General features: G+C 48.6%; 8 protein-coding genes across 39 annotated transcripts; 4 read left to right on the top strand and 4 right to left on the bottom strand.

The window, feature by feature from the left end:
* Positions 1-5321: 5321 nt before the first annotated feature.
* Positions 5322-26519, bottom strand: SLC40A1 (solute carrier family 40 member 1). Its single transcript, XM_036423201.2, has 8 exons — positions 26119-26519; positions 25685-25752; positions 21411-21570; positions 18490-18605; positions 17435-17561; positions 9615-9860; positions 8109-8768; positions 5322-5995 (listed from the first exon to the last, which is right to left on the bottom strand). The coding sequence occupies exons 1-8, from the start codon at positions 26159-26161 to the stop codon at positions 5682-5684; spliced, it is 1734 nt and encodes a 577-aa protein (XP_036279094.1). The 5' UTR covers positions 26162-26519; the 3' UTR covers positions 5322-5681.
* A 54499-nt stretch (positions 26520-81018) lies between these two features.
* On the top strand, positions 81019-84574 carry ASDURF (ASNSD1 upstream open reading frame). Its single transcript, XM_036423180.2, has 4 exons — positions 81019-81169; positions 82838-82891; positions 83538-83613; positions 84438-84574. Exons 1-4 carry the CDS (start codon positions 81092-81094, stop codon positions 84506-84508), a joined length of 279 nt encoding a protein of 92 aa, XP_036279073.1. The 5' UTR covers positions 81019-81091; the 3' UTR covers positions 84509-84574.
* Positions 84530-87425, top strand: ASNSD1 (asparagine synthetase domain containing 1). The gene is made up of 3 exons (XM_036423177.2): positions 84530-85978; positions 86278-86459; positions 87074-87425. Exons 1-3 carry the CDS (start codon positions 84530-84532, stop codon positions 87354-87356), a joined length of 1914 nt encoding a protein of 637 aa, XP_036279070.1. The 3' UTR covers positions 87357-87425.
* Positions 87426-92206: 4781 nt separating this feature from the next.
* Positions 92207-126152, top strand: ANKAR (ankyrin and armadillo repeat containing). The gene is made up of 22 exons (XM_045576243.1): positions 92207-92840; positions 93884-94321; positions 96874-97037; positions 97916-98019; positions 99542-99722; positions 102547-102766; positions 106030-106231; positions 106375-106583; positions 108910-109014; positions 111491-111732; positions 112503-112671; positions 113299-113540; positions 114086-114239; positions 114747-114908; positions 115988-116094; positions 118433-118555; positions 120373-120531; positions 121525-121642; positions 122537-122646; positions 123133-123329; positions 124148-124194; positions 125650-126152. The coding sequence occupies exons 1-22, from the start codon at positions 92240-92242 to the stop codon at positions 125892-125894; spliced, it is 4299 nt and encodes a 1432-aa protein (XP_045432199.1). The 5' UTR covers positions 92207-92239; the 3' UTR covers positions 125895-126152.
* Positions 126153-128565: 2413 nt separating this feature from the next.
* On the bottom strand, positions 128566-136876 carry OSGEPL1 (O-sialoglycoprotein endopeptidase like 1). 4 transcript variants are annotated; one of them, XM_045576254.1, is made up of 8 exons: positions 136236-136876; positions 135215-135455; positions 133653-134040; positions 132991-133195; positions 132537-132685; positions 130612-130742; positions 130426-130497; positions 128566-128791 (listed from the first exon to the last, which is right to left on the bottom strand). In XM_045576254.1, exons 2-8 carry the CDS (start codon positions 135433-135435, stop codon positions 128713-128715), a joined length of 1245 nt encoding a protein of 414 aa, XP_045432210.1. In that variant the 5' UTR covers positions 135436-135455; positions 136236-136876; the 3' UTR covers positions 128566-128712. The 4 variants fall into 4 exon arrangements, 3 of the variants coding, with proteins under 3 accessions (XP_045432210.1, XP_036279071.1, XP_045432209.1); XM_036423178.2 differs by having other exon boundaries at positions 136622-136876; XM_045576253.1 differs by lacking the exon at positions 136236-136876 and adding an exon at positions 136114-136209.
* A 5328-nt stretch (positions 136877-142204) lies between these two features.
* On the bottom strand, positions 142205-150297 carry ORMDL1 (ORMDL sphingolipid biosynthesis regulator 1). 2 transcript variants are annotated; one of them, XM_045576255.1, is made up of 4 exons: positions 150288-150297; positions 148669-148849; positions 145214-145365; positions 142205-142612 (listed from the first exon to the last, which is right to left on the bottom strand). In XM_045576255.1, exons 2-4 carry the CDS (start codon positions 148840-148842, stop codon positions 142477-142479), a joined length of 462 nt encoding a protein of 153 aa, XP_045432211.1. In that variant the 5' UTR covers positions 148843-148849; positions 150288-150297; the 3' UTR covers positions 142205-142476. The 2 variants fall into 2 exon arrangements, with proteins under 2 accessions (XP_045432211.1, XP_036279072.1); XM_036423179.2 differs by lacking the exon at positions 150288-150297 and adding an exon at positions 149986-150010.
* Positions 150298-150541: 244 nt separating this feature from the next.
* On the top strand, positions 150542-215970 carry PMS1 (PMS1 homolog 1, mismatch repair system component). Of its 28 annotated transcripts, XM_045576245.1 has the most exons (15): positions 150543-150667; positions 153823-153974; positions 157940-158122; positions 167154-167256; positions 173513-173676; positions 186292-186408; positions 193913-194035; positions 195568-195711; positions 195884-196746; positions 201063-201548; positions 203260-203390; positions 207564-207724; positions 211012-211118; positions 212746-212785; positions 214586-214656. In XM_045576245.1, the coding sequence occupies exons 2-14, from the start codon at positions 153843-153845 to the stop codon at positions 212768-212770; spliced, it is 2739 nt and encodes a 912-aa protein (XP_045432201.1). In that variant the 5' UTR covers positions 150543-150667; positions 153823-153842; the 3' UTR covers positions 212771-212785; positions 214586-214656. The 28 variants fall into 28 exon arrangements, 20 of the variants coding, with proteins under 20 accessions (XP_036279075.1, XP_045432206.1, XP_045432205.1 ...); XR_006740611.1 differs by lacking the exon at positions 214586-214656 and having other exon boundaries at positions 150542-150667; positions 210951-211118; positions 212746-212760; XR_004985464.2 differs by lacking the exons at positions 212746-212785; positions 214586-214656 and adding an exon at positions 208020-208118 and having other exon boundaries at positions 150542-150667; positions 211012-211199.
* Positions 215971-259792: 43822 nt separating this feature from the next.
* On the bottom strand, positions 259793-265858 carry MSTN (myostatin). The gene is made up of 3 exons (XM_036423207.2): positions 265483-265858; positions 263475-263848; positions 259793-261659 (listed from the first exon to the last, which is right to left on the bottom strand). The coding sequence occupies exons 1-3, from the start codon at positions 265856-265858 to the stop codon at positions 261279-261281; spliced, it is 1131 nt and encodes a 376-aa protein (XP_036279100.1). The 3' UTR covers positions 259793-261278.
* Between the last annotated feature and the right edge of the window lie 18529 nt (positions 265859-284387).

The following is a 284387-nucleotide window of genomic DNA, read 5'->3' as shown; positions in this document are numbered from 1 at the left end:
GGCTCTTTGGTCCCTTGAGTGTGGCTCTTCCACAGAATACCACGGCCTGGGCGAGCCTACTTTGAAGAAGTGGCGTTAGAAGAAGTTTAAAAAATGTGGCTCTCCAAAGAGATTCCAATCGTCGTGCTGTTGATGTTTGGCTATGTTGGCTGATGAGTTTGCCGACCCTGGTCCTAAGGAACCAGAAAAGCCCCGTGGTGGTGTAAGCTCTGCACAAGGACCCACGGAGATATCCAAAACTGTGACACCTGTCGATATTGGGGAGCAACTTCAGCTCCCGGGAAACGCATGTAGAAGTCCTCGTGCTTAACGAGCCAGCTCATAGAGTTACCTCGTTTCACGGCGTAAGCTGAGGTGCTTGCCATGAGCAGGCAGACCCCGTAAGGATATTGCGGGTTTTCTGAACCTGCCCATTAGCAAGGGGTGCTGCCGGGGCTGGGCGGTCGGGAGGCAGGAAGACAGCTTTGGGGAGAGGCGGGAGTGGGATTAGAACCCGCCGCCCCAGGTGTGTGAGCACAGGCCTTGTCCTCAGACCCCTCCCCTCGGAAGCGCATACAACATATTTCTCAGTTCCGGTGAGGGTTCCGTGAACAAAGTGCTGAGAAGTGAAAGATGCTTACATGCTAGTTCCATCCCATGTGATACCTTTCACTTAAATACTTCAGGACACACAGATGAGAAGATCTGCATCTATTTGGTCCATACATTGCACTAAGCAAAAATTACATAAATCTATCATGGAACCACCACTCCTTTTCGAATGTACATACACCAAGTTCAAGGGTCACTTTGGTATAATGCACCATGTGACCAAGTCCTACTCCTCAGGAACATTCACTGTAAGAGCTTTGAAAATGCGCTCTCCTTCTCCCCAGGTGTTGTGGTCACTATAAAACTCAGTTCTCCGCCTCCGCCTCCGCCTCCAGGCGTTTCATTCCATCAGTGTCTGTGCGCTCCTCACGGTGGGGACAGCCGCTCTCTGGACCGGTCTGAGCATGAGCAGCTCAGGAACCTTCCAGGCTCTTCCCTCCCGCCCAGTGCGACAAGGAAAGCCTTCCCACAGAAACGCCCCCTCCCCACGGAGGCCGGAGGCCGGGGGAGACCTCAAAGAGGACACTTACTTGTACTTTGAACTCTTCTCCGCGGGCTCTTCAGATAAAACGTTTGCTCCCTTCTGGACTTGGAAAATGTAAACACCTCTCCAAATAAGGCGAAAGGCACTCAGCTTCCCACGGATGGCCCCATGCTGCCGGCAGGCTGGTTCGAGGCAGACCTCAGGAGCTGCTCCTAACGTTTGGACTCTCTTCTTTGAGTTGCTGTTTTGTAAAACAGAACAAAACAAAACAAAAAATGTTCGGATAGCAAAGACTTCTCTGAAAGGCAGATCAAAAGAGACACTATTAGAAAAGAAGCAATATTAACTGAAAAGGGGTTTTAAGGATGTCATTTGGGAAGGAAAAGGTAACACTCAATGGTCTTGAGTCTTGGTTTGAAAGGAATCTCAGACTAAATTTATTTCTCCGTCAAAATAAACACATCAGACTAGGTCATGTGACCACCTACTTCTATGTTTTCAGAGTTTTAAGTTAGTCTGTTCTATATATCTTTTTATTTTAATTACTATAACAAGAGTCTTAATGCAAACACGACTTTAACCCTCAGAATTCTGGGGTGGGGGGGAAATATAGATTGGTTAGTCAATTGTTATAGATAAGTATCAATAAAATCTTGGTAAACAAACCAAATGAGACTAAAGTTATTTCTTATAACTTCATTTAGGAGGGGTTGTCCATAAAGATATATTCAATGGTTCACAGTGAGTGCTTCTGAGAATTCCGGAGGTGGGCAGGAAGAGGGGATCTGGACAGTTGAAAATTCTGTGCTTTCTTTGTTAAAACAGGAGCACTCTATAATTCAGACAAGCTTTCAACATTGGCATTTTTTTAAAATTGAAGAATCATTAACCTTTTTTTTTTTAAATAAATAATCACTATCCTTTAACCCATCAGTGCAAGCAACACAGAACAAGGAGCCGGTGTGGAGCAGAATTCTCATCGACATCAATATGCCACAGATTTTTTTAAGTGCCTAATAGTTTAACATTTTTGCTATAAACATGTGTCTGCCCAGCTTTTTCTTGTTCTACTCCACCATGTTTGTGTATATATCTTCTTTCTTCCCACACTTTATTCAAATACCATTCTCTTGTTCACAAACCAACCTCTTAGAGAAAAGCTCAAAAAAAGGCAGCCCAGAGAGACTCACAGGTAGTCAGTCCACTGATGTATTTTCATTTGACTAGAAAAGTATTTTCGAATTAGTTGCCATTTAAAATTTTGAGATTTAAAACCAAACTCAAGCTTCTCTTGTTTTCTTTTTTGTTGTTGTTGTTTGTTTGTTTGTTTGTTTGTTTTTAATATAGTTTTTAAAATTGGTTTTAGAGAGGAAGGGAGAGAGAGATGGAAACGTCAGTGAAGAGAGAGAATCATGGATCGGCTGCCTCCTGCACGCCCAGCACTGGGGATCAAGTCAGCAACCCAGGCGTGTGCCCTGAGGGGATTGAACCGTGATCTCCTGGCTCATGGGTCAGTGTTCAGTCACTCTCTTGAAAGATCAAAAGATCTGCCGACCCAGGGCCCACATTCCAGCATGGCAGTGGGGTTGCTGAGGGTGGCCTCTGAGCCTGGTGCTGCCCACCGGCTCACCATAGCTCCGCCCACACTCTGCCTCCCCAGCAGCCTCTCAGGCCTTGCTTTAGGGTGAGTAGGAAAGTAATTTCTTACTTACACTCTTATCTTCCCTTTTTCAGTAACAAAAGGAATATCAAGGAATATTGAGGGAGACAAATGTTCTGGAGGAGGGGAAGGTTAATGCATACTCCCTTATAGAAGTGACTGTGGCTAGCATTCCTGTGTTTATAGGCAAGCAAAGGCTGTCCATGTGGAAATATTTGAAGAACCACAGTAAGAAGTCAGCATGGAATAGAAAAGCATGAGAAGATGTGAGGGCCCAGCCAGCGTGGCTCAGTGGTTGGACCGGCCCTGTGAACCAGGAGGTCATGGCTTCGTTCCCGGTCAGGCACAGGCCCGGGCTGTGAGCTGGATCCCCAGTCGGGGGCGTGCGGGAGGCAGCCGGTCCCTGTGATTCTCTCTCATCATGGATGTTCCTCTCTTTCCCCCTCCCCCTCTGACATCAGTGAAAACATATTGTCTTAAAAGGTGAGGACTTTGCTTTGAAGTGGAAGCACTTCAACGCGATACGTTTGTGAAACGCACCGAGGACGTGTGAGCGGAAAGACTGTTTTCCTGCATCCGACCGACTGCTCGTCTGGACCAGCTGACGGGCCCTGCACGCCTTTGAGTTCGTCCTCCCATTAGAAACACCCCCGGGAGATGCCCACCTCATCACCTGCCCGTCCTCCTCTGTGCCCTCGGGGGTCCGCAGCCAAAGCCCTGCCCAGCAGCTCCCCTGCCCGCCCCTCCCCTTCCTGCCCTGGGCGCACTCGGCCCAGAGAGGGGCGGCTGTAAGCCTCCTCTTCGCTCCGCAGCGTCCGCTCCTTCCCCTGCACAGCCCTCCGTCCGCCCTAGCCCACAGCCTGGCACGGTCGCCCAGGAGCCGCGCCTCCCCTGGCTGCCCTGTTCCTATTCATCTCACAAGGCCGCGGGCCCTGGGCCGCAGCTGCCCACACTCAGGGCGGCTCTCCAGCCCGGCTCCGCCCCGGAGCCAGAGCCGGCTCCAGGCTCCAGGCGGCAGCAGCCCAGCAGAGGCATCTGCGGTGGGTTCAGGAGTCACAGCAGATCAGTGGCTGCGGGTGAGGCCACAGGTTCCCAGGTTCCCGGTTCGGGGGGAAGAAAAGGCGCCTCTGACCCTGTGAGTCACAGCTGCACCTGGACCCGTAGGTGGGGGCACCGATCAGCGAGCGTGTTGACTAGGGACTGCAGCTCTGTTCTTGGGCTGACCAGCAGGAATCTACTTTTTATTGATTTTAGAGAGGAAGGGAGAGAGAAACATCCATAAGGACAGAGAATCATGAACCGGCTGCCTCCTGCACGCCCCCTGCTGAGGAAGGAGTCCGAAACCCAGGCCTGTGCCCTGGCCGAGAGTGGAACCGTGACCTCCTGGGCAGAATCCCGTTTTAACTGGCATGAGTTAGACTCCGCTTCTATTGTAGTAATAAGACTGCCAGTCTCCCAGTCCCCAAAGTGCTTCTGCAGGACAGCGGGAGGCAGGCAGAGTTGGTTTCATGCTACCGTCCCCAGGTCATGGAAGAGAACAGGGAGCTCGGAGAGCTCCCCGTGGCTCCTCCAGGGCCAGGCAGGCGGGCGGCCTCATGCTCCCTCGTTCTGCCCGAGGCACAGCAGAGCCACTGCCGTGAGGACTCACTGGGAGGCTGGGCCCTTCTCAGAGACCAAAACACAGCATCGGCACGGAGCACCGGCGACAAAACACGGTGTTGTAAAACAATGAAAGGACACAGCTGAGGCCAGAGCCACGAAGGTTTTAAAAATAGTTTTATATAGAAATATTTTACAAAGATTTTACAATGTAGCAAATCATGACATACCCTGGAAAGGAGAAGAGAGAGCCTCGACCTCAAGGATCAGGAAAGTGCTCCGAGCGACGGCAGCCGTCCCCACGAAAGTGCATGAACGTTAAGGCAGAGAGCCTGCGGGCGCCGGCAGGCTGCAAGAGGACTCGCCGGACAGTTTTTAAAAATATATACAACGTCTTTCCCCGCCCCCCGCCCCCCCTGCTTCTCAGAGACACGAGAAAGGAATTCATGTAGGGACAGTCTTGCTCTTCGCCTGGGTACAAACAGCTCCTGGGCACAATCAGTGAAGGGGGACATGCTCTTCCCCCCATGCTCCGGACAAGTCACGTGATCGACAACACAAAACCCTTCCCCTGGGGCCTGCTTCCTCCATCGCGCCTGCGGGCAGCCAGCAGCCTCCCTCGGGGCGGAGAGAGGTCAGAGGGTGGTGGGAGTTACTCCAGATCTCGGCCCTGCGGGGTGACTTTCAAGCTTCGTGTTTGCGTGGCCAGACGGTGGGCGGTGGCGGTCATTATGGGTTCAGTGTTACAAATCTACCTGCAGCGGTTAGTGTCTCACAGAGTGATGCGAAGGTTAATGCGGTATATGCAGCCCTCTCTGTTAACAATACCGAGGCGCTCTCTCAAGTTCCTCCGTGACCCTCTTAGAGAATTCTCCTGAAATACCTTGTTTTCCACGTTTCTATAAGTTCCTCAAGACTGACGGGACCCCTGAGGATAACACTGGTTATGAGACTTTTGGAATAGAATACAAAGAAAAGTAAACCAGCCGGACTTGAACAAACTGACATCTGAGTTCTACTGGAGAGAATAAATATCTGCCAAAAATTAACCTAATTCACCTGGCTCGCCACTCCCTTACGGAAAATGTTCTCTACTCGGGAGAAAGAGGGGGAAATCAGTGTGTGTGCCAGGTGGGTCTCCATATTTAGACTTTTTCCTTGTCCTATTTCTTCCCGCCCTCACATGGAAGGGAAGCGAACCAGATGACGGAGGTGCCCTAAGCAGCTCTTAGCCTGGGAGACACGGTCGCGGGGAAACCAGAGAGAGATGCGGGCCACGGAAGGGCATCGTGAAGCACAGAACAAGCGCGCCCTATGGGCTAGTAACAGGGACCAGCCGGGACCGGCTCACACCACGGACGTGGAAGCTTGGCTTTCGTCCGGAGCTTCCTTCTCCACGGGCCCGCAGGCGAAGAGCTGGCTGCCCAGGGTCTTCTGGGCAAACCGGAAATACATGATGTGGCCCATGGCCACGAAGGACACGGAGATGAGCACCAGCAGGCCGAAGGCCTCGGGGTTGGGGGCCAGGATCACCATGATGAAGTGCAGGAGGTCGAGAAGGTAGTTCATGGAGTTCTGCACACCGTTTATAATGCCTCGTTCCGACTCAACGACGTTTTCTTGCAGCAACTGTGTCACAGTTAAGTCAAAGGACCACAGGCCTGGAATGAAGCATATTGTTTGAGAGGCGGTCAATCCCTAGACTTTATAGCCCTGGATTTCAGATTTATAGGTTGAAAATCTGTTCACACGTGGAAAAATCACATGGTCAGCCCCATTACTTGAAAGCTGGCATGTGCACACTGCTCATGGCCTTGCCTCAGAGAACTATTTTTCATTGAGCAATAGTACTGGGTTACTGGCGGCTCTAAGAAATGGTATTTACAGTATTAAAGCCACCCGACAAAAAATAAGCGGCCTCTACAACCCTCTTAATTCTGTCCCTCTGTGATTATTCATGCTATGAAAGCAAAGCTCTGAAATCACACACCTAATCCCACCCTAAGTGCAGTCATGTGCCGAACCATGATGTTATGGTCAATGACAAACCACATGTTCAATGGCGGCCCCACAAGATTCTACTAGAGCTAAAAAAAATTGCTATTGCCTGGTGACATCACAGCCATGGTCACTCGGTGGCGACACAAGTCACGCGCTCGGATGATGCTGGGGTAAACACACACATCGCACTGAGGGCTGCAGAAAACAGCATGCTCAGTTATTATGATAATAATGCTTGATAATGACCAAACAGGACTATGTCACTGGTTTATGTTTTCACTATACCAATCTTTTCTCCTTATTTTAAAATGTTCTCTTTCTACTTACTAAGAAAAAAAGTTTGCCCGGACGGTGTGGGTCAGTGGTTTGAGTGTCGCTCAATCTATGACACAGGAAGTCACGGTTGTATTCCCTCCTGGATCCCCAGAGGGGTGGGGTGGGGGGTACAGGGTGTGTGCAGGAGGCAGCCAATCAATTATTCTCTCTCGTCACTGATGTCTCTCTCTCTCTCTCCCTCTTCCTCTCTGTATCGATAAAAAAGGTAAAAAATAAAAGTTTGCTGTGAGAGGGTGTCGGCATGTCTCAGGTTACCATGTCGTCTCTGGAACTGGACTTAATCTGGCGTTTGGCACAGCAGCTCGCTGTGCAGGCGTGCAGGCTGCGGCTCACAAGCTGTGCCGTGCAGCCCGGTGGGTAGCAGGCTGTGCCACGAGGCTTGGGGAAGGCGCTCCTTGGTGCTCACACAACCACACCGCCCCCGGGCACGCTTCCCAGCACGTTTCCGCCTCGGCGAGCACAGCGTGACGGTGCTGGCATTTTTCAGTTTAAATGAACTGACCCACATTTTGTCACGACTGCAGTGTAAGGACACGTTAAGCCATTATTGCCTTTACTGCTTGGGTTGCAATAAAGCTGTCTCACTTGGAATATTAATGTCTCTGATAAATTAATAAACTGCTTGGTCCCAGAAGATAAAAATACGGTTCATTTCCAGAATAACCCATCGGCACTCTATTAATGATTACTCACATTTTGCTCTGTAAGAAGTCTGTACCCTAGGTTGCCTTCCAGAGCTGTAAACCCATTTGCTTGGCAAAGTATAGAACACACACCGGCTAGAGGAAGCTGTGGACGATCTTTTCCCTAACCGCCACGACTTTTTTCAAAGTTTAAACCAATGCCCCCACCAACTTAGCTACTTATCTTTCTGCCTTGTACCATAGGAACATTCTCCAAATTACAGCCCTGTGGGGAGAGTCATAGCCACACAGACAACATAATTAGCATCGCCAATCTCTTTTCAGGAGTTAATTAGTAACAGTAAAGCAGCAATACCTAAAATACCCATTTAGGAAAAAAAAAAAAAAATTCAAGCTCTAACCATGTTTTATAAAAACACAGATATACTTTTTTAAACTATAAAAAGTCGTCATGAAAGACTGCATTATACATAAGGGTGAACAGTGAATCCTGCTTACATCAACACTCAGGGAATATTGGTGAATTCTCTGAACCCATATTGCAGGCACTTTATTTTATTCTCAGAGACCGTTTTAGTGGTTTCAGAGAAGCAGGGAGAGGGGGAGAGAGAGAAACAGCCACGATGAGGATCATGGATGGGCTGCCTCCTGTGGCTGGATCCCCAGCGGGGGCCTGTGCCCTGAGGGGATGGAACCGAGACCTCGGGGTTCACAGGGCGATGCTCAGCCCTGAGCCAGGCGCTTGGGCCCCCCCCCCCCCCACACACACACCCTGTGCCCCCCGCGGACTCACCGACCCTAGCAGCAATGACGCCCGCGAACAGCAGGCTGACGGAGAGGACGGACTCGGCGCTCAGCCCCGGCTCCAGCGCGGGGGCGGCGAGGGTGGTCCCGTTGGCCGCGGGCCTGGCCGTGGGGGCGAGCGGGCCGGGGGCGCCCGTGGGCGCGGCGGGCAGCGGCTCGGCCTGGATGAAGCGGGAGCGGATGTCCTGGAAGGGGGACACGCTGAGGTCCAGCGGGCTGCCCGGCACGAACACGGACGCCACGCACAGCACCAGGCAGGAGAGCTGCGCGGCGCCCGAGATGAGGCCGGTGCGCACCAGACCGCAGCGGCGCCGCAGCCCGGTGAAGGCCACGGTGCCCAGGATGCCGGTGACGGCCGAGGCGCCCATCAGCAGGCTGAGCACGGAGCCGCTCAGGCCCTGCGTGTAGGCGTAGCCCGTGGTGATGCAGTCGAAGCCCAGCACCGTCATGTAGAGGAAGGCCAGCCCCAGGCCGGCCAGGAACACGGGCTGCCGCGCGTAGGACACCCAGCCGTCGCGGAAGGTGCGGAAGGGCTCGGCCAGCTGCTCGGCGCAGCCCGGCTCCGGCTCCGGCTCCGGCTCCCGCGCGGGCACCGCCGGCTCCCGGTCCCCCATCAGGTGCGCGGACTCCGGGGGCTTGGGCTCAGCTTCTGTGGACAGAACACAGCGCGCACTGAGGGGAGAGGCCGGGGCCGGGGCCGGGGGCCGTTATTACACTCAGTCTTTCCTTCTCCTCTTCCCCTCCCCTGGGGACCTCGGCTACGACAGCACCACAGGCATGTCCTCTGCTCATCGGAGCACCAGGCCCGGGGACCGCTCCCAGAGGCAAGTGCGTGGCCTGAACCGGGTGCTGTGGTCCCGGTCGATCGCACCAGCTCTTTGAAATGCGACTCCCTCCGAAGGGAAACGCGGAGAGACGGGCAGGAATGAGACGCCCGTGCTGCACGGGGCCTTGGGCGGGAGAAGGGGCGGAGGACGCCTCTTCAGAGCTCGGTTTGGGGGGAAGAAGACGTGTTCGGTTCTGGAGGACACGGCCTCTCAGGCCACATCTGACAGCACGGGGGCTGTCTGGGCGGACAAGGCATCGGGTGTGGGGGGCCTGCTGGGGCTCCACTGTCCGGAACCCCTTCCTCCGCTCGGGGAACAGCCGCCTTCAGGCCTCACTCTTCCCACCGTCCCACACGGCGCCTCCGGGCGGGGACGCCTAGGAATCCTGTTCTCCTGTCTCCCTCCCCCTCCAGGCTCTGCTGTGCCCAGCCCTCTGAGCTAGCTGCTTCGTGATGTCCACTCTCCCAGGGAGGAAAAGGGCCGGGGCCGCCCAGAGAGCCTTCCTCACACGCTCAGAAGCCTGGGCTGTGCCCCGCCCGCCGGAGGGACACGGGTGGCCTCGCGCAGGCTCCGGGGGCGAGGACGCTGATGTGAATGAAAGCCGTCTGTCTCCCCGCCATGGACGGCCTGGGCGTCTGAGTGAAGGGCTGGCCGCCGCGCGGGGTTACCTCTGTGCACGTTCAGCTGCTTCAGCTCGGCCTCCTCCGCCTTGAGGGTGGCCTTCACGGCCAGCGCGGGGGTCTCCTGGTAAACCTTCCAGAGCAGGAAGTACTCCACGCACATGGACACCAGGTTCCACCCGGAGATGAAGCCGCAGCCGATGACCGCGGAGCCAAAGGTCATGATCTGCCCGACGGCCATGGGCGCCAGGATGTTGGTGAGCTGGTCGATCCTGCGGACCGTGGCGTTCATGTCTGCGGGGCGGGCGAGAGACGGTGAGTCTGCGCCCACCGCGGAGGCCGCCTCCCCTCGGCCCCCCTCCGGAGCCGCGCGCAGGCCCCCAGCGGGCAGAGCTGTACAGGCACTCTCTCAGCGACAGAACCGTTTCCTTAGAAAAGTGTCTGAGGTTTGGATCAAGTCATCATGAATGTTCTTCAGAATTCATGAGTCCCTTGGGATTGTGGGAAATCGTCTAAGACAGCTGTCAAAATTAATACGGCTGTGGATCTCCATTCATTCCCACCCACCCCTCCGCCCATAAACGCTGATGAAATGCCTGCGATGAGCTGGGCCTTCGGCACTACGAAGAGCATGCAGGATCGCTCTTCAGAAGAATCCCGTTTCAGGCAAAGGAAGCAACGTTGGTTCTGGAGACTTTGGTTCCAGTAGGAACGAGCCCTGACCAGGCCAGGATGGAGCCTGCAGCCGAGGTACTGGCCCTTGAACCTAACCAGGACCCTGCAGTCTATGGGCCAACACTCTATCCACTGAGCCACACCGGCTAGCAAGACAGGGAGGGGCACGAAGCGGAGGAAGATGGCGGCCTGTGTCTGTGCTGACGGAACGGCACAGCGGACGAGAAGGAGCCGCGTGTGCGTCCGGCCCCGGGGCAGCACAAGGAGCGGGGCCACGGCCGGGTCACGCGGGTGGAAGAGCGAGTGCTGCTGGGAGCACAGGGCCGTCTCCTCTCCCTTCTGTCATTTTCCCGTAAAATACAAGCACGGAATCCCCCTGAGGAAGGGGAGGAGCAGGAGCAGAGGAAACGGTGTGGAAGGGCCGACTGGCACCCGATGGCCGTGAACTTTAAGAACAGTGAGCGAGGCTGGGTGTTCTCTGTGAGAGGAGGACTCCCCAGGGCCTTACGGAAGGACAGGGACAGGGGGAAAGGCCGGCGAGCGGTGGCCATGTGCCCCGGCATTGGAGCTGGTGGCAGGGGGGACAGCGGGGTCAGCAGCACAGGGAAGGACGGTGGAGTGATGACGGGCGGGCACCGACCAGGCATCCAGGCGGGAGGATGCTGGGCCGGGTCTCGGAGGCGCGAGCTGGGAAAACGGGGTGGCCGTGGAAGAGTGGATGCCTGCGGCCCAGACTGCAGAGGGAGGAGTTGGTGCCGGCGACAAGGCCGGGGCCATGACCATGGCAATGAGGCTGAGGCAGAGGGGAGGGCGAGAGGAGCGAGGAGGGAAGTCAAGAAAGTGACCGCTGGCCCTCTCTATCTCAGGAGAGGACAGTAACGAGGCCGGCCCATCCGCCGCCGGGGGCAGAGGCGGTTCTCCGAGCCCAACCAGGACCCCGTTAAGGAGGCCGCCCGCCTCCCGCTGCCCCACGGACACACGTCCACTCCCGCGCGGACAGAGCGCTGGGCCCCTCTGAGCCCTCGGCCGTGCGGACCCAGGCTCCCTGAAGACAGGCCGGAGAGCACAGCCGGCCAGCAGCAGGGAGCTCCCGCCCGGGTGCAACCTGGCGTCAGAGCGTTTGCTTTTCGGAGGCAGAATGAGTCCGATAACAGCTTCTTTAAAGGCCTGATCGCGTCGCGGGTCCCAGGCTGGGAAGCAGCGGTCACCGGTGCGCAAACACGTCCGCTCTGTGCAAACAGATGAGTGTGTGCTCATCGAAAACCCATTTGCCCGTGTTCGGCAGCTGTGACACGGAACATGACATCAAACAGCCCCGGGCTGTCCGGCAGGGCGCGTGACACGCCACCGACTCATCGCTCACAGCGGCAGATTTGCTGAGCAAATAGCAGCCCGCGGGTTTGTACACATCACACACGAAATCAAAGTTTTTCGTCCGCAGAGTTCAAACAGGAAGTCTGTCCGCCATACTGGACCCAGCCAGCCAGCAGGGGCTTCGTTAGGATGGCGGGCGAGAGAGCCCCGAGCTATTAATGCAGAGAGGTCCGCAGAGGGACGGGGCAGGGATGGGAGCCACAGATGGAGCAAGAAGTCTGATGAGAGGGGCGTGCGTTTTAAACAGGTTTGAGGGGCACAGGGGCTGTTTCAATAGGACCCTGACTCCCGCCTGGACAGACCAGTGAGCCGGTGAGCGGGCAGCACGGACGTGAAAGCCGGCACCTGTCCTGCAGCCTCTGAGCCGGCGGCAGCGGCTCTGCTGTGGCCAGATGCCCCGGATTCTACAAGAAAATGTTCAGCCTCCACAGACACGCTCTCCTGCCTTTACACAGGGTATGTTCCCGGCTTCAAAACTCCTCTGAACTCAAGACTGGCCGATCTGAGGGGAGGAGGGGGGGGGGCCGGGAAAAGATGAACCAAAGCCTGTGTGCAGCCAAAACCGGTGTGGCTCAGTGGACAGAGCTTCGACCTGAGGACTGAGGGGTCCCAGCTTCCGGCCAAGGGCACATACCTGGGTTGTGGGCACATCCCCAGTGGGAGACGTGCAGGAGGCAGCTGATCGATGTTTCTAACTCTCTATCCCTCTCCCTTCCTCTCTGTAAAAAATCAATAAAACATATATTTTAAGGAAAGAAAGAAAGAAGCAGCCTGTGTGCACACAGGCACAGCCACAGCCACAGACAATAGTGCGGTGAAGGCCTGGGGGGAGGGGGTTGATGGAGGGGGAAAGCATGGGGGGACATTTGATCCAGTCAGCAATAAAAAGAAATAAACAATGGGAAAAGGGAATGGGAGCAGCTAGCACACAGCTCACCTGTCCTCTTTACACACATCCCTCCCCTCCACCTGTACACACCCGCTCACACCCGCACACACACGCACACACCCACACACACCCACTCAAACCCACTCACACTCGCTCACACCCGAACCCGCACACACCCGCTCACACCCGCTCACACCCGCACACACACGCACACACCCACACACACCCACTCAAACCCGCTCACACCCGCACACACCTTCTCACACCCTCTCACACCCGCTCACACTCGCTCACACCCACTCAAACCCGCTCACACCCACTCACACCCGCACACACATGCACACACCCACACACACCCACTCAAACCCACTCACACTCGCTCACACCCGCTCACACCTTCTCACACCCTCTCACACCCGCTCACACTCGCTCACACCCACTCAAACCCGCACACACCCGCTCACACCCGAACCCGCTCACACCCGCACACACTCGCTCACACCCACTCAAACCCGCACACACCTGCTCACACCCGCACACACCCGCACACACCCACTCACACCCGCTCACACCCGCTCACACCTTCTCACACCCTCTCACACCCGCTCACACTCGCTCACACCCGCTCACACCCGCACACACCCGCTCACTCCTGCTCACACCCACTCACACCCTCTCACACCCGCTCACACCTTCTCACACCCACTCACACCTGCACACACCCTCTCACACCCTCTCACACCCGCTCACACTTGCTCACACCCGCACACACCCTCTCACACCCTCTCACACCCGCTCACACCCGCACACACCCGCTCACACCCGCTCACACCCGCTCACACCCGCTCACACCCGCACACACCTTCTCACACCCGCTCACACCCGCTCACACCTTCTCACACCCGCTCACACCCGCTCACACCCGCTCACACCCGCTCACACTCGCTCACTCCCGCTCAGAGCGCCCACCACCCTGCCCTCTGGACTCCTGAGTCTCCACTCGGCACCAAATGCCTGGCTCCTGCCTGAGGCGGCCGCTCTGGGCAGAGACAGCTCAGAGCTGCGGGAACCCCTCCCTCCTCGCTCCGCTTCCTCCTCGGCCTTTCTGCTGCTCTTTAGCCCCGTTTTGCTGTCGCTGATCGCTGCCATCCAGCGGGAACAGCACCGGAAACCCACGGTGAGAGCCAACGGCCTCAGCACTGGGAGTTCCGAGCACCGTTTCCAGGAACACGATCCCGGTGAGGCCTGAGGAGAGGGCCAAGGTTTCCCTCCCCGGCCGCTGGCGGACTGCAGCCAGTGAGCTCCCCTCGCCAGAGCCAGCCTGGCCGGCCCTCCCTCCCCCCGAGGTCACTCCTGCACAGACCCTCCTCCCCCCGAGGTCACCCCTACACAGACCCTCCTCCCCCCGCAGTCACCCCTACACAGACCCTCCTCCCCCCGAGGTCACCCCTACACAGACCCTCCCCCCGAGGTCACTCCTGTACAGACCCTCCATCCCCCCACAGTCACCCCTACACAGACCCTCCCCCCCCCGCAGTCACCCCTACACAGACCCTCCTCCCCCCGAGGTCACTCCTACACAGACCCTCCCTCCCCCCGAGGTCACTCCTACACAGACCCTCCCTCCCCCCGCAGTCACCCCTACACAGACCCTCCTCCCCCCGCAGTCACCCCTACACAGACCCTCCTCCCCCCGCAGTCACCCCTACACAGACCCTCCTCCCGCAGTCACCCCTACACAGACCCTCCTCCCCCCGCAGTCACTCCTACACAGACCCTCCTCCCCCCGCAGTCACCCCTACACAGACCCTCCCTCCCCCCGAGGTCACTCCTGCACAGACCCTCCTCCCGCAGTCATCCCTACACAGACCCTCCCTCCCCCCGAGGTCACCCCTGCACAGACCCTCCCTCCCCCTGAGGTCACTCCTACACAGACCCTCCTCCCCCCGAGGTCACTCCTACACAGACCCTCCCTCCCCCCCCCCCGCAGTCACCCCTACACAGACCCTCCCTCCCCCCGAGGTCACTCCTGCACAGACCCTCCCTCCCCCTGAGGTCACTCCTACACAGACCCTCCTCCCGCCGAGGTCACTCCTACACAGACCCTCCCTCCCCCCCCCCCGCAGTCACCCCTACACAGACCCTCCTCCCCCCGCAGTCACCCCTACACAGACCCTCCTCCCCCCGCAGTCACCCCTGCACAGACCCTCCCCCCGCAGTCACCCCTGCACAGACCCTCCCTCCCCCCGAGGTCACCCCTGCACAGACCCTCCCCCCGCAGTCACCCCTGCACAGACCCTCCCCCCCCCGCAGTCACCCCTGCACAGACCCTCCTCCCCCCGAGGTCACCCCTACACAGACCCTCCTCCCCCCGCAGTCACCCCTGCACAGACCCTCCCCCCCCCGCAGTCACCCCTGCACAGACCCTCCCCCCCCCGCAGTCACCCCTGCACAGACCCTCCCCCCAGCAGTCACCCCTGCACAGACCCTCCCCCCCCCGCAGTCACCCCTGCACAGACCCTCCCCCCCGCAGTCACCCCTGCACAGACCCTCCCCCCGCAGTCACCCCTACACAGACCCTCCCCCCCCGCAGTCACCCCTGCACAGACCCTCCCCCCCCGCAGTCACCCCTGCACAGACACAGACGAGGCTGAGCACGCCCTGGAGGCCGGCCGCATCGCCCTGGGACCCGGAGGTCAGGGGTGGATCCCAGGTCAGGGCGCCGCCGGGGCTGTGGGCTTGATCCCCAGGGCGGGGCGTGCAGGAGGTGTTTCTATCGCTCTCTCCCTCTCCCTTTCTCTCTCTGATTTCAATTTTAAAAAAAATAAAAGAAAGAAAGAAAGAAAGAAAGAAAGCTGGCTGAGAAACAGCCTGTCATGTATTTCCTGTTATTTTTCCTCACGGCCCAGCCAAAAGGATCCCACAAAGTTTTGTACCATTTCTTTTCTTTGTTTTGTTTATATATTTAGAAAAAAATTAAAGACTGAATAACTTTGTCTTCACACAATACTTTTTTTTTTTTTTTTTTTACAGATTTGGACTTCACAGAGTCAAAACGGAGTTAAGAAGTTCAGATAAGGGAAAGAAAAATCATTTAAAAACCAATCTCCCTGCCCCAAATATATATCCCATCACATATATTATTTTCAAAATATGTCCTTTGACGCCCTCTGAATTTGAAAACACGGGCAGGTCTCATGTTCCTAAACGCGTATGTTAGAGAGGACTTATCTCACAGTTCGGTGTGACAGGGAGAGACGGGATGACTTCCTCTCAGTCAGTGGCCACGGGAGGAAAAACCGGGCCATCAGCTCCGGGAGAACTGCCCGCAGGCCTCGCCTGGGCCCCTGCACCTGCGCCGCCCCACTCAGCATCGCCCGTCCCACCTCAGCATCGCCTGTCCCACCTCAGCATCACCCATCCCACCTCAGCATCGCCCATCCCACCTCAGCACCACCCGTCCCATCCCACCTCAGCACCGCCCGTCCCACCTCAGCACCGCCCGTCCCACCTCAGCATCGCCCGCCCCATCCCACCTCAGCATCGCCCATCCCACCTCAGCATGGCCCGCCCCACCTCAGCATAGCCCGCCCCATCCCACCTCAGCATGGCCCGCCCCACCTCAGCATCGCCCGCCCCACCTCAGCATCACCCATCCCACCTCAGCATCGCCCGCCCCACCTCAGCATCACCCGCCACCCCAAGGGCGATTCCAGCAATTCTTCCCTTCTAGCCCTTCCACAGGTCTCGCTCCTTCTCTCACCCCCTCCTTTCTATCTTTTTTAAAACCTCAGGGTCCAGTCAGCGTTGTTTGCGAACCTCAGCGCTAATCCTGCCGTCGGTGCCCTAGAAACGCTAGCGGAGGCGTGAGGAACGCCTTTCCCGCCTGTCAGGACGGTTGGGCAACCTGCTTGCGATTCGCATGATCTCAGTGTTGATTCAGCTGATCGGACAGCAGACAGGTGCGCCTGCCTCCTCCACCTGCGCCGTCAGCGGCCCCGCCGGTGTCTGAGTGTGTGAGGGCAGGTGGGGGAATGAGTTCCGGGCCCGGGAAGACTGACCAGCAGGACAGGAAGCTTTGCAAGCATCCTCCCGCCTTCCTGTGGCCGCTGTGTACGTTTCCTAGTGAAGGACTGAGACCCTGAGCTTCCTGAAAGCTGTATTCTCTCCCGTCTCCTTGGTATTTGTAACAGAGATGACACCCCATCGGACATAATGTATTAGAAGGTAGAGGTTATCACTTTAAAGGAGAAGGAACTAACGTACAGAATCTCTCCTAGAATTAAGTTGTTGCTGTTTGGTTTGGAGAAAAATAATATCCACAGCATGACTGCGAAGTACTGGTGATCATAGCACAGCCAACAAAACCCCGGGTGACATTTCCAGTGTGCTAAGTATTAAGTGAATGTTTAGAAACCACTAACAGAACTTTAGGAAAAGTAACCGCTCAAAAGAAATGTTCTCCCTTTTGCCAGGTCTGCACAGAATAAAAAAGTTCTTCATTATCCTATAAATTAACTTGGTAGCATGGAGATAAACCTTTGCTCTGAGACCGATAATGTGGTAAGAAAAAAAAAAAAAAGAAAAAAAAAAGATCCTTTCAATTTGTCCTTAAGAAATACCCAGAAACAGCCCTAGCTGGTTTGGCTCAGTGGATAGAGTGAAGGGTCCTGGGTTCGAATGCGGCCAAGGGCATGTGCCTGGGTTTCGGCTCAATCCCCAGTGGGGGACGTGCTGGAGGCAGCCCATCAATGGTTCTCTCTCCTCATTGATGTTTCTCTCTCTCTCCCTCTCCCCTCCTCTCTGAAATGAATAAAAGAAATGTATATTTTTTAAAAAAAGAAAGACCCAGAAACAAAGGCTCACAGCCCGTTTGTCACTGAGTAAAAGGGACCCACTGTGACCCACTGTGGGAAGAGAAACCACGCACCTGCCAGCCTGCTCCTGTCTTCTCCGGCGACCACGACGATCCAGTCCCGCTGGATGGTGATGGCGGTGGCCGTGCTGGCCAGGTTGGCGATGTTGGCGATGGTGATGATCAGGATGTAGCAGGAAGTCTGAGGAGCCAGAGGGGAGGGCTGTCAGGGTCCTGCACCCCCACTGACTGCCTTTAACACGGTCTCTGGTGGCAACAACCAAACTGTGATTTGAGCTCCATTCTACCCCATCGTCTCATCCTGCACACAGGAAGCCTCAGATCCCCAGGCAGCATCTCCCCAGGCCGTACCCTCCGTAGCACATACAAAAAACGTGCTAGTCACATGAATATTCATGTGACGGTTACGGTAAAGGGTTAGCATGGGGTCGTTTTACTGTCCCCCCACAGATGTCTCCTCTGGAGAAAGTGCTGTCTTGGGCTTTTCATCAACAAAAAGGGATGGACTTGAAGATCTCTGCCTCACACCTGCTGGATGCTCCACCACATCGGCCCGAACACACAGGAGAGGACTCAATGGGGACATCGCAGCTGCCCCTTCCCCCACACCCGTCTCCCTCTTTCCCTGCGGCTCATCAAATCACAGTGTGAGGAGCTGTCCAGCCCACTCCCCGCACCCCAAAATACCAATTTCATTGGAAGAACACAATCAGGACTGATTAACATATATATAGGTAATATTTCTTATGTAGTATGAACAAATTACAGGTTAATTCTAATGGGCTGAAAACTAACAACTGAATTATATTATGAACTCTTAGAAAAGCTTTTGAAAACAAATAGAAAAAAAAAACCCACAGGAAAACTTAAATTCAAACAACTCTTAATGAGTACCTGTTATGGGCAAAACGCACACACACACACACACACACACACACACACACCCTGAATAAAACAAAGGACCGGGGCTGTTAATGTAGACACGGAGGTCAGCATTAAAAGGTCCGTGTGGAAAGCAGACACGCCCTCCCCCCGGGGCTTTCTGTCTGTCCCCGCTCCTGAGCTCGGTCCCGCCTGCAGGTGGCGTGCGGAGGGCGAGGGGGACTTACGAGGACCCAGCCGTGGTACATGGTGAGCAGCTCGTCCTTGTGCAGGAAGACCATCATCAGGATGATGCCGCACAGGATCACCGACACGTTCTGGACCACCAGCGACGTCTGGGCCACTGCGGGGGGACAGCACTCAGCCTCCGCGGCTGCCTCTGCCGTCCAGCCCGGCCCACCCAGCGCCGGGCCACACCGAGGCCGGGCCCCGCACCCGCTCCACAGCCCGCCGGTCCCACGGGCCACTGGGCTCGCAGACACCAGGGTGCCATCCCTCTCCTTAGCTGGAGCCCTCCGGATGCCCACACGGCCACGTGGATGGCCAGGAAAGCGCACTGTCACCGGCGGAATGGGTTACAGGCCAGCTCCCCGCTCTGGCTGCTCAGCCGGGCCAGGTGGGGAGTGGGAGGAGGAGGAGGTCACAGGGGGGAGTGGGGAGGAGGAGGAGGTCACAGGGGGGAGTGGTGAGGAGGAGGAGGTCACAGGGGGGAGTGGGGAGGAGGAGGAGGTCACAGGGGGGAGTGGGAGGAGGAGGAGGTCACAGGGGGGAGTGGGGAGGAGGAGGAGGAGGTCACAGGGGGGAGTGGGGAGGAGGAGGAGGTCACAGGGGGGAGTGGGAGGAGGAGGAGGTCACAGGGGGGAGTGGGGAGGAGGAGGAGGAGGTCACAGGGGGGAGTGGGGAGGAGGAGGAGGTCACAGGGGGGAGTGGGGAGGAGGAGGAGGTCACAGGGGGGAGTGGGGAGGAGGAGGAGGTCACAGGGGGGAGTGGGAGGAGGAGGAGGTCACAGGGGGGAGTGGGGAGGAGGAGGAGGAGGTCACAGGGGGGAGTGGGGAGGAGGAGGAGGTCACAGGGGGGAGTGGGAGGAGGAGGAGGTCACAGGGGGGAGTGGGAGGAGGAGGAGGTCACAGGGGGGAGTGGTGAGAGGAGGAGGTCACGGATCCGCAGCGGCCCCCACGCAGGCCAATCGGTAAGACACGAAGTGCGGCCCTGACCAGCGTGGCTCAGTGGATAAAGCGTCGGCCTGCGGACTCCAGGGTCCCAGGTTGGATTCTGATCAAGGGCGTGTACCTTGGTTGTGGGCACATCCCCTGTGCGAGGTGTACAGGAGGCAGCTGACGGATGTTTCTCTCATCGGTGTTTCTGACTCTCTATCCCTCTCCCTTCCTCTCTGTACAAAATCAATAAGATATATTGTTGTTGTTGTTTTTTTAAAAAGTGCGGCCACACAGCAGAGGCGTGCAGAGTGTGTCGGGGGAGGCAGGCGTGTTTCCTGCGGCATCGAGGACGGCCCGTCCCTGTTGTGATGTCTCCGCCACACCTCCCCCCCGGAGCAGCCGGCTCTCTCGGGGCGGAGGCCGCCATCCTGCAGGGGAAGCCGGCACAGGACAGGCGACACCGGTGAGGGCAGGGGACCAGGCGGGACACCGAGTCCCTGACGCGCAGGAGCCAGCACCTGCCCCCTCCTGCGGAGGCCGACGCGCCAATGAACCGCTCCCGCAGCCGGGCGCCAGGCCGCTGCCTCATCACAGTGCCATCCATTGGCGAGCACGGCCCGGGAGGCCCCGTCACACCCCAAACAACAGACCACGTGTGAATCAGCCCGAGGTGAACCCCACGTCTGACTCCTCCACGGGTGCAGTCACACGCTGCACAGGACCCAACAGCAGCTGGACGAGGCCCGTAGCTCTGGGGATGCCCGGCTACAGGGAGGACGGACAGTGGCCAGGTGGCCACCAGGGGAGGAGAAGGGCAGGGGCGTGAGCTGAGGCTGATGGAGAAGGGGATCAGCCTGGAGACCAGAGGGATCTCAGGGAGGGGCCAGTGAGAGGGAGGGAGCCCGCTGGCCCAGCTACCCGGACTCGCCCCCTGCCCTGGGGAGGTAAACACCCCCGGGGGCATTTCTCGGTCCTGTGGACGGTGGAAGGAGCTTTTCCTGGGATAGAAACACGTCTCCACCGGCGTCTGGGTCTGTGGAGCCTCACCACAGGAAATGTGCATCCTGACACTTTCCCAAAGGCCCCGGGATATGAGCGAGGGAACAAATGGCCGCCCAGCCCTTCCCAGCGGCAGACAAGCCGGCCAGGCTGCGGTGCTCCCAGTGGAGCACTCACTCAGGGGCAACGCTCCCTCCCGCCCTCCCCGTCCTACAGAGCCTGGGGGTTCAGTCTGACTGCCCTGGAGGAAGCGTGGATGTGCTCTCTCTTCCTGTCCTCAACACAAGTGTGACTCGGCTCTCTCTCCGAGATCCAGACTCCGATGTTCTCTCCTGAATCTGCAGTTTTCAGTCCCCTGCACACACCCCTCTGCGGAAACACAGCCGCCAGAGACTCCAGAGTGAGTCCGGGGAGAAAGGACCCAGAGCAAACGTTCAATGTTTAACGCGGTTCTCGGAAAAGCCTGCGGTTAATCATTGCCTGTGGGTGTCTGAACAGCCAGATACTCCCCCACCGATGGGCTCAGTGTCTGTCGCCCTGGCCTTGTGCAGGGGCCCAGAGCCGCCTGGGGGAGGTGCTGCCCAGCCCTCCCCGCCCCCACACCCCCAGCACTCAGCGGGGAGCACAGCGGCCGCCAAGGGGCTTCCCTGCAGCTCAGATGCTGGCCCGTGAATACAGAGGCATGGCTGTGACAACACTCACCTTTATTATCATTTTTCATGTGTTTTTATTTAGGAAGGAGAGGGAGGGAGGGAGGGAAGGGGAAGAGGAAGAGAGAGAGAGAGAGAGAGAGAGAGAGAGAGAGAGGGAGAGAGGGAGGAAGAGAAACACCAGTGATAAGAGAGAATCACTGATTGGCTGCCTCCTGCACGCCCCCTACTGGGGATCCAGACCACAGCCCAGGCCCGTGCCCTGACGGGGATGGAACGGTGACCTCCTGCCTGGCTCATGGGCCCACGCTCAGCCCTGAGCCCCGCGGCCGGGCCACTTACCTTTGAGCCTGGCGTTCTTATCCACCCAGTCGCCGATGATGGCTCCGAGGACCAGCACGGAGCCGGCCACCACCAGCCCGTAGACGGCCGTCAGGAGCAGGCTGTTCCCGTACAGCTCCACCAGGAACACGGACACCGCGAAGTGCCACATCCGGTCCCCCTGGAACAGAAACAACGGGTGGCCGCACGGCTCGGCTCCGGCCGCCTATTCTCCGGAAGGCGCTGCCTCATCTGAGGGCACCTCAGGGCGTCTTCAAGGTCAGTCCTCTGGGGATGGAGCACCGGCCACGTGTCAAGACCATCCATCCTGGCACCGTGGCAGCTGCTCTTGCCCGAGGGCTACATGAACCGGAAAGAACATGCTACTGAAATACACATGAAACACATGTAACCCTTTGCATTCTAGAAAAAGAAGTTTCCAGACCTAAGGAGGTGTTTTAAGACAAAAGCTGATTCCTAGGGTGTCAGGCTCTGAGCCTGGGATGGCCTGTCCCGAGGTAGCTCCCCCGAGTCAGAATGAGCCTATAGCAGAGCTCAGGGACAGCAGCATGCCTTGAATGCCAAAAAACCCACCACGTTCCTAATCTGTAAAGTGACCGAAATGAACTATCTCTAAGCCTTTTGTACCGCTAATGTTCTAAAACCTATGCTCCACTTCACCAGCAAATCTCAAAGTCGTAAAACAGCGGGGCAATCAGAAAGGTGGAATTAGTATTGGGCCAATTCTGGCGCCGCATGAGAGAAGGCACCAGAGGTGAATGCATAGCAAGCAGCCATTTTCACATTTTAACAGAGATGGGTTTCGAAAAGAGAAAGAAACTACTTATTTCTTCATTAGAGGCCTGGTTCTTGAAATCCGTGCACTCGGGGGGCAGGGTGGTGGCCCCTCAGCCCAGCCTGTGCCCTCTCACAGTCGGGAGCCCTTGGGGGATGTCTGACTGACGGCGTAGGCCCGCTCCCCGTCAGCCAGACACCCTTAGTGCTGCTGCAGAGCAGGAGCGGCTCCGCCAGCACTGCTGCGTTCGAGCAGCGCCCCCGCCCCTGTGGGAGTGCACTGACCACCAGGGGGCAGCTCTGCGTTACGTATCCGCCCCCTGGTGGTCAGTGTGTGTCATCGTAACCGGTTGCTCCGCTGTTCAGTCTATTTGCATATTAGCCTTTTATTATATAGGATTCCAGAGTATACAGGAATTTGGGAATTCACCACTGCAAAATGTGGCATGACAAACTTTTCAATGAATCAGATAAATTAATGCATAAGAAATCTATAAAGGACCTTGTTATAGTTTAGGCTCCATTCCTAATAGGTTAACATAAATCAGGACAACACTGTTCTATGATAACCTACCCCTGGAAATCACTGCAGGAAACAACATTTCCAGGCTAAATTCTTATGGGATTGGAGAGAGGAGGTACTTGATTCTGACCTCCCTTCCTCTGAAGAGCTCCCAAGGAAAAGGCTAAAGCACATAAATGCACCAAATGATAGGTTGCCTTCACAAGAGAATTTCCTCTTTTCTAACCTAAAGAATAAGAAATATTATTCTACCACTATTGCTTCTTTTTTTTTTTTTCTATCGTTTTTCTATTCCTATCTTTTTTCCAACTGAATTTGCTTTAGATTCCTCCAGAAGACCAAAACAAGTGCTATTAAGAGGCAATTTTCTCTCTTGCTTATCCCTGTATGGCATGGCCCTTCCTTGATAGAGAGGAATAAAACTGCTCCAGTTAGCCCATTTCCAAAGCCTGTTTGTTTTAAGCAGCAGCAGCTTTATGCTCATAGAGCCTCCACATCGGGTAAGCTCTGAAGTAAGTGTTGACCAAGCACAACTGCAAGCCCACCCATGCCTTCCTTACGTCCACTCCCTGCCTTCCCATAGCGCTGGCCATACTTGGACGATTTGCTGGCAAGTCCATCTGCTCCCAGTGGACTCAGAGCAGAAGACCATGACTATCGGGGTGTGAGCAATCACCGTCCTTCCTCAGTGAGCTCCTCTCTGGTGGAGGGGACTACGGAGGCACCAGAGACTCAAGTGCACCAAAATCAAGGTCCATGGCTTCATGCAGCTTGCATCCCAGAGCACAAAGACCAAAAATACAACTAGGAGAGGTCAAGTGTAAACGCGTGACAAAAAGTAAAAGCAGGATGGGGCTGGAAGGTGACATTTCGCATGAGGCAGCGGCAGAGACCTCTGAGCAGGGACCAGAAGGAAGGGAGAGAGGGAGGGAGAGCTGGGCCACGCAGACAACTGGGGAATGACGGGAGACAAGCCATAGGATGGCGACTTAGAAGCAACTGGCCCCCCTTCCACTCAGGGTTATCTCTCTGTAACTAGCTATCGTCGCCAAAGCCCACACTAACCTACACGAAAAGCTCCCTGCCGGAGTCCACTTCTCACCCTGCTTTGTACGAGACACTGTGTCCAGAGGAAGACGGATGGCTCCACTGGCAGACAGAAATGAAGTCAGGAATAAAAGCCTTCAACCCCGCACACGTCTAAGCTCGGATAACAGTCTACGGTAGCACCTCTGTGATCCGTGTTCAGGAAGCCACGGCTTGGCAGGGCTGGCAGGGAGATAGCCAGATGTAGATGCATCGGCACACATACTTGGTTGTAATAAAATCAGGCGGAATGTCAAGGAGGGCACAAAACTCAAAAGGTAGAATCACTCAGAGAAACGCGCTTCCTCTGCGCTGAAAGCAGTGAAAATCCTCTCAACCTGATATGATTGTAGTTGCAGGATTTTGGTGGTTTTTTTTTTTTTGGGGGGGGGGGGTTTGCTTTAAATACAATTTTCCCACAAGAACTCCCTTTGCTCAACTCACTTATGAAACGCTCTAAGCTTGTCACTCTGCTGTGGGATGTACATTGGGACCCAGCAGCCCCCTCCTGGCAAATCTGACGTCCCACCTGTGAGCAGAAGGTCCTGTAACCCCTGGCCCTGTCGGTGTCCGGGGTGAGGCTTGTCGCTGCCCTCATAGGCAGCCCAGACCACAAGGTGAGAGTTTCAGCTCCTCCCTCCAGCACTGGGTAGTCTTTGTTTTGTTTTGTTAATATTTAGTACTTGCTGAGTCAAACTGCTGGAGCCAAACCACGGAGTCAGACTGAGGGAGAGACTTTCACTACATTTCCTCCAGCTGTGGAGCCGCGGACTCCTCTGGGCTCACGGCCTGCGGGCCGGTCTGGGCCGGGGGACCCCTCCGGACTCCTCTGGGCTCACGGCCTGCGGGCCGGTCTGGGCCGGGGGACCCCTCCGGACTCCTCTGGGCTCACAGCCTGCGGGCCCCGTCTGGGCTGGGCGGGGGACTCCTCCCCCAGAGGCCGCCTCCGAGGGCCGTCTCTTCAGGAGCTGATAACCTGGCTGAGAGTTCCCCGAGGGCCCAGCCCAGAGCACAGATTTCCTCCTGCGATAGTGTGCTCCTGTCTGCGGGGTGATTTGTCAGAAGTTTCCCGTGTAAAAGGAAAGCAACCGTCACCAAATGTACTCTGAAATTCTCTCTCCTTACCACGGTTCTCAACCAAACACACGGGAGGTGTGAATAGAATATACTCAGGCTCGGTGCTTCTACACAAGAAGAACAATTTGTTTAATTTTAAAGAGTCCTGTCATCATGAGCTAGAAACACATTCAACACCTTTTGGGGTCAGTCTTTCCTGGGGGGAGGGGGGTTTGACGGCAGAACCCAGGCCCACAGGGACTCTTCCAAGACCACGGGGGAGGCGGAGGAGAAATTCTGAGCAGGTGGCGGCCTTCAGGGCCTGGTGGCTTCCAGGCAGCCTGCGGCGCCCACCACACCTGCCCACGGTCACAGCTTTATGGACCGGGGTGTCCGTCACCCAGGTACGTGTGTGGGTCCGTTTCCTTCACGTTCACCTCAGGATGCCACTGTTAGCCTAAGCCAGTCCTCCCCTATCCCCCTGGAGTCTCACAGGGCAGTATGCCGAAACACAAATTTAACAAAAGAAAATTTAAAAATAAAACTTGAAAGAAAAAGAGGTATCTGAGGCAGCCATGCATTCTTAGCGGCAGATACCACCACTCACTAAGCCTAATAACGGGGGGGAAAATATTTGCAAACCACACATATTACTGTTCCAGTTAATCCTGCCCTTTGCTACATTAAGTGGGGGAAACACTTGGTCAGAAAAGCCTGTGTTTGGATCGTGTATGTCTTCCGCTGCAGGACCCGCCCGCAGGATGGCTTCACACGGCTGCCCCAGAGGAAACAGACATTGTGCAAGTGTGTGGCAAGAGGGCGGCCGGCCACTTACCCAAGTGGACAGAAAGTGTCCCACGTAGAGCAGGAATTTCGCCGAGCTCAGGTAGCTGGCTACGGACCCTGCAAAGGCACGGGGGGCGGGAGATCAAAAGCAGACTCGGTCCCTGCAGTAGGACGGGGCTGGAATTGTGTCCACGGCTATGGAGACCGGCTGGGGGGGGGGGGGGGGTAAACCACCACATGTTGCCAGGCCAACCCTCCCTTCACTGTGGCAGGACCTGGGCCGGTGCTGCCGCCTTCGCCGGCAGCGGGGAGCGCTGCCAACATTCCTGGGCTCCAGGTCTCCACCAGATCCCCCTGCCCGGCCCTGCCCCTGCGGCCTCAGGCCGCTCCTCCACGCCTGGGCACCTGGAGCCACGGACACCCGTGTCCCTCCACCCCACCCAGCAGGGCCACCGGAGCGCCCGGCACCTGCCAGCCACTCACCGCAGCATCCCGGCCGGCGGTCCTGCTGGCGCGGCGCGGCCATGGCTGTGCCCGCGGTGCGGGTGCGGGTGCAGGTGCAGGTGCTGGGCCGGAGGAGTGCGGAGCCGGCGGGGCAGGTGCTGGGCCGGGGAGTGCCCGGCGGCGGAGCCCGGGGAGTGCGCGGCCGGAGCCGGAGGAGAGGACGGAGCCCGGAGCCGGAGGACGGAGGACGAGGAGGAGGAGGAGGAGGAGGAGGACGGCGGCAGGCCGGGGTGCGGGCGGGGGTCCCCTCCTAACTTAGCTATCACTGTAGCTGAAGTCGGAAGGCAAAGCCTTATGGGCGCACAGCCGCCGCCGCCGAGCGCGGAGCCGCCGATCGCTGCCCCGCGCGCCGCCGCCGCCCGCCCGCCGCCCGGCCTTATAGCCCCGGGGCGGGGCGCGCGGCCCTCCCTCCCCCTGCCCTCCCCCCGCCCCGCTCCCGCCCCCGCCCCGGCGCCGCCCGACCGCGTCCCGCCTCCCCGCGCTCCCCGCCGCCGCCTCCCCCTCCGGCTGCGCACGGCGGCGGCCGCGGGGCTCCCGGCGGCTCCGGGCGGCTGGGGCATCGGGAGGGCGCGGGGTCCGGAGGGCGCAGGGGTGGCATCGGGAGGGCACAGGGGTCCGGGGGCGCAGGGTCTGGGGGAGGGCACAGGGGTCCGGGGGCGCAGGGTCTGGGGGAGGGCACGGGGGTCCGGGGGCGCAGGGTCTGGGGGAGGGCACAGGGATCCGGAGGGCACAGGGGTGGCATCGGGAGGGCACAGGGGTCCGGAGGGCACAGGGTCTGGAGGGCACAGGGGTGGCATCTGGAAGGCACAGGGGTCCGGGGGCGCAGGGTCTGGGGGGGGGCACAGGGGTCCGGAGGGCACAGGAGTGGCATCTGGGAGGCACAGGGGTCCGGGGGCGCAGGGTCTGGGGGGGGGCACAGGGGTCCGGAGGGCGCAGGGGTGGCATCGGGAGGGCACAGGGGTTCGGGGGCGCAGGGTCTGGGGGGGGGGGGCACAGGGGTCCGGAGGGCACAGGGGTGGCATCTGGGAGGCGCAGGGTCCGGGAGGGCGGGCGGGAGGGGGCGCACAGCCCGGGGCGCGGAGGCAGCGCTGAAGCCCAGCCTGGGCGAGCGGAGCTTCTTGTTTGTTTGTTTGTTTGTTTTGATGAAAACCGTCCTCTCGCAGGGGTGTGCCAGGCCCCCTCCGCTTCCCGCCCGCCTGTCTGCCGGACGCGGCGCGCAGCGGTTCCCTCCGGACCGGATCAAAGGCAGGAAGGGGCGCGGGGCCGGCCTCGGCGGGGAGCAGCGGGCCGGCCGGCGAGTCCAGCCCAGAACCCGGGTCTCCGCGGCCTCCGGGCTGCAGCTGCGAAAGCAGCGCGGGCTTCTCCCTTCCCTGCCTCCCTCCCTCCCTTCTCCACCGTCTCCCCAGCCTCCCTCCCAGGCACACCCCCCAGGCCCTGCGGACCGGGCGCACCGGTTATCCCAGTTATTCCCGGCCCGTCCGGGTCGGATGGAGCCACTCGGATGGAGCCACTCGGAGGCTCCCCGGGCAGGTGGCCTCGGGAGAAACCAGACAGTCCTTCCTCCCCCCCCTCCCCCGTCCCGGGGTCCCAGCCCCCCTGCGCTCCCGCGGGCCTCACCCGTGGCACTGGCGGGATCCGGGGCGCGGGCCCTGCGCATGGACACGGCGGCCGGGGTCCCCCGTGGGCCCAGGCGGACTGCGCCCCGGGCGCTGCCCGTATCAGGCCCATCAGGCGGCGGCGGGCGGGGCGCAGGGGGGTCGGTTGGCCCGCGGTCTGGAGGGCAGAGATAGGCCTGCAGTTTACTACTGCTGTCAACCGCTCTCTCCCTTCCCAACGCTCCGGTCTCCCCACAGCCCTCACCCGTCTCCCCTCCAGGGGGGAGGGCTGCCTCCAGGGGCTGGGAGAGGGCCGCTCTCTCCCTTCCCAACGCTCCCGTCTCCCCACAGCCCTCACCCGTCTCCCCACAGCCCTCACCCGTCTCCCCACAGCCCTCACCCGTCTCCCCACAGCCCTCACCCGTCTCCCCTCCAGGGGCTGGGAGAGGGCCGCTCTCTCCCTTCCCAATGCTCCGGTCTCCCCACAGCCCTCACCCGTCTCCCCACAGCCCTCACCCACAGCCCTCACCCGTCTCCCCACAGCCCTCACCCGTCTCCCCTCCAGGGGCTGGGAGAGGGCCGGCAGACACAGGCCGGAGGAGCCAGGCGGCTCGCTGAGGGGCTGTGCTGACTGACGGTCCACACGGAGCACGGCCCTGTGTTTGCACACCTGGCAGCGCCTCAGCTGCCGCCGATGCCCTCCGGGAGCTCCCGGCCACAGCAGCCCTGGGCTGCCGCCCTGCCGGCTCCCGGTGCCTGGAAGGAGGTTCGGCTGTTTTTTTAAAGCTTGTTCTGGCCCAGCTGGTGTGGCTCACACCTGTGAACCAGGAGGTCACAGTTCGCTCCCGGTCAGGGCACAGGCTGGGGCGGTGGGCGCCATCCCCGCTGTGGGGCGTGCGGGAGGCACCAGATGGATGGTGTTTCTCTCCTGTTGATCTCCCCCTCTCCTTTCCTCTTGGAAATCAATACCAACATAGTTTCTTTGGAGGTACTTCCGGTCACCCCTGCTCGGGAAGTGTTTGTGGGAGCAGCCAAGTCAGTGACCCCCTGAGGGTGAGGGGGAGCTACTGTCCACTGTCACGGAGGAGCCCCCGGCTGCCACGTGGGGAGACTGGTGGGGGTCAGAGAGGCCTGCGGGAGGGACCCAGGGACTCTGGGAAGAAGACAGCCTCACAGCCAGCGAGGGTGTGACTCTGGCAGGGTGCTGAGTGTCACTGGGAACAGTCCGATGGGTTAGCTGGGGCGCAGGGAACATAAGGAATGAGAAGTGGAAATGTAATAAAAATCCTCAGGGTACGTGCAGCGCGCTCCCTGACCGTGACCTCCCAGCCTTGGCGTCTGCGATCACAAGCCCCGCCCACACCACCATTCCCCCCGGAGCCCATTCCCCCGGAGCCCCCGACCGGCTGGACATCAGGTTTCTCTCAGAGTTTCTCTCAGAGTCTTGGGTGTCTCCCCAGAAGTCAGAGCGCACACCTTTCCTGTCTGCAATCAGGACCAAGAAAGCCGTACACATTCTAAATCCTCTTACAACGAACAGGCCCCAAAGTCCACTGCCCAGGTCATCCCCCAGGTGTTTAAGTTGGTGACCAGGTTAACTAACGCTGTAAACACCCCAGCCAGAGTGAAACGGACACGCCAGTTGGAAACAGGTGAGTGTGTCTGCTTGGCCAACACAAGGGGCTGTTATTTTATTTTAAACCCACCGGCAGGCTCCTGGGCTTCCTCCACGGAGGGACGTGCTTGCTGGGACGAGGCCGGCGCGCACGGTCACAGACACGGCTCCGGGAGCCACGCTGTCCTCGCGATCGCTGGCCGCAGGCGGAGCAGGCCCGGACAGGCCCCTGGGGCGTGAACAGGGAGCTCTCTGGTGGCCCGGGCTCTCTGAAGCTCACAGGCCTTTCTCAGCACGATGGGCACCTTTCAGGAAGGACTGACATTCCCGTCTCCGAGGACTGACCGGCCTCGGGAAAGGTAAGCTCAGACGCCCAGCTTAACCTGCAGGCCTCTGACTGGGAAAGGAGCATCTCCCCCGTTTCCACTTGGGATATTCCCAAGAGATTGCTCATGAATGCTGACTCTGACTCCTCCCCGCCCACTGCCCCCTCTCCTTTCTCTCTCTCTCCCCCTCTCTTTTTCAAACACACACACACACACACACACACACACACACACGTACTCAGTAGTCTACAGTTTCTAATTGGGGACTAGATGCAGAATAAAGGATTCCTAAAGACATACATTCCTATGGCGAATCCATGGAGACAGGAAGCACAGGAGGTGTCGGGCGGGAGGTGAAATGGGGGTGACTGATCAGGGCGCGGGGCCCCCTTCTGGGTGCTGAGCATGGCCGGAACCACACAGCGTCGTGGCTGCACCCACTGCAAACGTCCTGGAGCCCCAGAAATGTGTGCGTTAAAGTAGCCAAAACGGTGGGTTTTACGTATTGATGTTCACCCCCCGTTTCCAAACACGTTCCTCCCAGCGACCTCTGTGACCCCGGTGGCCCCTTCGCTGGGATACACAGAGGCCAAAGGAGGTCTTGGGGGAGTTTCACCGAAAAGCACGGATTTGGACAGAGGCACCTTGCCCATCAGACTATGGAAATTTAAAAAGCTGGAAACTGAATTAACTGTCCCGGTTTCTCCGTGTTCGGCCAGAAAATGCATACAAATTCCACTGAATGGATGTGTCTGCCGCTTGATCCCCAGCAGGGGCCTGCGGCAGGCCCAGGTCAATGATTCCCTCTCATCACCGATGGTTCTCTCTCTCCCTCTCCCTTCCTCCCGAAAACCAGTACAAACATGGTTTCTTTAAAGGTACTTCCGGTCACCCCTGCTTGGGAAGTGCTTGTGGGAGCAGCAGCCAAGTCAGTGACCCCCAGAGGGTGATGGGGAGCTACTGTCCACTGTCATGGAGGAGCCCCCAGCAGCCATGCTGAGAGAATGGTGGGGAGACCAGACGGGGTCTGACTTGAGCCCTCGTGCTGCAGCAGGACGGCCACTCGCCTGCACTCCCTCCAGTGGCACGGCAGGCAGGCGCCTGGCACCGCGCTGTCCGTGTCAATGGCCTTGGCACCCTCCCCCTTCGCACCAGCTGCTTGCAAGCCCCTCCCGGGAGGCAGTGAGGGCCGCACCGCCTGAGCCCGGGGACACTGAGTGACAGGGCCCCTCTCCCCCGGCCGGCCGGCCGGCCCCTGCGCTGACCTGCTCCTACAGCCCAGCTGGGGGCTTCCCCCTCCTCAGCCTGCCACACGCTTACACTCGCCATCTACACGCTAGGCTCTCAGCCACGGCCTCGGCTGCTTCGTGTTCTCTGTGGGACGTGGCCCACGTGGCCCCTGCTCCCCAGCCCCTCCCACCGACCCCTCAGCGGCGCCCCCTGCCTGCGCGCCGGGCGTGGTGAGGTCCATGGGGTGCAGACTCCATTTCCTTTAGTAGGGGTGTTGAACTCAATCAGAGAAGGGGCCAAAATCTAAAATCCAGCCTAAATCGCGGGCCGAATGGTTTACTGAACAGTCATAAACTGTCATTGTGATGGAAACGCAGCGGAGTGCAGTGATGACAGCGCGGTGCGGGCCACATTGCAAGGCCTGGCGGGACGGATTTGGCCCGCGGGCCTTGTGTTTGACACCCGTGCTTTAGAGTCTGGGAAGTGCCTGACTACACAGCGTGGCCCCAAGGCCTGCTCCGCGGGGGAGTGTGGTGCTCACAGGCCCACAGACGTGAGAGGCTGTGCCTTCCTCCGGTTCTGGAATGTTAGGTCCCACGGCCCAGCATGTAATATGGAGCCTCTAGAACAATCCAGACCCTCCCACCTGTCCTGGCCCAGCTGCCTCGCCAAGGCAACTAGAGCATCCTGACGAGAGCGACGGCCTTGGCACCTGAGAACGGTCAGGATGACAACAGCAGGCCCTCCGAGGACGGCTGTCCCACAGCGTCGCTGCCTGCTACCCGCACGACCACGCGCATGACTCAGGCCCAGCGATGCGGAGACGGGACACGTGGCAGACGCCCCGCGGGTGCGATCAGGCATTAGGTCACTGACCCCGACACCCTGTGCAGTGCTGGGCCTCTGTCCCCCTCTGCACGCCAGGAGCTGGGCGTGGGGGGAAGGAACCCCGGGCACTCCGCCCAGAGGGCAGAGCCGGGACACAGCCCAGGTCTGCCCCTCGGCACGGCCCTTGCTCTCGGCTCTGTCACTCTGCCTCTCACCACCTAGCAAACTGAGACAACACTTGCTGCAAATAAACATCAATAGGGCCCTGGCTGGTGTGGCTCAGTGGATATAGCATTGGCCTGTGGACTGAAGGGTCCCAGGTTCCATTCCGGTCAAGGGCACATGCCTGGGTTGTGAGCTTGATCCCCAGTAGGGGTTGTTCAGGAGACAGCAGATCAACGATTCTCTTTCATCATTGATGTTTCTCCCTCTCCCTTCCTCTCTGAAATCAATACAAATATATGTGTTTTTGAAATAAACATAAATAGGGCTTTTTCTTCCTCTTGGCTCCCTTACTGGTGACTTGGGCACTAGCGGGGGATTTACAGCTAAGTGTTGATGGTGGAGCCAACATAAATTGGGGGGCAGGGGTGTAATGGCAGCCCCCCATCCTCTCCCCCCCCGTTAGTGTGGGGACCACCTAACCCCAAGAGTCCTGGGTGGGCCTCCGCCAGGCCCGGCTGGCACACAGCACCCTCAGCGCCCCCTAGGTGCGAGAAGGAGGGACCATGAAGCAGGCTGGCAAAAGTCCAAGTTAAAAATGTTCCGTGTGAAAAGGGGATTCTAAGTCAAAATAAAGTATCTGGAGTCTGGGGGGATTATTTTCGACCACTTACTGCTGAATGTTTAATCGGCATGAAAGGCTGGGCTTTATGCAAATGCTTTGTCTCAGAAACGGCCTACACTGTAGGCCCTACAGGAACTCCTTGGCATTGTCCAGGGGAGTAAGATCATTTCAGAAGGAGGCCCTGTCAGTCAGCTTTGACCTGATTAAGGGGCTGGCTTTAAGCTACTTGAGAAGCAGCACCGGTCCATACTGAGGATTGGGGGAGGCTTTTCCTCTGGCGCCAGGAGAAATGCCCTTTTGCGGGTACCCTTCACACTCTGCCTGGAGGAGCAATCCTGCGGGCACGGCCTCCTCAGCCTGCACCGGGCCTGACACCTTCCTGCTGCTCTGTCACTAGGCAGAGTTGTGATTATGCGTCAAGACCTTTTTTTAATCCTCAACTGAGGATATTTTTCCCCACTGATCTTTAGAGAGTGAATGGGAGAGAGGGAGAAGTGGGATGGGAGGGAGAGAGAGAAACATCAATGTGAGAGAGTCATGGACTGGTCGCCTCCTGCACACACCCCAACAGGGACCAGGGACTGAACCAGCCAGGGCTACATCAAAAACTTTTGAAGGAACCTTGTACATCAAACCAATCCCAGAGGTCCACCGCCTATTGTGTTCTTGTGTTCTCTCTCTCTCTCTCTCTCTCTCTCTCTCTCTCTCTCACACACACACACACACACACAGTCCCTCTGGAAGCAGAGAGGTTTGAGTGGTGGGAGCTGGTGGTGAAGGGTATTATGGGACTGGAAAGGGGACTGGGTTGGGGAGAACGGAAGGGCTGAAGGTAAAAGTGAAAGAAACGGGGGGAGGATGGTCAGCAAAGGGCACGAGAGCAAGCTCTGGGCGGAGAGCCAGGGACAGGCGCCCTCTGCCATCGCAGCTGGCGTTCTCGGGCAGCTTGCTTTCCTCTGACGAGTTAGCTGCCTCGCTGGTAAGTGAAGGGCTTCGTTGATCTCGGAGATCAAATTCATCAAAACCGCCTGCTATTCAAGAACAGTAGTCAGCGTTAAGGTTTTTATGTTCTCATCTCAATAATTTTCTGTAGAATGAGCATGGGTTACTTATACATCCAGAAACACAACAAAAAAATCAAACTATCTGTGGTTTCAATTCCTTCGGCCACAAGTAGGCTTTCTGTGTCCGCTCATCCGTTCGGCCTGTGGATGGGCTCACGGCAATCCCACCAAGGACACGCCTTCCTGAGACACCAATGACCTCCAACCAGCGGGGTTGCAATAATAGTTTAAAAGTTTCAATAAGTCTTCCCACCACAGACGGGGGTGTGATTTCATTGAAGAGGAACGTGAGTAACGGTTTCCTATCTTTGATTTATGCTTGAATGGACTCCATGACTGTAGCTCTGAGGAAACGTGGGGTCCCTGTTGGTCTTTACACTCCGTCGCCTCCCGGATCCAAACGCTGGTCACCTGGAACCCGCATCGCCACGCAGGCCCCCGGTTTGGTGAGGATTGTGGTGCTCCTGCCCTTCGCCGCTCTGTGAGCCACACAGTCCCTCTGTGGCCAGAACCACGGCTCCTGAGGAACATCTCATTGACGTGTGAAGACTGATTTCCAACATGTACCCATGGAGACGTCAGAAACATACAAAAGATGCACCAGCCTGCTTGGCAAAAGCACTCACAGCATGGCTCCTCACAAAGAATGTGCCCTGCGCTTTGGGGCTCATTTGATTTGGGGAGTCCGGCGTGGGCTGCCCTTAGCGTCTTCAAGGGCTGTTTTCTTGGGGTCCCCGGCCCTCCATCCACACCGACTGTGAGTCTCCCTTCCCGCCCCCCCCCCTTCTGACAGCCGTGGCCACTCCCTGCCGTGGCCAGCCGCTCCCCTCCCTTGCGGTCAGGCATGCACAAGCCACGCTTGTCCTAACAGTAAGTACCGCCCTTGAACAGAGCAGCCTGCACCCACGCAGCCGCCCTGGAAAACACGGATGTCTTGACTAATTGAAAACACCGAGGCTGCAATTACCGCCTTAGGAGGGAAGAGGGTGTCATCCTGTGAGCTTAGTGCTTCTTCTCAGCACCAATTACTCCCCACGCCCCACGGCTCTCCTCTGCGGGCAGCCTGCTGTGTCCGGGCGGCGTGGACGGAGGCTGTGTCCGGGCGGCGTGGACGGAGGCTGTGTCCGGGCGGCGTGGACGGAGGCTGTGTCCGGGGCGGCGTGGACGGAGGCTGTGTCCGGGGCAGTGTATCCGGGGCGGCGTGGACGGAGGCTGTGACCGGGGCGGCGTTGACGGGGCGGCGTGGACGGAGGCTGTGTCCGGGCGGCGTGGATGGAGGCTGTGACCGGGGCAGCGTGGACAGGGCGGCGAGGACAGAGGCTGTGACCGGGGCGGCGTGGACGGGGCGGCGTGGACGGAGGCTGTGTCCGGGGTGGCGTTGACGGGGCGGTGTGGACAGAGGCTGTGACCGGGGCGGCGTTGACGGGGCGGTGAGGACAGAGGCTGTGTCCGGGGCCGAGTGGACAGGGCGGCGTGGACAGAGGCTGTGTCCGGGGCGGCGTGGATGGAGGCTGTGAACGGGGCCACGTGGACGGAGCGGCGAGGACAGAGGCTGTGACCGGGGCGGCGTTGACGGGGCGGCGTGGACAGAGGCTGTGTCCGGGGTGGCGTGGACAGGGCGGCGTGAACGGAGGCTGTGTCCGGGGCCGCGTGGACGGGGCGGTGTGGACGGAGGCTGTGTCCGGGGCGGCGTGGACAGAGGCTGTGTCCGGGGCGGCGTGGACGGAGGCTGTGTCCGGGGCGGCGTGTCCGGGGCGGCGTGGACAGAGGCTGTGTCCGGGGCGGTGTGGACAGGGCGGTGTGGACGGAGGCTGTGTCCGGGGCGGCGTTGATGGAGCGGTGTGGACGGAGGCTGTGTCCGGGGCGGCGAGGACAGAGGCTGTGTCCGGGGCGGCGAGGACAGAGGCTGTGTCCGGGGCGGCGAGGACAGAGGCTGTGTCCGGGGCGGCGAGGACAGAGGCTGTGTCCGGGGCGGCGAGGACAGAGGCTGTGTCCGGGGCGGCGTGGACAGGGCGGTGTGGACGGAGGCTGTGTCCGGGGCGGCGTTGATGGAGCGGTGTGGACGGAGGCTGTGTCCGGGGCGGCGAGGACAGAGGCTGTGACCGGGGCGGCGTTGACGGGGCGGCGTGGACAGAGGCTGTGTCCGGGGCGGCGTGGACGGGGCGGCGTGGACGGAGGCTGTGTCCGGGGCGGTGTGGACGGAGGCTGTGTCCGGGGCGGCGTGGACGGGGCGGCGCGGACGGAGGCTGTGTCCGGGGCGGCGTGGACGGGGCGGCGTGGACGGGACGGCGTGGACGGAGGCTGTGACCGGGGCCGCGTGGACGGAGCGGTGTGGACGGAGGCTGTGTCCGGGGCGGCGTGGACGGAGCGGTGTGGACGGAGCGGCACGATGAGCTGCGTCGGTTCTTCACGGCACACGCTCTGCACTGGAGGTGACCTGAGGATCACGGGGCCCAGAGAAGGCCACACGTGTCCTAGGTGTCGTGTCTGTCTCCTCAAAACAAGAATCTCGTCTTCCCAGCAGGCCACACGCTCAGACTGTCATCATAACAAATTAAGTGCATTCATCTGCCCATTGAGAGCTGAAGCTGAGCTTGTGATTCAATATTTAGGAAGTAATTCCTGACCCCAACCTCAGGAAGTGCATTAAATTGATACTTATCTGATTGCATCGTGCCGTCTGGCCACATTTTCTCTTTCAAACTGGGGACATTTCTTAGAATAAAAGTATACGGCAACTCTTCGGAATCCTCCTGCTCACGCAGCTCAGACTGGTTGGCTCCCCAATACCCGTGTTCCAATGGCTTTGCAAACGCAGCGGGACAGAGACGCCAGCGCAGGAGGGAAATGCCTCAGAAGCGCCCTCGCCGTGCCTTTTGGCCAATGACTAGCTTTCGTCTTCAACCAGAAGACGAAAGCTCAAACTAGCCCCGCTTGTTTCGACAGTTCCAGTCCAAAGCCCTCCCCGATCTCTGCCAGCACGTCGCATAGGAAGATAAGTCAGGTCATGCAGCTGCCCTAAAAGTCCATCCACATACGTCAACTCTGGCTCAACCAACAACATGGGAATCGAACCTGCAACCCTTCCGTCCGTGGGCTGACACTCTGACGGAGCCAAACAGACCAGGGCTGTTGGCAGTAATTATTAAGTGAGTATTGAAAATTACATTAAGATAAAAGGAGAAAAATCATAATTTGTCCATTTCCCGTTATAACTAAGCCTCCAAACAGATCTGTATTTACATTTTATTAAAGACAGACATATATAAGTAAACCTGGCTATCAAACCAAAGCACTCACCTCATCTGTACCTTTACGAATAATAGACAATAGACAATACATTAAAGTAGAAGGGCATTTGCACTAATAAAAGAGAAACATGCAAATTGACATCACTCTCCTATGCCCACCAGCCAATCAGAAGGGAATATGCAAATTAGAAGGCAGGGAGCGGCTGGGTGGAGCAAGACGCCTATGAGAGGGAGGGCTGGGGACAAAGGGATCTGCATGAGTGGCACACCAGCTACAGTGAAGACAAAGATGGCAGACTCCAGCAGGAGCGAAGGCCTGGGTCCCGGGTGCCTGAGGGACGGTGCTGGAAGCCAAAGGAAGGAAGGCCTAACGCACAAATCTCTCCATGCAACAGGCCTCTGGTACGCTATAAAAGGCAACCACTACACATGCCTTCAGTTATTGCCGGGTAGGTTTTCCACACTCTTTAGAGCACATGTGTCAAACACAAGGCCCGCGGGCCAAATCCGTCCCGCCAGGCCTTGCAATGTGGCCCGCACCTCGCTGTCATCACTGCACTCCGCTGCGTTTCCATCACAATGACAGTTTATGACTGTTCAGTAAACCATTCGGCCCGCGATTTAGGCTGGATTTTAGATTTTGGCCCCTTCTCTGATTGAGTTCGACACCCCTACTTTAGAGCATGTGCCAGGCAAACAGGAGGCAGTGATGGAATGAGTCATGGGCAACCAAGAGCGTGGCTCACACCCCAGTAAGCGTTCAGCGTGGATCCAGGTAGGAAAGGAAGGGTTACAGGATGTGAGGTTTTCCTGGTGGGACCGGGACAATCCCTCAGCGTGCAGGATGGGTGGCACCCGCACAACTTCCTAGCAAGTCGATTATATAAAATCTGAAGATTTTCAAATTTGATTTCTTTCCTCTTGTATCTGTTTACTCTTTCTTTTTGTAGAACTGACCTGCCGCACTACAATTGACTGAGTGCCGGATGCTTGTAAACACATAAGAGAAGATCACTTCAGAATCTGTGCTTCTGAAATGGAGACTATCGGTCAGCTTGTCAACGGAGCATGAAAATCCCTCGATGGAAGGAGAGGAAAAAGGAGGGGGAGGGGTGCGGGGGGAGGTGGGAAGGGGGCAAAGAAGGAAGAGAGAGGGAGGGAGACAGGGCGGAAAGGAGGAAAGGGGAGAGACAGAGGGGTTGTCAGTACCATTCAAGGAGAAGAGAAATTCCTAACGGGTAGTCCTGGAAAAATCAAACTAGATATAAGTGTTATGTGGCTCTGCCACACTTACTTGGAAATTCCTTTCACGCCATCCCACTCACTGGCCTTCACTGAATGCTCAGCCAGCAGCCTGTGTGTCCTGCTTGGTGAGGCAGGGCACCCGGTGCTGGTGGAGGGACTGTGCCAAAGGGTGCTCTTCCCGGAAGGAGGTGCCTCGGTGAGTGAAAGGAGCGGAGTCCACAGTATCCCTGAGGTTAGTAAATGTGATCCAGGTACAACCATTTTTTACAATGAGAGCCATCACTTTCAGAGCATTTCCTGTGTGCCCGGCGTATACCAATTCCTTTACTCCCCACACGAAGCCCGCGAAAAGAGCATGCTTGTTGTGCCCATTTTACAGACAAGGAAACTGAGGCTGAGATCTCCGGGGGAGCGTTTTACCGTTTTCTACGCCGGAGAAAACACAGACCACGGGCCATGCGAGGCCCTTCCCCTGAGCAGCGCCTGGCATCCCTCCCGGGCCCCAGGTGGCGGCTGACGCTCAGCGTCCCCGAGAAGGGGGTTGGGGACAGAAGGAACACACGGCGGGGACTGCTGTCCTTTCTGAGCTCAAAGGACACACTTAGAGGAGCAAAGGGCAGGAGGAGGAATTCAGTTTGCTCAGCGAAACAGAAGAAACTGTCCCGCGTCTGCTTCCCCCGGGCTGAGTAAGCCGTGTCTACAGGGCACCCCAGAGAACAGCCCGTTAATTGGCTGGGTGATTTCACTGGAGGAAGTTCAACAGTGAGCAAATGAAGCGCATTGCACAACCTTCCGTCAAACGTGGAGAATGGTCAGGTAGCGCGCAGTTTTGGTTACAGAGGATGCCTACACGGTAATTATTGGCGGCAGAACACATTTTCTTTCCCCATCTCATTATCCTCCTGCTTAATTGTTTCCTCAAGTCTATTCACAGTCTCACACAGCCCGAGGGGAAAAGACCAATTACCGCAGCCCAGAGCGAACATTTCAGTTACCTTCCTGGGGACCCGGGAGGGAGACTCCCAGAGCAGTGGGGGTGGGGGTCACCTCTGCTTCCGTTGGGGTGTCTTTTTTTTATTATTATTATTACTGATTTTTTACAGAGAGGAAGGGAGAGGGATAGAGAGTTAGAAACATTGATGAGAGAAACGTTGATCAGCTGCTTCCTGCACACCTCCTACTGGGGATGTGCCCACAACCAAGGTACATGCCCTTGACCAGAATCGAACCTGGGACCCTTCAGTCCGCAAACCTACGCTCTATCCACTGAGCCACACCGGTTAGGGCTGGTGTGTTGTTTTTTAAATATGTATATTTTTACTGGTTTCCAAGAGGAAGGGTGAGGGAGAGACAGAGGAACCTCAGTGAGCAGACAGAAGGGTTGCTTCAGGGCGGGGAGATGCTGGCCGTCCCCACACGCGGGAGACCCTGGAGGCGGTCAGCAAAGGCCGGAGATCACAGACCAAGGGCAGCGTCCACGTTTTATGAGCTTCATGGTGAAATGCATTGTCTTCCTTGAATGATTATAAATGCTCAGCATGACACACCCACCTTAGACAAGAGTCCGGAACACATTCCAGAGGCGTGTGCCTGAAACAGCCTTCCCTTCGTCGCCTCTGCTAACAGGGACGGTGGCAAAGTGACCCAGACACCTTCATATCTGGGGGGAGGGGGAGGTATTACTTTGCTCTGAATGTAATGTATTTTTATGGAGACATCACTGGCACACAGCATGGTATTAGCTTCACGTGTACAACGTAATGAGTGGATGTTTGTACAGACTATGGAAGGATGACACGGAATCCTGTTAACATCTATCACTACACACAGTTACAGTACGTTTTTCTCTGGGGTGAAAACTCTTAAGATACAGTCTCTTCGCAACTTTCAAATACGCAACCCAGCACTCTCTGTAGTCGCCACACTGTACATCCAACCCAGGACTGATTCCTTCTCTGATCGGAATTTTGAACGTTTTCACTCCCTTCACCCATCTCACTGCCCCCTGCCCCCCGCCCCCACCCCACCCATGCCTCTGGCAGCCACCAGCCTGTTCCAAATGCCTTTCTAAAAACCCTTTTTATTGGGGATGGCTATAGGATAGTATCAACATGGGACAGGACAGTGGGTGAGCAATAAGCATTACCGCCTTGGGACTGTGCTGGCAGCTGTTCTCTCACTCCACAAGAAGTGTGTGGAGGGGAACTTGGGAGACTCCACTCCTCCCTGGGTCTCACTGGGTTCGGGGGGTGTGGACAGTGACCAGTGCCCGTTTCTGAGGCCTCCTCCCGCCTCACATGCAGAGATCTGTCCGGGAGACAAGGAGCTAAAAGGCGGTCACTGGCGGACCCACCACACAGAAAGGGGAAGGGGAGTTTTCTGAGAATCTTTGATCTTCAAAGTCAGACATCAACACAAAACACGTTCACGAAAAGAAGCCAACCTGGGAAGCACGCTGGGTGGCTGGAATCCATGGCTCAGAACCAACTGGCCCCGGAGCAGAGGGACATCTGTGATTTCGGTGGAAAGAAGAGAAGGTTGCAAAGAGAGGTGACAGCGTCCTTCATTTGTGAATAACAGCATTTGAAAACGTCCAAAGGCCCTTTCTCCACATTCACATCGCAGAGGCCATCTGGTCCCACCCAGGTGGCCACGCACCCTGTGTTTCAGCGTGTGGTTCGCACACAGCCGGAGGAGGCCGGTTCTAACACGCATCGCTCAGGTGGATCTCACCCCGTTCCCAGGCTGGGGCCGGCCACACCCAGAGGCTCCGAGCCTTCCTGGCTGGGATGGCTTTGTGGGCGCGGCATGGCTGTGTGTTGCTGTTGGCAGAACGAGGCAGCTTTCCTCTTTGGAGACCTGGCACCTCTGACAGAGCTTGGTCCTTTACTCAAAAATCGTTGGTTAATTAATAAATGTGCTCCGTGTAGGTGTATGACCTTAGGCAGCTGCCTGGACTGAGGGTAAGTCACAGACTGACATTCAAATTGACGCTGGAAAACCGCTCTGTGACCCTTTCTAAGTCAGCTCCTGCCAGTGTGTCTACTGTGTCTCATGTGCACTGAAGTCCTAGATGAAAGCGCCAAATTACTAGAATTATTATTACTAAATCAGTCATTCTTTGTATTTACCCAGGCACCTTTTATCCAAATACTTTAAAGCATTCCCACTCATGGCCAACTCCTCAGACTTTTCCACACCTGGACACACGGTGAGGACTAAGAATGCATCCACAGCTCTCAGGTGTAATTCCTGTTTTCACCCGGTCCCAGATGGCTCCACTATCATGGAAATGTGTGAAGCCTTGCTCTGGCCTTTTGCCGTTTTCAGAATCAGGAACTATGCACCGAGGAGGGCTGAGGGTACCTGGGGCTGCGGAGAAACCCTCAGACTCACGGCTGCGCCCCAGGCAGTAGGAGTGATCCGGTCACTGGCCAGCCTCAGTGAACGCTCCACGTCTTCCCGTTATCCTGAGTCCCCGATCTCTGGCCCATCCCTGGTCCTCCGGACAAGACTACCCGAGCATTTAGGCGGTTGGGATTCACCAGGAGACACCGCACTCTGGAAAGCACCGAGAACTCAGGGTTGCTGAAACGCATCCGGTCCTAGTCCCTGAGAAACGGGGGTCTGGGGAGGGGACACACTCCAGGACCCCGGTCCCTGTGCTGCCGGCACTCCGGCCCTCTCCAGGCCTCCCTCGGAGGACACGCGTCAGCACAGCACCAAGGACAGAATCAGGCCGAGCACACTTGTCTCCACGGTGACAGAGGACGGACGGGACGAGCTAAGAAAAAACCAAGCAGGCAGGAGCTGACAGCAGACCGGAGGCTGTGTCTAACCAGCCCCTTTAAGTAGCCGCGTGCGAGTACTGTTACCCAGGCCTGTGCCAACAGAACACTGGAAAGGCGGAATGTCTGTTACTGCACATTTCAGAAGAACTAAAGGTAGGTCTTTATTTCACAACAGTTGTAAAAAGACTAGAAAATTGTGAGGTGGACACAATGTAAAGTCAACCTCTCTCTCTTTTCTTTCTCTCTCATCTTATAGATCAGAACTACCAAATTCCCCACTCCCGAAGTATAAATTCTTCCAAAATCCAGACCATCTGTACATTTAATTTGCATATAAATTACATATTTTTGTATGTTGCTTGTTATTCATTGATTAAAACGCATTTTGCTGAACTGAAATTTTTATTTTGTTACAAATTCGGGGGGAGGGGGGAGGTGGATTCTTCACCCTCTCCAGTTGCTCCTTTTCCCTGCCTCTCTGCCGGAGCAGGACATAGAGGATGAAACTTACCGTATTTTTCGGACCATAAGACGCACTTTTTTCCCCCCAGAAGTGGGGGGGGGGGGGGGGGGAAAGTCCCTGCGTCTTATGGTCCAAATATAGCCTACACATATACTTTAAAAAAAAAGTTTTTTTACTTGCCCGGCTCTGTGTGGTCTCTGTGTGCTTGCCCAGCTCTAAAATGGTTCTAAATGCTGCTGTTTACTTTACAGGGTTGATTACATGTGTTTATGACTGTGATGTTGGGTTTTAATGCACATAAAATATTTTAGGACACTATTTGTTTCAGAATCTTTTTTTCTTCATTTCCCTTCTCTAAAAACTGGTGCGTCTTATGGTCCGAAAAATACGGTACCAAGATTAAAGGAAAAAAGATCTCGTCCTTCACCGCAGGCCCCTACGGATGCCATGTTTTGCTCTCAGTTTTAAGGTGACGATTGTATTCACATACGCAATGCCACCAAGTAAGGTATTAATATTCTCCATAATACCAACAACATCACCAAAATAACGGACTTATTGGGAGGGACAACAAAAGTATTCATAATGAAGCATTTTGCCATTTTTAACTCCACACAAAATTATGTATTAGATATTGTCTGAGTAACATGTTTGTGTTTATTTTCTTTTCCTTTCTTTACTATGTGTTTTTAACCATAGAAACAAAAATACCCTAACCCCATTTAATCATGATAAATTATTATTTATTAAAAATGAAGCTATCAGTAACCAATGATTCATCTCATCCTCCCCAAGCCTGGTTATTACACATACATCCTAAAATAAATACAACAAGGAACTCGGGGAGGGGCATCGTAATTATAAGGTTCCACAGCCTTAGGGTCAAAGCAGGGGGTCAGCGCTCTGATCCTCAGCAGACCAGGATGAAGCTGCTGATTGAAAGCTAAATAACAATAACAAAAACTCTCTCCGGGCACTTAAACCAAATGTTTATCACATTCCAATACCTTTGCTCAGCTGGGCGAATTCATTAAAGCTGAGAGTTCAAAACATTTTCTCAAGGGTGAGAATGATGAATTTAGTTCCTTGTCCAGAGTGTGAGAACACTGGACAATTGGTGTTGGAGGAAAAGACTGATTTTTTACTAATATTCTCTGAGACAATCTCGAAATAGATAATTTTGGGATTTCCCCAATTTGGGCATGATCAGGATTCTGAAAGTATGCTTACCTATGCAATGATGATGGATATTCTGTACCAAGGAATCAAGACCAAAAAAATGTGTCCTGTGTCTCATTTTCCCCAAGCAAATGAAATAGTCTTAGATTATTTCTGCATGGGCTACATGCTAAATAAATTACAAAGAAAAATTAGCGGGTGCATAATGGCCTCCCATATCGCTATATAGTTTTAATATTTTAAATAGTTCAAAACAGAGATAACAGATTAAACATGTCACCATAGTTCCCTGAGCAGAGTAGAGTTACGAAATGATCTGTGAGGTTATGTTTAATAAATAAAGCTCGGCATTTTTCCAGGAGGAACCCTTTTAGAAACATGGTTTTATTTGGAGTTAAGCTGGAGGTATCACGCTCCAGATATCAAACTGCACAAGGCCACACTCATCAAAACAGCATGGTTCTGGCACAGAAACGGGCATACAGATCAATGAGACAGAACAGAGCGCCCAGTAACCAGCCATGCCTTTGTGGTCAATGACTCTTTGACAAAGGAGGCAGGAACAAACAATGGGGTAAAGATAGACTAGTCGATAAATGGTCCTGGGAAACCTGGACAGATAGGTGCAAAAACTGGAACCGGACCACCTTCTCACACCATAGACGAGAATAAACTCAAAATGGACTACAGACTTACATGTAATACTCGATACCATGAAAGTCCTAGAAGAAAACACCAGTAAACTTGCAGACATTGCTCTTAGCAACACTTTTTTCTGATATATCTCCTCGGCAAGGGAAACAAGACAAAAAGTAAACAAATGGGACTACATCAAACTAAAGTTTTTTTTCACAGCAAAGGAAACCATCAACAAAATGAAAAGGCAGGCCACCGAATGGGAGAACATACTCGCCAATGATACATATGATAATGGGTTAATTCCCAAAATTTATAAGGAATTTATACAATTCAACACCAAGAAAATAAACAATCCAATTAAAAAATTGGCAAAGGACCTGAATAGACACTTCTTCAAAGACGGCCGATAGACATATGATCAGATGGCCAATGTCAGAAATTATCAGAGAAATGTAAATTAAAAATCTCAATGAGATGTCACCTCACCCCTGTAGGATGGCTATGGTCATTAATCTACAAATGGCAAATGTTGGTGAGAATGTGGAGAAAAGGGAACCTTCGTGTACTGTTGGCGGGAATGCAGATTGGTGCAGCCACTGGGAAAACTGTATGGAGTTTCCCCCCAAATTAAAAATGGGCCTGGTGGGCGGGGCTCAGTGGTTGAGAGTCGATCTGTGAACCAGGAGGTTGGGGTTTGATTCCCGATCAGGGCACAGGCCTGGATTACGTCAATCCTCACTGTGGGGCGTGCAGGAGGCAGCTAATCAATGATTGTCTTTCATCATTGATGTTTCTGTCTCTCTCTCCCTCTCCCTTCTTCTCTAAAATTAATAAAAAAAAATTTTTAATTAAAAATGGAACTGCCATTTGACCTAGTGATTCTACTTCTGGGAATATATCTGAAGAAACCCAAAACTGTAATTCATAAGAATGTATAGGGTGTCCCCCAAAAATGTATACATACTTAGCATAATTATTAATTCCAATTGGGCTAAATCTGAAAAGAAAGAAACATCAATGGAGTTATCAGCAGTTAGTGTGTACATTTTGGGGAGGTCCCCTGATGCACCGCTATGTTTATTGCAGTGTTATCTACAACTAGGCGGCTGGCTCTTTGGCCTCTTGAGTGTTCTAACGCCGCTTCTTCAAAACAGATTTGCCCAGGCCGAAAACCGACCTCAGCGCATGGGCCACGAAGTTCCCATCGCACTGTCCGTGCGCGCCCGCACATGGCATTTTGTGGAAGAGCCACACTCAGGGGGCCAAAGAGCCGCATGTGGCTCTCGAGCCGCAGTTTGCCGACCACTGAGGCAAATCTATCTACATTTTTCTTAGTCAACTGCAATCATATCTTTTTCTGTTTTATTTCAACTTAATCAGATGTCAATCTTCCATACACATCACTTGTGAAGGTCACGTTTGTTTCAATAGACGTTGCAGTTGAAGGTTCCCAGCAACACGGAGCTACGCGTGCAGAGGCTTCACACACACTCCGTGTTCATGGATGCACAGTCTCCCTCAGCACACGGAGTCACGCCCAGACTCAGACATTTGTCACAGCTGATGGACCCACATCACACTCTTCCTCACCCAGGGCTTGTGGTTCATACTGTGTACATTCTACGGGTTTGGACAAATGTACAATGACAGGTTAGCTCATATCACTATCGGTAAAATCCCACTAGGGTAAAATTTTTATAAATAGATAAAATAGAACAAATTCTTAAAGTCACGCCAATCATAACTAAGTCCCTTCCACCCTTGTTAGATTCTCAAAAACTCACACTGGAGTTACCGATCATCGGCTTTCCAACGCCTCAGCGTTTTGGACAGAGTCAACTGGTAGACTTAGTATTTGAGGTTTTATTTTGGTTTTGGTTAATTTTGTTTATACTTGTTTTTAAGAAACAATAAAACAAATTGAAATAATATTTCACTAAATTAATCTCTTGTTTGGTTGAACTAATTGCTCATTTCAATCAAGAGTGTTACCAAATGCAGTATGAAGTGCCCCAACGGAACATTAAATTTGCTCAGAAATATAGAAATTCATTCAGAAAACGTCTGAATTTAGACACTGCCCATACACAGCAAGATGTGCGTATCAGCAGTAACACATCCTCATCGGACAAGAAGGCGGTACCACGGGACCTGCTTATGGGACCTGGAAACACAGGGCCTTTCAAAGCTCTGAACACTGGACCTGGGCAGAACATCATGTTATTAAACAACGTGTAACAGGCGTGGCTCTCGAGTGCCACATCGTAATTGTGGGTTAGCGTTCGAGCTTGTCCAGACACCTACCTGCTCTTTCAAGGAGCAAAGCCAGCTGAGGCCACGGTGAGCTGCTGCCTGGCCAGGCGGGTGTGGAGTGGACTGAACTGGTCCCAGAGCCTCCCGCCCCCATGCCTGGCTTCCCTAGATGTATCCCTCCCTGTATCTGATCTAGGTGCACCCCCTCCCTGTGCCTGGCCTTCCCTAGGGGTACCCCATCCTTGTGCCTGGCCTGACCTAGGGGTACCCCCTCCCTGAGGACGATGGCCAAGAAAGCAGGTCCGAGCGTTTCCTGATGTGACGGGGCTGTTTGCTAACTCCTTTCCGGACTTCATGGCCGCGCGGAGAGAAGAGGAGCAGGCTCCAGAGCAGCCCCGCCCACCGCCAGCTCTTCCCTCGTCTCCGGCAGCAGATGGACAGCACACAGACAGCAGATAGACAGACAGACAGACAGACAGACAGACATCAGACGGAGAGCAGACAGACAGACACCAGATGGACAGCACACAGACAGCAGATAGACAGACAGACAGACAGACAGACATCAGACGGAGAGCAGACAGACACCAGACAGACAGACACCAGATGGACAGCATACAGACAGCAGATGGACAGACAGTAGACAGACACCAGATAGTCAGACACCAGACGGAGAGCAGACAGCAGACAGATAGCAAACAGCAGATACAGACAGACAGATAGACATCAGACAGACACCAGATGGACAGCATACAGACAGCAGATGGACAGACAGCAGACAGACAGCAGATGGAGAGCAGACAGACAGACAACAGACACCAGACAGACAGCAGATGGACAGCACACAGACAGCAAACAGACAGACACCAGATTGAGAGCAGACAGACAGCAGACAGCACACAGACAGCAGATGGACAGATACCAGACAGACAGCAGATAGACAGACAGACAGACAGACATCAGACGGAGACCAGACAGGTAGCAGACAGCAGACATACACCAGATGGAGAGCAGACAGACAGCAGACAGACACCAGACAGACAGACAGACAGACACCAGATGGACAGCATACAGACAGCAGATAGACAAACCGCAGACAGCAGACGGACAGCAGAGGGACAGCAGAGGGGCAATAGACGGACAGCAGAGGGACAGCAGATGGACAGCAGAGGGACAGCAGACGGACAGCAGAGGGACAGCAGAGGGACAATAGACGGACAGCAGAGGGACAGCAGACGGACAGCAGATGGACAGCAGAGGGACAGCAGACGGACAGCAGAGGGACAGCAGAGGGAGGGCCGAAGGGAGGAAGCCCAGCCGCTAAGGAAAAGCACCTGTGCTGCTGCCCCCGCTCCTGCCACTGCAGCCCTGAGTGGCTCTGGAAGCGCCTTCGCCGGAAGCACCGGGCTTGGGCTCCGGGCAGCACGGAGGAAACATCTCTTTCCTAATTCACAGAAATAATTCTTAAGACAGAAGACAAAGATACATTTGGGCACCCAGGAGCTTCTTGATAACAGGCCTGGCTTTCCAGAGGCGCCGACGTGCTGGCAGCACTGCCGCCTGTACACACAGCACTGCGAGGGCTCCTGTACACAGCACCGTACACACAGCACTGTACACACAGCACTGCGAGGGCTCCTGTACACAGCACTGTACACACAGCACTGTACACACAGCACTGCGAGGGCTCCTGTACACAGCACCGTACACACAGCACTGCAAGGGCTCCTGTACACAGCACTGTACACACAGCACTGCGAGGGCTCCTGTACACAGCACTGTACACACAGCACTGCGAGGGCTCCTGTACACAGCACTGTACACACAGCACTGTGAGGGCTCCTGTACACAACACTGTACGCAGCACTGCGAGGGCTCCACGCCCGGCTGTTTGTCTTTCCTTCGGAAAGCTGTGCCACGTAAGTTTATCTGGAGTCTAATCAGAACATTGCATGCTGCCCTAGGCCCGTGGTCGGCAAACTCATTAGTCCACAGAGCCAAATATCAACAGCACAACGACTGAAGTTTCTTTTGAGAGCCACGTTTTTTAAACTTAAACTATATAGGTAGGCACATTGTTATTAACTTAATTTGGGTACTCCTAAGCTGGCCTTTGCTAAAAAATCAAGGGGCCAAAGAGCCACATGTGGCTCGAGAGCCGCAGTTTGCCAACCACTGCCCTAGGCGATGTGGCTCAGTGGGCAGAGCATTGGCCTGCGGTCTGAAAGGTCCCGGGTTCCATTCCAGTCAAGGGCCTGTACCTTGCTTGCAGGCTTGACCTGGGAGGTAAAAATCAATGGATAAATAGTCTCAGGTGAGGAGGATTAACCAACCAACCAACCAACAAAAACATTGCATTTTCTGATTAAAGTAATAGAGAGTTAATTAAAATGACAATAAAAACTCATCCCTTCTGATTTTTAATGGGTTGCCCAGGACCCGTGGGAATTAAAGAAATTAACCGTCAATGTGCTTATGCTGAGTTCGCTCCAGTCTAGAACAGTTACAAAAACAAGCCCGGCAAAGATAAAGCTGTGAGATGTGGCCTCCTGCTTGAAGATAGCGCTGTGGTTTGAAATCAATGATAGACGCTACAAACACTCAGGAGACGGGCGGGATCCGGCGGGCACTGCGGAAACAACGCTCCCCCCCGGGGAAACACAGCGCACTGGCCTCTGAGACCCCCTGGGAAACGGGCCTGAACTGTGAAAGAGAGGCTCCGGTTTACCCCGCAGCTCCGAGCGCGGCCCTGCGCCCCAGTGCCCGGCCTCGGCCCGCCAGCCCAGGGGAAGGAGAACGGTCTGACATCGGAGGGCTGCGAGCAAAGGGGCACAGAGTACAGGGCCTGTCTCCCGGCGGGGCGGACGGCAGCCGGGAGAGGGGGCCGGGGGGCGTAGACGTGGCCTGACCGGTGGAAGGAAGGACGCGCGTGGACGGACAGCGGGTGAGTGGGCCGCGGGGGTGTGAGCGGGATCGGGTGTGGAGACAGCGTCCCCGTCTTCCTGCCCGTTTGCCTGTGTGCGCACAGGCTGGGCGCTGAGCACGGAGACCGGCTCCCCCGGGCACCGCTCAGGGCCACCGTCCACCGGACACGGGATTCGGTAAGGAACACGGACCCTTCGGCCGGCCGGCCTCCGCGCGTGGGGAGCTCTCCGCCCGCTGCGGCTGGGCGTGGACCAGGGGCCAGGAGGCCACGCTGGACACCGCGCCCGGGTTCGGCTCAATCCACAGCGTGGCTGGGCACGAGGGAGACAACCAATCAACGCCTCTCTGTCTCTCTCTCTCTCCCGTAAGCTAGATCTCAATCACAGGCTTCGCCGTATATAGTACGACTATGATTCTCTCTCTCTCTATCTCCTTCGGTCTCTATCATATCTATCTCATATCTCTATATCGGTCTCTTCTATCTCTCATTATAATCTATCTCTCGTCCTCGTCTATCTCTCTCCATCTCTCTCTCTCTCTTCGTCTCTCTCTCTCTTCTCTCTCTCTCTATCTCTCTCTCGTTTCTTCTCTATGCTCTCTCTCTCTCTCGTCTCTCTCCTCTCTCTCTCTCTCTCTCTCTCTCTCTCTCGTCTTCTCTCTCTCTCTCTTCTCTGTCTTCTCTCTCTGTCTCTTTCGCTCTCTTCGTCTCTCTCTCTCTCTCTCTCTCTCTCCGTCTCTCGTCTCTCTCTCTCTCTCTCGCCTCTCTCTCTCTCTCTCTCTCTCTCTCTCTCTCCCTCTCTCTCTCTCTCTCTCTCTCTCTCCCCGTCTCTCTCTCTCTCCCCTCCCCCCGTGCTCCTCTCCCTCCCTCTCTCTCTAAAAAGCAATGGGAAAAATGCCCTCAGGTGAGGACCAGTTATATACCCGCTAGTGTGGAGACGTGGTTCTTAAGTCCTTTCTCGCCTTGAAGCACAAGGACGGAGGCACGGCCGCGCACGCCCAGCCCCAGCCCCAGCCTGGCGTGTCGGGCCATGTCCTCCCTCCTCCCCCCACTGGAGAACGCAAAGAGCTGGAGGAGGGAGAGGGGAGAGGTGGCTGCGGCCCTCTGGAGTGTGCGGCCGCTGCCTGCTCCGCCTCTGCCCCTGGAAACGAGGAGTGACGAGGGGATGTTGGTATTAAGCAGACACTTCCTGACTTACAGAGCGGTCGGAAAACCGAGGCTTGTGAGCCACATGCGGCTCTTTGGCCCCTTGAGTGCGGCTCTTCCACAAAATACCACCTGGGCGAGTCTATGTTGAAGAAGTGGCATTAGATGAAGTTTAAGTTTAAAAAATTTTGGCTCTCAAATAATAATAATAATAATAATAATAAATTCATGAAACAATATATTTTATAAAATTATGTAACACAGCCGAAACTGGTTTGGCTCAGTGGATAGAGCATCAGCCTGAGGACTGAAAGGTCCCAGGTTCAATTCCGATCAAGGGCATGTACCTTGGTTGTGGGCACATCCCTGGTAGGGGATGTGCAGGAGGCAGCTGGTTGATGTTTCTTTCTCATCGATGTTTCTAGCTCTCTATTCCTCTCTCTTCCTCTGTAAAAAATCAATAAAATATATGTTAAAAATTATGTAACATAAGAATAACCTCAACATTTGAAAACTGAAAATATTAAAATGAATCATTAATACAAAAATGCCAATTAAAAATCAATTTAAAAATAATAAAAGAAGTTTGGCTCTCAAAAGAAATTTCAGTCGTACTGTTGATACCTGGCTCTGTTGATTAATAAGCTAACGATCTGCAATTAGAATCCACATGTCTGCTTTGTGCCTGTTCACCCCCAGGAAGTGAGAAAGAGCTGGACAGAGAACTGACATTCGCAGCACCTCCACAGGCCCAGCGCTCTGTGACCTTGTCCACAGGTAACCAGCACGACCTCCTGAAGAAAACATCAGAAGTAAATCCTGTTCAGAGATCCAGGCCTCAGGGCTCACAGTCAGTCCTCTTGCCCAAGATGACAGCATTTTCACGCTCAAGTAAAGAACAGATGGCCAGGATGTGATGTCAGGTCCCTGGTTTAAAACACACCGGTCTAAGGTGGACAGGTAAGGGAGTATCTTTCGGTTAAGAATTATCAGAGTGAAAAGAAGACTTATTCATGGAAAGGTAAACAATTTTAAATATCACCATTGAATTGAAAACACACACACACACACACACACACACACACAAGCACACACGCCCTTCAAAATACAAAGGCTTGGGGATAAGGTCCTCAGACCCTGAAATGTCCACAGATTCCTGAGAAACGTTCACCTCTCACTTCTCTCATCATTTCAGGCATCCGTGTAAGGACCGAGCAGTCCTCCGTGTCATAATAAGTCAAATATTAAGTGGTGGGAAGTCATTTTTAAGCTGGCAGTCGGCAACCAGACATGAAAATCTATATTCCCGATTTCTAACTTGCATCAAAACCTCCACAGCGTCCAGGAGGTCTCTGTAAGCTTTGCCAGGAGGAGTTGGCCTCAGAAAAGCCATGTGACCCGGGCATGTGGGAGGCCCCTGCGCTGGGACCGGCCCCCGCAGGCCGCGTCCCCTGGAGCCAGCTGCCCTGGTTCCAGCAGCCCCGACTGGTCAGCTCTTCGGCCTCCTGCCCTCGGCAGGCCCTGCTCTAGGCTCAGCTTAGCCAAACCAGTTACAACTGGCTCTCTGTGTCTTATCTGCAGGACAAACTTCAGGGTTCCACTCACGTGATACAAACTGAAGTCTAAGAACAGATGAGCCCCTTCCAGTGGGAATTCTCTTTATCCTGAAAACCACATCCACTGCTTCACCAAACGTGGCCTGGCCGTCCTCCCGGGCCCGGCCTGCCTGCTCTGTGCGGCGCGGAGACAGTGTCACCGGGAAGCAAATGAGGTGACAGTGTCACCGGGAGGCGGACGGAGACAGTGTCACCGGGAGGCGGACGGAGACAGTGTCACCGGGAAGCAAATGAGGTGACAGTGTCACCGGGAGGCGGACGATGTGCCCGGAGACAGTGTCACCGGGAGGCGGACGGAGACAGTGTCACCGGGAGGCGGACGAGGTGCCCGGAGACAATGTCACCGGGAGGTGGACGGAGACAGTGTCACCGGGAAGCAGACAGAGACAGTGTCACCAGGAAGCAGAAGGACTCCGCATGGGGAAGCACCGCCGCTCATGACCAAGGCCTTCTTCTCGGGCTTCATCTTCTCCCCTTTGCTCAGGAGACGGCCCCCTTCATTTCCGTGGACCAGAGAGCCACGTGCTGACCTGGCCACTCCGGGGAGGCCTGCGTGGCCGTCTTGCAAACTCAGACCTAACGTCACCACCGGGATGGTCTGACATTAAACTTGAACTAAAGCAGTGATGGCGGGCAGTCACCTCCGAGGCCGGTCTCTTCCCGTCCCTGACGAGGCCAGTCCTCGCCTTCACGGGGCCTGTTTTCTGTTTGCCGGACCCCGCAGGGCACAACCAAAGGCAGACCACAAAGTCCTTCGTGGTTATTGTCACCGTGTTAACTGTTAACCGTCCTGCACCCACCTAAGTAAAAGAAGTGTCTGTCATTTTAATCTTTATCTATTCCGAGGTTTCCCCGCTTTGCTTTCTCCGCCTCTCTTACCACCAACGGACTTCACATAACCCCCCTACATCTCCTCCTTTGCTTGCAGTGTAAAAAAAGAAAACAGATGAAAACCGGCCATTCTCTGGAGCATGATGCCCATCTGTTGAGATTCTGCTTCCTGGCAATTGTCGACAATTTGGCTCAAATAAACTCACAGAAATTCCTCACAGGTTTGAACGTTTTTAGGTTAACATTCTTAAGAGCTCTATGCTACCTGAAGGTCAAGTCCCATTAACTATCAGAGAACCAGGAGAACCAGGTCCCTTTCCCATATGGCCTTGCATTTGCTCCCCTTTTAGACAACATGACTAAGTCAAGTTCAAGGACCTAATCTACTAGTGGATATTTAAATACGGAGAAACTCAATGAATAGCCTAGAGAGCTAGCATGTCACAGGAGCACTGACAAAGCCAGATGCTTTACCTACTCGTCTCATTGGATGCGCAGTGGCCCTGGGGCAGCCCTATAATTACGCAGCCCTACAGGCTACCTTCTCATCAGCCAGCCACGCCCCGGGCGGTGGGCCTGCCCTGCCCCTCGGCAGGGCCTGAGGAGACTGGAGCACAGACGTGGCCTCACGCTGTGCACAGCCAGCCCCTGCTGTCAGATCCACTGTTCAGAGCTGCTCGTTCAGGACGTGCGGGCGCGCTGGGGACGGCTCAGGGGCCCTCCGCGGCCCCGGCCTCGCTGCTGAGACACCCTGAGGACCAGCAGCACTGAGGGAGGGCGGCTTCACCACGGGTCTTGAGTAACGACACGCGTGAAAACACGTGATACAAAAGCTGGTGATAGTCCAACTCGGGGAGGAAGAGGAAGTCTACGTGACCTTTCCCAACCGGAGAGAGGCCGTCGTGCAGCCCTCGAGTTGGGAGGTTTCCATGGCAACATGGAAACTGTTCCCAGCTCTCCTGCCGCCTGATTTCAGGTGCTTTCTCTGCATAGCTGCAGGCCTGGCCGTCTGACTGAGGAGGCCTTTCCCAGCTACAGTGTGGAAGCACACCGGGCAAATACCTGCGTCAGCAAAAAAGTGAACTCCCAGCTGTGTGCTTTCCTCTCTCACCAATAAGAGCTGAGCCAGGCCCAGCCAGTGTGGCTCAGTGGTTGAGCATTGACCTATGAACCAGGAGGTCACGGTTCAATTCCTAGTCAGGGCACAGGCCCCGATTGTGGGGTCCATTCCCAGTGTGGGGTGTGCAGGAGGCAGCTGCTCAATGACTCTCTCATCATTGATGTTTCTCTCTTCCTCTCCCTTCCTCTCTGAAATCAATATATATATATATATATATATATATATATATATATATATATATATTTTTTTTTTTTTTTTTTTTTTTTTTTTTTTTTAAGAGCTGAGCCAGGTGTGCTCACGGGCCCATCTGGCAGGGGAATGGCAGCGAGCAGGAGAGAGGTGTGATGGCAAAGTTGGCACAACGCCTGCAGATGTTACTGCTGGAGCCCTCACTCACTGATGGAAACGGAGCAGAGTTCTGCAGGACGCTCTGGCCTCTGTCTAAAAAAGGGTGTGTTACATCCATTCTCCATGATACAGCTCATCTCCTGTATAAACGCTGGGAGAGCAATTTCCCCAAAAAACAAACAAAAAGCCCGCCCCAAAACAGCGAACAGGTTTCCTCTTTCCCCTCCCTCCCTCCTTCCTTCCTTTCTTCCTAACAGAGAGCTAAACAAAAGCTTGTTTTCCAATGTCCATGTGCTGACCATCAAGTTGGTTAAGGAAGACAGAACAGGTGAAAGGCTTTCCTTCGACCCTGAGCTTCTGCGGCCGAGGCGCTGCCAGCGCAGGGCTGTGTTCGCAGGAAGGGCTGCCGTCTGCGGGGCCGCGGCCGCCGTCTGGGTCTGGGCCCTCGGAGGGTTAGATAATGAAAGTGCCAGCCGCCTGCGCCGGGCCTGCGAGGCTGAGGCCGAGGCTGAGACCAAGGCCGCGGCCAAGGCTGAGGCCGCCCTGGCCAGACCTATCCCTCTGCTTTCTAGTGGCCAGAGCGCCACTTCCTGTCATTCTTTCCTCATGAGCTTTTTGCTGTTTTGCAAGGGTTGACCCCAAAAATGTCAAGATTGTGTGCTATCTCCAATCCCGAAATACCCGTGACCTTGATCAGAACATACATGATTTTTAAAAGGCAAAGGGCAGAATTGACAGTCTATTTTTTAATGTGTTGGTTTGTTGTTGTTTTTTCTCCCTAGGGAAGAATAGCTATCTTGAAAGAATAACGCAACAGATAATGTTATGTTTTACCGGGGAGTCAGAAAATTAAAGTCTGAATAGGACTCAGTTAAATCAACCAGCTGGCAAATCGCATTCTGGGTCCAATTAGAAATTGGATTCCTACCCTCCCTTCCCCCTCCCCTCCCTTCACACACGAGCCAGCTGTACCCTAAGAAACTTAACAGTCGAAACCGGTGTGGCTCAGTGGATAGAGCGTCAGCCTGTGGACTGAAAGGTCCTGGGTTCGATTCCGGTCAAGGGCATGTACCTTGGTTGTGGGCACATCCCCAGTGGGACGAGAGAGAAACAGCTGATCGATGTTTCTCTCTCGTCAATGTTTCTAGCTCTCTACCCCTCTCCCTTCCTCTCTGTGAAAAATCAATAAAATATATCTTTTAAAAAAATTTAAAAAAAGAAACTTAACAAATGTTTACTCAAGCAAAATCTTAAGAATGGCTTCACTTTTCCCAAAAGGGCAGGCAAACCCAATGTAAGAAAGATGAGACGGCCACCCACTTAGGAATAGAATGAGTATCCAATCAGTAGCTGGCCTAGAAAAGACTTTTTTCTTTATTAAATGTACGGGGGTGACATGGCTAATAAGACTGTATAGGTTGCCAGTGCACACTTCTGTGATACGTCATCTAGACGTGTGCACCCACCGCCCCAAGCCGAGTCTCCTCCCGCCAGCACAGTTCAGAGCCGCTGCACAGCGATGGACACATTGGAAGGTGCGCATCTTGTGTGCGTGGTCCCCAGGGCCGCCGCCCGGGCTGTGGCCGTGCGCTGGTTCCTGCACACCACGCCCTCGCAGAGCCCCTCTCCGGGAGGGACCCAGGAACGTCTCACAGTGTCACTAGCGGGAGCGTTGGAGTAACGAGTGACTGGCAGGAAGTGTGCTTTGACGGCAAGGCATCTTTCATTCTGGGAAGCAAGGCTTTTCCTTTGCTAAGAGCACCCTAGGCCTCCGGGCGCCAGTTTGGGTGCAGGCGTGGAATTCCCTGAACCATGCTCCAGACTGGCTTCTATAACTGGGTTTAGGTCCAGGCCCAGCGGGGGCAGTGAGCCCGGCAGGGCTTGACAAGGGTGGGACTGGCTGGGTCTGGATCTAGCCCAATAGGGGGAGGGGGTGCGGCGGCCAGATCTGGGTCTCACGAGATTTTGAGGTGCATGTGGGTGGGCAGGGACTTGACTCTGGGTCCCATGGTGAGCCCCAGGCTCTGACAGGAGGAAGGCTTTCATACACATTTCACTGATTTTCTTTCATCTCTGACACTTCTATTATAGAGAAAGGGCAAACAGCAATATTAAATTATTTCCTCTAATTAATCCCCTTTTCATGTGCACGAATTTTGTGCACCGGGACACTAGTAACACTAGTAAAGCATTTTGGCAAAATGCATTCACGACCACCTGCCTCGCAACCGCCTGTGGGGGGCCGGGCTGCCTGGTTCTTGTTCTCAGTCCGGGAGGGAAGTCCGCGCCCCGGGAAGCGAGGGCCGCGGGCGGGACCAGAGCCCACGCAGCCTCAGTGCTTTCCCAGCACCAGACTCCCAGGCGTGACGTCAGCACCAGACTCCCAGGCCCCACCGGAGACTGGACAGGCCTGGGGACCTGACTGGTGAAGGCCTCCGGGGGCCCAGAGAGCAGAAAGGAGCAGGCGGGTGAGGGGGCATGCCGACACAGCGTGGTGCCTCTGTGACCCCCGCCATCAGCTCTGTGCTCAGATGCACGGGGTCCTCAGGGCAACCGGCGGAGAGGAGGGCCTGCAGGTCTGAAGGAAGCAGCACTGGGGGTGGTGGTGGTGCAGGAAGCTGCAGATTCGCTCCGAGGGGCCGTCTAAGAGCTGGCTGCGCACACGGACGCGGGTCCCCAGCGCAGGCCACGCTGCCCTCATGTGCAGAGCCGGTGTGGGGAGTCCCTGCCCGACATCATCTCCAAACCTCGCGCTACTTTAAAATAGATGTTTAGTTATTTATTTGTTTGTTTGTTTGTTTTTTGAAGTGGATAGGTTGTATATACTTCCCCATCTTAAAATGATATTTTTTTCTGTCTCACTTCACTGGCCACTTTCTCTGGCCACATCACAGGAATGATCTTGCAGCATTTTTCTTTTTATTAAGGTATTACATATGTGACCTTATCCCCCCTTTGCCCCCACCCCTCTAAAGTAGATTTTTGTTGATTTCAGAGAGGAAGGGAGAGGGAGTGAGAAACGCCAATGATGAGAGAGAATCCTGGATGGGCCGCCTCCTGAACACGCCCCCACACTGGGGGAGGAGCCCGCAACCCAGGCCTGTGCCCCAACCTCAAATGGTGACCACCTGGTTCATATTATAGTTTGACGCTCAAGCCCTGCGCCAGCCAGGCCATACACATTTTTTTTACTGAATGAACAAGTATTGTTAAGTAAAACATCCAGAGACAGAGATTCTGATTAGAAAAATGAATAAAATCGTTGTGCTGGTCTCCCCAAAACTGAAAGCTACTATGAAACTATTGAGAAAATAGCCACTTAAAAAAGTGTCTTCCCACTTGAAAATAGTTTACGTTTTAGAATGTGGGGGGAAACAGATCCTTTGCTACTCCTGTAATATCCCAGCTCGGCAACAACCCAGACACCCTCCCAGGAGTGCCCGTCTGCAGTTTCTCCTCCCAGATGCTTGCCGGCTTCTTTGTGAGCATCTGACTTCTGTTTACCCCATTCCTATCTCGTTTCCTCCTGCCGCTATCTGCGCTCACCGCGTGCTGGGCTGTTTGTTGTTCTGTTGTGTTGTTTCGTTGCCGAAAAGCACTAACTAATCAGCTTCTAACCTTCTGAGCCCCAGCTTTTGGGGAAAACATCTCTAGGCGCCTCTTTCAAAGCTGCCCAGCCCTGCTCCTGCACATTCTGAGGCAGGCCCTCCGGAGCCCTCTTCCCAATGAAAAGCAGATGGGGAAGGAATTCTTGCCCAAGACCCAACGTGAGGGTGTTGGCAGGCTAACTGCGGAGAAGGGGAAGAACACTTCCACGTGGACACTGCCTCCGGGAAACTCCGTCCATCTGGCTTGGAGGGACTGCTGGACTCCATCCTGGCGGCTCCGGCAGGTAACCAGTCTGCCTGTTCTTTGGCTTTGGAGGGGGCCGGGAGCAGGGAACCGGCGGACAAGCATTCCGGGTCCATGGAAAGTTCCTAGCACACACCCAGCACTGTTACTGACATCGTCAGGCCGGTGCCAGGTGCTGGGCTGAATGAGGACTACACCCTAGGCCGGGCCCGGCAGCCAAGACACACGGTGAGCGAGTGGGCAGGGAGCCGAGGCTCAGCGCCGGGCGGGCGGGGCACCCTGTAAGCAGCCGGGGGGAGGGGGCCTCTCGGTGGGCTTATCCGGAAACTCCCCCGAGAGCTGTATGGATCGGAGCTCCTCATGTTACAAACAACAGCACAGACTGTGCTTCTCCGACGACGAGGAGAACTTTCTGACCGGTCTGGGAAGGGGCACTCCCGCAGGGCTGGGTCTAGCAGCACCACGTCGGCACACACCCTCCCATCTCTGCTTTCCTCCCCGATGAAGGCATCCTTCACCCACACAGGTGCTGCCCTCCACTCACACACACACTCACACACACTCACACACTCACATATATACACACACACTCACACACACACACACTCACATATATACACACACACTCACACACACACACACACACTCACACACACACTCACACACACACATACACACACACACACATATATACACACACACTCACACACACACACACATATACACACACATACACACACACATACACACACTCACACACACACACTCACACACACACACACTCACACACACTCACACACACACTCACACACACACATACACACACTCACACACACATATATACACACACACATATACACACACATATATACACACACACATACACTCACACAACACACACACACATTCACACTCACACACACATACACACACATACACACACATATACACACACATACACTCACACACTCACACTCACACACACATACACACACATGCACTCACACATATATACACATACACACATATATACACACATACACAGACATACATACACATGCACACATACACATATATACACACATACACATACATATATATGTGCGCACACATATATACACACATACGCATACATATATGCACACACATACACATACATATATACATACACACATACACACATATACATACACACATATACACACATATACATACACACACACACTCACACACATACACTCACACACACACACTCACACACACACACACACTCACACACACACACACTCACACACACACACACTCACACACACACTCACACACACACACACACTCACACACACACACTCACACACACACTCACACACACACACTCACACACACACTCACACACACTCACACACACACACTCACACACACATACACTCTCACACACACTCACACACACACACACTCACACACTCACACACACACTCACACACTCACACACACTCACACACACACACACACACTCACACACACACACTCACACACACTCACACACACACACACACACTCACACACACACACACACACACACACACACACACACACGTACACAAAGATCCTCCCAACAATCTAGGGCAGTGGTCGGCGGACTTGGGCTCGAGAGCCGCCGCAGGTTGCCGCTCTGTTGACTCCTGGGTTTGCGGACCGCGGATCCAGGGAAAGCGCTCCGCGCACAGCCCGGCCCCTTCCTCAGAAGCCCTGCAGGTGTCCCCACGCGGCCCCTGCTCTGCCGGGCGACAGGGCCCTGGACCGGCTCCGCGGCCCGTCCTGGGCACGCTCCATCCCGCCCAGACACAAGCTTGGAAGTGCGTAGGGCGGAACAGAAAACGGAGCGCCTGTTACCAAAGGAAGGACGGGGACGGTGGTGAAAGCGCAGGTGATGGCTCGGGAGAAGACACTGAGGCTGGAGGATGAGGAAGCTCCGGTGAGGAGCCGGCGAGGGCGGCGCCGTGTCCCAGGAGCAGCAGTGACAGGTCCAAGGCAGGGAAGAGCTTGGCGTGTTCAGGGACAGAAGAGGCTGGGCTTTTCTGGAACAGATCAGTCAGTCATTTCTGACCACACGGGGAAACCGGCTGGGGTAGCTTCCTATTGAGGTAAACAGCCGCACGTGAGCTGTTCCCACCCCACCAGACCACACTGAGGGGCCACTAAAACGCCACACGTGCGGTAACAAAACTTTCCGCATCAAGTCCTCGTTTGCTGGTTATTCAGGCAAAGTGAGGGAGTGGCCGAGTGGAATCCCCAATTCTTAGCTATGTGGCAGGGCTCCATCTAGTTTCCATCAGCCTTAGAAAGTGTTTGTGTGGCCGTCTGAAGTGCTAACCGCGTTTTCAATTGCGTGTTTGTTTTTGCGTGCTGCGGTTGCCAGGTGATGGAGAGACGATACTGTGATACTGTTGTGTGTCGGGTGACTCCACAAACACGTGTGTGACGTGGAGGAAACATTCAAAACAGCCCCCGAGCTGACGAGAGAGCAAGGCGGACGGGCTCCCTCTCAGAGCCTCAGAAGCTGGGACCCGGAACCTCGAGGGAAGGCAGGGGAGCGCGGTGGTAAGTGCGGGGGCTGATGCGGCAGGGATCTCCCTTTTCCGCTTCCCGCACGGAAAGAGATGAACGAACCGGCTCTAAGTGGAGGCGGCCAGGGATTGAGAAATATTAGAAATAAAGAGAAGACGCAGAGATAGATTTTAAGCTGGGAGCTGGGTGGGCCGCCATCCTGGCTGCTGGAGAGGCAGGAAGAAGACAATGATGGTAATGACAACGACCCCTGCCAGAGCATTTATTTTATACCCCAACACCAGGAAGTAACACCAACTTATTTGCATTCTTAAGTCGGCCCTAGCATCCCTGGATTTACATATCTAGTCCTGCCCCTTCCGACACCTGGGCTGATAGGAAGGCCAAGCTGACATGTCCTCCATCTTGGGGAAACATGTTCCCAGGACATGGTTTTGCCTACACCCTGAGTTCAGCTGACGGTAATTAAAGAAAATTGCCCATGTGCCTTCCCAGGCGGCCCTCTACAGTAAGAGATCAACCAATGAACTTGTGTGCATGTATGCAAAACCTGCGACTGGGACCCTGAGGGGCGGGAGGGGGGATGGGAGAGGACTGGAAGAGGTGGGGGGGGAGGCTGAGGAGCCTGCCTGAGGGGCCTGAGCACTGCCTCCTAGAGACGGGACGGGGCGTTACAGGGGGAGGAGGGAGGAGGAGAGGGTTGGGAACATGTGTGAAGGGCCTGGCCCTGCGGTGGCCTGGCTCTGGTCTGCACGTTTGGAGAGCTGGTGTCCTAATGTTCTAACGTGTCACATCGGTGCTTTAATTCATAGTTCCAATAAGTTCATTGGTCCTTTGTATTTTAAATGCATTTCCTGTTCCTTTTCTATAACATTTTCTCTTTCTTTTTTCTTTCACCTGTTAAGAGGTGTCACTTTGTCTCTTACATGTTTTAAATATTTTCCAAGTGTCATTTGGAGCTTAACTTTGTTTTTGGAGTCTTGTACCATGTAGAAATGTTGCCTGTTTGTGTATCAAGTCTGCCAAACATTCTCTTTTTGGCAGCGGTCTTAAACACCAGTGGTTTTAAAAACACCAGAGAGAAAACACAGATAAGCGGAGTGGTCCAGGAGAGGACGGGGAATGAGAACACATTTTTAAGACCTAACGGCAAGCAGGCATCGCTTATTCACAGAGGGGAGCCCTGGGCCCGGGCCGGGCCTGGCCGAGCCGTTCTCCCGGAGCCCGGCCAGGGGCCCAGGCCTCGCTGGCCGGCGGGAGCACCTGAGGCGGGCAGGGCCTCCGTGGCTGAGGGAAGAAGTGCTCCCAGGCTGGGACGGCCACTCTCCACGTATCCACTTGGTGACGAAGTCCTTGCTGTTCACCTGACTTGGATGCTTGGCTACAGGCGGTGCCATGTGAGGGCAGCCCCGTGTGCGCTGTGACGAGTAAGTGCCTTTACTTCCCCTTTTATGCCCACTCTTTCTCCCAGTGCCTAGCTCAGTGGTTGGCAAACCGCGGCTCGCAAGCCACATGCGGCTCTCTGGCCCCGTGAGTGTGGCTCTTCCACAAAATACCTCGGCCTGGGCGAGTCTATGTTGAAGAAGTGGCGTCAGAAGTTTAAGTTTAAAAAATGTGGCTCTCCAAAGGAATTTCTATCGTTGTGCTGTTGGTATTCGGCTCTGTGGACTAAGGAGTCTGCCGACCTTTGGCCTAGTTCACTTGTCTTTCCAGTCTCCCCTGAAGACTCCCCTTGCCTCGTCCCCGGCCTCTCCAGCCCGCCCACCCACCCGCTGTGCCTCCTGCTCCCCTGGCACCTTCCTGTCACTGCGCTCACCGTTCAGGTCCCTCTGTGCACTGTCTGCCCCTCTCACCACATCGCAAGCTCCTCAGGCAGACAGCTGCCCACCCTCTGCTCACAGCTCCATTCCCAGCGCCTCCCGGCACAGGGAGAGCTCCTGCCGATTGTGGCTGAATGCACAACTGCCTCCGCCTCACGTGCTCCTTCTGCTCAGGGACCCCAAGGCCAGAGCGTCTGCCCGGAGGGCGAGAGGCGCTTACTGGCCGGGCAGCGCAGGCCTGGGTCCCAGCACTAACGGAGGAGGAGGAAAACAGGCCCGTGAGCACGTGACCCTGCTTCCCGGTTTCCTCAGAGACTTCCCCAAGTTGCTCCTGTGGTTTGTTTATCTTTTTAACTTGAAAAGGAATCACAGTGCTCGCATGGAACACAGACTGCTGGACAACATCAAGGGCTGGGGGCAGGAAAGCGATGGGAATGGAAAACACAGGGAGAATAAAAGGACCAAAATAGCGTTTCCAAACACACTCACATCAGAGACAACAGGGAGCTCTCTGCCTCTGGTTCTCACGGTGTAAAATGTTTGACAGACTTTGTAGATTTTTAAAGGAAAAACATAAAAGCAACTTCTGGATTTGAATCTAGACTTTTTCTTAGACAGCAAGTAGAAAGCAAAATACTATATTTTTCCTCAGCAGGAAGCTCACCCCCAAAAAATGAGGGGGCGAGAGGGAGGAGGGAGAGAGAATATCTTAAATTTAGTTTTTATGAACAGGATGATGCGATATGGACTAAACAAATACTAGGAAACAGCAAGAAGAATAAAGAATAAAAAGAAAACCATTACCTGTTCATTTTAATGGTTCTTTAAAATGTGTGTAATGCTCTTAGAAAGGAAATGCAGTCTTTCTCTCTCTAGCCTGAGCAGTACTGGGCCCTTCGATGTATCTGTGGAGAGAGCCCTCCCCACTCTGCTCTCTCCCCAGCACTCACCCACCAGCTGTGGCTGCAGGCCCCTCCCCGGGGGGACATAGGAGCTCAGGGACCAGATGATGCCCGTCCCTGACATGCTGACTACATCAGGGCCAATAACCCCCACCACACCAGTCCGATGCGTCCTCTCGATCTGAAGCAGCATGCAGACACTGAAGTCAATTTGGCTTTAATTCAACCCCTTCATACCTAGAATAGATTTCTACTGCTCCAACCACTAACTTAGATATGATTCCATGGCAATATAGCGAAGGAAGGAAGGAAGGAAGGAAGGAAGGAAGGGAGGAAGGAAGAAAGGAAGGAAGGAGAAAGGGAAGAGAATGAAATATATGAGATTTTTACAGAGCTGAGATTAAATGTACATTAACCCTAGACAGGTTTCAAAGTAATTCAATGCATTTTGACCTGTTGAAAGTCAAAGCTGGTAGGTGGGGTCAAATATTTATAGATTCTGAAAATATGTGCTACAAAGCAATTTATTGGTCTTGAATTTTCCAAAAGGGTTTCACAGCTTCAATGAAAAGAATTTGTACCACATGAACCAGTTACTATAAAAATTATCTCTGAATTTTGAATTCAAGTATGAACCCAGAAAGAAACCAATAAAGCCATTTCCAAGAGTCTTTAGCTATTTTTTAAAATAAAATTCTGGGAGAGAACCAAGAGGGCGGCATAGGAAAATGCCTGTATCGCTGCCTCCCACAACTGTGGGAGCGGCCACAGTGTCTGGCAGGTCCGAGCCTCGGGCTGATGAGGGCGCACAGTCCTCTCGTGGCAAAGCCACGTGCAAGCCCCAGCCCGGAGGGCAGAGCCTCCCAGCTCCGTTATAGCCAACAGCTGTGGCTGTGAGCGTGCGCCTGTGGTCTGAACACGAGGCCCCAGGTGTGGGCTTGCTAGAGTCCTAGTGATGCCTGAGTGACGTGGGCTTGATAGGGTTCAGGCGCATGTAATTGAGGAGAATCAAATCCCACAATGTTTAAACATCCTGACCATGCCCTTCCTTTGCCTTGTAGCATCTGTGATTGGGGGGTGGGGGGGGGGCCGGGAACCGGGGGACCCTTCAAGCACCCACCTTGGCTGGCCTGAGGCCTGGGGGTTGGGGGCTGCTCCTTCATTGAGCATCTGCTCCCTGGTGGTCAGTGCATGTCATAGTCACAGGTTGTTCCACCCGTCATTCAGTCTTTTAGTCAATTTGCATATTAGACTGTTATTATATAAGACTAGGCCCAGTGCATGAAATTCATGTGGGGGAGGGGGTGTCCCTCAACCCAGCCTGCACCCTCTCCAATCTGGGACCCCTTGAGGGATGTCCAACTGGGATCATGCCTAAATGGGCGGTCAGACATCCCTCTCACAATCCAGGATTGCTGGCTCCCAATTGCTCACCTGCCTGCTCCCAATTGCTAACCGCTTCTGCCTGCCAGCCTGATCATTCCCTAACCATTCCCATACCAGCCTGATTGATATCTAACTGCTCTCTTGCCAGCCTGTTTGCCCCCAACTTCCCGCCTCTGCCGGCCTGGCCACCCCCAACTGCCATCCCCTGCAGGCCTGGGTCTGCCCAACTGCCCCCCTCTGCTGGCCTGGTCCCCCACAACAGCCCTCCTTTGCTGGCCTGGTCTCCCCCAACTGCCCTCCTCTGCTGGCCTGGTCACCTCTAACTTCCCACAACTGCCCTCCCCTGCAGGCCATCTTGTAGTAGCCACTTTGTGTCCACATAGGGGCAGCCATCTTGTGTCTTGGTGTGATGGTCAATTTGCATATTACTCTTTTATTAGATAGGATACTCATTTATTCAATATGTATTGAAATGTACTACATCCCAGGCCCTCTCCTAGGCAGTGGGGACCCAGCAGTGAACCAAACAGACATATATTTCTGCCACATGGAGTTGCCATTCTAGAGGGGAAAGATATAAAAAATGAAGGAAATGTGCAGCCCAATCTGTGATACCGTAATAAAGTAACAAGAGAAGGTGAGCCCAGCCAGCATGGCTCAGTGGTTGAGTGTCGACCTATGAAGCAAGAGGTGACAGTTCAATTCCCAGTCAGGGCACATGCTCACGTTGCAAGCTTCATCCCCATTGTGGGGCGTGCAGGAATCAGCTGATCCATGATTCTCTCTCATCATTGGTGTTTTTATCTGTCTCCCTCTCCCTTCCTCTCTGAAATCAATAAAAATATTAAAAAAAAAAAAAAAAAGATTTAAAACACATTCAAGATTAGCAATGTAAAGAACTAAATGGAAGGATGTGAGTAAATGGTTTTACCTAGGGACACTCAGCAATGTCTGGAGCCCTTTTTTGTTATCACCATTTTGGGAAGTGGGGGTGGAGGTGCTACTGGCATTTTGTGGAGAGATGCTGTGAGACACCCTGCACAGCGCAGGGCAGCCCCTTAAAGAATTATCTGGCCCCAAATATCAACAGCCCCAAGGTTGACAAACTGACTTAATCCCTTTACCTGAAACTATGTATTGTTAAAGCTACTGTAATCACAAGTCACGATGGGCTCTTACGGAGATAGGACTGCTTCCCTGGTCAACTTCCAGGAACTGAGATTTCAGAAGCAATCGTAAAGCCATGTACTCTGAACTGCAGTGGCTGTCAGTCCCAGGAAAAAGGGAAGGGCCGGGCTTTCATGGCCCACAGTCGATCAGTAGCAACTTGAACTCTGTTAATACAATTAGATGGCAATAATCATCACACTCAATCTCAGAAACATTTGGATGAAGTATTAAGAACGCTAATTGAAGTATTATTGCTGATAAATGGATGACAACTTTGGAAAGAGTGACTTGACTACTTAGCAGCAAGATTGCCAACCTTTGTGACATTTAGCAGAGCACACTAGGCTAGGGGAGTTATAAAACAAGAAAATACTTCAAAGCAGAACCCGGAATGTGAAAGTACTCGAAACGATGACAACTAAGATTACCTAGTCACCCAGACCACGAAAGTATGTCAAGAATCTGATGAGAGTGGCAATACTCAACCCTACACAACAGCAGTGTGATACCAAAGCATTTTGATTGTCCCAGGTGATCTGCCCTTAGATTTCTCTTTGACATGGAAAATAGAACATTTCAAAAATTGAGCTTGTCCTTTTTCATAACAAAATTTCTGCACCAGTGGGGTCCCTCAGCCTGGTCTGCGGGGATCAGGCTGAAACCTGCTCTCCGACATCCCCCGAGGGGTCCCGGATTGCAAGAGGGCGTGGGCCAGGCCAAGGGACCCTACTGGTGCGTGATGGGGCCGGGAAGGGATCATGGGAGGGCTCCAGGGCCTGTCCAGCCCTTCTTGCCCAATCCTGTTCAGCTGGACCCCAGCAGCAAGCTAACCTACTGATCGGAGCATCTGCCCCCTGGTCGTCAGTGTACGTCATAGCAACTGGTCCAACCGTCGAATGAATGGTCAGAGACAGCATATTGGGCTCTTATTCAATAGGATAGGATGGGAACTCCTGTATTATTTCCAACGGCATCACCCCATTTCTGAGCACCTGGACTCACAACGCTGCTATCTTGTATTCCATTGTCTATACTTCAGCCCCAACATCCAACTCCCCTCTGGACTTGTACCAGGCAACGTATTTGGATTTTGGTCCTTTTGCCCCATTTAGTCCCTTTTATCTCTGCTGTTTAAGCCACTACCCAATGCAGGTCCTTACTGATTTACTTGGACAGCTGTAACAACCTCAGACAGCCTCCTCTGAGGCAGTGACTCCCTGGTCTGCTCTGCTTCACACGGTATCATGAGAACAAGACCACTACAATCTTGACCATCAGTGCTAGGCCTGAGGGTTAGAGCTCCAGGTTTGGGGTCAAGCACTTAAATGCATTAAGTCACTTAATCCTTATAATAAACCAATGAAGTAGCTACTATGATTACCCGTTTTACAAATGAGGAAACTGAGACTCACCGTATAGTTAGCACTGAGCCAGGAGCTGGCCAGTGGGTCTGGCTCCCCCATCTGAGCTCTTATCATTGTGCACCATTATCCTGGACCACTGCCCAGGCCCCGGTGTGTCCTACACCCCTTACCCAGGACCGGTGAGTCCTAACCCCTTACCCGGGCCCCGGTGAGTCCTAACCCCTTACCCGGGCCCCGGGGAGGCCTACACCCCTTACCCAGCCCCTCCACAAAACATTCTCTGACTATTGCAGCCTCAACCAGACCATTCTGGTTGAAGGTGTCCACAGCCCTGACAGTCTGTCCTGCACCACTAGCACCTGCTTTAAACCTCTCCTGTCTGCTGTAGTTCACCCACATGGACTATACTTCAGTCGCACGCTTGCACCACGTCTCACATGTGTGGGCTGTGCTCAGAGCAGGCCTCAAGGAGTCCTCAGAGCCTCCTCTGCTGTAGGAATGGGGGCGGCGCACACAGGAATGCACACCCTGATCTTATCTCCACCTTCCAGGAGGTCCCCTCCTATGGCTGCGCTGAGAGACACCATGGCCTGCACACCTGCTTCTGCCAACTCACTGGGAGCCCGGGCCCTCCGTCGCCCTTGGCTCTGGAGACTCTTGCTCTCCTTCCCTTATCAGCACACCTGGCGCACTCCTGCATCACGGTCTTTGATGCTGACCTCCTTCCTGGGGAGGAACCCGCCCGGCCGAAGCTGGCTCTTTATGGCCTCGTTAACTGGCGTCTCTGGGATGGAAACTATGACATCACCTGAGCCAAGGACTCCAAACCCCACTGAGGATAAGATCATGGCGGCGCTTCTGAAACGTCCCGCTTCCTGGGCCCCATCCAGATCTGCTGCATCAGAGCACTCAAGATAGGGGCCTCGGAACCGGAGCGCTGAGCTAGCATCCTACGTGATTCTAATGATCGGAGCAGGCCAGGAAACACTCACCTAAGATTCTGGGTAATACGTTACCAGCTGGTCTGATGGGATATTCAGGCTCGATTGCCAATCAGAAACGAGGAATCCTGGTCAGAGAAAATTGATTTTCAGGGGCTTAACGGCACTCTTCCTTATCAATTCCTATTTTTCTAGCTATTAATGTGAGAAAGCAAGTTCTACTAAGTAGACCAGCGTTTTTCAACCGCTATTCCGCGGCACGATGTTGCCTGGTGTGCCGTAGGTGCAGACAAGACAAGAATTTTATAATTTTTCACTATTTTGTTTACTTAATATTTCATAATAAAGTAATTATAAAATACTTTCTTTGTGTTTATTTGATTCCTATTCAAGAGAATTACTTTATATATAGTCAATATAGGCACAGAGTTAAATTTTTTAACATTTTCTAATGGTGGTGTGCCTCGTGATTTTTTTCATGAAACAAGTGTGCCTTTGCCCAAAAAAGGTTGAAAAACACTGAAGTAGACCACTAACACAGAAATTTGCCATGTGACCTTGAGCAAGCCATTAAAGATTTCTGAGCTTTAATCTCACTTTTATAGAAAAAGGCTGGGTCAGGCCAGCTCAGCAGTTCTCTCCTGTGAACACACACTAGAATCACTTCAGAAGTGTCTCAAATATAGGCCCCCAGGAATTCCGATTTAACTGATCCAGGTGACTGTATTGTATAATTGAGGTTAAAACCTTCAAGGTGCCTTCCAGCCCTGAAATAACTGTGGTTGAGTAACTCCACCATTTTCTAATTCTTCTGTCAGCTGCAGACATAGTTAGCACGTGTAATACACACATCCTCTCTCCTTTTCCACTGCTTTTCAGTAGCATCTTTGTCAGGTATTTGATGTTTGTGTAGGAAAGAGACCGAATAACTTTAAAATGCTCTTATGCATCATTCCTGTTTCTCAGGAATATAATAAAGTCTTTTAAAACCGATAGGCGCAGATACAACCAGCAGCAGCCCATCTGCTGATTATATAAGAGACGGAGGTCTACCTACGCAGTCCTTCAGTATTCCAAGGAGTGCTTACTGCCCGCGCCTGTGCGAGCCGCCGGTGGTCTGCAGTACTCGAGGAACCAGCCCAAGCCCCCGTGGAGAGATGAACATTGTGTAAATATTAGATGTGCTGGGCTCGGGATGGCCTACAGAGAGCCGCCAGAATGCAGAGGGACTGGACCTCCGGTACAGAAGAGGCTTGTGGGATGAAGGGCGAGTGGAGGTGAAACTTGGTAAGCTCATTGGAATGAAGTGCATGTGTGGGGGCAGGCACACGGCATGCTGGGAGGAACTGGGGAGGGAAGAGCCGGGTGTACCAGGAACAGAAGGAAGGCCCAAGAGGCGGGGAATGGCCGGAGGGAGGAAAGGGCATGAGAGCAGGGCCAGGTAAGAGAGCTTGGGATTTTTTTTTTTTTTTGATATTTTATTGATTTCAGAGAGGAAAGGAGAGGGAGAGAGAGGTAGAAACTTCAATGATGAGAGAGAATCATGGGTCTGCTGCCTCCTGCACGTCCAGGGCTGGGGATGGATCCCATAACCTGGGCCTGTGCCCTGACTGGGAATCGAACCATGACCTCCTCACTGACCTCAACCACTGAGCCACGCAGCCGGACAAGAGCTTAGAATTTATACGAAGAGCAGCAACACGCTGAGCAGGTGCGGAAGGGCCATGGGCTTGGTGTGCAGAGAGCCCGAAGCGGGGGTGGGGGACAGGCTAACACGGCTGTCGGGGGAAACAGGATGACTAACGTGGTGTGAGCAGAGGGAGAACGGTGAGAGAGTCCCAGTGTCCTCTAAGGAGACTCGGGACGCATGGTGGTGGAGGGGCTGTGGGAGGTGCGGGAACGGATGAGTCAGGGTTTCAAACCTGAGTGACTGGGTGGATGGCGGTGCCACTTACTGAGATAAAGAGGCCGGAGGAGGAGCGGCGTCAGTGGGAAACAGGAGTTCAGTCAGGGACTCTGAGCGTGAAACGCCAGTGAGTCAACAAGTGAGGTCTCCATTAACGTGGGTCTGGGACCCAACAGAGCCCTGGACCAGCGTGAAGGTGAGGGCAGTGGCAGTCATCAAAGGCGGGTGAAGTCATCTACTGGGTCAGGGACTCACGGGAGGAGCTGGGCAATAGGTCCACTGCGACCGGTGACTCACCGGCCAGCAGGGCCACCAGCGACGACCAGGGCCTGCATTTCAGTTCAGCTGCCCTGAGCATCCCTGCCAGTGACCATAGCAGGTGGGCCCTTCTCTGCTCTGCTCTGAGGGTTAACTCCCAATTCAACCTAAACACTTGGCATTTGTCTACAAGCGGACCCACCTCTACTCTGTTCTAAGAAAGAAGGCTTCACCAGAGAGCACCGCCCAAGCCACTGACAGGCTTCAGTTAAAGTAACCTTCCCAGGTGGAATATATCCGCACCACCACCACCCCAATAAGTGCCATTGTCCGTGCAGAGCAGGGAGCACCCTGCCAGGCTGTGCTCGGTCACTCTCGCTGGTGTGAACTTGACAGTGTGTGGGCGCCGGTCAGAAGCCCAAGGTCTGCGAGGCCAAGGCCAGCGGTAAATAAGTCCACAGTCTAAGGGTTCTCGGGACACGATCTGCCTGCAAAATGTACTTTGTAGCTTAAAAAGCGCTGCTCCACCAGCAGAGCCTCCGTCTGAAAGTTCACTGATACCAGAGAGAACTGCCAGCAGGCCGGACAGACACAGCTCGCAGGCCTCCGGCCACACAGCCCACGGGCTGAGCTGTGACTCCTCCCGTCACCCTTTTCCTTCCTCCCTCCTTTCCCTTTCTTCCCCCTTTTCTTCCCTCCCCCCCTCCAGGCATCTTCTCTCTCTCTCCTTTTCCTTTTTCCCTTCTTCCCACACATAGTTTCGGCCTCAGCTTTTATGGAATGAGACAAGGTGTGCATATTTTATCTACATGCCACACACACAGCAATGCTAATGGCCCTCCATGCAAGGCCCTTGGACACAACCACGGCATTAGCATTAGAAACGGAAGAGCTATCCAGCTCACCCATTTCACTCATCAAGGGAGACAGACCTTCTCAATGTCCCACTGGTGTGCTTGAGAATCATCTTTTTAAAAAATGTCTCATTGACTTTAGAGAGGGGGGAAGGGATAGAGATAGAGAGATACAAACATCAACTGGTTGCCTCCTACACACCCCCTCCTGGGGATCGAGCCCACAACCCAGGCATGTAGGAACTGAACGGAACTGAACCATGACCTCCTGGTTCATAGATTGATGCTCAACCACTGAGCCACACTAACTAGGCAATTGAGAATCATCTTAGGTCTATTTGGCCATCATGTTAGACTTCACACCACAGTGGCAGACACGCTTTGGCGGTATTTTATTAAGGCAGTGGGCCTTGAATGGCATAACCGGTATAGTCAGCCACACATACACGTGCCAGTTGAGCCCTTGAAATGTGCCAACTCTGAATCGAGATGTGCTATAAAATACATAACGGGATTTGGAGAAAGTAGCTAGAATGTAAAATAGATCCTGAGTTATGTTTATGACGCTGACATGATGAAACGATAAAGTTGGACACATTGAGCTAAGTGAAATACACGAATAAAATGAACTTCAGCAGGGCCCTCCCTCGGCAGTCCCGGGCCTACCTCCTGCTTCCACGGGTTTGGATGGGACAGACCCAGGGACATCCCTCCTTCCGGCCTCGACCTCCCTCCACCATCCTATCCATCCCACCTCTGGGCCCTCCGGGACCAGCAGCAGGTTTTCCACTGTCCCTCCTTCTTGCTGACACCCCTGGGCTCCAGATTCCTCAGAGTCATCCCCTGAGCGAAGGCTGGGTACCTGCCCGCCCGCACCTGCCCCTCGCCCACACCACCTCTCTCTGGCCTCTGTTTTGACCCCACGCTGTGGTTCTCCAGGGCAGACCCTGCGCTGAGCATCTTAAGGTGCAAACCCAGTGTGAGGGCCGCCTTCTCTCCGGGGAGCTGGAGCCTCCCCAGGGGAGGGGGTGACACCCGGGACCCCGAGGAGGCCCTGGCCTGGGGGGAGAGGGGAGCCTGGCCCGCGTGGAGCTGCAGGCCCTGGTGCTGCCGCTGACTCTCAGCTCAGACCCTGCAGAGCCACCTGGGGGAGGAGGGCGGCGCATCAGGAAGAGGGGCCACACCTGCCTCCCCTCCTCCCGCAGGTGCCCCCGCCGGGCGGCCAGTGTCTCTCCCAAAGGCTCCCGCCAGCACCCCAGGAGCCTGGGAGCCCAGAGGCCGTTGGGGGCCCCTCTGCATCCCCCTGGGGTCTGGCTTCTGCCCTGGAGCCCTCTCCCCGAAACCACTAGGTATCCTGTAAGCCCTGGAGCCCTCTCCCGGCGCTGGACCCAGTGCAGCAACAAAGCTGTCTGCAGAAAAATAAAAAAATAAAGATAATTAATTTTACCTTGTTTGTGTTTACTTTTTTAACGTGGCTACTAGAGTTTTTACACTAAGCACATGGCTCCCCCTTGCTCCTCCCAGTTCTGTGGAACAGTCGCTCCAGGGTGACAGTGCCTCTGTGCGGCTGCTTGTTGGCTGGCTCACGTGTCAGGCCTCCAGAGCTGAAGGTCCTGAGCTCACCAACACTGACAGAGAGGAGCATGCTTACGAAAAAGTGGGCCACCTGTCCCTACTGGTGGCAGCTCAGAGGCCGAGGGACTTAAATATTTGCCCACGTCGCACAGCTTACTAGTTCAGAGGTGAGAGCTGGACCGGGCGACTTGCTTACTGACCTTCCACCACAGAACAGTCCAATGAACAAAACTGAGCCGTGGTTTCCAAAGGCTGCGGGACGAACTCCAGCTGAATTCAGCAAATATTTGGGTGCCTCCTGGGTGCCTGGCTGTGGGTTAGGCCAGTGGTCGGCAAACTCATCAGTCCACAGAGCCAAATACCAACAGCACGATTGACATTCCTTTTGAGAGCCACATTTTTAAAACTTAAACTTCTTCTAACGCCACTTCTTCAAAACAGACTCGCCCAGGCCGTGGTGTTTTGTGGAAGAGCCACACTCCAGGGGCCAGAGAGCTGTATGTGGCTCAGAGCCGTGGTTTGCCGACCACGGGTGGAAATAGTCATTGGAGGGCTTATGTGTTCACCTTCATGCCTGAGGGGCTTCCATCCAGGTCCACGTGGAAAACAAAGTCACTCTCAGCACACCTTCCTCACATTTATGACCTAAGTAGCATGACACCTGTAGGAGGGGGCTTTCTTAGCTTTCAAACTCTTAGTGGAATATTTGATTAAAGGGAAAAAGCTGTTAAAAATTCCCTAAAGTGCAAATACATGTTAATTAAAAACATTAATTTTGAATTTATGGAATTTACATAAACACCATTACCAAATTTTCCCCCCTCTCAAAACAGTTTTATTTACTTTGGTGATATTTAATTAAAGCTTAAAACTATAATGTGTTATCTGAAATGTACTATTACATGGTGGGGCAAAAATACATTTACAGTTTATATGAAAAAATACTATAATAATGAAGAATAATACAAACATAAACTCTGTGTTTTGCCTACTCACAACTATAAACCTACTTTTGTCTCACCCTGTATATTCTTTTCTTAAAGGGCTAGATTTCGCCGAAACCGGTTTGGCTCAGTGGTAGAGCGTCGGTCTGCGGACTGAAAGGTCCCAGGTTCGATTCCGGTCAAGGGCATGTACATTGGTTGTAGGCACATCCCCGGTGGGGGGTGTGCAGGAGGCAGCTGGTCGATGTTTCTCTCTCATTGACGTTTCTAGCTCTCTATCCCTCTCTCCTCCTCTCTGTAAAAAATCAATAAAATATATTTAAAAAAATAAAAAAATAAAAAAAAATAAAGGGCTAGATTTCCACATCTACTGATACCATTATATGGTCACTAGAGGCCTGGTACACAAATCTGTGTACAGGTCAGGTCCAGCTGGCCCACTGGATTGGGGGAGGGGGGAAAGTTGGGGGGGTGGGGCTGGCCAGGGGGAGGGGCTGTGGGCAGTTGGCAGGCCGGCCCCACCCTCTGGTCAAACTTCCTATCAAGGGGACAATTTGCATATTAGCTTTTTATTATATAGGATAAGGCTTGTAAAGGCTCATCTATTGCTAAATAGTAAATTTTAGTTTTTTACTATAGGCAGATTTTATAAATATATTTGGTGAATTTAAAGTAATGGCACTTTAGCCCAGCTGGTGTGGCTTAGTGGTTGAGCATGGACCTGTGAACCGGGAGGTCAATTCCCAGTCAGGGCACAATAGGTGACTCAAGGGAAAATACTTTACATATTAACATATTTAGAGTCAATTCGGGGGAGATTGATGATGTCTGGCATTCTCAAATATATTTGCAAAATTGGTCCTCTTTGATCATTTCAAGTAAATCAAATGTGAAATGAAAGATGTCAAATCAAACTCTCACATGTGTTTTCTTCCTTGTGCCTCAAAAACCAGCATATTTCATTCCTTGTTCATTCTAGAAATTATGTAGCGGTAGTCACACAACCTAAATTTTGTTAAATATAAAATACTACAAGCTTATTTTCCTAACAGCTTCATTTTTTAAAATAACCATTTAAAGCTGTGCATGTAAATAGTTACTATAAACTGTCTGTTGTCATTTTAAATATATTCACTTTTAAGGATCCTTGTCTGGTCCCAGTGATCCCGTGTGAACACAGCAGCCTTCCCGGGAACCTGTGAAAACTGGTGGAGCCAGAGGTAAAAAGGGACAGAGAGAGGAAGACGCAGAAATAAGTTAACTGCCTCCGAGCTCCTCGGGGCCAGGCCCTCCTCGGGCAGCGCTATTGCTTGTTTTGAGTTGTTGTCCAAAGACAACAGGCGATGCACCCTGGGCTGCAGATCGGGAGTCTGGGCCCGGGTGCCGGCTGCCTCTGCCCACATTGCGCCACTGCCACTTCCCGCCGGCGCCGCGCTGGGTAAGTTAGCCAACCCGCTGTGTCCTCACCTGTGAAGTGGGGCAATACTAAGGGCACTCACCCCTCGTGGCGTTGTTACGAGAACCAAGTGACAGGCCAGTCAGGGCGGCTGTCAGCAACAAATCAACCAACAGCAAGTTTGGGCGAGGATGTGGAAAGATAACCACGTGTACTGTTGGTGAGGCTGCACATTGGTGCAGCCACTACGGAAAACAGTATGGAGTTTCCTCAAAAAATTAAAACTAGCCGAAGCCGGTGTGGCTCAGTGGATAGAGCGTCGGCCTGCGGACTGAAAGGTCCCACGTTCGATTCTGGTCAAGGGCATGTACCTTGGTTGTGGGCACATCCCCGGGAGCGAGTGTGCAGGAGGCAGCTGATCGATGATTCTCTGTCATCGATGTTTCTAACTCTCTATCCCTCTCCCTTCTTCTCTGTAAAAAATCAATAAAATATTTTTTTTTAAAAAATTAAAACTAGAACTACCTTATGATCCAGCAACCTCACTCTGGGTGTATATCCAAATACATCCAAAACACTGATTCGAAAAGATATAAGCCCCGCTATATTCACTGTGGTGTTATTTACAATAGCTGAGATAGGGAAGCAACCCACGTACCCATCAGCAGACAAGTGGATAGGGAAGATGTGGTGCATAGTCAATGGAGTTTTACTAGGCCATAAAAAAGGATGAAATCTTACCATGTGCAACAACATGGGTGGCCCAGGAAGATTTTATGCTAAATGAAATGTCAGGGACATACAAATGCTATACGATTTCCCTTATATGTGGAATCTAAAAACCAAAATAAATGAACAAACAAAACAGAAACAGCCCTAGCCAGTTTGGCTCAGTGGACAGAGCATCCGCTCACAGACTAAAGGGTCCCAGGTTCGATTCCAGGCAAGGGCACGTACGTACTCTGTTGCAGGATCGACCCAGGAGGCAACCAATCACTAGGCCCTTCTCTCTGTCTCTCCTTCCCGCGCCCCCCCTTCCCCACCACAGAGCTTTTTATTTCACTTTAAAATGATATCCTAAACCGAACAGCAGTGTGCTAATCATGTTTACCAACTGCCCCGGTGGGACGGGGGCAGTGTGGAGGACAGAAGCCCAATTTGTCTTAGTTGCCAGTGTAGGTGGTGTACACCCCCCCCACCGCGGCTGACTTCAAGCTCCAATGGGCAACCGAAGATGGAAATAAAAATCAAGGCAAAAGCAGTAACAATGACAAAGTAAGATTTATGACACAGCTACAACCTGACAAAATAAACATGAGCCAAAAATGCCTCATGCCCTTTGACCCTTTCATTCTCTAACTGAAAATTTAGCTATAGGAAGTACGTTGTTACGTTCTCGGGAATTTTATACGCAGGTTGTTCAACATGACCATTATTGAAAAGTATCTATAATAGTAAAAGGGTAATATGCTAAGTCAGTGGTCGGCAAACTCATTAGTCAACAGAGCCAAATAGCAACAGCACAACCATTGAAATTCCTTTGGAGAGCTACATTTTTTAAACTTAGACTTCTTCTGACGCCACTTCTTCACAATAGACTCGCCCAGGCCGTCGTATTTTGTGGAAGAGCCACACTCAAGGGGCCAAAGAGCCGCAGTTTGCCGACCACTGTGCTAATTAAGCCAGACACCTTCCGGATGTCATTCCGGATGTCCTTCCTGACAAAGCCGGGGCCAGGGCGGAAGCCAGCCCGGGTCCCAGGTGCCAGAGGAAAGCCGGGGGAAGGCAGGCATCCAGCCTCTAGTCACATATAAACTCATAATTTAAAAAACCATTTTTAAAACAAAGTTAATGAATGCTAAAAATGCATCACATGCTAAGTTCTCAAATTATATTGTTTAGGTGTTTACATCTCCAGGGTGACTACACATTTCCTCCCAACTCTGCGTTTAGTGACACCTGCTGGTGGTAAGAAACAATGCACTAACTATTGTAGATTTCCTAGCAGGCGTCCTCAAACTTTTTAAAGTGGGGGCCAGATCACGGTCCCTCAGAGAGCTGGAGGGCCGGACTATATGAACTACTAATTCCCACTGTAACACCTCGGCTGCGCTCACTGCCCAAAAAACCTGGCGGGCCGGATCAGACTCCTCTGCGGGCCGCATGTGGCCCGCGGGCCGTAGTTTGAAGACGCCTGTACCTAGAGGATTTTAAATGCGAGTGTAGGAGTGCAGAGAACTGTTAATAGAGATGAGGAAAATTGCTGCTTTCCAATGGAGGAGGATTATATAGGCAAGGAAGTAGGAAGGTGGTAGGTCAGCGGGTCATTGGAAAAACGAAATGGTAGAAGAATGGTAACAGGAAATGGGAAATAAAGTGTGACTACACTGGTGTGCTCAGAAAGTAGTATACTGACTGTTAAATGGGAAGAAAGCTAACCTGGAAGTGAAGGTATTCCTGGGCCACAGGTCACTTAACTGTCTGTGATGATGACAGCAGTGCGATGGGGTGGCGTGGATCCCCACAATGCACACGGAGCTGCCTGGGGTGTCAGAGGGAACTCATGGAGCACCGTGGGGGTCTTTGCATTCGCAAAGGGAACAGTGCTACGTGACATGCGAAGAACATGGCTTGAACTAGCTGGTCAAGTTATTAGCAGTTTCAACATTTGATTTGAATTTTATTTATTTTGATGATGTCATATATTTGCAAAGCTGGGTTTGAGGGATAAAAAGCAAGTACCTCATGGAAATTAATGAAGAACAGGAAATGAGAGTCGTGGTCCCAGGGTTTGAGAAGTTATGCAGTGCCCAATGGGCATACACATCCAATGAGTAATGGTGGTCATCCTATATAACAAAAGGCTAATATGCAAATTGTCCCTTCAGGGGTTCAATCAACGGGGAGAGGGGGGGGGTGTCGACTGCTTGCTATGAGTGTGCTGACCACCAGGAGGAAGCACGGAACAAAGGCAGGCCCCGGCCAGCAGCCAGAAGGCCCCGATCAGCCCTGATCGCCAGCCAGGCCTAGGGATCCTACCCTCTATGCACAAATTTCGTGCACCGGGCCTGTAGTTTAAGACTAAAATGAAAATGTTACTTTCTAGTTCAATTTATGTGTTCCAATGCTACTGAATTGTTAAAACACAAACACTTTTTAAGTTGTTAGGACCCGACTTCTTACTGAAAAGAACTGTTTGGTGGTTTTATCAGTGGCCCGTGGGTTTTTTTGTTTGTTTGTTTGTTGTGGCTTTGAGGACCATGAAGAAATTGTGTAGACACTAAGGGGGCTGTGAACTGAATAGAGCTCCTGGCTTCGACATCAAACTCGCCAAGAAGAAATGAGTGGGATTCTGGGTTGCAGAGTACCACGAGACACAACCATAGTAAATGCTAAATAAATAAATAAATAAGTAAATAAATGTTGTATTGAACCTAGAAAGAGGGATCAAAGGTAAGGAGTTAAGTACAAGAGAAGGAATGATGAGTATTGGTGTGTGCAGCACTACTTGTAAAAGCAAAAGAACGAAAACAGTCCAAATCCCTGAAACAGAAGGATCACCGAATAAACTGTGGGACCACACCTGATGTGCAACTTGGAGAGAAATAAAGAATATTGCTGCACGCTACTGTGCAATGATCTCCATGGTATAATATTAGATAAGAAAATCAAACTGGAGGAAAGTATTTATGTTATATCATTCACCTAAAAACGGTGTAGGATATATTTACCTAAACCTTTGCTTATTTTTTAATTCGTAGAAGAGATAGACCAGGAAAATCAAGGAAATTCTACACTTTGGATCTCAGCTGTGGTACTTTTAATATGTTTTTCTCGATTTCAGAGAGGAAGAGACAGGGAGAAAGAATTATTGATTGGTTGCCTCTAGCATGCATGTCCAGAAGGGGGCGTGCTAGAGGCAACCAATCAATAATTCTCTCTCATCATTGATGTTTCTCCCTCTTTCTCCCTGTCTCTTCCTCTCTGAAATCGAGAAAAACATATTAAAAGTACCACAGCCTTAAAAATATGTAAAAAATACTTTTAAAAATAAGCAGAAATTTTAAAAGCAATGATAGGATCAGACTTCAAGCTTCCTGTTAAGTTGTAGAAATCCACAACAAAAAATGGATGCTCTACAAAATCACAACTTGGCCTGCACTCCTTGCAGAACTGAGTTCACAGGGCAACGAGCCAAGTCATAATACAAAGGAAGGCAGCCGGGCTGGTGTGGCGCAGCCGCTGAGCTCTGGCCGGCAGACTGAAGGATCCGGGTTCGATTCTGGCCAAGGGCATGTGCCGGGTTGCTGGCTGGATCCCCAGTAGGGGGGCGTGCAGGGGGCAGCCGATCCATGATTCTCTCTCATCGTGCTCCTCTCTCTCTTCCTCTCTGAAATAAATAGAGACAAATCAATAGAGACGTATTTAAGATTCATCCTGTGTGTGTCAGGGACACCTCCTCCTGGGACGGGCTTCACAGCTGCACAGAAGCTGGGAGGGAAGCCCGGCTAATCAGCCCCTGATGTTTTGAAGTTAGATGTGAACCGGCCGAGAGGGTAGGACCTGTGGGGACCACACACGGGGGAGCCCCTGTGCTCAGGGGCGCAGGGCGGGAGGCCAGAGCCAGCCTCCCTCCGTGCACACCGGGGACGGGGACCAGACAGGCCCCTCGGCTAGGAAATGGGAATAACGGGCTCCGACAAGGAAACTGCGGGCACAGAGGACGCCGCCGGCACGCTGTGTGTCACGGTAACAGAAGAAACGCATCAACTCACACACTTCTCCAAAACACAGAGGGCCCTGGCCGTGCGGCCCAGTGGATAGAGCGTCGGCCCGCGGACTGAAGGGTCCCCGGTTCGATTCCGGTGAAGGGCATGTACGTTGGTTGCGGGCACATCCCCAGTGGAGGGCGTGCAAGAGGCAGCTGGTCGATGTTTCTCTCTCATCGGTGTTTCTAACTCTGTCCCTCTCCCTTCCTCTCTGTGAAAAATCCATTAAAAATATATATGAAGAAACACACACACGAAGAAACACATCCCAACTGACTGTATGAAGCCATCGTCCTGACACCAAAATGCTAAAAAAAAAAAAAAAAAGACGTTGCAAGAAAATAAAGCCCCGAGAACCAGCCGGCACCCTGCCGCCCCGCTTTGGGAAACTGGTGCCCACGTGGTGCGGGACGCCCCACACTAGAAGCTCCTCCTTCGCCCGAGGTGCTCCTCCGGCCGGGCGCCCCCGGAGGGAAGGGGCTCCCTTTTCCACCCAAACCAGCAGGAAGGCGGCCGCGGGGCCGCTCCGCCAGCCCCGCTCCCAGCGGCCCCGCCGGCCGCCCCGCGCCCGCCCCGCCGCCCGGGCGCCCGCACTCCCGTCCGGGCGGGGACGGTCCGGAGCGCTTCCTCGCGGCTCCGCCAGGGGCCGCTGCCGCCTCACCGCCCGGCCCCGGCTCCGGCTCCCGCCCGGAGCAGCACTGCGCAAGCGCAGGCCCGCGCCCACGCCGGCCCCGAACTGCGCAGGCGCCGCAGGGAGCGCGCAGGCGCCGTGGGCGGGGCTCCGGGCGGGAGCGGAGGGGGCGCGGCTCCGGCAGGGGCGGAAGGGGCGGGGGCCCCGGGCGGGGCGGAAGGGGCGGGGCCCCGGGCGGGGCGGAAGGGGCGGGACTCCGGCCGGCGTGTCCGCGCGGGGCCGGGGCGGCGGGCGGCGGGCGGCGGGCGGCGGGCGGCGGGCGGACGGCGGACGGCGGACGGGGGCCTGCGCTCACGGCTGGTGCGCTCCATGGAGGGGCCCGCCCGGGAGGCACGGCCCGAGGACGGCGCGGGCCCGGCCGCCGGCAGAGAGGACCTCAGCAGCCGGGTGAGCGCGGGCGGCGGGAGGGCCGGGGCCGGGGCCGGGCGCAGGGCCCCCGCAGGCGGCATGGCCTGCCTCGCTCCTTTAAGAGAATTATTCCAGCCCTCGCCGGTGTGGCTCAGTGGATGGAGCGTCGGCCTGCGGACGGAAGGGTCCGGGTTCGCTTCCGGCCAAGGGCATGTGCCTGGGTTGCGGGCACATCCCCAGAGGGGCGGGTGTGCAGGAGGTAACTGATTGATGACTCTCATCGATGTTTCTAGCTCTCCCTCTCCCTTCCTCTCCGTAAAAAAAAAAAAAAAAAATCAATAAGATATGTTTTTAAAAAAAGAAAAAGAAAGTTATTTCAGAGGAAGGGGGCAGGATAGAGAGAGAAACATCCATGATGGGAGAGAAGCATGGGTCGGCGTCGGGTCTGTTCTCTACTTGAGCCAGAGCAGTGATCCCAAAACACAGCTGATTGTCACTCTCCTCCCAGAAGCGGGGAGAGGGGAGCCGATATGGCACCAGACCTGCCACGGACAGCCGGAACCTTGACCAGTGTGTTGGAGCCGGCAGCGGCTGTGGCCCTCGGGGGTGGGATGCCCTGGATTCTTGGTTCTGTCCTGGACGGATAGTTGTCTCTGGTCCCGTATCAGTGTCCTCGTTTGAAGTGAAGAGAACTAGATGTATACCTGCCATTTCTGGAGAGGATGGGAAAGCTTGTTCAAACACAGGCCTCAAGGTGGTACAAATTGGGTCTTGGAATTCAAGCCCATACAGTCTGTTACTGTAGTGACTGGGAACTGGGGAGACGGGAGGAAATACTCCTGGGAGGAGTGGTTTTCAAACCCCACAGGCCACGCTGAGGACTCCATGGCAGACCACTTACCCGGAGTGAGGCGGGACCCGGGGGTATGAGTCGGGCAGAGATGGTCAGCGTGCTTTAGAGGTCACGTTCACAACGTAACCACTGTTACTAAAGAGAAAAACCTTCCTTCCGCTTAGTGGGGCCCTTTCTCCTTCGCCTGCCAGGCTGTGCTGGCCTTAAAGCAGAGACAGACGTGAGGTCTTACTAGATGCCCAGGTGAGGCATCTAGTGCTCCTTGCTGCTCCGAACGCTCGGCCGCACCATTTGTGCATGAAGCATGAAAAGTATTGGTATTTGGGTGGGAGAGGAGCCCGCTTCCTTTCCATTTGCTAATCTTTATTTTAAAAAGCTAAAACATAAATTGTTTGAAAACGGGTGCATATTGTTTTTTTTTATATATATTTTTTTTATTGAATTTTTACAGAGAGGAAGGGAGAGGGATAGACAGCTAGAAACATCGATGAGAGAGAAACATCAATCAGCTGCCTCCTGCACCCCCCCCACAGGGGATGTGCCCACAACCAAGGTACATGCCCTTGAGCGGAATCCAACCTGGGACCTTTCAGTCCGCAGGCGGACACTCTATCCACTGAGCCACACTGGTTTCGGCCTTATTGTCTTTTTTAAGTAAAGTGTATACACTGGCCTTGCATGTGCCCATTACCGATACGAATTCCCACACCTGCACCTCCCACAGACACGCTGAAAACTGTCCCACCCGTTGACCTCTGGGCCGACAGCACAGTTAGCCCAGTGTCCCATCTCCACTTCTAACGAGCCCCCGGTGAGCGGGCTTTGGTTTAAGAAGTTTTTCTTTATCTCAATAGATTAAAGAACAAAAGATTGTTGTGGATGAACTTTCCAACCTGAAGAAGAACAGGGTGAGTATTAAAGGGGAGCAGGCCTAAGCCGTCAGTCAGACATCCCCTGAGAGTTCCCAGACTGTGAGGGCGCAGGCCAAGCTAAGGGACCCTCCCAGTGCATGAATTTAGTGCACCGGGACTCTAGGTGATTTATAATACCGTGTTTCCCCGAAAATAAGACATCCTCCGAAAATAGGATTCTAGCACATGGAAAGATAATACATCCCCTGAAAATAAGACCTGGCACAACTTTGGGAGAAAAAATTAATATAAGTCACTGTCTTATTTTTGGGAAAACGGTAGTTAAAAGTTGGTAACACCTTAAACAAACTGTAATATGTTTTACCCATACAGTAATTTTATGAAAGAACACATATAAGATGTTCTCAATATGTTGTTCATTGATAAAAGCAAGTTAGAAATTTGTAGTTATAGGAGCCTGTTTTTGTTAAAAGTGGTATTGTGGTATATGCAGAGAAAAAAGAATTTCACCTCAGAGTTATTGGTAGCAATGGCAGGATAGTGAGTAACTTTATTATTATGCGAAGGTACTGTTCTTAATGTGTTACTGAAATTCAAGAATAAGTAATGATAGGGTTCAGAGTTTTAACATCTGTTGCTTTTTAGATCAAATCGTAATATCAGCCTATATTGTGTTTTGCAGAAAGTATACAGGCAGCAACAGAACAGCAACATATTCTTTCTTGCTGATCGAACCGAAATGCTTTCTGAAAGCAAAAGTAAGTTTTCTGTCATATTCTATGGAAATGCACAGAATATAGGCTTTCTGTAGGACTTCATGGCAGTGCCCGAAATGTCCCATCGGCATCTGAATGCTGAAGTATTTATCTGAAGCTTGGACGACAATCGGAGCAGTGGTTGGTTTTCTTCAGGTTAGCCTTCCAAAGATGAGTTTATGGTAAAGGTAAAATCTAGCAGGAATACAAGGATGTGTTAGGCAGCCCTGATTACGGACATGTGCTTTAGAGTTTGAGATGATCTAGATGGAAACTATTCTACCACTTTCCAAAACCTTTGTCACTTCCCATCAATTACTTGGAGCCTCCAAAGTCCGGTGGGATTTAAATGAGATGGTCTATGTCAGGGGTCGGCAAACCGCGGCTCGCGAGCCACCTGCAGCTCTTTGGCCCCTTGAGTGTTCTAACACCACTTCTTCAGAACAGACTCGCCCAGGCCGAAAACCGACATCTGCACATGGGCCACGGAGTTGCCATTGCACTGTACGTGCGTGCCCGCGCGTGGCGTTTTGTGGAAGAGCCACACGCAAGGGGCCAAAGAGCCACGTGTGGCTCGAGAGCCGTGGTTTCCCGACCACGGGTCTATGTAAAGTGCGTATCCCAGTGCCTGGGCCAAAACAAGCATTTAACGTACAGAAACTAATTTCCCAAGAGGTTAACGTGAGAAGCCTGTTGTAAGCTGTTGATTTGCACTAACACACTGCACTCTACTCCAATAGTTTAATCTTGGTAATTGTCACTTGTGAATTACTAGATTTATTTATTTTACTTATTCTTCTTCTCTATTCCCCCCCCCTCCCCCCCAGATCTATTAGATGAGCTGAAAAGAGAATACCAAGAAATGGAAAACTCAGAGAAGACCAAGATCAAGAAATAGTCCGCTTGACTTCACATCACCATGTGTGGCATTTGCTGTTCTGTCAGCTTTTCTCCTGGACATTTCCCCAGAGATCTGACCGAGGATTTGCTGTGTAGCCTTACCCGGCGGGGGCCCGATGGCAGCAGGCGGCTGGTGAGGGCGGCTGCTGGCTACCAGTGCCTGTTCTCGGGTCACGTCCTGCACCTGAGGGGAGGGCTGACTGCCCAGCCGCTGGGCGGCCAGCGGGGCGACGTGTTCCTGTGGAACGGGGAGGTCTTCGGCGGCGTGCCGGTGGAAGCCGGAGAGAACGACACGCAAGTCATGTTTGACCGTCTTTCCTCCTGTCCGAGCGAGTCTGGCATCGTGTCGCTCTTCTCGGAAGTCCGGGGACCGTGGTCTTTCATTTATTACCGAGCATCTGACCATCACCTGTGGTTTGGGAGGGACTTTTTTGGCCGCCGGAGCCTGCTGTGGCGTTTTAGTGACCTGGGCACGAGCTGCTGCCTCTCCTCAGTCGGCTCCCACACCTCGGAAGTGGCCGATCCATGGCGAGAAGTTCCAGCATCTGGAATTTTCAGAATCGATCTCAAATCTGCTTCCACCTGCAAGTCTGTGGTTTTAGACCTGTATCCCTGGCGATCCGTCTCTAAGGAGGACGGTGCCAGAGAACGGGACGACCGCCTGGCCCAGGCGTCAGCCAGCCTGCCACCGTTCGTGTCCGTGGCAGCAAACGCGGCCCAACTGTGTCTGAAAGAGCCCGTGGCTCCTCTCAATGCGACGCTGCCGCCGGCCCCGCCCGCCGCTCCCCGCGCTGGCGGTGCCCGCAGCCCGCCCGCCGGGGGCCCGCTGCGGGCAATGCTGGCCGACGGGCACACGCGGGAGGTGGCCGGGCGGCTCCTCGCCGTCCTGAGCGGCGCGGTGAGGCGGCGGGTGCTGTGTCTGCCTCGGGAGGACCTGCCCCCGCGCGCGGCTCTGCAGCCTCGTGGCCGGAAAGCCGAGGTCGCCGTCCTGTTCTCCGGGGGCGTGGACTCCATGGTCATCGCGGCCCTGGCTGACCGCCACGTGCCTTCCGATGAGCCCATTGACCTGCTGAACGTGGCCTTCGTGGCCCAAGCAAAGGCCGCCCCCGCCAGTGCCAGCAGCAGAGGGAGGAAGCGGGGAAAGGGCGGAGCGCCGTCCGAGGCAGGGCCTCCGGGTGCTGCCGCCGGGCCCGGGGAGGGCGCCCGGGCCCCCGACCGAGCCACGGCCCGGGCGGGCCTGGCGGAGCTGCGAGCCACCAGCCCGCGCCGCGCCTGGAACCTGGTGGAAATCGACGTTTCCCTGGAAGAGCTGCAGGAGCTGAGGAGAGCCCGCATCCGCCACCTGGTGCAGCCCGCGGACACGGTGCTGGACGACGGCATCGGCTGTGCCGTCTGGTTCGCCGCCCGGGGCGCCGGCTGCCTCGTGGCCCCGGGGGACGCCAGGAGGCCCTATCGGAGCCAGGCGAAGGTGCGGCCGCATTCCTCCCCTCACCCCACCTCCGCCCCCACCCCCTTTTCCGTGTCTCAGCCCTGCTCTGCCCTCGCAGCCCTTGGCATTTAGGGTGTAAAAATAAAGTGTATTTTAGTTGCATTTAAACTACAAGGCTATGCTATGCATAGGACTTTTTAAATTTGGGCGTATTTTATTATCTTTGTCTAGTGGTTTTTCTCTGAAAACATGATCGCTGGGGTGGTAACTCTAAGCTTTGCATGTATCTTCTCTCCACGCTGCGTGGTGATGGCTCAGTGCGTCTCTAACCGGCACAGGTCGTGCTGACGGGGATCGGCGCGGACGAGCAGCTCGCCGGCTACTCTCGCCATCGCGCCCGCTTTCACACGCACGGCCTGGACGGCCTGAACAAGGAGATTGCCATGGAGTTGGCTCGGATCTCTTCGAGAAACCTGGGCCGTGATGACAGAGTGATTGGTGACCACGGGAAAGAGGCCAGGTAACGGGTCTGGGGTTTTGTAACGATAATGGCGGTAAAGGGAGGCTTTGGGTTCCCTGTTTTCCTTTGGAGACCAGTCCAGTGCATAGCCGTGGCAACAGTAATGTCTTGGGTTTATAGCAAACAGCAGCGAGGGATGATGTGTCATTTGGTGTGAAAAGAAGGAGAAATTTGTCTGGTGGTTCATTTACTACGTGGCAGTTGACTCAGGGACACAGCACTCAGGAGCAGGCGTACAAGCAAACTTGGGGGGTTGGAGCATCCTAACACGGCCACTCAGACTTCCTTCTTGTCTGTCTCTCTCCTTTCTGCTTTCACGGAACTCTGGTTGCCTATACCTTTGTCATTCTCACGGTGCCAGTTCTGACACACGTGAAATTTTAACCACTATGTCATTATTCTAATCATCTTCAGGTTTTCATTATAGAGAGAGAATGCCACCAAACAAAGTCTGTAAAATGTTTTCCTTTTGAAGGGTGTGTGTTAGAGTTAAGAAAAATAGTACCCTCAAAAATTTTATACTGTAGATTTTAATACAGTGAATAAAATGCAAAGGAAGTAATTATAACAGATTGATTTTATTTTTTAATAGCGTTTGTATTTCTCCATTCTAGATTTCCTTTCCTGGATGAAGATGTTGTCTCCTTCCTAAATTCCCTGCCCATTTGGGAAAAGGCCAACTTGACTCTGCCCCGAGGGAGTGGCGAGAAACTGATCCTGCGTCTCGCAGCCGCGGAGCTGGGGCTCACCGCCTCTGCGCTGCTGCCCAAGCGGGCCATGCAGTTCGGCTCCAGAATTGCAAAACTGGAACAGAGGAACGAAAAGGCATCCGATAAGTGTGGAAGGCTCCAAGTCCTTTCCTTAGAAAACCTTTCTATTGAGGAGACTAAAACATAACATCCACAATGTAACCATGTTCACTAAATAACGATTACACAAAAATAAAACCCTGCTGCTCTGTTATTGTATAAAATGGTGATTTTAGAATTCACTATGCAGCTTAGCATAACCAGTCTAGTCCAATTGACAGGTACAGAGAGAAGGATTATGCCTCAAAGAAGAACTCGGATGTTTAAGCTGATGCTGCCATTGCTCAAACTCTCCACGGAGCTGCCCCGCCAGCCGCGCTGAACATGCAGCCTTCCTGACGCTCATGTGGCCGCAGCCAAACAGCTCAGTTTATCGTCGGTGTCATGGTTGACGTGTACAGGGACCCTGTGACATGTGAGGGAACTAAGGTTCGGAGAAGCTAAACGCTGCTTGAGGTTCACACTCCTGAGCAATACCTGGTACTTGGGTTACGTCTCTCTGGGTTACACTTTCTGGGATGGACGTACTTTGATTCTTTTAATCATAGAAAGAAATACTAGGATACCTGTACAATGAACAATTCTGTCGAAGACTTTTAAATGCCCTGAGTTGATTCCCTGGTGAATGCAATGTCAAACCAGATTTAAGTATTAGGCTGAGTAGCTTTCCTCTGCACCTAAAGGCAGACAACTTCAAGTGTCTGAAATGGAGCTCTGATCTGACATTGCCCCCTATTGGGAGGGGGTAGACTGAGGTGGCCCGAGCAGCCTGGAGGTGAGTGAGAAAGGTTAATTAGCTCAGTATGACAGCAGCTGTCATTTACAGAGGGCTGCACGTGTCAGCCTCAGCTCTGTGAGCTTTGCTGGACTAACAATCTAATCCCATAAACTCTGGGGAAAGTGCTGTTAACCTTACAGGAACAATCTTTCCCAAGATGTGAGACACGGGACAAACCATCTGGGTACCTGAACAAAAAGATTCTAGAGGAATTCACATTTTTGTTCACGCTTCATAACTGCAAACATACAGACCTCGTGAGGAATGATCTTTGGCATCCTTGCCCTGGAACAACAATCCTGCACTTACCTCCATAGCCATTAAGAAGAAACAGATCCAACAGGGGGCACTCGTGTTCAGCTCCACCAAGACTTAGTAGCGAACCCAGTTTCAGCTCCGCCTCTCAGGGAGTGGGGTTTTAGGCCCATCAGTCTGGCATTTCCTGGTCAGCACTAGTGAGGCCAGCTGCCTGATGCGACCCCTGCCTTTCCCCACGGAGGCTGGCCTTGCTTGCAATGACCCATCCTCTTCGCCTTCCGTCCACCGGCAAAGACTCCCAGAGCTCCCTTCTGTTTGCTGATGGGATACTGTCAACTCAGAATCCCTCAGTAATGCCAGTTGGGTTTTTTAATTTACTAGGTTGAATCCTGAGGCTTTAAAATCGCTAAACTACGAAGGCCCTGGCCAGATAATTCAGTTAAAGTAGGGGTGTTGAACTCAATCAGAGAAGGGGCCAAAATCTAAAATCCAGCCTAAATCGCGGGCCGAATGGTTTACTGAACAGTCAAACTGTCATTGTGATTGACACGTGAGTTAAAGCATCGTCCTGATAGGCCAGGGTTCAATCCCTGGTCAGGACACACGGAGGAATCGCCCAGTGAATGCATAAATAAGCAGAACAACAAACCAACATTTCTCTCTCAAAACCAGTATATAAAGTTTTTTAAAAGTCGCTAACATCTGATATGAGGAAGAGAAATTCTGCCCACACACCCTCAGCACCTCCACATTGCTAAGCTCAGCGAACAGCCCGTGCGTGTCTCCCTTGCCCTGGCAGTGAGGCTGGCCAGTCCGGCTCCTGCCACCAACCCTGGCTTTGCTGCCGCCCTCCTGGCCCCTGGCTCTGTCTGCTGACCACCCTCTCTACCCGACTTCAAATAGCGGTTCTCTGGGTCTTCATTCTGTTCTCAACTCTCTCCAGGCCCCTGGCGGTGTCAGCCCTTCCCCCTGGCTCCAACTACCCAAACCCCCCAAATGTATCTCACCCACACGGCTACTGCTAGCCACACCTGTGTGTCTCAGGCATGGCGCACACCTCTGCCTGGTTATGTCACAGGCAAGGTCAATATGTCCACACCCCAGCTCAGATCTAGTGCTGATCCCGTCGCTCTGAATGGCCTCACCTTCCTATCACCATCCTCTCCACGGGCCCCTCATCCCTGCTCAGCCCCACGGCCCCTCTCCTGTCCTCGCTCCAGCCTGTCCCCAGTTCTGCTGCCACCACCCAGCCTCCGCTTTCGGAATGAAGTTCAAACCCTTCCCACAGCAGCAGCCGGTGTGACCTGGCCCTCAGCCACCTCTGCGGCCTCACTCGGTGCTCAGTTCTCGTTCACTGTGCAAGGCTCTACTCAGCTTCTCACAAAGGGCCATTTTCTTCCCGAGTCCGGGCTTCAGCGCCTGCTCCCAGCCCCGTCCTTCCGCCTGAACAGCCCTGTCACCCAGGCTCAGCTGAGGCCCTCCTCAGGGCTGCCTCTCCAGCCCGTCCGCCGGCTCCCCCTCCTGTGCCCGCTCCCCCCACGTCTGTCACAGAGGAAACACCTGCGCGGGCACCATCCCCGCAGGCCCTGCCGCTGAGTCCGGGTTCCAGGCCTCCAGGTCTCCAGGCCCCATCACAATAGGAGTTCCATCCCCGGGGGGGAGGGGGGAGCTGATGGTGGGGCCCTCCGGGGCCTGAGAGCCTGGGTGCCTCTGCCGGCTTCTGGCTGCCTGGCTGGCCGGTTGGTTGGCTGGTTGGCTGGCTGGTTGGTTAGTTGGCTTGCTGGCTGGCTGGTTTTCTTTGCAGAGTAAAAGCTAGTAGAGGCCTGGTAAGCGGAGGTGAGGAGGGCTGAGTTTAAAGAGGGGGTGAGGGTGGGGCAATTACAACAGCGCGGGCCGCACAGAGAGGAGTAGGGGTGCGGGGAGGGGGTCCTGGAGGGCCAAGAATCTGCCCGTGGAGGGCCAGGCGGAGGGCTCCCCAGGGCAGGGCGGCCACATGGGGCGCGCAGGCCTCCCCGGGCTCTGGGGTGAGGGGGCTCCTGATGGCGGGGTTCTGCCCAGGGGGCCCCGGGCCCCGCTAGGACATGACCACAATCACTGGGAGTCAGCTGCCCTTCCTCCTGGCCCCCGGGCCTTGCCCCCCCAGGTCCTGGCCGGGCTCCGGGACAGGCCTGGGCGGTCCTGATGGCGAAGGCGGGAGCCCAGGCGCGTCTGTCACCCCCCTGTCCTTGTTTCTGCGCCTGCGAGCGGGGTGCCTGGGCCTGGCTCTCAGAGCGGGGTTCCCCAGTGTCCTGCCAGCTGTAGCAGCCCCTAACTTCTCCAAAAAGCACCTTCTCTGCCTCCCTGCCCCCTCCATCCCCCACTGAGTCCGAATCTGCCCCGTAGGCCCAGCAACCTGTCTGCCAGGGCCCAGCTGATGGCAGTGCTGCACGGGGAGGCTGGGAACGGTGGGCAGGCAGATGAAATGAAATGATGGCGCAGAGAGGTGGTGGACAGCAGGCGTCCAACCCACAGCGGCTGCGGTCACTGTGATTCCAGGAGCGGAGCGCCTTAGGTAGTTGCCAGAAATAGGAAGGTAAGCACTTCTTGTCTTTCCTTTTCTTCTAAGCAGGTTTTTATTTTCTTACCTAAAAAAATAAAATAAATATATGCCCAGAGCCTCTCCAACAAAAAGCAGGCATGCAACCTTAGCGGGTTCCCCTAGGATCCCCACCTGCTAACGAAAGGAAGAGCCTCCAGACAGGATGCCCAGGCCCATGCCTCTCCCCCTTAGACGTGTATCTCTGTGCCTTTGAAATCATCTGGGAAGTGATTTTTAAAATATATTTTTTGGTTTTTTTAAATATATTTTTATTGATTCCAGAGAGGGAGGGAGAGGGAGAGAGAGAGAGAAACATCCATGATGAGAGAGAATCACTGATCAGCTGCCTCCTGCATGCCTCCTATTAGGGATCGAGCCCACAATCTAGGCATGTGCTCTGACTAGAATCGAACTGTGATCTCCTGGTTCATAGATTGATACTCGGCCACTGAGACACACGGCCAGCAGTATCATAATAACTTTGTACAGTGACAGGTTACTAGTCATGTCATGGTGATCACATCCTATGGTAGATCAACGTAGAATCACTATGGTGTTTATATAATATTGTGTGTTAACTATATAATATTGTGTGTTAACTATACTTTAACTTTTAGAAATGTGTTCTAAAAGATTGAAAATGTAATGGTTAACCATGAGACTGTTACCAGGTGGGCCTGGGGCCAGGGTGGGGCCACTTCATGCCAGCAGGTGGTGTATGGGTTCCTGGCGCACGTAGGAAGGATTTCACAGGCGCAGGTGATTTCGAGGGCACAGAGAGACACGTCTAAGGGAGAGAGGCATGGGCCTGGGCATCCTGTCTGGAGGCTCTTCCTTTCTTTAGCAGGTGGGAATTCCAGGGGAACCCCAGGGGAGGGTCTTAACAGAATACCCGTTAGCTTCCCAGGTGTGTCCCTCACTATCTGACTCCTCAAAGGGAGAGTGCCGAGGGGTCAGGGTTATTTTCCGGTTACTTTTCTTTTCAAAGACCATCAGTCAAGAGGGACCAGGATCAAGGCCCGTCTGCCCCGGGACAGTCTGGAACGTGTCAACCACTGACCCTCAGTGTCCTTGGCTTGGGGAGAGAAAACCTTAGGATTCATTCGCTGGCTGGAAATAGCTGAAATTGTTTGGCCTTGTTTAATAATTTTTCACCATTTCCTTTATTGCACTTGCCAAGGGATTGTCCTCGCTTCTTCTTATCCCACCTCAAAACAATGAGCCCAATAAGGATGAAAGGGGCTGGTGTCTTTCTGGAGCAATCAGCTTTATCTTATTGCTTGTTGTTGTTGTTGTTGTTTTCCCTTTGGTTTATTACAGAAAACTTCCCCAAAGGAAACGCTAGGATTCATTCGCTATGATACGTTTGCCCAAGAAAGGATTGCCGAGGTTTGACCAAATCCAGGATGAGGAAACCTACCTAGAGAACCTGGCGGTCCAGAGGAACGCCTCTGCTTTCTTTGAGAAGTACGACCGGAGTGAGATGCAGGAGCTGCTCACCACCACGCTGGTGAGCTGGCTGTCGGGCAAGGAGGACGTCCACCTCCAGATGGACTCGCCGGCCGGCATCATGAGCCAGATGAACAACGTGGGCTTCAACACCACCATCCTGCTCATGCCCGTGGACCCCACGGCCCTGCTGGACTACAGGGAGGTCCACCAGATCATCCGCGAGCTGTCCGTGGGCATCTACTGCCTGAACCAGATCCCCGGCATCAGCTTGGAGGCCAACTACGACCAAAGCTCCACCTGCCAGCTGCCCCCGGCCTACTTTGACACCAGAATCGGGCAGATCCTGATCTGCGTGGACTACATGCTGAAGGCCCTGTGGCACGGGATCTACATGCCCAAGGAGAAGCGGACGCGCTTCTCCGAGCTGTGGCGCACCATCCTGGACATCGACCCGGAGGGCAAGCCGCAGACCAGCAAGGACATCTTCGCCGAGTTCAGCTCAGCGGGTGAGAGAACTGAGCGCGTTTGATAAATGGCGGGAGACTCGAAGTGCAGCGTCAGTAATGGGCGTGAGCCACCGGAGCGTCGGTGATTTACGGCGTTCGGTTTCCTGGGCATTCGTTCTGGGCATTCATTCAGTATAGTAAACGCCTCCCTCCCAATGGCCACAGTTCTCTCAACGCCCGTGTATAAACCAGAGATGCCACAGAAAACTTCCCCAAAGGAAACGCTAGGATTCATTCGCTCAGTGTGATTATTGGATCTTTTAAACAAAAGATGGGGAGCGGGCGGGGAGATGTGTGACACTGTGTCCAGTGGCTTTCATGAGTCAAATATACACTGTGGTTCTAAGCAGCTTTTTCAAGCCTCGATTAAGGGTAACGTTATAAATGGCAATAGTCTATCTTTGCTTTATTTTTTAATTACAGTTTACATTCAGTATTATTTTGTGTTAGTTTAAGGCAGTGGTCGGCAAACTCCTTAGTCCACAGAGCCAAACATCAACAGGACAACGATTGAAATTTCTTTGGAGAGCCACATTTTTTAAACTTAAACTTCTTCTAATGCCACTTCTTCAAAATAGACTCTCCCAGGCTGTGGTGTTTTGTGGGAGAGACACTCTCAAGGGGCCAAAGAGCCGCAGTTTGCCGACCTTGGAGCTAGGAGGTTCAATTCCTAGTCAGGGCACAAGCCTGGGCTGTAGGCTTGATCCTCAGTATGGAGTGTGCTGGAGGCAACTTATCAATAATTCTCTGTCATCATTGATGTTTCTATTTATCTCCCCTCTTCCTTCCTTCCTTTCTCTGAGATCAATAATATATATATAATTTATTTTATTTTATTTTATTTTATTTTATTTTAAATAAAGAGAATGGAAATCTGTTGTTTTTAATTCTCCACCTGTCCATCTTTCTTTACCCTTCTCAGTTACCCATCGCACTGCCTGCTTTCTACTGTACCAGTTCTGACTGGCATTTCACGACCCCTCCCTGTCAGGTCAGGACTTTGATAATGGATGTGTTTGACCTGTGTCTCTCTCCCTGGGAAGGCATGATCGACATCACGAACGACCCCGACTTCAGCGGGATCTACGACGAGGACATGAACGAGGACCCGACGTACACGCCCAACGCGCCGGAGGAGACGGCGGTGTTCATGAAGTACGCCGAGCACACGCTGCTGAAGCTGACCTTCAGCACGCTGCAGGTGCAGCAGTGCGAGAACGTGTTCGTGTTCGACACGGCCTACTGGCTCACCAACGCCATCCGGTGCACCCAGGACTGCCTGGACATCTGCACCTACCAGCGGCTGCAGCAGCGGCTGCTCCTCCAGCAGAAGGTGATCCAGAAGCACTTCGAGAAGAAGAGGGAGATCCGGAGAGGCCTCGGGTACCTGAAGCTGATCTGCTTCCTCACCCCGTTCCTCCTGAGCCTGAAGAAGAAGATGAAGGTGCCCTACCTGAGCAGCCTGCTGCCGCCCTTCTCCGGTGAGCACACGCACACCACGTGCTACACAGAGACACACGGCGACTTCCTGTTTACACTGAGCTGTGTTTTATTTTATCTATTTATTTATTTATTCTAAAATATATTTTATTGATTTTATTGAGAGGAAAGGAGAGCGATAGAGAGCTAGAAACATCGATGAGAGAGGAACACCAATCAGCTGCCTCCTGCACACCCCCCACCGGGGATGTGCCCGCAACCAAGGCACATGCCCTTGACGGGAATCGAACCTGGGACCTTTCAGTCCGCAGGCCGAGGCTCTTTCCACTGAGCCACACCGGTTCAGTGGAGCTGTGTTTTAGTATGTGAGCCCCGCATGTAACCTGGCTGTGGCCTGTTAGGAAGCAAAAAAGATCTATCATCTCCAAAGTGATTGCCAAAGTAATTAAATATCCTTGGTCTTTGTGCACAGTACTAGGTATATATGCACACCAATTGTAAGACTCAAAGCGAGTTCTGAGAAATTGGGAAATACGCCACGTCTATGATGGGACCGCACTGAGGATATATCCCATCTCACCCAGATTGCTCTAGAAAGCCAGTCATGTCCGTTCACCATCCCTGTCACGCCCTGGCTGGTTTGGCGCAGGGTGTAGAGCGTCGGCCTGCAGACAGAAGGGTCCCGGGTTCCGTTCCGATCAAAGGCATGCACCTTGGTTTCAGGCTTCTGGTCCTGGTCGGGCGTGTGGGAGGCAATCAATTGATGTGTCTCTCTCACATCGAAGTTTCTCTCTGTCTCTCCCTCTTCCTTCCACTCCCTCTAAAAATCAATGGAACAAATATCCTCAGATGAAGGCTAAAAACAAAAAACAAAAATCTGTCATGCTTTTCACGAAAGTTTAGAAATTGATTCTGAATTAACGTGGAGTACTGAAGGATCATGGATGGTCTGACATTTCAGAAAAAGAGATGAAAACATTTTATTTTTTTAATATATTCTTATTGATTTCAGAAAGGAAGGGAGAGGGAGAGAGAGATAGAAACACTGATGAGAGAGAATCCCCTACACTGGGGATTGAGCCCGAGACCCGGGCTGTGCCCTGACCGGGAATCAAACGGTGACCTCCTGGTTCATAGGTCAGAAACACATTCTGAAACGTTACTAAGTGGCTCTGTAGTTAGCACAGAGACCGGTGGATGAGAGAGAGAGCCGAAATAGGAGCACGCTCCCATGGAATCCGACAGGAATGAAGAGCAAGCTAGCCCCCCACCCAGTGAAAACACAATTCAGGTCTTTTCCTCGGTACCCGAGTCCCTGGGCTTTCTATTCTGGTGGAAACGTTTCAGTAGAAACTTGCAAATCACTCAGTGACAATGTGTGTCACCAGCCTTTGAATGGCGATGATGATCGTGTCTGTGAACTGTGTGAGATGGGTTCATGGCGGCACTTGTCCGGGGCCGGGGTGAGGGCCATAGTGAGGGGCTGAGGCAGTATGCAGAGGGTATGTGTGGCGCGCCAGTACAGCCCAGGGTTCAGCGAGCCTGAGGGAGGGCTGGTGAAGGACGAAGAAAAGACAGACAAAGAGAATAAGCTGGGTCTAGCTTATCCTTATGTGCCTGGCTGAGGCCACAGAACAGATCCAGACTGCAAAGCTGGTGCTTTATTTATAATCAGGGGCAAACAAGGTAATTTACAATGTTGTTGTAAGTTTCACTTGTTTTGGCAGCACTTGCTGCCCCTCCCACAGCCCACTAGCTACCCAGGAAGGATCCAGGGAGCAGTCACAAGATCAAGCTTAATGATGCTTAGAGGACTGTGCCCTCCAAGCTGGGACTTGTTTGTGACTTTGTCAGCAGATCAGGCCAAGGCTTACCTTTATAACCGCTTCCTACAGGTGTGGCTCTGTCTGCGATGTCCTGTCACTCAGCTGCATAGCAGCACCTGGCTCAGAGGGCATGCTCACGGCTCACCCCAGGCGGTGAGAGCAGGCTCCTCTCCCATCTTTAGGTTTTCTGTGCGTCCCTTTTACACTTCCCAAATGACATGATGTGCTTTCTGTGGATGAAAACATAGTCTGCTAACAGTCTGTTAACAGACTAATCCTTACTGCGATTTTAGAAAATTATTTTTTTTAAACAAATGTTTTAGGTGCGGTTTTATTACTTTCCAGAGAAGTGGGCTGGTTATTTTTGTCGTGTAAGAGACACTTATTTCTAGTTCCGGTAAGTTTTTGTTTACTTACCCAGGGATTCTCTAAGGCACCAGGCTTCAAATCTTTGCTGACAATTGGAGGTTAGAGTTTAGTGTTGAGCTCACACATAGAAGTCAGTAAGTGGAATAATGTTTGTCCTTTTGGAATGTCTGTATAATGAAACTACAGAAAACGCCCCAACACGTATGACATACATATATTTTAATGTTTGAAATATACACCGAGAGCATAAATAATCGCGTAGAATCTCGTTGCCAAGTTTTTCACTTCGTGTGGATTTTTCACTTTGTTTACGTATATGGGAATCTTAGATTTTTCGAAAGATGGTTGTTTACCTGCCCTTTCCCACTTGGTAACCCGAGTTTGTTTTCCTTTTTGAGATGACAAGGTCAAGACCGAGCGAGAATTGCCTCCGTTTATGTACGGGCCGGACTTTAAATGCCGGAACTTCCAGTACACAAAGCACCAGCACTTCCACGTCCACGGAGGGATTGAGTTTGATATCACCACGCCCGCCATCGAGGACGCTCTGAAGGTGTTCCAGGTGCGGACGACGGTTATTCCTGAGGTGGTTTGGCTCCCTCGTCCTGTTCTCCGCCCAGAACGTCTCTGCGGGAGCGGGCACTCGCCGCTCTCGGAACGATCTTCCCCTCCCTCCTTTTCCCACACAGCGTGGGGCACGTATGAATAAGCGCAGACGGGGCCTAAGGAAGCATGCTGCATGTGAGAGGTGGAATGGGCAGGAAGCTAAGTACCGCTGTCAGCCTCACAGACGGTCAGCCTCCCACGGGCAGTCTTGGCCCCAGGACACTTACCCAAACAGTGGGGCCGGGAGCCCGGCCACTCACTGCGTGTCCTGCTTCCCTCCAAGATCCGTGTGGGAGCAGAGCCTCCAGGGCCTCACAGACCACTTGTGGCCCATGCACCTCCGAGTGGCGACCGCTGCTCTCAAGTTTGGGAATAATAATTCTTCATCTGGAATGTAGTATAAATACTATAAAAATATATTTTATTGATTTGTTACAGAGAGAATGGGAGAGGGATAGAGAGTTAGACACATCGATGAGAGAGAATCATCAATCAGCTGCATCCTGCACACCCCCTACTGAGGATGTGCCCGCAACCAAAATACATGCCCTTGACCGGAATCGAACCTGGGACCCTTCAGTCCACAGGCCAACGCTCTATCCACTGAGCCAAATTGGTCAGGGCAGTATTATACATTTCTGTTGTCATTTCTTGTGTCTCTTCTCTTACATTTTTCCCCTCATTCCCAAAGTAGGGACCTGGTACATATATAATAGTTATTATGAGGGGTATTTTTTTTATTGCCATTTGCATGTATAAAATTTCATCTGAAAGACATCACAGTCGTTTAGATTTTTTCAAAGATATTTTTTACTAACCTAACTTATATTGTAGGACAATCTGGAAAAAATACAGGAGTGTGCCGCTAGCAGGTCTGTGGAAGATTCCGGATACAAAGAATTTTACTCCATACCCGTCATGGAACTTAACGGGAAGAGGTAAGGACTCAGCAGCCAGCAGCCAGCTGTGGGAAGTTAGCGGAAGGCAGGCCCGTGCGGAATTCCAAGGCTGACCGACCGCCTGTGCTGGGCCTCAGCTCAGCAGCGCCCCCTGCAGGACACGCAGGCTCAGCACAGTATCTCGTGCTGGGTCTCCCCACGCTCGGGGAGCATCTGGCCAGCCCTTAGAGCTGGGCCTCTGTGAAGCTCCTCACATCCTCCTCAGCACTGACGTGGAGGCCTCCTGAGCGGGTTCAGAGCCCCCGCCCCTCGCTTCCAGGGAGGGAGGCGGCCCCAGGGAGGGGTGGCACTCCCCAAGCCGGGGCCCAGGCGGCCCCCACGGGAATGGGGTGGCAGCGGGAGAAAGGTCGGCAAACTCATCAGTCCACAGAGCCAAATACCAACAGCACAGCGACTGAAACTCCTTCTGAGAGCCACATTTTTAAACCTAAACTTCTTCCAACGCCACTTCTTCAGCGAAGACTCGCCCAGGCCGTGGCGTTTTGTGGAAGAGCCACCCTCCAGGGGCCAGAGAGCCGCCTGTGGCTCGCGAGCCGCGGTTTGCCGACCACGGCACTGAGGGAAGAGCCAGCGGGACTCTCCCCAGGCTGCGAGGGCCCGGGCTGTGTCTGCTCTGTCTCAGGGCCTGAGGGGGGGGTTTCCCTGTCCCTGCTACAGGGAGCACACCGCCGTTCCAGGGTACACGCAAGGCGGGTTCTTTTTAAAAATATATTCTTACTGGTTTCCGAGAGGAAGGGAGAGGGAGGGAGAAAAACACCAGTGATGAGAGAGAGAGTCATGGATCGGCTGCCTCCTGCACGCCTCACACTCCCCAGCCTTGTCTAACCGGGACCTCCTGGCTCATAGGTAGACGCTCCACCACTGAGCCAGCCCGGCCGGGCTCCAGGCAGACCCTGGAGAAAGCCCGCGGAGGCACACTTAGGTTGGAAGGGCTCACGCACACATTGGTAAAGGGAGGGGAGCACGTGCTTCGAAGGCAAGCCAGAGTTCCCTCCGCCGGAGTGTGAGCTTCCAGCGATGCTCAGCGGTGGCCCAGGCACTGCCGGGAGCACAGAGCCCATCAGAACAGCCAGCGTGGAGGAGATGCTCCTTATAGAAAGACCTGATCACTAGCCGTCAATAACCATGTTATTGAAGTACTTACCAAGTACACTTTAAGCTACAGTTTTGCCTTTAATGGTTATGAAATGTAAAGGTTTGGTGGCATATAAAAAAGTAGCCAATCAGCCGAAACCGATTTGGCTCAGTGGCTAGAGCGTCGGCCTGCGGACCAAAGGGTTCCGGGTTCGATTCCGGTCAAGGGCACGTACCTTGGTTGCAGGCACATCTCCAGTAGGGGGTGTGCAGGAGGCAGCTGGTCGATGTTTCTCTCATCAATGTTTCTAACTCTATAACTCTCTCCCTTCCTCTCTGTAAAAAAATCAATTAAAAATATATATTTTTTTTAAATAGTAGCAAATCGAAGTCAGGAAAACTTGCCTTTCTAACCCTTTTCCAACAGCTACTACGTGATCTGTTTCGAACTGGAGACGTTCTACCAGCAGCTGTACAAGACGCAGTGGTGGGGAGCCATCAACGAGATCATGAACAACCTGCGGCCCAAGCGGCTCCCACTGACGGACACCCAGCTGCACGAACAGTTTAAGAAGAAGTTTGGCTTCAAGAAAGCGATGAAGTGCAAGGTGTGTGGGTACGACCACATAGCCTCGTGCAGGAAGTTATGTGTCACAGCCGAGTGTCTGCTCAAATGTTACCTCAGGGTTAAACAGAGGTCACGTGACGTTCCCGTACGGAATGAGGATTCCACGTGTTACCCCCCGGAAAGCCCCGGGTTGTACACTTCCGGCAAGACTACCACGCAGCCTGTTCACAGACTGGATTGTGATTAATATTAATAACTCCGAGATCGCGGGAGACTCAGACCTGCCTCGCCCTGAGACCCATCCATGCACCTCCTGATGACTGATCATTCGGTCATTATGGCATTATGGCCATTGGCCTTTTATAATATAGACTAGAGGCCTGGTGCATGAAATTTGTGTACGGGATGGGGCGGGTGTCCCTCAGCCCAGCCTGCAACCTCTCCAATCTGGGACCCCCTGGGGGATGTTCGACTGCCGGACATCCCTCTCAAAATCCAGGACTGCTGGCTTCTAACCACTTCCCTGCCAGCCTGACTGGCACTAACTGCTCCCCTGCTGGCCTGATCGCTCCCATCTGCCCTCCCCTGCCAGCCCAATGGCCCCCAAACGCCCTCCCCTGCTGGCCATCTTGTGGCGGTGTGAGGGCATCGCACGAGGATGTGAGAGCCGCCTAGGCTGGATGGCTAATATTTATTAAGTGCTAATTTTGTATGCCAGGCACTATTATAAATCCTTTCGACAAACTCTTTCAAGGTGCCAGTCATCTGGTCACCACTCCTGTTTTACAAATGGGAAAGGTGAGGTGCAGCCAGCTAGGGAGTGTCCCATCGCTCACACCTGGTGGAGCCTGCTCCCCCTGGGAACTGAACCCCAAGGTGCAAACCGGGACCCTGCACCTGCTTCAGCAGGGCGTCTCAGCTGGTGCCTCAGCTGGGGAGCTCACCACTTCCAAAGAATGCCCGGGCACTCACCAAGTGTTTCTTTGTTTTACTGTCTATACATTAATAATAATAATAATAATAGCCTGTTAGTCCAACTTTAAACTATTAAGTAGTTGGAATGTCTCAAAGAAAAGTGTGACAGTCTGGCTGGTGTGCCTCCGTGGTTGAGTGCCAACCTAGGAACCAGGAGGTTGGGGTTTGATTTCCGGTCAGGGCACAGGCGCGGGTGGTGGCCTCCATCCCAGTGTGGAGTGTGCAGGAGGCAGCCGGTCCGTGATTCTCTCCTCATGGGCGTTTCTGTCTCTCTCCCTCTCCTTTCCTCTCTGAAGTTAATTTAAAAATATTTTTTAAAAGTGTGACATTTTTACCTCTTCATTTTAAGACCTAGAGAAACTGAATTTCCTTCCTTCCTTCCTTCCTTCCTTCCTTCCTTCCTTCCTTCCTTCCTTCCTTCCTTCGTTTCTTTCTTTTTTAGGATTCATCATGTTTATTGTTCTAAGGCTTCTGTAGCTGTAGATAGCTGTAGATTTTGAGTTTTGATATTATCCTAATGTAAATATCTTCTACATTAGAATGATATTCTTAAATCAGAGAAGGAACCCAATGATCTCCCTTTGCTTTTAAAGTATTTCAGAAAGGTATTTGTCCACCATATTTTGCTTTTCTCTAAAGAAGAAGGGCCTGCAACCTCTCCCTAAAAAAAGGGGGGGGGGGATAGGGGGTAAACCTTATTCCCAAAAATAAGGCTTCGTGTTCTCGCTGTCTCTCTGGGAGCTCTAGCAGCGGGTCACTGCCAGGGAGCCTCCCCACAGGGTCCTGGTGGGGCTTCGCTGGCGCTGAGCACAGGGAGGTGGGTGTTAGCTGGTGCTGAGCGCAGGGAGGTGGGTGTTAGCAGGAGCTGAGCGCAGGGAGGGGAGGTGTTAGCTGGTGCTGAGCGCAGGGAGGTGGGTGTTAGCTGGCGCTGAGCACAGGGAGGTGGGTGTTAGCTGGTGCTGAGCGCAGGGAGGTGGGTGTTAGCTGGTGCTGAGCGCAGGGAGGTGGGTGTTAGCTGGTGCTGAGCGCAGGGAGGTGGGTGTTAGCTGGTGCTGAGCGCGGGGAGGTGGGTGTTAGCTGGCGCTGATCACAGGGAGGTGGGTGTTAGCTGGTGCTGAGCGCAGGGAGGGGAGGGCACTGAACGCAGGGAGGGGAGGTGTTAGCTGGTGCTGAGCACAGGGAGGTGGGTGTTAGCTGGTGCTGAGCGCAGGGAGGTGGGTGTTAGCTGGTGCTGAGCACAGGGAGGTGGGTGTTAGCTGGTGCTGAGCGCAGGGAGGTGGGTGTTAGCAGGAGCTGAGCGCAGGGAGGTGGGTGTTAGCTGGTGCTGAGCGCAGGGAGGTGGGTGTTAGCTGGTGCTGAGCGCAGGGAGGTGGGTGTTAGCTGGTGCTGAGCGCAGGGAGGTGGGTGTTAGCTGGCGCTGAGCGCGGGGAGGTGGGTGTTAGCTGGCGCTGAGCACAGGGAGGTGGGTGTTAGCAGGAGCTGAGCGCAGGGAGGTGGGTGTTAGCAGGAGCTGAGCACAGGGCGGTGGGTGTTAGCTGGTGCTGAGCGCGGGGAGGTGGGTGTTAGCAGGAGCTGAGCGCAGGGAGGTGGGTGTTAGCTGGTGCTGAGCGCAGGGAGGTGGGTGTTAGCTGGTGCTGAGCGCGGGGAGGTGGGTGTTAGCTGGTGCTGAGCACAGGGAGGGGAGGGCACTGAACGCAGGGAGGGGAGGTGTTAGCTGGTGCTGAGCACAGGGAGGTGGGTGTTAGCTGGCGCTGAGCGCAGGGAGGTGGGTGTTAGCTGGTGCTGAGCACAGGGAGGTGGGTGTTAGCTGGTGCTGAGCGCGGGGAGGTGGGTGTTAGCTGGTGCTGCCCGGCCTCCCTCACTGGCTCGGCCTCTCGGGCTGTCCGCAGAGCATCCCGTTCGGCATGAAGTCCGCGGTGGAGAAAGGCCTGTCCGCCGTCTTCCACACGTTCAGTCGCAAGACCTCCAGCTCCACCATCAACGTGTTCGACGAGGCGGGCTACGCCATCTTCCACCACGCCGCCCTGCACAACCGCGTGCCCATCATCTGCCAGCTGTGCAAGGCCAACTTCAACGTCAACCAGCGGCGCTTCATCATGTTCAGCCAAGGTGCCCCGCCGCCACCCACCAGCGGGCTCTCCAACCCTTACTCAGCGCTCAGAGCGCGGCGGGCCCGCCAGCCTGGCGCAGGGCTTGGCATCGGCCTAGGAGCCAGGAGTCGGGGTTCGATTCCCGGTCAGGGCACAGGCCCGGGTTGCAAGTTCCATCCCTAGTCGGGGCGTGCAGGAAGCAGTCAATCCATGATTCTCTCTCATCATGGATGTTTTCTCTCTCCCTCCCTCTCTCTTGCTCTCACTCTCAAAATCAATAACACATTAAAAGAGAGAGAAAACGAGAGAGAGAGAGAATTCATGTGGCTTTTAGAGCAGACTACCAGGTGGTGTTGGTGCCCGAGTGGCATTTCTGGCCCGTTTCACTCGGGGGGTCCCTGGGGATGACATGCTGCCCTCTTCCTGTGCGATCGGTCTGCCCTGTCTCCCTCACTTGGATGTCAGCTCCACAAATGGGCGACAGTTTGGGTCGCTTGTTGGCCATGGTGCCCGGGGCCCAGCAGGCAGCCTGGCCTGGTGGGTGCTGGGAAATCCTTGCTGAGTGGATGCCTAGGTGTCGGCGGGCAGGGCGGTGTTTGAGCATCGCTGGCCTACAGACAGCGACTCACAGCGGGGTCAGAGGTCAGGGAGGGCACGGGGACCAGAGCAGAGCACCCGGTGCCTATGCAGGGCTCTCCACCGCCCACCCGAGCTTACGTCACATTTACAGCCCGCCCGGCCGCCGGCACGATGGCTTTTAGGGTCGTGACTCCTTGGAGGCTACTCCCGGGTAAACTCGGAAGAGTGATTTTCCCAGTTATCCGCATGTTCTTTGGAATATATCGAACCCAAGTGGAGAGGAGGGACGTGGACCCTGCAGGGAGGCCCTGGGCCGCTGAGGGGAGGTGGGGGGATGGAGGGGTTGGGGGGACACTGGGGGGACTGATGCATTGCTGCTGCCGAGGTTTCCATGTCAGCCAGCTCTGGGCCAGCTGTGTTCCTCCTGCACTCGCCACACGATACGTTCTGCTTTCAGCCTGTTGGCTAAGAGTTCTGTGCTCTCTCGCTCTAATCGAAATGCTTTGATGGTACAATGCCTCTATTACCGTATTTTTCGGACCATAAGACGCTCCGGACCATAAGACGCACCAGTTTTTAGAGAAGGGAAATGAAGAAAAAAAAGATTCTGAAACAAGTAGTGTCCTAAAATATTTTATGTGCATTAAAACCCAACATCACAGTCATAAACACATGTAATCAACCCTGTAAAGTAAACAGCAGCATTTAGAACCATTTTAGAGCCGGGCAAGCACACAGAGACCACACAGAGCCGGGCAAGTAAAAAAACTTTTTTTTTTAAAGTATATGTGTAGGCTATATTTGGATCATAAGACGCAGGGACTTTTTCCCCCCACTTCTGGGGGGGAAAAAGTGCGTCTTATGGTCCGAAAAATACGGTAATTAAAATATTCTGTCTTCATTTGGAAAAAGAGCTCCAATTCAGTCCCATTCAAATGCAACGGGTAGTTATTCTTCATAGATGTGCTGAATTTTAAGTCCTTCTGGTGTGAAGAAAAAATGCTGACGATGAGAGCCTCCCGTCCATCCCGCAGCTGTGTGAGTGTCCACTGGCTTGGGAGCGGTAGTTCTCTTTTTAAATGTATTTTTAATGATCTCAGAGAGGAAGGGAGAGGGAGAGAGCATCGATGGTGAGAGAGGACCATGGACCGGCTGCCTCCTGCACGCCCCATACTGGGGATCGAGCCCGCACCCGGGCCTGTGCCCTTGACGGGAATGGAGCCGGGACCTGGTTCCTAGGTCGATGCTCACCCACGGAGCCATGCCAGCCGGCTGGGTAGGCGCTGAAGTAGGTGGAGCAATGCTGCCCATGCCTCTGTACTGCTCAACACAAACTGCCTCCGCGGGAGGGGCAGCAGCTTGTCATGTGCCCACAGAATGGCCCGGCGCCTGGCCCACGGCTACCCCAGTCCCGTCCCCCCTCCCCCGGGTCCGAGCATCGTCTCTCTGTCCTCGTCCATACGCGTCCGTTTGCGCTAATTTAGGAAACTGCTCGATAGTAATCATCCCGTTCCTATGTGTGTTTCCTTTCCAAACAGAGTCAAAAACGGATGCAAGGAGAGAAAGAAACGGTAAGACAGACGTAGGATGCGTGGTGCCTTTTAGAACGTGACTGCATTTGTTAGAACTTGCCCGAGGCCCGTGGTCCCCACCGCGCTCCTCGCACGCGAATGTCACAGGGCGTGTCCGTGCCTGCTCTGGGATGTGCGCTCCCCCGGTCTGTGTTCACGCTCCCGGCGGTTTGGCTCAGCTGTGAAATGCGCAGTCACCTCTACGTGTTTTCACAGAATCAGACCCATAGCCCGCTCCATGGTGTTTACCGTGCGGCCCTCCAGTGACAGTGACCCTGAGTCAGGACACCGGGACACCCGAAGGAGGCCCCCCGGGAGAGCGGGGCCGGGGGGTGGAGGCGGACGGACAGGAGGGTGTGAGGCCGCAGAAGCCGAGGACAGGGCGTGAGTCAGAGAGGAAGATATGTCCGTTTTACCCCCAAGAGGTGAGACGGGAATTGACCAACACCCATGGGATGTGGGGTCAGGGAAGCCTTTTGAAGCAAATGGAAAATAAACGAGAAAGAGCTTGTTCTGTCACCAACACTATTGACCACATTGACCCAATTTTAACGCTTCCATATCCTCCACGATGCTTCTCCCTAACTTTACGGAAGTTCCGCTTTCGAAGGGCCTGGCAGCCCGGGTTAAACAAGGGAATGTAGACTCCCCCACAGCCACGCTCTCCGTGCCCATCGCAAAGCTGGTACCCACACGGCGAAGCTCTGTGGCTGGGCACCAGCACGGCCTGTTCCCAGGCTGTGGGCTCGGGCCCCGAAGGCGCTGCCCTTCCGTTTGCCCGTCCGCCCGCCCGTCCGCCCAGGCCCCACTGTCCGTTTGCCCGTCCGCCCAGGCCCCACTGTCCGCCCGCCCGTCCGCCCAGGCCCCACTGTCCGTTTGCCCGTCCGCCCAGGCCCCACTGTCCGTTTGCCCGTCCGCCCAGGCCCCACTGTCCGTTTGCCCGTCCGCCCAGGCCCCACTGTCCGTTTGCCCGTCCGCCCAGGCCCCACTGTCGGTTTGCCCGTCCGCCCAGGCCCCACTGTCCGTTTTCCCGTCCGCCCAGGCCCCACTGTCCGTTTGCCCGTCCGCCCAGGCCCCACTGTCCGTTTGCCCGTCCGCCCAGGCCCCACTGTCCGTTTGCCCGTCCGCCCAGGTCCCACGCCTCTGCACCTGGCCGCGCAGGCCTGCTCCCTGGAGTCCACCACCTGCCTCCTCGCCTTCAAAGCCGACCACACGCTCACCGAGAAGAGGGGCTGGATGCCCATCCACTTCGCCGCTTTCTACGACAACATCTGCATCATCATCATCCTCTGCCGGAAGGACCCCAGCCTGCTGGAGGCCGAGGCGACTGCTGAGTAAGTCACCGGGGCCCGCAGCCCGCGGCCCGGAAAGCGGGTGGCGGTCTAAGCCGGGCCTCCGCCACGGCCGCCGGCGAGCGTGACAGAAGGGGACGTGCTTCCCGTGTGCTCAGCCACCACCCTGGGTCTCCGGGTCTCAGGAACCAGTGCACGCCGCTGCTGCTCGCGGCCACGTCGGGGGCGCTGGACACCATCAAGTACCTGTTCTCGCTCGGGGCCAACTGGAGGAAGACGGACATCAAGGGCAACAACATCATCCACCTGTCCGTGCTCACCTTCCACACCGAGGTCCTCAAGCACATCATCGAGCTGCACCTCCCAGACCTCCCGGTGTGGAAGACGCTGGTGGGTGAGTACAGAGCACACAGGCCTTTACGGACAAACGGGAGGCAAGGTGCACGGAATCCGTGCGGGTGGGGTCCCCAGGCCTGGCCTCCCCGCCTCCCCCCTCCTCCTGCCCTCACTCCCTCAGCACCCTGCCCCCACCGCTGGTCGCCTGCTATGCTCTGCACCACCCCCTGGTGGTCAGCACACATCCTAGCAAATGATCAAATTCATGCTTTCCCTGTTGCATATTAGCCTTTTATATAGAGAGAGGTTCTATTATTCAAGTTAGTTGGTGATACTCTGAGATGCGGCAAATCAAATGCAGAAATGCATGCGTTGTACTTTAAATTTGTAAAAACCATGGAAGCCCTTCTGGTATGGCTCAGTGGAGAGAATGTCCTCCTGTAGACCAAACGGTCCTGGGTTTGTTTCCGGTCAAGGGCATGTGCCTTGGTTGCAGGCTCCTCCCTGGCCCCAGCCCTGGACAGGGCACGTGCAGGAGGCAACCAATCGATGTGTTTCTCTCACATCGATGTTTCTGTCTGTCTTTCCCTCTCTCTTCCACTCTCTCTAAAAATCAAGGGGAAAATATTTTTGGGTGAGGATTAAAATAAATAAATATATAAGTACATAAAATGCATGCAAACATAAAAATAAAAACCATGAAATAAAACATGTTAAGTTAAAACCACAAATAAAAATAGCAACAAACTATATTTTTGTGTGTGGAAGAGTAGTTTTATTTCTAATTAAAGATAAGTAACCCAAGTAGGCTACATTTTTACACAATTACATTTATTTTTTTTTAAATATATATTTTATTGATTTTTTTTACAGAGAGGAAGAGAGAGGGATAGAGAGTTAGAAACATCGAGGAGAGAGAATCATCAATCAGCTGCCTCTTGCACTCCCCTATTGGGGATATGCCCGCAACCAACTACATGCCCTTGACGGGAATCGAACCTGGGACCTTTCAGTCCAGAGGCCGATGCTCTATCCACTGAGCCAAACCGGTTTCGGCCAATTACATTTATTTTTATGTTCCAATTTTCTCCAAAAGCCCATCTATCTTCTTCTCCATCAATAAAGCAAATTAAAAAAGGAAAGGAAAGAGGGAGGAAATTGAAGTTTGAGTGGGAAAGATTCCCTCCAATTCATTCCTCATTCCTCATTTTAGAGACAGACACAGTAACATTTTCCCTTACCATGGGATACATGTTTTGTGATTTTTGTCCAAATCTATCCAGATCTTTGTACTCGATCTATCCAGAAACATTATGAAGGTGAGAGAGTTAGTAATCCAAATGAATGCACCCATCCAGTTTTACTCCTCCCCTCTAAATGTACATGGAGGTTAAATGAAAATAGCACCAGCAGCAGCAAACATGCAGAATCTAGAGGAAAGAGGAAAGGACGCAGCAGAAATAAAGTATTAGGGAAGCCGTAGGATGTAGCTGCTGGAGAAACCCAGCCAGGCCAGCAGCGGGAGCATGGAGCGCCCGGGCCCACACCCTGCCCTCCCAGGGCTCAGGACTGGGGTGCTGGTCAGCAGGGCCCCTCCCCCGGCCCCCCGGGGAGGACCCCACGCCGCCCAGCAGGGCCTGCTGCCCACGCGCAGGAGCTGGGAGCTGAGCCACGAGGAGAGCCATGGAGTGTCAAACGGGAATGGACACTGCGCCCACGCCAAGGGGGAGATGGGGACCCCTCAAAAGGTCCAAAGAAAGCTAAGCTGCAGGTGAAACAAAATAAGATTATTGCTCGGCCAGTGTGGCCAGGGGATCAGCATTGACCTATGAACCAGGAGGTCACGGTTCGATTCCCGGTCAGGGCGCAGGCCTGGGCTGTGGGATCCGCAGTGTGGGGCGTGCAGGAGGCAGCAGGTCCACGATTCTCTCTCATCGTTGATGTGTCCATCTCTCTCTCCCTCGAAGATCATGGGGTAGGTGATGTGTGGCACCTCACAGAAGGCCACACGCAGAAGGAATGTAACGGGTGTGATGGTGGTGACGGGGGAGATCCCGGTTCCTGGCTGCGCTTGGCCTCGACAGAAACAGAGTTCACCCATGCACTTCTTCTTCTTTTCTTTTTTTTTTTAATATATATATATATTTAAATTGATTTTGTACAGAGAGGAAGAGAGAAAGATAGAGAGTTAGAAACATCGATGAGAGTCATTGATCAGCTGCCTCTTGCACACCCCTACTGGGGATATGCCCACAACCAAGGTACATGCCCTTGACCGGAATCGAACCCGGGACCCTTCAGTCCATTGAGCCAAACCCGTTTCGGCAACCCATGCACTTCTTTCTGTAAAGCTCTGACTTGCGTTGTTCTGTGACTTCCGCCAGAGATGCTGCAGGGCGACAGCTACAAACGGAAGATGATGGCCGTCTTGTCCCTGGAGGTGGTCTGCTTGGCCAAGGAGGAGTACTGGCAGTGCATCCTGGATGCAGGTGAGGGAGGGTGTGAGCCGGCTGTGGCCTTCCCTGCTTCCTGCTCGCTCTGTTCCGCTCAGGGAGCCGCTCTGAGGTCTAGTGTTCATTTCCCATGGACTCTGCACAGGATCCAATGACGACACAGATCCCGTTTCTCTAAAATGTGCAAGTTTAACCGTGACCGTAAATTACCCTACTGCTACTCCTACTTACCGCTCTGGTTTAGACATTATCTGTAGCCCGTATTTACCGAGTTTGTTTTTTAAATTAAAAGTTGTCTCTGTGGGCCCTAAGCAGTTTGGCTCAGTGGAAAGAGCGTCAGCCTGCAGACTGAAGGGTCCCAGGTTCGATTCTGGTCTGGGGCATGTACCTCTGTTGTGGGCACATCCCCGGTAGGTGTGCAGGAGGCAGCTGATCGATGTTTCTCTCTCATTGATGTTTCTGACCCTCTATCCTTCTCCCTTCCACTCTGTAAAAAAGCAATAATATATATATATATATATATTTTTATTATTATTATTATTTTTTTTTTTAAGAAAAGGTTGTCTCCGTGGTCTTAGTTGCAGCCCTGGGATCGTAGGTTGCTCTGTGCTCAGAATGTAGGCTAATTGCTTGTCCTCCCTCAGCCTCGTTTCCTCACTCATAAACGGGTCCCACCTCCTGGGGTTGTTTGGAGAACAGCACTGTCCGATAGAACTTTCTGGATGTTCTGCCGGCACTGTCCAATTGTTGCAGAAGACACGAGAAAAAACAAGCAACGCTTAGAGAGATGGGAGTTCCACTGTATTATACCCCGCTGGGCTCGGAGGAAAACGTCTTTCCAATTCTGAGCAGCGCAAACAAGCAGAAGTTTCCTTTTTATGAAAGAGCCAGTCCTCTGAGTGCTTCGTGGTCATCTCACTGGAAGCCGGTGGGCTTGAAAACAACACAGTTCTATTCGATTAAAAAAGTACACCCGTATCTGGTCTCTGGCCTGCAAGGTCACACAGCTAAGTTTATCGTCCTCAGTATTCAAGCAGGCTAGAAAGCAAAGCTGCCTTTTCAGAACAAGGGGCTGTCTAAACGATGGCAGAGTTGACTGTACGGAATAAGGGACTCTGAGCAGCAGAGGATTTCAAACTGCAGTTTTAGAAACGGTTAGCTTCTCACACCGGTGGCCACCCTCAGCGAATGTGAACGCACAGGGGGCGCCCCACGAACATTTGCTGAAAGGGGGTGAAAGTTACGCTAGGGAGGCCCTTATCGTGCTCCTAGAACTGCGTGCCCACACCCCACGTGTAAAAGTGAAGCACAGACAAACAGGTCACAGGGAGGTCACATGTCAGGCAAATAAGTGAAGCCTCCTTGTTCCTATTGTGTTCTCCAGCATGTTGTGTTTGGGCTGTAATATGTTTTCTTTCTTTTTTCCCTTCTTTTAAATATATCTCTATTGATTTCAGAGAGGAAGGGAGAGGGAGCCAGAGACGGAAACATCAACCATGAGAGAGAATTAGGGTCGGCTGCCTCCTGCAGGCCCTACACTGGGGATCAAGCCCACAATCTGAGCCTGTGCCCGATGGGGAATCAAACCATGGCCTCCTGGTTCATAGGCCGGTGCTCAACCCCTGAGCACAGCGGCCCGGCTCACGTGCTGCTTCCTCTCACAGTGAACCGAGGCCCGGCTTCCCGTTCCGCCCCGTGAATCCTGAGCCCGTTCTGCGCAGTCAGGCTACGGTTGCTTTTGCCCGATCCCCCGCGTTAGTTTTGCTTTTCAGTGCTTGTCGCGTGAAAGGCCATACCTTGTCCCAGTGGAACGCCATACCCTGTCCCCGTGAAAGGCCATACCTTGTCCCAGTGGAACGCCATACCCTGTCCCCGTGAAAGGCCATACCTTGGTGCTCAGACACCTGCACAGACGCGGCCGCGCACACTGAATGCGACCAGCACCCACTCCCCCACACAGCAGCTCACAGAGTGGGTTCGTCCAGGATCCTCAGCCAAACTCAGTGCTTCACCGATGGCTGAGGGTTACCCATCTGAGATGTCTGTTCGTGTGCGTGGGAGGATTGAGTGTGTGAACAGTGAGAGCTCTCTGCACTGTAGACAAGGCAGAAAAGTGCAGGTATGTAGTTTTCATGTATGTGTCAGTATGTTACAGAGTTGTCTGCTAATTGTTTTCATGTCAATGTCCATTAACATTATTTATTTATTTACTCATTTAAAAATATGTTTTTATTGATCTCAGAAAGGAAGGAAGAGGGAGGGGGGAGAGAGAAGCACCAGTGATGAGAGAGATCATGGATCGGCTGCCTCCTGCACACCCCGCACTGGGGATCGAGCCCACAACCCAGGCCTGTGCCCTTGGCTGGAATCGAACCTGGGACCCTTCAGTCCGCCGGCCCATGCTCAACCACTGAGCCACACCAGCCAGGGCCATAAGCATTCCTTACATCTCATGATGGTCCGCGGACTCCGGACGGTCACGGAATAACCCGTGCTCCCCCATCTGCGGCAGGCACCGTCCCCGCCCTCATCAGCCTGCTGAAGGGCTCCAAGATAAAGCTGCAGTGCAAGACGGTGGGGCTGCTGAGCAACATCTCCACGCACGCCAGCGTGGTGCGCGCCATCGTGGAGGCGGGGGGCGTCCCGGCGCTCATCGGCCTGCTGGCCTCCGGCGAGCCCGAGCTGCACTCGCGCTGCGCCGTCATCCTGTACGACGTCGCGCGGCTGGAGAACACGGAGGGCATCGCCGCCTACGTGAGTGCGCCGGGGCCTCCCCCGACGGCGGGCCGGCCTGCGGCTCCGCACACCGGGAGCCGCGGGGGCCTGTGGCCGGTCGGGGGGCTCTCCCCATGGTCACCTCCTCCACAAGCAGCATGGCTCACAGGGCAGAGCTGCTTGCCTTCCTGGGTCTTATCTTCTTGAAAACTCTTGCATCATTTCTTTCCTCCATTTAAAATTAGGAAATTCTGCCCTAGTCGGTGACAGAGCATCGGCCTGCGGACTGAAGGGTCCCAGGTTCGTTTCCGGTCAAGGGCATGTGCCTTGGTTGCAGGCACATCCCCAGGAGGGGGTGTGCAAGAGGCAGCTGATCGTTGTTTCTAACTCTCTATCCCTTTCCCTTCCTCTCTGTAAAAAATCACTAAAATACATTAAAAAATATAAAACGTAATTAGGAAATTCTATTCACATTTAAAAACAACAATGTATGTTGCGCAGGTACAGTCGCCAGTCATGAGCGCACCCGCAGTGGCGAAGGTTTCCTAATGGGCTCTGTCTTCAGTTGCCCTCACGCAGCTGCTCTGCCTTTTCGATGTCTCAGTGTGACCGTGACCGTGACCCGGCAGCCTGGGCTCACTTCGGCCGGAGGGCAGCTGTTGATAGGACGGTCGCCTTTCCAGGATGCCCGCTGTTCCCAGCACCGTGCACTGTCCCCAGGGGCCGCACAGGCGGCGGGTGCAGACGTGCGGCTCTCGGTGCGGGCCTCCTCCCGGGAGTGCCTTGTAACCGGCGCTGTCCTCCTCCAGAACGGGATCCCCGCCCTGATCAACCTGCTCAAGCTGGACATCGAGAACGTGCTGGTGAACGTGATGCACTGCATCCGGGTCCTGTGCATCGGCAACGAGAGCAACCAGCGGGCGGTGCGGGACCACGGGGGCATCCAGCACCTCATCATGTTCCTGCACTCCAGCTCGGGTGAGCTGTCCGCGCGTCAGTCGTCTCCAGTGTGTCTGTATTCGTGTCAGAGAGGAAGGGAGAGGGAGAGGGAGAGGGAGAGAAACGCCAGTGGTGAGAGGGAACCATGGACCCGCTGCCACTGGGGATGGAGCCTGCAACCCGGGACTGTGCCCTGACCGGGAATCAAACCCTGGCCTCCTGGGTCAGAGGTCAACACTCAGCCCCTGAGCCCCGCCAGCGGGCCACATACACTGTACACATTTGACTTTACAATAGGTGAAGCTAACCCACTGTATCATATCTATATATATATATATTGATTTTCCACAGAGAGGAAGGGAGAGGGATAGAGAGCTAGAAATGTCGATGAGAGAGAAACGTCGACCAGCTGCCTCCTGCACACCCCCTACTGGGGAGGTGCCCGCAACCAAGGTACATGCCCTTGACCGGAATCGAACCTGGGACCCTTCAGTCCACAGACGGACGCTCTATCCACTGAGCCACACCTTGACCGGAATCAAACCCGGGACCTTTCAGTCCGCAGACCGATGCTCTATCCACTGAGCCACACCGGTGTCGGCGTGCTGTGTCTTTAAGTCTTGCCTTTGAAGAGCCGCAGTTGACTGGCTCTCGAACGCCCCGCAGACCTGCTGAAGGCCGTGGCCTCGGCCACCATCGCGGAGGTGGCCCGCGACAACAAGGACGTGCAGAACGCGGTGGCAGCCGAGGGCGCCATCCCGCCGCTGGTGGCCCTGTTCAAGGGGAAGCAGCTGAACGTGCAGGTGAAGGGCGCCATGGCCGTGGAGTCCCTGGCCAGCTACAACCCATCCATCCAGAGGGCGTTTCTGGAATACTCCCTGAGCAAGTACCTCCTGAAGCTCCTCAAGGTAGGAACGGGGGACCGGCGTCCTTTTTCTTAGCCAGCGCGTTCACTGCTGACTCTGGCTCAGGGCAGAGAACACTGCAACCGATCCTAGAAAGGACGACTTCTAAAACGGGCTATTCCCGCCCCGCGGGCATGGCTCAATGGCTGGACATCGACCTCTGAACCAGGGGGTCACAGTTCGATGTCCGGTCAAGGCACATGACCGGGTTGTAGTCTTGACCCCCGGTGAGGGCATGCAAGAGGCAGCTGATCAATCTCTCTCTCTCTCTCTCTCTTTCTCTCTGGAATCAATAAAAAAAAAAATACATTAAAACAGCTCAGTGATTGAGCGACCTATGAGTCAGGAGGTCACGGTTCGATTCCTGGTCAGGGCACATGCCAGGATTGTGGGGTCCATTCCTAATAGGGAGCGTGCAATGACGCTCATTGATGTTTCTATCTCTCCCTCTCCCTTCCTCTCTGAAATCAGTAAGAATATATATAAAAGCAGGCTCTTCCTGCAGTGTTAATGCACGCTCGCTGCACGAGCTCCTTCTCTTTGAGCAGGCCTTTCAGCTGGACGTGAAGGAGCAGGGGGCCGTGGCTCTGTGGGCCTTGGCGGGACAGACGCTGAAGCAGCAGAAGTACATGGCTGAGCAGATCGGCTACAACTTCATCATCAACATGCTCCTGTCGCCGTCGGCCAAGATGCAGTACGTCGGTGAGTTGTTCTCCAGGTAAAGCTCAGCCCCCGTGGCACTGGGCTCAGACGTGCTGCCTGCTTTCTTACTTTATTTTAAAATATATTCCTATTGATTTTATGTATTTCAGAGAGGAAAGGAGAAGGAGAGAGAGAGAGAAACATCAATGATGAGAGAGAATCATTGATCAGCTGTGTCCTGCAACCCAGGCCTGTGCCCTGACCGGGAATCAAAACCGTGACCACCTGGTTCCTATGTCGATGCTCAACCACCGAGTTACATTGGCTGGGCTACTTTATTTTTAAATGTATTTGTAATGATTTCAGAGAGGAAGGGAGAGGGAGAGAGAGAGAAACATCAGTGCTGAGGGAGTGATTGATCGGCTGCCTCGGCACACGCCCTCCTGGGGATGGAGCCTGCAAACCGGGCCTGTGCTCTGCCCGGGATCGAACCCTGACCTCCGGGTTCATAGGTCAGGGCTCCCCCGCTGAGCCCCGCCGGCCTGGCCGCTGGCCTTCCTTTCCCAGGAGGCGAGGCGGTCATCGCGCTGAGCAAGGACAGCCGGCTGCACCAGAACCAGATCTGCGAGGGCAACGGCATCGCGCCGCTGGTCCGGCTGCTGAGGATCAGCAAGCTCGCCGAGGGCACGCTGCTGAGCGTCATCCGCGCCGTGGGCTCCATGTGCATCGGTGCGTGAGCCCTCCCGGCGTCCGGACCGCCGCTGGAGCCCAGTGCCATTCTCATGTGTAGATGTTGTTCTTTTCATTCTCCGGGACCTCACGAGTGAAAGCCGTGAGACTCCGTTTTTTGCACTCTGGTTAGAAACTTTAACCAGAATAGTTCCTCTAGTCATTTTTATAAGAACAAACTGTAGCATCGCAAGCTTAAGTACCGTGCACATCATAATTCTTCAGTAAATGACAGCTATTATTATTCCTTGATGGTCTAGTCTCGTGGTCGGCAAACTGCGGCTCGGGAGCCACATACGGCTCTTTGGCCCCTTGAGTCTGGCTCTTCCACAAAATGCGATGGCCTGGGCGAGTCTATGTTAAAAAAGTGGCATTAGAAGAAGTTTAAGTTTAAAAGTTTTGGCTCTCAAATTTCAATCGTCGTACTGTTGATATTTGGCTCTGGTGACTAATGAGTTTGCCGACTGCTGGTCGGTATTTCTAATTTTGTTGTTTTGTGACTTAGGACATTGTATCCACTTCTCATAGTAAAATTTCCAGTTCACTTTGCCTTTTACAAACTTCACTCAGGTAAATTGGTGAAGGTATACCATTTCCTTTTGTCATTTACTCATCGTCTTCTTTTATCATACAAGAGGACAGATCCACCTGTGTTTATTTGCTTTTCGATAAGGTCAGATCCTTGCAGGGGACAGACAGCACCCGAGGCTGTGTCCGGGGCCTGAGCCAGGAGCCGCGCGGCCGTGTCCGGGAGGGGGTCCCTTTCCCGGGGGCTCTGGCTGTGCCCCCGCTTTGCTCAGGGCTATGAGCGCGTCTTTGGCCTCGAGAGAATCCGTTTCCTCTCGCCGCGAATGCCTGCTCTTTCAGAAGGGCCGTGAGCTCCCTCTGGTCCCGGGGATGCATCCCACCGCCGCCACCAGCTCTGACCGCGGACCAGCCGCGGACCCGTCAGAAGTCCCGTTTCCCGCAGGCCGGGAGCCGCCCCAGCCCCACGCCAGGCTGAGGGCAGCGCTGGGGCTGTCAGCCGAGCACACGCCATTGCCGTGATGGAAGGACATCTTGTTTTTGGGGTCTTCCAGGTGTGGCCCACACGAGCAACCCCACGAGCCAGCAGTTCGTGGTGGAGGAGAATGCCTTCCCAGTGCTGATGCACTTGCTGCGGAACCACCCGTCCCTGAGCATCAAGGTACTGCCGGGCGGGCAGGGCGCGTCCCGCGGGAAAAACGAACCCCAGCGGGACCTTCTGAGACGGAGTGCTGTCATTTGCGAGGTCACGAGTACGATACAAATAGTAGACTTTTAAACAAAATTCTAGAGGTTTTACGCTCAAAAAGTTGCTACAAAGACAGTAAGGTCTATTGAACGATTTCTTCAAAGTAGCAACTTCTGTGTCCTCCTCATCAAACACGCTTACTCCTCAGGTGTGGGATGAGTCTCAGCGGTTCATCCTGCCCCCTCAGACACTGGTGCTAAAAGCGGGGTGGGGGTCACAGGGATGTGGAGTGTCGGCAGCAAAATGTCTGTAAGTGAATCCTGCCGTTGCTATGCCAACGAAACAATCCCACCTTCTGTTCCTCAAAGTAAACGTTGCCCAGGGCACTCCGGGCTGTTGAGGGTCCCCTCCCCCACTGACTTCCAGCAGACGCCTTTAGTGAAATGACGGTCACATCTGCTCCCGTCCCAATGCTCTGGAAAGCCAGGACAGCGATGGCTGGCTAAGCAGGAAATAGATAACAACCAAAAATACTTTTTTTTTCTTCAAAATTTGGTACGGTTTCTTTTGGAAATGAGAAAATAGAAATGACCAAAGAGAAAATATGTAAGTAAACATCACATCATTTCTCTTAAGGAATGTGTGTGTTATCAGAAGAGATGTATTAAGTGATGCTGCTTTTCAGGCCATGAAAGAGATTATGTTTGTACTAGAGGCCCGATGCATGAAATTTGTGCAAGGGGCTCGGCCCTCCCAGCCCCGGCTTTGTCCAGAAGGTCGTCCGGAAGGAGGTCTGGAAGGACACCCGGAAGGTCGTTCAGCTGTGCTGTCTAATTAGCATGTTACTCTTTTATTATTTTAAGCGGGAGTTGAATTAGGGAAGAGGAGGAAGGAGCACAAACTAGCCATGTTTTTGGCTTGAGTTATAGTAAAAATTACACTGATTTTAAAGTACCAGTACATTTCATAAGACTATGGAAAATGCCACATAAAATACATTTTTATTTTTGAACATGCATTTTCATGGCAAAAGAGTTTTTACATCGGTGGCACCTACCTATCATTCAGTATAGATTTTCAATGAGTTCTTAAAACTTGTTAAAACAGAACACTTCTATACTTTCCCACAAATAAAATTCTATAGTAAACAAAATACTTCTGTAATAGTCATGCTTTTCAAACCTGTAACATTTTTCATAGAAATGCATAGTGTAGTTCCCAAAAGCATAATCACTGCATCTAGCAGTACCCATGGTTCCTTCACAGGATGTTCAAATCAGGACCCCAGAAACAAAGGTCTACCCCTCAGCGCCCCTCCGCAGGCTCCGCCTAACTCACAGCGGCCCACAAAGGCTTACGACGCACAGGCCGGTGTCTGTTAAGCAGTTCAAAACAACTTTAACACAGGCCAGGGGATTTATTCATTTGTAAAATATATTTTCATTGATTTCAGAGAGGAAGGAAGAGGGAGAGAGAGAGAAGCATCAATGATGAGAGAAAATCATGGATGGGCTGCCTCCTGTACACCACCTACTGAGGATTGAGCCCACAACCTGGGCGTGTGCCCTGACCGGGAAGTGAACCATGGCCTGGTTCATACGTCAACGCTCAGCTACTGAGCTGCGCTGGCCGGGCCCATGCCAGGAATTTTTTTTAAAATTTAGATCAAGAAGAGCCAGGACCGGTTCGGCTCAGTGGATAGAGCATCGGCTTGGAGACTGAAGGGTCCCGGGTTCGATTCCGGTCAGGGGCATGTACCTTGGTTGCGGGCATATCCCCAGTAGGGGGTGTGCAAGAGGCAGCTGATCGATGACTCTCATCGATGTTTCTAACTCTCTATCTTTCTCTTCCTTCCTCTCTGTACAAAATCAATAAAATATATTTAAAAAAAAAAAAAGAAAAGAAAAGAAAAGAAAATTTAGGTCAAGAAGGGATACACCTGTGCCCAGCACACACAGGCAGGGTCTTTCCCCAGCTGTTCAAAAACCGTAAGGGGTGTTCCTGCAGAAGTTGTAAGTGCCACTCTCTACATGCCAGGGAAAAAACTTTGTGGGCCGCTGTGAGTTAGGCGGAGCCTGCGGAGAGGCACTGAGGGGTAGACCTTTGTTTCTGGGGTCCTGATTTGAACATCCTGTGAAGGAACCATGGGTACTGCTAGATGCAGTGATTATGCTTTTGGGAACTACACTATGCATTTCCATGGGTTGTACGGTATCTTCCCATTGCTACATCCCTTATCAATGTCTGCACAATAAAAAGTGCCTTTGGTAAACCCTGACTGAGAAGTAACCTCTGGAAACCACGTGTCCAGGTGGAGGTGGCCTTCTCCTTGGCCTGCATTGTCCTGAGGAATAAGCTGCTGCAGAAGGAACTGAAAGAGAGTGAAGGCTTCAAGTACGCGGAAGTCCTCTTTCTCCTGCATGCTCAAGATAAGGTAACCCTGGCAGAATATTAGCAGTGATCACGTCAGATAAGGTAACCCTGACAGAATATTAGGGGTCATTTAGAAGAAGGTTTTGAGACAACGTCCTCAAATGACTACCAACTCTTCTTCCCGGCAGTGTTCAAGCACACTGCTTCAGAAACGAAGACTCTCTGGGAGCGCCTAGTTTGTATTGGTCGAATGATACCATATTTTTCTCAGCACACTTTGTTTTTGAAAAGTAGCAGTGTTATGTGTTGGGTCAAGCCAAAAAGAACAACACCAAATCTCTTCTGTCCTGAAGGCATCAAATCTTTGACCTAATTTTATGGCCCGGCTCACCCGCTGCTTCTGCAGTATTCTACAATGGTGCTTCTCCATCTACTTATGATGAAGGAATAGCTCTTCCCCACTGAGTTAATTAAATGTTAAAAAAAATTACACTTTGAAATAATTTTAGACTTTCCAAAAATTTGCAAATACCGGGCTGAGTGTCCTCGGATGTCCTTCATCCCATTTCCCTGGTGCCAACCAGGAAGCGGACATTGGCACATTCCTGTGCACCGGTCTGCGGGCCTGATTAAATGTTGCCCCTTTTTTCACGAAGCCCCCAGGGTCCCACATCCCATCTCGTCATCGCCCTGTAGTCTCAGTCTCCTGCCGTCTGTGACGCTCAGTCCTGGGGTTTCAGGATTTCACGATCAGGGCATTCCTGATAAGTCCAGGCCAGGTGTTCCATAGACTGTCCCTCAAGTTCTCTGATGTTTTCTTATGATTAAACGGAGGCGACACCTGTTGGCCAGGACACTGTAGAAATGACATGGTTTTCCTCACTCACCTACCCAGGAGGTCCATGGATGCATCTTATGACTGGCAGGTGCACGTGGGATGTGTGGGTAGAGCGGTGTGGATGAAGTTACTGTTTTTCCCTTTGTATTTAAGACTTATCTGGAGGGAGCCATGCGAATATGCTGTTTTGCCTTGTGCTTTTGCTCATCAGCTTTAGCACGCATGGATCAGCAGTGATTATGGTGGCATTTACCAAACGGTGATTTTTTTTTTAATTCCCTCATTCTTCCACTGGTATTTAACTGCAAGAAAGAGCCATGTCTTTTATTTTTTATTTTTTTATGCATTTTATTGATTTTTTACAGAGGAAGGGAGAGGGATAGAGAGTTAGAAACATCAATCAGCTCCTCCTGCATCCCTTCCACTGGGGTTGTGCCTGCAACCAAGGTACATGCCCCCGACCAGAATCGAATCTGGGACCATTCAGTCCACAGGCTGACGCTTTATCCACTGAGCCAAACCGGTTTCGGCAAGAAGTAAATCATTTTTATTTCATTCCCTCTTAGAATACAATACAAAAGAATTTTACAAACAAGCTAATTTTAAGAGATGAGAATCATCCCACAACCCCCTTAACATGTACTAGAGAGCCTGTTGTACAAGGGAAATTTTGATTTATTAACTCCACTTTGAAATGCTGGAAATAAAATACACTAAAACAAAATAGTTGAGGGAAAATAAAATCATGGAGTTTCCTGTTACCATTTAGATATTCAGTTGCATAACCAGTAATCTAGCATTCCCTTTAAAAATTATTTTTTTCTCTTTTCTTCTACATGATACCACAACCTAATTCTCTACTTTTTCTGTCTAATAACATCCTGGAGTAACTATTATCTATTCTCACCAATACATCGATGTCATATTTTACTCATAGAGGTAAGAATGCAATATGTTATAACCGGCAAGCGTGGAACCCTCTGACGGGGATACCATGGGGTGAAGTGGTTAAAAGTAACGCGCGTCTCTCCTGTTTCTAGGACATCCGCTTAAGAGCAGGCTATGCGCTAACCCTTTTCGCCTTCAATGACCTCTTCCAACAATATTTAATATTGGAAAATGGGATAATGACCCTCTCCATCTTTGAACCTTTTCTGGAATCCACCATTGAAACGGAGAAGGCCATGGCAGCATTTCAGGTGTGACATTGGAGGTTTACATGTCCATGAGGGTCGTTTCAGTGAGCACTTGAACATGAAGAAAACGTTTGGATCTGGAAAAATGTTTCCTGGTTTGTAAAATTCACAGTAGTTTTCACACCAACCCCTTTCATATCATCACACACACACACACATTATGAATTCTTCATTTATATGGAACTTTACAAGTTAGAATGGAAGGTTTGCCTTTATACATCATCTGATGTCAGACATCAGATAGTTGGGTGGATAGGCAGGTAGAGGTATTTAGCATCAGCTGTGTATCTATGATAAGGAAATAGGCAGCAAAATGTGGTATTCAACACAAAAGTCCTACTGCAGAACCTTTAGCTGATCACGCTGATGCTTCAACCGTGACATTAGGTGTATCTGGGTTCTTCTGTCTTATTCTCCCTCTTCCTCCTCCCTTCCCCCCTAAGATTTTTAGAAGAAGCATTTTATTTATCTGTCTATCTATCTATTGTTAATCCTCACCCAAGGACATTTTTCCATTGAATCTTTTTAGAGATAGTGGAAAAGAGGGGGGAGAGAGAGAGAGACATCAATGATTGGTTGCCTTCTGCACAAGTCCCAATCGAAGCCAGGGGTCTAGCCTGCAACAAGGTGCATGCCCTTGACCAGATTCAAACCCAGGACCCTTCAGTTTCCAGGCTGATGCTCTACTGCAGACTAGGGCAGGAAGTTTTCCATATGAACCCTACTTCAAGGATAAAAGTTACAAACACTCTGGAAGAATTCTGTGGCCTCCCATGGTCACTAAAATGACCAGATAGGGGAAGGACTCTAACTCCTCCTCCTGCCTCTTGCTTCTCTCCCTTCCCCCCATGGCCCCCACTTTTTTTTTTTAGTCAATCATATCAAATTACTCCTCTTACCTTCCTGAGATCACCAAATCAACGCATCAGTAGAAGCTTAATCAGCGAGGCTGAGTAGAAGATGCTCAGTGATTCTTTGCTTCTTTTTTGTTTGTAGATTATTATATTAGCCAAAGTCATTATAGATGTGGACCACATCACTTTGTACTTGAGAGGAGTGACTATTCTGATTGACAGTCTGTATTCACTTCAGTCCACCACGCTTGTCCTGACAGGTAAGAAGTAACTAGTATCTCACTGTAGCCGCATCGAACTAGTTGCACAAATACGTTTTTGTAGCCTGAGCGAGAGTAAATGAATCACCCGACACTCTGTCACGCAGCCGGAAGCCCGGGTCCACAGGGGGAAATGCCGGTCTAGTCTGCACCCCAAAGAGAAGCATGGACTCTGAACGCGGCCTTTGGATTTAACTGATACTTTTTCAAACCCGTAATCCTTTTCTCCAGAACACAAAATGAGAATTTAACTGCGAGCTACCAACAAGAGAATGTACAGGCTGACTCATAGCAGATTCATGCTGATACACCCGTGCCTGGCTTCCTTTTGATCAAGGGCACGTGTTCTGCCCACAGGGAAAGGTTCCCTACACTGACCTGTAGTATCGCAGGACAAGGTGGCCCCAGAGAGTGCTTGACGCCATGCTAGCCATGTGACCATATCGAGTCCAGATTGAACTCCCCGGGTGGTCAATAAGCAGTCATTGACTTCATATGTCACTCCCAACATGACATGAAACAGAGGCCAAATCACAGCTAGATGGAGGAACTACTGCCCAAAATACATACATACATACATACGTACATACGTACATAAATAAGGTATTTGCTCTTTGGCTGAAATGGGCCACTCGAAGGCAGCCCAGGAGCTGTCCTGGGAAGAAACCCTCGGACTTTCAGATGCCCCCTCTCTCACTAACCTGCTTCCCTTGTACTGTTGGTGACGGAAACCCAGACCGTCATTTTGGGGGAAATTTATCCTAAATAGGCTTTTTCTCAGCACTTCTTCATTAACAGACGTGTCTTAGGGCTCGCGCGTTTTAAATACCGTGTGCAAATAACAAAAGCAGGGTGTGCCGGCAGCACAAAGCCTTTTTCTCATTGAACTTGTAGGGAACTTAATAGCCAGCCTGGCTCACTCCAGAGCTGGGATCCCAGAGGCGTTTACCACCGTAGGGACCGTCCAGCGGCTCTGCTACCACCTGTACTCCGGGAAAGAAGAGGTAAAATCAAAAGCAATGTCAGGCCGGCCGGCGCGGCTCAGTGTGGGCATCGACCTGGGAACCAGGAGGTCACGGTTCAATTCCTGGTCAGGGCACAGGCCCGGGTTGTGGGCTCCATCCCCAGTGGGGGGCAGGCAGGAGGCACCTGATCCTTGATTCACTCTCATCATTGATGCTTCTATCTCTCTCTCCCTCCCTTTCTGATATCAATCCTACCTAATAAAAGACTAATATGCAAATTGATCATACCTCCGCTACACCCACCAGCCACGCCCACCAGCCACAGGCCGACACTCTCTCCACTCAGCCAAACCCATGAGGGCTGTGAGCCCTGGCTGGGTCTGACTCAGTGGATAGAGCAACAGCCTGCGGACTGAAGGGTCCCAGGTTCAGTTGCGGTCCCGGGCGCAGGCCTGGGTTGTGGGCACATCCCCAGTTGGGGGGTGCAGGAGGCAGCCTGTCCAATCTCCGTTCTCCCTCCTGCAGGTGCGCACCGCTTGCTCCTGTGCGCTGGGCTACCTCACCTACAACGCCAACGCCTTCCGCATCCTGCTCAAGGAATGCCGGAACAAGCCCAATCAGTTCCTGCGGATGATAAACAGCATCAGCAAGGACGCCAGCATTAACCCGGAGTTTCTGAAGGAATTCAGAAGGCAGCAGAAAGTGGGGCTCCCGTCCTTAAGGTACGGTGGGCGCAGGGGAAGGGCAGGGGGGAAGCTACTGATGGAGGAGCTTTCCCGGGAGGGCAAGGAGGGTCAGAGCAGGGAACTGTCCTCGCCTCGAACCTGGGCCTCTCTCCCCGGGGGACAAGTTCTCTGTCCGTGTCCATCCCAGCGCCTCTCACTTCGCACTCGGCAGCAGGGGGCGCCGGCGAGAATGCGGCCAGATCTTGGGGATCCGGGCTGGCCAGGGTTATTCAGGAAAGTTTTGGGGAGCCTGGTTGCCTCTAGGGCAGATCCAGGAAGCCATTTTGGGGTGGGCAGGGGTACCATTGAGTGTTCTGAGGACCACCACCAGGGATTTGGCAGCCGATGGGACTTTGGGAATGATCCAAAGCGAGGTCACATCAGACCCGGGAAGTGAGCTCTGACCGGGAGTCAAATCAGGGCCTCTCCATGCTCCGGCCCGGCTAAATGGTCTCATTTTAATTCACAAAACGACCTGACCTGCGTTCTCCCAGCTCATCTCCTAGCGCGGCTCCGGATCCCTTCACTCTCAGCGCACCAGACTGGGCAGGGCCCCCACCCGCCGTGACCTCTCACCCTCCCGCCCCTCTGCCCGGGGCACGCCCCCCTCATCCCTCTGAAGACCCGCCTTCTCCAGAGCCAGCAGAGGTAGTTCTCCTTCCGGGAAGCTTTCCTTGATCCCTGCAGGCGGGTCCGGGGTCTCCAGTGTTTGGAGTGAGTCCGTGAATGTCAAACACCGGAGTCAGACAACCACCAGGCGTGGAACATGCCCCGTGCGTGTACAACCTCTTTGATAACAACGTTTTCCCTTCCAGCCTGGAGAAGAACGGAGGGCCCTGCGTAAACACCATCTTCAGAAAAGGTAACTGATCTTTTTTCCCTCCCAGCCCCTCCCGGCCCCGACTCTGACCCTGCGTTCCACTGATGGCTTCCCATGTGGGCGCCGGGAACGCTGTACGCCTGACCTATCTCCCATGGATAAGCCAGGGTTACACTTTTCTTTTAATATATTTTCATTGATTTCAGAGAGAAAAGGAGAGGGAGAGGGAGATAGAAACATCCATGATGAGAGAGAATCACTGACTGGCTGCCTCCTGCAGGCCCCACACTGGGGATCAGCCCCAAACCCCCCCCACCCACCCCCCGTATGTGCCCTGACCGGGAATCGAACCCTGATGTCCTGGCTCATGTAGGTCAATGCTCAACCCCTGAGCCACATGGCCGGGCTTTCCCGTTAAGGCCTTCCTTCCCCACACCCTGGCAGACACTCCTGTCTCCCTCCGTCCTTCCTCACAAGCCATGCTCAGGGCTGCTCAGGGCTGTGTCGTCACTGACACGACCAGCTCCGCCCCTGCTGTTCTGTGCGTGTGCGCCTGGCCTGTGAGTTCACAGACCACCGTCCTCACTCCGTGCGGTGTCACACACGGGAGCCGACGCCCCTGAGATCCCAGGGCAGCCCTCACACCGAGGAGGGGGAAATGGCTGCTGGCCCCACGCGCGGGCTCAGAGCTGTGTGTGTGCTGGGGGAGGCCCGCTGCGGGCTGCTCAGCACAGCGCCCGGGGGAGGGCACGGCGGACCGCTCAGAGTCAGGGCGCCCCATCACAAACCGAGGGGGAGGAGGGGGGAGCGAGCCAAAGGAGGAGAGCCTCACTGACTCTGCTGGAGGGAAGCGAGGTGTGGACATGTGGGAGGCGATGTGTCTGCCTGGCGTGCGGGCAGGAGTCTGGTGCTGGCACAGCTCCACATCAGCCTCATCCTGCTTCCCTTAGCACCGATGTCCCACAGCTGTGTGCGGCCAGGTCTGCAGGGCTCCTGCAGGCCTGTGGTCACGGGAGAACAGAGAGGGGCCGTGGAGAAGGTGGCGATAAACGTCATCCCGTGGGAAGGCCATTGCGTGGAGAGAACGCCCTTTGCCCTTTCTTTCAGTGTTAAAATGTCCCTTCTTCCACCATGGGCTTCTTATTTAAGACAGTTGGCGTGTGTTCTCTGATGAGTGCCAGCTGGGCACAGTAAAAGTCGGCAACCACATGCCTGGCTGCCCAGAGGCCTGCTGGTGCCATGGAGGCGGGGGTGCCGGCCGCTCCCTCGGTGTGCTGGGCGGGAGGAGCAGCGGGCGCGGGGTGTGCTGGGCGGGAGGAGCAGCGGGCGCGGGGGTGTGCTGGGCGGGAGGAGCAGCGGGCACAGGGGTGTGCTGGGCGGGAGGAGCAGAGGGCGCGGGGCTGTGCTGGGCGGGAGGAGCAGCGGGCAGGGGGTGTGCGGGGCGGGAGGAGCAGAGGCCCAGGGCGGGGGCGGGCGGTGACGGTGCTCTGCTCCCAGGGGACCACCGGAGGAAGCTGAGGCCGAAGATCCAGCCTCGAGACTCGCTGACGCTGCTGCCGCCCGTGACGAACTTCATCGGGCTCCTCACGGCCACCAAGAAGTCCGCCGTGTCCCACAACATCTTCTTCGCGGCCGCCACGTCCGCGGACGTCATCCAGGTGTCCCGGCCGCGGATCGTGCTGCTGAGCGAGCTGGGCAAGCGCTCGCAGAAGGTCACCTTCGAGCCGGCGGAAGGCCAATAAACCGCCTCAGCGCCGTGCCCGCGGGCCTGAGCAGCTTCCGAGAGCGTGTGCTTTTATTTTGTGGTTATATGTGCACTGATGTCAGAGAGGGAGAGGGACAGAGATAGAAACATCTATGCTGAGAATCACGGACCGGCTGCCTCCAGTACGCCCCACGCTGGGCATGGAGCCCGCAACCAGGCCTGTGCCCTTGACCGGAATCAAAGTTGGGACCCTTCAGTCCGCAGGCCGACACTCTATCCACTGAGCACACCAGCCACGGCTAAGTGTTTTATTTTTAATTGTGGTAAAATGCATATAACGAAGTTGTGTCATTTTTTTTTAATGGATGTATGTTTTTTTACAGAGAGGAAGGGAGAGGAATAGAGAGCTAGAAATATCAATGAGAGAGAAACATCCCTCAGCTGCCTCCTGCACACCTACTACTGGGGATGTGCCTGCAACCAAGGTACATGCCCTTGACAGGAATCGAACCTGGGACCCTTCAGTCTGCAGACCGACGCTCCATCCACTGAACCAAACCGGTTTCAGCTGTCATCTTTTTTAACGGGGGGAGGGGAGGGTCCTGATGTGGATACTTAGCAGATCGCCCTCGGTCTGCCTCCTGGGGTTAAACCAGGTCAGATTCCGATCTCAACAGATGAGCAGAAGTTTCTGGAAGGGAAGGCCTGGCTGACACCACCGGGCAGAGCAGCCGGCCGGCGGCCCCGTCGGTGCCTGGGTCACGTGCGGTAAATACCAGTGAAGTGCGAGCTGCCCGGAGGGGACAGGCCGGGTCAGGGCGGCCGCAGGGAGCCTATCGCTCAGGTACCGCCCGGCGGCATCTGGTGATCAATTCTGCAAATGCAGAGGCTTCTCGCACCTGAAACGTGTCCCTTCGACACATTTCATTTAAAAAGAAAAACCTGAGCTCATGACATCAGGACAGCAGCGTGGCGGCCGCGGGACCGTCTCCACCCGGGGTGTCAGGGAGCGGGGTCTTCTGTGCTCGGCACCGGGGGACCCCCAAAGGGCAGTGACTGAGGCGGGACCACACTGAGACCTCTGCCCTCACAGAGCTGACCCTTGCCTCCTGGTATCTCTGGAGCAAGCCGCTGACCGAACGTGGACGCCCAGTCCGCGGGGATGACCTGACGTAAGTCTCTCCTGGGGAAATCTGTGGGTGTGGGAGCGGCCACAGTGTCTGGCAGGTCCGAGCCTCGGGCTGATGAGGGCGCACAGTCCTCTCGTGGCAAAGCCACGTGCAAGCCCCAGCCCGGAGGGCAGAGCCTCCCAGCTCCGTTATAGCCAACAGCTGTGGCTGTGAGCGTGCGCCTGTGCTCTGAACACGAGGCCCCAGGTGTGGGCTTGCTAGAGTCCTAGTGATGCCTGAGTGACGTGGGCTTGATGGGGTTCAGGCGCATGTAGGTGAGGAGGATGGAATCCCATGAGAATGTTTAAACAGGTTGACCGCGCCCTTCCTTTGCCTCGTGGCATCGGCTGTAAAATAAAGACGCGGCTTGTAGGCCGTGGCGCTGTCGCTAGCTCTCTGACAGCGAGGACAGCGCCCACCCTGAGCCGGCTGCCATTCTCTGGTCTGTCTTTTCTGAGCCTTTCAGCCGCCCCCACTCAGGGTCACCCAGGCCGTGCTGGTGCGGCACAGAAATCTCCCAGGACACGCACAATGGACAGCGATGTCCTTACGTTAAAGTCGCTCTAACCCAGGCAGGGAAAGGGACAGACTGTTCTGACATCTGCAGTTCCAAGTTCCAGATCCAAGGAAATCGTCCCCAAACAAAACCAGACCCTTTTCGTCACATACACTTCCATCAATTGAATGAAATGTCTCAAATAAGCGATATAAATATACTGGTCACCTAAACAGGGCAGTGCAATAGGGTGGCGAAGGCCTGGCAGGGGCCGGTGCGGGGGGCAGGGGTTGATTGGGGAACGGGGGTCGCCTGTAATACTGTCACAATAGAGATAACTTTTTAAGTACAGTGCACAGCGAGAAGCTACCTGCACGCCTCTTTCCTTGTGACAGTCTCAGGTGGTTCAGGAAGCGCAGACACCCGTTTGCCCCGGGGAACACAGCTGGCTGACAGGTGTGTCTGCACAGACAGACAACCGCTCGCCAGTCACCTTTTGTCTTGGTTTAGAATTCTGGCCTGGCTCCCTTTCTAAAGCTCTTCTCTATTTGGAAAAGTCAGGCTAATGTTTCAGCAGAAGCCCTCCCTCCCTCCCCGCTCCCCGCCCCCCGCCCCTAAGAAAGCTCCCCTCCTCTGACATGACAAAGTGGGGAGACCCAGCCGGCATAACATGGGCCAGAACGCAGCAGTCACCTTTCTCCCTGCAGGGCTGCTTCTCTGCCTGCCTGCCAGCATCAGTGCATCCTCCCCCCACGTTTTACTGAGGTTTTTTATTTAAAAACACATTCTCTTATAAGACAATAACACTGCTATATAGTCTCTCAAAAGAGCAGGTGCTGAACATCAAATCAAGAGAAGGAATACAAAAGAAAGTCTTGATGAGCAATATTAAGTATCTCCTACACTTTGATATAAAAAAACAAAAACAAAAAAAACCCAAATTGAAATGTTGAAATATTACCTTTAGGGATTTTTTGAAAAGCAAAAATCAAATCTTCATTTTAAAAAAATATTTTTTATTGATTTCGGAGAGGAAGGGAGAGAGATAGAAACACCAATGATTGGTGGCCTCCTGCACACCCCCTCCTGGGGATGAGCCCACAACCAGGGCATGTGCCCTGATCAGCAATTGAACTGTGACCTCCTGGTTCATAGGTCGACTGCCAACCACTGAGCCATGCCAGCCGGGTTCAAATCTTCATTTTTAATCGTGGAACTTTTATGGCGGCTTCTCCCACTTCTTTGGATATATCCACCCCCAGAGGACATCTGCATCAGAATCAGACAAACTCATTACTGCAAACATTGGCTTCCGTCTGGCACTAGTTCTATGGATTGTTTGCTTAGAACTCAACACACATATCTAATTTACAGTTAATTCCATGTGGTGATAGTTCTCAAATAAATACAAATACAACAGGATCTCAAAACAGATTAATTGGTGAAGAAAGGCCAGTTCCATTAATAAGAAATCTAAATTTGGAGACTTTTTAAAACCATTTTGAGGTATACTTGACATTTGTAAAAAGCTACACTTATTTAATATACACTGAGTGGCCAGGTTATTATGATCTCTGAACAGATAATAAATCTGGCCACTCAGTGTATATCCTATATAATAAAAGGCTAATATGCAAATTGTCCCCTTGACAAGGAGTTCAACCAGCAGGCAGGCCAGCCAACTGCCCTTGTCCCCTCCCTCTGGCCAGGCTGGCCGGACCCCACCCATGCACGAATTCATGCACCGGGCCTCTAATAATGCGTTCAGAGATCATAATATTCTAGTCACTCAGTGTATACAACTCAATGACTTTGGAGATTGAGATGTTTTGAAAGAAATAATTCTACAGCTCTCTAATACTGTAAATACATAAAAACTTGAAATGAGGTAGGAAAATAACAGTCTTATATTCTTTATAAAGCTAAGAAGGCGAACCTGCGCCCCTTCCCACGTCAGCCATCCCCCAGGCCGCACCGCTGCTGCTCTGCAGCGCCACCATCAGGCTTGCTCCTGGTCCCCCTTCTGCTGTCGCTGCCGCAGGAAGGTCTTAGGTCCTACCCGCTCTCTGTTCTTCCTCAGTTCTTCACATGGCTTCTGGTTCTGTATTTCACTGTTACCCGACCTGGGAAAAGCCACCATCTCCCGCCTCCACCGGGCCCCAAGGAGACACCACTGCACCGACGGCGAGTCCCACCGAAGGCAGGGCCATCCACACCAGGTGTGTAGGTGTGTGTGTGTGTGTGTGTTCTGCCACCGCCTGCTAACTCTGCTCACATATCATCAGCCCTAAGAGCCTGGTTCATGCAGCCACAGTTAAGGACGCCAATGCGGAAAAGGTTAAGTGTCGGATGAAACCCTGTAGACGCAGAACTGCTGGGTTAGGCAGCGTGACCATCCTTCCCGGTTTTCTGCGTCCGGGATGAACACGCCCGGAACTCGATAACCGACGGAGGACCATCTCCTCGGAGGAGCTCTGGTCTGGGAGACGGAGGGAGGCGCGCAGGGGCCGCTGGCGGCCGTGTCTCCGTGGCCCGGAGAAGGCCATGTTCGCAGCCCCGGCTCCTCCGGCAGCTTCTGGCACATCTCCCTCCGTTTCCCAGCATCCTCGCTGGTTCTGAACGGATTTGACCTTGCAAAAGGCAGGCCAGGGACATGGTTTCCAGTCTGTTTCCAAACGAAGGAACCCATCACCCTTACCTATCACCCGTTTCTAACCTATGACTTGTCGGGCTTTTTATCATTTGAAACTGTAGCAAACACATCTCTTACAAGGTTCCTACCTGATAGGTTCCTGAGAGAAATGACTGTAGCCAGCATATCAACGGAAACCTCACCTATAAAAGCAGCCTCCCGGTCTGACTTTTACAATGCGGCCTGCGTAAGGATAGCAGGCGCTGCCTACCTGGGTTCATAGCGGACGCCTTCCGCGTCGTACAGAATGCCCACGCCGGCACGCAGTCTCTCGATCCCGTTCCTGAGAGGGTCGCGGGACAAAGCGAACAGCCGAGTCAGAGGAAGGAGGCGGAGCATGGCCAGCGGCGGTTCACGCCGGCCCGGCCCCGGGGAGGCATGCGCGCCCGGGCCTTACCACGCGATCATCACGCCGTTGTCGGTGCACAGTCTGGGGGGAGGGCACAGCAGTGCGCACTGGGTGGCGTCTGCTACGATTTCCAGAGCTTTCCGGATGTAGAAGTTGCTGGCAACTCCTCCAGACACCACCTGAGGATGGAGGAGACACAGGAAGGGTCACACGCGGATGAGAGCGGCCAGGAGCTCCCCTGGAATGGCAGCAGCATCGACGACAAAGCATACGTCACCGCTGGCGGAGGGATGATGGGCTAGTGATGCATTTGATAATAATAAAGAATTTAAGAAAAATGCCACAAAACATTTCACGGTCAGCATATCATCACTGTGATCCTATTTCAGCGTTATCTTCCCCTGACCTTTTTCTAAGGGCAGTCAGAGTACAATACCTTAGACCAGTGTTTCCCAACCTTCTCTCATGATGAGAATCACCTGGTGGAGTTGTTAAAACACAGATTCCCGGATCCCAACTAAGAAGTGCTAAACTAGAATTTTTGGGAACATATAGGTAAAATTGTATACTTAACTGGTGCTCTAAGACAGATTTTATATACAGAGCACTAAGTTAGGTATGCAATTTTACCTATATGTTCTCAAAAATTCTAGTTTAGCACTTCTTAGTTGGGATCCGGGAATCTGTGTTTTAACAACTCCACCAGGTGATTCTCATCATGAGAGAAGGTTGGGAAACACTGCCTTAGACCCTGGAATTTTTACATGTGAGCGTTTTTTTCTTAAATAATTCTTTATTTACCTTTGATATTCCATTCTGCCCATCTACCACCATCTAAATACGGTCTCACTCCCTAATTCTCAGAAGAATGCACTTTAGAAGCAGTCACCCGAGAAGCTCACCACGGCTGTGAGCACGTGGGGTCCACCAAAGGACACGAGCGTTAAGGAGACCAGCCTGTTTCTCTAAGATCATGCCGCCAGCTCCTGCGCTCCTCCTCATCGCGGACCCTGCGACAGGCACGAGCAGAGCGGCCTGGGGCTCCCTGGCCCCAGGGCTGTGCACACCCCAAGGCTGCCTCGTACCAGGAGGGGCACCAGGAAGGGACGTGGGTGGCAGAGCCTTCCTCTCCGGGCACAGGCGGCTGAGCCCTCGGAGAACACCTAGCGTGAAGGGCACCACCGCTCCCGGGCGAGGGGCTCCCGGGCGAGGGGCTCCCGGGTGAGGGGCTCCCCAGGGCGAGGGGCTCCCGGGGCGAGGGGCTCCCAGGGCGAGGGGCTCCCGGGCGAGGGGCTCCCGGGGCGAGGGGCTCCCGGGGCGAGGGGCTCCAGGGCGAGGGGCTCCCGGGCGAGGGGCTCCCGGGCAAAGGGCTCCCGGGCGAGGGGCTCCAGGGCGAGGGGCTCCCCAGGGTGAGGGGCTCCCCAGGGTGAGGGGCTCCCGGGCGAGGGGCTCCCTGGGCGAGGGGCTCCCAGGGCGAGGGGCTCCCCAGGGTGAGGGGCTCCCAGGGCGAGGGGCTCCCAGGGCGAGGGGCTCCCGGGCGAGGGGCTCCCAGGCGACGGGCTCCCAGGGCGAGGGGCTCCCAGGCGAGGGGCTCCCAGGGCGAGGGGCTCCAGGGCGAGGGGCTCCCCAGGGTGAGGGGCTCCCCAGGGCGAGGGGCTCCCCAGGGTGAGGGGCTCCCGGGCGAGGGGCTCCCGGGCGAGGGGCTCCCGGGCAAAGGGCTCCCGGGCGAGGGGCTCCCCAGGGTGAGGGGCTCCCCAGAGTGAGGGGCTCCGGGCGAGGGGCTCCCGGTCGAGGGGCTCCCCGGGCGAGGGGCTCCCGGGCGAGGGGCTCCCCGGGCGAGGGGCTCCCGGGCGAGGGGCTCCCCAGGGAGAGGGGGTCCCGGGCGAGGGGCTCCCCAGAGTGAGGGGCTCCGGGCGAGGGGCTCCCCGGACGAGGGGCTCCCGGGCGAGGGGCTCCCCGGGCGAGGGGCTCACCAGGGCAGCATTGCTCGGGGGCAGCAGGCCTCTCTGCTGGCAGAACAGGAGGGCGCGGTGCGTGCGCTTGGCGAGGTGGCAGGCAATGGCGTGCTGGGCGGCAGCCGCGATGTCGGGGGCGGAGGACAGGACCTGGCCCGGCTCCAGGCCTGCAGATGGAGCACAGTCTGGGATCATCCCCCACCCCTTTTGTTACTTTATTTTGTTACCTCGCTCCGAGCAGAGTGAGTTTTCCATTCGTTTCCAGAGAGTGGAAGGGAGGGGGAGACAGAGAGAAACATCGATGCACATGCTTGGCTGCCGCCCGCATGAGCCCTGACCAGGGCCTGGACCCCTGCAACCGAGGTCCATGCCCCTGACTGGAATGGAACCCGGACCCTTCGGACTGCAGGCCGAAGCTCTAGCCACTGGGCCAGACCGGCTAGGGCTGTCCACCTAATTCATTGAAATATACCTTCCTCTCTTTCCTTCCTTGTCACTATCCTATCGATCACATGCTGCAGTCCAGAGAAGGAGAAGTCACAGTTCTTAGCGCGGTGCATGGGCGGCGTGAGATCAAAGTGCAGTCTGTTTCCCCGTTTGGCCAAGTGCTCGATGGCCCTCCCGCCACTCATGGCGGCACACTCCGGGTGCTTCGCCAGGGCCAGCCTCCTCGCCACCTGCCGGGGACAGACACACCCCCTCCAGTGAGTCAGAAGCCACGACGCAAAGGAACGGAAACGCATACCACGCCGGGACGAGGAAGACAGCTCTGCGTTCGCAGTGTGGGCGCCAGGCGGTCAGCGACGGCCAGGCCAGCCTTTCTGACAGCCAGACCACAGCGACGTATGTAATATCGTAAGCAATAAAGAATTAAAAACACAAGAAACGTAAGTGCATTTGCAAACTATATGAGCCTTTATGGGCTGCTGTACACCTCCCACGCTGTATTTGAAATGGGGCAGAAAGCATCTTTTGTAAACTACTTTTTCTTTTTGTCTTCCTCCACACATACTTTTTCAGTCTAATGGGATTGCATTCAGGAATATTTAGATCAATGGTACTAGTGCAGACATCACCGCTTAACTGCAAACGACACCTTCACAAAAAGCAATGCAGAGATTAGTTCCGAGTTACCTTGTCAAGCATGTCGCCCGGCGCTATGTCCAAAGACTTCCCAAGAAGCAGGAAGTCTGAGACGCTTCTGACCAAGGCCAGCAGACAGTGGCCTCCAGAAATCAAGAGCACTAAAAAGGGAAACTCCACTCTATCCGTCAGCCTAATGGTCAGCGCATGCGCCTCCATGTGGTGGATGGGGATAAAGGGCTTTTTCCACTGGCCCACCAGCTGCAGGCTGAAGGACAGGCCCACACCCAGGCTCAGGGCGAGGCCAGGCATGGTGGTGGTCGCCACAGCTGCCAGCTCGCCCGGAGGGACCCGGCTGGCGGAGAGCGCCTCTTGCACTATTCGCTGGATGTTTTCTCTGTGAAGCTGCTGGGCCACGGGGGGAATGATCCCGCCTGTCCTGAAAGAGAATTTTAAAAAGCTTGTTATAATTTTAAGGCTGTAAAAACGGGGGGAGAAAAAGTATATATGAGAGCTGACGGCACGTTTTCTTTTTTTTTTTTTTAAATATATATTTTATTGATTTTTTACAGAGAGGAAGAGAGAGGGATACAGAGTTAGAAATGTCAATGAGAGAGAAATATCGACCAGCTGCCTCTTGCACATCCCCCACCGGGGATGTGCCCGCAACCCATGTACATGCCCTTGACCGGAATCGAACCCGGGACCTTTCAGTCCCCAAGCCGACGCTCTATCCGTTGAGCCAAACTGGTCTCGGCTGAAGGCACGTTTTCAAAGTCATCGTTATATCGCTAAAAACGTTAGTCACATGTTTTCAAACGTGTCTCACAACACAGCTTCGGAGCCCAATGGGCAGTGACCCCGGGCGGGATGCCTCTGCACCACATTTGTCTGTCGCTGCAGGAAATCGCCACCATAACCTCGAGCAGCTTTCTAAGGAAGAACCTTGGGCCAGGAAAGGACAAAGTGAAAATGGACTTCGGAAAAGCTGATCTCTCTGCAGGCAGGCAGGATTTTAAAAGTTTTAAAGTTACTGCCAAAGGCGGAGGTGATTACATCTTAAAGTGGGTGAGTGTGGGAATGGAAGGAAAGGTAGGGTTCCAACCTTATTGGGGAGAGCCTTAAAGGCCAGGCTGGGGGTGGGGCGGGGAGGGGGAGGCTGTCTGACAACAGCAGTTCTTAGAAGCTTTTGTACAAGAGAAGCAATTAGCTCCTCAAATTTAACTTTTATACAAGACTAGAGGCCCAGGGCAGGAATTCGTGCATGGGTGGGTCCCTCGGCCTGACCAGCAATCAGGGCTGATAAGGGCCTGGGAGGCTGGCCGGCCAGGGGGAGGGACCTCAGGAAATTGGCTGTCTGGGGGGAGGGGCTGAGGGAGTTGGCCCGATGGGTTGAGGGGCTGAGGGGCGTTGTCTGTGGGAACACATTGACCACCAGGGGGCAGCTCTTGCATTGAGCGTCTGCCCCCTGGTGGTCAGTGTGTGTCATAGCAATGACTGGTCATTTCAGCTGTTTGGTCGCTTAGGCTTTTATATATATAGATAAACAGAAAAGAACTATTTTATTTTACATTTTCCAAAAAAAATGGAAAACCAAGATAGTGTCTACTTACTTTAAGTGGACTTCCGTTTGGGAATGTATTGCTTCCCCCAAAATATTTCCAGTTTCATCCACCACAGCAGCTGCAGTGTCGTCACAACTGGTCTCAATTCCCAGCACCGCTCTGTGAGGACAGGCTTTCCCAGGATGGAAGTGGAAGCCTCTTACGTACTCATACAGTCTCCTTCTCGATGGTTTCGGAAGAACTCTTGCTGTCTTACTCAATATTAGCATAGTTGCTCTATTGGTAATTCCTGGAAAAGAATTAAAGAAGCAAACTTATTATTGGGAATTGGCATTAGCCACTCAACCATTCAGTTAAGCAAAATTCTGAAAGCTTGGTTTATTTCCTAATGTGTAGTTTTATAAAATTATAGGAAAGTCTTATAAAAATGAGCAAAAAATTTAAAGGCTATAGCAACTTGTTATGTAATTTATATACTATAATATAACTAAGTGTGAATGAATGTAATACTCTTTAAGGGGAAAATAGGGTAGTCAGACGTAACTTTTTGGATTACTGTTACCCTCATGCTGTTCTTACCAAACCCCTCTTTGTTCTTTACAAAACAGCTAATATTATGGGATAACAGCTGCATGGAATAGTCCTCCGGAAAGTGCTCCTTATTTCTTTGGCTGCTAACATTAAGACAAAATGTGGTTTAAAAAAAAAAATCAAACAATAAAGGCAAAATAGATCAGTAAAAATAAATGCAGCCTATTTCTTGGAAACATCTTTTAAAATAAAATTTAATCATTTGCAAAAAGAGCAGACACACAAAGTAAGCTTTAATCGCCTAGCTCACAAACACGTGTTCTCATAACCGTCATCTTACACGAACCACATTTCCATTACAGAGACTGCAGCCTCCTACTTTCCCCATTAGTTACAACTTTTCGAATTAAATTTACCTTCCTGCCAGAGGTTTATCCTAACAGGGATGTCCCCAGATCCCATTTTCCCCAACATAGCAGCAGTCCATCGCTAACGCCCCCTGGCGCTGCTAAGGATTAATGTCACGTCCCCACATCACCTAGAACTGTCTGGGTGTTGCCCTGGCCCGTTGCTCAGTGGAGAGAGCACCGCCTGGGGGACTGAAGGGTCCCGGGGTCGATTCCAGTCAAGGGCATCTCCCTCAGTTGCAGGCTGGATCCCTGGCCCTGGTCTGGGCAGGAGGCAACCAATCACGTGTGATGTTTCCATCTCTCCCTCTCCCTACAACCATCTCTTAAAGTCAATGGGCAGATGTCCTCAGGTGAGGATGAACGAAGCACAGCAAAAAGACTGGCAGAGCCTCTGGGGGTGTGAGGCCCTTTCCCTAGCACGCCGGCGGGACGGCACGGGAGGAGGGAGCGAGCAGACGCTGGGACTTGCACGGATCCAGGGAGCAGAGGGCACCGGGGGTGAGGTGCGATCCACCTGTTCAGAGAGATCAGCGTGGGGTTCGGCTGACAGACACCCCGAGAAATCAGGTGTGCAGCCCCCACGGCAGGCCGGCGGCCGTGCGGGTCCTCTCTCCGGAGGTCACGGGCAGCTCCGGGCCGGCTTCCCCGCTGCCGTCCCCGGAGACACATTGAAAAGGCGGGGCCCGCCGGTGGCCCGCGCAGGGGCGGGTCGTGGGTGCGGACGCGCGAGGCGCGGCCACTCACCGCTCCCGAGGGCGCGGGGCGGGCGCTCGTCCGCGGTCTGCGCTCCGCCCGCCCGGCCCGGAAGCCGCCGCGGGGCCGGAAGTGACGCCATCGCCCGGCGCCGGAGACACCACAGCCCCGAGGAGGCCGCGCGGTTAGTCCGTCTGCCCCGGGCGCTGCGGGGCTGCCCGCGCGGTCCGGGCGGGAGCTGGGGGCGGAGGCGCGGGCTGTCAAGGGGCTGATTGTGGTTCGGACCGGCCCGGGCGCCCTGGGGGAAAGCGTTGGGTGGCTGGTTCGCCGTTCCGTGTCCGGGGGCCTGTCACCCTCCTCGCGCTGCGGCCTGGGACACCGCGTAGGCCGAGAGCCGGGATGGGGCGCCGCAGGCTCGGGGCTCCCGGAGCACGGACCCCCGGAGCCGGCACTCCCACCTCCCCGCCTGAAGGTGGGCGGTCCGTTTCGAGGTAAAAATAAAAGGGGGTGTCTTAGAACTCACTTCCCTTTAAAAATCTAATACCCTACGTCCCCGCCCCCCCCTTTTCATTAAGGCATTACATGTGGACATATCTTCCCATACATGCCCTCACCCCCCGTGTCTGTGTCCATTGGGTATGCCTGTATGCATGCACACATGTCCTGTGGTGGACCTCTTACCTTCCCCACCGCTCCCCCACCTTCCTGCTAAACACTGAAATATGGTAGCAATCATACTTGGGTAAAAACTGCTGTTTGAGTTTTAACCTTGCTAACCTTCGATTACTTGCTTAAACAATAGGGTAGTTACAGGAGATTGACTCCCACGGACTTGGTAGCTTCAGGGGTAGAAACTACAGATAACCTTTAGAGATTAACCTCTGAGTTCTGCTTTTGTATTATGGGCAAGATAGAGCCACATTCCAATGTTCCCAGCCTTTAGAATATTCCTGTGGTTTGAAGCTTTAAAAGGGATTGCCTACACCTGGATCGGTGCTGGCGTGTGGGGCCCACCTGCGGGTGGTGCTCCCGCGGCCGTCCTGGCCAGTTTTTCAATAAATCCTTGCCTGCTTTTTTAAATCGGTCTTCAGCCTCCGGTGGTCTTATTTTGAACCCAGGGTTCGGCCCCACAGCAAATACCCCACGTTTAGAATGCCTTGTGCACGGGACTTTAGCACAGAGGGCTCCTGTTCTTGCGCCCCCACTTTTTTTCTTTTATTGAAATGTGAGCTCACGGCCACTTTTCTGTCCGAGAGGCCTTCCTCCCTGCAAGGCTCTCGGGGCTCAGGAAGCGAGCACCCCGCCATGTAAGGCTGGCAGCGCTGGCCCCTGGCGGCTTTAAGTTAGATGCATACACCACAGGCGGGAAGTCATCCTCTCTTGACGGATACAGATGTAAATTCATAGCTACCAGAATGTTATGGAAAGTTTTTTTAAGGTGAAACTTGGTTTTTGACTATTTTTTATTGCTGTGTGGCAGTAGTCATAATGCACAGTGAAGTGGCACTTAGCATATGCCAGGCCCTGTTGCAGATTAATTTACTGAACCTCCCTACAACCCTGCTGGAAAACCGTCTTGTCTCCCTAATAGAAAGATGTGGAAGGCTGGTCAACCTTGAAGCTCTGAAAGGTCAGAGGCAGGCACTCCCAGTCTAATTGAGACAATGGTAACTAAGGCAACTTCCCCATCAATATTCATGTAAATCCTCACTGATAAAATAATCTGCCTGTTACTGGAATTTCCTGCCTAAAGGCTATGGGTGTATCCCATAGACAATAAAAGGGATAGCTAGGCCAAAGCATGGCGGTAGTCCTCCCACTAGAGGTGGGCTCCCGCCTGGCCCCCAATATTCCCAAATTAATATTTCTCTAGTCTTTTTCATTTGTGTGAGGCCTTCTCCAGAACCCGAACCCTGAACCGGAACTCTGAACCACGCGGGATGTGAAAGGGGCTCCCAACCCCAGGAGGGAGTGGCTGTCTTCATTTACACGGAGCACTGGTTCATGGGATTTGGGTCACACAGCTACCAGGTGCAGAGTTAAGCACTGGAGTCTGTTTTCTTAACCACCAGATAACTCTTATTTTTCTCTGGGCTGCATTGTTGACCCAAAAGAAAAAAAAAATTTTTCTTATATTTTTATTGATTTTTTTACAGAGGAAGAGAGAGGGATAGTTAGAAACATTGATGAGAGAGAAACATCGATCAGCCGCCTCCTGCACACCCCCTACTGGAGATGTGCCCGCAACCAAGGTACATGCCCTTGACCAGAATTGAACCTGGGACCCTTTAGTCCGCAGGCCAACGCTCTATCCACTGAGCCAAACCGGTCTCTGCCCAAAAGAAAAATTTAAAAATTACGACCTAAAGATAGAGAAAAATGCAGTCCTGATTGGCCTTGTAGGTCAGGGGTTCTATTATGCACTGAAATCTCGCCTGGACATTGGGCGGTTTTTCTTGCAGGTGAATTAGGCTCAGCAGGTGTGCCCCTGCTCTCCTGTGCTGTGCTTGGTAGTGTTGGTGTCATTGGTAGATTGTCGTCATTGAGTCTGAATTTTGCCTTATATAAAACAGCAGAACTCTAGGACACATTAGGAATTTTATTCTTCCTTTGAGTGCATTTTAGAAACCTACACCAAATGCATGTCCTGTCCTTGACACTTCCTCCATGTTCTTGATTGCACGAGAGAAGTTACTGGAGGAAAGGTGTGGGCACTCTGGACGGGTATCCAGGCTTCCATCAGATCACATCTATGGTCCGAGTGTCACTTACAGGCCTTCTCAACGAAAGATGGCCTAACCACGGACACTTCTTGAATTGAGAGTTCCAAATACATCTAGATAAACTCATTTGTCTAACTTCCCACTTGTATACTTTAGACTAGGAAAATCATATGCAAGAGAATACTCATTCCCTAATTATGTCTTACTATAGTGGATTTTATCACATATTTTGGGGGTTCTTCCCTTTGGGCCAGAACATTAGTTGCTAAGAGATAAACTATCCATTCCCTGTCTTCAAAGAACCAAGTCCAATAACAGGCAATTGCAATCCAGCATTATGGAAAGTGTGCATTGAGAAAGTGCATTAGGTGGTGTTGCTTCCACAGATGGATCCATAACCTAGCAGGCCTTGGTGTGATTGCTGGGTTTAACATCTGATTCTCATATAGCTTGAAATTGGCTCATGACAATGGGGTGCTAGATCAGACATTCAATTTGCTGATAAACTATGTAAAAACCATACTACAATAGAGGCCCTGTGCTCGAAACTCATGCACTGGAGGCCGGCAGGAGGGGGGGAGGGGAGGTAAGGGGTGTGGTTGTTAGTTTGGTTGTTTTGGACATTATGGACTCTGGCTCTTTATATTAATTTATGAGGAATGCAACAGTGAGGAGCTAGGATAGTTGAACTGGCGGGATTGGGATTTGGTGTTGACCAAATCCCAGTGAAAGCCAATCAAACTATAATCAGGACTGCTTAGTAAATATGGAATGGAAAGCAACAGAGATGGGTTTGGTGCTTCCCAAGGGCTCATTTTGAACTTGACACACCCCTTCCCATTTGAGTCACATGCTTCTCTGTCTTCATAGCTTGAGTAGTGGTAAAAATAGCTATTTGCCTCTTTTCCTTTGCTAAGAAATATCTTTTGATATGAAACATTCTTTCATTCATGGTAATACTGTCATCAGGTCTCATCTTTGGAAGATATTTTGCTCTTTGTTTGCTGCGTTGTTATGCTTCATAAATTTACCCTGTGACTTTAATCATTTTTGTGTGTGCAGCTCAGTGGTATTAAGTACTCTGTACTGTTTTGCAGCCATCACTACCATCCATCTCCATAACTTTTACATCTCTCCTAACTCTGTATCCATTGAACACTAATCCCCATTACTGTGTGACCCCTTTCTCCCCCACTCCTCTGGCCTCTGGCCACCACCAGTTTGTTTTATGACTGTGACCATGAAGGAAAACCATCATTTAACAACACTACATGTTGAAGACTTGAGGTTTTAGTGACTGCCTTCACTTGCTTAATTTTTTGCCCCATGACATTTATTACTACATGAAATGATATGTTTATTCATTCACTTATTATCTATTCTCCAGCTAGACTATAAGCACATAAGGGAAAGAACTTGGTTTGTCTTGTTTACAAACTGTATCCACAATACCTGAAGTAATACCTACAACAAATATTTATTAAATATTTTTAAAACATAAGGGGGAAAGTGGGAAAAATAGCAAGAGGCCTGGATTAGAGCCAGATTTCTATCTCTGAAGTATATGCAAAAATAGTAAGCCTTTTGAGATAAACTTTAAACATTAAGAAAAACAAAGTACTATTTAAAAAAAAATTTTTTTTTTTTACAAGTTCAGTTGCTTAAAATAACAGTATAACACCGATGAATGAATTTGGAGATTTTGCGATAATCCTACACCAAAAGAAAATTTTTATTGATTTGAAAAAAAATACACAGGAAAAGACAAACATACAAAGGCATTATCATACAACTGATTTCTAAAGTCAATACTTTTGAAATATAAAACAATTATCCCCCAAGTCAGTTTATTGAAACAAACTGACTTTAAGTTGGTCTCTAACTTTTCAATTTTGTTTACAAATGTTCCTAGGGTTTTCAGTATTATCCCATATCAGAACTTGTTTCTTTGGAAATATTTACTTCTCAAAGTTGTATATAGTTACTTCTTGCAATTAATGTCAGCAACTATCAGAAGCTTCTCTAAGTCACAAGAATTCAATATGGCTGCTGCTTTGGAAATAGTTACCCTATTGGGTTATCTACATGAAGACTCATGTACTGAAAGTCCAAGTATTTCCTTCTCTAAAGAATGGCAGACTTAAATAATGAGATTGCTCAATCACATACCGGTAAGCAGAGACTTTTAAGTTAGAATATACTTTAACTGGGAAATAAATTATTTTCGTAATTGGTTTAGCAGCTATAGGTCTGCAAAGGCAGCAAACCTCATTTTGTTTCACAATCAGAAGGCTGACTCAGAGGCTGTTTGTAAGATGCCTAACTACCTTCCATCGCCAGTCTGTTGTGAACGTGGACCTCAGTTACTTACTGAGTTAAGTAACTCAATGTGACAGCGATCTCATCCATCCACACACAATGTTGAGCCAGCAAAATGAGAAAAAAAGAAGCCCACTCACAAGGCTTATGTAAAACAAGAGGGCATATGTCTTCTTGCACAAGAGGAACATATATGGCAAAAACAACCATCTACATCAGACCTGGGAAGAGATGGTTTTGGTTTACGTGTAAGTTGGCTTAATCTGACCATGGCGGAATGATTGGAAAGTTTCTTCTCTAACATAATGCCCATTCGTTATAAACTAAGCTGGCTTAGTTTCTTATAAATCTTATTTCCTTGGATTTATTTACTACCCCCTCATTCTATAGCCTTTTATCTTACAAGCTGGGCCTGCCCAGCCCGCCTCTGAAGCCTCTGGAGAAAGGTACCCGCTGCAGTGAACTCTGGCCTCCTCCAGGAGGAATCCGCACGTCAAACAGCACAGGAAGAACCAGCACTGGGCCCTCCGCGCAATGCCTCCCATTTCACACTGCCAGGGAAGCAGTGCGTTTACCAACCACCCCTTCCTACAGGCAACTCAGCGTAAAAGCTTTTCTTCCGTTTCAACGCTTTTCAATACTTGTTAATTCCAAAAATCCGAACTCCATGCAGCTGTGGCACTTTGGGAATTAGCACACTCAAGAGAGAAGCTGTGTTCAGCATGAAGTGAGTTGGGTCATACTTCGTATAGAAACTTGCCAGAAAATATCTGTAGAAATAAAAGTTATGAATATATTTAAAGTTTAAAAATAATATTACTTTTAATGAAGGCATATATGCACATTTTCACTTCTGCAATTCTGTTAAATGCATTTAATAAAATAGGTTTGCTACTTAGCATCCTTACAGCAGGCTTTCAAACTAGGGTTCATGTGCTCCCTAAAATTTCAGGTGTAGTTTAGTATCTGTGTTTCTGAAGAAAAGATTCAGATCCAAAGATACATCATATCCTCTAGGGTTTTGTGACCCACCAGCTGTGAGTGGAGAAAAACGGGGTTAGTGTATTAGTACAATTAGTGTCTTTGAACAAAAGCAAATACTTGGTTGCCTTTTAATGGTCTCATTTCCATACTGTGGACAAACAAGTCTACAACCAGTTTAGCTGGAAACTTGAAAGACACTGTTGTAAAATTCTAGCTGTTTTGCTATAACTTGAATATACATACATATTCAGACACCCAACATCTGAGAATTTGTTTTAATAAGCCTAACCCAACTGTAAGGCCATAAATCGAGTCAGAAAATCTAGTTTTACTCGAGCAGTACATCAGAGCACAGACACGTCATCTGGCCCCTAACAACAGTATCCTAATATAGACAAGATTTAGAGAATAAAATACCATAACTAAAGAAGTTAGTCTGCATATGGGTGTTTTGTATTTTTGGAGCACACAGGAAAGTATTTTTTTAAAAAACATATTTTGATTTTTTACAGTGAGGAGAGGGATAGAGCGCCAGAAACATCAATGAGAGAGAAATATCGACCAGCTGCCTCCAGCACACCTCATACTGGGGATGTGCCTGCAACCAAGGTACATGACCTTGACCAGAATCGAACCTGGGACCCTTCAGTCTGCAGGCCAACATTCTATTCACTGAGCCAAACCAAACAGGGCAGGAAAGTATTCTTATAGCTTTTCTCCTAAGTATTGTCATTAGTTTCTCATAAGGGAGATAACTTTAAATACAGTTTGAAAAACAAAAGCTACTTTCAAAAGACTAAAAATATCAGAGCTGGGCACGTCATTTTCAGATCTAAATTAAGAAATTTATAACTTTAAACTTACTTTACAAACTATATAGTCATAAAATTCTTGAGAATAATCCATATTCCTTAATCTTTACTTTCAAATCCTTTCTTCCTGTTTTCATATACTTTAATACTGCTATTTTCCTCCATTCAATGAACAAAATAGGATACCATTTGCATTTAGTAAGCTTATTTGATTTCCCATCATTATTCTGGCCTTAATCTATAATCTGATATGTTGGAAAATAGAAAATCTTCTCAGAATGCTTTCGATTTATCATAGCATAGCATATGTCCCCTTTGTGTCTTTTAATGCAACAGTCGCCAACCGGACCACTGGTGGGCTGTGAGGTCCAAAGGTTGGCGACTGCTGTGTTAATGAACAAAAATTGTGTGTGTAGATTATATAAAAATTACTTTGCTATACAAAAAAGCTCGCCAATCTTCCAAGGAGATGCAAAACCAAGTGGCAATCAGTGTGATGGTGTTTATTTGCCAAATAATATTCTGGAAAGAGACCTGTATTAGAAGCTGGAAGTTTAGGGTTTCATCTGGGCTTTTGACTCCAACTACCCGCAAGATCAGGAGCAAGATAATGAGACTTGTTTCTTTAAAAACCTGGGCTAACAATTCACATCTCACCACCTGATAAGTAATGATCAAGTAAGAAAATGTCTTACTGTCACCACATAGTATCAATGCTGCATAGATGGTTTTAATGCTGCTTTTTCAGTTATGTAAGGAATTTAACCAGATGCCAGATAAAAGGTCAAATGCTTTACAGATGCTGTATCATTTACTTCTTATAGTAGATGCCACAGAATTTTATTTATGAGCAAACCGAACTGGCGATTCAATCCAGGTCTAACCTTTCTATTCTCTAAACCAGTGATTTTCAACTGGTGTGCTACAAAAATGTTTAAAACATGCAGTACCCCCTTAGACTCTCAAATAAAAAAATGTCAATAGCCAATAATAACCACCTGGTATGAATTAATCGAAAGTATCCTTTTTTGGTCAGGTCGGCAAAAAAAAAAAAAAAAAAAAAAAAAGTACATTTTGGCATGCTACAGAATTTGAGTAATTAGTTTATGTGTTCCATAAGATAAAAAAGGTTGAAAATCACTGCTTAAAATCATTCTTTCTTTCCCAAGGAGTTTGAACAGCCTAATGGGGCAGGTGGTCAATGAAGTATGTCTGAAATTGTCCAAACCTGTTTAGAGAGAGCAATCTGATAGTGGACTATAGAGAAGACTATGTGTTTAGTTTTCTGATAAGCAACTTATGAACATGACCTGGAATACATCTGACCTGTATAACCTAGAATGTCTAGGCATACTGATGGGTGTGTAATGTGGTCCCCATATGCTACTACTAAAGTGAAAACTGTTTTATTACAGCTTGTTAAAGATTTTGCCTGTATTTTATATTCTACCTGAGGTAGCTATTTATCGACAGAAGTTTTTAACAAAATACTATTTCTAGTTCAAATTCAATCTAATAAAACCATAACTGCCTCTTGCCTAATCCCCCGCCTACCTAAAACTTCCCACCACTTACAGAATTATTGGAGAGATGGTGAAAAACTTGCGTGAAGATGTGAACTGTACTCCATAGTCCAGCTGCTCCCAGTGAGTGAGGAGCCTTGCCTTACCCTGGTCCGGAGTTTCAAAAGGAGTTCCTTTCACCGCGTGCATAAACACATACATCCCCTGGAGAGCAAGCACGGAGCGTGTCATTAACGTCACAGACAAAATTGGTAGTTGTCAGTAAACAATGCGATAGTTCCAGACTATCTGTGACAAAGTATAAGATTCAACTTACAGCTCAAGCATTAACCTTTCACATTATTGTTTCCTCAGAGTACAAAAAAACTTCCAGAGGTAGATAAACATTATTGGGTGAAAACCAGTGAGAAGTCAACCAAAAGTAACCTGCTTTCATCTTTTTATTAAATTGAAAATAAATAAGAAGTATTATTAAATTGAAAATAAATAAGAAGTATTATCAGGGTAACTATATAATTACATTTAGATTTTTTCTAAGATCTTTCCTATTAGAAAACAGGGTTACCTTTTCCCCAATGTGTAGGAAAGGTTTATTGTGGCATATTAGTAAATATGATAATACTTATAAAATAAAAAATACAAATTAGTAAATAATGGTAATAAGCAAAACCTCTATATCAGGAAAAATGGTTTTGAAAATATTTAACATTAAAACTGTCTTTGTCCCAATAGCTCTCTTCCAAAGCAATGAAGATGGTTTGCTGTAATAGGCATAATGTTCAACTCAATTTGCTTTTAAAGTCACAACTGTGCCTCAAAGTATATCCTTTGAAGTTCGTTTTTAAAAATAAAGTATTACTAAAAGCCAATGTGTTCAGTAATATGTTAAAATATCCAATTTTGTGGTTAATTAGGGGGAAAAAACAATGTATACTAGATCTGTTTTCTTTGCAATTATGATACCCATTTAGATTGCTAGGCAGCGCTTCACTGCAGGATCGCTATCTGAGGAACTGGTAACAAGAGTCTAAATATCATCATGACAGTCTTTCCCACTAGAAGTCATACTGTGATGTCATTTTTTTCTATTACTTTTAACAAATATATGGAAAAAGAAAACACAGAAAAATTAGTGATTTGCAATTTTACATTATTACAGGTTAAGAGAGTCCTTATTTCCCAAGCTTAGCCTACTTCCTATTCAAAAAGGCAATTCAAAAGTTGTTTAGCTGCAAAAATAACTAAGCTATACATTAATGATCACATTCAATTGAATTTAACTCAACTTACATTAATAAGTTAAATGTATGGACCACAGGATATGTATGCATATATGAATTGAACAGACACACAGCCTGAAAAATGTCAATCTTCTAAGAGATGGCTAAGGGGACAAAAGATGTATAAACAACTATGTAGGGCAGCAATTATACAATCAGGGTACTCCGTAGATGCAGGGGAAAAGGTTCCTTGTGACTGAGGCAACAGCCCGATGCTACCTTGTCAACTGTCTCATTCTTGAAGGATCAACTCCAATGACAACTCTGGAGCGAAGCCCTCCACACTCGTAATAACCTCTTGTCTGCGTGGCTGAATTTCATTGATACTTTCATTATAGCACAACACATACATTGTACTGGAGTTGTTTACATGTTTGTTTTCCCATTCGCCTGAATACATCAGGAACAAGGGCTGGTATACAGCAAGTATTAGGTATTAAGCCAAGAAATGCTTATTCTGTTAGCATAGGGAAACATGATCATGTGGTCTTTAAAGGAAACTAGGACGCAGAATGTGTATGGTTTCAGGTTCCTAGGAGTATGCTATTGTCTACTCTAGACCACATGTGTTAGAATTATCAAGAGACGAACAATCTGGAATTCTCATCAGTATTTAGGATATATGTAATATTCAGTTTATTGTACAATATGTTATCATTTTCAATGAAAAAGAATAAAATCTGGCCATACATCTTCTCTATTATTTTTAATATATTTTATTGATTTTTACAGAGAGGAGAGGACTAGAATTAGAAACATCAATGAAAAAGAAACATTGATCAGTTGCCTCCTGTATACCTCCTACTGGGGATCGAGCCTGCAACCATGCCCTTGACTGGAATGGAATAGGGACCCTTCAGTCCGCAGGCAGATGGTCTGCCCACTGAGCCAAACCCATTAGGGTTACTCTATTATTTTTATTTTTAATAGTTTTTCTATTAGGCTCTAGCCCGTTTGGTCGAGCTTTGGCCTGCGGACTGAAGGGTCCCAAGTTCGATTCTGGTCAGAGGCACATGCCCTGGTTGTGGGCTTGATCCCCAATGGGGGGCATCCAGGAGGCAGCTGATCAATTAATCAATGATTCTGTCTCATCCTTGATGTTTCTATCTTCCTCTCCCTTCCTCTCACTGAAATCAATAAAAATACATTAAAAAAAGAATTAGGAAAAAATGTAGCTCATAGTTAGTCCTTAATAAATATTTACTGACTCAAAAGAATTCTCATTCATTTTAAAAGGTAGGCAAAAAGTATTAATAACTCTACGGTGAACTGTAACACTAAAGAAAAACAATCACTAAGGGGCCCACTGCATGGTTTCAGAAAGGCAAAAACTATTTTTTCTGACCAGGAATACCACTTAGGTCTACTTTCCTGTATGTAAAAGCATTCAGCATGTTTCACATTTTTAATTATTTTAATTTAGGCTATCTTCAAAAGAAACTTAAATTTGGAGTCACGTAATTGCTACAGCTATGTCTGGTTAGTTAGGTTTTTAGTGTGGTGAACTCAGTCAGCAGTTTGCTTCCCTATATGTTGTAAATTTCCTATCCCTTTCCACTGCTGTATACTGTGCCTCAATCTCAGTCAACCAAACAAACATGAGAGAGGAAGATGACTTCTGAAGTACATTTAATACATATGTCATGGGAGAAGGAAAAATTACAGAACAACACAAGCTAATTAATTCAGCAAACACTTCAATAGGTATTGGCGATCTAGAAATAAAAAATAACTAAGATAAACTGCTAATTGTAAAACTATCATAAATATCATTGCTAAAATGACCTATTTTCTAGATTCTAGAAAACCCATAGAAGGAAAAATGTCTTACTTAGAAAAGCGCCCAATGTTTAAATATAAAGTGTGACAGAAAAATATATTCCCATTCCAGATACTAAAATCATCAAGCTGTACACTTTAAATGGGTGACTGTTACATTGTGAATTATATATCGTATAACTGTTTTAAAAAACTAAGTCATAGGTTCTTCTTTATAAAGAAACTTTTAAGCTTTTTCAAAAACTGTGTTTAAGTACATCAAACATAAAATGTACCATTTTCTAAGTGTACTGCTGAGTGGTATAAAGTGCATTCACATTGATAAGCAACATCTTCACCATCCATCTCCAGAACTCTCTGCATCTCCCCAAAATTACAACGATCCCATCACACAATACTCCCCACCCACCCTCCCTGCCCCAGACCGTGTGTGCGGTGGCGTCCTCACCAGGTTGTGAATGACGTTCGTTAGGGTCCAGGCCACGGGGACGCTGAAGAAGGGGATGCTGAGCAGCACGATGTGGAGCAGGCCCACGCCCAGGGCGTAGGTCAGCCAGATCCCTCGGCTGTTCATGACGCGGGTGTTGGGGTTCACCTCGCTGTGGGCCACGCCGACGTTCATGTTGGCCCTGCAGGAAAGCAATGGGAGCCAGATAACCCCAATCTGACCTATAAAATACGCTGTGAACCAGGGCTGTTTCTTTCTAGTTGTTCTGAAATAGAACAAGCACACCCTCTCGAATATGCTACTTGCAGATGCTGACAAAGGCAGTAAGGAATTCTTGCCATCTGACTTCATGGTGAGACAAACGAGAGTTGTTTTTATAGTTCTTGTTGGGGAAAAAGTAAAGTTAAAACCCTTTCCTACAACGTGTCTTCTGGCATGTTGGTTTTACTAAATGAAATAATGGGCAGGAAAACTCAGAGAGAGAACCTACATTTTCTCCTGTCATGAGAGCAAAGTGAAAACTTAGGAGCTAAGTGTATCAACAGAATCAACGAACACAAAGAAAGCAAAGCTGACCCAGACTCCTGTCTGACGTCATGCTGTACCCACAAAGGGCCTCGGGGTTCCAGTCATCACCCCCCAGGAGGAGCCTGGGAGGGGCGGGGCCGTGGGACAGGGCTGTTTCCCACCCTCGTGATAGCTCAGGGCCGGGCAATGGTGAATGGTGTGCCTCCAGCCACCCAGCTCCTTCCTTCCTTCCCCAGCTTTTCCTTTTCCCTCTGGCGTCCCAGGCGCGCACAGAGGCAGAGCTGACCCTGGTTCCCGGTGTTCGGCCACGGTGTTTGCAGGGTCTGGGCCTCCCTTGAACCAAACAAAGCTGTCCAGCAGAATGCCCGTGGCCCCGCAGAAACACGCACCTTCCCGTCACCGAGCCCAGCCCGCAGGGCCCGGAGCCCGAGGCCCCTCCCTCCGAGCACAGCGGGAAGCCGCCCTCGGATCGGGCGCCCGCGCTGCCTCCGCTCCCCGCGGGGGGGGCTCGGAGGGCGCACCCAGCCCGGCTCCGCGCCTTTCCGGGGGGAGGGGGCCGCTTCACCCCAGAAAGCCTCTCCGCCGGCCCGAGGGACCGCGTGTGCGGGAGGCCCCTCCGCCCCTTTCCTCCCGGAGCCGCCGGCCGTCACGGCCGAGGCCCGACGACACGTCGCGGGTGCGAGCCTCACTGCGAGGCCGCTCGGGCCGCCCCGCCAGCCACAAAGGGCGCGCGCCCACCGGCTCCCGAGGCCCGCCGCCCGCCGCAGCCCGCCGTCCGCTCCCACTCGCCGCCACGCGCCCCGGGCCGCCGTGTCCGCTCCCACTCACCGCCACGCGCCCCGGGCCGGCCTCCGCTCCCACTCGCCGCCACGCGCCCCGGGCCGCCGTGTCCGCTCCCACTCACCGCCACGCGCCCCGGGCCGCCGTGTCCACTCCCACTCACCGCCACGCGCCCCGGGCCGGCCTCCGCTCCCACTCGCCGCCACGCGCCCCGGGCCGCCGTGTCCGCTCCCACTCGCCGCCACGCGCCCCGGGCCGCCGTGTCCACTCCCACTCGCCGCCGCCCGCCGCAGCCCGCCGTCCGCTCCCACTCACCGCCACACGCCCCGGGCCGGCCGTCCGCTCCCACTCGCCGCCACACGCCCCGGGCCGGCCGTCCGCTCCCACTCGCCGCCACACGGCCCGCGCCGCCGTGTCCGCGCAGCCGAGCGCCAGCGGTCGGCCCCTGAGCAGCGCAGCCCGGCTCAGCTCCCGGAAGCGCTCGGCGCCGGACGCGCTGCCCGCGGATTGGCTGCGGGCGGTGCCAATCCCACGTTCCCGGGGGAGGGGGCGGGACTAGGGCCACGCGCCTGCGCCCGTTCCCCCCCGTCCCTGCGCGCGCGCCGAGGCGAACCGGCGTCCTGGAGGCCGGCGCGGGCCGCGGGCGGACGTCGCCGGTGGCGGGCAGCGCCCACGTCGCGCGAGCCGGAAGGTAGTGTCGCGTGGCCCGCGGGCACTCCCCCGTGTGTTCTCTGGGCTCGGACCCCCGCCCTCAGCTCGCCTGGTCCGGCGCCAGCGCCCTCCCCCAGGCGCGACGCGTCGGGAGCGGGCGGACGGGCCGCGGGCGCGCGCACGGGGCCGCGCAGGGCCCGGCGGTCCGGGCTGGCGGTTAGATGGCAGCCGGGTCCGCCCTGGCTGGGGCGTGTGGGGGCCTGCGTGGCTGCCGGAGCCCCGGCGGCCTAGCGGGCGGCGCGGTGTGAGCTGCGTGGCGCCCGGCGAGCGGGCGGGGAGCTCCTCCCGGAGCCGCTTTCCCGCCGCCGCCGGGCCCCGGGGTGTCCCCGCCCACGGACCCCTCCGCCGCCGGGCCCCGGGGTGTCCCCGCCCAGGCTGGGAGGGGCGGGGGACGGGCGCGAAGCCTCGGTGTCCTCTGAGGACCGGAGGGAGGACCAAGGGGCTTTGGAGCCAAGATTTGAAGGAATTGCATGAGGGCAGCGCGCAAAGCCGGTCCTGTGCGTCCTGAGGGCGCTGTCCGCAGCACGTGGAAGGGGTGTGCGGAGTTCTCTCTCTCTCCCCTCTCTCCCCCCTCTCCCCTCTCTCTCTCTCCCCCTCCCTCCCTCTCTCTCTCTCTCTCTCTCTCTCTCTCTCTCTCTCTCTCTCTCTCTCTCTCTCTCCCTCTCTCCCCTCTCTCCCCCTCTCTCCCCTCTCTCTCTCCTCTCTCTCTCTCTCTACACATGCACACACACACACACACACACACACACACACCCTGCATTTCCGTTGGCTGGCCTGTGGGCCTGGAGAACGTGGGCTGAGGTTACACAGAGGCCCAGCTGTCAGGAAGCTGGCGCTTCACCTGGTTAGCAGTTGGAGATCTTTATAAAATTTCACGTAGGGAAGCAACATGACGACATTTAAGTTAGGGGCAGAACCCTATAGGACCTGTAGTATAGGTCAGTGGTCGGCAACTCATTAGTCAACAGAGCCAAATGTCAACAGGACAACGATTGACATTCCTTCTGAGAGCCGAAAACAGACTTCCGCGCATGGGCCTCGAGGTTCCGACCGCCCTGTTTGTGGGCGCCCGCACGTGGCATTTTGTGGAAGAGCCACACTCAAGGGGCCAACGAGCCGCAGGTGGCTCTCGAGCCGCAGTTTGCCGACCACAGGCATAGGTGCTAGAGACACGAGGCAAAATATCTACCAGGTGGCTATTGCAAAGTACGAGGGAGCGATTTGGAGGGGCTGGCCAGAGGCAGTAGCTGTAGCTGTAGGTTTAGAAAGGAGAGGCCTCCTTTGAGGAATATTTAGGTCGTAGGAGAGAGAGGACTTGGCAGGATGTGGAGAGTAAGGAGCGTTCCTAGGATGGCTGCACGGTTTCTCACCTTGTCTTGTGAGAGGAGGGGAGTGTGGGAGTCAGACATGCCCAGGTGCTCCGGTGTGCGCTGTCACTTGCTGTTTGTGTGATCGTAAACACGTTATTGCGCTTTTAAACCCAGTCTGACAGAGGAATGATATGTACGTGTGGTGGTTGTGAGGATTGAGTGGGGCTTTGTGTGGATAGAAGGTCAGTGAGAGGAAGGTGCTGAGGTCCCTGTGGGACATGTGCAGTGCGGGTGCTCCGGGTCATCTACCTGCCGGCATTTAGAAGGTGTTAGGGAACAGGCCCTGCTTAGCGTTCGGGACAGGCTGGTGAGGAGGCAGGTGCGTGCGGTAAGGGAGGGAGAAAACCGAGTGTGTCCGAACGAGGGGAGGCAGCGCTGACTTGCTGGAAGGTGTGAGCTGTGTCACGTTGGCTTGGGGAGCCCCTCGATTTGAATGTCTGAAGCCGAGTAGCGTAAAGGGTAGTTGCCTGATATGTCTGATTAGTTCTGATGAATAGTAATTCGTCGGGGCCGACCGGTAGACCCTGAACAATGGAAGAAGGATGACTGGCGCACACATCTGTGAGAGAGGCTACGGGGCTAGTTGGCATAAGGAGCCAAAAGCCCGGACTGCCTGCCTCCTTGGGCATTTGTTGTCACAACAGCTTGAACTAAAACTAACCTCTATACGTATATACCAGCACTTTAAATAAAAATTACCATTTGAAAGAGAGAAAAAAAAAATAAAAAAAAATAAAACTAACCTCTAGATACAATCAGCAGGGTAAGCATCCCTGAGAAAGCACCTGCATCTGTGGTGTCTTTCAAACAGGGATGTTTTGAATTCCAAACATAAAGATTCTGGTAAAACCCCAGGGCTCAGACTTGTTTGGAAAAGTCAGGCAGGGTGCCGCCTTAGGCAAGGTCCCCCAGAGACCTCTGGCCTTTCAGAGAATCCTACTGACAGACTTTCCAACCACGTCCCATGCTTCCCCACAGTGATTTCAGGAGGTCCGAACTCCAAAAGAGCTCAGTAATTTAAAGAGATTGTAGCTCACCAAAACATGTGGATGACTGATAGATGTCTGTGAGACGGCCATGAAAGCACATACGAGGAACTGACATCTGCATCCCAAAGTGACGCACCCCTGGTCATTCATGGCCGGGCAGACCACAGGGCACCATGTGCCATCTTCTTCAGTCATTGCCATTAGATTCCAGCTGATGCTCTGTCCTTCCTCCTATAAAATGGAAACGGTCATGACATCTATTCAGAGTGTTTTTAAGACATACCGTATTTTTCGGACCATAAGACGCTCCGGACCATAAGACGCACCAGTTTTTAGAGAAGGGAAATGAAGAAAAAAAGATTCTGAAACAAATAGTGTCCTAAAATATTTTATGTGCATTAAAACCCAACATCACAGTCATAAACACATGTAATCAACCCTGTAAACAGCAGCATTTAGAACCATTTTAGAGCCGGGCAAGCACACAGAGACCACACAGAGCCGGGCAAGTAAAAAAACTTTTTTTTCTTAAGTATATGTGTAGGCTATATTTGGACCATAAGACGCAGGGACTTTTCCCCCCCACTTCTGGGGGAAAAAAGTGCGTCTTATGGTCCGAAAAATACAGTAAGTTATTTAATTCTGTATGTGCTCATAGTAGATGTGGCATAGAGTGAGTCTCCATAAATGTGAGCTGCTAGTATTATTGATGTTGCTATTATTCTGTTAGGAATGCTCAAGTTTTTTCTCTTACAGCTTAAATTTTTATCTTCTAGGTACTCTACTAACAGCTAGAATGAAACAGTTACCTGCAGCAACGGTTCGCCTCCTTTCCAGTTCCCAGGTCATCACGTCAGTGGTCAGTGTTGTGAAAGAGCTCGTTGAAAACTCCTTGGATGCAGGGGCCACAAGCATAGATGTTAAACTGGTGAGTGTCCAGAGAAGCCAGTACCTTTAAAGCAATAAGGGGACAGGTATTTTCTCCTTATAGCTATTACCTTTTCGGTAGGGGTGTCGAACTCAATCAGAGAAGGGGCCAAAATCTAAAATCCAGCCTAAATCGCGGGCCTAATGGTTTACTGAACAGTCATAAACTGTCATTGTGATGGAAACGCAGCGGAGTGCAGTGATGACAGCGCAGTGCGGGCCACATTGCAAGGCCTGGCGGGACGGATTTGGCCCGCGGGCCTTGTGTTTGACACATGTGCTTTAAAGCAATAAGGGGACAGGTATTTTCTCCTTATAGCTATTACCTTTTCGGTAAACTATTCATAGGACGTTGAATCCTTTGTCTTGTTTAAGAATAAATTCTTAAAAATAAATTGTGATCTAAATCAACATTAGTAACATTAAAGGACATTATTAAAAATAACAAAAATTTCATATTTAGGACTGCATTACACGAATTTAATTTGTATTGGGTCGGCAAGTAAGTAATTGCGGATTTTTTAAAGAAAATCAAAGACAATTTTTTCATGGAACTAAATAACTTTATTCTGTAATGTATTGCCCATTTTGATCAATGACCTCTTGCCATCTTTCAGGCAGCATCATAATCCCACGTTCAAAAAACTTCTGGTTTTTATTAGCAAAAAACTGAATCAGGTACGATTTGACATCATCATCATTATTGAAATTTTTACCATTCAAGGAGTTTTGTAAAGATCGAAACAAAAAGTAATCAGATGGTGCAAGGTCAGGACTATATGGTGGATGTGGCAAAACATCCCAACCAAGCTCCATTAATTTTTGCCGAGTGACCAAAGATGTGTGTGGCCTTGCATTGTCATGATGGAATACAACACCTTTTCGATTTGTCAATTCGGGCCGCTTTTCTTCAACTGCATTGTTTAATTTCGTTAGTTGTTCAATGTAGACATCAGAATTGATCGTTCGGTTGGGTGGTAAGAGTTCAAAGTAGACAATTCCTTTGTAATCCCACCAAACTGATAACAAAACCTTCTTTTGATGAATATCAGCTTTTGATGTTGTTTGAGTTGGTTCACCTGGCCTGCTCCACGATCTTTTCCGCTTGATATTGTTGTAAACAACCCATTTTTCATCGCCAGTTATCAGTCGTTTTAAAAATGGATCATTTTCATTACGTTTCTTTAGCAAATCGCAGCTGCTAATGCGTTGCGTTAACTGTGATTCTTTCAGTTCGTGAGGAACCCATGTATCGAGTTTTGGAACATAGCCAAGTTGTTTTAAGTGATTTTCAATGCATGTATGTGATACATGAAGCTTCTCTGCAATCTCACGTGTTGTACTGTGACAGTCCGAATTGATTATTGCTTTGATTAGGGCGTCATCAACTTCAACTGGACGACCAGAGCGTTTTTCATCTTTGAGTGAAAAATCACCAGAACGAAATTTGGCAAACCAATTTTGACACTGCCGTTCTTTTAAGGCTTCGTCACCATAAACAGCACATAACTTTTTATGAGCTTGCAATGCATTTTTCCCTTTGTGGAAATAAAAAAGCAAAATATGACGAAAATGTTCCTTTTGATTTTCCATTTTTCAACGAACGCCAAACGAAAACTACAAAACAGATCAAAAAACTTTTTTTACTGATTAACAGCTGAATAGCCAACTATCAAATAACAAAATGTGTTTTACATTTGTACTACGTCTGCAAACCTAAAAATTCAACTGAAGCCATATATGTGCGAAACCCGCAATTACTTACTTGCCGGCCCAATATTTTCTACTAATAATTTATTCTAGGTTATTGATATATGCTATACTTATTTACATATTCTTATTTGCATTTAAAATATATATTTTATTGATTTTTTAAAGAGAGGAAGGGGGAGAGATAGTTAGAAACATCAGTGAGAGAGAAACATCGATCAGCTGCCTCTTGCACACCCCCCACTGGGGATGTGCCCGCAACCAAGGTACATGCCCTTGACCAGAATCGAACCCGAGACCCTTGAGTCTGCAGGCCGACGCTCTATCCACTGAGCCAAACCGGTTAGGGCTGTATTTTATTTTTCACCTAATCTAATTTCAAAACTATTTCCTTTGTTGCTTCATGGTTTTCATATTTTTTAATTTAAGTGCTCTATATTAATTTGAGTTAACATGACAGGACACTCATGATTAATTAATATAGTTATTTTGAATGTCTACCTCTCCTGTTATAAATTACTAGCTCATAGGACTATATATATATATATTTTTTTTTTTTTTTCCCCCTCCCATTTTTTGTGTCCCTCTACCTGGCCAGTCCTGCTAAATAAAAGGTGAGTAAATGCTATATAAATAGTGCATAGATGATGAATAAAATTTTGTTTGAGTGAATGAATACATTTTTATAGTTTCCTAATTATCAGATATTTACATTATTTCTACTATTACAGTATTAGAAGTAATACTGGTACTAATATCTTTGTAGGAAAGAAACCTACCTTTTTCTTGTGTGTAATTATCTATATATATAAAAGCCCAGTGTCTGGACTGGTGGAATGATCAAATGACCCGTGGCTGTGAGGTGCACTGTGCAGCCAACTAGCATGATCTCGTCCCCAATCGGACTGGATTCAGTCTTGATTAACCCTTAGGCAAATGTCCACAGGTGTGGTGAGAGTTTTTCCAATAGGGTGGGGCAATTGCTTCTGCCTGGAGGCTAATTGTTATTTTCAGTCTCTTAATGGATCTCTGAAACTCCATTCCTAGGGGCAAAGTGTATTACAATAGGGTAAATCAGCTGTCTTCTCCCCAGGCAAAATCACCCATATTTATACAGTTTTGGAAAACAGTTTTTCAAAGTCATGTTACCCAAGAGAGAGGGAGATCAATGGGCAAAAAAAGGAGACATATATAATACTATTGATACCAGAGTTATTATAAATGTAGGAAGATTTTTTTTTCCCCTTTAAAACTTGCATCTATGGCCATACACATAAAACTTTGTGAAGTCAAGTTTATCTTAGAAGTTTAGTACAAAATTTAGATTGTAGCATTCATAGAAAGTGTGATCACTTTAGCAATTTAGATTTTTTTTGTTATGTATACGTATTTTTAGTATTAGCTAACAGTGCTAAGCTATGAATTGAGAGTTTTTTCCCCTTGATTTTTCAAATTAAAAACTCACTGAGATTTTCTTTAGGTGTGTTTTCTTAGCAGTTTCCTGTTAGGTAACTATGCAGAAAGAAATTTAAAGTTGTAGTGTAAATATTTAAACAACTTCTTTTTAAAAAAAAAATATATTTTATTGATTTTACACAGAGAGGAATTGAGAGGGACAGAGAGTTAGAAACGTCAATGAGAGAGAAACATCGACCAGCTGCCTCTTGCACACCCCCCCACTGGGGATGTGCCGGCAACCAAGGTACATGCCCTTGACCGAAATCGAACCCGGGACCTTTCAGTCCGCAGGCCGACACTCTATCCACTGAGCCAAACCGGTCCCGGCATATTTAAACTTTTATTGAAACGAGTAAAGGGATAAAGTATTAAAAATCAGGCTGAATAATGATAATTGCTAGTCTCTTGGTAGGTGTTGTTTTTGATGGTTATCGTATTTTGTTTGAGAGTTTACATGTACAAAGGTATTGGTAATTGAGAAGAATTTTCTTTAGTCAAGTTTAAACACAAATTTAAACATAAATACCTATGACACTGAGACAATTCAAGGGAACCTTAAAGATCAGACTGATTTTTCTGATTTTACAGTTGAATCTGAGTCCTGGGAAAATGAGGGACTTGCCCATTGTACCATAACTAGGAGCTAGTAAACGTAAGGAATTAAACTCTTACTTTCTTAAGACTAAGTTTCCCTGAGAGGTAAATAAATGACAATGTTATTTCACTTATGTTTCTCTTTATAAATGTTGTAACAGTTTAATGTCTTTATGTACTAAAAGTATTTTTAACTTTGTATAGGAGAACTATGGGTTTGATAAAATTGAAGTGAGAGACAATGGTGACGGTATCAAGGCCTCTGATGCACCGGTAATGGCGGTGAAGTACTACACCTCAAAAATAAATAGCCATGAAGATCTTGAAAATTTGACAACTTATGGTTTTCGTGGTGAAGCCTTGGGATCAATTTGTTGTGTAGCTGAGGTAAGGTAATTTATACTACTTTAGTGATTTTATAATTACAGAATATTGGAAGTGAGACAGAACTAAGCCAGCAAGTGGTGTGTGTGTAAAGGGCCCCAGCTAGGTACTCATTTATTATTTTTCTGAGGGCTCTCTGTAAAGTGATGCCTCAGAAGGAAAAATTGTGGAGCAGTGGTTCCCAGTGTGGGGCCCATGCCCCACAGGGGGGCAATTTGAATTTTAGGGGGGCAATTCAAGAATGAGTTACTAGTGAATTTTTGGCATTTCTTAAGGTCCTAGGGGCCTCATATTAATATATATTGTGACATAATTATGCATTTCAGTTCTCTGTTATATGTTTTAAAACTTTGACGTTTTTCATATCACTTCATATTATTATTATTATTTAAACAATTTCTTAGTGATTTCTTCAGTCCTTCAACTGTCCTTTCGTTCTTTTATTTTTCTCTTTCATGGTGCCGTGTTCTTTGAAAGCTTGTTTAGAGCAAGTTCATGGCCTTTTAGGCCTCCTTCCTGTGACTAGGAGCTCACTTTTTGAATAAGAATTGTATGACACAGGGGGACACTGGGATTTTAGAGATGCTTAGGTGGGGCATGGCCAAAAAAAGTTGGGAACCTCTGAGGTGGAGTTTAGAGTGGCCGACATTGTTGTTTAGCCTAGAGGACTATGAGTGACCCCTTGCTTGGAAGCCAGGTGTTCAGACATCACTAACGGAGGGAAGACCTTGTCATTCCTTAAATGCACCCTGCTTAAAACATCTATCCCGAAACCAGCACAGCCCATAGCCCATGCTTCTGTTATTTTTCTCAGCACTTATTTACTTAAAGTTCCCTGAGTCTCCAAAGAGTAGGGAAGAGGAACTTACAATTGGCATTGCCCTTCATTTTCCCCAGAGACTGTATATGGGAACCCAGAGCCCTAGGATCTTGCAGAAAACCGTATAAAGTGGGATGGGATTTGTACCAGGGAACTTCTGAAGCTCCCAGTACTACTACTATTGTTTAAGCTCTCAGTGGCTATTTTAGAAATCATAATTTGTTTGATAACGTAAGTATTTGATTTTTTTTAGCTGTTGTCCAAATTTTGCAGGTAGTCTTTAAGCTTTATTTTAGTAGAGTATTGTTGTAAAATATATAATTTAGTATTTCATTATTTTTTTGAGATGTACATAACCTTGCAGAACGGAAATCAGTCATTATTCGCTTTGTCTGCTAGGTGGCAGCACTATACTTACACATAGGCCATATGGTTTATCTTCATCTACACTGTAGCTCTGATTTTAGATGGCTGTTTTGCAAGCCCTTATCCAGTAGCACTCTCTGTGGTTTTTTTTCTCTTTGACTACTTGAACCTACTTGATACCTGTTTATCATTTTGTCTTTTGTTTCATTTTTTGAGGCATTTGAATGCCTTGAATATAAATACTTAAATAAATTTGTTCAACAGAATTACAAAAGGAGTAAAAGAATTGTCAAAGTATCACAGTAATATAAAATTATACACTTACATACATGCACACACACATCACAATGAATTTTTACATATGTGTCCTCCAGATCCAGATTTAGACCATTGTCAGCACTCCTGAAAGTTCTTTAATGCCCCCTCCCGGGCTGCACTCCTCAAAGTAATCGCTATTCTCACCTGTATCAACATAGTCCTACCTATTTTTTAACTTGATCTAAATGAAATCTTATAATATGTATTATTTTCGCCACAGATTTGTTGTTGTTGTGCCTGAAAGCCAAAGGAAATACAGAACTGTGGTGGTGGTAGTAATAGACCTTTAGGTATTACTGGGTGGTAGTAATATCTAGTCACTGCCCAGACACCCCGTCAGGAGAGCACGGGTTCTCCCAGCTCCCGAGAGCACTGGTGACGGAGTGCTCACAGCAGTTTCCCTCTGAGGCTGCCCTCCCCTCAGTGGGAGAGAGTTTCCCAAACATGCAGGGCACCTGCGTCAGTGATTGGGGGATGGGCTGTAAAGACCCCATTTCAGCTACACTGCACCCACCATGCTGTCTGCTCCGGAGTGCTCGCGGGCCCCATCAAGGCCAGTGCCTGGGGCCCAGTCCCACTTCTCTTTCTGCACTGGCCCCACGGAAGATCCTCCTGGGAGCACTCCTATCAATGTCCTTCTCACTAGCTTCCACCTCAGTCTGCTTCATGTGGAAGCCACCCTGCAGTGAGGTTTTATGGTCCATCCCTAATCCTGATAAGGAAATGGGTCTTGTGAAGACCAAATGCCAGTTCCCACCAGTCTAATAACTGTCAGCTACCTTCATTGTCTGAATGCTGCATGCCGTGCAAAGAAGTTTACTTCAGAGGAGCTGTGCATAGAGGAGCAAGTGGACATGAAAGTTGCAGCCTCTTTAGGAATACGTAGTGTGTTGATGGTGAAACCAGTAATTTAGTTCCAATATCATGCTTCCCAGTGCTGCGTTTTCTACAGTAGGTCATGCTGCCTTCTTATTAGGGTGGTTAAAAAGGCATTTCTAAGTGAAAAAGTATCTCATCTATTCTAATAAAAGGATAAAATGCTAATTAGACCAGATAGGCTGGACATCCTTCCAGATGTCCTTCCGGACAAAGCCACGGTGGTAGGGCCGAAGTAGAGGCGGTTAGGGGCAATCAGGCCGACAGGGGAGAGCAGTTAGGGACAATCAGGCAGGCAGGCAGATTGCTTAGGGGTGATCAGGCAGGCAGGCCGGCAGGCCGGCAGGCCAGTGGTTAGGATCAGCCATTCTTGATCGTGAGAGGGTGCAGGCCAGGCTGACGGATACGCCCCCTCACCCCTTTCCCACCTCCCGCCCGCACAAATTCCGGGCATCTAGTATTTAAATAATAAATATCCCAGGCCTGCAGTGGTAAGCTCAAAAGATAGGTTATCAAGAAGAAGTTAAGTTGAAACTTAACCTGGGAATGTTCTGAATAGTGTTTTAGAAATTTCAGAAATACAGAAAACAATAGATGCTTGTTAAGGTCAATTACATTTAAAAATAATGAAGTTATTCAGGAAGACTTAATGATTGCTTTTGTGGGGGGATTCGCTTCTTAAATTTAATGAATATTTTTCACTCAGAATTCAATTTCATTAATAGAAGTTGCATATTTATTTTAAGGCTCCAATTTATTTTGAAAAATTTTGGATAGAGATTGCAGTTATTATATTATTATATTATATTATTGCAGAAATTATAGATTTTGTTATTTTATCTGTCAAACTAACAGATGCAGATAATTTTAAAGTCATATAGTTGTAAATGATCTCAGGCTCAGTAGATTGATAATACAGGGTGGGGCAAAAATAGGTTTACAGTTGTGAGTATGTGAGAGTTTATTCTTGTATTATTATTTATTAATTACTGTTATTTTCCATATGAACTATAAAATTACTTTTGCCCATCCTGTATGTAATTAAGTTAATGTTTTGCACAATATTAAACAGCTATTTCCCAAAACTCCAGTTATTGAAATTATTTTTTGTTAGATTATTTTAAAGTTGTTAATAATTTTAGTCCTGGCCAGGTGGCTCAATTGGTTGGAGCCTTGTCCTGTACACCAAAAAGACAGTTGATTCGATTCCCGGTCAGGAAATCATACCTAGGCTGTGAGTTCGATTTCTGGTTGGGGCATGTACAGGAGGCAACCGATTGATGTTTCTCCCTTTCTTCACTGTTTCTCTCTTTTTCTCTTGTCCTCTCCCCCCTTCTCTCTTTCCTCACCCTTCTTCTCTTCTTTCTCTAAAATCAATAAACATATCCTTGGGTGAGAATAAAAAATAAAAATAATACGTTAATTTTAGTTATAGAAAGAAAAAAGTATACTTTCAGCAAAATTGTCTGGAGAAATTTAAAATGCATCTAATTTTATATTCTTTATGCACTGTAAAAGAATGAGCATTTTTTTTAGTTTATCAATAATAAAATGACTTTCACTCTTAGAATTAAATAGTCCAAAGGAGTAAAACATTCTCTTTATATCTACAAAATATCCTATTGGTATTTTCAAATGTATTACTAACTCCATAACCATTAATGTATCAGTGACTGGCACAAATTGTCTGATAATGATTTTCTTTAAAGGATATCAAGCATAACTTCTCTTGAAATACATTATTGTTTGTAGAGTAGTAATTTTGGTATATTTGTCATTTTTCTTTTTTCTTTTTTTAAAAAATATTTTATTGATTTTTTACAGAGAGGAAGAGAGAGGGAAAGAGAGTTAGAAACATCTATGAGAGAGAATCATTCATCAGCTGCCTCTTGCACACCCCCTACTGGGGATGTGCCCGCAACCAAGGTACATGCCCTTGACTGGAATCGAACCCAGGACCTTTCAGTCCACAGGCTGACGCTCTATCCACTGAGCCAAACCGGTTTCGGCTATTTGTCATTTTTCTATGTTAAATTTCTGGTCCTAATTACTAAGCATATCAAATAGAATGAGCTAGAGAATGAAAATTCTGTTTTGACCTGTTCATACAATTTTTATGAAGACTGTATATATTATTCCTGTAACATAATAAAACATAAGTATTTATTTCTTTATAAGTAGATATTTTACATACATTATATTAAAAATGATCTTTTTTCCTCCAAAGAAATGTTTAAGAAACTCATACAAGTTGTTTTTGTTTTTTTAAACTGGATTTTAAAATGGAGGCTAAATTATACCTCAGTTTTAAAAAGACTACAGAACAGTTTTGTTTTCTTAAAATCAGAACAAACTCTGAACTAGGAATCAGAAACCTAATTCTCTCTTTTTTTAAAAAAATTTTTATTGATGAAGGTATCATATATTTGTCCTCAATCCCCCACCCCTCCAAAAACCTAATTCTCATTCCCAAGTGTTTGAATAAGAGACTTGGTTGGCCAAAGGCATAAAACAGGTTACCTTTTCTGGGTGCCTTTTTATTTTTTTAATCTATAAAGTGATAATAATTTGAGGGTCAAAGGAAATAATGCGTATTAAAGTGTCTTGCATATTGTCATATGCCATTCAGCGGAAGTTCTTTTACTCTGGTCTTGAATATGGAAGTGGTATGCAGCTGTATCATAGGTGATGTTATCATTAGTCTTCCTCATTCCCTTGTTGACAAGCATTATTTCACATCAACTTTCAAAGTTAATCAAACTCCTCAATATCTGGGGGAAATCCTTTCTAAAATTATAGCCGTTCTTAGGGAAATTCCTTCTAATTTTCACCAAAGGCCTTTATTTTGTTGCATAAATTCATGTTTTTCCTTTTGGTTTTCCCTCAGAAGAATTAGAATTGCCAGCCATGCTCTGCATAATACGCATGTTTATTGATTTATTCAGCCAACATTTCTTAAAGAAGTTTCAGTGTGCTGGGTATTACTCTCATCAAGTGAATGTCTGTCAAGTTCACCAAACATAATTTTGTAATGAGCTAATGTGGGCTCTGTAGACTTGTTACAGTTTTATGTTACATTAAACCCCATGGCTGACGGGACGGAAAGGGAGCGAAGCTGTCAGTGTGGAAGTGGAGACTCCCCTTAGGGGGCCCACTGAGCTGTGAAAGGCTGGAGGCAGCCCTGCTCTCATCCTGGCGCTTCCTGCCTCCTGCTCCAGGGGGCAGGTACCGCTGTGTCCTTTAGAGCGTGGCGGCAGAGCTTTGGTAGAACAGGCACAGGAAGTTTTAAGATTCTGCTTCTGAACACAACCTCCGCACAGGTATAGAACCCTGCTGAAAGTAAAAACGTCAGAGGCAAGACCCGCCTGTGCTTTTCTCCCACAGTGAAGGGTCTGGGAGAGGGCTCTGACGTCAGAGAGCCTCTGCTAGCTGCAGCCCTGCATGGCAGGCAGGCAGGCAGGCAGGCAGGCTGGCCGCTCACACAGGAGAAGACAGGCAGCCATGCTGGCAAACCCACATTTCAGTTGAATTACGAGGATCATTAACTTTAGTTTTCAGAGCATGTTCCTGTGTGGCATTCTGCCAAAAGTTAGTAAAAACAAAATTTATGACATAATTATCTTAAATTAATTTTTGTCAAGGGAGGATTTCGTTGCATGAATTACCAGGATATTTTCTAAGTATTTAATTTACATTTTATCTAAAACATTGAGAAAAATTGTGCTTATCTAAACTGTAAATGATTTTTTGCAACTTTAGCTTTGTAATATTGTAGTACTATAATTTCTTGAAATTCCATAACTGAACCGGAATTAATTTTTAATAACTCGAAAGTAATAAACCGCTAAAATCCTTTAAGAACTTCTAAAACTTTGCCTTTTATAATAAACTTCTTTTAAAACTATTTGAAACATCTTAAAATTTCTTTTGTTAACACCACTCGATTCATTCACTGCCTCAGTTCCTCAGTATCTCCAGTAAGAGGCACCAGTAATAATTTGTAACATTCGAGATGCTTCTGAGGTGGAGTTACTGCGGGTTCAAATGCTAGCTACTGGGCTGCTAACACATTCTGAACCTGGGCCTGGTCCAAGAAAAGGGTTCTTGCCCAGGACACAGGGTCATATGATGAAATGAACTCTTGAAATACAATTCCTTCCTCTGAAGAACACACTGTATTTCATGAATTTGTGAAACATGCTTATACGTTTTATCCTTCACTGCCTTCAGTAGTGAGTTGCAGACTATTTCCTAGCTAAATAATTTTTCATAGTACCCTGCACATTCTAATTTTTTAAATGTTAATGTTGGAAATAACATTGTGTTCTATTTTTTTTTACTTTAACATAAAAGTTACATTATGACCTCTTAGGTCCTATTTTGCCTTTCAGTACTTCAATTTATTCATCTAGGCTGGATTATATTTACTATTCATTAATGTTTTGAAGATGAACAAGTAATATCTGTGAAGTGCTTTGACGTAGTTGAAGCAAAAACCTGTGTAACCTTATAAAGTATTAGCATCATCTTCATCTTATCATCACCCTCCCCTTGAAGATGATAGTGTAATTTATTCGGGACTATCTAGCAAGCCACTGGCAGAGTTAGTACCAGAACTCAGAGTTCCAGGGCTGCCTTTGCTCAGTGACACCAGCCTGAGGTCAGGTGGCAGCTCTTTGGAGAATAGAAATAGAATTCAGTTGACCTTGGCATTTTGGAGAAGTGGTTGGTTAAATGGAGAATTGTTTTTAAAGGGATAATCATAGAGTAATTAGAGACAAAGAAAATCTCTAGCAGTGTGTCTTCTTTATTTTGATGAACTTTACTAGAAGAAATCACTTTTGGGCACTGTGGAGTTGTGACATAGCAGGAAAACTAAGATTAATTATCAGGAAAAATTTTAAATTATACAACTTTTGAATCATGGAATATATTTTTGGAAGAAGTAAAATAATTGCATTAGATGATTAGAGAATAGTCATCACAGAAGTAGCAGCTTTGGAGCAATTCCCCTAGTCAGGATTTTATAGGTGCCACCTCGTAGCCTGAACTAGTACTGATAGCCAGAAAAGCCGTACTGTTCTCATTGGGACTTTCCAATTGTGTGCAGGAGACCCACATGTGCCTCAGAGCCATGTGGCCTACAGTGCGAGTGCATGGCTGGCTAGTACAGGGTGACAGCCACCAGATGTAGACTCAACTGGACCTAGTTGACTTCTAGCAGCGGACCTGGCTTTTTCCTTATTTATATAGGTTTGTCTATATATATAAAAGTCTAATATGCAAATTGTTCCCTCAGGAGTTCTATTGCTCACTATGATGTGTGCTGACCACTAGGGGGCGGCTCAGAATGAAGGAAGGCCCCAGTTGGTCCTGATTGCTAGCCAGGCCTAGGGATCCTACCCGTGCACAAATTCTGTGCACTAGGCCTCTAGTTTTTTTGTTTTTGTTTGTTTGTTTGTTTTTTAAATATATTTTATTGATTTTTGTACAGAGAGGAAGGGAGAGAGATAGAGAGTTAGAAACATCGATGAGAGAGAGTCATCGATCAGCTGCCTCTTGCACACCCCCTACTGGGGATGTGCCCGCAACCATTGACCGGAATCAAACCCGGGACCCTTCAGTCCCCAAGCCGACGCTCTATCCATTGAGCCAAACCGGTCTCGGCTAGGCCTCTAGTTTTAAGATGATCAGCTGTGCTCAGTCTAAGGATGGCCAAGAAAGATTGCTTCTGGTTTTGGGTTGGCATTGTTCACAGAAGTGTGGGGAGGCTGCCCTTTCCTGAATCCACCTGCTTTACTCGCCAGCATCCCCACTCCCCACCTATAGCATTTTTCTGGCGGGATGTGGTGTGCTGTTGTTACACTCGCCTACTGATCTCACAAGATAGGTACACAGAAAGCTGAGGGAGCGTGCAGACCTGCTTCAGTTTATATTTCTATGACTGTAACATCTTAGGAAATGTTTCATACTGAATTAAATCCTTTTTTATACTTACATGTTTTAATGCTAATTTTTTTTTAATTAGTAAAAAGTTTACAGTTAAACAGTGAATTCAAAGCTTGGGTTTAAGAACAAATTGGCCATACATATGTGTTTGATTTGTTTTGATTCTTTTTTTTAATTTTTTTATTAAATTATTATCTTTGTACATATACCATTCCGCCCCCCTCCTTGTTTTTATTCTTTTGAACCATTAACTTGAAATACAGAAGTGCAGGAAATGATCACCATACAAAAAGATTATTTACCAACAAAAACAAATTTTCTTAATGCGTTTGAAGTATTTCATTTTACAGGTGTAAGTCATATAGTACATATAATACACGTAATAAAAATAGCCATTTCATGTATTACGATTTTATATGATTGTTTTATGTAGAGTTTTGTAGAATAAAATATTAAAAGATGAGTAATTTAACATAAAAATTTATAAACTGACCTATTTGTTAGTGTAACTCTAAGGAGTATTATAAAAGAAGTGGTCATAAGAATTTATTAAGTAAAATTCCTTTCAAACTTAAGTGAATATATGATAATTATTTTATTTTATTTTTTACCCTCCCCCTATGATAATTATTTTAAATATGGCTTGAGAATGAGCCCTCTGCAAAAATCATAATTTTATTAGATTTTTTTTTTTTGAAATTCCAGGTTTTAATTACAACCAGGACAGCTGCTGATAATTTTAGCACCCAGTATGTGTTAGATGGCAGTGGCCACATAATTTCTCAAAAACCTTCACATCTTGGTCAAGGTAAGAGAGTAGCTTTGTAATATGCTTTGTCTTTTTTGTCTTAATAGTTTAGTTTTTAAAAATTCAGTATATTGATTGCTTTGGGTTTGGGCCTGATAATAGCTACTTAACTTCCAAGTGGACAGTCAGCCTGTCCTTTAGCCCCAGTCTCCTGCATACTTAGAACTGGTCTCAAGAGGAACGATGTGAAAGACTTCAGACAACAACATGGATTAGTCACTCCTCTGTAAAAACTGTCAGAGCCTTGTTTTACTCTTACTGGATTACTGTTGACTCTTTTATACATGAAGGGGAATATTTTATTGAAATGCCTAAAACATTATTGATTTAGTAATCAAACTAATAAACCATACCCTCAAGGTATGATTAAACCAATAATTTAAAATGTATTTATTTACAGAGATCATAAAAAATGTGCACAGTAGATAGAATAGTGTTCCCATCATTGTTTCAACAATTTTCAACTCATTACTAATGTTTCATCTAATACCTCACCCACTGCTTCCCTTTTTGTATTATTTACATCAAGTAAATATATTAATTAATTAATTATTGCTATTGGTCATTTAGGGTTTTTTGTTTTTATTTATTTTCTTTATTGATTAAGATATTACATATGTGTCCTTATCCCCCTATTGCTACCCCCCCCTCCAACCTCCCCACTCATGCCCTCATTCCCCTGTTGTCTGTGTCCGCTGGTTAGGCTTATATGCATGCATACAAGTTCTTTGGTTGATCTTATTCCCACCCTCCCCTACCTTCCCTCTGAGTTTGATGCTCTGATCAATGCTTCTCTGTCTGTGGATCGGTTTTTGTTCATCAGTTTATGTTGTTCATTATATTCAACAAATAAGTGAGATCATGTGGTATTTATCATTTTTCGACTGGCTTATTTCACTTAGCATAATGCTCTCAAGGTCCACTCATGCTGTTGTAAATGATAGGTGTTCTTTCCTTTTTACAGCAGCATAGTATTCCATTGTATAGAAGTACCACAGATTTTTAATCCACTCATCTACTGATGGCCACTTAGGCTGTTTCGAAATCTTAGCTATGGTAAATTGTGCTACTATGAACATAGGGGTGCATATATCCTTTCTGGTGGGTGTTTCTGGTTTCTTGGGATATATTCCTAGAAGTGGGATCACTGGGTCAAATGGGAGCTTCGATTTTAGTTTTTTGAGGAAACGCCATACTGTTTTTCACAGTGGCTGCACCAGTCTGCATTCCCACCAGCAGTGCACGAGGGTTCCTTTTTTTCCGCATCTTCGCCAGCACTTGGCGTTTGTTGATTTGTTGATGATAGCCATTCTCACCAGAGTGAGATGGTACCTCGTTGTCGTTTTGATTTTCATCTCTCAGATGATTAGTGACTTTGAGCATGTTTTCATGTCTCTTGGCCTTCTGTGTGTCCTCTTTCGAAAAGTATTTATTTAGGGCCGTTGCCCATTTTTTGATTGGGTTGTTTAACTTCTTTTTGTTAAGTTGTATGAGTTCCCTATAAATTTTGGAGATTAAATCTTTATTGGAGTTAACATTGGCAAATATGTTCTCCCATGCAGTGGGCTTTCTTGCTGTTTTGTTGATGGTTTCTTTTGCTCTGCAGAAGCTTTTTATTTTGATGTAGTCCCACTTGTTTGTTTTCTCTTTAGTTTCCATTGCCCTAGGAGCTGTATCAGTAACGATATTGCTTTGGCATATGTCTGAGATTTTGCTGCCTGTGGATTCCTCTAAGATTTTTATGGTTTTGCATCTTACGTTTAAGTCCTTTATTTTGAGTTTATTTTTGTGTATGGTGTAACTTGGTTGTCTAGTTTCATTTTTTTAGTGTTTTATACACTTACATAATTACATTGTATTTTAATTGACATCTTGTGTTTCTAAGTATCTCTACTATTTACTTCTGAGGGGAAAATAATCTCTTTAGGCTTGTGTTTCACATATCTTCTTTAATCTTTTTCTTACTGCTTACTTCTAATAGGATGTTTAAAGTTGAGAGAACATTAAAGGTATGACCTCTTTAGAGTCATGTCCAAAGGAATTATTAGATCTGAAGAGGGACTTGTGTTTTTGTTGTTTGCCGCTTTTCTCCAATTTGTATTGTAAATTCATTTTTAATTTTGTGGTCTCTCCCTATAATTTATCAGTCTTTTTTTTTTTTTAATTGTTTCTTCCTTTCAGGTGTTTTCTTTGTATGTTTGTTTTATTTCAGAGAGGGAGAAAGAGATAGAAACATCAGTGATGAGAGAGAATCATGAATTGGCTGCCTCTTGCACGCCCCCTATGGCGGATAGAGCTCACAACCTTGGTATGTGCCTTGACCGGAATTGAATCCAGGACCTTTCAGTCTCCAGGCCGATGTTCTATCCACTGAGCAAAACCAGCTAGACTCTTCTCTCCAGTTTTAATGTTAAATTAGTGGATTTATTTTTTCAAATGCTTTGTCTTCATTGAAATTTATTTTCTTGTTCTTAACACCGATGCCAAATTCTCTCATTCTTTTTTTAAAATAAATCTCCAATTAGTAACTGTTAGTTTTGCCCATTAAAAATTAACATTTTTGTATGTACATGGAGTTAATAGAAACTCCCAAGAAAACACACTAACATTTTTCTTTTCTTTTCTTTTCTTTTTTTTTAGATTAGGACACAGAGAAGGCCTTTTAAAATATGATTCCTCTCCAGAAATGCTCTGACCCCAGTTCTTAGAAGTTCAAATTAGGAAACCATTAGGAGTTATTTGAGTGGCTGTCCAGTAGAGTACTTAAAGTAATCTAGTCACCTTATAAAACTTAAATGTATTTATTTTTATCTTATTAGTAGCCGGTCTAATCTGGATGGCCATGACTTTGCATCACTCATATTTCTCATGCTTTCTTGTATTCATCTCCATGAGAACTGTGAAATAACAGTTCTTAAATATGGAAATCTTCGGATCTTTGCCTCTTTTCTGATTGATTTTTCTTTTCTTGCTGACCCACATCTTCTACTTTTAGTGAGATCAGGTATGCATAGTAAGGAATTTCTACAGTCAATTAATGAATTTGATCTTTTGCAATATTTCTTTCACCTTAGAAAACAACATTCTCGGAAAGTCAGTAGTTGCTACACTAGTAGTATTTGCCTTTCAAATATCACTTTTTTCTCCTCATTACAGTTTATTGGTTAGGAAAAGACCTCAAAAAACAAGCTTATTGAAATCCACCAACACTTTAAAAAGCATTTTATGTTTATATTGCCTTAGTGCTGGTAGTTTCTGGGTGATTGAATCACGGACTCACATTTCACCACCAGCTGTCATTCAGCTTCCATTTAAATGTTTTCTGTGTAAGATAAAACTACAGTCCAACCATCTTAATTAATGCCTGTGCATTTAGGGTTCTCATAGATTAATTTCTGCTGTGGTGTAACAGCCTTACTTAGCAGTTACTCCTCATTTCATCCAATAGGATGGCACCTGTAGATAGCCTAACTGTAGGTGCAGGGACAGATTACAATTGTATCTTTTTTAAGCATTAGAAAATTTGTCACCCCTTTAAGAAGTATATTTTTAAATGTTTAAAAATACCGTGTTACCCCGAAAATAAGACATCCTCCGAAAATAAGACCTAGCGCATGGAAAAATAAGACATCCCCTGAAAATAAGATCTAGCGCATCTTTGGGAGCAAAAATAATATAAGACACTGTCTTATTTTCAGGGAAACAGGGTAGTTTACTGGAGATTCCAGTTCCTGTAAAGGTATTTGTCTTATGGATTAATTTAGCCATTTAAAATCATTTATGTGTTTAATAACAGTATGCCATTTAAAATTAACCTTACCTTCTGTTTACTTTTAAGACATTTAAAAAATTGATAAGAAACATAAAATTTAATCTTGAGCTTTTAAATTGTTTTACCAAGTACTAAATTGTTTGTTTTAGTCATATCTTTTTTCTCATTCTATTATACTTGATATGTTATACTTCTATTCTCTTTACTCTAGATAATCATTATTTACCCTCCTAGAAAACTTTTTTTAATACTTCTTCTGCCGTAGGAATTTCTCATATGTCAAAAGTAGGGTATTTAAAGTACTCTGATCAGGATATTTCCTTTCCCTACCCTGTGATTAGAGTAGGGCATCATGTTTTTTATAAATCGCGGCTGTGTTTGGTTGTGCATATACTGAAAGACTTTTTTCATTTGAGAATGGAATGTTATTAAATAGCTTAAGGAAACTGATATATGCAACAATCATACTTCTTTACATTAGGAACATGGATCCCTGCCTGTGTAAGTGACATAAATAGGCATCATGGGAAAATATGACGGAGCACATCACAGGCTGCGCTGGCATGCTGGTGTTTGTAGAATGTGCTAACGTTGGAGAGCTGAGCAGTTCTCTTGTAAAATATGATAGTGTACTGGGGCCTCCTCCCTATTGGCCAATATGACTTGTTCCTTTTTTTTTTTTAAGGCTATATATTTCATTTGGAATCAGCAGTTTTTTATCATTAAATTTTATTCCAATGCATAATTCCTGGCTTATTGGTAATTTTCAGTTTACTCTGAGAGGTTATTTTTAGCTGCTAAAATAATTATTTGTCAATTAACATATATTAGGTATATTGTAGTCTCTGATATATAACATATATTTTAGCATATTTTTTTCTTAAACATTTTGCCCTACTGATTTCTCCCTGCCTTCTTCCTTCATGTCATCTATTCACAGCTACAGTATATGTCCTTACATTTGTCACAGGAACTCACTAGTGGAGAGCACAGATGAGTAAATAAGTAATGACAGTTCAAAGTAGCCACCAGCTGCCAAGAGGAAAGTTAGCAAAATTTTCAGAAAAGAACATCTGAATTTGAAAATGGTAGGTCAGAAGGGATTGCAGTATAACTTTTCAGCAAGATGAATGTAGAAGATTTCAAGAGACCATTGCTCTCTATATAGCAAAGAAGAGAATGCACATAATTTTTAAAACTTGTATTGTTTAAAAACCATTGAAGAACTGTCACCAAGAAGTTTAAATGAATGAAGTTCCAGAGAAAGGGGACCCTTTCCTAGACAGGAAGAAACTAGTGGCCACTGGCATCCCTGGGAGCATTGACTGAGACTGGAGGCATAGCTGGCAACAGAGCAGACCTGCTGCGCTGGACAGGGGATCTTCTGTGGTCCTCGGAGAAGCCAGCTGAATGTTCAATAGCCACATGGGAGCTTACATGACAGATTGGAAGATGGGATCCTCTAATACAGAGCTGGTTCACCTCGGATGCCTAGATTTCTGAGTAACAAGTGATGAAGAAAGTTGGGACTAAGCTGGAGGAAAGAAATATCTTAAGTCTTGCAGTGCTTATGTCTCAGAGCCTTGCTAAAATGAGAGATTTATTTCCATCCTTAAGACATTAGAACCTGGAAGTGAAATGGAACTAAATGAAGGGGCAACTCGCTCCAACACAGATAAACTCTTGATTGTATTGAAGAGATCCACTCTTTAACTGGTTGACAGAGGAAATGCAGTGCCTTCTCTGGGGGAAAGTATTGCCAACTTCATTACCTATTGTCCTTTTATACACAATGTCCGGGGAAAATAAAAATATTGAGAGACACAAAGATAGGAAAATGGAATCCATAATCAAGAGAATGATATAAGCATACCCACAGATGACCCAGATATTTGAATTAGCAGATAAGAACTTTTAAAACAACTGTTATGCTGAAGAATTTGGAGGAAAAATGGTCCTAATTTCATTTTTTTTAAAACAAGAGCTAATTAATAACCCAATATTTAAGCAGTATAAATTTTTATATCTATCTTCAGCTTTTAGTTAAGTAAATTCATAGTTTAAAAAAAATCCTGTTTTGAGTATTTATTCTTCAGAAGATGAAGGTAAATCAAATCAGGCAATTAGATATTTCAGATAAGAATTTTTAGTGGAATAATTAAGGTTATCACATATGCTATGTAAAATAAGCATCAACCAGCAGAATTCTTAAGATACTACATTCTGGTAAGCCCATGTTCCTTTGCAGTGGTAGAAATAAGATTATTCTTGCTTTTACCACAAAGAAGAGAGCACACCTATCCGGTCAGTCCTGTTACAATAGAAGAGTGCAACATAGAATCAGAATAGCAAAGCTGATCTTTGGCCAAAGTTGGAGGAGGACTGGCCTTCAGTGATAGAAGGGGTTAATTACTGATGTACATGGATTTAAAGATCTGAAGTTCCTTCCACATCTAAATATGCTCTCTGTTTATCTACCAACAGGTACAACTGTAACTGCTTTAAGGTTGTTTAAGAACCTGCCTGTAAGAAAGCAATTTTACTCAACTACTAAAAAATGTAAAGATGAAATAAAAAAAGTTCTAGATCTCCTCATAAGCTATGGAATACTTAAACCTGACTTAAGGATTCTTTTTATACATAACAAGGTATGCATTATTGTATTTCTGTAAGATTTTTTTTTGTATATGAAATATTAAAAGGACAATGAATTTTATCTAAAACATGTAAAGAGCCTTCTTAAAATTTGTCCTCATTTGTTTAGTTTAATCTCAGTAAATAGTCTTTATCTTGTTACTTAATATCTATATAAAATCTGATGGAACCTTTCATTTCTTAATTTCTAAGATCAGGATTCCCCCCAACAGACTCTTTCACGCAAGCAATGTTTCTGTGCTTCCTAAATCTGAAGATAAATAAAGATTTGTTCTTTCCTTTAAGGAGTTCGCAATTTAGTGACATTTTTCATCAACTGTTCTAACCCCTTCCTTCTTTGGAAGAGTTTATTTTTTAAAGGAAACTTTACCTTATTTTCTCACATTTTTCAAAGCAGGGCTGATGAGGAACTCTTGCTGCTTGATGAATCTTAGGGAAAAGAAAGGCTTACATAATTTCTAACTATTTTGTTTTTCATAAAATTTGACCTATGTACCTTGAAATAAGTAACGGAAGGAGGGCAGAACCACACAGCAGAAGTGTGGAAGCCTGATGGGGAGTAAGGAGTTTATTGAGAACCCACATAACGCCAGGACCTGTGTAGTACGTTAAACTCCTATAATCTAGTCAAGTGAGGTAGGCATACCAGTTTTGAAGTTGTCCTCTGAAATGAACTCAGGAAGGTCCCATACTTCACTCCGTATTGCATGGCTAGTAAATTGTGATGGGATTTGAAACTAACATGCCTACAGAGTGCAGGTCTTTACACTCTGTTGCTTCCCATTTTAATAGTACTTTATCAATAGCAATAAAAGTGTAATATGCCAATTAGACTGACGTTCTTCCGGATGACCTTCCAGACAAAAGCTGGGGCTGCAGCTAGGAGGGATCCAGGCTGCTGCCCGGGGCTGTTAGAGAGGGATCCAGGCAGCCAGGGAGAGACCTCGGCAGCCGCTGCGGCTGTAAAGGCCTACTCTTGCACAAAGCTCATGCATCGGGCCTCTAGTATTTATACAGTCCTTTTGCAGGTTTCAGAGAACTTACCAAACTTTGTGAGTCAGACAGCATTATTTCTATTTGCACGGGTAACTTGAAGCTCAGAGTGATCAAAGGATTTTTTATTTTTCTGAGTGATCAGAGGAATAGTTTTATTTTCTAGTAAGAATTGTTTTCACCCAATTTTCTTTCTACTCCACATGTTTTTACTTGTTAAAATTTTGTATTAAACCAGGCTATGGTAGACTATTTATAATAAAAGTCTTTGGTCATTAAAAAGAAAGGAAAACATTAAGAATAGTCAACCACCTGTTCCTGCTGGCATAGAGCTCAACCAAATGATACCGTGAGATCTCTTCCAGCTCTGCCATGCCATGACTCCTCGGGAAGGCAATGGGTAGCGGCTTGTCCTGCTAATGCAAATAACACTAGGACCTCTTGATCCAATTTGTCTACTAATTACAAGTTGAGTGTAACCAATTAAAAAAAGATCAAAGACAAGAAATAGTGATCAGGAAGAGAAAACTGATGGAAAAGGTAAAATATTAAGATGGGAACTATATATTTATAGAAGTGAGTACAACTAAAGAAGGAAGTTAAGTAACAGAAAACATAATCGAAGAATAAAACAAGATTATTGCCTCAAGTAATGTAAATGAATATTTAAAGTCAAATATATATATATTTATATATACACACACATACATATATACATATACGCACACATAGCTTATAAGCTTTGGATAAGTTTATATTATTTCCTCAGCTACTGTAAGATCATCAGCATAGGTATTTTAAGAAAGAAAAGCAGGGTTTTATCCTGCATGTTACTGTTTTTGGAGGGCAACATGTCTGAACTTACACTGAGCAACCACGAGTCCCTCGATGGCCTTCGGTAACGTCGAGTCCTGAGAGTGTGCTGAGGGTGCTGTGCAGTGACAGTATGTCAGACTATCAAAAGTCTTCCGTAACCTAGGCATCAGCTATTATTGCACAAGGAGACCGTGGACTAAGCCACAGCAAACCGTCCATCTTCAAGCCTTTTTCTCTCAGTACAGATTGTTTTTCTATTTTTTGTTTCTTAATAGTGCTGCTGGGCCTCGAACTTTAAAAAAATATTGTTAAGCTTCCAAAAACAGCATTGCCACATTTTCCTAAATCTTTTTGAACAGTGATTTCCCTTCTGATCTTAGTCTTTTTCTTTTAAGCATGCCTACTCTTATCCTATTTTATGTGCTTTTCTGAAGAATGTTTGTGCCTTTGTTTAAAATTTAAACATGATAATGTCGGCATCTTTTCCTTTTTTGAAAAAAAATTTTGCTGTACAAGCAAACAATCACATTACACATAATATGAGAAGTACTATTGCTATTTTGACATCTTGGATTAGATAGTGTTTCTTCTTTTTATGAAGGTTTAACCTGCCAAGACATTCTTTGAATACTGATAATGTCAATGTTCTTGCCAGTATGGTTATGTTAGAAAGAGGTGTTTTTCTTCTTTCATCATCATGTTCCTTGAAAGCATATTGAATAATAAGACAGCCAAAGGGAAATAATTCACAAGTTGATTCAGTGAGTTTATTTAAATAATTTACAAATGGACTCAGTGAGTTTTTTACTTGGAGAAATTCTAGAACCATTCCTTAGGATGAGCACTACAGTTTTCAACTTTAGTTGTAATAACTGAGTTCCTGTAAAGTCCTGCTGCATATATTTTCATTTGTAAAGTAATTTCCCATAATTAGAAGTTTTTCTCAGTGTGATAATATCTGAAACCAATTTACTATTCTTAGCTGTTTCATATGTACATGAGTACATTTATATATCACTAGTTCAGAACATAATGTTAAATGTATGAGTTCAGATAAGAGATACTTTCACATCTCATACTTGTTGTTTTTCTGTGAATATTTCTTTTGCCCAAAATACCGTGTGGAGTTTTTTTAAATTGTTTGGAATTCAATTTTTGTCTTCATAATTAGAAGGCCACTGATACTGCAAAAGCTAAATTGGATATCATTGATATAAAAAGGTTTTAACTAGTACAAAGGAGAAGTAATTGAAGGAATGACTCCCCACATACCCCGCCTCCAGGTGATGAGTGCTGAGGTTATTGGATCAGTTTATGCATGTTTGAGGTTTCGGAGGATTCTGATAGCTTTGAAGCGTCGACTCTCTGGTGTCGTATCAATCAAGAAAGAGGCAGGGCCTTAGGAACAGAAACCCAGGAAACTGGGCAAAGTTTTGGGGTTTCCTAGGAGGCTACTCCTCTGGGATGATGTTCAAAGATTTGGGGGATGGGGGTGACCAAGAATGAGGAAGGGACTAGTTTATTGGATTATAAATTAAAGGTAAGTGAGTGGTAATTTATAATCTGTTCCTTAAAATCAAAGATTTTTTTTTTTTGCATCTTTACCATTTTATCCTTCTTTGCATCTTTTAGCCTTTTACTCCAATATTTTTTAACGTCCCAGTTTTGTTTCAGCTGTGCTGTGAGGAATCAAGGAAAACTCTTTTGCCCACAGTTGGATCAGTGTTAAAGGGGCACGCCCTTTCCCGCATCCCGGCTAGGGTTTTGGAGGCGGAGTAGTTAAAGAGAAACTTTTCAGGTTAGGGCTGTGCTTTAAATGCTTCCTTTTGAGGGAATTACTCCTTCAGTTCCAACACTGGAAGTTTGGGTGGGTTTTGTTTTTGTTTCTTTTTTAGTTAATGAAGGCAGATGTCTCTCTAGATATATTTTATTTATTTATTTATTTATTTATTGAAAAGCTGAACAATTTTATTTGTTTTATAACTTTACTTTTATTGTTGGCACTATTACAGATGTTCCCATTCCTGCTCCCCTTTGCCCACCTTCACCCAGTCCCCCCACCTCTCTCACACTTCACCCCCTCTCCCCCCCATAATTTAATGCATCTTTCATTCTCCTTTGGCTTCTTCACAGCTGCCAGACTCAGAGCTTTGAGTAGGTGCTCTGAGCAGTTATGTGATGGCCTGCACTCAGAAAGGGCCTACAGTGTAAGTCAGAAAATATTGCAAAAGTGTCTGAACACTTACTAGATGGAAATAATGAAAACTTGTTGAGTGGTTGTGTAATGATATCGATCAATGCTATAGACATTGAGAGGACGGAACGTTTGCTTTGGGCTAGAACACTCAGGGAAGACTTCCTGGTGGAAGTACTCTGAGGGCCTCTGCTCTCAGAATAAGACGACTGCTCTTTCTTCTATGCCTCCATCTGCAGGTGTCATAGGATTCCCAGAACTCATAATCATGGCAAAACCTTAAAAGTCAGAATCTTGCAACTGCTCCCTGCTTTGGGACTATCAGCCTAATATCGTCATGTTTTTATTCCTGTTGCTGTCAGTTAAAACAAGAAGCCTGGGTCTCTCAAATCATCCCTTATCGCCCTTGGCTCTTCCTCATACAAATCATTGCTTTTTCTAACTCTGCCTCACACACCTGCCCATCTGTAGTGCTCATTTCATGGTAAGTCAAGTAAAATCTCCTGTGTCCTTAGCCTCTTCGGTGACCACCTTGCTCCAACTGAAATCTGGCTCTTCCTGAGAACCTTGTATCCCTTGCAGCCTTATCAAATGATGACTAAATAAATGATGATTAAATTACTAAAATATCATTTCAGCCTTCAATCTTGCTCTTTTGGCTCCTAGGTTATTATCACTATAGTTAATTCAGTGTCCCCATAGGTAGTCTTTTCTGGAGTCTCAGATCTTTTATCCCTCTCCTCCAGTGACTTTTATTCTCCACCCTGTCTCAGCCACTGATTCCTGTGGCTACCCTGTAGGCCTAGTCATCGCCCAAAACGACACCTCCTCCATTAATTTCGGTGGTAAGTAGTTTACCTCTGACTACCACCTCGTCTCTCCAGCTAACTCCCTGCCCGTCCTTACACTCTATTGGACCTCTGATCCTGACTCGGCTGCCTTTTAACGGTTTCTTGTCCCTGTTATCCTCAGTTCTCTCCTTTCCCTGCTACATCATGGTCTGTAATTAGTGTTCTTTGGAAACTCCTTCGATATTCTTGCTCCTCTTGCTAAACTACTTGTTTGACTAACCAAATCCTGGTTAAATCCTTCTCTTTCTCTTCTTGGTGCCTAAACCTGTACAGCTGGGTGCAGCTGGAAGAACACACACATCTCCTGACTAGTACCACTTTAGATCATGATCACAAATCTTCGTGCTTCTGAGTATTCACACTGTGTTTCTGTAGTCCATGTTTCCTCCTGGTCTCCTTTATTTATTTTAGTAAGTTTTTAAAAAATATATTTTATTGATTTTCCACAGAGAGGAAGTGAGAGGGATAGAGAGCTAGAAATGTCGAAGAGAGAGAGACATCGACCAGCTGCCTCCTACACATCCCCTTTTGGGGATGTGCCCGCAACCAGTGTACATGCCCTTGACCGGAATCGAATCTGAGACCTTTCAGTCGGCAGACCAACACTATCCACTGAGCCAAACTGGTTTCAGCATCCTGGTCTCCTTTAAACAAACGTTATCATGGGTGCAGATTACCTGAGAATTTTGTTTAGAATGCACATTCTGATTCAGTAGGTCAGGGTGGGCTTGCGAGTCTACATTTCCAACACGCCTCCAGGTGCTGCAGTTCCTGCCCCTTTGGGGGACTCCTGGAAAGTTACAGAAGAGGGAGGCTGCCTTGGGTCACATGACAGGTGTTATTGATTCAGTATAGCAGAAGCAACATGTAAAAGTGATCTCACCTAGGGCCTCCTCCCACAAAGTGGGTGCACCATAGGGGGGTTCTATTACAGTAGAATTTGGTGATTTAGGTAAATGGATCAATATCATTCTAGGTAGAGGAATATTATGAGCATTAACTATGCAGAACCCATTTAGAATCAGTGAATAGATTAATTTAGGTGAGTAGGTATCTTCTGTCTATATAAAAGCCTAAGCCACTGTTATGACTGGTTGTCTGAACAACCCGCCGACCAGTCGCTGTGTTGCGCAATGACCACCAGGGGGAGTACACTCAACGCAGGAGCTGCCCCTGGGGATCAGTGCACTCCCACAGCCAGCCTCCCGCTGCTGGTCAAACTCCTGCAGTCCCTCCCCCTGGCCAGGCAACCCCCCACCCCCACCCTATGGTCCCACACCCTGGCCAGCAGGCCCTGATCAGCCCCAATCGCTGGCCAGGCTGAGGGACCCCACCCATGCATTGGGTCTCTAGTTTTATATAAAGGTATAGACAAAGATAAATCTTGAAAGATAATTTGAGGCTGGGTTATAAAGGGTCTGAATGCTTGGCTATCTTTATTTTTCAATAGAAAATGGGGAGTGGGGAAGTGACCTGATCAGTGTGTTGCCTCTGGCCAGTAGTTTGGCAGTGGTTACAGGGGAGAATTATAGGAGGCATTGAGCAGTGATCCAGTTAGGTGATATGTTTCCAAAAACGGAGCCTTTGCTCCTATTGGAATCCGTTCGTTGGAATATAAGTGTTCATATAGGCTTGTAGTTCTTATGTGTGTGGCATTAGCTGTAACGTCTCTGCTTTCATTTCTAATTTTATTTGAGTCTTTTTTTATTTTTTTATTTTTTTTAGTCTAAGGCTGTGGTTGACAAACTGTAGATTTCGAGCCACATGAGGCTCTTTCGCCCCTTGAGTGTGGCTTTTCCACAAAATACGACGGCCTGGGTGAGCCTATTTTAAAGAAGTGGCCTTAGAAGAAGTTTAAATTTAAACAATTTGGCTCTCAAAAGAAATTTCAATCGTTGTACTGTTGATATTTGGCTCTGTTGATTAATGAGTTTGCCGACCATTGGTCTAAGCAGGCGTCTTCAAACTACGGCCCGCGGGCCACATGCGGCCCGCAGAGGAGTCTGATCCGGCCCGCCAGGTTTTTTAGGCAGTGAGCGCAGCCGAGGTGTTACAGTAGGAATTAGTAGTTCATATAGTCCGGCCCTCCAGCTCTCTGAGGGACCGTGATCTGGCCCCCACTTTAAAAAGTTTGAGGACCCCTGGACTCTAAGGGTTTGTCACTTTTGTTTCTTTTCTATAAACCAACTCTTAGTTTTGTGGCTTTTTTTCCTGTCTCTCTATTTTCTGTTGTATTTATTTATACTCCGCAATAATGGTCATTTCTTTCTTTTGGTAACTTTGGGCTTAGGTGGTTGTTCTTTTTCTAGTTCCTTAAGGTGAATAGTTAGGTTGTTTATTTGACATCTTTTTTTAAGGTAGACTATGAACTTTACTGTTTGTACTGCTTGTGCTGCATCTCAAGAGTTTTGGTATGTTGTTTTCATTTTTATTTATCTTACAGAATGTGTTATTTAATTTCCACATATTGTTTATTTTCCAGTTTTCTTTTGCTATTGATTTTTTGTTTTATTCTATTGTGGCCAGAAAAATTGCTTGGTAAGTTTCAAACTTAAATTTGTTTTGTGACTTACATGACTTACCATGGGGGAAGGGTTACATGAGCTTGAAATGAATGTGTGCTTTGCCGCTGTGGGGGAGTGATTGGTGTGTGTCTCTTGGGTCTGTCTTGTCATTCAGGTCCTCTGATTACTTACTGCTCTGGATTTTCTGTCCATTATCGGTCTTTTTCTGAAAAGAACAGCTAGAGGGCTATGTGGAGGATGGAGTTGCATTGCAAAGGAGATGGTAGGGGCGACTTCATGAGTGAGTTAGGGAGAAGTAACGGCAGGTGTGGAGAAGCAAAGTCTTATGGGGGGGAAAATGTAATGGGTAAGATTTCCTGTTCAGTAAGAAAAAAGCGGAGAAACTGACATCAGATATTGTTGTAAAGCAAAACAGCTTGATTTGCAAATAACCTTTTCCACAAAATTAAATATGGGAGAATGTAATGATTGCCTCAGGGTTCCGAGCTTGAAGAGTTGTTTAGAAGCTGATCTGAAGAATTCCTGTAAACAGTATTAAGAAGTACAGTAATCTGGAGGCAGTTATTAGGCTCCGGCCAATTCAGAAAGGCCTTAGGGTGGGCTCCTGAGAAAGACAGGCAAAGGCATTCAATGACATGCAAGGTCAGGGAGTCCCCAGAGGTCAGAGGAAGCTCACACTGGTGTGGGGACCGGAGGGAAGGCCGGAGAGCTGCTGGGCCCAAGTTCTAAGGGACTTTGTCTACCTCACATGGGAATTTGGATTTCTTGCAAATTTCTAAGAGGGAGTAAAATGAGGAGATTCTGACGAAGTCAGGTGATCCCCATGGCAGTTGGAGGTGGGCGGGGTTGCGTTTAGCAGAGTGTCATTGAAGAAGCCGGGTCAGTGCGCTAAGAGCACATAAGATGGTCCAGACAAGAAAACATTCCTCATGTAGCTCTGACAAGATTTGATGAGCAATGGGAAATACTCTTTCTTGTTTTAAAGATCACAAATAATGAGGATCTACCATCTCCCTTTGAAAGTTATGCAAAGATTGACTATGTTTTTAAATTTGTACTTTCTTTTTTAAAATAAACCATACCTTTACATGGTGCAAAAAACAAAAAATAAAATAAAAATGAAAAAGTAAAGTAAAAAAACTTCTCTCATCTTTATCTCTCATCTGCTTGGCTATTTAAGCAACCCCTCCCCCCAAAAAAAGGTAAAGTTACCAATTTCTTTGTAACTTTCAGGGGAAGTAATTATGTGTACTCTATTAAAAAAAAAAACTGAATATAAAATAAAAAAATTTTAAGCAGAATAAAAGTATGAATAAGAGATTTTAAGTTCAGAGTCATGCTGAATATATTTTTCCAAAATAGAATTCTTTTTAAAAAAGTCTCAGGCTACTTAGCAAGAATCAAATAATAACTTACTATGTTAATAGAATGTGATATTCTTTAACACTAGTATTAATGTTGTGATGGAATAATCATAATTTTATACTGAATCAAAACGTTTAACACTGTCTTAGTGATAAGCTTCTGTAGCTAAAATCATTGTCAGATTGCCAGTGTGGCAGAAACTGATCTTCCCTGTGATATGCTGTGCCCTGCCCTTTTCCGAACCAGTCGAACAAATACATAGGCAGGAGTAGATATACTGATCAGTTATATCTATTTATAAGACCTTGGAAGTAGTTAAAACGTCTTAGACCATCTGTGCATATAATTATCACATAATTAGGCCAATATGTACATTTTTTATTTCATATTACTGAAGGAGTCTCCTTTGCCCAGACAGTCTTCCTGGCATTGCCTTTGTTAGTGAATTGTGCATCATCTCTGCAGCATCCTTTCCCCATTCACAAAGTGCCTTCCCATTTGAGGTGTACTAATTAAATATTGGGAATCCTGATCTCATTTTATTTCCTTCAAATAGTACATGTAATTAAGTAGGCACAGTGGCAAGATATATTTATATATCAACTACATGGTGTGCATGTAATAATATATTCTTGATTGAGGTGTTTTTTGCACTGTCATCATACTGACTAGAGTCAGATTCTTAGTTGGCACATCGAGATGCTCCAACTTTGTGTGACCTAAATAGAAAACATATGGGGGCATGTGTGTTTATTTTTAGCACATGTTAAGCTTTCAGCCTAAGGGCAAAATATATGAAAACTTCAGGAAGTGAGAATATCTGTTTTAGAAAATAATGTAGGATTAATTAAATGGTAGGGAAAGCAAACTAAAAATTATTTACTGTAGAAAATGTAGTATTTAAAAACTTAGTTTCTTCTAGATCCTTCATTTTTAATTATCATTTTTATTTATTTCTTTATAATGGATTTTGCCTAATAGTGAAATTAAATTTGTTGGGAGACCTCTTTATCATTTATTGCTAGCCCAACTGTAAGGCTGGTTTAGAAAATGCTTCTAAATTAGCCCCTTTTGCCTAAACCGGTTTGGCTCAGTGGATAGAGCGTAGGCCTGCAGACTGAGGGGTCCCAGGTTTGATTCCAGTCAAGGGCATGTACCTCAGCTGTGGGCACATCCCCAGTAGGAGGTGTGCAGGAGGCAGCTGATCAGTGTTTCTGACTTTCTATCCTTCTCCTTTCCTCTCTGTAAAAAAGAATCAATAAAATATTTCTTTAAAAAAATTAACTCAAAATATCTTAAATAAGTAAATAAATAAATTAGCCCCTTTGATGCAATAATTGCCTGCTGTGAAATAATGCTCCAGAACTACTAACAGTGTTATTAATCAACAAAGATTTCTATCTAAGGCCTCACCTGAGGCATCAGTCCAATAAAACTAAACAATATGATGTGTATGTACATTAGAAGTATCTCAGGCTTTAAAGCAGGAATTTAAACCATAAATTTTCTTGAAATACTTCCTTTACTACTTTAAGTATATTTTCTATATATGTATGTCAGTGTCAGCTAGCATAGCTTTGAAAAGATAAATTTTTTTGGTGAATAAGTTTTTATAGACTATTTTAAAATATATATATTTTATTGATTTTTTACAGAGAGGAAGGGAGAAGGATAAAGGAAGGGAGAGAGATAGTTAGAAACATCGATGACAGAGAAACATCTGTCAGCTGCCTCCTGCACACCTCCTACTGGGGATGTGCCCACAACCAAAGTACATGCCCTTGACCGGAATCGAGCCTGGGACCCTTCAGTCCGCAGGCTGATGCTCTATCCACTGAGCCAAACCGGTTAGGGCTATAGACTGTTTTTTGTTAAAAGTAACTTGTGATATGGAAAATATGAAGCAGGGACAGAGGGGTCATTTCACTGCAATACAGTTGTAGATTATTCAGAACTTGACCTACTTTCTGTTATTTTGAATATTGTCCCTTAAAGCACAAGTTACTGGGGAGCTTAAAATAACAACCTTGATAGCAGAAGCAGCACTTCTTGGTGTTTACAAACACAAACACATAGGCAGCGTAGGTTTCAGTCTGGCAGTTCCTAAAAAAATAAAGTGACTGCCTTACCTAGCAGTCCCACTCCTCGGGATACACCCGGGGAAATGAAGCGTGGCACACAGAAGCTCGCACATGAGGCCTCCTAGCAGCAGCTTCATCATAGCTGAAACCAGTGTCCGTCATCTGATGAAAGGCAGTTCTATGTATGTCCACCCAATGGAGCCATTGAAAGGAATGAAGTACTCATGGGTAAACCTTGAAAACGTGTGCTAGTGAAAGAGGCCGCTCACAAACGCTGTGTATTGTGTGGTTCCATTGTATGAAGTACCCAGCTTATGCACATTTATAGACAGAAAGTAATTTCATGATTACTTAGTAAGAAGAAATGGGAGTGACTGATAAGGGTACAGGCTTTCTTTTTGGAGTGATAAAATCATTCTAAAATTAGATTATGGTGATAGTTGCACAGCTCTGTAAATGTACTAAAAACCATTGACTTGTACACATAAAATGAGTGAGTTGTAATGGTGTGAATTATATCTCAAAACTATTATATTTAAAAAAAAAAAAAAAAGAAAAAGAAAATCAAAGGTAGTTTTGGATTTCCTAAAGCAGAATTACTACTTAGTTACTAAGACATGATTCCTAATGTGTTTAAGGTATGGCAACCAGCAGTCTTCATCTTTCAAAACAAAGAGCTAGTTTTCAACCCCAATAGTTATTTTTCTGTAGAAAAAAACGTATCCTTTTTCTCACTCCTTCATCAGATTGGTGTCTATTGGGCCCTGCTGGGCACCGGACAGTGTTCTTGTACCAGGGACTCCGGCCATTCCTGCTGCTTCTGTGCTGCACCTTCACATGCACTCAGCCACCGCGTCCCATCAGGTCCATTTGCTATCCTCAGTCTGTACTCCTGATGGCCTCATCTCTGTTCTTGCTCGCTGGTCACATAGGACTTCCTTGTTAGAAGCTTCTTTGTTCTGCGCCCGTCCTGTCTGGGCTCTTCCTGCCTCCAGTGGCTACCTTGCGGTCTTCTCTCCTTCCCCCCCTGCCCCTTGCTGCCATGTCTTCCCCTGGGCCTGGCACATTTCCTCAGGAGTTGGGAGGGCTAAGGGGACGTTTGTTGAATGAACGAATGGACTTGTGTTGACGGTTTCTCAAGAGATTTGGCCACAACTGGACCGCATGTTACCTGGAGAAATTGCAGTATGTCACACACATCAGGGTCTTCACAGCCAGACTTGGGTCCCTGTTTCTCTTAAACCACCGGCTACATATTTGCACTGAAAAAATGTGAGCTCATTATTCAGCTTTTTTTTGAGTTTGTGAGATTTAGGAAGCTTTTTGTACGTTCTCTATATATAACAGGTAATTATGAAGGTAATTTTAAAAAGTATGCATCATTCCAAATTATTATTCCAGTTCAACTATTTTCGGAAACCTTATAGAATAGTTGTCTGTCATTAATCAAATAATATTTTATTTAGAAGAAGAATGTAATTTAAATATAGGCTGAAGTATATACTCTGAAGTTTGAAGAGGGAGGAAATTAATACATAATGAAACTGTTTTAGGCCAGGCACTGCCTTATGTGTCTGCCTCCATTATATATTTTGATTTCCCAGCAACTCTGGAGGTAAATATTGTTAGTTACTGTGTGGAGAGGAGGAAACCGAGGTTAAGGGAAGTGAAATCAGTTTATGCTGCAGCATACACAGCTACTAAATCCACCTGTTCACGCATCTCTTCTAAATGCTACTGTAAGCGAGTGCAGTACTGAGAGTTACCTGTCTTTTCTCCGCAGGCAGTTGTCTGGCAGAAAACGAGAGTATCGGATCACAAGATGGCCCTCATGTCTGTCCTGGGGACCGCCGTCATGGGCAGCATGGAGCCTGTTCAGTACTACTGCGAGGAAGCCCAGGTACACGCTGATGGGTCCTCACAAGTCATCTGCCCGTGAAACCGCTGCATAACTTCCCTATTGCCGGTGTGAGGTGGCAGGAGCCTTTAACGATTGTACTTACATTAATTTTTAATAATTCTTAAATTTAGGATGTCATCTATTTACTTTCCACTATGAAAGAAAAAGTTGTTTAACACTTACTCACACCCCCCCCCCTTTCTTGTTCTAAATATATACTCTAACTTCCTTTTCTTGATCTGTCACCCTCAGACAGTTTCTTGAGTTTCTATTATAATGGATATGGTTATTAACACCCCAGTCTTATTTTTGCTTGCCCTTTCCTCTGTCATATCAACTCTGCTTTTATGTTACCAATTTTAATAACCAATTTTCTTATATAACCATTTCTTAAGTCTTCCACCATTTGTTTGAAGATTGATTCTAAAAGTTGGAAATTATATGGGTATACAGTGCTACAGCTATAAATAAAGTCCTCTTTTCATTGCAAACCCAAGGATGTGCTAGATACCTCCCTCCATAGGGATCCAATTTTACGTCTCTATGCCAGGCAGAGAGAATATTCCCATTGTCCCAACTAAATGGAATCTCTGTTTCTTTCCCCATCAGTTACATGAAATTGGTCATGTTTTTCTTTGCCTCCTATATGGACTATCTTATTTTTATTTTTCTGGGCTTTCCTAAAGTTTTTTCTTTCTTTCCTTTTTTTTGGGGGGGAGGGAGGGGAGGAGGGGATGAAACGTACTTTATTATGTCAGCAATAAAATCTTTTCGTTTTCTAGCTATTACTGGTAACCCATTTCATTCCATTTTTTTTGCACTGATTGTTCCCAGAACTCAGTCATTTCCTATTTGGATTGATTGTTTCTGGCATTCTCATCCTGGGCTTGCTTTTCATAGGAGTACTGGCTATCTCAATTATTTCTTGTGTCCCATGCCTTCTTTTTTTTTAGAATTTATTTTTATTTATCTGATATGCATCTTTAAGAATCTTTCACAGAGGTGAAATTTCATGTCTAAGTGACTTTATTTTTCACATTTTCTTGTTAATACTCTGGTGTATGTAAAATTCTAGATTGAATAATTTTTCTTTAGAGCTTTGATGTCATTGAATATCTTTGACCAGCTATTGTTGCTGTTGGGAAAATTAATATATTTCAATTCTTTCTTTCTAGGATGAGGCAATGTATTTTTCTACCTGAAAATTTAGGCTCTTTCCTTCATCTTTCTTCGTAACGTTTATGAGGATATGTGTAGGTGTGTGTCTTTCATTATACATTTGCTTAATATGCTGCGTTGTTGATGTGAAACCTGAATCTGAAGACTCCCCCTCCTCCCAGTTCTAGGTTATCTTCATTGATATTTTTTCTGTTTTATTTTTTTTTTAAATGAAAGCTCCCTATTGTTGATTGGGACCTATTATTTTTCTTTTTTTTTGTTTCAAATTTTAAATCTTTTTTCTGTAAGTTTTTGGAGATCTCTGATTCTTTTACCCCTCCTACTGAATTTTTTTCTTATTCTGAAAGTGCTCTGTTTAATTTCTAAGAGCATTTTAAAGTTGTGTTGCTTCTTAGTAACTTATTTTTTTATTTTTTATTTGTTTCCCCCCCCCCATTTTTATTGTTATCATATATGTACATATCTTACCATTGCCCTCCCCCACTCGCGTACATGCCCTCACCCCCCAGAGTTTTGTGTCCACTGGTTATGCTTATATGTATGCATACAAGTCCTGCAGTTGATCTCTTATCTCCCCCACCTCTCCCTAACCTTCCCGCTGTAATTTGACAGTCTGTTGCTTTACTGTCTCTGTATCTATCTTTTTGTTCAACAGTTTATAATTTTCTTTATTATCCATAAATGAGTGAGATCATGTGGTATTTTTCTTTCATTGACTGGCTTATTTCATTAAGCATGATGTTCTCCAATTCCATACAGGTGGCTGCAAATGGTGAGAATTCCTTTTTTTTTATGGTAGCATAGGATTCCATTGGGTAGATGTACCATAGTTTTATGATCCAGACATCTGCTGAGGGGCACCTCGGCTGTTTCCAAATCCTAGCTATTGTATATTGTGCTGCTGTGATCATAGGAGTGCATATATCCTTTCTGATTGGTGTTCCCAGTTTCTTAGAATATATTCCTAGGAGTGGGATTACTGGGTCAAATGGGAGTTCCATTTTCAGTTTTTTGAGGAAACTCCATACTGTTCTCCACAGTGGTTGCACCAGTCTGCATTCCCACCAGCAGTGCACGAGGGTTCCTTTTCTCCGCAACCTCGCCAACACTTGTCATTTGTTGATTTGTTGATGTTGGCCATTCTGGCTGGTGTGAGATGGTACCGCATTGTTGTTTTGATTTGCATCTCTCTTCTTGTTTTATGGATATAAAATCTTGAATCTTTCTGAAGATAATAACTTTGTTTTTTTAATTATTAGTTCTTTAAATAATCTTATTTCTTAAGAGGTCTATTTCGTTTTGCTTATCATGTTCTTTTTTTTCCAAGCCTCTCATTCTTTTGCTATCTTTTCCCCAGAATAGCAAGTCTGATTGGGAACTTGGTGTTTGTGGCTGTCAGGCTCCACTGCAGTGTTAAGTTATGAAGATCCTCGTCCTGTGCCTGGAGTTGTGGGGTTGGGGCTTCCTCTACAGCCAAGCTCACTGCCTGTGGAAATTCAGTTTGTCTCCCTCCATCCCCTTCCTTCTCCTCTTCCTCCACAGTCTCCTCCTCTGCTCCCTTTTTTAGCACTAAATTAAGTTTAATTGGGTTATGAAAGATTGTCCTTATTCATTTCCTTTAAGAAGAGCTCTTTTGTTGTTCTTGTGTGTCTGCCGAGCTTGAAGGTTCTCTGTTCTACTGGACAGTTGGCTTCTGTGTTCTGCTCTTCCCTCTTTTTATAATTTGTGGGAACCTCATTTCTACTACTGGTTCCCCTCTTATCCTCTTTGCAGTGCTGAGTTTTTAATTATTATCGTTTTAGTAGAGTCTTGGATGGGAGCTTAATGCCTTAAGAGTTCTCTCTGCCCTAGGAAGGAGGCAGGCCAGCCTTAGTGGCCAGCTGCGGTGCCTGGAGTATGGCCATGATCTGACATGGATCCTGTTTTTCAGAACTCACTTAGTTTCGACACACCCAAATGCCACCTAACACTGTGATGGTAGCTGACTTGGGGTGGTCAGAATATTGTCTACATTCCCATAGGTTTCCTGTGGCTCCATGGGACTTGATTGCCTACACTGGTAACTTGGGAAGTGTGTGACAGGAGGGCCTACTTGATGTCGGTGGTTTGTGCTCCAGAAAGTCTAACTGCCGTAGGCTGGTCTGAAGGCCAGCAGTATTGGCATCACCTGGGAGCTAATTGTTGGAAACGAAGAATCTCAGTCCTCATCCCAGACACACTGAGTCAGAGTCTGAATTTTAACCAGGTCTCCAGGTGCGCATTGAAGTATGAAAGGTGATGACATAGACCTTGACCAGGGATGATTCCATGAGTTGATGGGACTATCTCATGAGCCAGTGCTGCTGTTGGGAATTTTTTCCTCTGATGAGTATTAAGATGTGTTGCTAGATCTATGCTTGCCTGTTAATTTTTTTAAAAGTCTCTCCTCAAGATAGAATTTTATAAGGGCTATTGGTAATCTATGAGAGATACCAAAACTTGTGATGCATCTTCATGTGGGTATTTTTGCATTGAGGCATGGGAGAATTTGGAAAACGTGTTTCCATACTGATAAACTTTTTGAGTGTGTTTCTGGTGAGAGTAATCTAAATACTATCTTATGTCTAGACGACTATTCTCTTAGTTGTTAGTAGCCACCCATCACCCTTGCATGCTTCCTGGGCTTGTAAGGAGAGCTGTTTTGTATCAGAGTTTCTTCAGCACCTTCTCATTTCTGGCCAAAGGCAATCCTAAGTCTGTTTGCCGGCTGCTAGAGTCGCCCCCTCACTGCATTTTCTTCTTCCTCACATACCTGTAAGTTGTGAAACTTACTCATCAGTGCCCCTCACTGGACCTGGCTGGCCACTGGGAACGCGGGTGTAGAGAGTCTTTACATCCCTCTTCTCTTACCGGTAAAGGTCCGTCGTCTTTGCACAGGAATCCGCTCGGGAAGAGCCTCCAGCTATCGGCAGCGGCCCACGCACCCCTCTGCTGTGGGAGCATTGCTCGCTGCTTCCCTGGGGTTTTGTTGGCTAATGGAGCTCCTCCAGTTCCCTTTGGGCTTTTGACATCTGTCTTCTAGTTGATACTCTTATTAGTTGATTCAGAATTTATTCATGTTTCTCTTCTCTTCTAAACTTAACTTACAGCTGACCGTTTTGATTTCTTTATCTCCTGGATTATTATAAAATGGATTTTCCCCCCATTACTCTTTTAAAAACATGGTACATATAGTAAAGTCAAAGTCCTCATACTGCTTTATCATTTCTACTTTCCTGAGAGAATATTCTCATTCTCTGCTAGTTTATATGCTTTGAAATTTTAATTTGCAGAATCACCTTGAATGCAGATTTGTCGTTTAGATTTTCCCCTCTTTCCTTCTCTCTCCCTCCTCAGTTTGGCAGATACCACTGAGGCGCTGGAATTAGTAGTCACTGCCTTTCATCCAGCCAAGATTTTAGGGACCCCTTTTCCTAGCTGATGGGGCCTAGCCTTAGTTTTGTGTTGGAGTTGTGGGTGCTCTTTCTGTGACGCTTGCAAACAGGCACACACGGTCTTCTTAAGCATTTTGGGGTGCTGGGTGGGAGGGAGGACATCGCAGCCACCCATTCAAGTTGAAAAGCTGGTTTCAATTCCATGTTGTGCCTGGGCGTGTTCTCTGTCCTTTCCACACACAGTGTGATTCCCAGCTGACGTAGCTGGTTTCTGGTCCCACAGCGCATACGACTCCCGACTTCAGCCAGCACGCCTTGCTGTGTTTTCACACATGACATCTTTGTGTTTGTCACTTCAGAGATGGTTCGGTCTTTTGAAATTATTGTACAAACTAATTTTAGCTCTCTGTGCCTTCTGTTTATAGTTGGGATGGGGGAGAAGGACATTTCTACATGACTTATCCCATTATCCTGAGCCGAGTACTTAGTATTACTGTAGGAACATAACTCCACGGTGTTTTAGAGGCTTACTGAAATGGGAGAAGGACTCGGGGTAGGAGACCAGTTACTGTTTCAACAGAATCGGGTGGAGGAGGAGAGATGGGTTTGACGACTGGCAGGTAACAGGGCCCTTTACCTAATTTTTTATTTTGTTGCACTGATTTGGTTTTGTATAGATACTATTTTTCCGTGAACTAGCTTGATTTTCACTTCTTATACCATTTTATAAAACTTTGCTGTCTGATTTAACTTTTTCCATATAACTTAAATATAGTTTGTTAGTTCTTAAGCATATCCTAAGCTATTTTTAAAGCTCAGTGTTTTGGAAGTAATAGTAATTATTCAGTGGCTGATCAAGATGGCATTAAAGGAAAACACTAGCAGTATTAACAATTTCTTCTCCATTTCATTCTTCGTAATTACCTATTTGGGGCAGACTTTTTTTAATCCACAAGCTTAGTAAGTCTTTTAGAGACTAAATAGGCTATCCCCGATGCTCAGCAGGTGCTTTAAGAAGGGTCTCATGTTACCTGTTCAATTATACAACCATTTCTAAGTGCTGTGAAGTTTTGCAGTTAATTAAGTAGTATCATTTTGTAATGGCTTATCCAGCTTTACTAATTTACTTTTTAAGATTGACACAGTTTGGCACTGTGACAATAATGCACTTAGCGTTCTAAAATTGGTAATGTGTCTTCCTTAAACATTTATTTCCAAGTTCAGCGGTAGCCAGAGACATTACAACGGTCTACAGGCTATGTTGTTAGGGAGCCTCATGGTTTCTGGGCAACTGGAAATGGCAACCCCACAGATTCTCTGCCTTTCCTAACCGTAAACTGAAACTTTGCTCTTATTTAACAGGTTAATAACACTTCTGGTTCTGCTTGTTTCAGACAGAGTATAGGCCTGTATTTTAAATAACTGGACCAAGATGACATAGTTAGTACTGGAGCTGAGATTTAAATCATGTCAGTCTGGCTCTGAAATGTATTCTTAAAGATTATATTATCTTTAAAGGTAAAAGTCTCTCAGTATTTCTTCTCATTAGTAATTTTTTCTAGGATCCTTCTTCATTTTCTTCTCTTTATATTTGTAAAATGGAGAAAGAATGCATAAAAATACTAAGTAATTGGTTTGTTTGTAAAAAAAAAAAAAAAAGTTCTCTAAATGAAAAATAAGATAAAATACAACACTGTAATCAATGTCAAAGAGCAAAATATTTTTTTAAACTTTATTGTTGACACTGTTATAGGTGTCTCCATCCCCCTCAACCTCCACCCCCACTCCATCTTGCCCAACTTCGCCAAGCCCATCTAGCCCATAGGAGGTGGCCAAGTCCCAGACAATAGCCTTCAAGAGTCTAACACTTTGAGTGTCCCAGCTTTGAGTCTCCCTTCCACCCCTCCCCCAGGAAGAAGAGGGCCGCTCAAAGTCACTGCTTTAGCCAGCAGACCCGCTAGAACCAAGTTCGGCAGTGTGGCCTTGCCCGCCATCGGAGGCAGAAATTGAAGCATGGACCCTGCACTCCCCAGGCTGTTGCTGTAACAATAGGAGTGCTCTTCCCTGGGAAGGTGGTGTCTGGTCTCCCAGGCGGACTGAATTCCCTCCCACTCCTTTCACCACCAGATGCTATGTGGGCTCCTTTCCTGTCTGTTGCTCTTGGTTGGGGATCCCTGTATCACCACGCTCCTAGGAGAGGGAGTTTTGCAGCCACCAGCACATCTGAGTGTGGGGCTAGCCTTTTCTGACTCTTTGCCCTTCTTACCAGGCTCTGCATGGCTTCTGTAAATTCTTGGTTACTGTATTTCAGTTTTGCTATCTTTCAGCGGGTTATTCACTAGCCTTCAGCAGGTTATTCAGGTTGATTGCTTTATAGTTTAGCTATAAATCCAGTTTGGGCTGGGAGCAAGTTGATGTAGCTTCCATGAATCCTGCAGCCATCTTGGAATCCAAAGAGCAAGAGATTTTGAACTGAGAAATAAAACCCAGTCAGATTGGCTTTGTATCATACTCAGAATAAATACAGAAACAGCCATTTCTTTATAGGAAAAGGTGGCTAAAAGGAAAGTCAGAATATGAGGAAAGAAAAATTTAAAAGGTAGAATTTAAAGTTGAGCAGAGAGAGCAGTATTTATGTCTTCTGGCAGTAAGATATATGCCCATTCATGAAGCTTTTATGAATGTCAATTTTTCCTTAACATAGAATTGCAAAAAGAGAGTTAGAAGCAGAGAACACCAATTTAACATGCTTCCAATATTTTATTCAAAGTTAATGCTCAAGACATGGTTATCAAGCCATAAGATGAAAATGTATTTATGTTTTGATAACTTGTAATGTATTGGATGTAGCCAGACCCACGGAACCACACTTATTGTTGCATTGCATATTAATTCTGTTATTACAATTACAGATTTTTCTAAGTGGATTTCTTCCAAAGCATGATGCAGACCACTCTTCCACAAGTCTTTCAACCCCAGAAAGGAGTTTCATCTTTATAAACAGTCGACCAATACACCAAAAAGACATATTAAAGGTAATCTCTTTTTAAAAAAGCACCGCTTGGATCAGAAATGAAAACTAGTCCTGTCATTTGCCAACTTGTTACAAGGGTTACTTCTAAGACTTCATTCTGAAACTAGAGGCTCAGTGCACGAAATTTGTGTACAGGAGTGTGGGGGGGGAGTCCCTCAGCCTGGCCTGTGTCCTCTCGCAATTCGGGACCCCTCGGGGATATCAGGCCTAAGCCAGCAGTCAGACATCCCTCTCGCAGTCCAGGACGCTGCATGCACCAGTGACCATACTTTTCGTACAGGTGAAAGGCATCTTGCTGCTGTATGGGCAGCTATATTTTGCCCTGATTATAAAAAGCGGTACATAACATGATCCTTCGGAGGCAGTAGTACAGTTTTCCCCATCTATGGGGGGAAACACTGGAGCAGAGAGAAGTAAAGTAATGGGCTTTGTCACAGTTACAAGTGTCAGAATCAGAGCTGACCACAAAATGTGCAAGCCAGAGTCCATGCAGTCACCGCTGCATCACCCTGTTTTTTCAGTGTTAGCGTAGCCTTGCCAGGTTTTAATTTTTAAATCTAAGAGACTGTTCCCAATGTATAGTGTAGGGTCCCTAGGCCTGGCTGATCTGTGGGGCCATCAGGGGCCCCCGCTAGCAACTGCCTGGCTGGTGACCTGGCGCCACCCGTTGGTTGGACCTGCCCCTGGATCGCCGATGGCCGGCCCCACCCCCCAATCACCACATTGAACACCTGCCCCCCCGATGATCAGTGCACGTCATGACCAGTCATTCCACCATTCAGTTGATTTGCGTAGTAGGGTTTTATTATATAGGATAAGGAAAAGGACAAAGAGATTTAATAACATTTATTAAATATTTTTCTAGGTGCCTTACATATGATGTCTGATTAAGTCTTTACAATTATGTGATATATTATTTTCTTTTTCTTTTTGATGAGAAAAAATTGAAATGTTAGCCACTTTCTTGATCTTATAGCCAGGAAGTAACAGAGTTTGGATTTAAACTCTGGTCTTTGACACTGGATGAATATATATATATATATATATATATATATATATATATATATATATATAAATTGATTTTAGAGAGGGAGGGAGGGAGGGAGGGAGAGAGAGAGAGAAAGAGAGAGAAATATCAATGATGAGAGAGAATCATTGATTGGCTGCTTCCTGCACGCACCATACTGGCAATCAGCCTGCAACCTGGGCATGTGCCCTGACTGGGAATTGAACTATAACCCCTGGTTCATAGGTCATTGCTCAACCACTGAGCCCCATCAGCTGAGCTAACACCAGTATCTATAACTATGAAGCCAGTTGCATTGGATATTTGTATTATACTGCTTAATGAATGCTTGTACTTCATTCACATAGGTTAAAGGCCTCTAAATGAGTGTTACTATTTAGATACTGATTTTCCTTGTAAGCAATTCCATCCACTCAGTTGAATATTCTCCTTTTGGTGCTATTTTATGGATGGCAATATTTATTTATATGGGTTTTTTGTCTTTTATTCATTACATATATTTGTAGCTAATCCGACGTTATTACAATCTGAAGTGCCTAAAGGAATCTACTCGTTTGTATCCCATTTTCTTTCTGAAAATTGATGTTCCTACAGCTAACGTGGATGTAAATTTAACACCAGATAAAAGTCAAGTATTATTACAGAATAAGGTAAACTTTTTTAGGTACATTTTTTAATGTATGTTATTTACAAATTTATACTATCCTAACCATTTTTGTGTGACAAAGGAGATTTGCTTGTTTATACATATTTTTAAATATTTTAAATCTTGTCTATTTTTTTCTATAATTTCTCCTAACATTTGTTAATTTGTGTTTGTAGGAATCTGTTTTAATTGCTCTTGAAAACCTGTTGACAACTTGTTACGGATCACTACCTAGTACAAATTCTTATGAAAATAATAAAACAGATGTTTCTTCAGCTGACATGGTTGTTAGTAAAAAAGCAGAAACAGATGTGCTTTTTAATAAGGCGGGATCATCTGGAAGTAATTGTCCTAATGTTGATACTTCGAGCATTTCTTTTCAAAATGATGAACCTGGAGAAAACATTAATGGTTGTTTAAATCATGTACACGTTCGTGACCATTATAATGACCATTTTATTAGTGAAAATTCTAACATTGATAACACTGAAAATACATTTCTGGAGATCCCAATGGGTAATTTATCAAGTGAGGACACCCAGAAGGAATGTACTGAAACTGGTTTTGTAGGTTCTGTTAAGCACGCCCAGTCAGAAAATGGCACTGTAGCTGGGAGTGGGGAAAATGAGAAAGAAGCAGTTCCTGTGGAGTCTTTGGAAATTTCTGCAGATAGCTGGAGCAGGGGAAATGCACTCAAAAATTCCATGGGAGAAAACATTGAACCTGTGAAGATTTTAGTGCCTCAAGAAAGCTCAGCATGTCAAGTAAGTGAGAAAAATAACCCCAGCCCTGAACAAAAGAATCTCAGTGAAGGCTCCTGTAGCAAAAAGTCAAATGTGGTGGATAACAAATCAGGACAGCTTACAGCTTATGACTTAATTAGCAGCCGTGTAATCAAGAAACCCATGTCAGCACGTGCCCTTTTTGTTCAAGATCGTCGTGGTCAGTTTCTCACAGAAAATTCTAAGACCATTTTGGAGGAAGCAACAAGACAAATTGAAGAACTGTGGGAGACACTAAGTGAAGAGGAAAAACTGAAGTAAGTACGTTTCCAGAGCTTACATGTGACCTGAATGTTGAAATATTTCCATCCACTGGGTTAAATTTTTTTTAACTTCTTATTTATGGAAAAGCAAAATGGAAAATGCCCTTTGACTTGGCTAGAGTACTTTTTTTTGGCATCACTTTTTTTTTCTTAGAAAATTATAGTTTTATTATCGTTGACCTGTTCTTAAGCCTTTCTCAGCCATTTCCCTCCCACCTTCCCTTCCTCTTTCCTTCCTTAAATTAGGGAATACATGTTGAGGGCATTCTGTGTACAAGGCTCTATGTACTCGGCTAGTCACTTCAAATACAGTCATAAGTAAACATTTTCCACTTCTCAATGGTGTAGCCTAGGGAGGGAGACAGTTTAAAAATAATTATCACAGAATATGATAAGTTGTTTTAATCTTTATTGTTTAAAGTATTACAGATATCCCCCTTTTTCCCCCCATTGACCCCCCCCTAAAATTCCCCCCCCCCCCAACTTAAAAAATATAGGGAATTATTAAAACACTAAGCAGTTGGTCTTAATCTCATCTGTGGGACAGGAACTGCTTCCCTGAATAGAAATCAATCAGAAAGATGTAGGGAATTTTCTGGAGAGAAGGTACAGCATGTAAGAGGCCCAGAAACTAGAAGCGAAACGATGTTATTCTGGAACTGAAGGGTGTCTTCTCTGAGAGGAGTTGAATTATGGGAGTGTGATGAAGAAAGATGGAGAATGGCAGGCCAGGTCAAAAAAGGGTTCCGTAAGCCATAACAGAGCTTGGGAAAGAACTTGAATCAGGGGTTTCTGCTGAGAACGTAGGACAGGCTGGAACAGGAGGACTCTGTCTTTCAGCTCTTCCTTTCTGGCTCTCGTGCCCTGCCTCCCCCTTGAGTCCTCTCCTCAGGGGATTAGAAACCAGATGTTGGTAGGTGACTGCCACTGGGCTCAGTCAATTGATGTTAGCTCGAACTTTGATTTGCAGTGGGTACGAACAATTCTACTAAAAATAGCTAAGAATAAGAATGGGGGCGTTATTGAAAATGGTAAAGAGACTTTGTAGCTATTAATACATGTAATTTTTAGTCACTAACATCATTTTAATTGATTACTGGTCAAATCAGAATTATAACTTTTCCATTCCAGTTAATAAATCCCTTAATGACATTAAGTCATGGGTAGCAGATATTTTTACTTAATCTTCACTTTTTTTTTTTAATAAGTTTTTATTGTTCATATTATTACAAATGTTCCTTTTTTTCCCCCCACCATTGCTCTCCTCCACCAGGTTCCCACCCCGCCCTCTGCCCTTTCCCCACTCCCCATTGTCCTCATCCATAGGTGCACAGTTTATGTTCAATCTCTTCCCATGCCCCCCTCTCCCCTTTTCCCCAAGAATCATCAGTTCACTCCCCTTCCATACCTCTGATTCTATTATATTCAACAGTTACTATTGTTCATCAGATTTTTTTTTTAATTTCCTTGGTTTTTAGATTCACTTGTTGATAGTTACGTATTTGTTGTTCATAATTTTTATCTTTGTTTACCTTCTCTTCTGAAAGAACCCCCTTCAGCAATTCATATAATTCTGGTTTGGTGTTGATGAACTCCTTTAGCTTTTTTTTTATTAGTGAAGCTCTTTATCTGACCTTCGATTCTGAGTGATAGCTTTACTGGATAGATTATCTTTGGCTGTAAGTTCTTACTATTCATCACCTTGAATATTTCTTGCCATTCCCTTCTGGCCTGCATGGTTTCTGTTGAGAAGTCAGCTGACAATCGTATAGGTGCTCCTTTATAGGTAACTACCTTCTTTGCTCTTGCTTCTTTTAATATTCTCTCTTTGTCTTTTGCTCTTGGAATTTTAAGTATGATGTGTCTTGGTGTGGTCCTCTTTGGATTCCTTTTGTTTGGAGTTCTGTGCGCTTCCTGGACTTGTAAGTCTAATTCTTTCACCAGGTGGGGGAAGTTTTCTGTCACTATTTCTTTCAGTATATTTTCGACATCTTGCTCTCTCTCATCTTCTGGGACCCCCATAATTCTGATGTTGGTTCGCTTGAAGTTGTCCCAGAGGTTTCTTACATTATCTTCAATTTTCTGGATTCTCTTGCCTTCTAGCTTCTGTGGAGGAGTGTCTTCTGGCTCTTTATGTTCCAAATCTTTGACTTGATTCTTGCGATCTTCCCTTCTGTTTTTAGGACTCTGTAAAATATTTTTTATTTCAGACAATGTGTTCTTTATTTCTTGTTGATCCCTTATCATTTCTTGATGACTCCTTATTAATTCTATAATAGTTGATCTCTTTTCATATCCTCATAGGTCTTATCCATCTTTTCTAGGAAATTCTTGAAAAACCTTATAAGCGTAGATTTGAACTCTATATCCAGACGCTTTTTGTCCTCCATTTCTTTCGTTTGTGATCTATTTTGTTGTCGCATTTCGCAGTTACAGATGGGACGGGGTTTCAGGGTGGAGCCTGCAGCTTTGGCTTCCGTCAGCCCCGCCCTATTCGGGTCCTTCAGTGCTCACTGCCGGCGCCTCTGAGAGAAAGGTGCCCTCGATTTTCGCCTGCTGCCAAACAGTCTATGCTCTCCCCCAATGAGCCTGGTATTGGGGTTCAGTTCAGTTGGAAGTGGAGTTGGAGGTGGCGTTCAGAGCAGTCTGGGGCCCCAGTCTCCTTCCCGTCAGGGCAATCCCGCAGCACAGCCGACCGTCCCTTCTCTGTGCGCAGTGTGCACGCCTCCGGGACCTCCTTTCGCCTCTCCCTGGGGTTCCGCCTTACAGCCCGGCTCCCTATGGCTGAGCCTGAGTCCCCGGGGTCTGGCCTAGAACCGGGGTTCAGAGCAGTCGGGGGCCCAGCACAGTCGGAGTTTTATCTCCTTTCCGCTAGGGAACGCCCGCCAGGCACTCGGCCTCCCTCCTCTCCGGCTCCGTCTCCGCACTGCGTCTCTGTACCTTGGGCTTTTCCAGCTCCTCTGCGCCTCCTTCTGGTTTTCTCCTTGCTTCTCGCTGTAGAATTTCCAGTCAGCCAACCTTCCTGTAGTTCTGGGCAATGTCCGGTTTATATTTTAGTTGTATTTTATTGAAATTGTTGTGTGCGGCTGCGGCTAGGTGTTCACCTGGGCGCAGCCATCTTGGATCCTCTTAATCTTCACTTAATGTTCCTTTGGACATAACTTTTTATATTTCCCAAGAAACTCATGAAGTCGATTTCTTGAGCAAAGAAAAAGATTAGTACCATATTTGAAAATTTGCGCTTTATAATTAATTACAAATGGTGACCATCTTGAACTTATTTTCCACCATTCAGGAAATCTTGAATTGGGATGTCCAGGAGCTAAAAATACTTAATTGTAGTAATATTGAAAATAAATTAATCATGTGTTTTATATAGCTAATCCAGAAGTTCGGGTTCTAAGTAGAAATGAGAGAAAATAATGTAAAAAGTTATGAATATGACGTGGGGACTCACCAAAAGAGGCATTTTTTGCCCAGTTTACAGAGAAACAAGGGTTTTTTGCATTCTCCTCCAGATAACATTCTTTATTTAACAAACAAGTGCTAAGTGCCAACTAAACAACATGCTGTGGTCTCTTGTCTCTTAATTTCACTTTAACATTTAATATAGCTCTCCCACTAACAGCATTTTTATTTTCTGACACAGATCTGTTCATATTTCTCCTTAAAAATGTTTTATGCATATTATCTCCAATGGAATTCAGTCTGTCTGTTACATTTCTTAAAACAAGAGATAACATTTTCTAGACTCAATTTTAAAACTGAATTAAAAAATAAATTAGCAAGGTTGCTTAAATAATTATTAATCATTAGTCAAATTGTATTCCCTTTTCATTATGTGTATTGATAGAAAATAGTAGTATCAGCCCTGACAGGTTTGGCTTAGTGGATAGAGCATCAGCCTGCAGACTGAAGGGTCCTAGCTTCCGGTCAAGGGCATGTACCTTGGTTGCAGGCACATCCCCAGTGGGCAGCTGATCGATGTTTCTCTCTCATTGATGTCTCTAACTCTCTAACTCTCTCCCCTCCTCTCTGTAAAAAAGGCTACGTTGATTCGAGCATGCGTGATACATGTAAAGCTCTTGCGCCAATCACATACACGTGTTTCGATCTGTCATTGTCGATTGTGAATTTGGTTGGCATTTCTATTATAAAGGACCACTAGTGATATTAAAACATTTGTTCTCATTTCCTTCCAATGTGCACAAATTCCATGCATCGGGCCCCTCGTTTTTTTATAAAATTTATTTCAGATGGTTAAAGTATTTCTGATTATAAACTCATTAGTTCTCCTTATCTATTCATAGATATGAAGAGAGGGCTACTAAAGATTTGGAACGATACAATAGGCAAATCAAGAGAGCCATTGAACAGGAGCCACAAACCTCACTACAAGATGGCAGAAAAAAAATGAAGCCCACAAGCTCATGGAGCTTGGCGCAGAAGCACAAATTGAAAACGTCATTATCTAATCAGCCAAAACTTGATGAGCTTTTCCAGTCCCAGATTGAAAAAAAAAAGAGTGAAACCATTAAAACAGTTCAAATTCACTTTTCTATGGAAAACTTTAAAAAAAATGTAGAGAAACATAAGAAATTTGAACTAGAAGAAAAGGACGAACTTTGCTTAATCCACAATCTCAAATTTCCTGATGCGTGGCTAATTACATCCAAAACAGAGGTAATGTTGTTAAATCCATACAGAGTGGAAGAAGCCCTGCTATTTAAAAGACTTCTTGAGAATCATAAACTTCCTGCACAACCGTTGGAAAAACCAATTATATTAACAGAGAGGTATGGTGAAGTAATATAATATTTTTTACTCTAAAAACATTTATTAATCCATACTAGATTAGAAATTGGAGGTAAAAAGTTGAAAGTGTTTCCTAATAGGGAAAAGTGGTGTTTATTTAAAGAAATCTTTTAAAAACTTTATTTCTTATCTCTAGTGGAAGTAATTGCTTTTAAGTAAATAATTTTAAAATATTCTACGTAGTTCTGCAATTAATAAATATGAAGCTTAATTCTCCTCTTGTACATTAGTGACTTACCTAGGGTAATTTTGAAGTGAGGTTGCCATGATTCTTCTTTGTTGTGTGCTGTTAAACATTTAAAGAATATACCGAAATAGAATTGTACAATGAATACCTTTATTAACAATTTTCAAGATTTTGCCACCTTTACGTGTATCTGGAGTTTTCTGAAATGTGATGTCCCCTTTACAGTTAGTAATGTAAGTTTTTCAGAACTGAGCTATGGACAGGGTAATTTTGGATTGGCTCAGTTTTCTCACTGGAATCCTCCTGAGGGTTGTGTAGCGTCTCTGAAGGGAGCAATTTAGAGAGCTGTAAACAAAGCAGGAGCTCAACCACGGCTAATACTTATTGAGCACTTACGTATGGAAGAGCTTTTCTAAGCCCTTTGCTTGCATGATCTTCATACCTGATGAGAGAGAGGGCCTGTCATTATCCGTATTTATAGGTGGAGAGGCTGAGCCATAGAACTGGTAAGTCACTTACCTAGGCTCACGTGGCTAATGCATGGTTGGATCCAGACAGGAACTGTAGAGCCTGCACCATTTGCTGCTGTGCCGCATCATCTCCACCACTGGCTCAGACTGACTTTCTGGGTGTAGCTAGTTTGCACTCTGCATCTGCTGTCACGGCCATGGGGTCCTTTACCTTTCAGAGATGATAGGCAAAAACATCATGTCTTCACTAGCTTTCTCTGCGGTCCAGGTTGTAATGAAGAAACAGCCGCTTAAAACCTTGTACACAAACAACAGAGCCCTGCACCCCTAAGACCGTGTCCGTCACCTGCTGGGCGCTCACACACTCAGTGGCTGAATGGGAAACGTACCTGTCATGCCCGCCCAGCAGACACTTTGTTGTAGGCACATGTTTGAGCACTGTGAGCCTGTAACCCATGTGAAAGGCGAGCTTGTGCCCTAGCAGATCTCCGGCTACCTCACAATTTTGCTCACAGCCCTTGCCATCCGTACGCCACTGTTGGCAAACATGCCATACCTGAAGGAAGCTCTCCCAGGCTCCGAATTACTGCATTATAAGCTCCTGGAAGAAGATATATATGCTTATCCTTTTACTATTGACTAACAACTGGAAATTATGGAGGCTGTACCACTTGAATAGGTTGGCAATATATTATGTGTCTGTCTAAAGGTATAAATGCATTTATAGGTATAGTTTTCATTTGTATTATATTGAGGGAGCACACTTGTTTATTTTACATTTTATTTATAACATCGTAGAAAATAGAAACTGCCTTTTGTATATATTATTCCTCCTATATGTTGTATGTGGTAGGTCTTCTATAAAATATTAACAGAAATGTAAAAAAATAAACTTCCTTACAGGGTTACTGATACCTTTGTATTTTGGTTACTAATAACACTTTTTAAAAGGCCCTTAGATTAACTATTTACCATAAAATTTTTAATTTTATTTTACATATTTAATAAGTTAAAGGACAGTTATTTCTTTTTCAGTCTTTTTAATGGATCTCATTATTTAGAGATTTTATATAAAATGACAGCAGGTGACCAAAGCTACAGTGGATCAACTTACCTGTCCGATCCTCGTCTTACAGCAAATGGTTTCAAGATAAAATTGATACCAGGTATGATGTGGTTTAATATTTCCTGACTTGGAAAAATAAATCTTGTTCCAGGAGACACATTTGGGTTTCATAATTTAGAGGTATCATGGGTGTATTTTTGTCTCACTAAAAGTACATTAGCCACGTAAAAACAGTCATATTTCAGACATGTCACATCAGTCTGAAATAAGCAAGTTTGGTATCTCTTTCATTCTGTTGGCTTGAGTTTGCATTTCCATAACTAGTCAAGTAGTTTCAGTTTTTGCCATTCTTTGTCACAATATTCAAATGCCTGCTCTAACTAGTTATTAAATGCTTGTTTAGATGATAAAGCAGAGGTAAATCTGTAGCTCCTGGAGCAGCATTACAAAAACGGGCCTGTTCTTCTTAAATCATGCTGTTGCTTTGCATTTACATGTGTAACACCAGCCCTCTTACTATTAGAGCAGATGATTTGATCCCTGGCTTTGCTAAAAAGACTGTGATAGCACTGTTTGTTGGTGTGGAAATTCACTGAGTGGGGAGAAAAAAGGCTCCTCTGGTTAGGAGACTTCAGTTTTTCCTGGCTGGCCCTTTCTCCGTCCTTTCATAGTTTCTGGCTTCACCGCCTTCTGTCCTAGCTTCCTACACCGGCTTCACCGCCTTCTGTCCTGGCACCAGCGGTCACAAAGGCACCACCAAGAGTGATGATACTGTTCCTTCCTCCACCCACTCCTAAACTTGTGACCAAAGTGTAGAAAAACAAAGTTCAACCAAAACAGTGTTGACGATTTTTAAAGGAATGTTTTATTGAGATCTCAAAAGAAAATACGTGTACAAAACAATGTACAAAACCATGAAATTGGGTATAAACTGAAAATACTTTGGTGTTCTAAACTTTAATTTTACTTGGCTTTTTCAGTTTTAAGGATACCTACCTAAACTTCTTACCTCCTCACTGCCTTGTCTTGGATGTAGATTTGGAGTAAAGAGTGTCTAAATTTCAACTCTGCCATTTAAACATTGTTTATGGAAAAGTGAGTTAGCCTAGATATTTCTTCATCAATATCAACTAGTAATTATTGAATATTCTTAATATTAAATGTATTAATTTATTATTCTAATAGCCCTATGAAGCTCTATTGCTGGCCCCGTTTTATAGGTGGTAAAATCAAAGCATAGAGAAGTTAAGTTTGCTTAAAGGTTCACAGAGGTAGAACCAGGATTTGAACCCATGTAATCTACCTTTTAGAGCCTGGTCTTAATGAATTTGTTCTATTGCTTTCCAGTTAAAATTGAGATACTTAGATCATGAAGTAGTGAGCAGCTAGCCAAAGCACTTACAGATACGGTCAGCATAGCATGCAGCAGTGGAATGCTAGGTGTTCAGATACTCTCCTTTCTTCCCATCCTTTTGCACTCCTCTCTGGCCTGAACTGACAGTCATTTCTTTTAACCCTTCTAGAAATCTTCTTCAGGACCCTGGCACATTTTTAATTGATTTGCAGTGTGAAACAAGGTGTGTGTGTGTGTGTGTGTGTGTGTGTGTAGCAAGACATTTTTTCTTAATTCTACTTTACTAATTACCTCTTTGGTGTTGGTGGCTGGTGCCATTTTTTTCTTGAAAGATGTCATCACAGCAATTTTTTAAAAACAAATTTAGAGTAACTGCTGTATTCCAAGAGCATGTTTATTTTTGAGCTATCAGTGAGTTTCTGACAGATGCTGTCAGCTCTCAGCTGGAAGATAGTGTTTTTTTAAGTCTGACTGAATGCCAGTGCTTTTTGCATGGTACCTAAGGTGTAAAAATCACTAAGACGGTCATCTGCAAACTGACTTGATTAGTTTGGAGTTAACAGATTATCATGAGCATATCTTGTCAATAACAGATCAAATTAAAAACCTTCACATTTTCTTTCTTAAATTTTTGGTTATTTTTCTTCATTAATTTTTATGCCAGGTGTTTCTTAAAGCCCATTTCTTTTTCTTTTAGTGAGAGTTTTGTTGTATTGGACTTAATTTCGATCAACAATTTGCCAGTTTTTACAAAACATCATTGGATACAGGCAATGAAAGATAGGAAGAATACTTCTGACTCTGAGGGAAAAGATTCTGAATGTGACCCTAAAAACTTTGCTTATCAATGGCATAGTTTTTTGTTCCTGCACCAATAAGAATTCCATATTTTAGGAAGTGAAAACTTGTCAAACCACTTATTAATTTGAAGTATTTTCTTTGAAAATTGGGAAGCATTTCACAGAATTTTATAGAAATGTCTTGAAAGTTTATAGTGACATGGTTCCAGATATCTTAGTTTTTTCTATCTGAATTTTACAAGCACAGAATAATGCTCGATTTCCTCATCTGTTGCCAAATGCTCTTTACCCATGTCCACAAGTAATTCTTTGAAATGTGTACAGTTTTTCAGGGCAAATATAGTCGGCATTAGGCTTTTCAATCAATTCACGTTAGTAACAAATCTCTTGACTGATATTTTTGTGAATTTCCATGTCTGTGTATATGTAAGATGTGAACTAGAATATTCTGCTATCTCCTTTTTGCCTGTCTAACTCCTGTCTCAAGTCCTACTTAAGTTCCCCTGGTTGCTCAAACTCTCATTTTGTCTCCATTCACTGAGTCTGTATTGGATCACCTACTGGCTGATCTTACTTGTTCATATTCTCGTCGTCAGTAGCTTCCCAGGCAGAGCAGTAGGGTGCCTGCTCTGTTCAGTGTGCCACTAATGCACCTGCCGTCACATCACACAACTGGTCCAAGTGAGAACAGGCTAGGGATAGGATCATCGCCATGTCAGATTCTGAAGCTCTTCAAGCTACATCACTCTTTTTTTTTTTTTTTTTTTTGTCCATCCATTTATAGCTCATTTATACCACTTTCCAGCTTTGGACTGTCTCATTTTCTTTACTTCAAAGTAACATTCTATGGACTTCAATATTAAGAATATTGTCACACAGATGCCGGGACCCGGTGTGGCTCAGTGGATAGAGTGTCGGCTTGGGGACTGAAGGGTCCCGGGTTCGATTCGGTCAAGGCCATGTACCTTGGTTGGGGGCATATCTTCAGTAGGGGGTGTGCAAGAGGCAGCTGATCGATGACTCTCTCTCATCGATATTTCTAACTCTCTATCTCTCTCCCTTCCTCTCTGTATAAAATCAATAAAATATATTAAAAAAAAAAAAAGAATATTGTCACACAGATAAAGCCAAAGAAAACAATTCTGCTATTTTCCAAAATCATAACATGCATTCCAATGCAAAATTTGATGCTTTGGAGTGAATATATGCTATTATGAATATTTTACCTAGTTTTATATTCAATGATATAGCTGGGTTTTAGTTTTATTTTAATCATTAAATTATTTAGAATAGCTTAAATAATACATAACATGTCAATTTTACATATTATCCTAATAAGATATATTCAATAAACATTAGCATTTCATTTCCTCAAATTACTAATATATAATAATCTATAATAATAAAAGCACAATATGCTAATTAGATCAGATGTCCTTTCAGACGAAGCTGGGGCTGCGTGGGAAGCCCGGGTCCCGGGTGCCTGCTGGTGGCCGGGGGAAGGAAGGCCTACTCTTGCACGGATTTCGTGCCTTGTGCCTCTACTATATTCATAAGCTACTCACTATGGTGGTAACCATTTTGCAACATGTATATCAAATGAGTACTTGGTATACCTTAAACTTATATAATGTTACGTCAGTTACATTTCAATAAAGCTGGAAAAGAAAATTGCTATGTATTAATAATCATTGAATAAGCCATGCCTTTAAGTTAGGTATTAAACCAATAGGCTTGAACTTGAACAGCAGCAGTCGTGAAAACACTTAGAGCAGTTTTTGTTTTAATAAACATCATGGGACTCCCATTTTCTCTCTAAAGAAAGAAATCTTCTAAACAAATGCATGGAACAGAACATCAGTCATTGGGATTAAATGATACAAAGCTCACGTGGTTTCTACAAACACTGTGACTTACTGGAAATGTGAAATTCTATGGGAATTATTATTTGTTCTCCCAACTAAGGAACAGAACTTTGTCCTGACTATAGTGCATTCTATGAAGGGTCACTAAATACTCAAACAGTGGTTTTGTTTTTAATAGATATTTTCTGGAATATAATTCAAACACAACTAAACTAATGATAAATATGGTATTTTTTGGTGTTTTTTTCTTTTAGGAGTTTCCATTGCTGAAAACTACTTAGAAATAGAGGGAATGGCTAACTGTCTTCCATTCTATGGCGTGATGGATTTAAAAGAAATTCTTAATGCTATTGTCAACAAAAATGCAAAAGAAGTTTATGAATGTAGACCTCGCAAAGTGATAAGTTATTTAGAGGTATGTATTATTCAATTATGTAGATTGGCTAAGGTTTTAAGATACTTAACTATTCCTTAATAAAATAATAAATGGTTTCAAAATAGTAAAGTTTCTATAAGGTTTATTATTGTTTTCAAGAGGGAGATACTATTAAAAAAGAAAACTCCTTTAAAATAGCTGGCTGTGGTATAATGTGATGGATTCTTACTATAACATTATTCCTTGAGTACATATTGAGGAAGAGCCATATGCGTGAGACTTTTGTAGTGAAAGTTCTTTTTGTTGTGTTGTTTTTTGGTTTGTTTTTTTTTAGAAGGGATTCAAAATTGTTCCATCTTAATACCAAATACTTGTGTAAAAAGAACTACAATGTGATTTTCAAGAGCAAAAAAGGAGAAAGAAAATGAAAGAGGTAGATTATTAAGTAAATGGAAATTATAATTTTCTAGCACAAATGAGATATGCAGCAGAGGGCTAAAAATAAATTCAAAAGTAATAGAGGTAAAGGGTGGGAAATGGGAGACATCTACAATACTAGCAACAATAAAAAGTACGTTGTAAGAGAGGGTGGAGGAAGATTATAAGCTTTTAAATGTCCACATTTAACAGTGGTGGGCGGAAAATAGTAATTGTCTACTTGAGCCTTTATCACTCAAGGTTAACTGGTATTATTTTTAAAGTGAACCTTATCTTTAGTAAAATTTATTTTCTCCCTTTTAAAAAAATGAGCTGTTTTTGTTTTAGACAAATCCTGGTTTGCATTCTGAGGGTCAGGCTTCCTCAGCAGGGAAGTCCACTTTATCTTTCCTAAAGATGGTCTTCGTGGCTTTCTGTGAGCCCTCCAGGAGCTCCGTCTGGTGGACTTTCCCAGCCCGGACAGGGCAATTCAATACGGCCGGTTTCGAGGGATGGAAAAGGGGCGTGTGCGTGAAGGAATTGTGGGTCATATTTGTGTATGGAAGAACCATTTGGGAAGAAGTAAGATTTCAGAAATAATGGAAGAAAGTGTTTGGGATTAGACACAAATATATTTACTGCTATTATACCTACCATTATATTAAGGTAATATTGGGTGTGATTCTTAAAGGAAGATTCTAGGGTAAAAGAGAACTATCAGAACCACACCACAGGAATGCTTCATTTAAGGTCAGGTTGAATTAGGTGAAACAGAGAAAGATAGGACAGTAAAAGGAAACCAAGGGGAGGGGGTTCAAGGGAAGAAAGAAATTTAAATATTAGAATTACATTCTTTGTAGGGTAATAGTTGCTAGAAGACTATTAGGTGTGGCTGCTGAATGGAAGTGATAGCCTTAAGAGAGCCACAATGGCTGAAACCGGTTTGGCTCAGTGGTAGAGCGTCAGTCTGTGGACTGAAAGGTCCCAGGTTCAATTCCGGTCAAGGGCATGTACCTTGGTTGCGAGCACATCCCTGGTAGGGGGTGTGCAAGAGGCAGCTGGTCAATGTTTCTCTCTCATCAACGTTTCTAGCTCCCTCTCTCTCTCTCTCTCCCTTCCTCTCTAAAAATTCAATAATATATATATATATATATATATATATATATATATATATAGAGAGAGAGAGAGAGAGAGAGAGAGAGAGAGAGAGAGAGAGAGAGAATGGAAGACGGGGATGGAAGACGTTGGTCAGGGGTGGAAACGCCCCATGTGTGAAAGGAAGAGAAGAGGTGTTAGCATGTTTGCATTGAATTTGGTAGAAAACATTGACGACAAAAGGTTGGAGAGTAGATGTTCCAGAAGAGGCAGGAAGGAAGATGCAGCATGATATGAACTTGAAGAAGGAGAAACCGTTCTCTGAACCGGGAGCAGAAGAGGGCAGGGAAAGTGAATGTAAATGATTTGAGGTAAACATGAGAGAAGTCATGTATGATTCATGTGGTAAAGGACTGGGAGAGTTGTCTGCTGCGGGTGAAGGGGCTGGAGAGGCGCTGGGGATCTGGGAATAGAGAAAAGATAAGACAATTGGAGCTGCTGGCACTCTGTGAGAAGGTTGATGAGAGAAGAGGACGATTTTTAGGCGGCGTTGGGGCTCATAAGAGCGGACTTTGGCGTTGGATCCAGCCAGGAGTTCAGTTCTTGTCCAGCAGTGCTTGGCAGGGTTTGTCCGAACGTGGAGGAGCAGCACGGCTGGTGGGAGAACAAGAGAGGGTGTTAGGATTTAAGATCTTTGAAGTACAATTTTTTTAAATCTTAAAAGAAGCCAGCTTTACTAATACCATTCTATCCCCACACTCTCAGTCTTCACTGTCTCAGAAAATGACATTCCATACCCGAAATGGGACATGGTCCTTAGCTCTGCATCCCTCACAGCCAGTTCATCAGGCGGTCTTGACCACCTCCAGCTCCTGCCAGGAGTTTTCACACCTCCCTCTGTGTCCACTCCCGTCACCTGGTCAGACTCTCCGTAGGACTGCAGTGATTGCCTCAGGCCGTGCACACAGCAGCCAGGTGCCACTTAGAGAAGCACTGTCCGGCTCTTGCTTACAACCCTCTGGTTATTGCCCTGTGTGTTCTGGTGAAAACCCAAATTGCTCTTAAAGGATGATGTGCCCCTGGCTTCCCTCCCTTTCTTGCTCCTCGCTCCCCTTTGGTAATGAGGCTGCACTTACTCGAGTCACTTGATTCTTTCTGTTCCTCTGCCTAAATGCTTTTCTTTACCCATGATACATGCATCCTGGTTCCTTGTTTGAATTGAAGCTTAAGTGTCAGCTCACCTCAAGAAAGCTTTTCCTAACCACACAATTTTTATCATGTTTAAGGTGACCAGACGTCCCGCTTTCTGCGGGACAGTCCTGATTTTTAATTTGGGATATAGATGTTCCAGAAAAGGCGGGAAGGAAGATGCCCCGCATCCCGAGGCATTTTAAAAAAGTCCCGATTTTTGGAAAGATTCTTTTAAATCTTTTGGACTTTTTTAAAACACTGCGGGACAAATTGTTAAAAATCAGGACTGTCCTGCCAAAAGCAGGACATCTGGTCACCTTAATCATGTTGCTCAGTTTAATTTGTACATATTACTGCAGTTTTCTTTGTCTTTTCTCTGTTTTTTGTTTCTTTGAACTAGAATGTAAATTTCACAAGAGCCAGGATCTTATTTGTCTTGTTCTCTGCTGTATTCCTATAACCTACAAAAATGACTAGCATGTAATTGGTGTTTAGTAAATATCTGTTGAACAAATGAATAATAAAAAGGAATATAATCAAGATCTATCTTCCTTCTTGGCAGGCACAGCATATTTCTGCTTCCAGGTGTATCGCAGTAAAAATGTATGGCTCTTTCTCCACAGGGAGAAGCGGTGCGTCTATCTAGACAGTTACCCATGTACTTACCAAAGGAGGACATCCAAGACATCATCCACAGAATGAAGCAGCAGTTTGGAAATGAGATTAAAGGGTGTGTTCATGGTCGCCCATTTTTTCATCACTTAACTCATCTTCCAGAAGCTACGTGATTAAACCATATTTAAAAAAATTAGTTACTGTTGAAATTGATTTGGTCATAAATCAGTGTTTGAACTATCTGAACAGTGTTCATTGGTTCACTTATTATAAGTGAAGATTTCCTGGCTTGTTTATATATTGAAAAATGTTTTAAACTGTAGAAAACTTAAATAAACTAATATAGACTATTCATTTTATTTTGAAGAACCAGCCTTTATAATAATTGGTTGTAAGCAACAAAATTGAAAATCCATATATTCTTGGGTGGTTGATTAGGTGCATTGAAGTGAACTGTGTCTCCCAAGGTAATATATTGTAGTCCTACCCCATGTGATGTGTCTGAAGAGGTAACTTCCTTAGAGGAGGTCCTTAGTGCCCTTAGCAGAGAGCTGGCTTGTTCTCGTTTCTCCCTCCCTGCACCCTGCCTCCAGTGTGAGGTATGGAGAGAAGGTGGCCTTCATCAGAAGCCCATCATACTGTACCTTGATCTTGAACTTTTGGCCTCCAGAACTCAGAATAGCTGTAGTTTAAGGCACTAGTCTATAGTATTTGTTAAGACTGAGCTGACTAAGATACTGGCTCAGCCCTGTGCAGCGAGAAATCATACTGACTCAGCTGGCATATCTGACAAGTGTCCATCCTTGCTCAAAGGCTGGTGAGACAGGAAGTGGGACAAAGTGAGAAAATGAAGAGGAAGAAAAAACATAACTAAAATTCTGCCATTTACCTCTTATATGGACGTTATGGGCTTTGGGGTTAAAATTTGTCTGAGGGCATGGGAAGTTCTATTTAAAAAAATTTTTTTTATTGATTTCAGAGGGGAAGTGAAAGGGAGAGAAAGAAACATCAGTGATGAAAGAATCACTGACTGGCTGACTCCTGCAAACCTGCCACTGGGGACCGAGCCCACAACCCAGGCATCTGCCCTTGACCAGAATCGAACCTGGGATCTTACAGTCAATCCACAGGCCAAGGATCTGTTCACTGAGCCAAACCAGCTAGGGCAAGATCTACATTTTTAACAGAATGTTTAAGTTAAGATTATTTGTTCCCCATATCTCCTTTCAAAAAACAGGTCCCACAATGCATCAAAATACTTCATTTATAAAAAATTGAAATATGATTTCCAATGAAAATGTTTGTTGTATGAAGTAAAATATACTGAGGGATATAGTATCTCCACACTCACACCACCTCCCATATTTCTCAAGGAGAATTTTTTAATTCCCAAGACTCTTGAGTTACATAAGAAGTGCAATTGTGATACCTGGAATTCTCCCTGTAGCCAGGCCTTTCTCCTGACAACACTGCCTTGTTTTCCAGAACCCAAATACTGTTTTTCCTCATTAACCCCTTTAAAATTTGGAGTCCTCAGACCTTTCTGGGAGAAATATTTTTTAATTTCTGAGTAAATTGAGAAAAGCTCATGGAGATACAGGGATGATGAAATTCGCATCATTACATTTGTACTAGCCCTAAGCGAAATTTTGGGCTCATTTTCTAGCTGAAACGGTGTGTGACTGTTTAAGACATCCTACAACAATCTCTGGGGAGAATAAATAAACAATCTCTCTTTCCAGTTCTGGATTCTGCCAATCAGGTTAGCAGTAATGAGAGCAGGTATTTGCCACCTGTTTGCTGGGAACATGGTGGATTGCTTTGCATGATCTCATTTGATCTTCACAGCAAATTTAGGATTGTAGGAACTGTCAGAACTCAAATTCTTTACCACTGTTATCTACCTGCAATGAGAATAAGCCGTAAAGAGTCATTAGGCTCAAAGTAAGTGGGAAAAGTGAGAGTATAAAGGACTCCTGATGCCATTCTTGGGGATGTTCGATCAACTCCGGGCTACAGCGTTTGTTTCTAAGTGGGGTCTGGGGTAATAGCAGTGGGCAGGATCAGGGCCAGTTTAGTTTTTTAAACATTTAATTCTTCATCTCTAAAATGAAGATGTTGAATTTGACTCCCATGTACACAATCATAAGATTCGTAAAGTTCCTTTTTTGTTGTGAATATTTATTAACAGGAATGGAATGACCTCTTTTCAGGTAATAACCACTACATTACTTACTGACCATATTTAAATGCTCCTATGCTAGCCCACTTTTTTTCCATAAAATCTTTTAAATGAATAAAAGGAAAATAGATTTCTTCTATCCTACGCCATTGAACTTGCAGTCACTATAACAAACCCACTCTCGGCACTTTAGTGGAATACTCACTCCTTTGCCTAGTCAGCGCTATTTAGTGAGTGTCACACTCAGTGCTGAACACAACACAGAGAGAAGACATCCCTGGCCCTCCAGAGGAGGAGAACTTGCGGAGTGAGGTGATATGGGGACATGTATATATTGTGGGAGCATAAAGGGGTATCCACTCCCACTGGAAGAAATTGATGGGAGAAACTGGAAGAAAGGAAAGGGGGGAGGGGGTGTTTCAGCCAGAGGCAACAGCAGTTGCCAGCTCATTGGTGAGCGCAAGGACTTTTGTATCACTAGATCTGAGTAAATGAAGAGGGGATTAAGAGTGATAGGCAGTGCCTTGATCATAAAGGTTCTCATAAGCCTCTAAGGATTGGGGAAATCTTATCCTAAGGATTGTGAAAACCATTAGGGGGGTGTGTGTGTTAAGTATATTTTTATTGACTTCAGAGAGGGAGGGAGAGAAACATAAATGATGAGAAAGAATCACTGCAACCCAGGCGTGCGCCCTGACCAGGAACTGAACCATGACCTCCTGGTTCCTGGACTGACACCTAACCACTGAGCCACAGTGCCTGGCAAAGCCATTAAAGTTTGAATCAAGAACGTACACAATAAGGTTCAGAACACTTTAGCCAAATATAAGTCAGAGCAAGTGAGTAAGCTAAATGAGAATTCAGACGTGTGATCCGCACTGAGTGAAAGGCTCTTTGGCGACGACGTTTATCTGACAGTTACTGAGGCCCTCGTCACCGCAGTGTACACTCGGACGATGCCATAATAGAACCAAACTGGTTTCTCCTTGTTCTGTTAATTTGTGGTGCTAACAGATTGCTGGAACAATGGAATGTTATTTGCCATTCCTTTGTGTACTAAGAAGTTCGTATGATTTCAGGCCGGTCCTGAATTCTTTGCAGACTATGAAAACCACACAATGTCTTTTTAAAAGCTGATTGAATCTGGTGTTTACATTTTACTTTAGTCTTGGATCTGAGGCCTTTTGGAAACCAACCTCAAGTTTCTATTTGTCCCTTAAATGACATATCTTTATTTATAAAGGATTTATATATTCAAATATATTTTTTTAGGTAGCATTTATGTCTAGATGCTTAACAAGACAAAGGAATGGCTGAAAAATTTAGACATCTTTAATGTTGAACTTACTTGATTGTTAAGAACTTTCTCACAGGCATTTTAATTATGTTCTGTAATTTAGATCATAAAAATGAATGACGAAGAAAAGGCAAGAAATTGTGAATGGATTGATCATATTTTTGGAAGAAAATGGTATGTTTTCAAAAGTTAATTTATTATTTAATTTAGAAGGGCATCTTTATTTTTAAGTTTTACTTTATCTAGAGACATTAGTCAATTATAGCAAATTAACTTGCAAGACAGTGTTGCTATTCTGCCCAATAATACAGTAGGTCCCCAAGTTACAATGGTTCAGCTTGGCATTTTTTGACTATCCATGATGCAAAACCAATACACATTCAGTAGAAACTACTTTCAGATTTTGGACCTTTTCCTGGCTAGTGGTGGCGGTGTGCTGTATGATACTCTCATGATGTGGGCAGCAGCAGTGAGCCACGGCTCCCTCTCAGGCACATGATCATGTTGGTAAACAACGGATACTTTACAGTGTACTATGCAGCCAGCAGTTTTTAGTTTGTGTTCTGACAACATTTAAGGTAGATAAGGTTGAGCTATGGTGTTCGGGAGGTTAGGTTTATTAAGTGCACATTTGACTTAGGATATTTTCAATTGGTGATGGGTTTATCCAAATGTAACCGTAATGTAAGTCAAGGAGTATCTATGTATTATAAATAATTCACTGATAATGATAGCAAAAAAAAAAAATCCATGTGCTTTTACATGTAAATAGCTAAATGTATATAAGGTACTTATTATCTACTTGGGAGTTTGCAATTTTTGGGGCCTTTTCTCCTTAGCTTCCCAAATCACATAAAAATCTGTTATAGATCAAACATTTTCCCACATAGATAGTGATGATCCTTGATGTTCCAGATAAAAACAACATTTCCTCTCTGCATATGCAGTTTCTAACTTGTCAAGGGTATTATAGGAGCCATCAAGTTTTAGCTATTTTCACAATTAAAACCAAAGTCAAGTGCAATCTTTCACTGTTCCAAAAATTGGAAGAAGAGTACTGCATGTTTTCTGGGTTTCTCCAAATGACAATTTTGAGGATAGTCTGTGTATACTGGTATATGGGTATGGCCTACGGCAGCACTTCTCAAACTAGCATGTCTATGAATCTCCTGGGCATCTTGTAAAAATACCTGGGAATTCAGTAGGGCTGGGATAGGGCCTGGTATTTTGCATTTCTAACAAGTTCTCAGGAGGTGCTAATACAGGTTTAGAATACACTTGTGTTAACAAGTGGGTACACAATCCATTGGCCAAATGCTAGGCTCTTGAGATAGAATACAAATACATTTTTTAACTCAAACATATACTAAAATTTAATCAGAACATGAGTCTGTTTATGGTTCTCCACTTTGGAAAGTTAGACTTGGCTTTTCCCCCAGGCATTTTAATTATGTTCTGTAATTTAGATCATAAAAATGAATGACAAGAAGAAAGAGGCTTTTCTTATGGGACATCATTCTTTTTTTAAGAAGTTGGGTTTATATATTCTCAACAATGTTGCTGAGGTAGCTGGCTCCAAAATAGCACAATTATAGTTACTGTCTTATCCACACATTCCTGCATCAAGAGGTGGAATCTCTCCATTCACTGTCTCCAGTCTGGGCTAGTTCATGACTACTTTGGCTTTTAGGTTATAACAAGTGAGGCTACCTGCCTCCCAAGGCCAAGTCCCAGAAGCCTGGCAGCATGCCTCTGCTACGCTGAAACAGTTTCTTCGAGTAACGCAGTCACCTCATATGTCAATCTAGCCTGGCTGGTGTGGCTCAGCTGTGCATCGAACAGACTGTCCAACCCATGAGGGTAGGCAGAGAGTGAGGGGGTAAGAGATCAACCAGGGGACTTGTATGCATGCACATGAGCATAGACAATGGACACTGATTGGGGGGGGGGGGGGCGGTGAGGGCATTTTCTAGGGAGTTGGGGGCAGCTGGGGAGAAGTCAATGGGGGGAAAAGGAGACTTGTGTAATACTTGAAACAATAAAGAATTTTTTAAAAACTTAAACAGCAAACTAATAGAATTTTCATTGACTTTAATTCATTTCCAAAAGACTGGAAAAACTATTGTAACAAAAGGACCTGACTCAGGGCACTTTACTACAAAGCCGTGGAGTATTTAAGTGTAAAATCATCTGTACCTGGGCTTACAAGGAAAAGGAACTGTTGAGGGAAGATTTCAATGCTTTGTATAATCTTAAGCAAAATGTTCACACTTTCTATGTTTTTTCTTAGGTGTATTATATCTCAAAATATAGACATAGTCAAGGACTCTAAATGTATGTTAGTGAACCTTTTTTTCTAAAGCTATGACAAATATCTTTACCTTAGAAAAAGAAAAGAAATTCTTTGGACTCCTTTGATATTCTCCCTTAACTTTCCCTCTCTAAGTTTTATATATTAAAAGTAAGTATAATGGCCAAATTAAATATTTCAATAATATGCTAATATTCCTCTCTTTTTTTTCACTTCTTTTCACTACTAATATTTTGTGGTAGTCTTAGCATGTCACTGTTTAATTTATAAAATTTAAAAATTAGTTATTCGGGTTTATTAAATTACTAGAATATGGTCAGCTTTTAAATTCAGGACATTTTCAGTTGATTGTGGTGTGTTATGTTTTAAAAATAAAAACTATAAAGGTGTCGTTTATGGTGTTCACAAATTTTGGTTACTTTGACATGCTTTAGGTGAGTGATTGAGAGTTTTATATAAAAATATTAGCTTTCCTCCTGAGGGCCTTGGATTACACGCATATGGCTACAGAGTAGCTGAGTATTTGTCAAAATAAATGATAAGCTCAAGCTTCATTATCATGTGTCATTTACACAGTGAATCTGATATAGTGTTACTTCATACTTTTGATGCTCTTTGCAGTAAATTTGATATAGAACAGTTGCTAAAGAAACCCTGTTTTAAATGTGTGACCATTTTTATGGAAAACATCTGGGGTAATTATAATTAGTTCAGGATGTGCTCTGTTTAAAAATAATCTTGAGTTCATGGAGAAAGAGCATATCTGTTTCTCAATGACTAGAATAATCCAAATTTGTATAAAAAGTTTTTTGAGTTATTGGTAGCTGTGCTTGGAGTATGATTTTAGAGTATTCCAAAAGGAAATGAAGAGAGTAAGTTTTATGTAAAATGCCAAATTGGCACTTTCCACCTGTTAGTGTGTTTCGCTTAGAACAGCTGTGTCTTTTATTATCAGTAAACAGATGCAGAAAGTAATGGAATGTTTTAAAGCAATATGTTAATCCCGTCTTCCACTCCTGAACTGTCCCACAATATCGTGATTAAATATTGACTGTGCAGCTGTTACTTACAATGATGGAATTTCCTAGTTAATTTCTCCTTCGCAGGCCCAAACGTTTTAATATTTAGAGATCTAATTTCTAATCTTAAAGTGTTTCATAATGTAGTTTATTATAATTTGATTTCTAAAGATAAAGTGTTTGACTATTATGGATACAAATTCATATATTTATAAAACTCTTATTGTTTGCATGAATTGACTAATATTCTAAGTAGGATAAACAACTGTTAAAGTATTTAAAATGTAAAGTATTCATGAATATAAAGACTATTATTCACTATAATTTTGTTTAGTTTTATGCTTAAAAACTGCCAACAATGAACTAAATAGGAATTTATGATTTTTTAATCAAATATTTGTGGCACAGAGCACATAATACTTTCTTAGGAAATTGACCATATTGAGCAAAACCTCCTGCAAATAATTTCAACTTGTAGCCTTTTACACTTTAATTATGTCCTAATCCTTGCATCTCACCTTATTAAAGAAGATATTTTAGATACCACTTCAGTAATTAATACTTTTATATTTAAGCTCTAAGAGCAGTTTTTTACCTAAGATGATTATTATTAATAGCTAATATTTATTGCATTCAATATATGAAAAATATTGTGCAAAGAACCCGGTACATATTATAGTATTCTTGTCCCCTTTCTAGATGATGAGGTGATCCAGCCTCAGGGACATTAAGTAAATGGACAGGCCTTCTAGCTGGGTAGTGGCGGAGACTGGATCTAATTAAACGCGGGCCTCAGGCCTCTTGTTCTTTTCTTTTTAACATATTTTATTGATTTTTTTTTTTTTTTTTTCACAGAGAGGAAGAGAGAGGGAGAGAGAGCTAGAAACATCGATGAGAAAGGATCATCGACCAGCTGCCTCTTGCACACCCCCTACTGGGAATGTGCCTGCAACCAAGGTACATGCCCTTGACCGGAACCCAACCTGGATCTTTCAGTTCGCAGACCAGTGCTCTGTCCACTGAGCCAAACCGGTTTCGGCTGGCCTCTTGTTCTTAACAACTTTGCCTTTTCCCTGCGGTTAGCATCTAATACCGACACTATACAGGGAAGTGATGTGCAGTGTGAACTGGGACAGTGTCCGTGTTTGAAGCCACTGTGTGCATCCCAAAGTGATGATGATGATGATACATCCAGTCCTCTTGCCCCCAAAGCAAGCACATTTCACACACACGTGGACGCACGGAGAGATGGACAGCTCCGATTCCTGGTCTCACCCCACATGACTGTGCCCACGCTCTTTGCCGTCAGGAGTGTCTCACTCTCAGGCCTGCACCAGAAAAGACTCTCAAATTCCCTTTCATGACTTTAGCCAACTGTGCTACTTTGTAGCAACAACTCCCACAACCTCTTCCCTTTCCCCAAAAGAACCTTTTTTTTGAGAGAGAGAAATATTAGTTCTTTTAAAGATGTTTCTATATTGTTTTTAAGAGGGAGAGAGAGATAGAAACATCAATGAGAGAGAAATATCAGCACAGATCAGCTGCCTCCTGCATGCCCCACACTAGGGATTGAGCCCGATACTCAGGTTGTGCCCTGACCAGGAATCGAAATTATTCAGTCAGAAATTATTGATTTTTTCTATACTCTTATTTTGTCATTTGTCATAGGAAGTATCCTATTGTATATATGAAGAAACTAAAACTCAAAAAATTTTAAATAAATTGGCCCAGATCACAGTAAGTAAATGATATTTAATTTGCTAAAAAACTAGAAATCTAGAAATATTCAGCTAGTTATTTTTGTGGAAAGTTTTACAATTTCCACCAGTACCAGATAGTTACATCAATGTAGTTTCTCTCTTGACAGTGATGAGACTGTCCCTAAGATTAACGAGGATCAACAATGTCAAGGTACTGCTAGAAGAAATTGAATAATGTAGAAGTCCATTATAAGGTGGTTCTTAAGAGAAAAAGTGTTCTTGCATGCAAGCTGTCTGAAATATTATAAAGATAGGCATCTTTTTGCATGCAATAATATGAAACGTCATATTCCATGTTATCAGAGCTTTTAATGAATATTTCACATATTTTACTAAATGTAATTAGTTATCCTATATTCAGCATTTCAGTTTCATCCAAATTGTTTCTTGTGTGTCTTCATCAAAACTAATTACTTAACACAAAGAACATGAGCTAAACGATGAAATATTTTATGCAGTACAGTCATTTCTCAGGCAGAATTATTTGGTAGGGTTTTTTTTCTTTACATTAAGACTTTATTCTTTTTTGTTGATTTTAGACAGGAAGAGAAAGGGAGAGAGAGATAGAAACATCAATGATGAGAGAGAATCATAGATCGGCTGCCTCCTGCACGCCCCACACTGAGGATCAAGCAGAAAACCCGGACCTGTGCCTGACCTGGAATCAAACTGGTTCATAGGTCAATGCTCAACCACTGAGCCATGATGGCTTTTTTAAAATATATTTTTATTGATTTCAGAGAGGGGGGGGAGCATTAATGATGAGAGAATCATTGATCAGCATCCTGCACACCCCACACTGGGGATCAAGCCTGCAACCAGGCACGTGCCCTTGACTGGGAATCAAACTGTGACCTCCATAGAATCAATGCTCAACCACTGAGCCATGCCAACCAGGCCATTGTTGAAGAATTTTTAAAAGTGAGAGTTTATTTTGAGATCATTGTAGATTTGCATGTAATTTTAAGAAATGATAAAACAGAGAGCCCATGTCCCCTTTACCCCAGTACAACTCCATAGCACAGTATCCCAACCAGGACACTGATGTTGAAACAGTCAGGGTACAAGCACTCCCGTCTCCACGGGGATCCCTCGTGTCACCTTTCACAGCTGTGTGCTTCCACGCCACCCAGTCCCTTGGCCACGATAGTGGCTCATCTGTTCTCCTGTGCTGTTGTCATATCAAGCATGGGATATTCTATATGGACAATCATGTCACCTGCCAATAGGGACTGTGTCCTTTCTTTGCAGTTCCTATGCATTTTATTTGCCTGGGAGCGGTGACCGCTGCATTGGACACGCGGGAAGGACAGTCACCTTCTCCTTCTGGGATAACATCTCCGCTGCAGATCAGAGAATCTACTCCAGATGGTGGGATGCACACAGCGCGAGGATGCTTTCCACGGAGGTCATGGAGAAGGAACACAGATCAGTCCCACTTCTGTCTCGAGCAAACGGGGGTGCCATTTTCAGGAGGGAACACAGGAAGAGCAGTGTCGGGGGAGGCGGAAGCACAGGGTCGGAGAGGATGGTTTAATGTCTGGCGTGCAGAGTTAGAGGTTTCTGAGAGGCAGCTAACCGGATACGCCCACGAGTCCATCAGTGGGTACGGACTTCAGGAGCTGCTTAGGATGGGAGTTTTCTGGATTCATTCCCATATGTGCAACGCGTCATTTCTGAAGACAGGACTGTGGGATAGTGTGTATAATGAGAGGAGATTATGTGGGCCTAGGGCCGAATCTTAGAAATAACAATTACGCCTGGGTTGCGGGATTAATCCCCAGTAGGGAACATGCAGGAGACAGCTGACTGATGATTCTCACATTGATGCTTCTCTTTCTTTTTCTCCATTCCTCTTTTTACAAAAAAAAAGAAATAAAGAAAAGAAAATCAATTAAAAAAAGAAATGAGAAAAGGAAGGGGAACATGCAAAGGATAAGAAAGCAGAATAAAGACAAGAGGAAAATAAGAAAATATATATGATTAGAGCCAGGAGAAAAGAATGTTTTAAGAAGGCAGAGTCGTGTTATCGAACACTGTATAGATATTAAGGACAAAAATTAGTGAAAAGCAAATGTATGATCTAGCTGAAAAAATTATTTTAGTGAACTGATAGTAGAAACCTGTTTATACTGGATTAATGTGTATATAGAAAAGAGAAATCTGACTTGAAATTAATTTAGATACTTTTTGTTACTTACTGTCCCAGTTTTCTAGTTAACAACTTTTGCAGTGTTTATTCTTGACATTTAACTGCTCCCTTATGCTGGAATGTATAGGCATTTTACAATTTATTTTCCTAAGGTCAAACCCACTACATCTCACTCATCACAGGACTTTCCATTTCATTCTGTGGGAATGATTGTACTTGTTCACCTTCTCAGAGAGATGTCCGACATGTTGTCTGTGTTCTCTTGAGTGACCTTAACTTTTACATACCTTTTCTGCCTTAGCTATTAGTACTCAAGCTGAAATATGAGCTCTGTTATATTTTCTTTTCTGCTAACTACAAAAGTTTAGAATAACTTATATTATGCACTTTTGGTCAAGGAGTGAATACTTGTGTGAGTGATGGAGGAGTTTTTTATGAAAATTAAATTAATAGTTGAATGCTCACCTTGCAACAATTAAGTGAAAAGCTCTGGGCTGGGGTGGCTCAGTTGGTTGGAGCATCGTCCTGTACACTAGAAGGTGGCCAGTTCAATTCCCAGCCAGGGCACATACCCAGGTTGTGGGTTCCATCCCTGTTAGAGGTGTGTACAGAGCTGTGTTCCGCTCCCTCTTTCTCTTTCCCTTCCTCTCTCTCTCAAATCAGTAAAAAAAATAAAAAAAATCAATTAAAAAAAAAAAAAAACTAAGTTAAAAATATAGTAATGATTAGGAACCTGTTTAATTTACATTTATAAATAAGTTCTGGTGGAAACAACTAATTTATGCAACTTTTTTCTTTTTTTAATTTGAAATAACGTTAGACTTAAAAAAAAAAGAGTTGCAAAAATAGTACAATTATTTCTGTATGCTTTTTACTCCAAATATTAAGCACTGCACCATATTTGCTTTAGCATTTTCTCTCCTTTCTTTCCTCTGAAAGTTTTTAAAGTCTTGAGGTTACACACAAATGCCCCCAAACCTCTTAAAACTTCACTGCATGCACCCTAAAAATAAGGAGTCTCACTGTCTCAATACAATTATGAAAATCAGAAAATTGACATTGACATAGTGCTGTTATCTAATCTATAAACCTGTGCCGTCCAACATGATAGTCACTAGCCAAATGTGAATGTGGCTACTGACATTTGAATTAATTAAAATTAAGTTAGAGACTCAGTATCTCCAACACGCTGGTCATATTTCAAGCACTCGGTATCCAGCCACTGTCGTATAGGAGGACGCGGATGCATGGACCATTCACATCACTGCATAAGTTTCTGTTGCACAGAAATGTGCCAGACCAGTGGTTCCCAACCTTTTATGGCCATGCCCCACCTAAGCATCTCTAAAATCCCAATGTCCCCCTGTGACATACAATTCTTATTATTCAAAAAGTGAGCTCCTAGTCACAGGAAGAAGGCCTAAAAGGCCACGAACTTGCTCTAAACAAGCTTTCAAAGAACATGGCACCATGAAAGAGAAAAATAAAAGAACGAAAGGACAGTTGAAGGACTGAAGAAGAAATCACTAAGAAATTGTTTAAATAATAATAATAATAATATGAAGTGATATGAAAAAATAGCAAAGTTTCAAGACATATAATAGGGAACAGAAATGCCTAAATATGTCACAATATATATTTACATACTGTATACAAGGCCCCTAGAACCATAAGAAATGCCAAAAATTTATTGTTAATAACTCATTCTCGAATTGCCCTCCTTAAAATTCAAATTGCCCCCCACTTTAGAAACCACTGCTCTAGACATTCAATCTGTGCCAGTTGTCCCACCAATGCCTTTTCTGGAAAAAGAAAAAAGAATCATTCCAAATTTTGTGCCGTATTCCACTGTCCTCACTTTGGTCCAGGACCCTGTCTCATTCCGTTTTCACATCTCTGTTAGTCTCCAGGCTGGGTATTCATGACAAATTATTGTTTTCCTAATTCTATCATTTCTACCACTTTTATTAGTTGGGATTCTATTTTAAGAAAAAACTTTTTCTCCTTTATTTATTTACTTTTATTGGTCGATACTCATAAAGTCTTTCTATAGTTAAAATCTATTACTGTCAGTTATTTTATGCTCAAATTATCCCAGATTTAAAGAGTAAGAGCCCTCTAGGCTGGTTTATATTCTGATTGAACATATCCCCTAATAAAAATGGGGTTTTGCAGTATTGGTACCATTTAATTAGTTAAAAATCATATGGTCCATGACATTTTTTATCTGTTGAATCATAAAGCTATTTAAAATATCTGAATCATCATTATATTCCTAAAAAGCAAAGATTTTTCATCATGTGCTTATCTTTATTTCTAGATTATCATCCATCTCTTGCTCATTGTTAAGAACAAGATATTTTCACTGACATTGCTAGTTATCCTTAACTTGGGCAAAAGTTCACTGCTTCATATTCACTTCTCAGCTTTGAGAGAGCTTTCATATAATCAGTATTTCGTTATTTTCTTGATTGCTAAGTGCCTTTACTAATGTCAGTGCTTGTGAAACAAGGTTAACATGCACAAGAGTTGGAATTGGCATTTATTCATGTGCAGAAGTCTCTCTCAGAAAGATTCCTGGTCTTGGGGCGGGGCAAGACTGTGAGGGTGGGGTGGGAGCACCTTCCAGGAATTCTAACCGCTTACCCAGTGCCGAGCACTGTGTTGGGCCCTACTTGTGCTCAATAAACATCTGTCCAGTGGATGGACAATGGCAAGAGGAAGGGCTCCTGGCAGTTTCTTTTCTCTTAAATTCCTTTAGATTACTTTTTAACTTACTAGTTTTCACATCCAGGCCATTTTTACTTTTAACATTTTGCTGCCTAAATATTTCTATCTATTAAAGCATTCCCAAACTGGGTTCCGGGGCGGGGGGGCGGGGGGTGGTAAGAGGGTAGGAGGGGTAGTGTTGACATTTTCCAAGTGGGGCAGAATTCCCTGTGGAACAAATGAGGGTGGCTATTTTTCTGCACTTTGCTCCAGAGCCTTTTGTATGTCTTTGCACACTGATCCTCTTAGGGAGACAGCGCCCAGACATGACATATCCTAAGAGGTCTATCGATTGCCAAAGCTGAGCCCTTGACATGGAAATGGCCACAGGAAGATTACTCATCTAAGCATGTGTCACATCTCACCAGGCAAACCTAATGCCGTTTTCAAAATCACTCAGGTTCTGCAAGCCATCCCATACACCTTGGTAGAAGGTATTTTGTAGCCTAATGGGAAAAATAGTAGAAATTTTAAACATTCAAGGAATGTTGAGTCATTCTTTTAATTATACCAAGTAAGAAAAAAGTCCATAGAAATAGAACCAAGAGGAGTCTACAGAAATAGCGATGTGAAGAAGAGTGGATTCCTTTTCGGCTGTAACATCACATTTTTTGCATGTTGCACACATTACTTAGCTGTTTCTAAACACATTTCCATTTACGTCATTTGTGAAAACCGCCTAGTCTCATGTTCTGGAAAACGGACAACGTGGTAACGAACAGATGCAGATTCCACAATTGTAACTGCCTTCTCCTCAGAACCGATGCTCTGACTCGGGCATCATTCAGGATCCCTGCTTCTCTCCATCACTGCCTGACAATCGGGAAGGCTGTCTCAGATGAAGCACTCTGGTGATTTTGTAAAATTAGAGTTTATCACATTCTGACCTGCAAATTCTCTAATCACTTGTATTTAACTAGAATTTTATTTTAGCACACCCTTTTCAACATTTTTGTCAGATTTGGATTTTATGTGCTTCATTTTCCATTTGGATTTTCCAGAGAGGCACATCATTTTAAATGTGATCCTCTTTTAATTACATTTTTCTATTTTTAATTAATACTTTTTTAAAAACTAGATATTGTAGAATATAATATACCTGCTTTGTTTTTCACAAATTCAACTTGCTCTCTGAAGAATAATAAACACTAGTAGAACCCCAAACAGAAACAAAAAGATGTACTGTCCTATTACTTATTTTATTCTGCTAAGATCTTACAGTAACATGGGAACAACTTTATCTTCCAGAATGGGACTAACTTAGGTGACTCTCCGAGGGACTGAAAGGGACCAAGTCCTCTCTCTGAGCATAATGCATGTACATTAGCAAGTAAAATTAAATAAACCCCAAAAGTCCTTGTTTTTGAACAATTTCTATGATAGTTTCTGACTATTGCTTAAATTTGTTATATGAAAAGAAAACACAATATTTATTGATGAAGAAATGCTAGTGTTATAATTATTTTGGGGATGTTTGTAGATTCTTTTCATGAAAGTGCCAAAATGCAGAGCAAATGCTCTGGCATATCATTGCCTGTTGTAAGGAAGATTTAATAGCTTGTTATGGACTATTAATATGAACAGAAGTCATTTAGAGTTCAGATGTATATTTAGAACTAACGTGTGCAAAAAGATACAAAGTGAATCAAGAAATTCTGGAAAAGATTATTTGAAAAGGACACATTTCTATTTTCTGGCTAGCATTAATGAAATAAATAGGGAAAAGATATTTAAAATCTTTATTGGAAGCATGAAACTTTATCTAAAATGGTATTACATAAATACCATTTAATTTCAAATGTTATTTAGGAACTCCAGGAAGATTACAGCTGTTGGTTAGATGATTACCAACTGAACATCTCTCTGAGTTTAATAATAAACTGCTCTTTGTTACTGCTTACTGTACAGTTAAAATTAGTACATATAAATCCATTTCCTCTGGTTTTGAAAACAGTTTTGAATAGAGAGGAGAAAAGCTTCAGTTCCAGATACATTTTTAAGCAAATATTAACAGGAATGCAAGTGAATGGTTTACTATTTAACTTGAATTTGTGGGTTAAAAGGTGTGTCTAATGGAAGCACAGGCCAAGGGGGTTTGCTGCGTGAATTTTGCAGCATATGGTAAACTAAAACCCTGGTGACCTTTGGTCTTGTTGATCACATGCATGAAGATGATCACCTGTTAATCTCCACTAATCACTGGCACATCCTTGTATAGAAGACAGAATAGTCATTTGTGCTGCATTTGCTCTTTTGGAAAATGCTTCAGCAGGAACTTGTAAAAACTATTTTATATTCTTAAGATTGTGGAAGATTTTATATGTGAAGAGATAATTTTAAAATAAAAATTAGAATTTGCAACCTGTGAATATATATTTTATGGGGTTTTATGAGTTTATTTTGGATAATTTTCTGAAAGTCATAGATGTGAATGACTCTATTGTGTTTATCAGTAAACATACACACAAGCTTGTACACTTTTGCATATCCAGTATGTGCTGTTTCTTGTTATAATTGTGAGGGGCAGGGAGCACCAGCGCTTCTTAGACTTTGATGTTCATATGAATGGCCTGGGCTCTTGTTAAAATCTAGGTTGGATTCAATAGTTTAGGGGGGGCTCCTAGCTAAAGGCTCACCTGTCAGTCTCAGAGCAGCAAACTTGTGTTTTAAGGGTCAGGTAGGAAATATTTAAGTGTCTGCAGGCTGAGAAGCAAAATGAAAATATTTTGTAGTTGTTTACATAGCAAGAGAAAACACAAATGTCTACAAATAAATTATTGATGAAATTCGAAGTATAATAATAATTGTTTTTGAGGCCTACATAATGAAACTCTATTCAGCAATAAGAAAGAAATGATCTGCCGAAACCGGTTTGAATCAGTGGTAGAGCGTCGGTCTGCAGACTGAAAGGTCCCGGGTTCGATTCCAGTCAGGGGCATGTACCTTGGTTGCGGGCACATTCCCGGTAGGGGGTGTGCAAGAGGCAGCTGGTTGATGTTTCTCTCTCATTGACGTTTCTAGCTCGCTTGCGCGCTCTCTCTCTCTCTCTCTCTCTCTCTCTCCTCTCTCTCTCTCTCTCTCTCTCTCTCCCTCCCTCCCCCTTCCTCTCTGTAAAAAAAAAATCAATAAAATATTTTTTTAAAAAGAAGAAGAAATGATCTACTGACACAACAGGATGGAACCTCAGAAACAGGCCACGGGAAGGTAGCCTTACACAATAGCTACATGCTATAATACATGGCTCCATTCACATGAGGTTCTAGAAAGTGCAGACCTCAGCAGTGACAGGCAGCCCCGCTTCTCCTGTGCAGAAAGGCAGGAACCCGGGCTGTCCACTCTGAGAGGGAAGAGGGTTCTCCAGCTCACTAGACCACGGAGGCAGTTGCCATGGAGAAGAAACTGGACCAGCATCCTGATCAGAAGCAGAAGCTCCACGGCAGCAGGCAGGCGAAGACCATGTCAAGGCTAGAGCAGGCACCGTGGCTACGGCCGTGTAACGAGGGGCCGCCTTCCCACGCAGCCCGCCTGGGAGCGGCTCTGGGGACTCGGCTTCGTCGTCCTCTGCTCCTCTGCGTGCGCACGAAGAGCTTCAGCCTCTGGGCAGAGAGGACGTCCGCCTGCCGATCCAGGCCACCAGCGTCCTGTGCCTGTGTGCATGGCCCCAACCGTTCCTGAGCAACACTGAGCAGCACTGCCGAGGCCAGAGGGGAGGAGGGGTCCTCACGGAGCCTGCGGATGGCAGGACTGTCCTCGGTGCCCCTGTGCTGCTGGTTGAAAGCGTGTCTATGTTTGCAGGCCCCATGGAGCGTGGAGAAGCCTTGACGTGGTGTCTGGGCTCCCAGGCAGCCCCACGAGGTGCAGATGGTCAGGAGCTCAGGTCTGGGGCCCAAACCAGCAAAGAGCAGAGGCTCCGTCCAAGACCCACCTGAGGGGCCATAAGAAGCACGCTCTCCAGCCCCCCCAGCCCTCAGGGAAGAGCACCCATCTTTTGTTCTTTTTGGGGTGCTTGCAATGCTGGGCTTAGGAAGCGCTTTTCATCCCAAGATTATGCATTAGTTTATGTATTCACTAGTTCTTTTATGGTTCTATTTTTACATTGAACTCGTTAATTTTTTGTTAAATGAAAGCCCAATATAGAGGATAGAGAAGTATATCTGTATATAAACTGGATATCTGTTACCAACACTTATTCCACTGTCCTGAAATATTTCCCCCGATACCCTGCTAAGGCCTGCAAGTTAGAGTGTCTGGAAGATTCCAGATCATCGTGTTTTACCCTTCAGTGAGCATTTGCTGGGAGCACAGAAGGGCAGAGGGAAGCCGTGATTTCTTCCCTTGCCCCCCAGGTGGTCAATGCTGTATCCTCAGAGCTTGAGCTTCTGATCTTCCAAATCAGGTTCTTGTGGACTTGAAGCAAAACCATTTTCTCCTGGAGTACCTCAGTCTTGGAGGCAGGGAGCAGAGAAGGGGGGGAGGGGGAAAGAAAGCTCATACTATGAATTTCTGTTATGGAATTCTAAGCCTAGGATTTATCTCTTTTAAGGTCTTATTCATTCTTTTCCCTGAAGGCAGTATTTATAAATGAAGAGAAATAGGTAAATGAAAGTTAACAAGGAGTGGAAAGAGCAACCTTTAAATACCTAAAACCATCTCATTATAGTTTTTATGGAAATTTTGAAGAAGAATACTTCCACCCTACAGCCATGTATCTTTTTAAGAACTTTTTATCTTTCGATGGGGAGGGTCACGTCTTACAATTTATTGACTGTACAGTCAGAGGGTGTTCCCTTGTTTTTTTTTTGGCGATCTAACTAGCTGATTCTTGTATAACTATAGTAATGATCAGTCTTCACTATATTTGAATTACTTTTAGTTTAGGATTTGAAAGTTGTAGGTTGAATGATGGAAAGGGGGAATGTGTAACCTAGAATTAATGTCCAAACAAAGGACAAGAATGTGGTGATAGCAATAGAAATGAGACAGAGGTGGTCAGATGGGTTTTGTTATCTGTGCCAGTCCTAGGAATTGTATCTTCCGTTGATGTCAAGGTTGCACTTAAGGATTGAGATAGAGCCATGGCAGGTGTGGCTCAGTTTGTTGAGCATCATCCTATGCACCAAAAGGCATCCAGTTTGATTCCAGGTCAGGTCACATGCCTGGGTTGCGTGCTTGATTCCCCAATAGGGGGCATACAGGAGGCAGCCGGTCAATGATTCTCTCTCATTGATGTTTCTCTCTCTCTCTCTCTCAAATCAATAAATAACATATTAAAAGAGAAAGAATCTGAGATAGTAAATTTGGGATAGTTTGCATCTAAAAGAACTTTTTCAAAGGCCTTGCCTATCTAGTTCATCAATATAATCCACATATGTAGTAGATGCTAAAAAACAACAACAGCAATAATAAAAACAACTGACATTTATATGGTTTTCACTGCATGTTAGGAAGGCACAGTTATAAGACTTTTACACACATTGATTTGTTCATTCCTCACAATAACCTTGAGATAGGCATCGTCCGTACCCTCTCTTTACAGCTGAGGAAACATACACAGAAGATAAATGACTTTTCCAGGGTCTAAAAGCTAATTGTGAAAACCAAGATGCAGGCAAGTCACTTGACTTCAGGTTCCAGGTCTTACCCACTTTTGTTTGTTTATTGTTTGTGATGTTGAATGAATGCATGAATCCCACAATTGCATTGCCAAGATGAAAGCAGTCAGAGGGTTAAGAGAGATTAGGTGAAGATGTGGCAGGTATATGAGCACCCAAGTTGAGGATTAAGGTTAGGGAGAAGGCAAGAGAAAGGGAAGAAAAGAGATATAATCCAAGTCAGGTATTTCTAGAAGCAAAACAATCATTCTTTAAGTTCCTTTTTCCTACCTCTCTTGGTATAAACTTCAAGAGGCACATTTACGTCATGAAATTTTATTTTCTTATAAGAAAATTACTTAATGAAGTCACAGTCTTATATAGTGGATTCTAAGTAACAATCTGATAAATTTGCATATGTACACATATTAGTCACTTAAATCTATGGTAACTTATTTTGCAAATCATTAGTACACATGGTCTGATCAAATTTCTCTTCTGGTTTGTTGATATGTTTATGTGAGAAACCATACAAATATATAAACATTAAATCATATTGTGTTCGAATATTCAACAAAATTTTTAAAACTCTTACAAGTAACTCATTTTTGCATCATTTTTATCAGTGACTAATCCAGTTCACTTAATTATAATTTTTTTCAGACATCTGTTGGCATATCTCAGAAAAATCCATTTGGAATATTGAAGTTTTTTTAACTTTATTTTTATTGTTGACAGTGTTACAGATGTCCCCATTTCCCCCCATTTGCTGATCTCCAACCAGCCCCCACCCCCTTCCCTCTAGCCATCACCACACTGTTGTCTGTGTCTGTGGTGATGCATGTATGTTCTTTGGCTAAATCCTTCATCTGCTTCCATCCAGTCCTCCCACCTATCCTCTCCGACAGCTGTCAGTCTGTTCCATATATCTAAGCCACTGGTTCTATTTTGCTTGTCGGTTTATTTTGTTCATTAGATTCCACATATGAGTGAGATCATGGAGTGTGTCTCTGACTGGTTTATTTCACTTAGCATAACACTCTCCAGGTTCCCCCACGCTGTTGCAAAAGGTAAGAGTTCCTTTTGTGCATAGTATTCCCTGGTGTAATGTACCACTACTTTTTTATCCATTCATCTACTGATGGGCACTTGGACTGTTTCCAGATCTTAGCTATTGTAAATTGCGCTGCTATGAACATAGGAATGCATATATTCTTTCAAAATATTGTTTTGGGATTCCCAAAAGTGGGATCACTGGGTCATAAGGAAGTTCAACTTTTATTTTTTTGAGGAAATTCTATACTGTTCACAGGCTGCACCAGTCTGCATTCCCACCATCAGTGTACAAGCGTTCCCTTTTCTCCACATCCTCACAGGCATGTGTCATTTATTGATTTACTGATGGTAGCCATTCTGACAGGTACGAGGTGCTGTCATTGTGGTTTTAATTTGCATCTCTCTGATGATTAGTGACATTAAGCATTTTTTCACATTTTGGAGGAGTGTCTGTTCAGGCCCTTTCCCAGTGTTCAGTTGGATTGTTTGCTTCCTGGAGTTGAGTTGTATAAGTTCTTTTATTAGTGACCTTCAGTGACTTTTCTAACATTCGAACATTATCAGCAAAAGTAATCTCTGCATCTTTGCTCAAAATTAGACCATTCAGTATGGACTTTTGTGTGTTTATTACTGATGTTTAAATTGCCTTAATCGTTACATGCATTCTAGTATCTTTGACCTATACAAAGTTTATCTTTAACTTCCTCAGCCAGCACATTTTAATCAGGACGTGATTTAAGAACACCAAATTTCTCATAGACCCCATCATGTGACAAAGCAGGAAGAGAAGCTTCAAAACGGATTTTATGTCTTTGCTGCATCATCCCACACAGGCAGGATCTTTAAAAAACGGAATCCAATGTAAATACTTAAAACTTAATGTACCTTAGAAAATTACACAGAACTAGCTTAAACCAGATATATTTTATCTAAGTCACAGTGACTGTCATTGTTAACTCTTTGCTTTGTTCATTCCCTTGCCTTGCCAAAACTATAATTTTTGTTCTTCTAAACGTGGATATGAGAGATTTTCACAGATGACTTCTAATGTTGAAGTCATCTTCATTTTGGAAATAACAAGATCCACAATCTCAAGATCTTCCAAAAATTCTTAAGAATTATGGGCATTTTCAACTTAATGCTTTAGCGTCTTTAAACTTATTTTGCTTAGTATATTTTTAAGAGCAGTTATAAGACTCCCAAACCTTACATAAAAACATAAAATTAGTCTTTTCTGCCCTCTAGTAAAATCGCAGTTTTCATTCCATATACAGCTACAACATTTTAACATTTTAATAATAATTTTCACTCCCACTTGAAGAATGCCAGACATGGTTTTCACTGTACAGGTGTCCGTGCTTGTGGTATGACGTTCAGACGTGAAAAGTGAAAAATGCCCTTTCCCCGCACTCATTCCATTACATAGATGCTTCTGTGCTGATGCACACAGATCCCTCCTGATAAACAAATGACCTCAGCTCCATTATCCATTCACAGGCTGCAAGTGTCTTTGCAGCCGATCTTCACTGGTGTTTTCTGGCAGTAAAGTGACAAGTCATAATAAACTTTCCAGAAATCTGTGCTATTTGTAGCTAAGATTTATCAATCAAACAAACTAGTTTGTTAGTAAGTGAGCTGCCATCGAGAACAGAAAAGAATAATCATTTAAGCAATCATTTGAGCAACAATTTTTATATTAACTTGTTTTTAATAAGATATATTGTATATTATCATAAGATGGAATAACATTTCCCCAGTTTCTATAGTATAGTATTATAGCTTTTGTATTAAAAATGTTTTTTCATATTTGATAACAGTATGAAAAATACTTTTGAACAAAGAAAAGATGCTTAACTAGTACTACATTAAAATTAAGAACGTTCATCAAAAGACATAAAAAGAGTGATAAGACAAGCCATGGAAAAATATTTTTTGCCATATAATTCACAAAGAATTAATCTCCAGAATACATAAAGAACCATTCCCCACTCAGCTAAGAAAAGACAAGCAACACCATAGGAGATAGACCAGAGACTAAACAAGCACTTCACAAGAGTGTATCAATATGACTGGTAAACAAAAAGGTACTCAACCTCATTGTTAACTGAAAAAGTGAAAACTCAAACCCCAGTGAGGTACAGCTTGGCCTTCATTTAAAGCCTGGTAACATGGAATATTGACAGGGCTGTGGAGCAGTTGGGAATACTGCTGATGAAAGTGTAAATTGATAAAAAGCACATTAGGAAAGAATTTGACATATTATAGTCTTTTACATATTACATGTAATTTTCACACTTTACATGTATACACACATACATGTCACTATATCCCCAATAGAAATTCTTGTGTATGTGCACTGAGAGAATTGTGCAAGATCGTTAGCAAACTAGGTAATAGGAAAAACCGCAGATAAGCCTCAGTGTCTATCAACAACGGGATGGATAAACACGTAGTGTTACTTTTACATCATGCAATGCTGCAGTGCAAATGCATGACTTACAGCTGCAGGCAATTATTCGAATCATTAGGAATACAGTGTCAGAGGACAAAATGAAATCAAAGGACACTTACAACATTGCTTAATGTATATGAAGTTTAGAATGTTCACAAGTAAACAAATGGATTAGGAGTGAGACCTATGGAGTTCAACCTTGAAAAGCAAGAGAACGAAGAACACAAAAGCCAAGGAGTGATGGCCTGGGGACAGAGGGGACGCAGTTGGTTCAGGAGGACACAAGGCCGCCAGTACAGCATCGTGCTCTTAACCTGGCTGGGGCTGTGAAACATTCTTTTTATTATTCACATGTGATGTTCGTTGTAAATATTATTTTCTTTCAAAGTTCTAAATAATTATATAAAGTATTTAAATTTAATATGGAAATTTAGATCTTTCTATGAATCTAAAAACCTGAAAGTGATTCTCTTACAAAAGGATGTGTTTTGCTTTCTTTGGGAGACTAGCTGCCTTACATCCAAAAACAATGCTCTGGAGGCTGAGTCCGTTATACAGGCTGTGCTATTTTCACCACAGAAATTTTCTAAGCAATTAGACTCTTTTAAGCAGATCAAGTCTTTTTTGGAAATAAAATAAAATAATGGAGCTGATGTCACTTGAATTTTTTTCAAAATTGGAGTGATATTTGGAAATTTCCCATTACAAGTCCTAAGCATGCTTTAAATAATTGTAAGAAAGTATTTAGAAATTTCCAGAGGAAATGCTATTATTGATACGTGATTGGGTTTTGCTGAGTAAAGCTGTTCCCCGCACAAACAGCGCGGCCACCTGCACCTGCTTGTCAGTGTGCTCTGAGAACACGCGTGGTAACTGTAAACGCAGGAATGTGTGACAAGCTCGCAGCCAGCTGTGCAGCGCTGACTTCTTCCAGGTGTTAAAATAAGTCTGACCATTTGGTTCACTTGTAGCTCAACGGAAATATTTCATGATTTGTTAGCTTAAAAATCCATTTATAATTTTTATTGGAGGCAGTAGATAATGCTGTATTCATTTGAGATGAGAAAACATACCCAGAAATGTGGTGTCATTACTTACTATTTTCAATGGCTTCTTCAAAACATGAGGAGAATTTTAATGTGACATTTGTGTAGATATTTTTTTACAGGAAAGACAACTGAACCACTTCTGCCTACGGGCATTCGGCAGGGCGGGAGAATAAATGAAAAGGTGTCTGTCAGTCAGAGTTCACCTTGGCAGAACCCGTTCCAGACTTCTGCCTTGGGCACACACCGATGCTTGAGCGTTACTATTACTTGTGGAAATCGTAGTAGCTGTTAGGTGTTAACTTTGAGACCCAGGTCCCAAAACCTTGCTGGGGCTGCCGCTTTCATTCTGAGGGAGAAGGTGGCAGTGAGACGACTGCAAGCAGAAATCCAATCCTTTCCTTGTTAGATTGTCTCGTATCTGAAGCCAAATGGAGAGCCAGTCCTCAGATGCAGGAGTAGAGTGGACTGGAGGCGGGGCAGCCCGCCCAGAAGTAATACACTCAGAGCGCATGGCGGAGGGACCTGCGAGAGGAGAGCTCTCAGGGCTTCTCCGGCCTGCCCCTCCCGCCCCCCACACACACACCTCACACACACACACCACACACCTCACACACACACACACACACACACCTCACACACACCCACACACACACACACACACACACACACCTCACACACACCGCACACACACACACACACACACACACACCTCACACACACACACACACACACACACACACCGCACACACACGCGCACACACACACACACACACACACACCACCGAACACACACCTGCACACAACACACACAGGACACACACACCACACACACACACACCTCACACACACACACCTCACACACACACACACACACCGCACACACACACACACACACACACACCGCACACACACACACACACCCACACACACCGCACACACACACACACACACCACACCACACACACACACACCGCACACACACACCGCACACACACACCTCACACACACACACACACACCCACACACACACACACCGCACACACACACACACACACACCGCAACACACACACACCGCACACACACACTGCACACACCACGCACACACCGCACCACCAACACACCCTACAACACACACAACAACACACCCGCAACCACACACCCCCACTCACACACACCGCACACACACCACACACCGCACACACCGCACACAAAACACACCCGCACCACACCACACCGCACACACACAGACCACACACACGCACACAACACCAACACACACCACACCTCACACACCGCACCCCACACCACACACCGCACAACACCACACACACACCCCTCACACACACACACACCACACACAACCACACCACACCCACACCACACCACCCCCACAACACACCTCACACACACTGACACACACACCACCCACACACACACACCCCCCACACACACACCCCACACACACACCTCACACACACACACCTCACACACACACACATACCTCACACACACACACCTCACACACACACACCTCACACACACACACACACACACACACTTCTACCTGTGGATCCAGTGATTGCTATGATCCACTCAGGGCAAAGCAAAAGAGTGATTCTAACGCTTGGAAGAGCAGAGTCTTTCCTGCTTCTTCTGGAAAATAGGATAAATTAGCATGATTCCTGGACATTTAATTAAGCTTGTTAGTTTCTGGCAGAGACTCACAATGTTATAAAAAAGGAACACATTGGCTCGGCCGGTGTGGCTCAGTGGCTGAGCATCAACCTATGAACCCGGATGCCACGGTTCAATTCCTGGCCGGAGCTGCGGGCTCAATTCCCAGTATGAGGTGGGCAGGAGGCAGCTGATCGATGATTCTTTCTCATCACTGAAGTTTCTCTCCCCTTCTTCTCTGAAATCAATAAAAATGTATTGTTTTAAAAAAGGGATGCATTGATAATAGACAGCTTTCTTTTCCTTTAGTGAGACCTACCATGTGACTAGCCAGAGGGTATTAAAATCAGGATAGTACATATATGGTCCTTGTCCCCACCTCTGTGTCACCTGCTCCCTTGATATCTACTAGATTTTTGTAAAGTTATAATGGGCTTATAGAGATGCCTTTTTAAAAATCAGCCATTACAGGCTAATGATTAACTCCTACTGCAAACTAAATAAAACTCATGCTAGCACAAGTGTATTTATTGAAATAGCAAATAATTGTTTTACCTTCATGTGCTAGAAACTGAATATATAAGGTAAATAAGATAGATCACCATCCTTACCCTAATGGAGCTTACAATTTCAAATATAGAATGCTGTTATTGACAATGATGTTTGTCTAAAAAAAGATTTGATATGCCTAGTAAGCATCCAAGTATTGTTGTAATACTGTTCTTTTTCTATTTAATTGCATTTGTACCTTTCACTTGATATATAATTCTGAATAGCAGAGCTTTCCCCCCCCCCCTTCAGCATTTAAAAAATATGCCACTCTTTTTTTATTATTGTGTTTATATGCATACATAACCACATATGTATATAGTCCTTGGCCCCTTTATCTCAGGAGTGTTGATAATTGCTTCTTAGAGCATTTGTATACTAACTCTTTAGGTCCTGTTTGATAATTCCAATAGCTATGTTATGGTGTCTATTGATTGTCTTTTCTCATTCAAGATTTTCCTGATAGGAAATATAACTTTTGGTTGTTGAATATTATGTATATTTTGAGTATTATGTTATGAGAATATATTTTCTTTTAAATATATTTTTATTGATTTCAGAAAGGAAGGGAGAGAGAGGTAGAAACATCAATGATGAAAGAGAATCATCGATTGGCTGCCTCCTGCACGCCCCACACTGGGGATCGAGCCAGCAACCCGGGCATTTTGCCCTTGACCAGATTGAATCGTGACCTCCTCGTTCATAGGTCACCACCAAGCCATGCTGGCCGGCCGGGCGGTACCATGTTTTCTATTTAAGTCTTATCTTCTAGCAGCCAGTCATACTTTTAGGTTCAGAATATGCATCCTGACCCATTTTTGTTGGCTATGGCCTGAATGTCAAATTAGTTTCTAAGGCACTTGCAGTGTAAATCTGGCCTGCCTCCCTGTGCACTGCCCAAAGGTTCATTTGAAACCTGGGAATGTCTATACCATAGTTAAATTCTTAAAATCTTCACTGTTGATTCTCATTGGCGTCATACAGGGCCACTTGGGGGTATGCCCAGGACTTGACAGACAAATGCAAGGAATGCCTTTCTTCAGCTCTCTCCTCGCCCTCACTCTCCTCTCCCTAGTCTGGACCGGAGTGGGAGCTGCTCTTTACTCTTTTCCTCGGTGCAGGGCAGGCACAGGGCTGGGCTCTAGCCACAGTGACTGGCGGGGAGGGGAAGGGGCACTACTTCTTCCATGAGGTTTGGCTGGCGGTGTGGGTACAGCTAAGAACTCTGTTCTGCAGAGACGCCCCTTGCTAGTTCTTTGGCTGGAGAAAATGGGTTTTCATTGGGGCTCACTTATTTATTTCCTCATTTAGAGGGTCTGTGCCGAGTCTGTATACAGGAGACAAAGAAGAAAAACAAAACCCCAAACCCACACAGGTCATTTCTCAATCCCATGGTCTCCAACCTTCAGGGTCTTCTGATAATTGCTTTATGTATTTTGTCCACAGGTTGGTTGTTGTAATTTTGAGGAAGAATGGGGTTGAATATGCTTACTTCACTTTACCAAGAACTAGAGGTTCCTTAAATTCTCTAAGGATTTAAATATCACTTCTTCAGACTTTTTGTCTGCTCCTAGTATTCTCTTAATTTCCTCTTGATTTGATTTTTTTACATAGGTTCATATTGGAGGCTTTTCCCAAATGTAAATTTATTGTTCGGATTTAATGGCAAGGCACCAAAAGGCTGATTGTAGGCATTTATGTATCTGTGGGCCTTGATGACTAGCAGTTCTACTACAGGGCAACCTGTGGCAAGCTGACTTTTTATGGGATGCAGCTGTTAAAGGGTAACTTTCAAATCCATACAAATATTAATGAACAAGTATCAAAGATTTTATTTGACTCAGTAAGATGTCATGGCTGATTAAAAGACCAGTTGAGAAACTAATGTATGTATGTTATACATATAAATAACGTATAAAAATATGTATTCTTTTCATCCTGTTGTAGAAGAGGAAGGCAGAGAGACATCCATGGCCTCGAAAGCACGTGCCAGGCTGTGACCTGCCTGGAGGCCACGTGGGAAGGGGCTGAGAGGCCCATCATGACGGTCAGCGGGGAAGGGGCCAACGAACCGCATTCTGTCAACCAAAAGAATGAGTTTGAAAGAGGATTTTCCCCAGAGCGCCCTGATGAGAACTCAGTGTAGCTGGCAGCTTGGTCTCGGCCTTCTGATGCTTTAGAACCGCCGTGCTTCACGAGACTTCTGACCCATGGAACTGCCTGCTAGTGAGTGAGTGTTCTCTTAAGCTGCTAAGCTTGCGGTACTTTGTTATGTAGCAAAAGAAAACTAATGCAATTTCAACAAAGGTGTATATAAATCGGTAAACATGTACGTAAATCTACACAGACATCTGTGTAAAAATAACAATGTTATCTATTTGGGGGTCTTCAAAGGCAAAGATAAAATTCTGAGCAAAAGCCTATAAGTTGAAGGAGAGCTTACCATAGTTAAAGTATTCTAAGATCTATTTTTGGGGGGACAGGGATTTGTAAGTATGGTGTCCCTCCTAAACCCTGATCCCCCTCCTGCTTGAGCAAATGTCCGTTCAGCCAGAGACCACATGTCCCTGCATCCCACACAGCTAGGTATGGCCATGCATCACGTTGTGATGTGAGCTGGAGTCGTGTCACCTGTCACATGATTTGCTTAAAAGGAAATTGCTTGTCTTGGACTTCCCATTCTCTTTTCTCATGTTTGGAGAGACTTTGCTTTGACCATATGCATTCAGACTGTAGGAGACTGTGTAGCAACATGGAAGCATCTGGGTCCCTGAACGACTCGCTAGAGCAGAGCCATACTGCTAACCTGACTGTATTTGGGGGCCAATGCCTGAGGAGAAATGTGCATTAGCCCTTTGTATTTGTAGATGTCTTTCTTAGAGTAACTTCAGCTTAACCAAATCAGTCCCTGGAACCGATGTGCAATAATCACAGAGACCTAAAACACGGACCATTGGCTTAGCAAACTTTAGGGCTTAGAGGAAGGCAGTAGGTCTTACGTTGTGGGGGGGACAGAAGTAGTTGGCTTTCCCAGCCTGAGAGGCTCAAATTTCTGGATTCTCATCCTCTTCCTTCTCTGCTTGCAAATTGGCATATTCTTGCCTTAGCTCATCTTTTTCTTATAATACCTTGCTAAAAGCAGCAAGAGCAGCCAACACACATTCAAACTATTGCTTTCAGCAATGTATTGTATTAGAAAAAATAGCATGAGATAAACGATGACTCAAACACTTTCCCTGAAGCTTCCTCAAAGAAAGAAAGGCAATTCTTTGACAAATTCCAAATTAAGAAGGTTGCCTTCCAACCTAAACATATTGTTCGGAGAGCCTCAAAGTTGCTGTCATTAAAAGGAGAAAAGGGGAGAGAGGGAGCCAAGAAGTCAGGGAAAAGGCTGCTTAAAAACTTTGTTCAGAAAAACAAGACAAAAATATTTGATGTGGTAACTGACATATAAACAAATAGGAAATAAATAGAACCCAAGCCTAATAAGGGGCTTGGAGAATTGCATTGCCAGTGAGGCTATAAGTAAGATCTTGTGAAAGGTTTTGGTTGTTTCGACCTTAGAGCAACCCTCAGGCTTCCAAACCTACTAGAGTGAAGAAGTGGGCTATTCAAACAGTACCCTCCCCCTGTCCACTCTGCCACCTACATTCTCTCCAAAATCAGACGTGGCCACAGACTCTGAACAGTGAGGAACATTAGAAGGCACAGGCAGAGACTGTAGATGCAAAGGGGTTTTTGTAAGGTATCAGAACCCACGTGTAACCCAGGAACACTCTTTTAATACCAGGCCAAAGGTTTCGTTATCATTCCTGTGTAACACGGTGTTCTTCCTGTCTGTGGGCCATGACTGCTCTGTGTCTTCCATTCTTCCTTTATCTCTTATCCTTCCTCTCATTATCTAACAGGTCTTCCATCATCATATGCTGGGGTTCAGGTTCATATAACTTGACTATTAATGTATTGCTCCCAGGACTGTGAGCAGAGTCATTTGAAATGAAGAGAATTTGGACCTTGAACTAGATGGGACCTTGAACTGTGCTCCAAAGAGAGGCTTCAAAGCCTTTTCCATGTATGGGAAGAGCATAGACAGAGGTGTTTTGATGGCCAGTCTTCTAGTGTCCCTCCAAAACTCTTCTCCCTTCTTTCTCGGTAGTCGGTATTACCAGCAAGAGACTGTATTTCCCAGGCAGAGTTGCAGCAATATATTATGTTACTCACTTCTTGATGTTGGACAGAAGTGCTGGGTGCCACTTCTGCCTCGTTGGCTTAGAGCACATGTGTCAAACACAAGGCCCGCGGGCCAAATCCGTCCCGCCAGGCCTTGCAATGTGGCCCGCACCACGCTGTCATCACTGCACTCCGCTGCGTTTCCATCACAATGACAGTTTATGACTGTTCAGTAAACCATTCGGCCCGCGATTTAGGCTGGATTTTAGATTTTGGCCCCTTCTCTGATTGAGTTCGACACCCCTAGCTTAGAAGAACATGGCTTGCACGGGATTTTCCCTTCCCCTTCGCTATGGATGTCAATGTGCCTTTGCCTCTGCAGAGGACAGCATCCTGGCAGATGGCAATACAATGGCATGCAGGCAGCGCTGGCCAAGGGCCGCATGGGCGGAGCCATTGTGCTCACCTGGGCTGCAGGACTATTATGTGAAAAAGAAAGGAACTTCTCATGGAGCCGCTGTATCTCTGAGCATTGAGCCTTCCCCTAACTCAGAACAGTAAGAGAGCATCTTAATTTAGACGTTGTGCACACATGATACAATCTCTAGGGCGACCACTAAAAGAATAGAGGGCATAATTTCTAGTATAAAAACCTCAATCCTCCAATTTTGCCAAAAAGGACAAGAAAGTAGTAGAAGCAAAGGAAAGGCAGGACAAATAGCACAAGATAAGATTATAGAAACAAGCCAAAACCAGTTTGGCTCAGTGGTAGAGCGTCAGTCTGCGGACTGAAAAGTCCCAGGTTCGATTCCGGTTGGGGGCATGTACGTTGGTTGCGGGCACATCCCCAGTAGGGGGTGTGCAAGAGGCAGCTGGTCGTTGTTTCTCTCTCATCGATGTTTCTAGCTCTCTATCTCTCTCCCTTCCTCTCTGTAAAAAAATCAATAAAATATATTTTTTTAAAAAGATTATATCAATAGAAACAAGCCCAGATATATAAATACTCTCAATAAATGTAATGAACTAAACTTAACAATTTTGAATTTAATTCCTTTGTTGTCAGAAACATAACTGCCTGTGAGGAAAAAATATTTTTAGAGTCTTTTATATCAGCACACAATTTCCATTTTGCTGCTATTGATTCTCTCTCTGTGTTATGGTGTGGTGTCCTTTCCTTCAGCCGGGAGGCTTTCTTCACTGCCTTTCTAGAGCAGGTGTGCTAGCAATAATGCTCTCAGATCTCCTTATCTGGGAGTGGTTCAATTTGATTTGAGCTGCCCTGCCTCTGGCTGGTTGACTTTCCTTCCTGGCACACTAGAGAACTGGTATCTAAGAAGCTGCAGGGTGCACAGTCAGGAAACTGTCCATTTTGGGACCATGAACTCTCAGAGGCTTCCTTCCATGACAGTCTTGGTTTATTATAGCTCAGGGTCAGGCAAGAATTTTGACAAAAGCCTAATTTTCTTGGACATTTGAAGTAACATGGACTCTTATGAGAGCCTCTGAAACTAGTTCAGTTGTAGAGTTGGGGCCTGCATGCAATAGAAATTGTTCTTAACGTAGGCAGTTACAATTGATGGAGCCCTGGCCACGGAGCTCAGTTGGTGAGAGCATCACCCTGATATGCCAAGGTTGTGGGTTAGATTCTGGGGACAGACAGTTGACTGGTTGACCAGACACTATGATGTGCACTGACCACCAGAAGGCAGACAGTCAATCAGTCAACCAGTCGCTATGATGTGCCCTGACCACCAGGGAGCTGGTGCTCCAACCTGTAGGTTAGCTTGCTGCTGGGGTCTGACCCATCGGGACTGAGTGAGATGGGCCGGACCTGCCCTGGAGCCCTCCCATGGTCCCTCTCTGGCTGGCCAACTTCCTGAGTCCCTCCCCAGCATCAATTGTGTACCAATGGGGTCCCTCGGCCTGGCCTAGGCCCTCTCACAATCTGGAACCCCTTGGGAGATGTTGGAGAGCCAGTTTAAGCCAGATCCCACAGACCAGGCCAAAGGACCCCACTGGTGCACGAATTCATGCACTGGGCTTCTAGAGTGTGTGTGTGTGTGTGTGTGTGTGTGTGTGTGTGTGTTTCAATTGTGAAATGCAATGTAACGCAGATCCAAAATTCCATGACTAGAATTTGTGAACCATTTTATTGCATGTACTAAAATACAAGCACCTAAATTGGCTCTTGGAAAGATTATGTACCTTAGCATGAACTTTATACTCAACACCATTTGTTAAAAGAGTAATATTTCTTGCGCCCTAACCCCACATTGACCTCACCCCACATGCCACATTATGTTCCAAACCCAAGCCTGGGACATGCATGCACAAGGCTCTATTCTTAATTGAGTTAGTGGGAATTCTGGGGCTGCTCTGTGCGACAGCTCAAGCTAACTCACTTCTCTATCAAGTTTCACGCTGTCTATACCAGTCAGCATATAGCCATGGCCTCGTACTAAATTTTGTTTTCGTTTTCATGTAAGCAGGAGGAATTAGATTAGAATGCTGATTTTATTGTAAATGACTTCCTTATTTTAAATTAAGTGATGTATATGAGTCTACCACAATTAGCACCCAAAATTCAGTGTGACCTCCATGGCAGCTGGTGATACTGAATATTTCTGAGTAGTACATAAAGGTGAAAGGGCGTATCTCCTTTCAATGTATATATGTAACTGCGATAAGTATTAATAGGAATACATACTTGTGGGTAATCCTGGAATGTATATCTAAATTTATAATTAGGAATAGTTATGTGAATGTGATATAAATATCTGTCATCAGTGGTTTTTTATTATCAATTTCCCTTGTACATTTTTTAAGCATTATAAGCTTATGGTAGCCTATTGGGTTTTTATAACAGGTAATGAAAGAATGTTTAGAGTTAAAAAAAATTTTTTTTTCATGTGCAGTACTATTTTTCCTGGATCCGTAAAATTTAAATATGAGGATGCTTTTTCATTTGGTTTATTTTGCAAAGCTGTAGCAAATGATCAGGCTAGGCATTGTGGGATTTCAAAATGTAATTCTGTGTATGAAATCCAAGTCCTCGCTGCCTGTTTCTGTAACCCCATAAAAAATGCCAGGAGCAGAGGCCATGGTTGTAGTATATTCTGCTCTCTGGACAAAGCTCCTTCTTTTCTCTCTCTCAGCATTCCCTTTCTTTATGTCACTCTTGCATTACCCTCATCCCCTGCCACTTGCTCAGCTCTGTGTGGTAATCAGTGTGGAGAGTGAAAATAAACACAAAAGCATGCCTGTGTGGTGGCTTAAGGTAGATTTCACTTCCTCCTTTCTGCTTTCTGATTTGTTTAAGGTTCATAAGCATTAGACAAAAAAAAAAAGAGTGGAGGTGGTAGTATTCTGCTTGCAAACAGCCAGCATTCACATTCCGGAAACCAAGGCCTTGATTCGTAAGGTTGTTAATTAATGTACAGGCTTTAGAGACAAGCCAGCTTCTCTGTGATTATATTCATTTTCAAAGGAATTGATTTGACTTGTTTGCGATGTTGCTCTTTCCAGGACATGTTTTTGAAACAATTCACTGAATTTTAGGAAGCTCCTGGCATTTCATATGTCACACAAAACGATAGCTCCTTTCTGTACTGCGTGTCCTGTGAGTCCGGCAGCCCAGCCATACCGTTTCCTTCTTTAGGTGCATCGTGGCCGTATTCCCTGTCTTTTCTCTTCAGTAGATACTTGTTGAAGATTTAAAATACAGCACACTTATAATCAGCTATGAAATTCTCCAACAGAAAATTGGCTAAGTACATGACATACATTTTTATGTAAAAATAATGTAATGCAGTACATTATTTCACACACAAAAAATGCAAACGGCCAATAATCATTTGTAAATAATACAAATAGAAACAAATTGTACACTAGTATCTTTTTTTCAATGATTCAAGACACAAGCTTATGCTAAGGCCGCATTGGCAAGTGAGTAGAGAAAAATGTTGACCCAGAAGTTAATGGTATGGCCCTGCGGGGTATCCTGGATAGTTTTTACTTGCTCCTTTATTTTCCTCTGTTGTTTGATTTTACAGGCATCACTACTATTTGTTAATTCATAGGTAAAGTCTGTTCACCCTGCGGAAACACAGGTTAGTGGGGTCATATGCCTGGGCTCGGTTCTAAGACCTCTTGTGTTACATGTGTGTGTATGAAATAGTCATATTTAGATGCAGTTCACCATGTTACCTGTGCAAAAGCATCTCACACCTGCCTTATTGTCCTTGTTTCTTTAACAGTAGTCTTCTTCCGGTTGTTATAGTCCTTCATCTTCCCGATAAACACACAATTGCCACTTTTACCTAAGTGTGTCTTTAAATCTAGAATCTGCTCTCTAGGGCTCCAGAATCTATCAGGCGTCTTCCCGTTTTGTAATGAGCACACTCACTGCAGCTTGGCTCCTCTCTTTGGGACACTGCCAGCTTTCTGGTCTCTCCCCACCCCCACCCCCACAACACAAAGCCCAAGGTCCTATCCTCATTCTCGCTCTCCCATTCCTCCGGCATCCTCGTGGGTCCAGGTACCACCTCCAGCGGAGGCTCATCAGGACATTCTTAGAGGTCGGCAGCCAGTTGTGTCCTGAGAATTTATTTAACCCACACCTACTTCAGTGACCACGTACCCATAACTATGCTCACCTCCTCCTGTGGGTTTTCGCTTTCCATCAAACTTCTCCTATACGTTTGCCAAGTTCAGATTTACTCAGATTTCCCCTCTGGCTCTCTGCATGGACCTCGATTGGGAACCTCGATTTTTATTATCAGCCTTGGATGAGAGGCGTGTTGGCACCTTCTGGAGAGGTATCCACAGACAGAGAAACAACTTAGTCTCATACGCTGCCGTGAAGATAGAAAGAAGTAGTGGGTTCTGGGATCTCAGTGACATAAGAGCAGTGCGTGCGGGACTGGATTCGGAGAGGGGGGGAGGGTCCCCGGGAGACAGCCCGCAGCTTCTGCTGGTACCAGAGGTAGTGGCTGCCCTCATCTCTCGAGGAGAAGTGAAGGGCCGGGAGTATTTGAGGATTTTGCCAGGCCAGCGGGGAGGGGTATTTTCGGCAGAAGAAACAATTTTAGCAAAGGCTTGAAGGCGTGGGAATAACCAGAGTTTTCTGGACATCGCAGGTAGCTGCGTGTTCGGTAGTGTGCGGTGTGAAGCAGGGAGGTCTGCGAGGAGGAGGGAGCCGGGAAGCAAGCTGCAGCCCACATGCCCAAGGTCTGAGTCCCATGCGAATTCATGTTGACCGACCCCATGCACCGGCTGTTCCCAGAGGTTTCCATTCATAACCACTAACCATTCATCGCCAGCTCAGACCAGCATAGAATTGCCTGCTTTTATTTCAAGCAATTGCAGCAACAATAAAGCCACTATTTTACTTAAAATCTGAGACCTCTTAATATATAATATAATTTATTTTTAATTTGATAGTGGTGACAAGATAAGTCCTAGAGTCCGTATAGAAATTAGTATCATTTTTTTAGAACTTTATCTAGCAGCTACTGAAAACTGCTGGAAATGAATAAACTCTGCACTTCTGTGAGAAGAGGGAACTCAGAAGCTATTTCCTTGGCTTCAGCACCTTAGAAAAACAGCCACAAATCACCCGGCAAGTGGAGAACTTGAGCACTGAGGAAGAATAGGGACGGCATTGCTGAGCTGACCGTATGATAACATGCTTACAAGGCCTTGGCACTGGCTGGACTTCCAGGGTCATAGCGGGAACAATGATTTACGCTCAGTAAACAGGACAAATGCTGGGACTGCTTTTTCCTATTTTCTGAACATGTGTTAGCAAGGGATTCATGTTCATGGCTCTTTTAGGTCATAAAATTCAGAATTGTAAATGCCCATTTCAACAGATGGATCTTCAGTATAGATCATTGTTAAGAAATTTTCTTAACATGTTATTTACGCAATTAAAATGTTCCGTCTATACTCCCCTCGTGGACAATCGTGTAGAATACAAAGGCAGTGGTCTGAATGATCCAAATATTTTCTTCTTTTGCAACATTAACTGCTATTTTTCCTTTATGTCCCTAAAACTATCGTTTATAGTTTTCTGTGAAGGAGGTCTTGAGAACAGAACGCTAGGCATTTTCTCCTATTTCAGGAGCAGCACTAGAAGGGCCGTAGCTCTCAGTTACATTATAAAGGAAGCTAAAGAACATATAAATCATGCCAAAAATACTTAGGATTCGAAGGCCTGGATGCCTCAGGGAATTGGTAATTTGACCCAAAGCCTGTCACCTGTTAAGATTTATCCTGGGTCAGGAGGGACTGAAAGCCGTCAGGACCTGACAGGTGCTCCGTGCTGCGTGGGAAACGCAGGGCCGCTCGGTGTGCGTCCTCTCGACACGTGTGCACATTGCTGAGCCCCCTGCTGTGCTAATGGTAACCGTGTGCCATCGCCACGGCGGTGCCAAGGACTAACGGCCTGGACTCTCTTCACCCCGACTCCTGTGCGTTTCAAACAGGCTCCAGTGTGCTGCCTCCTGCACACCCCACACCTGGGGCTCAAACCAGCAACCCTGGGCCAAGAATTGAACCATGACCTCCTGGTTCATAGGTCGCCTCTCAGCCACTGAGCCAGGCTGGCCCGGCTGAGGATGAGACTTGGTTTTGCTCATTCAGAGCTGCAGTGCCAAGGACGCTCTCAAGGGGCGCCTTTGTGAGGACAGCGGGGTGCGCCTGGAGGTCAGAGGGGACGTCAGCCACCCGGAGCCACTCACTAGCGTGGCCCATGCCACCGCCCTGGCGCTTCGCTCCCGAGGCGGTTCCTCCCGAGAAAGCAGCGCCGAGGCCAGCTGTGCGCGTGTGCCGGCAGCAGGTGGGCCGTGGGGTCGCCGCGGACACTCACCAGGGAAGGGGCGGCTGCTGTCTGCCCTGTGGGAGATGAGGCCTGGATCGATTCGAGACGCCGGGCCTTCCTCAATCCCACGTCCTAGCTTCACCCTCCCGGCGGTGGCTGACCATCTCCGGAAGGAAGGAGCCCGTTAGGACACCCCCCCCTCACTTCACCAGCAGCCTCCGCCGGCTCCCCTCCCTGCTGCGGGGGCACAGCCCCCTGCCCGGTGCACAGCGCGGGCGGGAGCCCGGAGCCTGTGCGAGGACACACCGGCGGCCACGGCACCCTGGCTCCAGCCCTCCCGCGGAGCCAGGCCCTGCTCGGGCGATGGGCTCCCGCACCAGCCGCGGCAGCTCCCTCCGCTGGGGCGGCCTCTCTGCGGCCCCTCTCACACACTGGCTAGTGTCCTGGTGTCGCCAATTGACTTCAGCTGCCGGTGATGGCTTTCAAAGGACGTATTTCCAACGTGGACCCACTCAGCTGCACGGCCCCCTCGGAGACCCAGAGGTGCTGGCCCACCAAGCACAGTGGCCGGACCCTGCCGAAGCCCGTAGTGTGCTCTTAGATGTCTGAGGACTTACATCACAGCCACCCATAATGAAGTAAACACTGCTGGCGTGGTTTGCAGTGGAATTAATATTTGCATTGAAAAATCGTTGCTTATATATTAGAGAGTCAGAGATGAAAGATGCAACTCTCCCCAGTTAGGACTGGATGACGAAGGGAAAGAGGAAAGGAGGGTCCTTACACCGAATAGTGAGGAGAGCAGCTTCCTTCTCACTAAGTACGAGGTACGTGGGTCTCAACCATGCCAGCAACAAGATTTTAGCCAGGTAGAGCAAAGAAACAGACTTCATCATGCAATAATTTGCCTAGCCAGTGTGGCTCACTAGCTGATCGTCTACTTATGCACCAGAAGGTCACGGTTTGATTCCCAGTCAAGGGAGCATGCCCAGGATGTGAGCTCGATTCCCAGTGGGGGACGTGCAGGAGGCAGCCCATCAATGATTCTCTCTCATCACTGATGTTTCCTTTCTCCCTCTCCCTTCCTCTCTGAAATCAGTAAATAAATAAATAAATAAATAAATAAATAAATAAAATAAAAAGTAATATAATAATTTGTGCTGTTTAGATAACCACTTAGGTCAGTAGTCGGCAAACCACGGCTTGCAAGCCATGTGCAGCTCTTTGGCCTCTTGAGTGTGACTCTTCCACAAAATACCACACATACAGAGTGATTGAAACTCCATGGCCCATGCGCAGAAGCCAGTTTTCAGCCTGGGTGAGTCTATTTTGAAGAAGTGGCGTTAGAACACTCAAGGGGCCAAAGAGCCGCCTGTGGCTTGTGAGCTGTGGTTTGCCAGTCGCTGACTTAGGTCATCCTTGATTAGCAATTATGTAGTCTCCTAAATTTAACTAGTAAATTATTCTCTCCTCTGCAGCTTCTTCCAGAACCCCAAGGAAGGCTGGAAAGAGTGGCTCTTAAATGCATCTGTTCATAGGCAGACATGATGATAGCATGAAGTATAAACTGACTTTCCAATAGAAGCAGGAAGTGGAACTGTATTTCCAGAGCCTTGCCTCATGGGTAACAATGACCCTTTGCAGACAGGCTGACCAGAGCTGTAGACATACCTTGGACCAGGGGACAAACCAGTTTCTCCTCTTGTGGAATACACTCATGAACTCATTAGCAACATGCACTGTGAGCTGCATGTTCATGGACTGGCAGGAGCAGCTCAGGCATCGATTATAAACAAAGCCTTCCGTTAGCTGGTTTTGCACAGTTATTCCAGGCAGTCCCCAGATATGCTTGGTACCTCTGCTCCACTGCTCTGCTCATGCCCTCCTGGTTCCATGGCATCTGCTCCCCTTCTCCCCCCTTCTCTCCGCCCGCCTGTCCACAGCCTGCTCCTGGCCAAGGAGCTGCTGACTGCCTATAGACTCCTTCCCGGTCCTCCCACTCTCCCCAGCCTTGCCCATTTCCATTGGAGATGCAGTCTTCCTCCCCGCCCGGAGCAGCTCGGTTGTATTCAATTGGTGCGTTTACCATGTAGTAGACACTTGGAGATGTTTACTGCACTTTAGACGTGCTTGTTGAGGGAACATTTTAATGAAGAATTAGAGCTTTATTATTTTCATTTTGTTGTGTTAAAAGTAAATGCTATGTCTCATAGTTAGATAAACTCTAAAGACTGACAGAAATATCTCAGAGATACATTTAAGTGTTTTTGCTTCTACTGAACTTAATTTTTTAAAATCCTGGCCATAAGCTTATTGGATATGGCCTTTAAAGTCATTTTCATAACTGCTCATATATATATTGGCCAGTGGACTTTTTTCTTTGATCAATTGTGTGGAAGTTCCACAAGTTTCATGCTTTGTCCCAGGGACAAATGGGGCAAAATGGCTGGGAGCGGGGGTGTATACATGGCACAAGCCTAGCAGTTTCTAAAGTAAGAAAATTAACTGCTAATTATGGGAGAGCTTAAAGAGACTCAGAAGTATGAAGAGTCTAGCGGGTCCCCAGTGCGCCATCACCAGCGTTAACCATGTCAACCCTTGGTCATTCTTGTTTTATCTACTCCCCCCTCCCCATTACCCCAGGTTTTTTCCTAAATGTAGGTTTATTGGCCCACCATTTATATAAAATACAGTGTGTCCTCTTTAGGTAGAAAGTTGAGGTGTTGGGAGAAGCACACGCAATTATATGTTCAAGATGCAGAACATCGTCACCCCACAAATCGTCCTCCCACTGCTGTGTGGTCATCCCTTTGCCACCCCACTCCTGGCAACGACTGAGGACACTCACCTTTGTCTGGAGGTCAGACAGGTGGATGCAAGAAGATTAGGCCTCTGTGCTGGCTCCTCCCGTTTACCCACCAGCCCTTGGGAAACACGTGTCGTTGCTCTTACCAGTACTGTGCACTCGGTTCTCTGCGTCATGGATGTGACACCATGTGTTGACCCATCAAAGGTGATGGACATTTAGGTGATTCCTGCTGGGGGCTGGATGTTCACATACAGGCTTTTTTAAATGGATGTTCTCTCGGGTAAAGATCTAGGTGTGGAATTGCTAGGTCATATGATGAGTGTGTGTATTTTTATATAAAATGACCGAACTGTTTCTTCAAAGTTTAATACCATTTCAGTGAAAAATTCAGTGCCTCTCAATACAAATGTTTTAACTGAGAAAGCTCCAAATTTTTGAGCTTTGCATTTCTGTTACTAATAAATCGTTGCTCTAAAGTTCTTGGCTATTTTTATTACTCAGAGCAACGAGGCTCACTGAGGCAACTATCAAGACATCTTGTTACTTGCTCCTGGCAAGATCCTGGCGCGCCTCTTAGACAGACTCGGCGCACCCTGCCAACTATGTGCTCCCCGATCGCCACGCAGCTGACTTGATCTCGGCAGCATGTTCGGGTTTAGGAAAGTCAGGGCTCAAACGAGCCAGCATCTGATAAGATTTCAAATTCCAGAGACTCACTTTTCTGATTAAATGAAACTGCTCCTGAGTGGATAAGCCTACACATAAAGTTAAAATAGGCTTTTATTAAGTAGGGGTTTTTTTTAATTATAAAGTATCATTGCTATTAATTATTTTAGACAGAAATATAAACAATGGCATCCCCGTATTTTATCCTTTGATCTGGTGAAATAATTTGATTATGTCAAGAGTTCCAGATTCTAGACAATATTTTTTTAATTTTTTTTTTAGACATCAGAGTTTTGATAGATCCTGGATTTAAGACCATGACATATTTTCTAGTATATTAGAATATTAAAAGCACTTTATTTTAGTTCTCGCTTTGGTATGGTCTAGAATAGATTCAGATATATTCTTATTATCAGCATTTCATTGTCAACTACCGTTAATGGCATGCCCCAGACAATGAGGCCTAGCCTAGATCTCTTTCTCAGGTGCCTTTTAAGAAGAACAGATTATGTTAAAACTGCTGGATAGCTTCTGAGAAGACCATGTACACAGTCTGCTCTAGCAAGGTGCAGGCATGATCTGATCTGTTATATGCATGACAGGAATTATCCTAAACTAGGAAGCCAGTTTGGCAACTTCTAAAAGAAAACATGTATGATAACGGTCTGAAATTTATAACACAACACCACAGATAAATTGTCAGCCAAGGTCTGAGTTCTCATTTGATTTCAGAGAAGCCACATATCTGCTTGGTAATGATGCTGTTGATGGTCCCTTGAACTGGGAGAAGTTCCAGTGATTGAAATGACTGAATTCTGAGAGACGAGATGCCCTTAAAGTCTACGCACAGTCAGACTGACTTCCTTCAGCTTCCTAAGGGTTGGCCTGGTTCTTCGCTGTAGCTCCCCAGACTGGTAGCTGGCCGCGGTTCCACAGCAATATCCATCCCCCCCAGTGCTGTAGTCATTCCGACCCGTCCAGGACGCTCAGCATCTCAGACACCGCAGATTCTGCATCAGAGAGTGACAATAAAACTCATAGGAGCTCTGAGCCCGAGGCCAGGGCCAGAACCTGTGAAAGAAATCCACGCCAAGCTTGAAAGGGGAGGTCCCTTTGCTGGAACTCTGAATTCCCAAAGTCCTGAGGCTGCAGAGGGGAAGACAGAGACAACTGGGTCCTAAATGCAGTGGCTGGGCCCAACCAGACCTGGCCGCCTCTCGGTTAAACCTGCCCTGCTCAACGATGGAAATGCTCCAACTACCAACCAGTTACCGGGTTTCCAGTTTAAAACATAGGGTTTTTTAAAAGACAAACAGATACTAAATAATTTCACTTACTGGAGGTCTCCGAAGGAATCAGACTCGAAGGAACAGCAGTGAGGTGTCCTGGACGGGCAGCCGCTGAGAGACCGCCCCCTGGCTCTCGGGGCATCGGGCTGGCCTGCTGCCAGTGGCCACGCTCTGGCCTTCCATTAGGAGGTTCCTGTGCTTTCCTCCCTGAGCCCCGCAGCCACGCCAGCGCCCACTGACCAAGCTGCTCCTCCCCCTCCATGGGTGCGGGGAAGGTTGTCAGTCTTGCTTTTTTCAGAGAATAGCTCCTGGTCCCACTGATCTTTTGTATTGTTTTCTTACACTTTCTTTTGTGTGTTTCTGCTCTAATGTTTATTATTTCCTTCCTTCCACTCACTTGGGCTTTGTTTGTTATCTTTCCTGAGGGAAGCCTGTAATGCTATGAACGTCCCTCTTAGGACTGCTCTCAGGTAATAATATAACTGATCAACAGAGATACTGGATCAGTGCAGTGTATGTTGTCTCAGTATGTTGTCACAGCCATATCCCAGCCTCTGGCACAGACCCCACCTGAACTGGCCCTGCTCTCTGTGGCCAGAACCAGGAATCGGTCAAACACCTGGCCAGGCAAGGTGGGCTCTTTGCTCATCTCCGTCAGCAAAGGAGCACTCTGTGGGCACCGCAGGGGCATCATTTCTCTCAGGAGGCGCACACACACATGCGCACACACACATACACACACATGCGCACACACATGCGCACATACTCACACACACACACACACACACACACACACACACACACCCGTGCTCCTTGTTTTGGTCACAGCAATGGATCCTGCCCTGTGATAGTTGGGGATCAGCAACGCTCTTAAAGTCTGTCTGATCCCAGCTCTAAGGATCCCCAGTTCACTGTGAGCCACGGGTCCAGGTCTGGGCCTCGGGGCAGTTGTCCTGGCTGCAGGTGTACCTGCCAGAGGAAGGGCCTCCTCCGCTCCTTTCCCTGGCACCTGGCGCTGTGGCGCTCCCAGGCCCTGGGCTCCTGCAGACCGTCCATCGGTCACGTGTCCGGGTCTCAGAGGAGCAGCTTTTCAGGAAGGCATTCTTGGAGCTGGAGGCCAAGCCCCGCCTCAGAGGCCGCCGATTGTTCCATTCGGCAGCGTGGCTGCTCTCCCTCCCTCCCCCGGTGCCCTCCGCTAATCGGTGTGTTATGCTCTGCTCTCACTTTCAGAATCCTCTCCCAGCCTCACAGGGATCCAATGTCGCGAGGGGCAGGTGTGCCGGCATTGGTGGGCTTTCCCTGGTTGGGCTAATGCCAGAGCTCGGAGGCCCCGGGCAGGGCCAGGAGATGCCGCTTCCCGGTCAGAGCTCGCGTCCTGGGAGCGGATGTGGGAAATCCTGCGGAGGAGCCATGGCCAAACCGCTTAATCACATTTTGTTCTGAATAGTGCCCTTCCTGAGACATCAGGGAAAGAGAGGGGAGCCTCACAGAGAAAACACTTTCCTAATAGAGTGAGCTTGAACGGTTAGAAAGGCAGAGGGGTATGTTAGCAGGTTAATGCTTCTATATTCGGGAGTTAAACCTTTCTGATTTAATGGAATCAAATTTCGCTGTCTGCCCCTCTCAGGAGGACTTTCCAATAGATTTCCTTGGGATCCGAATCAGAGCCTGTGTTGTAGATCTCTATAAGCTAATTCTAAAGTAAAAGAATTTTATGAAAGTCGGTTTATAAAGAAAGTCAATATATATGTGTTTAATAAAAACATCACCTTTATTATGGAGCAGGAGTAATAGCAGTATACTACGACATCTTTTTCTGCCTTGCAGTAATCCAACACTGGAATAAACTAACGCTAAGGTCACATGTCTTTGTTTCGCTACCAGAGTATGTACTTCTATGTCAGGAACAATTTGCATAACGTTAACTCATAGCTAAAGTGAAATACTTAACCTTTATAATGGACTAGAGGCCTGATGCACGAAATTCATGAACTGAGGGGGCGGGGGGCCCTCAGCCCAGCCTGCACCCTCTCTAATCTGAGACCCCTCAGGGGATGTCCAACTCCCATAGGGACCGGGCCTAAACAGGCAGTCAAACATCCCTTTCACAGTCTAGGACTGCTGACTCCCAACTGCTCACCTGTCTGCCTGATTTCCCCTAACTGCTTCTGCCTGCCAGCCTGATCACCCCCTAACCATTCCTCTGCCAGCCTGATTGACTCCTAACTGCTCCCCTGCCAGCCCAATCATCCCCAACTGCCCTCCCCTGACAACCTGGTCACCCCCAAATGCCCTCCCTTGCATATTCCCTCTTTATTAGATAGAATTTTTTCTTTAGCATGTTGGTCAGCCCTAACTGGTTTGGCTCAGTGGATGGAGCATCAGCCTGCAGTCTCAAGTGTCCCAGGTTCGATTCTGTTCAAGGGCATGTACCTGGTTGTGGGCACATACCCAATGGGGGGTATACAGGGGCAACTGATCGATGTTTCTCTCCCATCCATTTTTCTAGCTCTCTATCCCTTTCCCTTCCTCTCTGTAAAAAATCAATAAAATATATATATTTTAAAAAGAAACATTTAAGATTCCTCCATCTCTGCCTGGCTGGTGTGACTCAAAGGTTGAGACCCCAGGCTGCCACTGCTGGAAGGGGATCGCACCCTGGCCAGGCTAGACCCCAGCCCAGGCTGCCCCCTCAGCCTGGTGGGGATGGTGCCAAGGGGGTGTGTGCCCCGGCCAGGCTGAGACCCCAGCCCAGGGTGCCACCGCTGGCTGGGGATTGTGCCGGGTACTGGTACCTCCCAGCCGGACACCCCGGGTTGCTACCGCTGGGCAGACTGGGGGACTCCAGCAGAGCTAAGAGGACTGGCTATGGGCACCACCATTTTTGTTGCAGAGTGACCGTTAATTTGCATATTACTCTTTCATTAGATAGGATTTTTAGAGAGATGCCGCTGCTTTTACACAGACATTTATGTCTATCAGATAAAATGAGCAGCCTCATGAGTAAAATCTTACATTCTTGGGCATCCTGTGGTTTTGACAGGATATGATATTTATTCATTGAGTGTTTGATATGTCGAAGTACATGTAAATATTCCCTCTGTCTTGCGTTTTAAATGGCAATAAAGATCGTCTTGCTAGTACATGCAGTCTACTGAAAATGTGTTCATTTTCCAAAGACTTCCTCTGCAAAATCCCACCCGGGCGTGAATGAACTAAATTTAGCGCCATTCTGCATTGCTTGATGTCTTACTCAGGATGACCAAAATTAGTAATGTTTGATGTGTTTTGCAGTGTGTAAGCTGGAACTGAATGACCATGGAAATGAAATTTCAACACCACATGTCACATGCCAGGCTAGTCATGACTTTATAGCACATTGTAGTATATGTTTTAATTTATTAATTATATTTTGGGGTAGTATTTGTTTTATTTTTTTAAGTTATCATTTGTTATTTTTAATGGATTTTTTTAAAATCATGCTACATTTTTAATAAGTACTGTTGTAATAAATGATCAAACAAGTGTAACACTGATTTATATTTCTATTTTTTAATTGAAGTATAATTGATACATTTCTATTTCTTGTATAGTTAATATACAGATATTCAATGCTATGTTTCCTTGGGCAAGTTGATTAATTTCTTTCAGCCTCAATTCCTCTATGACATGGGTGTAATAATTCTTAACTTTCAGCATTGTAGAGGTAAAATTACATCATTAATGTGAAAGCACTTTGAAAACTGATTACTATTTCAATTTTTATCCTTCTTCCCAATGAAGCAGCGGTGTAATCACACACTCCCGGGATTTCCCTCCAGAGTCCGTTTGTCTAGAAAGATGCCCAGGCTGCTAGATTTGTGTGGACAGATGTAAACTATTCCACTCCTGTGGGCATGACTAGTGTCCAGCATTGCCTCTTCCCAGCTAATAATTCTTGGTTTTAGCTCTTCTGTTCTTTGCCTTTGGGCTCGTTCCTTACATGCGGACCAGCATCCCTCTGCTCCAGCGTTCTGTTCCCTGAGCCAATCACAGCATGCGCTTGGACAGTCCTCTCTAGGCTGCCGTCCTGTCACATGTGAATTCGATGACTCTCAGGCCTTCCAGCTCTCACATCCGACACCAGCTCATTTCCGTGCCTGTGGATGTATGTATCTGCTATGCCAATCACTTGCTCTTTACCCTCTTCTCATTCACACCCCTCTTCCTCCTTCACTGAAATGCAGCCACACTGCAAAGCCAGTGCTGAATCCAGATAAAGCTATCTTACAAAACGCAGACACGAAAAAGCAGAGTTTCATTCTTCTGTTAGGGCTTGGTGAAGAGCTGTTGTAACCAGCATAATGAATCATATTGCTCTTAGTTCAAATCCAGGCCCCGCCACTGACATACCTCCTATTGTCTCTATTCCTCCGAGTTCTCGTCTGTAAGTTGGGGACACTGATGTATCCCACACTGAGCATGTTAGAAAAGTTCCTGGCACAAATCTGGTACTGAATAAATATTATCATTTCATACCCTACTAATTCTGACACTCAGAATTATCTGGATTGTTTCTTGATTTTGTTTTTGATACATAAAAAGAGCATGAGTTTATAATTTGAACTCATTTGTCCAGTTTAATCTATCAAAAAGTTACCAGTTGGAGATTATATGATCCTTAAAGAAGCATAGAATACTTTAATAAATAAGTTAAGACATCCAGTGACTTTCTTGGCTGGTGTGGCTCAGTGGTTGAGCATTAACCTTTGAACCAGAAGGTCCTGGTTTGATTCCCAGTCAGGGCTCAGGCCCTGGTTGTGTGCTTAATCCCCAGTGGGAAGCATGCAGGAGGCATCTGATCAATGATTTTCTATGGTCATTGTTATTTCTAGCTCTCTCTCCCTTCCTCTCTGGAAAAAAAATAAAAAATAAAAAAATAAAAAAAAATAAAAATAAAAAATATACACACACACACACACACACACATATACATACATATATACATATACATATACATATACATATACATATACATATATATATATGCCTAAGCAACCAGCCGACCAGCTAACCAGCTAACCATCCAGATGTTCAACACAGGAGCTGCCGAGCTGTGGTGACTTGGCAGCTGCAGTTCTTAGGTGACGCACCGGGAACCAAAGAGGAAGGAGCGGGGTGTGTCACCTGAGAACCATCCTCTTGGAATCCAGGACCCCTCGGGGGATGTTGGAGAACCAGTTTCAGCCCGTTCCCGCAGGCCAGGCCGAGGGACCCCACCAGTGCACGAATCCGTGTACTGGGCCTCTAGTATATTATGAAAAAAGACATCCAGTGATTTGATATTCCTTTTCCTTTTCCAGCACTCACATGGTTTAATGACAAAACTAATTAATTAGAAAGCACATCTTTACAAATACACTTTATTAGTTCATAAATAACAATTTTTATCTTAAGAAGGAAAACTCAGTATCCCTCCTAAGGGTTTATAAACTAGGTTCAATGAATGGGCTGTAGAAAGGACCTAAATTCCCTGATACTATGTTCAAATTTATGTGTGTGTTTTTTTCTTATGAGAGTGTCCTAGTCTTCAACAGATTTCAAAAGGGTTAATGACATGCTAATGTTTGTGAGTCGTGGCTTAAAGTGAAATAAATTGGATTTTTAGGAGGGGGGGAGTTTTAAGTGAGTTTTAATTTAGTTACTGCCAATGTCAAATTATTGCCTTCTTTATTTTAATGAAATAAAGTTCTATACAGAACTGCAAAAACCAGCTTGAATATAAAAAGAACTGTAGAGTTTGGAAAGGTTTTTCTCTTTATTTTTATTATTTTTAACTCATCTAAATTTGTGGGAAGTATTACAAAAAAAAAAAATTCAGAATATTAAACCTGATACAGTGCATTGAGCTTCACATGATGTCTTCTCAATCTCAGGGATTAGGATTGCAGGTACACGTGCGTGTCCTCAGGGTGCTGAGATGCGAATGCCGCACCGCGGACGGCCAGGCAGAACGCCCGCACCTGCTAGGACCCCGCGCGCAGAAGTGCGCAGGCCCGTCTCAGAGTGTCCGGTCGCCTCCTCCCCGGTCCTGGGGGCTTCACGAGAGGGCCGCCCCGGGGACAGTGGTGATGGGACCTGGGCCCAGGTAAAGGGCACTCTAACGATTGGGGGTGGCTCCTAGGAAACAGAGGTGCTCCCTCCACACGTTCCCCCTTAGAAGTCACGGTCTCCGGCTACTTGTATTCCAGCCTATGTACATGCATGGGCCTATTACCTAGTCCCATGGTCAGCAAACTGCGGCTCTCGAGCCACATGCGGCTCTTTGGCCCCTTGAGTGTGGCTCTTCCACAAAATACCACGGCCTGGGCAAGTCTATGTTGAAGAAGTGGCGTTAGAAGTTTAAGTTTAAAAAATGTGGCTCTCAAAAAAAAGTTCAATCGTTGTCCTGTGGCTATTTGGCTCTGCTGACGAATGAGTTTGCCGACCACAGACCTAGACATTCAGGTCCCGGAAGAGGTAGGTCCCAGTGTGTGCTGCAAGAGGCCTCCCCGCACAGGGCAGCCCTCTGCGCCAGCCCCCCAGTGTGACACACGTCAGTGCTCACAGCAGCCAAAGGAGTGGCAGTGGCTGTACACCACTGGTTAAAGATTGCATTCCTGTGAGTGAGAGATTAGCATCCAGGAGCCATGACCCTCCATGGCATGCTCATCACCTGCGACTGCTTTGCGCCACGTCCCTCACGGCGGAGGGTGCCGAGGGGAGTGCAGTCGGAAAGACGGGCGCAGGCTGCACTCAGGTGAAGGGGCCCTTTATCACTGTTTTCACCCCCTTGGGGACTGGTGCCGCTCGGCCCGGAGGAATGTGCCGGTCAGTGCGAGCGAGGCGGAGGCAGCCGAGTAACCCTAGGACCACGGGCACTGCCAGCTGCCACCATTTGGAAAGTGAACCTATGAAAACATATAAATAGTTTTCAGGTCACGATAAAGAGAAAGGAAGCAGATAAAGCCAGTCCTTGCTTTTATGTGTCAAGCAGCTTGACTAGGACCAAGTGGACAGAAGCTCACTCATGAGAACCAGAGGAGCAGACCTCAAAGTCCCAAGCAAACTTGTGTGCTGAGCCATTTGACTCCAATAATAAAGTGAAAACCAGACATCCAGAATTAATCTTCGTAACCTAAAATTGTCTTTCAGAAAAGGTGAAAACACTTTAATATAATTTATATTGTTTCTACACATTACATGTAAGAAATAATTTCACTTAATCATAAGTACAATGAATTTGATGAACAAAATGCTAATTTACAAAACAGAAGTAAATATATGCAGAAATATATTCATTATTGAATTACAAAATTAACAGTTCTTATTAAGATCATCAGCTTATTATTCTGTATTTCAGATGACAGGATGAAGTCATTTTGGTATGCTCAGTGATATTTATAAGTATTAAAATAATGGAACGTTGAGATTTGAGTGCAATGACAAGTAAACTGTGGAAATTTCACATTCATATTTTACAGCCCTCATCAATCCATAAGTGAATGTTTGTAATGTAAAAAAATAGAAAATGATTGTAATGTAACCATCTAACCATTAGCATGTGAGTTTTAAGACCACTATTTTATTTGCTAATTTATCTGAAGTATAATATAAGCAGTTGCATTTCTGTCAGATGAGACATGTCTTTGTGCCTTCATACTTAATTTGAAATGTCCTTACTGTAAAAATATACCAAAGTAGATAAAAAAGGAGACACTTATTTACACACACAAAAAAATTGTATACACATTATATAAATGCAGTTGTTTCAAAGTCTTTTATACAATATTGATAGGATCTGTCATTTTTATTACTTTATCATAAAAACTGCAGTGTTGCAAAGGCACGCTGTAAATTTTTGGAATTTGGAAATTGTGATAGAAATGAATACTTCCTGGCTACCTTTTAAGACAAATCAGTTTCTCCAAGCATACTACAAAAACAGCTCTTCTTGTCCTAAAGGAAATGCATTCCCCACGGGGAGGTCTAGGGACGTGTGCCTGCAGAAAGGACTAGCTCTTCATCTTGCTGAGGTTTGTTCTGCTAACCTGATGCATGGCCGCTCAGTCTGCTGTATTAGCACCATGGCATGGATTGTTATGTACGAACCAATGAACACAGGCGTAGGGCTTGCATAGTGTGTCCCATCCCTGTTTTTGTGGAATTTCTTCTTACCAAGCATTCTATCAGACAATGTAAGTTCAAGTGTGGAAGGCCGATTTAAACAATAGAACACAACAGCGCTCGCTTCCCAATCCTACCTATCGAGCTTGTGTAGATGCTAAATGCAACTCTAGAGGATGAATCACAGCTCTCCTTCCATCCGCTAGGACGCAAGGGGAGCTCCTCGCAGCTAGCTGCCTACGTGTGTCATGCTGCATGTATGAACCTACGTGTAATCTGACCTCCTAGTTCAAAACTCCGGGACTCATAGAGCTTTCTAGTGTGCGATTTGTTTTGATGGTTAAATGCCAATCATTGCATATATGCTCGCTTTTAGTTCATGTCCTGTCGTGTGTGCTTATGTGACGGTAGCATGCTGTAGGCTTAGAGCCTGAGGCACATAATTCACAGCTTCAGAATAGCTGAGGGGGAGGCCTCCCACGTTTGAGGAAGCTACAAACCGATGCCGGTCTCATGAGCACCCGCAGCGGTCCACCACCATGGCAGGGATCTTCCCGTAGATGATCTGCTCTTTGCCGTTGAAGTACAGCATGTTGATGGGGGACACCTTGGTGGGGGTGCAGCAGGGACCCGCCGAGCCCCGCGGGTTTGCTTGGTGCACTAGGTGAGTGTGAGGGTACTTCTGCAGGAAGACGAACTCGCACTCCCCGGAGCAGTAGTTGGCCTTGTATCGTTTGGGGGCGATGATCCAGTCCCAGCCGAAGGCCTCGAAGTCCACCGTCAGCGGGTAGCGGCAGCAGCGCGACTCGGTCGAGTGCTCGTCACAGTCGAGGCCAAAATCTCTCCTGGATCTCTTGGGTGTGTCTGCCACCTTGACCTCCAGGAAGGGGTTCTGGATAGAGAGGAAAGAGCAGTCAGTACCACCCACGGGTGCTGAAACACCGGCCTGTCTGGAGAAGTCATTATTGAAGAGACACTGCTTACACACGTTTATTTCTAAAGGGCACAGAATTGGGGAATTGTGATGTACACTAGGATCGAGTCTTCCCTTATACAAAAGCAACACAGGTTTCCCTGTGCGTCTAGTGGATGCTCCAGAAATGTGTATAGACTATGAGAAGAAAGGGAGAGGGGGAAGAGGGAAGAGGCGAGGTCACCCCCTCTCTTCTCTCTTATTGATCAAATACCAGGGCTCTGTCCACGGACTCCTGGGAAGGGAGGCACACGCACCCATTCCCACTCGCGGAAACGTGGGGATGAAAGCAGAATCTAGTAGTTACCCCAGCACTGGGGGGAATGCAATGGGAAAGGGAAGGGAGGTGGTGAAGGAGGTGGTATGAGTGAGTTGGAAAGAGAAACTCTGAGAGAAGATGCAGAAAAAGGTCCGGTAATGTTTCCTTTATTCTTTCACTGAAAGAAGTTTCTAATCTGATATTTAGAAAATCATTTTCTAACCCTTCCCCTGTACCAATCTTTTAATGCATTTGAGACTGTTTCTTTCTACATGAAAAACTCTAAGAAATATGTCTTATTAACCACCTGTTTAATAATAACTGAAGTCTATCACATCACCAACTCTGATCATTAAAATGCTACTTATAAAAAGAACACTTTCTCATATAATGAATAATTGTTCTTATCCTACACCAAAATCAAAAGATACCTACCAGTCATTGTTATTTAAGATTATAAAAACAGTAACATCATTTTGAGAGTCAATAACATTTTATGTAGCATAGTTAAAAAAAAATAGGTCATTTGAAAAATTCTATCATTTCTTTAAGAATATGTTTTCATTAAAGTAGAGCTGACTTAATACCACTTAGTAAGAAAACTAAAAAAGCAACATTTATTGCTTGCAAGTATAATCTTTTGTTGTAAATCATATCAATAGATGAAGTGAAAATATGGTCACATTGATCCATTTTTGTAAACAAGCGTAAGTGAACAGAAAAGTTCTAAATTTTTATCTACTGTTCTAAATTTACACTTGTTTTTATTAATTTTTATAAATTATAGGGCATCGTCATCTGCTTGGCCTGATATGAAATTAGTTGGCAGACCCTACCTAAGTAGACTCCTGAATATTTATTTACTCTTGAATGGGAAGGCAGCTCAGAAATAGCCTAGGCAGCTCAGGGTAACTAGCCTGAGCATTACATTTTATTAGCATGAGTCACAAAGTAACCTACATATACATTTGCACCTACAAATATATAAACAGCCTACAAAATAATGAACATACTTATGAGGGACCTTTAATATAGTGTATAAGACTAAACATATTGTACTTAGTTTATTGCTATAAATAAAAGCATTTTATTTTCATTATAACTTACAAAGCTTTTTTATGCTTTATTAAGGCAAAAAGAATCCAACACATTGCACTCTGGGGCAGGGAGAGAGGGAGCTGAAGTGTCTTGGGTGTGTCCTCGGATCCACTCTGAAGATTGCATGCTTGTATTCAATAATCATTCAGAAGAACTCCCCAAGAAGCTAAGGGCTGTGGGATAGCTTTTTAAAAAACCCTGATGCGAAGTAAAACTATCAGGAGGGTGTTCCGGCGGTGTGAAACCAGACACCCACTTTTATTGGGTACAGGGCTGAGGGACCGTGTTTGGCCGGGAGCAGAGGCGCCTGTGGCTCTCCTCCACTCTGACCTGTTCCCATCCCGATGAGACCTCAGAGGCTGCCCATCCTCACTCACCAGCCCATCCTCGCCGGGTCCCGGGAAGGTCACCGCGAGATCACGGCCGTTCTCGTCTAAAGCTTTGATTTCAATGCCCAGGTTGGATTCGGGCTGTTTGAGCCAGTTTTGCAACACGGTCTTCACATCGATGCTCTGCCAAATGCCGGCGCCCGGGCTCATGTCGAGTTTCAGGGATCGGATTCCCGTGAACCTCGTCCCGTCTTTCATGGGCTTGACGAGCCTCAGGATCTGCACGAACACGGTCGTGGGCGTCCTGACGGGCCGCAGGTAGATCCACAGCTGGGCCTTGACCACTTTGTTGAACTGGATTTTGGAGCTGAACTTAAAGAAGCAGCACTTGGGTTTTCCTTCCACTTGCGTCAGGAGATCAGCTAAAAATGAGTTGGAAAAAGAGTTACTAAAATTATTTCTCATAAAAAAAAAATGAACAAACCTTTTCATATTAACTGGTATTTTTTTTCTCTTGGATTAATGAATGTCTGTTTAGTCATTTAAGATGAAAAATGGGAGACTTTCATTCATAACTCAGAAAAATGTCCCAGGAAAGAATGACTCTAGTTCTTCAGAATTTCTCAGATGTTTTCTCAGCTGTTTATGAGCAATCTGCTCCCTTTCCAGAGGACCGTGGACGGGGGAAACCCTGAGAAGGAAGCAGCAGCGGATGCGATTTAAAACGACGATGATTAGAGAGAACAGGAGACACCGTGCAGGAACATCCACTTAGAATTCTTTGGGAATCTGAGCAGTTACACTCTGAGCAGCTGCACCAGTCAGTCTGCGGAGGAGCCCTGCCCCCAGCCTGAACTACCTGGGGACACGGCCAGCCGCGCGGGGGCGAGCAGAAAGCAGTGCCCCGCCAGCTCCGGGCTCTGGAATGGGAATAGCATGTGAGCGGGTCGAAACCGGGCAGGTAATCCGCACCAGAGGGAAAGGCTGCGCTGGGGCCGTGTCCAAAGCTGGAAGGCACGTCTGTGGTGCCAGGCTGCCGGAGGAGAAGCCCTGAGGCCTGCCTCTCCGCCTGGCGTCCCTGAGACGGTTTAGAATGAGGCAGAGCGGCTCCCGGACCCGCTGGTAACGAGCCCGCAGGAGAGGCCTGGGCTGCGTTTCCACCCGGTGGCCGGGCCAGGAGAACTGTGGAGCCCGTGCTGACGGGTTAAAGGGCAGAGAGCACTGCGGAAGGCGAGTCCACCCACACATGGCAGCAGCCTTTCTGTCCCGCTTCTCTGGAGGTGCCTGCTCCCCTCCTCGGATGAGGTTTGAACGGGCTGCAGAAGCAACTGTATGAAATGCATTCTCTTTGGGGAGCAAGGTCGCTGCCCCGATGCCGCCCCCCTCGCTGAGGAGCTGGGAAATGCCTCAGAAATCCGCGGGAACTGTGCAGGCCGGCCCTGCAGCCTGCACCTGGCCCAGGTCTGCGGAGGCTGTGAGCCAGGACCCGCTCGGCTGCCGTGCCTATTTCTCAGGCATTTCCCCGTCGTTAGCTCAGGGTAATCATGATGCCTTGTCATCGCACTTCTTAATACATCGCGTTTAGGAAGTATTTCCTCCTGCTCTCCACGGGATCGCTTTTAAAATGAAATAGTTTCGTTTGCCAGGAACACAGACACCCAGTGAGGAAGGGTTTTGAGGTCCAGGAGTCATTCCAGGTGCCGGCAAATGCTCAGCTGGGCTCTGACTCACCGAGTCCCCGAGTCCCCGGTCCCTGTTCTCAGTGAAAAACCTCATCACCACACATGCATGTTTCAAGCAACCACATGCAGTCGTGGTTCCGTGCGCGTGGTGGCGTGGCCTGGAGCTCCCCTCCTGGCTGCCCCTGCCGGTGGCTGTGACAGCCTGGGCACCTGCACCCTCAGGTGCCTGGCCCGCACCCTCAGCTCCGAGTCTCCCCGTGCCGCCCTCTGAAATCCCGGGCAAACAGAGCCAAGCTGCGGGCCCTCCCTCCACACCCCCGCTGTCACGGAGCCTGGCACAGCCCCGGAGGGCGCGGCCGCGCGGGGGTACTCACGCGCGCTGGGCATGGCGATGACGGTCTCGGTGGTGGCGTGGTAGTCGTCGTCCTCCAGGGAGCCCTCGCCGCCGCCGTCCCGCTGCACGTCGTCCTGGTCGATGAGCTCGCGCAGCGGCGGCGCGCGGGGCAGCAGCTGCCGGACGGCCTCCTTGCTGATGTTGGGAGCCGCCTCCAGGCGCAGCTTGCTGAGGATCTGGATCTTGATGGCCTCGATCCGGGACGACTTGGTGTTCTGCCTCCAGGCGCACGCGTTGCACGGCGGGGCCTCTCGCCCCACCTCGCCCGGCTGCTCGCCGTTCTCGCTCGGGTCCACGGGCCCTGCCACGATCAGCACGAACAGGTAGATGGACACACAGACCTGCAGCTTCTGCATGGCTGCGAGCTGTGCGGGCTTCCCCTGGTCCCTGCTCCCTCCGTCGCTTTTGAGTAACGGCAGGCAGAGCGTGATGCCTGGACAGTCGGAGACACCCGTGGCCACCCCGGGGAATCTTGCACGCCGTCTTCCAAGTGGCTTTTTATATTCCGACTTGGATGAGACCAGTGTCGTCGGGGCCTGTGATTGGCTCCCGCTCCACAATGAATCTCGCTGTCAGAGGTTAAACCCTGTCTGTCACAAGCCACCAGGCAGTGTTCCGTTACAGGCCGGGGCGAGCTGGTGCATCTGGGTGCTCCATGAAAGAAATAAATCTGCAGATCGGCAGAGAGAGAGAGAGAGGTGACGATGGAGAAATGAAAGTATGTAAACAATAACACGAACTGCACTTCGGACTTGTTCATCATACATGTGGGGCTCGGAAGCTATAATTGCAACAAGTAAGTCTCAGTTCACACTGCCTATTTTACAGGTTGAAATGTTATTTCTCAAGAGCTAAAAATTATTTTATGCTATTTAAGCAGGCATTTGAAGTAAAAAAAATTATTTGTTGTATTACATTACTTTCAGTCCTGTGAAATTAGGAAAATGTAAATTTCAATTAGGAAGAGCTGAATGAAAAGTCAAGGTTGTCATACTTAGTAAAAGGTTTTCAGCTCTAATTTGAGAAACTTTCCTTCCTGAATACATTTTTTAGCACATGTTGGAAATCATACTTATCATAGTGTTATAGTGCACATGGGATTTTTTAAAAATAATTTAGTATCTTTTACTCATATAAAAATTGTGCTTTTTTATTATTTTTATTCCTATTCTAAAATTGCAGGCAAGTATCTCTCAGAAGACGTACTGCTTCATAGTTTATTACTGAGAGCATACTGTGAGCCAGTAGAAAATTCCTGAACTCAGAACAAGAGAGAGTGAGCTTCCTGACCAGCAGTGTAGCACCCACTCCATCTGCCTCCGGTGCCGGTGGTAAAAGCAAGGCATGTGGTCTGTCCCCCAGAAACTCCGTCAGAACATGTGAGCTCACAAGGGAAGCGCCCCCCATCAAAGGCACCCATCCCCCCACGCTGTGAAGGACTCACACCCCTTTGCCGGTTCTCACTTTGACCAGAGGGCACACCCCTGGCGGGCTCCGGGGGGAAGTCGGAGCAGCGGCAGGCGCTGTGCTCGCACCTTCAGCGGCCTCCGAGGGGCGGGCTCTCCCTCTGAGCTTCGGGAGCCGGGAGCCCTGCGGCCCCCCGGCCAGGAGCAGGGCTGCCTCCCGCTCCTTTGGGGCAGCTGAGGGCCCCTCGGAGAGCGAACCCCTTACTTTCTTCCCCAGGAGAGTGCCGTGCTCCGTATCAGACATTCATTCATTGTAGGTCGCTAGCTGCTCCGCACACCGTCCGCTCAGTTACTGCCTCGGCGCACTGAAATGCAGCTCAGTAGCCTGAAAAGTTAATGCATTTCCATCAAATTCTTAAGAGGCATCCACATCTCTTGAGGGAAAAAAAATGGCCTTACCTAATGCATTAGCTCTGCCCTTCGATACAGACTAAAGGAAGCCAGACGCACACCAGATGCCCAGAGGGTCAGATGCTCTCTGCTGTCGGCCAGTATCAGACCAGCTTCAGGGTTGTGGTTGGTAAGTCTATTTCTGAATGTACAAATCTGTGCAATGTTATCATAAATGTAACGTGGGGAGTCAGGCCTTTTTGTAAAAAAAAATCAGAATCGCGGAGCTGGGCCCCGGGTCACCCCGACCTGCGCCCCAGGCTCACCTGCCACCTTAACGCCCGGTGATGGCTGGGCTGCGTGCGCTGCCCGGCTGTCCCGGTGGGGGCGTAACTCAGCGATGCGTGTAAATCGCTGAGCACAGCGCCTGTCACATCCAAGCGGTGGATAGCGGGACGCAGGCTGGGTTTGGTTTCACGCAGAGGGGTTCGGGCTGTGCTTAAGTTTCTCCTCCGCAGGAACCAGGGCCGCGGGGGGCAGCTGCCAACGGCCGCCTGCGGCCTCCAGGCAAGCAAGACGTTCCCGGGCCACGGCCTCCACTGCTGCTTCTCAGAATAGAAGGCAGAGGCTGTCCCTTCCCGGTGGCCGGCTCACCTACTCATGGCTTCCATGTTTGCCAGTGTGCCTGCTCACTAGGATTTATTTTTACCCCACATCGCTCTCCATGGTCTTGTGTGGTCATCGCAGGTGGCAAGCATGTCCCAGGGGAGGCCCCAGGTCCCAGGGGAGGCCCCAGGTCCCAGGGGAGGCCCCAGGTCCCAGGGGAGGCCCCAGGTCCCAGGTGAGGCCCCAGGTCCCAGGGGAGGCCCCAGGTCCCAGGTGAGGCCCCAGGCCCCAGGGGAGGCCCCAGGGCCCAGGGGAGGCCCCAGGGCCCAGGTCAGGCCCCAGGTGAGGCCCCAGGCCCCAGGGGAGGCCCCAGGGCCCAGGGGAGGCCCCAGGTCCCAGGGGAGGCTCCAGGGCCCAGGTGAGGCTCCAGGGGAGGTCCCAGGTCCCAGGTGAGACCCCAGGTCCCAGGGGAGGCCCCAGGTCCCAGGGGAGGCCCCAGGGGAGGCCCCAGGTCCCAGGGGAGGCTCCAGGGGAGGTCCCGGGTCCCAGGGGAGGCCCCAGGGCCCAGGTGAGGTCTCAGGGCCCATGCACTGGATGGGGGTCCTTCAGCCTGGCCTGCCCCCTCTCACAGTCCGGGAGCCCTCAGGGGCAGGAGGCACCAGCCATCAGGAGAGAGCTACACCCCCATCACACCTCTGCTGCTGCCATCGCCGGCAGCGCAAGCCTCGGCTGGCCCTGGTTACCTGAGCCTTGGGCAGCCCTGGGCAGCTGAGGGCACTGAGGGGACTGGGCGCCACCATCGTGTGGCCGTGGGCGCTGCCATCTTTGAGGGTTGGGCAGTCAATTAGCATATTCCCTCTTTATTAGACAGGATCGTATTATAACCACCAACCATCCATTGGTAGGTTATGGAGATGTCCATCCATCTGTCCGTGCCCAGGGAGAGGCTGAGTCCTGTGCAGGAGGAGTTTCTGTAGCTGGTCTTCAAAGCAGCCTTGAAATGATTATATGCATATTGTCAAAAAGCCTCGCCATAATGTCCCAGGTAATAAAGTTAGATTTGGAACTCACTCAGCAAAACTTCAAACGTTTATTTCTCCCCTCCTTCTTTCCGAAGTGGGAACTCTGGTTTATAGATTATACATTAGAGACACAGAGAATAAGAGGAGTTATCACTTGGTTTCCTCGTTTTTCACCGAGGAGGATCCTGGACTCGGGCTGAGTGCTGCAGCCGTGTGGGGCGTGGCCCTCGTTACTCCCGAAGGCGGGCTCTGCTTCCCGGCTTGTCCTCCACCCAATAGGCCCTGCGCCCTTTAACGGTCGGGGTCACTGTGTGCATTTTGTCTGCAGCTCTTGGTCCGGCACCTGCCCATTTCAGGTTGGCAAAAGGGTGTTTGCCGAGGAGTGGAGCCAACCAGAAAGCAAGTTTCTCCTTAAACACAAGAAACATCATCTTGCTAAGTTTTCAAGGCATACGGTTGCATATTTGCGGGTTTCTGAGTGGCCTGTGGTTGGGTTTGCTCTCTGTTCACAGCACTTCCTCTTGCCCAGCCTGGCTGGGGAGACTGGCGGTCCCTGCCGCTTGGTAGTGCTGTGCCCCAGCACGAGGCACACCGGACAACCCAGCGGAACTTCCCAGGGCCCTGGCCAGAGAGTGACCTGCAGGCTGGGCACCATTGGTTAAGATGACACAGCTCTTCCCCAACAGGCCACGTTTGTGGTGTGTGTGTGTGTGTGTGTGTGTGTGAGAGAGAGAGAGAGAGAGAGAGAGAGAGAGAGAGGGAGACCAAGGCTGAGCTGGGACCACATGCCCTGACACAGCGGGAGGGAGAACCGTGACCTGCTTGTCTGTCCCAGCTCTGCTTTCGCACCCTGGCTCTCCTCACACCAGCAGGAAGGCGCCCCTGGGGCGGGGGTAGAGCTCATCCCCTCTGCGAACCCGGAAGGCATGGCTGTGTGAGTCGCCAGCTGCGGGGCCCGCACCCAGCCTGCGTCAGGTGCTCCCTCAAACTCACTGCCGGCAGTGAGTTCCCTCCGTGATTTCTAAAATACAGTTTTATTGGTTTCGCAGAGGAGGGGAGAGGGAGAGAAACATCAGTGATGAGAGGGAATCATGGATTAGCTGCCTCCTGCAGGCCGCACACTGGGGATCGAGCCCGCAAGCCCAGGAATCGAACCGTGACCCCCTGGTTCACAGGTCGACATTCAACCACTGAGCCACCCGGCCGGGCAAAGCTCAGTTCTTCTGCGTGTTCCGGGCCCCAGACCAGGAGCGCCCGGGAGCGCTCCTTCCATGTCTCCCCACGGCGTCCACCGTCCACCGGGGGTCTTCGCTCGCATCAGGCGGCCTCCCGCGCCCGGTAAGGGGTGGGGGCTGCCTTTGATTTATGGGAGTTTCCAAAAACTTGCTTTTCCTTTGAAAGAAACCTTTGCCGTATCTGAGCTTCAGACCTCGCCCAATACGTTCGTTTGACCAACAGCAAAGAATCACAGCTACTCACGTCCTTCCCCACAGGCGGGGGCCAGGGTTTGGAAGAGGCTGCGGTTCACTCAGCCTCCCCGCCTTCAGCTTCGTTTTGTTTATGCTGATGGCAGGCAGCGGGCGCTGGAGGAGGGTCAGATCTCCCTCTGGCCTCTCCCCTCCGGTCCGCACCGCCATCCCGCCCGCAGCTGTGCACTCCCCAATCTAACGAGGTCGGACTGTAAAATGACTAACGAGAATCTGAGCATAAGAAGCTCATTCCTGTGGGGCCCGGCTCCCTCGCTCCTCGTTTACCTTAGTGCCTGCAGGTGGCTTCCGGAGCAGGTGGCAGCGTGGAATGGCAGACAGGCTTTCCCCCCCTTAGCCCTGACCCTGAGAGCCAGCTTCCCGCCCACAGCCCCCCCCTTAGCCCTGACCCTGAGAGCCAGCTTCCCACCCACAGCCCCCCCCTCCCCCCTTAGCCCTGACCCTGAGAGCCAGCCTCCCGGCCACAGCCCCCTCCCCCCTTAGCCCTGACCCTGAGAGCCAGCCTCCCGGCCACAGCCCCCCCCCCCTTAGCCCTGACCCTGAGAGGCAGCTTCCCGCCCACAGCCCCCTCCTCCCCCCTTAGCCCTGACCCTGAGAGCCAGCTTCCCACCCACAGCCCCCTCCCCCCTTAGCCCTGACCCTGAGAGCCAGCCTCCCGGCCACAGCCCCCTCCCCCCTTAGCCCTGACCCTGAGAGCCAGCTTCCCACCCACAGCCCCCTCCCCCCTTAGCCCTGACCCTGAGAGCCAGCCTCCCGGCCACAGCCCCCCCCCCCTTAGCCCTGACCCTGAGAGCCAGCTTCCCACCCACAGCCCCCTCCCCCCTTAGCCCTGACCCTGAGAGCCAGCCTCCCGGCCACAGCCCCCAGAGAGAGCTCTGTCTCTTCCAGGTGGGTTTGGGGACCTTCGAAAACCACCCAACACAAAGACTGTTTCTGCAAATAAGAAAAAACATCAGATCTTAAAACATAAAGCGTCATCCCCTTTCTTAAAAGGGACTCCCTCTCCCTCCGAGGGCTTGGAGGTGCGGTCAGAGCTCAGCTCCCCGGCTCAGCGCGCTCCTGCTCCTCCCGGGAGCTGCCGAGGGTGCTGTCCGCCCCCACCACCACCCCCGGGCGGACGGGCGCTTAGAGGCATCGGTCCCAGGCCCCTCCACACCCGCCCGAGAGAACCGTGTGCACCTGTGTCCACTGTCCTGTCCACTCCCTGTGTGAGCGCTCACTGAGACCGGGCTGCCCCGGGTCCCGGGCGAGAGACAGGAGGCGGGAGGGTGCCTTTTGCCTGAGAAAACTCCAGACTGGGAAGATAAAAATGTAAGACTGTTGTAGCCAGCCTTCTCCTGAGCAGATGGAGATGCTGGGCCCGGAGAGCTTACATGATCCAAGGTAAACACGGTCATTGGCTTTACAAAGGCAGTTTGCATGGAAGCACTTTGGATGGACCAAGTACTTCTTTTATGTTGCGTTAAGAATTCTTTAAAATACATTTTTACTGATTTCAGAGCAGAAGGGAGAGGGAGAGAGAGATAAAAGCATCAGTGATGAGAGAGAATCATGGATGGGCTGCCTCCCGCACACCCCACACTGAGGATCCAGCCCACGGTCTGGGCCTGTGCCCTGACCGGAATCCGTTGTGACTTCTGGGTCATAGTTCTATGCTCAACCACTGAGCCGCACAGGCTGGGCAGAACTTTTCCAGTGTCCTGAAATTAACCAGGGAGGTCAGTGCTCGATGTCCTGGAGCGAAGTCACACTGGGGCCCTCTGTTCCCGGCCGGGCCAGGGCGAGGGCGTTCGTGGGCTCTGGGTGCCCATTCGTTCAGATATCAGGGCTCGGCCTTTGGCTGTTGAACTCACCTCACCAATTCTGTTAAACTAGTTTTTCAATGTTTTGAGTTACATATTTACAGTCTTGATATTGAAAGTGAGTGTCAGTAGTTTCCAGTAATCTTAACTATAAGGAGTCCTATCTGGCTTTCTTATTGGTTTGAAAGTGAATAAAACCTTGAATTATAGTGACGACACTTGTATTTCATTAGATTTAGCGGGAGCATCCTGGCCCCTGCTGGGGGCCCCGGGAACTGCACCGCCGTCCAGTCTCCAGGCCCAGGCCTGTCTCTCCTCGGAGACACGCAGAAAATTACCGAGTGACGTCTGTTAAGTGCGGCGTCACTGTTGCCATGGCTCCAGATCTGGGCTAAACACTGGACATTTGTACATGGTGCAATAACTTTAAATCTGTAATGCAATCAAATTTCCTACCTTAATTTCACATCGTGAGGAAATCTCATGTTTCATCTCCACTCAAACTCAGAGGGAGCAGCACTCACATGGGTCTGGCTCCGAGCAGAGTCTCTCATGAGCGTCTCCCAGCCCCTGTGGCGCCAGGGCGGGAGCCGTGCATGAAACCACCCCTGCAGCCCAGGCAGCGTCTCCCCCGGCTTAGACATTCCCTCACACCGGTTCGTTCCTGGCTCCCGAGTCAGAGGCAGCCTGCGACGGGGCGCAGCAGGCCAGCCCAGAGGCCGCTCCCGTCCGGTGAGGGTCCTCCTGGGGTGCCAGGGGGGTCTGCGTGGCTGCCCCGCAGGTGGCCCTGGGGGTGAGGAGCCGGGGTGTCTGTGGTGGCGGCAGCACCACCTGGGCCTGGAGAAGGGCAGCTGTGTTAACCGGCTGCTGCCAGGCCGTTGGGCTCCCTGGGCCCCGGTCCACGCGCTGGGGGAGACAGCTGGCGGACACCCACCGGCGGGTCCCCGGGCGGTCGCCCCGGCCGCTGTTACCCCGTTTTGAAGACGGCAGCACCGATCTGGGGCAGGAGCACGGGGCTGTGCCTGGCAATGGGGGCGGGAGCAGGACGGCGCCGTCCAGCCCGGTGACGGGAATGAATGCCCAAACCCCAGGGCCCCACTCCTAGTCCCCGGGGAACTCGGGCTTGTGGAGTGGAGGAGAGGTATTCCTCATGTTTGTTGTGGGTTTTTGTTGTCAATCCTCACCCGAGGGTGTTTTTCCATTGATTTTTATTTTTTATTTTTTATTTTTGTAATATATTTTAATGATTTTTTTACAGAGAGGAAGAGAGAGGGATAGAGAGTTAGAAACATCGATCAGCTGCAACCAAGGTGCATGCCCTTGACCGGAATCGAACCCGGGACCTTTCCGTCCCGCAGACCAACGCTCTATCCACTGAGCCACACCGGTTTCGGCTTCCATTGATCTTTAGAGAGAGTGGGAAGGAGGGGGGAGACAGAGAAACACCGATGTGAGAGAGACATTGATTGATTGCCTCCCGCACACGTCCCGACCGGAGTGAGGAGCCAGCCTGCAATTGAGGTCCCGGCCCTGGACAGGAACCGAGCCCGAGCCCCTGGCCCCCCAGCCCCCCGGCCCCCCGGCCCCCGAGCCCCTGGCCCCCCAGCCCCCAAACCACCGGCCCCCGAACCCCCGGCCCCTGAGCCCCCGAACCCCCAGCCCCCGGCCCCTGAGCCCTCGGTCCCTGAACACCCGGCCCCTGAGCCCCTCGGTCCCCCCCGGCCTCCGGCCCCCGAGCCCCCGGCCCCTGAGCCCCCGAACCCCCGGCCCCCGGTCCCCGAGCCCCCCGGTCCCCGAGCCCCGGCCTCCTGCCCCCGGTCCCTGAGCCCCCGGCCCCCGGCCCCTGAGCCCCCGGCCCCCGAGCCCCGGCCTCCTGCCCCTGGCCCCTGAGCCCCCGGTCCCTGAGCCCCCGGCCCCCGGCCCCTGAGCCCTCGGTCCCTGAACACCCGGCCCCTGAGCCCCCGAACCCCCGGCCCCCGGTCCCCGAGCCCCCCGGTCCCCGAGCCCCCGGCCTCCTGCCCCCGGCCCCTGAGCCCCTGGCCCCTGGCCCCTGAGCCCCTGGTCCCCTGGCCCCCGGTCCCCGAGCCCCCAGCCCCTGAGCCTCCTGCCCCCGGCCCCTGAGCCCCTGGCCCCTGGCCCCTGAGCCCCTGGTCCCCTGGCCCCCGGTCCCCGAGCCCCCAGCCCCTGAGCCTCCGGCCCCCCGGCCTTCTGCCCCCCGGCCCCTGAGCCCCCGGCCCCCCGGCCTGCTGCCCCCGGCCCCTGAGCCCCCGGTCCGGTCCGCTGGCGCAGGCAGCGGAGCAGCGTTCCGGGAGGAGAAGCTGCCGGCACTCAGGAGGCAGGAGCAGGCGGCCAGGCCTCCGGGAAGGTGGTCCCTCCCGGGCTCCTCCTGAAACCCCTTCCCCTCGCCGTGTCCGGGCGGAGGGAGGGCGAGGAGGGAGGGGGCAGGAGCAGCGAGGCCAGAGAAGCGTTTCAGAGACCGGCCGCAGAGGGGCCGGCGGCCGGAGGGCGGAGCCGCGGGCTCCAGGAGCCCGGCGTCTGCCGCGATGCGTCAGCCCCGGAGCCCGGCGTCTGCCGGGATGTGTCAGCCCCGGAGCCCGGCGTCTGCCGCGATGCGTCAGCCCAGGAGCCCGGAGCAGAGGAGGGTGAGGCCGTGTCAGGATCGGCTGGGAGGTCAGAAGGTCCTCGTTTCAGCAGAGCTGGGTCTGCGCTGACCGGTCTGGGGAGTTTGTTTTAAAGCGGAAGCCGGTGTGGCTCAGTGGATAGAGCGGACTGAACGGTCCCGGGTTTGATTCTGGTCGAGGGCATGTACATTGCTTGCGGGCACATCCCCAGTGCGGGTGTGTGTGTGTGTGTGTGTGTGTGTGTGTGCAGGAGGCAGCTGGTCGATGTTTCCCTCTCATCGATGTTTCTAGCTCTCTATCCCTCTCCCTTCCTCTCTGTAAAATAATCAATAAAATATATATTTTTAAAAATCAATAAAATAGATTTTAAAAATAAAAAATAAGGCCGGCGGCGGCCCGGGAGCCTTGGCCTGGCTGCGCCGTGTGTGTGTCTCAGATGCTCCGCTGGTTCTGGCAGAGACGCCACCTGCACAGACAGGCCCGACGGGCAGAGGTCTCACTCCCCCGTGACCCCGGCCGTGACCCCGGCCGTGACCCCGGCCTCTGCGGGCCAGGCCTGCCCCATCGCTATGACAGAGACTCCGCTGAGCCTCCTTCCCACGTCCAGGCTCCGTTATCCCCTTCCCAGCCTGGACCGGCTCTGAGTTTATCACGGAAAAGGCGGGCCAGCAGGGGGCGCTGCAGGCACACAGAGCCCCAGGCTCACCTTCCCGTGGCCCACACAGCCCGGGCCTTGGTCCTGATTCCCCGGGGCCTCGGACCTCTGTCCCCGGGTGACCTGACTGGACACCCATCCCGAGAGCGTGCTCGGTCCTGTTTCTCTTCCTCGGTTTTTTTATCTTTCCTGTCGTCGGGAGCTCATTGTCCTCCGTGGACTCTCAGGTCCTCCTGGGTAATGAATGTTGCTCAGTCAGCTGTGTTGGCTTCTTCACCTCTTAGAATTGGGGTGGATGTTATAGATGCTTCTTTCACTCTGTGGGATTATATTCTAACAAAACACAAAATTCAAGACTCTCCTGAGGGGTTTTCTTCAAGCCTGTGAGCGCCTGGACCAGGTGGTCACCTCTCTCAGGGTCAGTGCCCCCACCGCTGAGGCTGAGGGAATTCTGAGCATTGCTCACGCCCGCCGTGGCGACTCTGCTGCTGCACGCAGTCAGAGGGACCGGCTCAGAAAGCCACGGCAGTTCTCACTTCAATATCCTGTCTATTGTCGGATTATACGTTCTCGCTCGGAAAACATAGTGACCCTCCATATAACGCAGAGCAAGCACGTCGGACTCAGCTTGCGGGCCATTGCAGCCCACAACGAGTACTCTCCCGGCCCAGCCAATGGTGAGTAAGAAACGTCGTAATAAAAATGTCGTAACAATGTTTACGAGTATCTTGTCATACCTAATTTTTTAAATATATTTTATTGACTTTTTACAGAGAGAAAAAGAGAGGGATAGAGATATAGTTAGAAATATCGATGAGAGAGAAACATCTTGCACACCCCCTACTGGGGATGTGCCCGCAACCAAGGTACATGCTCTTGACCGGAATCGAACCTGGGACCCTTCAGTCTGCAGGCCGACGCTCTGTCCACTGAGTCGCACCGGTTTCAGCATCATGCATAATTATTAATGATGAACTACAATGTCTGCTAATGACTGATGACTGTGATCGTGTTGCATTCATTTCCCTCCCGCACCTGACACACAGGCACACCGTTTCCCTCCACTGACACCAGCAGCGGACTCTTAGCTGCTGAGGGCGGCCGGCCTTACACAGGGTTCAGCATTCTGGAGAGAAGGGGCTCTGTGTAGATGATTAGAGTCCGAGACAAAGGATAATTTTGAGAGGCATTGGGGGTCAGAGGAGCTTCAGCTAAGGAACTGAAGACTACCTCCTTGTGTAGGACCGTGCTTTTATTAACACAATTTCTCCTAAGACAAGGTGGAGATACGCACTTCACAGGGTAGGGTTTTGTGCAGAAGCATTGTCAGATTGGGGAATAGCCTTCAGCTGTTCAGTGTTTGGCCAGCAGGAGGCAGTAAACCCCTGAGCTGCCTGGCAGCAGACAATCCTATTCAGGTTTGGGGGAAGTGCCTTAGCCATTTCCAGCAGGTGAATTACATTTGACTCAACCCTTGTTGAGCCGCCCAGGCTTCACCACCCTTTTGGCAAAACTCTCGTCATGATGACATGCTGGAAGTGGTCTCCGGCAGGCGGCCATGTCATCAGGCTTAGGCTGACAAGTTTGGTGTGCGCAACAGGAAATAATTCACTTCCGGAGAACAAGAACGATAGGTTTATTTGTGTTATGCTCATTAATTTGTGCAGTTATTCAGTGTCTGGTAAGTGAATGTTCAAGAAAAAATATTAATTTTTATTAAAATAGTATATTATTGTATGTTAATGATGATTCACTTATTTCAGCCCTTTGTATCAGCATGTCTCTATCGAAACAAACCTACGCTTATCTGAAAACGGAAGCTTTTGCTTTTTGTGGCCACAGAAGCTAAAACCTTGTTTACTGGGCCGTGCTGGCCTGTGAGGGTGCCATGCTGACGGACAGTCGGGGCCACCGTGTCTGTGACGCTGAAGGCAGGCACCCCACAGAGTCAGGGTCACCCCAGAAAGTCAGACCCCCCCCAGGCTGTCTTAGAGCTCAGTCCTTAGCCTTTCATCCTGAATCTGGGGAGCCTTTAGGACCCCAAAGCCTCTCCCCAAACACCACATGTGGTTTTGCAAAGCAACAGTGGCTGCTTTGTGCCGGGAGCCGAGCAGCCGAGCGCCGGGGCCGGAGCGCCGCGCTTCCCGGCCATGCTCTGGTCGCACGGCGACGGGCCGCAGTGTGGGTGAAGGTGTGGACGGGACGCCGTGCACATCCGGGCAGAGGAAGGGCTATGGCAGAGAAAGGCCGCGGATGCTCACCTGGCGCGCCATCCCCGCGGCCGGGGTAAGAAATGCGTCCCCTCGGCGCCCTCTGCAGGTGGGATGGGGGGGTGCGGGTGTGGGGGAGATGGGCACTCGCCCGCCGCCCGGGTTTTAAACCTTTGCCGGCACTGGGCTCCAGGCCGCCTCTCCACGTCTCCACCCACGAGGTCACTTCACTGTGGGGTCGTTCCTGTGTGCGTGGTCTCCCTCTCAGTGTCTTTTGGGAGTGAGGGTCCTGTGATTCACGTCAGGTTTGGCCCAGGATGTGATGGCTCAAAGGTCGCTAACGGAGTCCAAGCAGGCGGCCCGGGTTTCCTCCGGGGCTGCCCTCCCCATGGGGGGTGTGTGTGTTAGTGTGTGAGTGTCTGTGTGTGTATGGGGTGTGTGTGTGTGTGTGTTAGTGTGTGAGTGTCTGTGTGTGTATGGGGTGTATGTGTGTGTGTTAGTGTGTGTCTGTGTGTGTATGGGGTGTATGTGTGTGAGTGTTAGTGTGTGTCTGTGTGTGTATGGGGTGTATGTGTGTGAGTGTTAGTGTGTGAGTGTCTGTGTGTATGGGGTGTATGTGTGTTAGTGTGTGTCTGTGTGTGTATGGGGTGTATGTGTGTGAGTGTTAGTGTGTGAGTGTCTGTGTGTGTATGGGGTGTATGTGTGTGTGTGTTAGTGTGTGAGTGTGTGTGTGTTAGTGTGTGAGTGTGTGTGTGTATGGGGTGTATGTGTGTGAGTGTTAGTGTGTGAGTGTGTGTGTGTATGGGGTGTATGTGTGTGAGTGTTAGTGTGTGAGTGTCTGTGTGTGTATGGGGTGTATGTGTGTGTGTGTTAGTGTGTGAGTGTGTGTGTGTTAGTGTGTGAGTGTGTGTGTGTATGGGGTGTATGTGTGTGAGTGTTAGTGTGTGAGTGTCTGTGTGTGTATGGGGTGTGTGTGTGTGTGTGTTAGTGTGTGTCTGTGTGTGTATGGGGTGTGTGTGTGTGTGTTAGTGTGTGTCTGTGTGTGTATGGGGTGTATGTGTGTGTGTTAGTGAGTGTCTGTGTGTGTATGGGGTGTGTGTGTGTGTGTTAGTGTGTGAGTGTCTGTGTGTGTATGGGGTGTGTGTGTGTGTGTGTTAGTGTGTGTCTGTGTGTGTATGGGGTGTGTGGGGGGTAAATGGGTGTGTAGGCCCATCTGTCCACCCCGAGCCGGCCAGGCCCTGGGATGAGCACAGCCCCTCCAGGTCTGTGCCCCCAGCACAGAGGCCACAAAGGCCGCCTGGGCCGGGCCACTCCTACCCCCGCCCTGTCTCCCCGCCCCTGAGGCCGGAGCCGCTCGGAGCCGCTCGGTCGCTTTGCTTCCCTCCACCCAGAAACGACATCAGCTTCCAAGTCCCTGGCGGGTCATCGGGTTCCCGCGGAGACGCTGAGGCTCAGCGTCCGGGCCATTAGCCGGCCCCTCCGGGGCCATTAGCCGCACGTCCCGCTGCATTAGCAGCGCCCGGCGAGGGCTCGGTCCCACAGGGAACCTCGGAGGTTTCCCGTCCTCCCGGCCTCCAGCTCCCCCCGGCCTCCAGCTCCCCCGGCCTCCACAGCGGCTCCTCCCGGCCTCCAGCTCCCCCCGGCCTCCAGCTCCCCCGGCCTCCAGCTCCTCCCGGCCTCCAGCTCCCCCCGGCCTCCAGCTCCCCCCGGCCTCCACTCCTCCCGGCCTCCAGCTCCCCCCGGCCTCCACAGCGGCTCCCCCTGGCCTCCTCCTCCCCCCGGCCTCCAGCTCCCCCGGCCTCCACAGCGGCTCCCCCCGGCCTCCAGCTCCCCCCGGCCTCCAGCTCCCCCCGGCCTCCACAGCGGCTCCTCCCGGCCTCCACAGCGGCTCCCCCCGGCCTCCAGCTCCCCCCGGCCTCCAGCTCCCCCGGCCTCCAGCTCCTCCCGGCCTCCAGCTCCTCCCGGCCTCCAGCTCCCCCCGGCCTCCTCCTCCCCCCGGCCTCCAGCTCCCCCCGGCCTCCACTCCTCCCGGCCTCCAGCTCCCCCCCGGCCTCCAGCTCCCCCCCGGCCTCCAGCTCCCCCCGGCCTCCAGCTCCCCCCCGGCCTCCAGCTCATCCCGGCCTCCAGCTCCCCCCGGCCTCCAGCTCCCCCCCGGCCTCCAGCTCCCCCCCGGCCTCCAGCTCCCCCCGGCCTCCAGCTCCCCCCCGGCCTCCAGCTCATCCCGGCCTCCAGCTCCCCCCGGCCTCCAGCTCCCCCCCGGCCTCCAGCTCCTCCCGGCCTCCAGCTCCTCCCGGCCTCCAGCTCCCCCCGGCCTCCACAGCGGCTCCTCCCGGCCTCCAGCTCCCCCCGGCCTCCAGCTCCCCCCGGCCTCCAGCTCCCCCCCGGCCTCCAGCTCCCCCGGTCTCCAGCTCCTCCCGGCCTCCAGCTCCTCCCGGCCTCCAGCTCCCCCCCGGCCTCCAGCTCCCCCTGGCCTCCAGCTCCCCCCCGGCCTCCAGCTCATCCCGGCCTCCAGCTCCCCCCCGGCCTCCAGCTCATCCCGGCCTCCAGCTCCCCCCGGCCTCCAGCTCCTCCCGGCCTCCAGCTCCCCCCCGGCCTCCACAGTGGCTCCCCCCGGCCTCCAGCTCCCCCCGGCCTCCAGCTCCCCCCAGCCTCCAGCTCCCCCCGGCCTCCACAGCGGCTCCCCCGGCCTCCAGCTCCCCCCGGCCTCCAGCTCCTCCCGGCCTCCAGCTCCCCCCGGCCTCCTCCTCCCCCCAGCCTCCAGCTCCCCCCGGCCTCCAGCTCCCCCCGGCCTCCATCTCCCCCCGGCCTCCAGCTCCCCCCGGCCTCCAGCTCCTCCCGGCCTCCAGCTCCTCCCGGCCTCCAGCTCCCCCCCGGCCTCCACAGTGGCTCCTCCCGGCCTCCAGCTCCCCCCGGCCTCCAGCTCCCCCCGGCCTCCAGCTCCCCCCGGCCTCCAGCTCCCCCCCGGCCTCCAGCTCCCCCCGGCCTCCAGCTCCCCCCCGGCCTCCAGCTCATCCCGGCCTCCAGCTCCCCCCGGCCTCCAGCTCCCCCCCGGCCTCCAGCTCCCCCCGGCCTCCAGCTCCCCCCGGCCTCCAGCTCCTCCCGGCCTCCAGCTCCCCCCCGGCCTCCACAGTGGCTCCTCCCGGCCTCCAGCTCCCCCCGGCCTCCAGCTCCCCCCGGCCTCCAGCTCCCCCCGGCCTCCTCCTCCCCCCGGCCTCCTCCTCCCCCCGGCCTCCAGGGGCAGCCCTGTGGCCTGGCGGGGTGGTGAGAGCGCCTCCAGGCCTGCATGGAGGTTGCTGCCAGGCAGTCACCGTCTGGGTCTGTAATGTTCGCCCTTAAAATAGACACACGTCACAGCACACAGCACCGGCTACAGACTTCACCGTGGGCGTGCGTGTGTGTGTGTGTGTGTGTGTGTGTGAGCATCCTGAAAGTAAAGTGCGCAGTGCGGGTTGTGTGTTCATAAATGTTACATACGTGCCGTCACTGTGGTTCCGTCCAGCTTTCCCTGGACGTGGTTTGGGCCCCGGGCCCCGGTGTCTGAACGCCACTCCCTTCCCCCTGGGCTGACCAGGTACGGTCAGAGTCCAGCCGCACCTCCCCCGCTGGCTGGCGGTGTCAGGAGGGGCTGACTGTGTTGTTGGCTGCTGGGACCCCTTTCCGATGTCGGCGTCGGGATCCACTTCCTGTCCCTCTCCCTGTGCTCGAGGGCGTGGCTCCGCGGCCCGGCCTCGGGGTGTCCGCACACGGGGGCCTGCCGCCTCCGAAGGCGCGGACGCCGCGAGTTTCCGCAGGCTCCTGCGTGCTCACGGCCGCAGGGGGCGGACGGAGGGAGACAGGGAGGAGCTGTTTCCCGGGCTGTGAAGCTCTCCTGGCGCCCCTCGCTCCGGCCTCCCGCCCGCCCGCCTGCAGGAGGCTCCATGTGCCCTGGAAGCCGTGCTCAGGGCCGAGGCGGGTCAGCGCGGCAGGGCCCGCACCGCCCGCACCGCCTGGCCCTGGGCTCCACACGCGTGCGGTCCGGACGGCGTGACAGCCGGGCTCTCCAGCTCGTAGGCACTCTGGGGAGTGGGTGTGGTCTTGTGTGGGTCACGTTTTAAAATTAAAATGCTCTCTTGTTAGAAATTATTTTTGCAAATCTAAGCATTTCCTCTAGAAAACTTGCTGATAGCTGTCACCCCTCAGAACCCTGCCCTCACACGTGCTCCAGGCCTTCTATCCTATCTAATCAAAGAGTGATATGCACATTGACCATCACTCCACACACAATATGGCTGCCCCCATGTGGACACAAGATGGCTGCCACAAGATGGCCAGCAGGGGAGGGCATTTGGGAGGGGCCAGGCCTGCAAGGGAGGGCAGTTAGCATGACCAGGCCAGCAGAGGAGGGAAGTTGGGGGTGACTGAGCCTGCAGGGAAATGCAGTTGGGGGGGACCAGGCCTGCAGGGGAGGGCAGTTGGGAGGGACCAGGCCTGCAGGGGAGGGCAGTTGGGGGGGACCAGGCCTGCAGGGGAGGGCAGTTGGGGGGGACCAGGCCTGCAGGGGAGGGCAGTTAGGGGCAAACAGGCTGGCAGGGGAGTGGTTAGGGGTGATCAGGCTGGCAGGCAGAAGCAGTTAGGGGCAATCAGGCTCGCCTCTGCAAAGCTGGGAACACACAATGCCGGATGTCCCCAAAGCCCCTCACCATCCTTTTAACACAGTAGTGTCTCAGTGGTTCAGATGTGTTATTATCAGAGGTACTGTATGGACAGAGAGGGTGCATGTGTACTGGGAAGTATCTGTAGTAATAAAAGCACACTGTGCAAGTCGACCACCGGCCGGACAGCAGAACGACCATCCAGAAAACCACGCTGTGACGCACTGGTGCCCAGCCAGGGAGGCGGGTGGGATTCCATCGGCCGGGGGCCCCACCATCACCCTGCAGAGGGAGGACCAGGCCACTGGCCGGAGGGCTGGGCGGGTGGATGGGGCCTCCTTCTGAGGAGCCCTGTGATCAATTCCCCCAAAGAGGGAGCAATCGGGGGTCTAGACTGTGGGAGGGTGCACAAATTTGTGGGCCCCCCCCACACTGGTGCACAAATTTCGTGCACCAGGCCTCTAGGAATTATATAGCTAAGATTTTATTTTTAAAAATTATGTTGTGTTAATATGTATAAAAATACTATAGCAATCTGGAAGCATTTTTACAGTGCCCTTAATTTAAGAGCTTAATCCTTAGGGCCTGGCCAGGTAGCTCAGTTGGCTAGAGTGTCACCCCAATGAACCAAGGTTGCAGGTTTGATCCCAGTCAGAGCACATACAAGAAGCAACCAATGAGTGAATAAACAAGTGGAACACCAATAGACCTCTCTCCCTTCCTCCCTCTCTCTCTCTCTCTAAAAATCAGTCAACAAATAAAAATCTATATATAACAGGCTAATATAGGAAGTGTCCCCTCAGGAGTTCAACAGGGAGAACAGAAGTTCGATTGCTCACTATGCCATGTGCTGACCACCGGGGGGCGGTGGGAAACATTGCGGGCCACCAGTGGTGGTGGTGGGGCAGTGATGGAGCGAGGGAAGGAGGATGCAGGGAGGCAGGGAAGTGGGTGGCAGTGGGGGGAGGGGGCAGTGGCTGATTCACCCTGATTTCCAGCCAGGCCTAGGGACCCTGCCCGTGCTTGGATTTCATGCACTGGGCCTCTAGTCTACACTAATAAAAGAGTGATATGCAAATTGACCATACCTTCACCACACCTACCAGCCAATCAGGAGTGAATATGCAAATTAACCCAACAAAGATAGTGGGTTAATTTGCAAATGCAGGCCCCAAACGGCCGGGGGCGGGGCGGGGTGGGGCGCCAGGCAGCGTGGGAAGTCAGAAAGGCAGCTCCAGGCCAGATCGCAGGCCCATTCTTGCACGAATCTTTGTCATCGGGCCTCTAGTAAATAAATAAAAAGCTTAGTCCTTAATAAAGCCTTCGTTTTCACATCTGAGAGGAACTGCAGGTTTATTTTCAGGGTCTCAGGGAGCTATGTCATCTGCATTCCAAATATCTCTAAAAGAAATGTAAGGGGTGCATTCGATCTTATGTGCTTCTCCAACAGAAAAAAAAAAAGCTTCATCATTCATCACTATTACTTAAAATCCATAACAGAAGTCCCCGGATACATAGCTATGAGGGTAAGCTACAGAATCAGGGCTTTAGGTCAGCCGCAGGCAGGAAGTAGGAGTGGGGAATAGTGTCAGGGGAAACTGAAGATGGAAATGATTGGAGACGAGAGCACGAGGGCATTGCTTCTGAGGAAGGCCCGGGACGAGAGCATGCGGCTCCCGCACCGAGGGCTGAGCGGGGCTGAGAATGGACCCTCTGATTCCAGGCCACAAACGAGGTCAGCTTCTGGCAAAGAGGAGAGGCGAGGCAGCAATGGCGATACACGCGTGGAGCATCGCATCGGCAGCCCGCAGAGGACGAAGACGCCGGTCCTGGGCGAGCTATGTGAGCGGTGCCCGTGCGGGAGCAGCGGCTGGCAGGGCCGGAGACGGGGCTCCGTCCGGACGCGCCATCACGTGTGCCTCAGACCCGGCTTCCTGAGCGCCGTGCCAGCACCCACACGGCACGGAGCCCTCCCTGCCGGGAGGGCCTGTCTTCGCCGCCTGTCTTCGCCGCCTGTCTTCTCCGTGCTCCACGTTCCCGGGACAGGCCTCCTGG

The sequence above is a fragment of the Pipistrellus kuhlii genome, unplaced genomic scaffold, assembly GCF_014108245.1.
Source record: "Pipistrellus kuhlii isolate mPipKuh1 unplaced genomic scaffold, mPipKuh1.p scaffold_m20_p_79, whole genome shotgun sequence".
Classification (NCBI taxonomy): Eukaryota; Metazoa; Chordata; class Mammalia; order Chiroptera; family Vespertilionidae; genus Pipistrellus; species Pipistrellus kuhlii.
This window is presented reverse-complemented; position numbering and strand designations above follow the sequence as displayed.

What these genes read in the sequence shown, in the direction of transcription:
- PMS1 (XM_036423181.2), top strand. Translation starts at nt 153,843, where the DNA reads ATGAAACAGTTACCTGCAGCAACGGTTCGCCTCCTTTCCAGTTCCCAG. An exon ending in CCAATTATATTAACAGAGAG is followed by an intron (nt 201,549 to 203,259) that starts GTATGGTGAAGT and finishes TTTCTTTTTCAG; the next exon opens with TCTTTTTAATGGATCTCATT. An exon ending in CAAGATAAAATTGATACCAG is followed by an intron (nt 203,391 to 207,563) that starts GTATGATGTGGT and finishes TTTTTCTTTTAG; the next exon opens with GAGTTTCCATTGCTGAAAAC.
- SLC40A1 (XM_036423201.2), bottom strand. Translation starts at nt 26,161, where the DNA reads ATGGCCGCGCCGCGCCAGCAGGACCGCCGGCCGGGATGCTGCG. An exon ending in GACACTTTCTGTCCACTTGG is followed by an intron (nt 21,571 to 25,684) that starts GTAAGTGGCCGG and finishes TTTCTGTTCCAG; the next exon opens with GGGGACCGGATGTGGCACTT. An exon ending in TAAGAACGCCAGGCTCAAAG is followed by an intron (nt 18,606 to 21,410) that starts GTAAGTGGCCCG and finishes GTCCCCCCGCAG; the next exon opens with TGGCCCAGACGTCGCTGGTG.
- MSTN (XM_036423207.2), bottom strand. Translation starts at nt 265,858, where the DNA reads ATGCAGAAGCTGCAGGTCTGTGTGTCCATCTACCTGTTCGTGCTGATC. An exon ending in CATCGCCATGCCCAGCGCGC is followed by an intron (nt 263,849 to 265,482) that starts GTGAGTACCCCC and finishes ACTCATTTTTAG; the next exon opens with CTGATCTCCTGACGCAAGTG. An exon ending in GACCCGGCGAGGATGGGCTG is followed by an intron (nt 261,660 to 263,474) that starts GTGAGTGAGGAT and finishes CTCTCTATCCAG; the next exon opens with AACCCCTTCCTGGAGGTCAA.
- ORMDL1 (XM_045576255.1), bottom strand. Translation starts at nt 148,842, where the DNA reads ATGAACGTCGGCGTGGCCCACAGCGAGGTGAACCCCAACACCCGCGTC. An exon ending in CGAACGTCATTCACAACCTG is followed by an intron (nt 145,366 to 148,668) that starts GTGAGGACGCCA and finishes CTTGCTCTCCAG; the next exon opens with GGGATGTATGTGTTTATGCA. An exon ending in ACCATCTCTCCAATAATTCT is followed by an intron (nt 142,613 to 145,213) that starts GTAAGTGGTGGG and finishes TTATTTCTACAG; the next exon opens with ATATTTTCTGGCAAGTTTCT.
- ASNSD1 (XM_036423177.2), top strand. Translation starts at nt 84,530, where the DNA reads ATGTGTGGCATTTGCTGTTCTGTCAGCTTTTCTCCTGGACATTTCCCC. An exon ending in CCTATCGGAGCCAGGCGAAG is followed by an intron (nt 85,979 to 86,277) that starts GTGCGGCCGCAT and finishes TAACCGGCACAG; the next exon opens with GTCGTGCTGACGGGGATCGG. An exon ending in GACCACGGGAAAGAGGCCAG is followed by an intron (nt 86,460 to 87,073) that starts GTAACGGGTCTG and finishes TCTCCATTCTAG; the next exon opens with ATTTCCTTTCCTGGATGAAG.
- OSGEPL1 (XM_045576253.1), bottom strand. Translation starts at nt 136,171, where the DNA reads ATGTTGGGGAAAATGGGATCTGGGGACATCCCTGTTAGGATAAACCTC. An exon ending in CCCCGAGCAATGCTGCCCTG is followed by an intron (nt 130,743 to 132,536) that starts GTGAGCCCCTCG and finishes CTCCATCCTCAG; the next exon opens with GTGGTGTCTGGAGGAGTTGC. An exon ending in AACGGCGTGATGATCGCGTG is followed by an intron (nt 130,498 to 130,611) that starts GTAAGGCCCGGG and finishes CGACCCTCTCAG; the next exon opens with GAACGGGATCGAGAGACTGC.
- ANKAR (XM_045576243.1), top strand. Translation starts at nt 92,240, where the DNA reads ATGATACGTTTGCCCAAGAAAGGATTGCCGAGGTTTGACCAAATCCAG. An exon ending in GGTGTGGAAGACGCTGGTGG is followed by an intron (nt 106,584 to 108,909) that starts GTGAGTACAGAG and finishes GACTTCCGCCAG; the next exon opens with AGATGCTGCAGGGCGACAGC. An exon ending in CGTGGGCTCCATGTGCATCG is followed by an intron (nt 114,909 to 115,987) that starts GTGCGTGAGCCC and finishes GGGGTCTTCCAG; the next exon opens with GTGTGGCCCACACGAGCAAC.
- ASDURF (XM_036423180.2), top strand. Translation starts at nt 81,092, where the DNA reads ATGGAGGGGCCCGCCCGGGAGGCACGGCCCGAGGACGGCGCGGGCCCG. An exon ending in CCAACCTGAAGAAGAACAGG is followed by an intron (nt 82,892 to 83,537) that starts GTGAGTATTAAA and finishes TGTGTTTTGCAG; the next exon opens with AAAGTATACAGGCAGCAACA. An exon ending in AATGCTTTCTGAAAGCAAAA is followed by an intron (nt 83,614 to 84,437) that starts GTAAGTTTTCTG and finishes CCTCCCCCCCAG; the next exon opens with ATCTATTAGATGAGCTGAAA.